General features: G+C 43.1%; 22 protein-coding genes, 1 long non-coding RNA gene, 1 other non-coding gene and 3 pseudogenes across 56 annotated transcripts; 14 read left to right on the top strand and 13 right to left on the bottom strand.

The window, feature by feature from the left end:
• Window positions 6,225-7,810, bottom strand: LOC8062654 (bisdemethoxycurcumin synthase). Its single transcript, XM_002449699.2, has one exon. The coding sequence runs from the start codon at window positions 7,673-7,675 to the stop codon at window positions 6,461-6,463; it is 1,215 nt and encodes a 404-aa protein (XP_002449744.1). The 5' UTR covers window positions 7,676-7,810; the 3' UTR covers window positions 6,225-6,460.
• LOC110435437 lies at window positions 16,126-20,810 on the top strand. 6 transcript variants are annotated; one of them, XR_002453109.1, is made up of 5 exons: window positions 16,128-16,522; window positions 16,682-16,814; window positions 17,780-17,925; window positions 19,679-19,778; window positions 20,563-20,810. XR_002453109.1 is itself a non-coding variant. In XM_021460972.1 (5 exons), exons 1-5 carry the CDS (start codon window positions 16,367-16,369, stop codon window positions 20,600-20,602), a joined length of 639 nt encoding a protein of 212 aa, XP_021316647.1. In that variant the 5' UTR covers window positions 16,129-16,366; the 3' UTR covers window positions 20,603-20,810. The 6 variants fall into 6 exon arrangements, 2 of the variants coding, with proteins under 2 accessions (XP_021316648.1, XP_021316647.1); XM_021460972.1 differs by having other exon boundaries at window positions 16,129-16,522; window positions 16,618-16,814; XR_002453106.1 differs by having other exon boundaries at window positions 16,133-16,522; window positions 16,661-16,814.
• On the bottom strand, window positions 33,438-35,546 carry LOC8062653 (glucan endo-1,3-beta-glucosidase 8). The gene is made up of 2 exons (XM_002449698.2): window positions 34,965-35,546; window positions 33,438-34,867 (listed from the first exon to the last, which is right to left on the bottom strand). The coding sequence occupies exons 1-2, from the start codon at window positions 35,300-35,302 to the stop codon at window positions 33,712-33,714; spliced, it is 1,494 nt and encodes a 497-aa protein (XP_002449743.1). The 5' UTR covers window positions 35,303-35,546; the 3' UTR covers window positions 33,438-33,711.
• On the bottom strand, window positions 38,836-43,802 carry LOC110436023. Of its 5 annotated transcripts, XR_002453722.1 has the most exons (4): window positions 42,489-43,788; window positions 41,561-41,624; window positions 40,499-40,590; window positions 38,836-39,829 (listed from the first exon to the last, which is right to left on the bottom strand). It is a non-coding gene; the product is annotated as an uncharacterized LOC110436023 (long non-coding RNA). The 5 variants fall into 5 exon arrangements; XR_002453719.1 differs by having other exon boundaries at window positions 40,499-42,360; window positions 42,489-43,802; XR_002453721.1 differs by having other exon boundaries at window positions 40,056-41,624; window positions 42,489-43,790.
• Window positions 58,236-60,780, bottom strand: LOC8071963 (laccase-21). Its single transcript, XM_021461008.1, has 3 exons — window positions 60,543-60,780; window positions 58,991-60,449; window positions 58,236-58,859 (listed from the first exon to the last, which is right to left on the bottom strand). Exons 1-3 carry the CDS (start codon window positions 60,675-60,677, stop codon window positions 58,729-58,731), a joined length of 1,725 nt encoding a protein of 574 aa, XP_021316683.1. The 5' UTR covers window positions 60,678-60,780; the 3' UTR covers window positions 58,236-58,728.
• LOC110435990 (atherin-like) lies at window positions 66,306-66,872 on the top strand. The gene has a single exon (XM_021462121.1). The coding sequence runs from the start codon at window positions 66,306-66,308 to the stop codon at window positions 66,870-66,872; it is 567 nt and encodes a 188-aa protein (XP_021317796.1).
• On the top strand, window positions 70,131-74,932 carry LOC8071962 (T-complex protein 1 subunit theta). Of its 2 annotated transcripts, XM_002450961.2 has the most exons (13): window positions 70,133-70,439; window positions 70,892-71,154; window positions 71,247-71,393; window positions 71,484-71,645; window positions 72,250-72,327; window positions 72,615-72,748; window positions 72,945-73,017; window positions 73,114-73,191; window positions 73,282-73,404; window positions 73,515-73,609; window positions 73,763-73,972; window positions 74,205-74,262; window positions 74,355-74,785. In XM_002450961.2, exons 1-13 carry the CDS (start codon window positions 70,286-70,288, stop codon window positions 74,424-74,426), a joined length of 1,647 nt encoding a protein of 548 aa, XP_002451006.1. In that variant the 5' UTR covers window positions 70,133-70,285; the 3' UTR covers window positions 74,427-74,785. The 2 variants fall into 2 exon arrangements, with proteins under 2 accessions (XP_021317030.1, XP_002451006.1); XM_021461355.1 differs by having other exon boundaries at window positions 70,131-70,439; window positions 73,114-73,404; window positions 74,355-74,932.
• On the top strand, window positions 77,162-84,605 carry LOC8071961. Of its 2 annotated transcripts, XM_021461810.1 has the most exons (4): window positions 77,162-77,356; window positions 78,462-78,570; window positions 79,791-79,835; window positions 80,943-84,605. In XM_021461810.1, exon 4 carries the CDS (start codon window positions 80,967-80,969, stop codon window positions 84,276-84,278), a length of 3,312 nt encoding a protein of 1,103 aa, XP_021317485.1. In that variant the 5' UTR covers window positions 77,162-77,356; window positions 78,462-78,570; window positions 79,791-79,835; window positions 80,943-80,966; the 3' UTR covers window positions 84,279-84,605. The 2 variants fall into 2 exon arrangements, with proteins under 2 accessions (XP_021317485.1, XP_002451005.1); XM_002450960.2 differs by lacking the exon at window positions 79,791-79,835.
• On the top strand, window positions 89,685-92,967 carry LOC8071960. Its single transcript, XM_002450959.2, has one exon. The coding sequence runs from the start codon at window positions 89,822-89,824 to the stop codon at window positions 92,747-92,749; it is 2,928 nt and encodes a 975-aa protein (XP_002451004.2). The 5' UTR covers window positions 89,685-89,821; the 3' UTR covers window positions 92,750-92,967.
• LOC110435340 lies at window positions 97,481-102,471 on the top strand. 2 transcript variants are annotated; one of them, XM_021460800.1, is made up of 3 exons: window positions 97,481-97,623; window positions 98,776-100,206; window positions 100,285-102,471. In XM_021460800.1, exons 2-3 carry the CDS (start codon window positions 98,916-98,918, stop codon window positions 102,084-102,086), a joined length of 3,093 nt encoding a protein of 1,030 aa, XP_021316475.1. In that variant the 5' UTR covers window positions 97,481-97,623; window positions 98,776-98,915; the 3' UTR covers window positions 102,087-102,471. The 2 variants fall into 2 exon arrangements, with proteins under 2 accessions (XP_021316475.1, XP_021316474.1); XM_021460799.1 differs by having other exon boundaries at window positions 98,776-102,471.
• LOC8071959 (F-box/FBD/LRR-repeat protein At2g04230) lies at window positions 104,379-113,315 on the top strand. 5 transcript variants are annotated; one of them, XR_002453604.1, is made up of 5 exons: window positions 104,379-105,458; window positions 105,558-105,736; window positions 106,172-106,390; window positions 108,017-108,894; window positions 112,890-113,315. XR_002453604.1 is itself a non-coding variant. In XM_021461765.1 (4 exons), the coding sequence occupies exons 1-4, from the start codon at window positions 104,465-104,467 to the stop codon at window positions 112,920-112,922; spliced, it is 1,425 nt and encodes a 474-aa protein (XP_021317440.1). In that variant the 5' UTR covers window positions 104,379-104,464; the 3' UTR covers window positions 112,923-113,315. The 5 variants fall into 5 exon arrangements, 4 of the variants coding, with proteins under 4 accessions (XP_021317440.1, XP_021317442.1, XP_021317441.1 ...); XM_021461765.1 differs by lacking the exon at window positions 108,017-108,894; XM_021461767.1 differs by lacking the exons at window positions 108,017-108,894; window positions 112,890-113,315 and having other exon boundaries at window positions 104,379-104,929; window positions 105,386-105,458; window positions 106,172-106,744.
• Window positions 114,216-116,669, top strand: LOC8071958 (probable FBD-associated F-box protein At1g32375). Its single transcript, XM_021461768.1, has 3 exons — window positions 114,216-115,437; window positions 115,535-115,717; window positions 116,030-116,669. The coding sequence occupies exon 1, from the start codon at window positions 114,319-114,321 to the stop codon at window positions 115,183-115,185; it is 867 nt and encodes a 288-aa protein (XP_021317443.1). The 5' UTR covers window positions 114,216-114,318; the 3' UTR covers window positions 115,186-115,437; window positions 115,535-115,717; window positions 116,030-116,669.
• On the top strand, window positions 117,276-130,167 carry LOC8071957. 3 transcript variants are annotated; one of them, XR_002453451.1, is made up of 4 exons: window positions 117,276-117,432; window positions 118,731-121,762; window positions 129,070-129,457; window positions 129,803-130,167. XR_002453451.1 is itself a non-coding variant. In XM_021461430.1 (2 exons), exon 2 carries the CDS (start codon window positions 118,787-118,789, stop codon window positions 121,709-121,711), a length of 2,925 nt encoding a protein of 974 aa, XP_021317105.1. In that variant the 5' UTR covers window positions 117,276-117,432; window positions 118,731-118,786; the 3' UTR covers window positions 121,712-121,979. The 3 variants fall into 3 exon arrangements, 1 of the variants encoding a protein (XP_021317105.1); XR_002453450.1 differs by having other exon boundaries at window positions 129,070-130,167; XM_021461430.1 differs by lacking the exons at window positions 129,070-129,457; window positions 129,803-130,167 and having other exon boundaries at window positions 118,731-121,979.
• Window positions 122,572-123,242, bottom strand: LOC110435989 (uncharacterized mitochondrial protein AtMg00810-like). The gene is made up of 2 exons (XM_021462120.1): window positions 122,802-123,242; window positions 122,572-122,670 (listed from the first exon to the last, which is right to left on the bottom strand). The coding sequence occupies exons 1-2, from the start codon at window positions 123,240-123,242 to the stop codon at window positions 122,572-122,574; spliced, it is 540 nt and encodes a 179-aa protein (XP_021317795.1).
• On the top strand, window positions 142,257-145,292 carry LOC8062652 (annotated as a pseudogene).
• LOC110435511 lies at window positions 150,236-153,837 on the bottom strand. 3 transcript variants are annotated; one of them, XM_021461125.1, is made up of 5 exons: window positions 153,513-153,837; window positions 152,266-152,435; window positions 152,041-152,146; window positions 151,925-151,961; window positions 150,236-150,837 (listed from the first exon to the last, which is right to left on the bottom strand). In XM_021461125.1, the coding sequence occupies exons 1-5, from the start codon at window positions 153,712-153,714 to the stop codon at window positions 150,819-150,821; spliced, it is 534 nt and encodes a 177-aa protein (XP_021316800.1). In that variant the 5' UTR covers window positions 153,715-153,837; the 3' UTR covers window positions 150,236-150,818. The 3 variants fall into 3 exon arrangements, with proteins under 3 accessions (XP_021316800.1, XP_021316801.1, XP_021316799.1); XM_021461126.1 differs by having other exon boundaries at window positions 152,041-152,136; window positions 153,513-153,835; XM_021461124.1 differs by having other exon boundaries at window positions 152,041-152,179; window positions 153,513-153,833.
• On the bottom strand, window positions 154,375-156,776 carry LOC110435738 (protein transport protein sec31-like). 2 transcript variants are annotated; one of them, XM_021461719.1, is made up of 4 exons: window positions 156,092-156,776; window positions 155,943-156,007; window positions 155,729-155,853; window positions 154,375-155,642 (listed from the first exon to the last, which is right to left on the bottom strand). In XM_021461719.1, the coding sequence occupies exon 4, from the start codon at window positions 155,229-155,231 to the stop codon at window positions 154,512-154,514; it is 720 nt and encodes a 239-aa protein (XP_021317394.1). In that variant the 5' UTR covers window positions 155,232-155,642; window positions 155,729-155,853; window positions 155,943-156,007; window positions 156,092-156,776; the 3' UTR covers window positions 154,375-154,511. The 2 variants fall into 2 exon arrangements, with proteins under 2 accessions (XP_021317394.1, XP_021317393.1); XM_021461718.1 differs by lacking the exon at window positions 155,943-156,007.
• On the bottom strand, window positions 158,181-159,053 carry LOC110435987 (annotated as a pseudogene).
• LOC8062651 (protein AIR1) lies at window positions 159,519-163,403 on the bottom strand. Its single transcript, XM_002449696.2, has 7 exons — window positions 162,878-163,403; window positions 162,267-162,371; window positions 162,032-162,190; window positions 161,037-161,198; window positions 160,461-160,577; window positions 160,255-160,362; window positions 159,519-160,174 (listed from the first exon to the last, which is right to left on the bottom strand). Exons 1-7 carry the CDS (start codon window positions 163,277-163,279, stop codon window positions 159,740-159,742), a joined length of 1,488 nt encoding a protein of 495 aa, XP_002449741.2. The 5' UTR covers window positions 163,280-163,403; the 3' UTR covers window positions 159,519-159,739.
• On the top strand, window positions 163,431-167,023 carry LOC8071955 (annotated as a pseudogene).
• LOC8071953 (ubiquitin carboxyl-terminal hydrolase 12) lies at window positions 175,425-190,380 on the top strand. The gene is made up of 32 exons (XM_002450952.2): window positions 175,425-175,629; window positions 175,816-175,891; window positions 176,037-176,187; window positions 176,284-176,441; window positions 177,557-177,822; window positions 177,902-178,120; window positions 178,188-178,296; window positions 178,402-178,517; window positions 178,819-178,917; window positions 179,120-179,229; window positions 179,874-179,948; window positions 182,487-182,565; window positions 182,660-182,806; window positions 182,894-182,974; window positions 183,066-183,185; window positions 184,003-184,125; window positions 184,835-184,912; window positions 185,009-185,097; window positions 185,214-185,322; window positions 185,466-185,534; window positions 185,625-185,735; window positions 186,320-186,375; window positions 186,466-186,640; window positions 186,732-186,833; window positions 186,913-186,984; window positions 187,997-188,062; window positions 188,235-188,300; window positions 188,393-188,476; window positions 188,558-188,674; window positions 189,069-189,143; window positions 189,232-189,318; window positions 189,774-190,380. Exons 1-32 carry the CDS (start codon window positions 175,600-175,602, stop codon window positions 189,813-189,815), a joined length of 3,357 nt encoding a protein of 1,118 aa, XP_002450997.1. The 5' UTR covers window positions 175,425-175,599; the 3' UTR covers window positions 189,816-190,380.
• On the top strand, window positions 208,121-209,724 carry LOC8062650 (GATA transcription factor 18). Its single transcript, XM_002450951.2, has 6 exons — window positions 208,121-208,171; window positions 208,729-208,803; window positions 208,942-209,060; window positions 209,149-209,232; window positions 209,325-209,430; window positions 209,671-209,724. Exons 1-6 carry the CDS (start codon window positions 208,121-208,123, stop codon window positions 209,722-209,724), a joined length of 489 nt encoding a protein of 162 aa, XP_002450996.2.
• On the top strand, window positions 210,138-210,210 carry TRNAR-CCU. The gene has a single exon. It is a non-coding gene; the product is annotated as a tRNA-Arg (tRNA).
• On the bottom strand, window positions 216,149-230,335 carry LOC8062649 (obtusifoliol 14-alpha demethylase). Of its 3 annotated transcripts, none has more exons than XM_021461696.1 (3): window positions 224,781-224,832; window positions 218,149-218,652; window positions 216,149-217,251 (listed from the first exon to the last, which is right to left on the bottom strand). In XM_021461696.1, exons 2-3 carry the CDS (start codon window positions 218,641-218,643, stop codon window positions 216,238-216,240), a joined length of 1,509 nt encoding a protein of 502 aa, XP_021317371.1. In that variant the 5' UTR covers window positions 218,644-218,652; window positions 224,781-224,832; the 3' UTR covers window positions 216,149-216,237. The 3 variants fall into 3 exon arrangements, with proteins under 3 accessions (XP_021317371.1, XP_021317370.1, XP_002449739.2); XM_021461695.1 differs by lacking the exon at window positions 224,781-224,832 and adding an exon at window positions 230,207-230,335 and having other exon boundaries at window positions 216,151-217,251; XM_002449694.2 differs by having other exon boundaries at window positions 216,151-217,251; window positions 224,772-224,832.
• On the bottom strand, window positions 234,581-239,435 carry LOC8062648 (obtusifoliol 14-alpha demethylase). Of its 3 annotated transcripts, none has more exons than XM_021461166.1 (3): window positions 236,967-237,631; window positions 235,254-236,037; window positions 234,581-235,116 (listed from the first exon to the last, which is right to left on the bottom strand). In XM_021461166.1, the coding sequence occupies exons 1-3, from the start codon at window positions 237,507-237,509 to the stop codon at window positions 235,112-235,114; spliced, it is 1,332 nt and encodes a 443-aa protein (XP_021316841.1). In that variant the 5' UTR covers window positions 237,510-237,631; the 3' UTR covers window positions 234,581-235,111. The 3 variants fall into 3 exon arrangements, with proteins under 3 accessions (XP_021316841.1, XP_021316840.1, XP_002449738.2); XM_021461165.1 differs by adding an exon at window positions 239,324-239,435 and having other exon boundaries at window positions 234,585-236,037; window positions 236,967-237,501; XM_002449693.2 differs by having other exon boundaries at window positions 234,585-236,037; window positions 236,967-237,630.
• On the bottom strand, window positions 251,109-255,630 carry LOC8062647 (obtusifoliol 14-alpha demethylase). 4 transcript variants are annotated; one of them, XM_021461055.1, is made up of 3 exons: window positions 255,502-255,630; window positions 253,173-253,676; window positions 251,109-252,272 (listed from the first exon to the last, which is right to left on the bottom strand). In XM_021461055.1, exons 2-3 carry the CDS (start codon window positions 253,665-253,667, stop codon window positions 251,259-251,261), a joined length of 1,509 nt encoding a protein of 502 aa, XP_021316730.1. In that variant the 5' UTR covers window positions 253,668-253,676; window positions 255,502-255,630; the 3' UTR covers window positions 251,109-251,258. The 4 variants fall into 4 exon arrangements, with proteins under 4 accessions (XP_021316730.1, XP_002449737.2, XP_021316731.1 ...); XM_002449692.2 differs by lacking the exon at window positions 255,502-255,630 and adding an exon at window positions 253,875-253,998; XM_021461056.1 differs by lacking the exon at window positions 255,502-255,630 and adding an exon at window positions 253,884-253,963.
• On the bottom strand, window positions 258,251-264,530 carry LOC8062646 (obtusifoliol 14-alpha demethylase). 5 transcript variants are annotated; one of them, XM_021461013.1, is made up of 4 exons: window positions 264,305-264,530; window positions 264,110-264,229; window positions 261,569-262,103; window positions 258,251-260,639 (listed from the first exon to the last, which is right to left on the bottom strand). In XM_021461013.1, the coding sequence occupies exons 3-4, from the start codon at window positions 262,040-262,042 to the stop codon at window positions 259,638-259,640; spliced, it is 1,476 nt and encodes a 491-aa protein (XP_021316688.1). In that variant the 5' UTR covers window positions 262,043-262,103; window positions 264,110-264,229; window positions 264,305-264,530; the 3' UTR covers window positions 258,251-259,637. The 5 variants fall into 5 exon arrangements, with proteins under 5 accessions (XP_021316688.1, XP_021316689.1, XP_021316686.1 ...); XM_021461014.1 differs by lacking the exon at window positions 264,110-264,229 and having other exon boundaries at window positions 258,251-259,718; window positions 259,856-260,639; XM_002449691.2 differs by lacking the exon at window positions 264,110-264,229 and having other exon boundaries at window positions 258,254-258,969; window positions 259,856-260,639.

Genomic DNA, 272,948 nt, shown 5'->3' with positions numbered 1-272,948 from the left:
GAGGTTCACGTGCTTGCCGGCACGCTACGTCCCCGTTGTGTCGACCAACACTTGGTGGTTCGGTGGCTAAGAGGTGTAGCACGAACCTCGTCCTCACTAAGACACCACAAGAACCTACCCACAAGTGAGGTAACTCAATGACACGAGCAATCTACTAGAGTTACCTTTCGGCTCTCCGTCGGGGAAGGTACAAGACCCCTCACAATCACCGAGAGATGGCCACGAACAATCACCAACTCGTGCCAATCCTCCTCCGCTGCTCCAAGCCGTCTAGGTGGCGGCAACCACCAAGAGTAACAAGAAAACCGTAGCTAGAACGATCCCCAAGTGCCACTAGATGCAATCACTCAAGCAAATGCACTTGGAATCACTCCTAATCTCACAAAGATGTATAATCTATGAAGGAGATGAGTGGGAGGTGTTTGCTTAGGCTCACAAGGATGTCAAGTATGTTAGAATGCCAAGGGAGTGTGCCCTAAGCCGGCCAAACACGTATTTATAGCCCCTTAAACAAATAGAGCCGTTGGCTCTTTCACTGGGCGAAAAATGGGGTCACCGGACGCTCTTAAAGGGGCACCAGACGCTCAACACCAGCGTCCGGTGCTCCAACGTCAGCCGCGTGTCAGAGTCTAACGGTAACCTGCAGTGCACCGGACACTGAGCAAGTTTCCACCGGACGTGTCCGGTGCACACCGGACCCGTGCGCAGAGAGCTCTGCAAACTTGCAGGGTCACCGGACGCGAGCCACCGGACGCACCCTGAGCGTCCGGTGCTCACCGGACTCAAGCGCAGAGAGGTTTGCAATACCTCCTCACACAGGACACGGACCACCGGACGCACAGGCCTGTGTCCGGTGCCTATCGTCCGAACCCATCCTCTCTCTACCTTTCAAACTCCACCTCCTTCTCAAAGTGTGCCAACACCACAATGTGTAAACCAACATGTGCACGTGTGTTAGCATTTTCACAATCATTTTCTTTGAAGGAGTTAAGTTAGCTCACTAGGATCTAAATGCATGCTCATGAACAATGACACCTAGTGGCACTTATAACCGCTTAGCCAAAGAATTCCCCTCTTTATAGTACGGCTATCTATCCTAAATGTGATCACACCCTCTATGGTGTCTTGATCACCAAAACCAAAACCCTAAGCAATACCTTTGCCTTGATCTCCATAGGGTTTTGTTTTTCTCTTTCTTCTTTTCCAAGTTGAGCACTTGATCATCTTGTGGTCATCACCTTCATCACCATGATCATCACTTGCTCCATCACTTGGCATGTACCAACCTCATTAAGTCCACACACACTTAGTATAGAGGTTAGTACTAGGGTTTCATCAATTATCCAAAACCAAACTAGGGCTTTCAATCACCATAGTTATGGTGGTTAGGAGATCACGGTTGTTAGCGAGATCTCATGTTTGTTACTGATCTGTATATCTCTTGTAATCAACTTGTTGTACAAGCCTAAGGGTACTATATTAACATGTACCAAGTACCAGATGAGGTATCTCGTTCCAATATATTTTACATGGTATTCAGAGCCTAAACTCCTAATGGAGGAAAATCCATGGCGTTCCCTCGTCTAGCCTCGTCGTCCAACGCATCTTTCGCCCCCTTCTTCGCCTTCACCGTGACTGAGAAATTAGCCCGCAACAACTATCCCATATGGAAGCTCCAAGTCATGTCAGCGCTCCGCGGTGCTCAGGTGGCATCCTTCATTGAATCCACCATGGTGCCTCTAGAACCTTTTCTCAAGGTGGAGGTCGATGCCACTAGCATGGAGGAGGCGAAGCTGAACCCTAACTATGACTCCTAGGTTGCTAAGGATCAGTCGGTCCTAATTTTTCTTCTTGGATCTCTATAAGGAGATCTCTAGGCGGATTCCCACCATGGTGACGTCTACATGGGAGGTGTGGATGGTCATTGAGGACATGTTTGCATCGCAGTCTCGCACACGCATTATCAGTACAAGGATGGTGCTAACGGTGGTCTCCAAAGGCACGTCGACGATCAGCTAGTATTTCCATAAGGTGAAGACCCTAGCCGATGAGATGGCATCGGTAGGGAAGAAGTTAGAGGACGAGAAGTTGGTATCCTACATCCTCGGTGGCCTGGGCGTCAAACGAATCTCACTTGGGGAACTGTATACCCAGCTAGTGAGCTTTGAACAGCAGATGGAAATTCATGGCGGTGGTGGTCAATAGTCATTAGCAAACCTTGCTACAAAAGGAGGATATGGCAATCAGTCACGAGGAGGAGGCCGCGGAAATCATGGAGGCTTCACCCGTGGAGGAAGGGGTGGCTGTGGCAGTGGCGGTCGCTCTGGCAACATCAACTTCCTCTCCGGCGTCTTCTGTCAGCTATGCGGTAAAGAAGGTCACATCATCGTCAGGTGCTTCAAGCATTTTGACGCAAACTTCACTAGGCCACCACAAAGATTTTGTCATCTACGACCACAAACTCCTATGGAGTTGACACCAATTGGTACATGGATTTAGGGGCTATAGATCATGTGACTGGTGAATTGGAGAAACTCAACATTCATGACAAGTACGTTAGAGGCGATCAAGTCCACACCACAAGTGGAGCAAGTATGAGAATCAATCACGTTGGTCATACTGCTTTGCATTCCCAAACCAGTAAGATACATCCAAATAATATTCTTCACGTTCCTCATGCCAACAAAAGCTTAGTTTCTGTCAGTCGCCTAATCTATGATAACAATGCCTTTGTTGAGTTTCATCCAAATCATTTTCTTGTCAAGGAACAGGTCACAAGAAGGACGCTTCATAGCGGCCAATGTGAGAATGATCTCTAGCCCTTGAAACTTTCATCCAATAAACAAGTGCTTGGTGTGTTCAAACCAAGCATCTCCCTGTGGCACCATCGTCTAGGACATGCTGCTACACCTGTCGTTCAGGAAGTTCTTAATCATCATAAACTCTCATTTGTTAGGGATCAAGAGAATAAAATGATATGTGATGCATGTTAGCATGGCAAGAGCCACCAGTTACCTTATCCCAAGTCTACTAGTTTGTCATCGAGTCTTTTTGAACTTGTCTTCTCCAATGTATGGGGACCGGCACCAACATCTGTTGGCCGGCACGATTACTATGTAAGCTTTATCGATGACTATAGCAAGTACACTTAGATCTATTTGTTATGTCATAAATCATATTTTTCTGCCATTTTAATGAGTTCCAAAACATGGTTGAATGTCAACTTAACTCAAAAATCCATGTTGTCTAGTCTGACTGGGGTGGAGAGTACAAAGCCTTGAACTCCTTTTTCTCATGCACAGGGATTGCTCACTTGGTTTCATGTCCCCATGCCCACCAACAAAACGTTGCAGCGGAACGGAAACAAAGGCACATAGTTGAGATGGGTCTATCTCTTCTTGCTCACACATCTATGCCTCTAAAATTTTAGGATGAGGCATTCTTGACTGCAACGTTTCTGATCAAGCGACTCGCGTCCAAAGTAATTGACCACCAAACACCCTATGGGTGCCTCTTTCAAAAAATTCCAGATTATGCTTTCTTACGGGTGTTTGGTGTGCTGTGTGGCCAAATCTTAGACCTTATAATTCCAAGAAGCTTCAGTTTAGATCCAAACATTGTGTTTTTCTTGGCTACCTGAACAACAAGCAAGTCTGGTATGCCTCTTTTAGTCTGATCAATATGGCATATTTTGCCTATTGCGTCAATGAGTGCTTCGGCCCCCCATCCCGACACAATCCGATGGGAGAATTGGCATCTGTGCAGAAGTCCGGCACCATCGATGACTACATGTAGTGCTTCCTTGCGCACATGCCACGTGTCGGTGTAAGGACATTAGCTCCATCAATCTTAGGAATGAGGGTGATAAGAGGAATTAATGCTTTGAGGCATATAGAGTTTTCAAAAAAAACACTACAAAGATCATAGAAGACTTGCTTGATGATTGGCCAACAATTCTTCAAAAATTCATTATTGAACTCATCTGGACCACAAGATATGTCATTTGGTAAGGTGTGTGGGTGCTCCCCTACCGTTGGCCCCCTGGCCTTTGCTGATGCTAATCTACCATCACTGATGGGCACCAATGGTTCTACAAAGTAAGCTCTTTGTTTCCCTCCCCTTCTCTCTCTGGTTGATGGAGCTCCCTAGCCTCTCCTTCATCACCAGCTTAAGGTTCCAGGACAAGCTAGAAGACTTGCTTGATGATTGGCCAACATTTCTTTAGAAATTCATTGTTGAACCCATCTGAACCACAAGATATGTCATTTGGTAAGGTGTGTGGGTGCTCCCCTGCCGTTGGCCCCCCCGGCCTTTGCCAATGCTAATCTACCATCAGTGATGGGCACCAATGGTTATACAAAGTAAGCTCTCTGTTTCCCTCCCCTTCTCTCTCTCTCTCTGGTTGATGGAGCTCCCTAGCCTCTCCTTCATCACCGGCTTAAGGTCCCAGGACAAGCTTAGGGCCCCTGGGGCTCCCGATGTCCTTCTCTATTACCTACTCCTACCACCTAGTCATCGCTTTTGGTTGTTGCATGTTTAAGTTTTTCAACGTTTTTGGTTGGCTCAATCCTTCAGGCAACCATTGGGAGCAATGCCTCCTTCAAAGTTTCTCTGCTTAGTGATCATGTTTTCAAGTTCTCGATCACCTCTAAGGAGGTTGGCTTGATCATTCGTCATCTGGTTTCATTCAAGTATGACATGTTGAAGATTTTCTTTCCCTGACCGGTGCCTTGAGTTCAAACTCTTCTTGGAAGAAGAAAGATGCTCTTGCATGATGCCTCCTCCTCATGATCACGCAACCACTCTTTTGTGGATGCTATTTTCAAACTTGTGGCTAACCCACCCCTTTTTGGGGCCAATACAACTCCCTTGGGTCATGTCCTATCCATGGCCACTGCTAGAACCTTTGTTTTCCATTGTATTATGTTTCCAAGAAAATCTATCTCTGAGCATATTGCTCTTGGACCTCGTCCTCTTTAGCCCCACAATGGCGGTGACGCCATGAAATTCTCTCTTCCATGCTTGAGATGCCTCCTACCTAGACATGCAGGGCATGTTTGTCGTTAGCCTATGAGGTGCTATGCTTGTTGCTCCTCGGGCCATGTCTCTACATCATGTCCTGGAGCTGCCATTAAGAGAAGACATTTAACAAACATGAATAAAGCAAAGACGATGGCCACCCCTCATGTAGATTGGTTCGAATCTTGACCGATCTAGGCCCTTTGCGCACTTGTGTTTAGTTCATTTGGGGAACTAGCGAAGGCCCTTTTGCTTCGTTGGGGCGATCTAAAAATTGTGCCTGATTTAAGAGCCTCGTGGGCCAAGACGTTGTCTCAGCTTCTAGTGGGCCAAGAGTAGTCTAATCCCCCCTAAATATTGAGTTAGCTTCTTGGTCCTTAGCCACCTCTTCATCTTGCCCCTCCTAACACCGGGAGCGGCCACTACACTTACAGAGAAAGAAAACCTCAACCTTGAGCTACAATGCAACTTTTCTCTTGCCATCAGTGGATCGCTTGCTGCCATGGCATATGAGCATGTTGATCCTAGGTTGTTCATCCCATGGACTCTGGTCTAGGAAGATGTTGTCAACATGCCGATGACGGTATGCATGGTGGCATCAAGAAATGCATTGCCAAAGAATGAAGACCTTGCCATCATAACCATTGCGCCTTTGCTAGGTAATGTGCTTGATTTCGCTATTGTTGATGAAGTTCTGAGGGAGTTCTTCCATGCTAGAGGATAGTGATCACATATATTCAGCCATGTTGTTTGTTGTCAGGGTGTTTTGACTTTTGAAGAATTGTTCATAGCGGTTAAGCCATCATCACTGCTTGAAATAGGTTTAGCAAAGAGCAATTGGTAGTGATGGGGGTTCGTCTATTACTGATGGTTCTAGGTTCAAGAGATCAAACTGGCAGTAATAGGATAAGGATCACTACTAGTTCGAGGATAGACCCAATAGTAATATGACAGTGGTTACTGCCGGTCCTACCTTATACCTTCTATATACCTGACTATGATATTGCCACCTCTTTGGTGGCTTATGGACTTCGTTCTAGCATGCACGAGATTGTGTTGTGCTCCATGTGAGATGGCATTGTTGAGAGATATTGACCTTATTTTAGCTAGGGCAAGCTCTATAGTGCAGGTTTTGCTCAAGAGGAATCGGATTGAGGGATGAAAAAAAGAGGTGGGAGTGACGAATGGACAGTTAGGGAAGAAAGTGATGATGAACCGATAATTTTTTTTTCTTTTTAATGTCATATTATATAGGCACAAATACAATATAACACACTTGCAATTAAGGAACAAATTTTACGCACCGCCTTATGGTCCATGAATTAGCCACAAGGAGCTCATTTTACTAGGGCAACTTCTATGGCGGGTTTATAGTTTATATCATGCTTTGTATTAATTCCGTATATAGAAGTTATAGTCTTTTTGGTCGATGTTTGAATTGTCAATTTCCCTCCAGTTCCAGGTTGCTTGGGGCGTGGAGCACCATGGTCTCAACTGTGATTCCCGGTCCAAAAGCCATCATCACTCCCCACTCCGGCGCTTGCCCTCCCTGCTTGGCCGCTGCTGCCCGACGGCGGCGCAACTCATCGAGCACGAAGATCACCGTGGTGCCACTCATGTTGCCAAACTCGCTGAGCACATGGCGACTCGCCGCCAGTTTCCCGTCCTCCAGACGGAGCACTTCCTCGATGTTGTCCAGGATGGCACGGCCGCCGGGATGGATCGCCCAGAAAAGGTCGTTCCATGCGACGCTGACGCCGAGCGTGCGGAACGTGTCAACAAGGCAGCGTTCGACGTTGGACCCCAGCACGCGGGGCACCCGGCTGGAGAGGTGGTACTCCATGCCGCATTTGCTGTACTGCATGGAGATGGCGTCCTCGGTCTCCGGTATCGTGGTCTGCGACGCGAACACCATCTCGAACAGCGGGCGCTCGGCAGGGGCGCCGACGGGGTCGGCGCCGACGATGACGGCGCCGGCGCCGTCACCGAACAAGGTCTGGCCGATGATGTTGTCGACGCAGCCTCCCTCGGGCCCGTAGAAGGCGATGAGCGTGAGCTCAGAGCAGGCGACGAGGACGCGCGCGCCGCGGTTGTTCTCGGCGAGCTCCTTGGCGAGCTGGAGCGCCCTCCCCCCGCCGTAGCAGCCGTGGAGGCTGAGGATGGTGCGGGACACCGTGGGGCGGAGGCCCAGGAGGGAGGCCAGGCGGCGGTCGCCGCTCGGGGCACGCGCGCCGGAGTAGGTGCTGAAGATGAGGTGGGTGATGTCGGTGGCCGGGCGGCCCCACTCCGCGATGGCCTTGGCGGCGGCTTTCGCGGCCAGCTCCGGGACGGCGGCGGAGGCCATCTCCACGCGCTCGTCCAGGGACGGCCGCTTGGGGTCGATGAAGCCCGGGTTGGCGGCCAGCAGCTCCTCGTTGAGGTGCAGGTAGCGCTGCCTGATGCCGGACTTGTTGTGGTTGCAGATCCGGCTGAGCTTGGCCTTGAGGTCCGTGAGGTGCTCGCTGTTGGTGACGCGGAAGTAGTAGTCGGGGTAATCGTCCTGGGGCATGATGCTCGGAGGGTTCGCCGTGCCGATGGCGAGCACGGCGGCCGGCCCATCCGCGCGCTGCGCACGCCTCATCTCCTGGACGGTGGCCGCCGGCGGTGCGCTCCCCATGTGGTGGACTGGTGGTGGCTGATCAAGGGACAGATCGAGAGCAGCTAGCTAGCTAGCTAGAGGCCGGGCGCCCTAGCTAGGGATGTATGGATGGCTGGCTGCGTGCGTCTTCGTGGTTTGGACAAGCAGGAGGACCCTGCGTCCTATTTATAGAATAGAAGAAACGTTATTACAGTGTATTGTGTACGACGACGTGCTTGTCTCGTTCAGTTCGCAGCGTGTTCCGCCAGGGACAACGACGTGCGTGCGTGTGTTTATATAAAATTATATAATCGCATGTGATTACTAGCTAGTAAACACAAGTGTATCTTTTAATTTTTTTTCTTTCACTTCTCTGTTGTACGTAGTGTATCTTTTCAGATGATTCTGCTTGATCTGTTTTGCTTGTCTTCGTACACATAAAACAAATGGCAAACGCACCTGCAATTATTGTCTGCCCTTCGATCTGCTCACTACATGTATTTTTAGTTTTTGTAAAGCGTTTATTTAACTTTGATATTGAGATATGTCCGATCCATTCACACAACTGTTAATTACACAGCTCAAGCAAATCTTCTCGTATAATTAAAATACACTGCACGATACGACTGTGTATCCGCATACACACACGGCCGGGGGTTTATATACATACAATGCAAGAATATGGTGTATATTTTTAAAGCACTACCAGGGGAGGGAAGGGAAGGGAAGGGAAGGGTGGCAATCATATATCTGGTTCTATATGTATCAATACACACAGAATAAACTATTGTGAGGATCATATAGCATGCCGTAGCACTGGCATATACGAAAATATGAAGAGGCAATTTTCTGATAATGCGTGGCATTAGGTAATCTGCTTGCTTTGTTTGAACCTAATTTATTGGATAAATGATGCTTTTGGTTGCTGTAATAAACTTGGTTTATCGGTCATATGGTGATCCTTCGTGGCTCAACAGAAACAATGCTATGGAACCTATATATCCTAATTAAAGTTGGTTGCTGTTGTAGTTTCCATATTTTACTTTGATGATGAGTGTTTGTTGCCGAGTTTCACACTCTGGCACGTTCAACCTTTGCGCCCTTACTAGATCCTTTCACTTCTGCAGTACGGCGCCTGCCAGAACATGGTGTGCCAACCACTCACACAATGGGTTATGTGGGCGCCTATCATCATCTCATGAGGGTGGCGTCGATGTTGCTGGTATCATAGTCGCTGACGAGCGTGAGGTCGAACAAGTGCTTGCACTTGTGGCAGCAGGCGAATGGCTCATCTTAATTGAAGCACAACATCGTATGGCGGCTGTCGCGGGGATGGAACTTCAGCAAGCATAGTTGTTCGATGGGTGTTATTTAGTGTGTGTTTCCGGTGGCTCCGGTGGACTCCAAAACACAAAGATCACACAGAGGACGCACATTTTATCCTAGTTTGGGCTATCGGGGCCCTACGACCAGCGGCAGATGATCTTTATACTCAAAAGCACCTAAAATCGGGGGGTTATATTAGATGTAAGAGAGAGATTTTGTAGGGGATTGCTCGGTGCTGATCCTAGAGACCTCGTCACCGGTAGGACCTTCCCCCTCGTTGTAGAGGAAGAAGACATGTATTAATTGCTTGTTCTAGACTTGTATTTATATGTGGGCATATTGTATTAAATTCCTAAGACCAAAGATCATATACTTTTTATAATTATTATATGCACGTGAAATTGATCGTGCATGTACTTAGTAATGTACTTGGTATTACGGGTCGGTATTCTGTATTGAGTTTTTATCAATGTTTTAAATAGCGGGCTAAGACGTTTAGCGGTTCATGTCTAAAACATCTAATAGCGGAGCTAAATCGGGCTATAGCGGATTATAGCGGCTAAATTGTACATGAACACAAATAGCGGCACTCTGCCTTAAAAGGCTATAGCGGGCTATAGCGGCAGCTATAGCGGGATATTTAAAACTATGGTTTTTATATATCGACCGTGTTCAACATAAATCCGCTCGAATTGGTTTGTTTTTAGAATTCTTGATATTTTGTAAGTTCGTGTTCATTTTCGTTTTCGAGTTTACCTTTTTTGTTTTTGTTTTCGCATTTCAAATGTAAAAGTAGAAAATAATTTAGGAGTTTTTCGACCGTTTTCTACTGTTTTCATCCTTAACTACATGATTACTTCTTGGATATTTAATGATTTAGTAAACTATCATAAAAATTGCTTAGAATCCGGTATACAATTATTACTAAATAGCATATATAGTAAGTCAAATTACAATATAGATAGTTCATAAGCATTTTTAGACGGCGACCACTCGGCAAATCAATTATGTTCTGCTGCTCCTTGGGTCCTAACTCCCTTTTGGAGAGCTGCTTGTAAGTAAACTCTTTTTCTTATCTTAATTGAAAGGCAGAGCTCCTGCCATTACTTTCAAAAAACAATCAATGCCAAGATTATTCTTGCAAGTGCAATATTATCCAGATCTTAAATAGCAAACCCTTTCACAGTATCTAGCCTCCACTCGACGCCATGGCTCCACGGCTCCGCCTCCAGCCTCTGGCCTTGTTTAGATGTGAAAAAATTTTAGATTTCGCTACTGTAGCACTTTCGTTTGTTTGTTGTAAATATTGTCCAATTATAGACTAACTAGGGTCAAAAAATTCATCTTGCGATTTACAGTCAAACTGTATGATTAGTTTTTATTTTCGTCTACATTTAATGTTTTATGCATATATCGCAATATTCGATGTGACAGGGAATCTTGAAAACTTTTTGGATTTTGGGCTGAACTAAACAAGGCCTCTGCGTGAGGCGTGATACTGCCATGACCGCTGACCAGCCGACGATAGATGTTTGGCCTTTCAGGCTAGGGCTCAGCATGACAGAGTTTGAACCGCGATCCTCCACTTGTCCGACGGATCCATGCACGATCTGCGCGTAAGGCGTGATGCGGCCGTGACCGCTGACCAGCCGATCTGCGCGTGAGGGTTGTGTGCGTCTTCGTGGTTTGGACAAGCAGGAGGAGGTCCGTTCTATTTATAGAAATTTTACAAGTGTTGTGTACGACGTGCTTGTCTCGTTCAGTTCGCAGCGTTCCGCGCGGACAACGACGTGCGTGCGTGTGTTTGTATAAAATTATATAATCGCATGTGATTACTAGTAAACACAAGTGTATCTTTTTTCTCTTTCACTTCTCTGTTGTGTATCTCTTCACATGATTCTGTTTGATCAGTTTTGCTTAATTGTCTTTTCGTACACATAAAACAAATGGCAAACGCACCTGCAATTAATATAATGTCTGCCTTGCTGCTCGATCACTACATGTATATTTAGTTTTTGTAAAGCGTTTATTTAATTGTGATATTGAGATATTGTCTGATCCGTTCACGCAACTGTTAATTACACAGCTCAAGCAAAACTTCTCGTATAAAATACACTGGACGATACGCCTGTGTGTCCGCATACACACGGCCGGGTTTATATACATACAATACAAGTATATGTATGGTGTATATTTTTAAAGCACTACCAGGGAGGAAAGGGTGGCAATCACATATTTGGTTCTATATGTATCAATATACACAGAATAAACTATTCTGAGAATCATGGCAGGCCGTAGCACTGGCATATATATACGAAAATATATGAAGAGACAATTATCGGATAATCACGCGTGGCATTAGGTAATCTTGCTTTGTTTGAACCTAATATATTGGAAAATGATGCTTTTGGATTGCTGTAATAAACTTGGTTTATTGGTCATGGTGATCCTTTGTGGCTCAACAGAAACATTGCGATGGAACCTATCCTAATTAAAGTTTGGTTGCTATTGTTGCTTCCATGTTTTACTTTGATGATGAGTGTTTGTTGCCGAGTTTCACACCCTGGCACGAGGAAGGCCTATTCAACCCCCCCCCCCCTTTCCCTCATTTGGGCCCTTACAGCCTTATTGATACTTAGGGTTGCCTCTCACTCTAGGGAGAACTCGTCTGGTGCACCTTCAATACATTCAAGTTCGCACGAAGTCCAAGATGGCTCGCTAGCAAGGAAGATTGGTCACAGTGGCAGGAAGAAAGGTTAGGGGCATGCTTAGTTCATTACTAGTGTATCTGGTTACTGTCATTAAGACTCCAAAGAAGTTCCTCAAGGAATTTGACAAACTTCGGCGTCCTTTGGGCTGGGGATGGACAGCTCACAGGTGGAAAGTGCAAAGTGCATGGATAAAAGTTTGCACACCAACTCCAAATGGTGTCAATGACCTTGAATGCTTCAGTAGAGCACTGTAGCTGCGATGGCTTTGGTTTGAATGGGATGACAAAGATCGGCCATGGAGGGGCCTAGAACTCCAAGTGCACAATATAGACCAACGTCTCTTTAACTCTGCGACTAGAGTGGAGTTGGGAAATCGACGTCGGGCGTGCTTCTAGAACTCTAGTTGGCTCAAAGGTGATGCCCTAGTGGAGTTATTCCTAGAGCTTTTTAGGCATAGCAAGCGAAAAAACCGCTCGGTGGCTAATGCGTTGGTAGAACAAACATGGATCAGAGACATCGACCATAACATGAATCAATAGATTATTACCCAGTTCTTGGATCACTGGGGAAGGCCTGAAAATGTAGAGCTCATACCACTGCAAGAAGACCGAATAACATGGCTACAATCATCCACTACAAGGATTCACATCTAATGCCACACCACACGATTGCAACACCACTAATTTGGTTGCTATAGGGGGGTTGTATTACAACCTTTGTGTAAAATGGTTGCAATCTGTGCCTGTAATGCAATGGACTAAATGTGTTGCAATATGTGTGGTTTGTCATTGCAATAGGTGTGTGCTATTGCAACTATTTTGGAGTTATGTTGCAATTAGTTGGCATTATTGCCATGGTGCTTTGGAGTTGTATTAGTATGGATTTTCATTGCAATTATTTGGTGTTATTGCAACTATATTGAGTTTGGTTGTTTTTGCTTGTAACTATTACCATGCTTGTTCTGAGTTGCAATAGTTGTTAGTAGTGTTGCAATTGCTAGTTGGTTATTGCAACAAGAATTTTGAATGGATGCAATAGCATGATCCTATTGCCATGGCTTTTTGGGGTTGTAATAATCTTCTCCGACGTTGCAATAATTAGGTACTTATTGCAACCATAATCCTAAATGGACACAATATATCATGTTACTTTTTGCCATGATTTTTTTGTGTTGCTATAGGCTAGTGTCCTTGTTGTAATACAACGTTGTGGGCAACACTTGTAATGCTAGGTGTTTTTTATTTTATTTGCTATATTGAACTTTAGCATGGCATGAAAAAATGATAACAAAAATAAAAATGGGTTGAACTTTTTTATTTGAAATCATTTACTATTATAAAATTATGTCTAAAGTCTCATATACTTAATCTTAAGTGTGTCATGGAAAAAATAATAAGTACAATAAAAATGAAGCAACTACCAAGATTTGAACTTGCAACCTCAACTCCCAAGGGGAAACCAACACCCTCATGACCACTAAAGCAATTGCTTGTTTATGTAATATCTAGCTTTTTATTTTATTTGTTATGTTAAACTTTGCCATGACGTGAAAAATCAATAAGAAAAATAAAAATAGACCAAAATATGTTATTTTAAATTATTTACTATCGTCAGAATATGTTCAAAGTTCTCACACACTAATCCTTAGCGTGCCTTGGAAAAAATCTTACATACCAATCCTTAGTGTGCCGTGGAAAAAATCTCACATACCAATCCTTAGTGTGCCATGGAAAAAATGATAAGAAAAATAAAAATAAGGCAACTACCAAGATTTCAACTTGCTACCTCAACCACCAAGGGTAAAGCAACACCACAATAACCGCTAGACCACTTGCTTTTTATGTAATATCTAGTTTTTTATTTTATTTGTTATGTCAAACTTTAGCATGACCTAAAAAAATGATGAAAAATAAAAATAGACCAAATTTTTTATTTTAAATCATTTACTATTGTCAAATTATTAAGCATGTGTTGGAAAAATAATAAGAAAAAAATGAGGCAACCACCAAGATTTGAACCCACAACCTCATCACCAAGGTAACAACCACTACCACCAGACCACTTGCATTTTTATGTAATATCTAGTGTTTGGTTTTATTGTTACATTAACTTTAGCATAATGTGAACAAATGCAAAGAAAAATAAAACTTGGACAAACGCCGAGATTTAAACATGCATCTCACGCCCCAAGAGGTCAATAAGACCCCCACTACCACTGGACCACTTGCATGTTTACACACTATCTTGTGTTTCATTTTATGAAAAAAAATACATTCGAAGTTCTCATATTTAAAATTCGGTAACCACTAAGATTTGAACTTGCATCTCACTCCCCAAGTGGATGGCAATATACCTACAACCACTAAACCACTTACATGTTTATGAAAGATTTAGTGTTTTATTTTATTTGTTATAGGAACCATAGCTTGAGTTATCACGACATGATTAAATTGTAAACTGTTCAAACAATATCAGATGGAAAAATGACTCGAAAGAAAGTTATAGATCTCAATGAGTTCTACAACTTTCTTTTGAACTCAAACTGTGGGGCAGTTCTACAACTTTCTTGTTAATGGCTTTTTCATTTAATATCATTTAGTGCCCCCAAAATACATTCGAAGTTCTCATATTTAAAATTCAAATTTCCAATTGTTCAAATAAAATTTAATAGAGAAATGACCAAAACAAAAGTTGTAGATCTCGATGAGTTATACAATTTTATTGTTGATGACTTTTCCATTTAAAAAATCATTTAATGTCCCAAAATTCTATTTGAAGTGTTTATGTAAATTCAAATTTAACATGTCGTGGAAAAAATGGCAAGAAAATATATTTGAAATTATTTATTATCCCAAAAAATTAGTTCAAGTTTTAAAATTTTGAAATTTAATTTTTGCGTTGCATGGAAAAATTGACATGAATAATAAAAATAAGGTGACCACCAAAATTGCGTTGCATGGAAAAATTGACATGAAAAATAAAAATAAGGTGACCACCACCTCTAAGTCCAAGAGGACAACGACACCCTAATAACCACATGACCCTTGCATATTATGAAAAATTTAGTATTTTATTTTATTTGTTATAGCAAACATGCTTTGAGCTATCAGAACATAAAAATTTTGAAATATTCACATAAAGTTGTATGGAGAAAAGACCAAAACAAAAGTTTTAAATATCGACGAGTTCTACAATTTTGATGTTGACGACTTTTCCATTTGAAATAATTTACCATCCTAAAATTTTATTCAAAGTTCTCTTATTTTGAAATTAAATATTAAATTGTTCAAAGAAGTTAGATGGAGAAACAACCAAAAGAGTTTTTTTAGATATGCATAACTTATAAAAACTTATAGTTGACGACTATTCCATTTAAAATCATTTACTCTCCCGAAATTCTAATATAATTTTTATATTTTGGAATTCAAATTTAGACTAGTGTGGAAAATCTCAAGAAAAAGCCATTTGAAATCATTTACTATTATAAAATTCTATCTGAAGCTTCATATTTTAAAAGTAAGATTTAACATGGCGTGAAATAGTTGACAAAAAAATAAAAATGGGGCAACCATTGAGATTTCTACTAGTAATAGTAACCTCACCTCTTCCATAGTAACACCAAAGCCACCACTACCACTACACCACTTGGATATTTTTTAATCTTTCTTGGTCATTTTATTTCTCAAGTGTGGAGAATGAGAGCTTGTCGTATTTTAAAATTCAAATTTTAAATTGTTTAAACAAACTCGAATTAAGCCTAGTCTCAATGCATGTTTCATGAGAGTGTCATGCACATTAAATAGGGTGCCACATAAGTAAAATTGCTAACTTGGCAGGGTCATTAAATGAAGGAGTTTCATCAGATGAGAGAGGAGTTTCATCCCCATGAAACTCATATGACCCGGTTACCTAGTTTATAGTTTTGGTAACTGTGCCATGAAACTATGCATTGAGACTGACCAAAGACAACAATCAAAAGAAATTGTAGATCTGATCATCTGTATGAGTTTTAAAAACTTGTAATTGATGGCTTCCATTTGAAAATCATATACTATCCAAAAAATATTTGAAATTTTTACATTTTAAAATTAAAATTTAGAATGGCGTCAAAAAAAATGACAACGATCTTGAAATACTCCCTCTGTCTCAAAATATTTATCGTTTTCATTTCTAAGAAATAAATTTCACAAAATATATATTAAAAAATATTAATATTTATGATACATAATTAGTATTATTAAAAAATCTTTAAATCTATTTTTAAAATAAATTTATTTAAAAATATAAATGTTAGATATATCTTTTATAAATCGAGTAAAACTTATAGCATAGAAATAAAAAATGACATATAATTTGGCACATAGGGTCTCCCTCCCTACCGCTGAATTAGCCAAAATTTTCATAGGCTTGCGACCCGCGCTCCCCAAAACATTTCAATTTTCATGAAACTCGCTCCGTGACCCTGCGAAATCCTATCAGTTTCCGCAACACCATTTCCAGCCCTACCACAAAGCCGCACCACCGCCGCCGCCGCGTTAAGCCATCCACCCTAACACCGCAGTCCCGCTGCCCCGGCCCTCATCCTCCCATCCTCGCCCAACCCCTACTGATGAGCCTTTTGCTCCCATGTCGACAAGCTTCTCCATAGTTTGCCGCCGATGCCGCACGAGCTCCCTTGACCGTAGCCTCTCCTATGTTGGGGCGGGTTGGGGGTGAATCGGTGGAAAGATACTGTCGCTTAGCATCCTGTGATCGTTCATCGCCAACTCCTGCAGTCCCATCGCGAACTACCGGAGAAAGAAGCGGCGACTCGGCAGGCGATGCTTTTGCTGTTGTCATCCCGCTACAGGTGCGACTCCTACAGATCCCCTCCCCATCTCCTCATTTGCATCATCTCCTTCTTCCCCTACCCCTTCTTGATTTGAATCGATGTCTCAAGTGTAGAGCTTCTCTTGGTCTGATGCGAGCTGTTCGATTGTCGATGTAGTTGTATCTGCATGGTGGGCAGGGATCGACACCGCAAAGTCCACGAACACGATCTGGCTACAAAATGTCGATTGGGGAGACGGACTCGCTGTTGCCGCTGAATCCACCGCTGGACTCCTATGCACAAGAACCACATGGAGCTGTTCCGTAATAAGGTCAGTAAGCCCACATCATTTACACGCCATCCTATCTACAAGTATGGTTGCCGTATTATTTCCATTTTAATAAGGTGAACCAACAAACGATTGTGCGGGTCAACAATGTATAATTTAATGATTTTAATTCAACACTAGGCGTCGTCTCAGAATGTGCAGCTATTCTCTAAATACCAGTAGTGACCATACAAACAAGCAAGCATATGCAGTCCAATTTGACATTCTGTACTAAAAATGAAATATTTTCTTTCTTGTTGGAACTTAAAATTAAAGGTGAGAACTTCTAAGTGGTCTTATGTTGAATATTGCTAATTCTTGCTGTCGTAAATGAAACTTATTGACATCACAAATTCACAAATACAATTTTAGAGTCCGAACATGAGAGAATGAAACGAGCTATGGTCTCTTGTGCATGAAAACTGCGCTAGATAATTCTTGAAAGCATGACATGGAAAAAGATAATTGGATGTCAAATAGATGAATACATGCACTAGAAACCATAGCTTGCCTTGCCGAATTGATTGCATGCTTGCATGCAGCTCCTTTTTTTTTGCTTCCGCACACCCTGTCATTATATTCACCTAGCAAATAGTTGATCTTTTTTAGTGTTTTATCTTTTCATACCTCACTAATTTATGGCTATGCTAAAAGCTTCAGACCTAAGGATCACATGTAAGGGTGTAGAACAGTAGAATAATATATCTGTTATTTAACTTTTGTTGCAAGTTCCTTTCATCTATAAATCATGAAAATTTTCAGTATCCTATTCTTGTTAGTAGAGTGTAGAAGTTGCAGCCTTAGATGAGTATTTCTGTGAGAGGTAAAAACAGAATTGTGTTTTCAATGTAGCATTTTTGTAGGCTGCATGAGCTGTCCATAGTTGTTAAAATTTATACACTATACTTGTTGTTGTGATATGATGTAGTACTTGCTATTGTAATAAAATTTATACACTATATTCCTAGTCACAACATTTTTGGAGGTGAGCAAGGTGCTGAAGAAGGCGTAGGCCACAGGGAAGAAGGTGGAGCTGTGGCCATGCTTAGTCAATTCATTGACTTTGCAACATCCATGTTTCTTTTGTTTTTTTACATGGCCTTTCAATATACAGGTATTTTTCAGTGTTATAAGTAATTCCAATTAGACTGACTAAACTGCAACTAGAGATGTCAAACTAAGGATTATTTCTTGTTGTTTCTCAGGATGCCCTTTTACATTAGATTTATTTAAATGTAGCAGTTGATGCTTGTTGGGGACCATGGGATAAATGACTACAGCATATGGTCAAATCTTGATTAGATTTCTGCATAGGTGTTTACCAAAGTATGAAGGTCAAATTCACTGATGCTTGTTAGCTGTTTTGATTTTTATCAGCTAACTTCAAATCACAAACCATTCAAATTTACATATTGTTGCTAAACTGGAGAATGCAATGATTTGGATCACATAGTTCTGCATTTGCTTGTAGTCTAATTTAAGCTTCATATTCAAATCAGCACACTGAAATTTTGCCTGAAAAAGATAATATTTAACTCGCTACTAGATAGAAGAAGATTTACATTCAGAAAGGCACACAGAAAAACATAATAGTACAATTAAATCATGATCCATTACCAGTGTTACATCATGCTCAATGAATCAGGTTTTGGTAATAGTACAACATAGTTCAAACTTAAATTTTTATGAGATTATTTTGGTCCCATTGCATGACCCTAGTGGCTAAAATTATGCTAATTCTTTTTTTTTGGCATAGTCACTTATTGTAGAATGATGAGAAGTCACTCACAGTTACAGACCGAGTTGCTGAATTTTAGTTTTGCATGGCTAACAGGTGGTGTTGGCTGATCTTTGCCTTATGCTTTTGCTTGTGACTTGTGATATAAATTTGTTACAATCTTGCTGTGATGACCTGACATGTGAGTGTGGCTGAGTGTCAGAAACTAAGAACTCAATTGAGAACTTTACACCTTGACATCAATAGAAACTGACAACTCAACTGAGTCTATCAATCCTGCTCCATCCTCCTCTACAGAAATCAATATGTGCTTTGTTCTCCAAAAGTAAATAATGTGTGCTCTTGTAAATAACAGAGTTAAATGTTTCAGATTGCTTTGTCTGCTAGTGCCAGACTGCTAGATGATGCATTTGTTAAATCACTTTATTCATGTTAGGTGTGTGTCGGTGTGTATTATTGTATTAGGCACTTAGGCTGTTAGCTCTAGCACTTAGATTATTAATTCTGAAAGTCTGAAATATGAATATAGCAAGTACACAGTTATATGCTTCTTGTCACCTATTTTTCATGTCCCCATTTAGAATTGGAGAGATTGATGGATAGTAAAAGTATGTGGTTGCAACTGCATATTTAATTTTATACTGACTTACTGAGTACTAAGAACTGAGGTCTGACATAACTTTAGGCCTTGTTTAGTTCGCAAAAATTTTTAAGATTCCCTGTCACATCGAATCTTTGGTTGCATGCATGGAGCATTAAATATAGACAAAAATAAAAACTAACTGCACAGTTTACCTGTAATTTGTGAGATGAATCTTTTGAGCCTAGTTACTCCGTGATTGGATAATGTTTGTCAAATTAAAACGAAATGCTACAGTAGCCAAAAACAAAAATTTTTGCGAACTAAACAAGGCCTTAGTTTGTTATTTAGCAAAATAAAAATGGATCATCATTATTGGACAATGGATCTAGTCATCTAGTGGCTATGTATAACAGGTGTGGTTTGGTGGCAGCCTAATATGAATCTTTGTGGCCTAATCGGGTTTTGTTCAGACCATGTAGGACGATAATTTCTACTGAAAGCTAATTTTATTTTTTTATTTATTTATTTTGATATTTTTTGTTGTAGGTATTGTTATTGGAGCGGCTTCTGCTTCTAGACCCTCTTCCTGCCTTTGCCAGGTGACCAGCTGCAGGCAAGAGTTCCACCACCGGTGTGTCCTTGAGTGGTGAGGGCTTGATCTGCAATTGCTTCTTGTTGTTCTTTGGGTTTGTTTTTCATCTTGGTGTTGCTAGGATCAGTCAAAGTGGGTATTCTGTTGCTGTGTAGCTTCATTGGTAATCTCAATCAGTGCAGAATGTGCTGCTAATCTGAATCTCTACCCCCCACACACACTGAATATAATTTGGATGAGTCACAAGCTCTGCTCTGAATTAACATTTGGTTGTTAGTAGCCATAGATTCATCTCTGAGTTATACGCCGATCTGTGATCCTTCCAAAACCATAGCATCACCTAAAATGATCCTTTTCATCTAGCAATGTTCTGTCTTTGTACTCCTTGTCATGTTGCACTTAAAAATTAAAAATCACAATATCAGTAAATGTATGGTGTCAATAGATTTTATACGTGCTCGTCTTTTGATATCATTTATCAGTTTATGTACATGTGGTATTTGTATCTATAATTTAAGGTTTAAATTTCACAATTCATTTCAGTACACATGATCTAGTTTTCTTGTGTTGCTTTTGCTTCTTCCCCTCCAATAAAGTCATTCTCAGTCAATGGGTTCATTCTCCCCTTCTCCAAAGATAAGTCATGGATAATTTTACTATGATTGACTTTGCAAATTTGCAAACCTATTAGTCTTTAATTTATGATTTCAAATTGCTTACTTCACTGAGTCCATTTGTTACTGCCAAAATATTATATTGCAATTTTAGTTTTTTTGTGAGGATATTGATAATTTTTTGTTTAACTAATGCATATACCAATGTCAACGATACTTTTTAGGAGGAAGCTGGAGGTTAAGTGGAGCACACGAGTGATATGATGGTCAACATCGAGCCAACCTTCTTTGCACTGCTAGACATGGCTTATTAGATTTTGATATGAAGTGTGTTTGATACCTTATGTGTGAGTTGTGCGTGTGTCTAAGCCAAATATGAGATGATTTGTACATAGCATATTTTGCATTAATGTTTGTCTAAATGCTTTATTGACCATATATTATTGTTCTAAAAGTTTATGTATATTTTTTTCATGGTTGCAATATGGAATATCGGCATAAACATTTGGTATTACAATATATGCTATAGCAACAAACAAACAGTGTACCAATGAAATAGTGGGTGCAGCAATAGTCTCCAAACTCTAGCAACACAATACTAAGCGTGGCAAAAGAGGGTCCAAGTATCGCAAGCAAATATTAATTGTGGCAATAGAGAGAATCTCTAGCAACCAAATATTTATCGTGGCAACAAAGGGTTCCACCTATAGCAACCATAGTGATAATGTGGCAATAGAGAGGTCACCTGTAGCAACCAAATATTTGTCATGGCAATAGGAGGGTTCTACCTATAGCAACCACATAGATAGTGTGGTAATAGATGGTCCAGCTATTGCAATGCTATTGATGCGTAGAAATAAGTACTATTGCAACACCCCCTGTAGTTGCTAGTGCACCTATTGCTACTCTTCAGTTATGTGGCAACAAGTATCTCTAGCAATGGCAGGTATGTTGCAATAGTTATGCTTGCAACACCCAGCGTGGTTGCTTATACTATGGGTTGCAACACTAGATAGTGTTGCAACAACACTCCCTAGTATTGCAATAGGGGAAAACTATTGCAACACCAAAATTAGTCGTGGTGCAAACTTTAGACCACGGTTACTATGGCAACGCCTACCAACGATTTTTTTTGTGTTGCAATTTTATGTATTGCAACCATTCTTGGCATATTACAACACTTTTAGGCCGTTGCATCAGGGGTGAAACCTTGTAGTGATCAAACAGGCAATACTCAGCCAAATCAGCGTATAGCCTGCAATTTAAGGGCATGCGTGTATGCGTGTGTTTATATAATCGCATGTGATTACTAGCTAGTAAACACAGGTGTATCTTTTAATTTTTTTTCTTTCACTTCTCTGTTGTAGTGTATCTTTTCAGATGATTCTGCTTGATCTGTTTTGCTTGTCTTTGTACACATAAAACAAATGGCAAACGCACCTGCAATTATTGTCTAGCTGCCCTTCGATCTGCTCAGTACATGTATATTTAGTTTTTGCAAAGCGTACGTTTATTTAATTGTGATATTCAGATATATGTCTGATCCATTCACACAACTGTTAATTTCACAGCTCAAGCACAGCTTCTCGTATAATTAAAAAAGGCATTAAGGGCTTGTTTAGTTTCACCCAAAAATCTAAAAACTTTCTCCAGCACATCGAATCTATCGATGCATGCATGGAGCATAAATATAGATGAAAATAAAAATTAATTGTACAATTTGGCTGTAATTTGCGAGACAAATCTTTTAATCCTAATTAATCTACGATTGGATAATAATTATCAAATAAAAATAAAAGTATTATAGTGTCCAAAAGTTTTCAGGGAAGGACCTAAACAAGACCCGCCAGACCTGCCAGCTGCAACTGCAGTACTTGAACTTGTAGCGCTTGCGAGGCGCAAGCAAAGCAGGGCGTTAGCTGGAATCTTGAAAAAATTTAGGATTTCAGGGTGAACTAAACAAAATCTCACATGCAGGAGGAGTTGAACTGCGACCACCAGACTCAGGCTGTGGAGGTGTAACCAATTGAGCTACACCTGGTTGTTATAGAGGAAACACCCGCAATGTTATTTAATAAAGGCAAAGCAAGAAAACTAATGTTAACATCTAATTAATTACTCCTTGGTTATCATAATCTTGTCATAAACGTTAGCTAATTTAGGTATGAAGGGAGTATTTGACTAAGAGCATCTCCAGCAGACTACCTAAATCCACTACCTATCCTATATTTGAGTAGTGGAGAGTAAAAAACGCACTCCAGCAGGCTACCTATCTGACTACCTACTTTTGTTGGCCCAACAAATTCCCCCTCCCACTACCTAGATCTATTGGGCCAACAAACATGCCTACCTACTTTTCTCTCCCACGCTCCTCTCTCTCCCCGCACTCGTACGCACACAACCCGGCTGTACTACTCGACGGCGGCGCTCCAAGCCTCCCCTGCTCGCCGGCCCTCTACTCCCCGGCGGGCGGCCGCGCTCCTCCAGCGCGCGGCGCACGCGCGGCGCCAACTCCCTCCTCTGTCCTCTCCCTCCCCAGCCGAACCGCGCACGCGCACGCCATGGACGCTGCGCGAGCTCGGGCTCCTCTTCCCGCGTCGCTGGCGTGGCTCGCCGTGCTACTGCTCCTCGTCCTGGCAGGGTCAGCACGGCATCCGCGAGCGAGGCAGCCGCGGGGTGCGACTGCGGCGGCGCAGCGGAGGACGCGCAAGGTGCGCTGCGGCTGAAGCTCAAGGAAGAAGATGACAAGTGGGTCCCGTATGTCATAGATTTCTAAAATAAATTTAGGAACCATGTTTTAGGTAGTATTGTTGGAGTTGAAAGTAAAATATAGATAGTACAAAAATAGGTGGCTGCTTAAATGCCTATTTAGGTAGTTTGTTTTAGGTAGCACTGCTGGAGATGCTCTAACAACTATGTGCTAGTACTAATTAAGTAACAAATAAATAGTGATGGAATCCTGATTCGAAAACAATGCATGGTTAATCTGTCCAATAATAATAACTCCCCGAATCATCATAAATGTGAAATGTTCTCTCGTTCTAAATAACTACGGAGCACAACGACGTGTCACGTGTGTCAGTGTGTGCGTGCGTTCATATAAAATTATATAATCGCATATACTAGTATATACACACACAAGTAGTACTTCTTTCTTTTTTTTTTCTCTTTCACTTCTCTGTTGTGTATCTTTTCTGATGATTCTTTTTTATCTTTTTTTATTTTTTACATAAAACAAATGGTAGACGTGCCAGCAATTAATAATGTATCGATCCCTTTGCAGCTGGATACATATATATTTCGTTAAGCGTTTATTTTGTGAGATATTGAGATTGATCGATCCGTTCACACAACTGTTTTACACAGCTCAAGCATTCTCGTATAAAATACACCAGGACGATACTCCTGTGTGTCGCATTCGCATACACACGGCCGGGTTTATATACAAGCATATATGTACCATGTATATTGCTTCGTCAGTTGTCCTGTTTATTTGTTTTTGCCTATGTGCGGTGCTCGACGACCTGTGACTCTGTGAGGTATTTACTATTTATGTGTTGGACGACTATCACTATATAGATGGAACATGGTCCTCACAATATAATTTGATCATGCTTGTAAGAGCTGGTTTGTAGCGCCGTAACCGGAACATTCAGTGAATTGACGTTGTTCTTTGGAGTGTTTGGATGTCTATCTCTGTAAATGGTTAACAACCAGAAATGGTCTGTACTCCCGGTTGAAAAGCTCCTTTAGTCTCGGTTTCCTAACCTGGGACTAAAGAAGGGCACCTTTAGTCCCGATTGGGTGTCCGGGACTAAAAGTAGACATTTAGCCCCGGTTCGTAATACAAACCGAGACTAAAGGGCTCTCTAGATCTGTTCACGTGGCAGGACATTTAGTCCCGGATGGTATTAGAAACTGGGAGTAAAGTGTTTGTACTTTTTTTCAATTGATGATTAGTTTTAATATTATAATAGGATTTAAATACGCTACTAATACTAATAGATATTTCGCACCAATAATTAAGTTATCGTTTGACACAACATATATAATTAAATAACACAACATATATAAATAACAAAACAATTATACGTACACATGATCACACGTTATTATATATATATATATATATATATATATATATATATATATATATATATATATATATATATATATATATATATATATATATATATATATATGACGCGTTTATTTTACACGCGCGTGTAGTTTCTCTCATCTATATATCTCTAGATTTAAGGTGTATATGACCGAACGAAATGTATATAGACAAAGTATATGATCATACTAGACCATCTAGAGTGATATGTATGTTAAGTATGCATGCATACATAGAGTATATGGTTATCCTTATTATATATAATATAGTAGTGGCATTTTAGTAATATATTTAAAATATTTTTTTTGAAAAATTTCCGCGTGGTAAGATCTAGAGTATCTTAATATGAGTATATAAATATACTCAAACCGATAAACAAGTATGAATACATACACAATGTAGTTTATTAAAGATGAGAGTAACTACACGTACGTGTAGAAAGGAATTTCCATGTACATATAAATTCGTGTCCTTGGCATAACAATTCACTCATCATTTGGCTTCCATATTTCGTTCGAATTATTGTAGAACTCGCTATTTGGGTTGATGACCTAGTCATTTAGAAATCCGACTATGGTCTCTTGAATTGCTTTAAGTTGGTCACGTTGTATGACTTTTTCCTTCAATCATTTAGTCTTCAATAAAAATAAAAGAATAAATTATTAATATATATGTGTGTTGATAGTGATTACTTATGTAGAAGAGAGAGGAATAAAAAATTATGAATATACGATGCAAACAATCAATATAATTAAAGGAACTCTTATGAAGTTCTGTTCAAATACGCCATGATGAACTCAGCAAATGTAGTATCCGCAGTAGTTGTTCCCTTGCTCGTGTCTTAGAACCCACTTTTACGACAAAAAATCAATTAGTTAGGTGAATTGAAATCATCATATATTATAAATTGAATATAAACGTAGTTACAGTACTTACTTTGTGTGTGGTTATATCCAGTGGCGCTTTGCAATGATTCATTTTTTGTTCCTCAATGAACTTTTTCTAGACACTGCGCCCAATAAAAACATAATTGGTCCTTTATTAATTGTTGAGAGATCTATATATAGTTTTTATAGAGACACTAAATTAATTGCCCTTGAATAATATCTATCATGTCTTGATAGTCCATCTGCAGTTTTCTCAAGGAGTTTAAGATTTTCAATCTACTATTGGCCATATCGATGACCATCAATATCCAGTGATTGCTACATAGACATAACTTATTAGGTAGCTATAAATAAATAATCAATTGAACAAATAATATCCCATGTCATTGATATTTTAATTACTAAACACTTACTTGAAATTATAGGGGAAGAGTATGTCCTTCTTGTTGCGTTGGTTCACTAAAAACATCATAAGATTCTTCTCTTGTTCAGGCTTATAATCACGCGGGAGGTTAGGGTATTTGTATACGACATAGTGCTGGGCAATTCATTATCCTTAGGAAGCATCTTCTTTTGGATTTTTAGTAACTCCTCAAATCCTTTATCAGACACACCATTCTTTGTCTTCCATTGTAGCAATTCTAGAGTGGTACCCAACTTTTTCTGCCCCGCATCACAAGTTGGGTATAGCAATTTCTTGTGATCCTCTAGTATGCGGTCAAATTTTATCTTTTCCTTTTTACTTTTATATTCTCTTGTGCGTTATGAATGGCCTGACCAAGATCATCAGTGGGATCCTCTTCTGCCCCTACTTCTTTTTTAGCTTCCTCCATTGCAGTATCATTGAAGGCACCACATTCAACAATAATTTCATCATCGCCCATTGTTCTTCTTCACCTTCTTTCATTACAACCCCGGTTTCTCCATGCTTCGTCCAACAAATATAGTTTGGCATGAAACCTGACTTGAACAAGTGTGAATGAAGAGTCCTTAGCTAGCATATTCCACAGTATTCTTATATATGGCACATGGGCAGCACATGAAACATCACGTTTGTTTGCCTCAGCCACACGTAACAAAGAATGCACACCATCAATGAACTCTTGGGAGCGACGATCAGTACTGTACATCCAATCTTGACTCATTTGCACTACATTAAATAAATACCATATTAAAACTTAGAACATAATTAGTTAATTTTGCAACATACATGCCATCATAAAAGTTACAAATTTATGAAAGTCTTGCTACAAAAGTTATAAATTAATTAGTTAATTTATGAAAGTTACTTATTTTATAATACACTATAAATTTCTCATTTTACAAGCAAATATAACTAAAAAACTCTAAAAATCACTGTCTCTAAACAATGATGTGTGCTATTCATGCTATAAATTAACAACGAATACTAGTTTTTAATAGATACTTTAAGCTTCCTTTATTCAAATATACAAGCTTTAAATGATTTTGACCTTAAATTGCTTACAAATAAAAAAGCACAATAAAACACCATATATATATTGTACATTGCAAAATGAGATAAGCCAATGAGAAAACATGAGAGCATCAAGATGGTAACTTTTAGAACCGAAGAATCGATGGATGAATCAAAGAATGGATGGAGGAAGCAAGAACACTAGCTTGAAATTTTAATGAAAGCTCAAGGAGGAAGAAGCTAGCCGAGAAGCTAGTCGGGATATATATAGGGTAGAGCTTTAGTGCCGGTGAGCGAATAGAACCAGGACTAAAGATCCATTTCCAGCCACAGGCCCATCCACCAGCCGGGACAATAGCCAGCCGAGACAATAGCTTTAGTCCTGGTTGGAGCCATGGACCGGGACTAAAGGTTAACCTTTAGTCCCGGTTAGTGGTTACACCCGGACTAAAGGTCCCCTGCCACACCACCATGGCGTAAGTAGCCATTGGGCTGGGGCCTTTAGTCCCGGTTAGCGAACCTAACTGGGACTAAAGGTTCTTTTAGTCCCGGACGCATAGAATTCTGGGACTAAAGCCAATTTTGGCAGAGGCATCAAAGGTTGTTTCTCTACTAGTGAACGGCATCTGGATTGCAATGACCTTCTCTGTTAATGTTTTCAATAGATGAGTACACCTTAATATTTTTCATATTCGCAAAAAGTTGTTGCCTCCTCTCTTAATAGTTCTACATTTTTCACATACAATGTAGTACAGCTATATATATATATATATATATACAAGCACCAATATAATGCCAGCTATATGCTGTAATATTTGACTACCAATCAATATATGGTTGCATGTCTCATCTAATATAGCACCAACATTACAAATCAAGCCAGTCATATTGAAGCTGGTAGCTAGGCTCAATATTTTATGTTCATGTACTCTGAAAGGTTTTGGAGCTTGTGCTCTGTGGCCAACACACAACAGTCCATTTATCGTGGTTCGGGCCCTCAAGTTCAGTTTTGAGTAAAAGTGTTTACATCTAGTTGGCATTAGCCTTTGCGTTGGATTGATCGTATGGTGTTGTTCATTACTTGATCTTACAAGGGGTGCCCTTAGTCTCTCTTTATATTAGTAGAGATGGTTGAGGAGCGTTTTGTTATACTAGATGGATTCATAGATAGTGTTCCGTTTCTAATACAGAAGGTACTTTCAATAAGAATTTGACTAGTCTGGTCTTATTCTACTTGGAGTCGGAGACGCGCTTCGATTCACTTCCTCCTAGAATCGTGGGCAAGGCTAAGGCCACCTTCTAGTAACATGCCGGTGAGGAACCCTAGGGTCCCATATCGACACCAGATTAGTCGGCCCCATCCGTAGATTAGACGACCTTTGGGTCCCCCTGTCAGCCTCTGCCTCTGATGTTGGTTCTCTAACCGCCTTTGAGGTCCAATCTTCACCATTGGTGAAGTTGGTTTGATCCGAGTGCCCTGGTTCATCCAACCGACCTATATAAACAGCCCTGCACCCCCCTAATGGAGACATCCGCATCCTGGGTAGAACCCCTAATCCTCCTCTAGCATCAAGAGTCCCTAGATAGGATCAAGAACCAAGCATTCAAGAGAAAAGTAGTCTTGTAGTCCTCCAAAGATTAGGACTAGTTTTATTTAGAAATAGTGAGATAGAGTGTGAGGGAAGAGTTTGGAGGAAGTGCCAGCCTATCGGTGTCTCCTCTCTGGTTTATTTGTACCTGTGGGATCAAGTTCCTCAGGAGCTTGCTTCTGAGATTTCTCTGGTAATCAACTTCATTCAAGTAATTAACATTGTTATTATTGTTCTTCAAGTTTGCAACTCTCTTTTGAGTACATTAATGCTTGTCGCGGTCCATCGTCACCACGTATGTGTACGATTCCCTTTTCTTTCCTTCTTCCTTGCTTCTACTTATTTTTTTATTTATTTTTTGTGGTCTTTATTCATTTTTTAATATTTTTTCCTTTCTTGTTATTATGTTCTTTCTTTGGGTTTTTAATCTTATTTTTATTCATTTATTTTTATGTTTCTTTTTTTCCTAACTTTTATTTATTTCCTTTATGCTTTTGTGTTTCTTCTTTTCGTTCATTCCTTTTGCTTTTTATGTTTCTATTTTCCTTTTTTTCTTCTTTTCATTTCCTTTATTATTTTTATTTTATTCGTTATTAAAATACTTTCTTTACTAAATTTTTATTTCTAAGTTTTTAAATTTTTATTTTTCATTTTCTATTTTCATTTTACTCTAGTTTAAATTTTAATCATTTTTATGTCTTACTTTTAAATTTTTTTGGTTTTTAAATTTTATATTTCATGATATATGTGATTTTCATATGATATACATGTGATGTTCGATACTATACTTTGTGATTTTCCTATAGTATAAATGTGATGTTCTAGATGCATTTGTTATGTCCAGCAATATACATCTGATGTTGGATACTATATTTTGTGATGTTCGTGTAGTATAAATGTTATGTTCTATAATGCATTTGTGATGTTCTTGCAATATACATGGATTATTCTATGTTATATTTTGTGATGTCCAGGTAGTATAAATGTGATGTTCCATTATGCATTGTGATGTTCAATAGCATAGATGTCATGTCCTAGGATACATTTGTCATGTGCTAGGATATATTCGTGATGTGTTCATTAGTATGCATGTGACATTCTATTATATTTAATTTCTATGAGTATTCACATAATACAAGTGAGATGTTCTAGGTATATTCTAGGTTGTTCAAGTAGTATAAACGTAATGTTCTCTTTTATTTTTTTCTACATTACGTTTATATTTTCCTTTTAATTATTTCTCCTTATGTTTTGTTCACCCTCTTATTAATTTATTTTCTATTTAAGTTATTTATTTTTTACTTCCATATACTCATTTGTTCGATAATATGTTTTTGTCCTTTTACTTCTGGTTGGATTATTACTTTTATTCCATCTTTTCTTTTATATTATTATCTGTTTTTCCTGTTAAGTAGATTTTTATTCTACAAGATTTTTTTTCATCGTATATTTTGGTCTAGAACATTATTCTTGTGAGGATGGGATGTTTTTTTTCTTTTGAGTTAAATGATCCAATACAATTTAATAATATACTGTAATTTTTATAACTTAGCCAAAACATTTAAGATGTGATGGTGAAGAATGACTTTATTTAGCCACAAGCTCTTGTGTTCAATCAACCCTACCCGCTAATTATTTGCTCCTATTTTCTTTACCTTTAAAATACTCTATGACCCTGTTTGGTTCCACCAACTAAATTTTAGCTAGCTAAACTTTAGTCATTTTAGTAGCTAAAGTTCCAAATACATTGACTAAAAAGAGCTAAAATAGTTTAGTTCCAATAGTCATCCAAAAATAGCTAAAATAATTTTAGCTAGCTAAAATTTAGTTGGTGGAACCAAACAGGCCCTATTATTTCTCTTCTTATTTTTAATGCAGACACTCCCACAGCCCCACGCGTCCTGAGCTGGCGGGAACTAATGGAGCTTTTTTTTTTCTTTTTCTTTTTTTCTCTCCCGCATGCGCTGGGGCGGGCTGGCATGAGGCAAGAACGTGTGAGCTGGGCTGGGCCATTGGATGAAATCACGAGCTGGCCCAGAATAATTCCCTGGTTGGCGCGCGAGTATCTGCCACCGGGTCCCTAAAATCATCTTAAAATTCGGCATCTAAAATATAGCAAAAGTGCTAAATTATCTAAATATAAATGTCCGTGACTATTTACAAGTAAAACGAAATCATAAATCATTAGGTTCATACGTATCCGTACGAAATCATAAAATCATTAGGTTCGTACATATCCGTATAAGACAATTTTGCTTTTATTAAAAAAATTCTACAACCTCGATGGATGGAACAGGATTAACACTAATGGATTCTTTTTACATTTTTATAAACTGGATGCTTTACGAACTTCATGTTCACTTACCTATTATACCACCCTAAAATGATATGCCGTTTTATTGAGCACTCCTATATTTTAGGTGGCTAAGGCATTGTTTACTTTCCAAAAATTTTACAAAATTTTTCAAAATTTTTTGTCACATTGAATCTTCCGGCACATGCATCCAGCATTAAGTATATATAAAAAGATAACTAATTGTACAGTTGCCTGTAATTTTCAAGACGAATCTTTTGAGTCTAGTTAGTCCATGATTGGATAAGATTTGTCAAATACAAACAAAAATGCTACAGTATCCATTTTGCAAAAAAAAATGCAACTAAACAAGGCCTAACTTTTTTAGTTGTTTAGGCAACATGTACTTTTGTTGTTGTATGACTATAGAAAAAAATTATGAATCGTTTGTCATTTCAGTTGTATATACTAGTTTGTTGTATAAGTTTGTTTGCAGACAACAAATATAAAGCAACTCCCTTTATCAAACTAAAGGAACACCCAAAAAATCTATGAGCAAGATGATAAATGTCACAAAAAAGTTAAGATAGAGAAATGATATAATTGTTTTAGTATTATCTAACGAAGATTGCCATCTTGAAGCAATTTGCTTGTGGTGTAGGTAGTTACTGTGCTGATTTGAGTCATTCATGTAGCAAGATGGAACAGGTTGTCTTTTCTGGTATTGGGAAGTGGACTACATGGCCTTGGTGGAGAGGACAAGCTTTTTTGTTCCTGAAGCATGTGAGAGCAATGCTCCCACAGGAGTGGATAGGGTTGGGTGAAGGGGGAAGTTGTATATCTACTGAAATAGGGAAAGAAGTAGTCACTTTGCTTGAAGGCAATGGCCATAGTTTGTGTTGATGTACTGCTTTTTCTCATCCTTGTTCTATTTGTATTTTTGTCCTACTCTTGAAGTAGTGGGTTTCACTGTTGTAATCAGTGTTCTAATGGAATCAATAGTCTTTTTGTGGAACATGCTTTTATAACCAGTAGTCCTTAATGGTGTACTTAGCTAAGATGTTTTGAGTAATGCAATGTAGTTCTAATGCAATTAGTAGTCCATTTATGTAATTAGTAATGCAATGGAACACAAGGGTACTCTTGATCAAGCATTGTTATCTTCATACCATGAAGCATCAAGCATACATTGACTTGTCTTTCATCATCAAACCGTAAAGACCAAAAGTTGTGGTGCTGCAACTATATATTGTGCACTACCATACTTCCTTATGTTTCTAGAGAAAATAAAATAACCAAGAGAGCCTATGCTTTAACTATCTTCCCCATGTTTCTAGAGAAACCAAAAGAACCTAAGAGTCAACTAATTTGTGTTGCTGCTTTAGAAAATTATCACAGAGCTATAGCAACCAAACTTAGTTTTTGTACAAAAAGCATAACAGGCACAAAGCATAGATCATCAAAGCCTCTTCTTTGAAGTGGTAGCTTTTCTTGGACTTCCCTTGTTGCTTAGCTTGTCCAGTAGTTGCATTGCGCTTCAAATTCCCTCAACCAAGGCAAAGCACATGTGCAACACTACATCCTATAACCACAAATAGCATGCTTATGTGCTTTAATTCAATTACCATAGTCAGAAAGCGATTCACCTACACCTGCTATGTTGGTTCCATCACGTAGATTCATTGATCACCGCGAGAATCCGCACTAGTGATTCTCTACGACAACAGTAGCTCCAGCGTTTCCCAAATGATTATCTCGAAGAGAGTGGATGAAATGAGTTGGGATTTGGGGAAAAGGAGGAGGCTTGTTGCATATTGCGCTAGGGTTCACCGTCCCTAAGTGTGGATCACGTGCATTCAGTGTCCACGCTGCGCTACCACTTAGGGCACTCACAATGCAAGACTCTATCACAGAGTCTAAGACACTTAATTATATATTATTTATGGTATTTTGCTGATGTGGCAGCATATTTAGGGCACTCACAATGCAGACTCTATCGTAGAGTCTAAAGTTATTTATTACCTCGAACAATGTGGACTTAGAATCTAAATAAGACTTGGAGTCTTATTTTTTCTACCTCTTTCTTCAATAATATGCTGCCACATCAGCAAAATACCATAAATAATATGTAATTAATTGTTTTGGACTCTGTGATAGAGTCTTGCATTGTGAGTGCTCTTATTGAAGAAAGAGGTAGAAAAAATAAGACTCCAAGTCTTATTTAGACTCCAAGTCCACACTGTTCGAGGTAATAAATAACTTTAGACTCTATAATAGAGTTTGCATTGTGAGTGCCCTTAGTGAGAAAGGCGCCTTTGAGAGATTATGGATCTACGATGCATGACTTAATAAGTTTGGAAGATTTAATTTGTAGAATTCGTGGACCGTTGGTTTATTTAACTCATATTTATATATTCGTCTTTGCCTCTAAGGCAAATTTCTATTTTTAAGACCTTGGCTCCCGTTCGGCAAATTTCTATTTGAGGCCTTGTTTAGTTCTGAAAACTGAAAAGTTTTCGGAACTGTAGCACTTTCGTTTTTATTTGACAAACATTATCCAATCATAGAGTAACTAGGTTTAAAAGATTCATCTCGTGATTTACAGGTAAACTGTGCAATTAGTTTTTATTTTTGTCTATATTTAATACTCCATGCATGTGGCGTAAGATTCGATGTGACAGGGAATCTTGAAAAGATTTTGCTTTTTGGGGTGAACTAAACAAGGCCTGAATATATATGGCCAGTTGATCAAATGCGAGGTTCTAATCTCATCAACAAAATACCAGTAAACTTGGTTTAAGTTGCGTTTTCCGCGGAAAAACACGTACACACCACATGCCAGCCTGGAGCCTGCTAGTGTCCTTAACTTCTCGTGGTACATGCATAGCCTAGATTTCCTGTGAGTTACGAACTTTTTACTCACCATCCCACGTGATGATCAATCAAAACATGAAAGTACCTAGTACAACACTGTAACAGGCTCCCGTCACCTGACCTACCTACAAACCTAAATCATGAGGATTTAGGCCACCATATAGCTCGCGTCAGCTCAAAGCAACACAAGAAACAGAGGCACCAGTACGAGTACGGCCGCCACGGTGGTGACCTCGGCGGCCACCGGCGCCCCTGACCCGACGACCTGCACGCTGAAGTTGCACGCGCCCTGCGACGCGTCGTCGTGGACGACGACGGCGAGCCCCTGGAAGTCGCACGCCGACTCCACCTGCCCCTGCGCCTGGTAGTAGGCGTTGAACGCGTACGACGCGGTCCCGCGCGCGTCCAGCGCGCCGCAGCTGCAGCCGTAGCCCAGCGCCGTGCAGTCGGCGCGGGAGCACGCGTACCCGACGTTGTCCGCGACCCGGCCGCCGGCCGTGGCGTCATCATCGTCCCCGCCGCCGGCGCTGATGTGGTTCAGCACGCACCACCGCCGGGGCAGGTACTCCACGCCCCTCGCCGGGACGGGCATCGCCGGCCGCCCGTCGCCGCCGCCGCGCAGGTCCAGCGGGAACTTTGGCCTCCCGTCGAAGGTGAAGATGCCCCAGTGGCGCTCGAAGTTGCCCGGCGCCACGCTCTTGGCGTCCTCGTCGATGAGCCCGAACAGGTACACCTCGATGCGCGCGCCGGGCCGGAGCGGCGTGCCTCGCCGCGCCGCGAGGCGCTTGAGGAGCCCCGCGTAGAAGCGCTCCGCGAGCGCCGCCGTCGCGTGCCTGTCGCCGTCCGTCGGCCAGCCCACCTCGCCGATCATCACCGGCAGGTGGCCCAACCCGACCCTCCTCAGCGCCGACACCAGCGTGTCGAAGTTGGCGTCGAACACGTTCGTGTAGACGACTCGCCCGTCGACGACCGGCTTCGCGGAGCCTCCGCCGCCGTCGAAGAAGGCGAAGTCCAGCGGGAAGTCGGCGTCCCCGTACAGGCTGAGGAACGGGTAGATGTTGACGGTGAGCGGCGCGCCGCTGCGGTTGAGGAAGCGGACCATGTTCGTCATCACGCCCGCCACGTCGCCGCGGAACCTCCCCGCCGACGGCACCGGGTTGCTCGCCGGCGAGTCGTACACGTCCGCGTTCACGGGGACCGTCGCCTTGACCGCCGCCCCGTGCCCGGCCTCGTCTAGCGCGCGCTGGATGTTCTTGAGCGCCGGCACCGTCACGTGGTCGAACGAGCCGTTGTACGCCTTGAGGAACGGCTCGTTGCCGACGGCCACGAACCTGGCCATGGCCGGCGACAATGCGATAACCAGGTCAGGTGAGATCGCCGGCCCCAGCGCACGGCAAGAAGAAGAACGTCTTAGAAGAGGAAACGAACTTGATGTTGACGCCGCCGTCGAAGGTGTACTTGGTGACGTTGTCCTTGACCCACTGCCGGGCCCGGTCGTAGTCGGCGACGGCGGCGAGCATGTCGTTGGGGACGGCGATCATGGTCTCGATGCCCGTCCCGGCGAGGCCCTTCATGGTGCGCTCGTCGGCGTCGAAGATCTTCACCTTCCGGAAGCCGTTGTCCGTGAGCAGGCGCGCTATCACCTTGGGCGGGAGCCGGCGCGTGGACATGGTGCCCCAGTTCACCCCTAGCGCGTCCACGCCCGCCGCCGCGACGGCAGCCACCGCGAACCACCAGCCGGCGAGAAGGACACGCGGCGCCGCCATATCATGGAACCTCTCGTGCTCCTCCGTGTCCACGACCAAGAAACGCCCGGAGCCTCGCGGGCTTAAAAGGATCGATGCATCGGTCGCCAGTCTTCACGCCGACGGCAGCGCAGGACGGAGTACTGTTACGAGTTGAAATGGATCCGATCGGACCTCCCTTTTTTGCAGGTGAAACTTAACCACCGCAGCTTTAGCAAAGCAGATCGCCGCTGGAGCATTGATTAGCGGGAGAAATAATGGTAGAGGTTAGGGACCGGGGTTAAGGACGGAGGTTAGGGACGATCGAGGGACGGAGGTGAGGCGGTTAAAGCGAGTAGAGTACGTGGCAACCTTCGCCATGTTAGGCCCGGTCCCACCGGTCCGTGACTCAGACTGCATCGTCCAATCGAAAACCACCACGTGTCATCTCTGTGTTTTTCCCTCTTTTTCATTTTTTAGAAAATGAATAAAACTTAGAAAACTTATAGTAAATCCATCTGACTTTTAGAAAAATATGAAACCAGTGTCTGAATTTTTTAAAAATAAGCTCTACACCGTAGGTCTATATTTGATTGCCTTTGTATCTTTTGGTTTTCTATTGCTTCTTCGTAATCATCTATAGGTGTCGCTTATTGTGACTATATGTCTCCATTTAACAGCCCTGGAGGAGCAAGAGTTTGAGGAGGACGACTACGAGTACATTGAGGACCTCGGAGATGACCGAGCTACTGGTGCCACATCCCATCCAACCTTGTAGAATCCTATTAGACATGCAACATTATAGCTACTAGTGTTTTTCTTTCATGCAATGATGTGTGATAGGTTGTGTGGTAGAATTGCTTGAACCCATTACCTTGACGCAACATTTACCCTGCACACCCGCTGTTAGGCTAGATGCTCTCTTATCTACTTGCTACTTGCTTCTACTATGCATTATATCTATGATATGATGCTTGGTAGAGGATTGTTTATGAGTGGCAAAGGCACTTGGTGCCAATAATATGGTAATAACATAGGGAGATCTTGGCGTGTGTCTTGGGTGTGTGGTGAGGATCGTGTCCACCGAATAGGATTCTACGATGAGTCTTTAGGACAAGTCTTGTCGATATGGTGTGACTGGAGCATCCTCTATGTGAGGTACATATGGCTGGTATAGGTTAGTAGAATAGATTCCGGGTAGGGGACTCTTCGTGGGGCAAATCCGTGAAATAGAGGTGTTATTGAAGCACAGGGTGTCGGTTATCCATTTCAGAAAATGTCTTGTTTGATCTCTCTAAGGAATTATATGTTTTGGGAACCTGGTCATAGGAACCATTGGACATGACCCCTTCCAATGTCATGAAGGACGAATTTGAACTAATCTGGATGATGCTACTACTGCTAGGTTGTAGTTGATAGTGTAGGGAGGTAAGGGCATATGGCCCTAACCCTCCTAAGATGTGTGGTGACCTTGGAGGCCCAGCACTGTGTTTCACAATCTCAGTGTGTCAGTGGACTCCGAGGTGACTCAAGGGCGAGTGGTAGGGTGGTATCACTCCAACTTAGAGAGCAACTTGGAATCAGCCTAAGCGGGGCACTACCGATGATGGTGATCTTATGCGTCAAGGTGTAACCCTATGTAGAGTTTTGGTTGATCAATCGATGCATTGTCATTTCTGTTACGGTGAACCTTTCCTATGGTATCACTTCACTTGACTAGAGAGAGGTGTTCTTCTTCTTCTTCCCCCTAGGTTGGTTTGGTTGCAGCATTGACCGATGAGGAAAGTTACGAGTGGGAGTCATCCTTGTCGTCTAGAAAGTGAGAGTGTGTGAGATGTGTGGATGAGGTGGATGGATGTGTGGATGGAAATGGGTTAAAACTTGGAAAACAATTATAACATATTGATGAACTTCGCATAAGAAGAATACATGCATAAGAAGGTTCTTTTGCTCTACCCTTGTATTGCACTTACCACAAAGCAAACACAAATCACGGGATAGAAGCCAGTGGCCAGTACAAATAGTACCAATAAATATTTGGTAGGTGTTCATTTTGATGACAAGACCAATGAATAGGAGGGCTAGAGATGTTTGTCCTACATTGAAGTTGCTTGTGGAGGAGACACTTCACCCGCTAGATGTTCCGCCTACTCTGATGTTGTTACGGATGTTGTGTGACTGATGATTTCACCAAGTGGTGATGTAATAAATAAGTAAACCATGCTATTTATACATTCTAAGATAGGTATTTGATGTATGACTTGTGGTATCAACTATTATTTGATAATATGGTGGCATAACCACCTAGGACTATCACATTATAATTTGTATATGTGGATTTCCCTTTGAGGCAATTCTGGATCATTACAATTGGTATCAGGAGCCATGCTTGACTCTAGGACGAGACCTCTAGAATATATTGGCCATTAGAATAAGGAGGTGAGACCTTTGATTATATACTAAACTTGCATATTTTTATGCATGGCTTACCTTCTTGCTAACTACTTATCCTATTTTTTGGTCTATAATTGTATATGGCAGATGGCAGATGGCATCCTCTACCGAGCTTATGATCAATGGAGAAAGCTAGAGGTTTCACTCAGCTGTTTCGTGAGGTGTTCCAGGAGCTTGGTGTCCACACCGAGTTGATCGATCGAGTACCCGTCTGCCGCTGCGAGATGGGACCCGAGGGCCACATCATCATCACTATCAAGATTAGAGCAAGTGACACCACGTCGGAGTTGTATGCTATCACTACTCTCAAGGTGAAGACCTCCATCGACTCATACGACGAACACAGTGAGCGCCTCAAGGATGCACCATATAGCTTTCTTCCCCGAGCCTTGGATTTAAGATTGCTGCAGACTAGACTGCCTTCAACAAGGCAGGACCTCTGTCTCCAGGTTATGTTGGGTCAATACATTCTTCACCCTAGGATTGGTACATCATGGAGATGGAGGCAGAGAATCGGTGCTATTGTCACGACATGGTGTTCCAAGCCGACGAGGCATTCTTGGTTCAGGAGCAGGAGATGACTCAGGCCTTGTTTAGTTGCACCCAAAATTCAAAAACTTTTTAAGATTCTCCGTCACATCGAATCTTTCGGCACATGAATAGAGCAATAAATATAGATAAAAAATAACTAATTGCACAGTTTGCCTATGATTTGTGAGACAAATCTTTTGAGTCTAGTTAGTCTATGATTAGACAATAATTATCAAATACAAACAAAATTGCTATAATGTTTAAGTTTTTGGATCTCGGATCGCTATTCCTACAGGTACAGTGAAGTCATCCACGAGGAGCATTAGGAGAAGCTGAAGAAAGAGATCATAGACGTGAGGGATAAGCAGGTTGAAGACTTGGGGCTTCACAATGACTATCTTGATTGCAAGGTATTCGAGCTCGAGGACACTCTAGAGCGTAAGAGATAGGGGCCATTCAAACCAATAACCAACGATCGTATACGAGGAGATACATGCACGACCATAATATATACTAGTGGTAACGCACGCCCCTGCGCGCGAGGTGTAAGAACTTTGATAATATTCATTCAGTTAAGGTACGCATGACAATTTGCACAAGAAAAATGCCTTGATCCATATATATTTACAATCTTGTCGAAACATAGAGTTTAAGGCATACAGCAGTGATGTTGGTGGTTTATGGCGTACAACAGCTGATGGTCATATACATAGGGTAGACATGATAGATGGCTTATATTACAGCATGTAACAGTATATACCTTGGGATATATTGTACAGTTGTTTGTCCTAGATCTTGCACAGCTGGATGCGCTTGATGGTCTCTTCAGAAATTGATGGTTAAAGAGACCGTGTCGCAGGTAGACAGATCTGTTTAAGAATTAAATCATGTAAGGCTTTCGCAAGTAGTACGAAATTTGTTTTTTTAGTTTATGGACGTATGAGATCTGATAGTTGTTTTGTTACCTGTTCATGGTGCATATGGTTGCCAGTCTGATAGAATTATTTATTCAGTACAAATGTGTTAGAGCTATAGAGCCGTGAAGATAAAGCTGGAATTTTTATATACGTATATTTAGATACATAAGTTGGTTTTCGTGTTTGTAATTGAGTTGTTCGATTAATCTCTAGCTGCAAAATCTATTTGTTAAAAAGTTGATGAAAGTATGGTGTAGTCTTAGTTGTAGGTGTGTCGTAGGTATATGATCCTATGCAAGTATGAGCAAGTGAAATGGATTGTGCACACAACGTACATTGCTACCGAGGATCACACTATACTAAAAATATAATTTAGAACAACTCTGATTTGTAAGGTTGCTAGGAGCACATATAAACAGATGCTAAGGCAGTTTTGAATAGGCAAGATAGCACCGGAGGAAATGCATACATATATGAATGACACCAAAACAAGCAAACTAATATAAAGTTTTGAAGTGAACTATAGCTTGACATATCAAAGGTAAAATGGGCAGGTGTAAATTAAAAACAAACCTGTGTAAACAGAACCATGATAAACACCTTTGAGACTTGCAAAAAGTTCTTCCTTTGTAATCTCCAATGTCTTTAGGTTAGTCTTGTCAAGTATCTGAGAATATCAGGAGTAGCGTTTAGTGGAAAACTATATAAACCATAGTATATATACATGGCAGCGTATTCAAAAATAAATAGGTAAAAAAGTTTCAGTAGATTTTGATTGCTTTGAGGACCTTAACAGGATAGTGCAGTACTACCAGCGTTGATTTATTCCATGTGTGCATATAATAGAAATATGATGTTGTTTCAACAGGGATGATAAAAAAACATATACATACCAATAATGCGATGGGAAATATGGTTGAAGCCTAAAAACATAAGAAGCATATGTAAGATACTTCCTCCATTATCTTTTATAGGACGCCATAACATTTCACATAATTATCTTTTTATTAGGCGTGATAGATAAATTCGAGGAGCAAATGTATTAGTGAACGGACATAAGGAATATTGCAGTGTTTTTGTGTGTGGTCCTTAAACTGCAACAAATGCAAACTTTAAAAATAAAAAGCATGGGAAAACACATTAGACAATATTGTGCATAAATAAAATTCTTATGATGCAACCCCCGAGCAGCACGCACGACACAGTATATACGAGCGAGCGGAACATGGGCCGGTGGACTCCAAAATGAAGCAAAAATAAAATCCAGACACACCAGGTTATCATGTGTGCAAAAAGAATTACACAATTGAATTGGTTGGGTTAAACAAGAAATCACCATCAATGGTCACATGTTGTTGTCTTTCCTCCCATTATTTCTCCATCATCGATGTCAAAACCAAGAGAATTTTATGGGTCCAGACCTATTGACTGTACCATGGAGGGAAGAAAATTTAGAATGGAAAGAGCATGATCCGAAAACTCCAGCTTTGAGCAGTTCAAAATCAGAACTCATAAGGATGAAAAGAAAAACAGGTCTCATAAATATATTAGGCACAGTGAAATTTTAAAAACATGTGGACAATGTCAACACAAATATCTTTCATAAAAAACCTTCTGATGGCAACAATCTGGGTAGAGAGGTAGGCCCACTTTCTCCTTTCTCTCATTACCACATATGCTTAGAGTAAGTATACAGAGGACACCTATTAATTGTTTTTGTGCAGTACATACATTTCTTCAATACCCATGGCCTCAAGATATAACCAGAATATATTAGGCTCCTTTCATATGTCATTGTTGAGCATAGGGAAAAAACAGGTGATGTCAAAATTGACGACAATGAATAGGGAAACAGATGCCGTGTTATGCTTTATTTAAAATGCATAAACTATGGTTTATCATCTAAAAATAAGCAAATGATTACAAAAAAGCACAAACCTGACAATATACAAATAAGGTTGGAAATGAGACTTGTGAAAAAGGAAGCCTGCACGTAGCAGATGACATAGCCAAAAAAAAGAGATGCGAGCCGAACCTCCATCAACCACCCCCAAATTTCATTTTGCTAAACATTGAATCACTTTGGGTGCACAAAAATAAATGAGGTATCCATTTTTTGTGTGTAAACCTGGAATCATTTTTATCTAAAAATAGCAAAACACAAATTAGCTCATGGTTGGCGGCCAAATGTGGCTGGTTTGAGAAAATACTTGAAAAAAATCGGTTCATGGCCAAAGGTGAAGCTCCAAGGAGAGAGGGTGAGAGGGGGTAAGGGAGAGAGAGGGAGGGAGCACCAACAATCCAGCTGTTCTGTAATAATGCACATGCCTGTTTAGTGCATTTAAGTGATAATGCACATACCTGTTCTTATACCGCATTTAAGTGATAATGCACATACCTGTTTTTACATATTCTGATAGAAGGATTTTTCCACCTTTGGAGATTCATGAAGCAATAGTAGCCTGCATGAAAATCACATTATGTAGTTAAAATCCTACATTAGTACCTCTAAAGATATTGATGCAATGTAGTTCCTAAAGATAAAATTCAAAATATGTTATTAACAAACAAGATAGCAAAGGCTAACTAATATTATTTAGAGAAGATCTCCTAAATCATCAGTTGTTGTTGCATAAACCCCAAAGCAGACAATGAATTTGGAGGATGAGTTAGTCTAATCAGGAAGATTATATACCAATGACGCATACTGGGTAGCATTTTCTCAGTTAGCTTATCGTAGGTCGAACCTTCAGATAGCCTAGTGCAACCAGAATGAACGTAGCATGCAACATGTATACTGGGAAATCATCCAGCCCTAAATTTGCTTTAGCCCCAAAGGCCCAAACTACTTAAGGTCATAGAGTAATCACTGATTCAAAAATAGCCCTAAATGAATTAATTAAAATATATCCCTTCCATAAAACATTGGCAGTTTTCTCTAGACATAGAACAAATAGTATATATTCCTTTTTTTGGTAAATATCCTGCTGCTAATCAAATTGATAAACCCAGTTTTAATTATATATAACATCTTCAAAACAAATCCCTTCAATTTGTTTACACAAATAAAAAAATACAAATATGCTAGTAGGGACAAAGAAATAATACTAACGTAAGGAGGGCAGGAGGAGCAAGGAGAAATTTGGCAGGTTCGAAACTCTCTTCAGTTTTTCTTTATCTGCTATAACACAAAAAGCACTAACAAGCACAACATCCAAAGATTTAAAGTAAGGAAGTTTATATTACCTAAAGCTTTCTCATTCTAAATGCAAAATATAGACAAATAAATGGGAGCATAGGGCACATAATTAGAGAGAAGCACACACCTTGCGTTTCAGGTCTTCACTTTGCTGCTATGAAATTGTGCTCCATCGCTAGAAAAAAAATTTCCTGTGCACCATCGGAGGATTTTTTTTTTCCGTATTTTAAAGGCTAGAACCTGCATCTCGAAATCTAATCTCATTGCTTCTTAGAGTTAACCAAAGCATCAGGAAGATATGAAGCATTAGACAAGGAAGGGAGATGTGGATGGCGTGGACGCTCGGAAACGCGCTCAAATGGCAGATAGGGTTTTGCAACAGATACCATGCGAGGGGGAGGGAGGGAGGAAGGGAGGGAGGGGGCCGGGAGAGAGGGAGGGAAGGAGTAGGGCGGCAGCCTCCGTGCCGAGCACCGGTCACCGCCGCGCGGAGCACCACCGCCGTCATGGTCGCCCAACCTGCGCGAGGAGAGCGGGAGAAGGAGCGAAACCGGAGATTAGAGAGGGAGAGGGGGAGAGGATCCTGCATAGAGGATGGTGGAGAGGAGGAGGGTCGCCGCCGTGCCGGGGGACAGGCACCGGCCATGGCTGGCGGCGCCGCCGCCCTGCCTATTTCTGGAGAGGTCGGGAGAAAGAGAGAGGGAGGGGAAGGGAAGAGACGGGGAGAAAGAGGAGAGGGGGAGATTTTCTTACGGGGTCGGGGGGACTAAAGATAGCTGAGGAGTGATTTTGGAGCGTTGATCACGGAATCGAACGGTCGAAGAGATTTAGGGCGACGTGGCCTAGCTGGTTGTTCAGCCCCGCGTTCCCAATTAAAGGGTTGAATACTGGTGGAGCGAGCATAATGTAATACTTATTGATAGACAGGGGTGGAGCCAGGATCTAGACATAGTGGGTCATTCAAACAAGGATAACCAACGATCATGTCCGAGGAGATACATACAAGGCCATAATGTATATACTGGTGGAGCTAAAAACTTTTACATGCCTATATGTTTCTTATTATGTAGAAGTATTTATCTAAAAAAATTATTGTGTTTCTTTTTTATACAAAATAAAAAATCCCTTTGCACTTCGCTGATGAGCTCGGGTGGCTGCCCGGGGTCGCTAAGCGGTGATTTAGCCTATACTTGAGTATACATAACAAATGGATTTGTTACGATGCATAAGAAATCTAAAAGAATAAATAAGTGCACTAAATATTTTTAGAGAAAAAAGGAACAAAATAATTAGCCCTAGGTCTTTAACGTTCAGCTGATCAATCTAACTCTTAGACCAAAAAAATCACAATAATAACATGAACAAAAAGAAGATATCAAAGATAATGTATAGACTAATTCTAAATAATATGAATGTTATTAGAGTTCAGTTTAGCAAACAAGAAAATATTAATTACATTTAACAAACTAATTAGAGAGTGTACTCTGATGACAAACTAGATGGATAATAAAATAATAAAAAAGCGAAATTTTATTCATATAAGACCTTATTAATTAGAGAAGAATTTCTGAATACAAATAAAATCATTAACTAGCTATAATTGAAACATTAAGTAGCTAATTAAGGGGGGTGTTATAGGGGCATCAAATATTGGGGGGGTGTATGGCAACGGTAAGATATATGGATTAGCCACCAAGAAACTGGAGTTAATCATCAGCTAGCTGACCCATGATAGATCCCCATGAACAGGAGCTGGGGCCCACTCAAACTAGCCCTAATAGCGCACTGAGTACCACAGCTCGGCCCGTGAGGGAAGCGTGGCATGGCTCAACATCTCTATTTCCTTGAGAGAATCGCTTGAGGGGAAATGATCCCAAGACGAAAATGAACCCTTGGCTGACACATAGCGCGCAAGCGCTCGGGGTCTTGAAATCGCAAAAAGACCGGCAGCCCGATCGCAAACAAAACAACAACGAAGCCTCTAGAGGAGTGTTCCACTCACACCAGAGGCTTGGGGGCTACACCCGGTGGGTGCACTCGCGTGCGTCCACTAGTAAAAGAAAATCCAAAAATGCCAAAATTCCAAAAATAAAAAGCCTATGAAGAAGTATTCTACTCCTCTAAAGGCTCGGGGGCTATTGTTGGATATAAATATTAGGGTACCTAATGCTTGTGCCTTAACAAGGGTCAATCCCAAGTCCAGCCAATGGTTAAGGATGACAAAACAACCTTACCTAAAGGTGCGAGCTCCACCTTGTTCCACCCCTAGGGAGCGAGCCCCTCCGTGTCGACCCCGGGGCTATAGTTTTTGTTTGCCGAACCCCACGGGAGCAGGTTCTGCCACATCCAACCCCGGAGGTGCGGACTCCGTCTCGCCCAACCCTAAGCACACGGTTCCGCTTCGTTCGACCTCGTCCATGGAGATTCCACCTCGCCCGATGGTGGTTTTGTGCAAAGGCCCACAACCGAGGCAGGGAGCCTCTGGCGGAAGGTACAGTACGTCACCATGCCATTATGACCAACTTCCTTGCGTGTGTGCCTCTGACAAGCACACCTCGATGTGACCCCTACCTAGATCTGATGTAGCCAGGGAGCCGCACATAGCCATAGGGCTACACTGTGGTGCCAACTCTTGTACCACGTCTGTACTTTACCAATCAAATACTCTACAATATGATACTTTGCTACCTAAAACAACATGAGATCCACCTGGGAGGCTGGTGGACTGCCCCGCACGCCCAATAAGTGTGAGACGCCTGATAAGCCCCCTAATGGATGTCACACAACAACTATAACCAGAAGGACATTGAGATGGGACTACCCCTATCTCATCTACAGAAGCTAAGGGTTGGCGGAACCCACTCATCAGCAAGGAGGAGAGGTGACCCCTCGGAGACCCATTTTTCCCTTTCTTCTTTTTCTCTTTTAGTTTCTTTGTCTTCTCTTCACACCATGCATGTAAGCCGGACCCTCCCCTTGGACTATAAAAGGGGAGGCAGGGCACCCCTCTAGGGCATGGGACCATGAGTGTGGGGGGATAGACCCCTATACCCTTACGGCTAGACTTGGGCCAGGAGGCTTGGCCCATTACGAGACGAGTTCAAGGCTTAATCCGACAGCCTGGAGTTTCGCGCAAGGAAGCAAGATGTGGAGATCAAGCAGGATTCTAGTCGGTTAGAATAGGAATTGATATCGAACTATCTATGACAATTGTAACCGACTAGGATTAGTTTCCAGATCTGTAACCCTGCCCTTCAGACTATATAAGGAGAGGCAAGGGACCCCCCTAGGACATACGATTCTCTCAACACAAATCAATACAACCAGACGCAGGACGTAGGTATTACGCCAACTCGGCGGCCGAACCTGGATAAAAAGCTTGTCCGAGTCTTGCGTCACCATCGAGTTCGTAGTTTGCGCACCGTCTACCGATAAACTACTACCGTGGGTATACCCCAAGGTAGACTGCCGACCAGCTTTCGTCGACAGTGGCGCGCCAGGTAGGGGGTGTGCGTGCAACTTTTCCGGCGAACAAGATGGTCACGATCCCAGCTTCCGCGACTGTGCCTGAAGGCCTCACGTTCACCGTTGGCCAGATCACGTGGACGACGTGCAGCGGCGGCCTCACGACCACGGTTTCGAAAGAGACCCAGATCCAATCTGAGATCACGCCGTCTCCGACCACACACGTGGCGGCACCGAGCGCCCGACCACCGTTCCCGCTCTACAAGGGAAAGAAGATCGACAGCTCGGACCTTCTCCAAGCGCTTGATCGCGCTGACTCCAAGCTACTCGAAGTTTCCCAACTAGTAGACGGAGTTCTGCGTCGGCCCGACCAAGCTGCTCCAGCGGATTTTTTTCAAATCCCGCCGGCCAACTCGTGTCGCCACACACGAACGGCTGGGAACGTCTCTGACGATAACCTCAACACCCTCAGGACGATCCGTCGAGCTCAAGAAGGAAGATTATCCTTGCGGCCTGAACAACTCGGCCTCTGTTTACTCACAGCACACCCAATCCGTTTTCAGCAAGGCGGGTTGGTCGCCGACAAGGAACGATCGTCATTACGTCAACATGGTGACAATCCGAGAACTACGGGACGGCCAGGTTTCCAGCACCAACTCAAGCACCGGTTCCGTCCCCACCGAGGTTATAAACACCGAAGACGAGGACTACGACCTGGATTTTCCTTCACACCCTCCGAGTTTCCCCCGATTCCCGATATTTCCCCCCCGGCGAGGAGATATTGTGTTCAATGTCAGCGCCGACGAACCGGTCGTTGATGGAGAAACAGATGACCAGAGGCAACTCCGTGAACAGCGCAACGCCGATCGCGCCCGACGACGCGCAGACGAGCAACAACAAATGCCACCAAATAATCTCAACGATGCCTTTGACATGGTCGGGGACCAGCCAGTCTACAAAACGCCAAGCGCCAACGTGGCTGTCGCCATGGCTAACCTAGATCGGCTTCCTGATACCCCCGAGTGCCAGGGAGTCCGGACCAGCATCCGAGCACACCTGATCGCTGCAATGGGACAGACAGCCACTCTGCTCAAGAGAGTCCAGGACGTCTCTTATACGGAAGCCGCCTCCGACCAGACTAATCGTAGCCGGGCCTCACCGTCTCCCAGCAGGCGTCACCGCAGCCGCTCTCCCGACAACCGTCGAAAGGACTCACGGCGCGACGATGGTGGTCGGGACGCCGACGGTCGCCGCAAGCAGAACCGCGTACGCGGCCAAGAAGTAAACCGGCACAGGGATCTCCGCCACAACATCCCTCCCAAAGATGCCCGGGACCGCATCAACAGGCGCGCCACAGAGAGAGCAGTCCACGAAAACCTGCGCCGCATCGAGTACGATGCAACGCACGGTCCTCCGGGCCTAAGACAGTTCTCCTCACACCTCCGCCAGGTCGTGTGGCCCCGCAATTTCAAGCTCGAAAAACTTAAAAAATACGACGGCAAGGAAAATCCAGAGAACTGGATCACCCTCTATGAAATCGCCGTCCGATCAGCGGCAGGGGATGAGCACGTCATGGCTAACTACTTCCCCGTAGTCCTCGACCAGGCTGGTCATCAGTGGCTTCTTGGCTTGCCCGAGGACTCCTTCGACTCTTGGGAAGAGCTACGCCAGGCTTTCATCGACGACTTCATCGCCACATGCGAGCAGCCTGGAAACAAGTATGACCTTGAAAGGATAAGGGACAGGAAGAACGAACCTCTACGCGATTACATCCGACGATTCTCGGATATGCGCCTCAAAATCCCGAAGATTTCCCACGACGAGGCCATCTCAGCCTTCATCAAGGGCCTGCGTTTCCACGAAGCGCTGAGGAACAAGCTGTTGCGTAAACGTCCAACAACGGTAGCAGAGCTCCTCGCCACGGCCAAAAATTACGCCGATGCCGACGACGCAGAAAAACTAATCCGAGACGATGCGAGAGGTCCCGACCAGCCTCCCCGGCGAGATGACGGTCGTGGTCGCTACGACAGCAGAAACCACCGCCGCTCCGACAACCGCGATCACCGAGAGGGTTGGGATCGGCGGCGCGACAACCGCGACGATTTCAGAGGAAAGCGCCCTCGCGACTACGACCACGAAGTAAACACGGTCAAGCGTCCCAACGGACGACGGGACTACCAAGAAGACTACAACAAAACGTTGAAGGGACCATGCCAACTGCACCCAAAGTCTAATCATACCATGGAAGAGTGCCGCGTCCTCAAAAGCATCTATACACGGCGGGCCGCCCAAGACGACTCTGCCAAGAAAAACAACAAGCGAGACGGGCACGACCACGAAGATGAGGACGAGGACCAAGATAGGGACCCCCGACACCAGTACGTCAGCCCCACCGACGTGGTCCACTCCATTTTCGGGGGCAAGGTCTCCATTGAATCTAAGCGAGAAAGAAAGTTGTTAAAGAGAGCCTGCCTCAACATAGACAGCACGGACGGGCTGATCGCAGACCCAAAATTCGCCCCGTGGTCCCACAGGGAGATCTCGTTCAGCAGGAAGGACCAGTGGGCCGCTATCCCAGAGCCGGGTCGTTTCCCCCTGATTCTGGACCCTTGCATCAACAGCATCAGATTCGAGCGCGTACTCGTGGACGGGGGAAGCTCCATTGACATCCTCTTTCGCAACAGCCTGCCCGCCCTCAAGATATCTCCTGCACAACTAAAACCTTACGACGCCCAATTCTGGGGGGTTTTGCCGGGTCAAAGTTCAGTGCCTCTCGGACAGATAACATTGCCTGTCCAATTCGGCACACCCGACCACTTCCGGACGGAGTTCATCAATTTCGTGGTCGCCGATTTCGACAGGACCTATCACGCTATACTGGGCCGACCATCGCTGACAAAGTTCATGGCAGTCCCGCACTACTCATACCTGGTCCTTAAGATGCCTACGGAGAAGGGTGTCCTAACCATCAGAGGCAATGTTTACACTGCGTATACCTACGAAGAGGAGAGCTTCAAGATCACCGAAGCAATCGACCTCTCAATCCGCATGGCAGAAACAGCAACTCAAGCCGCGCAGCTGCTTCCCGACCAGCTCCGATTACCTGAGCAGGAGACAGCCAGAAAGAACTCAAAATCCAAGGAGCACAAAGAAGTGCAACTGGTCGATGGCAGCCCCGAGAAGACGGCCCTCATCGGGGCCAACCTGGATCCAAAATAGGAACACGCGCTCGTCAGGTTTCTAAGGGACAACGTAAGCATTTTCGCGTGGAAACCCGCAGACATGCCCGGCGTCCCACGAAACCTGATCGAGCACTCCTTAAATGTCTCGAAGACCGCAAGACCAATCAAGCAAAAGCTGCGACGGTTCGCTCGTGACAAAAAGGAGGCTATTAGGACAGAAATCACACGGCTTCTAGCAGCCGGATTCATAAAAGAAGTGTATCACCCCGATTGGCTTGCCAATCCGGTTCTTGTACGCAAAAAGAATAATGAATGGAGAATGTGCGTTGATTACACTGATCTCAATAAACACTGTCCTAAAGATCCTTTTGGTCTCCCTCGCATCGACGAGGTGGTCGACTCAACGACCGGATGCGAACTCCTCTCCTTTCTAGACTGCTACTCTGGTTATCACCAGATTTCGCTAAAGGAAGAAGATCAGATCAAAACGTCTTTTATTACACCTTTCGGCGCATACTGCTACACGACCATGTCTTTCGGACTCAAAAACGCCGGAGCCACTTATCAAAGGGCCATCCAGCAATGCCTCCACGACGAGATTCGTGATGACCTCGTCGAGGCCTATGTGGACGACGTGGTCGTAAAAACAAGGGACGCGAGCACCCTAATCGACAACTTAGACCGAACTTTCAAGGCACTCAATAGGTACAAGTGGAAGCTCAACCCCAAGAAATGCATTTTCGGCGTTCCTTCCAGTCTACTGCTCGGCAACGTTGTCAGTCGCGACGGCATACGACCAAACCCTTCAAAAGTAAAGGCGGTACTCGACATGCGACCACCGAAGAACATAAAGGATATCCAAAAGCTAACCGGATGTATGGCCGCCCTCAGTCGCTTCATCTCAAGGCTAGGAGAAAAAGGCCTCCCTTTCTTCAAACTATTAAAAGCGTCGGAAAAATTTTCTTGGACAGAAGAAGCCGACACCGCATTCAACCAGCTTAAGACCTTCCTCACTTCACCACCTGTCCTTACAGCGCCTCAGCCCAATGAAGACCTACTCCTTTACATTGCTGCAACCGACAGGGTTGTTTCCACGGCAATAGTGGTCGAGCGAGGTGAACCAGGTCACGCCTACAAGGTCCAGAGACCAATTTACTTCATAAGTGAAGTCTTAAACGAGTCCAAGGCCAGGTATCCACAAATACAGAAGCTCCTATACGCCATTCTAATAACGTCAAGAAAGCTGAAGCACTACTTCGACGGCCATCGAGTCCTGGTGACAACCAGTTTCCCTCTCGGGGACATCCTGCGCAATAAAGACGCCAATGGCAGAATCGTGAAATGGGCAATGGAATTATGTCCATTTTCCCTGGAGTTCCAGAGTCGCACCACTGTCAAGTCTCAGGCCCTGGTCGATTTCATTGCTGAATGGACGGATCTCAACGAGCCTTCCGTTCCCGATGTCTCAGACCACTGGTCAATGTTCTTTGACGGGTCCTTGAACATCAACGGTGCCGGCGCTGGGATACTGTTCGTATCACCCAACAAGGACAAACTGCGTTATGTCCTTCAGATCCTTTTTCCGGCGTCAAACAACGTCGCCGAATACGAAGCATGCTTGCATGGCATAAGACTAGCCGTTGAGCTAGGAGTCAAGCGCCTCTATGTTTATGGCGACACCGCTTTGGTCATCAACCAGCTCAACAAGGAGTGGGACGCAACCCACGAGAAGATGGATCTCTACTGCAAAGAAATTCGCAAATGGGAAACCAACTTCTACGGCATAGAGTACATCCACGTGGTCCGGGATAAGAACCAAGCAGCAGATGCGTTGTCGAAGTTAGGCTCATCTCGGGCCCAGATCCCGCGGGGTATTTTCGTCCAGGACATCCACGAGCCGAGCGTAGGCTCCTCCCTGGTCGACAAGCAACCCACCGAGGCAATGCTCATAGACGACGCCACTCCGACAACCGGTGGGAGTGACTGGCGTACCCCGTTCATCAAATACATATCGAACGGGACAGGCCTTCAGGACAAAACAGAGAACGAGCGCCTCATTCGACGATCAAAGAACTACATCCTGGTCGACGGCAAACTCATGCGGAAAAACGCAAGCTCCGAAGTACTGCTCAAGTGCATACCCCAAGATGATGGTATCAAGCTCTTAGAAGACATACATGCTGGATCCTGCGGCAATCACGCCGCATCCAGAACGCTAGTCGGAAAGGCTTTCCGAGCAGGTTTTTATAGGCCAACCGCGGTCGGCGACGCAGAAAAACTGGTTCGACATTGCGAAGGATGTCAGTTTTTCGCTAAGAGGACCCACGTACCTGCCCACGAAATTCAAACCATCCCGTCGTCTTGGCCCTTCGCTTGCTGGGGGCTTGACATGATCGGGCCATTTAAACCAGCCCCGGGCAATTTCAAGTTTGTTTTCGTGTTAATCGACAAGTTCTCCAAGTGGATTGAATACATGCCTCTGGTCAAGGCAACCTCCGAGAAGGCTGTGGAGTTCCTCAATCAAATCATACACAGATTCGGCATCCCGAACAGCATAATCACCGACCTGGGCACTCAGTTTACTGGCACCACTTTTTGGGACTTCTGCGATGACAGAGGCATAGTCATAAAATACGTGTCAGTGGCACATCCACGTGCCAACGGTCAAGTTGAACGTGCTAACGGAATGATCGTTGACGCCCTAAAGAAAAGGTTGTACACCGAAAACGACAGAGCACCCGGTCGATGGATGAAAGAATTGCCGGCAGTGGTCTGGGGCCTCCGAACTCAGACGAGTCGAAACACAGGGGTGTCTCCCTACTTCGTGGTGTACGGTTCAGAGGCGGTCCTGCCGTCTGACATACACTTCGGATCTCCTAGAATCGAACACTTCGACCAGGCGACCGCCGACAACGCCAGAGAACTCGAAATCAATTGCATGGAGGAAAAGCGTTTAGATTCTTGTCTCCGAACAGCAAAATATCTCGCGGCAGTCAGGCGATACTACAACAGGAACGTCAAGGACCGTTCCTTCGTGGTCGGCGATCTGGTACTTCGATGGAAAACAAGCCAGGAGGGAATGCACAAGCTATCCACTCCCTGGGAAGGACCCTTCGTGGTGACCGAGGTCACACGACCTACGTCCTACAGATTAGCATACCCAGACGGAACACGAGTGCCTAACTCTTGGCACATAGACAAACTGCGACGTTTCTATCCATAAAGTTTTAATAACTTTCCTTTGTAAGTATCTTATAATTGTTAATAATGAAATTCTCTATTTTTTGCCTATACCTTGTCGCACACAGCACTCGGCAAAACTTCTGCAATGGATGCTCTTAACGACTACCAAGACGAATACGGTGACACGTCACTCAGATAATCTTACAGCGCTCAAAACAACAGTCATGACAAAAAGCAAACTTTATTACAAACTTTACATACAAAGTTTACAATAAATACCCTGACGGGCAGACACTAGTCTATTCCTACAGACTACTCTATTGGCCTAGCTGCTCGGGCTGATCACCCGCCTGGCCCTGCTGCCCAGACGAAGGGGTCGGGGCCACCGGCGCCTGGCTGGTCGAGACCGCAGGCGTCGACCGCCCATCTCCCGCAACGGACGCGCCCGACAACTCCCTGGCCGACCTACCTGAACTCGGCTGGTCTGGGGGAGTGGCCGTTCCGCACAGATTGATGTCGCCGATCACTCTCGACGACAAGTCCAGCAGACTACCCCGAAGCTCGTCCGCTTCCTGTGGGCCGACCTCCTTCGGGTACCCCTTCTCCAGCCTGCTCAAGTCGACCAGGGGGTAGTGGGCGCGCACCATGCTGAGGACGTGCGCGCCGGCAAACTCCCCGGCGTCCTTCACGAACTGCTGGAGCCAGTCCCACGCCCGTTGCGCCTTCTCGACCGGGGTCAACTGTGGCGCGCGGGGCTGGCTCTCCCGGAGCTCGGGACTGATCAGGTCTAGGACCGGGGACACTCCTTTCCAGATCCTGCAACAGTTGACCTTCCAGGAGTCCCGGTCCTTGACCAGATCATCCAGGTGCTTCTTGGCGTTCACCTTGAGCACTGCAAACGAAACAAAGCGTTATTTTCGGCATACCAAACAAACAAAGGGGCGACAAGCAGCAGCTAACAAGTCGGCACCCATTACCAGATAATTCCCGGTCCTTTCGACCCAATTCCTCTCCTGCTCGCCGCCCGGACTCCAGCGCACCGGCGAGCTGTTGGCTGAGCTGCTCCTTCTCTTGTCGGAGGCGCGCCACCTCCTCCTCCAAGTCTGCGTGAATCATAAACTAGTCAGTAAAGCAAACTACACAAGTACGCAAAGCTGCTCGGAGCGTGTGACTAACCTTCTCGCTGCCGGTACTGGTCGGCCAAGCTACGAGTGAGGTCGAGACGACGCTCCTCTTAGGCGCTCATCTCGGCCACCTTCTCCCCGACTTCCGACCGCAGCCGGTCTACCTCCATGGCCAGGGCCTTGTTCTCGGCCACGACGCCTTCTATCTGGTCAAAGCACCGTTTCCGGTACTTTGCCGTTTTCATTGCGCCCTACAAAGCGAACATATAACGACCATGCAAGACAAGGCATAGAATGTACAGCAGTACAAAAAGTCGCTTACCTTGACTTCGTCGACGAGGCGCTTGGCCGCACGCTCCACCCTGGCGGCCTCCTCGGTCTCGGCGAGCTCTTCATGTCCGATAAGGTGATCCCCGCGTTGGCGCCACACATACACGTGTTGGCGGCCATCACGGGGACGACCCTCAATCTCCTCCACCTCATCCTCGGAGGCCGCCTGAGCTTCCTCCTCCCGCGCTGCGTTGCTTCCGGTAGCGGTCCCAGGCATTACTGGTCCCCGGACCAGACCTGGGGAGCCTGCAGTCGAAGCGGCCCCTGCTCGGGGCGGTGTGGAGACTTCACCCTCCCCGGCGGGAGGAGGGGTCGGGGCCCTTCCCTCCCTTTCCGTGGTGCTGGCTGGGGGAGGCGTCCCCATAGCCTCCTCAACCCTGGTCGGGCTGCTCAACGTAGCCGGTGCCGCGGCCGGGGACTCCTCGGCGCTCTCAGGCACGGCTGCAGCCGTAGGCTGCTCTGCGGTCTGCGGGGCCGTGTCTTCAGCAGCGCAAACCGGCTCACTCGTCCCCTGGCCAGCGGCATGGCCACGGTTGACATCCGACGCCGCGCTAAAGGAACAAAACTACAATAAAAAAAACATCGGTGAAATACGTAAGTTGAACACTTACAGGTTTGAGCGGCGGTGGGTCGCGGTAAACCTCCTTCTCGTCCGACCAGTCGGCACCTGTGCTCCCGACTCCCCAGCGCGAGGCGCAGGTGGATCGACGGCCACACGGTCGGCAGTGGTCGCCCCGCCGTCCGGACGGCTAGGAGGCCTCTGGACCAACGACGGAACGGCCTCCTCCTCCTCCTCGTCGTCGTCGATCCGAACGAACCGACGCCGCTTCGGCGCTCGGCTGCTCTCCGCCGGCAGTGTCGGCATCGGCGACGGATCCACAGGCATTGGCCTTTTCCCCGACACCCTTTCCTCGGTGGTTGGGACGGGGCGGGCTTGTTCCTCCTCACTGCTGGTGTAATGAGCACACCGAGCAGCGTCCTCCTCTAGCGGGTCTTCTCCCGCAGGATTCTCCATCCCCGGTGCCAGTGATACATACACTGTGCACCGGTCGACATCGCCGATCTGCAAAAAGCAACAAAGATGAGCCAGCCACATACGATATACGAATACTAAAACAAAATAATCTGCAACATACCTTTGGTGCTGGTCGGCCTAACTTGAAGGCTTGCACCCGATCACTGCCACGGATGAAGCCTCCGTCCGCGAAGTTGAACAGCTCGTTCAACAGCCGTTGTGCCTCCGCCTTCTCCAAGATCTCCGGTCGCATCCTGGTCGGGTCCACGCTTCCGGCATACTCGTACGCCGAGTGCACCCTCTTCTGGCAGGGCATCACCCGACGACAAATAAAGTTGCCGACCACGCCAAGCCCATCCAGGCGCGACCAGTCGATCAGCTTCATCAGATCCGCCACTTGACCATCGAACTCCGGGCGGTCGGTCCAGCTCACCCTCTTCTCGGGAATGTACCCCACGTCGCAGAACGTGGAGCTGCCCGGTTCCTCCCTGACGTAGAACCACTTCCTATACCATTCGGTCAAGGAAGTGTTCCATGGACAGTGCAGGTAGTGATTCTTCATTCCATCACGAAGGTTGAGGTATACTCCACCTGCAACCTTGGAGCCTCCAACTGCTCCCTTCTTCCTCAAGCAGAAAAGGTAACGAAAAAGATCGAAGTGCGGCTCTATGCCAACATAGGCCTCGCACAGATGAATAAACGTGGAGATAAGGAGAATTGAGTTCGGGTGCAGATTGCAAATCCCGATCTCATAATACAAAAGAAGACCTTGGAGAAAAGGATGAACCGAAACCCCAAATCCCCTCTTAACGAAATCTTCGAACACGACGATCTCACCGGCACGAGGGTCGGGGAAGCTTTCTCCTTCCGGCGCTCTCCAGCCGCCAAGCTCCGAGCTGTGCAGGAGTCCCATGTCGACGAGGTCACCGAGGGATTTGGTGGTGCTCCGGGACTTCTTCCACTCCTTGGCCATCAGTTCGGCCCTCTTCTTGGAGTCGCTCTTCGCCATTGGAGGTGAGAAGTGGATTTGGGTTACGAAGATGCAGTGATTGAAAGAGGCGAGAATGGAAGGCTTGAGGGCAATGGCAGGGTAAGGAGTACAGGCGGAACTGTCAGGCTCTTATAACCCGCAACTCCACCTCTCCCATTTCCTGTATTCTCGGGAAGTGGGCGGGCCATGCGGCGGATGCGGCGTTTCGGTTTACAATGATTATAGACAATTAATGCGGCGGAGTTTTCGTACCAATTGATGGTTTCCTTTTTCTCAAACCACGCAAAGGGCGGCTGCACAGTTGCCAGGCGTAACTTTTCATGCGTCCATCTGACAACCCATCAGGAGGTCTCGTCATGTCAACTTTAACTGAAAAGATCGTTTCAATAAAAAGAAGACAAATATGCCAGAGAGTCAACAATCCGGGGACTGCACCGACCACCGAGCACTTGATGCTCGGGGACTGGTCGACCAGTCCATCAGCTCGGAACTTCAAAGACTGCACCGACCACCGAGCAATTGATGCTCGGGGACTGGTCGCCCAGTCCATCAGCTCGGAACTTCAAAGACTACACTGACCACCGAGCACTCGATGCTCGGGGACTGGTCGTACAGTATAGCAACGCAGAATACTAAGCAGCGCACTTGGCGCCTGGGTACTGGTCGTCGTACTATTATTTACGTTCCCAACCGCGCTTGGGGACTTGTCCAACGGAACCTACACCGTGCTCGGGGACTGTGCCGACTACCGAGCACTACATGCTAGGGGACTGTACCGACCACCGAGCGTTATATGCTCGGGGACTGGTCGATTAATCTATTCAATTGCAGTCAGACTGGTAAATTCAACTTTTTAGACCTTGCTACAAGGCTCATACTTCGCCTTCCAGCAAGCTCGGGGACTACATCGGTACGATGCATCTGGCGATGCATCTCAGTTTCAGAATTTCTTTGAGGACTTTTCTTTTGACCCTGGCACCACGTGCCTACGTCACCTACTACCAGGCTCGGGGACTAAGTGGGCACACTTCACCTTGCGGTGAATATGCTTGCTTTTTTTTTAGGTCCATGCTTTTCAGAAAAGTAAAGTGGGCACACTTCACCAAGAAAGAAATCTTTTTTAATTTAGAGCACCATGCATTCTTCAAACAACCTGCTTCTTCGATGTCAATGTTGATCAACTGTTTTTTGAGTTGGTCAAAATACTGTTGCAACTGTTTGGACGACTTTCCTGCTTATTGAAGACGTCAAGCCTCACTGATCGAAGAAGCTCAAGACGGCGGTTACATCACAATACATGGTGCTCGGGGACTAGCTGTGGGGGGATAGACCCCTATACCCTTACGGCTAGACTTGGGCCAGGAGGCTTGGCCCATTACGAGACGAGTTCAAGGCTTGATCCGACAGCCTGGAGTTTCGCGCAAGGAAGCAAGATGTGGAGATCAAGCAGGATTCTAGTCGGTTAGAATAGGAATTGATATCGAACTATCTATGACAATTGTAACCGACTAGGATTAGTTTCCAGATCTGTAACCCTGCCCTTCAGACTATATAAGGAGAGGCAAGGGACCCCCCTAGGACATACGATTCTCTCAACACAAATCAATACAACCAGACGCAGGACGTAGGTATTACGCCAACTCGGCGGCCGAACCTGGATAAAAAGCTTGTCCGAGTCTTGCGTCACCATCGAGTTCGTAGTTTGCGCACCGTCTACCGATAAACTACTACCGTGGTATACCCCAAGGTAGACTGCCGACCAGCTTTCGTCGACAATGAGTCTCCAAACAATCGAACCATCGAGACAACAAGCATTCGATCCTACTACTCACAACCCATAGAGACTTGGGAGCCTCTTCCCTCTCTCGACCGTTTGTAACCCCTTCTGCAAACATTTGCTCAAGCTACACGAGCAGCTCTCGACTGGACGTAGGGACGTTCTGCCCAAATCAGTATACATTCTTGTATTTGTTTGTGCACCATCCAAGGCTAGACGCGTATATACAAATTTACTAGTTAGTCACGGTTCAAAACAGTGACAGCCACTTTCTCGATGAACACTTATTGAAGTATCATAATATAATAAGTATTCTTAAAATTTGGCTCGAGGACACATCCAAAACTGTTTCTATGGATGCAACTATTGACTATTGCAATAAAATAATAATTGAAAAAAAAACCATAAGTGACTATGTAAATATAATACTCTTCTGTCCTTGAATAAATATATTTCTAGCGTTATCTTAAGTCATTTTTAAACATTGATCGATTTTTCTAAAAAAAATCTATAGACTTATGATATCAAATTAGTATAATTAGATATATCATACGATATATTTTTGAAATGTGCTCATTTTAGAGCATAGATGTTGTTACTATTTCTTATAAAATTAGTCAAATTTAAAATAGTTTGACTTGCATGGATTCTGGGAATTTATTTATTTGGGAGGGAGGGATTAATTCGTCAATGATGGGATCAGATGTGTTTTATTTCTATCATGTAAAAGTAAAAAGATGTTTGAACAGAGTTGTTATCAAACATATTTTCTCTATATAATCATGATCTTATTGTGGTAAAAATAAATAAATAAAGCACGTATGTATATTGAATTTTCACAGGATACAGAATGTACTGTAACATACATTTTTAATTAAACACTTGAAGAATGAAGTATGTGTAAATCTACATGATGTGCAAACAACGAATACAACAAATATATTTTTTCTGTCCCAACAAATGAAAAAAGAAAACCAAACATAAACGGTATATATAATAAATAAATAATTGTTTGAAGAAACCACACCACTTACAATCTGTGCCGCAAATAATTAAACCAATTGCTAATCTAGTAAGAGCATCTCCACAAAATTATCTCCAAGAGTTTCCATATGTCTTTCCTATCTTTCCACACCTGGCAAATCACCATCACCTGCGCGTAACTATACGCGCAGTCGGGAGCGTGCATCCGGAGAACTAGAAGGATATGGAAAAGGAAAAGGAGGAAAGACAAGGTTTCAGGTGAGAAAAAGCACAAGAGAAAGATCTAGGCATGACTTATGCCCTTGTCTTTCCTTATTTAGCACTTGGGCATGTTAGGAGGACGTGGCAACATTTGAGCATCCGAGGTTTTACCATTTTCCACAATAAACACAGCGTTCATGCCCCACACCATGTGAATATCGATGTGGCAATGCATAAACCACACACCTAATAAACAAGAAAAACAACACAACACATATAAGAAAAAAACCCATACATATTACAACATATAAATATTACTATATGTAGTTCATTGTTGCAACGTTGCCGAAATTTAATTTAGCAAATGCAGTACTTACCAGGATTTGTGGCACGGAAGCGTATTGCAACCCAGCCATTCGGGGGCACAGAGACAGTGTTCTGGTACGGCGGATCCACCAGGTTGTACTTCGCCGGATCCATGTACTTGTTGAATTTACCGAACCCTTGGCCTACCACGTAGAAACTGTAGCCGTGCAGGTGCATGGGATGGCCCTCACCGGTGAGGTCGTCCTGGAACACCACCTCCACCACGGTGCCATACTCCACCACCTTCACCTGGGTGCCCTGCTTCGTGAGCTGCAACAATGGCGGCCTGTTAGAGAAGTTCGGCTCGTACACGCCGCTGATGGAGTCGTAGTACGCGTCGAGGAGGTCGATGGCCGGTGGCACAAAGCTGATGCTATTCAAGCTCTGCACGATGCGGCCGCCTAATGGGCCATTGCATGTGTTGTTGGCCTCGCAGGGGAGCACAGTGCTAGAGATGGTCACGAGCATGTGCTCGTCGACCACCATTGGCACATCGATCGGGTGGTCCTTGCTAGCCAGGGACCGGAGCTGCGCCGTGTACGACGTCGCCGCGGCGACATCACGGACAGACGGCAGGTAGGGGTAGTCCGGTGGACCCGAGCAGGGCGGCGCGTCCGTGTACTCGAGAATAGCCGTGGTGACCTTATCGTCGTATCGGACTCGTCCTGCGTTGGTGTAATACGGGCTCGCAGCCATGTAGTAGCGGCTATTATTGTCGCCGGAACTGTTGGTGGTGCGGTTGGCCTCGAGGAGGAGGTCCATGGTCTGCCCTCCGGCGATCATGATGTAGTCGACGGTGAACGGTTTGACGTAGTGGCCGTCGGTGCCGACCACCGTGAGGCGGTGCCCGGCGACGGCGAAGAACATGTGGTTGGTGAGCCCTGCGTTGATGACCCGGAGCAGGTACGTCTTGCCATGCTCCACCGACATCCTGAAGGTGTCGTTCTTGGAGCACGGCGCGTAGTCGCCGGGCTGGCCGTTGATGGTGTTGGCGTCGGAGACTTTGACGTCGCCGCCGGTTCGCCGGGCCTCCAGAAAAAGTTGCTCCGCGTCGGCGTTCCACCACTCCCCAAGGATGATGGGCACCTCCCCGTCCGGCATCGGGTAGGGGTAGGCGGAGCCGTCATCCTTGGGGCGAATGACGATGACGCCATGCACGGTGGTGCGGCCGTAGTCGCTGTGCGCGTGCCACCACAGCGTGCCCTCTTCCTCGGTGAAGAGGATGCGGTAGGAGAAGCTGGCGCCCGGCTGGATGGGGCACTGCGTGATGTGCTCCGGCCCGTCGGACCATGGGTTCCGCGGCTGGTCCACGCCGTGCCAGTGCAGGGTGATGTTCTTGCTGCCCTGGTTGTACACGTTGACGACGACGACGTCGCCCTTGCGCGCGTAGATGGTCGGCCCGGGGAACTGCCCGTTCACGGCCAGGATGGTCTTCTCCTGGCACAGCCGGGTGACCTTGGTCTCCTTGATCTGCAGAAGATCGAAATAGATGAAATCAAACTGGTGGTAATATACATAACTTTTTCAGTCGAAATGAGATCAAGTATATATCGATCAACTTACAACGAAGTCGTAGTAACCAGCTGCAGGAGACTGTTCAAGCAGCAACGAATTCCTGGAGGCCTGCGCCGGGCTAGCTGCAACTCCAAAGGCTAACACCACGCCTAGCAGTAACCAGCAAAGGCCTGCAGCCGGCATCTTAGCTACACCGGCTTAATTTGCTATAGCTTCCGCAATGTGCGCTCGATCGGCTCCGTGCGTTGCTGCGATTCGATCATCTGCAGCGGATACCCCAAAGTATATATTTTTATTTATATTTATAGAGCGCGATCTCGAGAGAGATGCCAATCTGACGACGAGGGATGCATACATACATTAATTATTCTCCGTTAGTTCGTGATGCTGGCACCCACCATTCGGGAATGATTTTTTTTAAGAGTCTGGAAGGATCGCAGTCTCTGCTGTAAAGTTAGGTTGTACAACTCAGCTTCACTATTTTTTTAAAAAGAACTTCATAAGCAACTTTTTAGGTAAAGTTGAGCTGTTTTGAAAAACTTATTTAGCAAAACAGCTTCCAACAGCTTCATGCATGGATCAAAGAAATAAATGAGAGAGAGAGGTAGGATAAACTATTTTTTCAGCTTTATCTCAACTCATGTTTTTGTGAGAGAAAAAGAATAGCTTCACTCATAAAGCTGTTTTAGAAAAATAGTGTTTGGCAAAAAAAAAAAGTTCAAAACAACTCATTATGAAGCTGATTTAGAAAATAGTATTTGGCAAAAAAGAAACAGGTCGAAACAGTCCATGAAGTTGTTATGAGCTGTGCCAAATAAATCCTTATTGAAACCAAACAGAAGAAGTTACAAGAATACAAAGGCTCTGTTTGGTACAACTCACAACAGCTTCATGAGTTGTTGTGAGCTGTTTTTTCTTTTGTCAAACACTTATTTCTAAAAGAGCTTCATGGATGAAGCTGTTTTTCTTCTCCGCTCACGAAGACATGAATTGGGACGAAGCTTAAAAAAGTATCTTATTGCAGCTCTGCTCCCCCCCCCCCCTCCATTTCCCTCTTTCATCTATGCATAAAGTAGTTGGTGAAGCTATTTTACCGAACACTTTTTCCAAAATAGTTTAGCTTCGCCTATAAAGTTGTTCATGAAGCTATTTTCTAAAAAAAAAACAACTTCATTAGTGAAGTTGAGCTGTGACAAACAAGCCCAAAGAGGAAGAGGAGCAGTGAAGAATTAGTACAAGCTTAAGAAATGAAAAAAAAACAAAGAAACCAAAAAAATAAGCTCAATGCAGCTTCGATCTCAAGCCAGATTTTGTATATCCATGAAGTAAACTGATGTGCTTGACTTGGCCGCCTAGCTTAATTCCTAGATGAACCTCGCGAGTAGCAGTGGAAATTTTGAAATACTACAAATTAAGAGATATAATTCTGTGATGCTAAATAGGAGAAAAATCATTTGAAGTAAGATGCATAAATTAAGCTACAAATCCTCCGGTACCAACAATGAAATCAACGGGCTCGGGCAAGCAAAAAGTTTAATTTAGTCCGAATTAAAATTTGGAACTTGAAAGGCCTGATGCAAAGCCAGCCGGCAAATAATGTTCAGTTGGAAAGAACAAATTAACAATTGCGAAATCCGCCTACCTACCTGATCGTGCATCGTAGTGCTCGGCACTTAATTAGCTGCCAAGCTGCTCTTGATCAGCGTAGACGACAATAGTTGACCCCATGATTCAGATGCTTCCACTTTCTAGGAGCTTTCTATGCATTTAATTAGTGGAGAAGATCCTAGAGGAGGTGGGCATGCACATGGTGCAAGATTCAAGGTTGTGTCATCGTGAAGTGACTATGCAAGGGATGTGAAACATATTCTGACCACGCGAGCATGAGGAGCTAGAGAAATACTCCCTCCGTACTAGAAATACATGACGTTTAGGATATGATTATGCTTACTATGAAGTCATTAATTAGAAGGTAATCTTTTAGTTTTACCCTTATTAAATACTGCAGCCGATGCATACTAGACATAAAAGCTTAATAGGTGAACTGGTTAGCAAGAGGGCTGAAGGCTAGCCGTCGAAACAATGCACGGTTGTGGTCAAGGGACTCACAATGCGCCCCAAGCAAGTTCAACGAATGGCAGCATGCATACCGAACTGACATTAATATGGAGATCGAAGTTGGACAATTCAAGCTTGATGAGCTCTGTTCTGTCGTTGGCCAATGTTCTGAAGGTAACAGGTAAAGAGTAACCTGCCCGAGGCCCCAGGGGCACAACCGCCTTTCTGGGTACTATCTTGTAGGAGGGGACATCCGTGGGAGTGAGGAGGTCGACGAAGTTGAGGCCCATTTCTTCAGCGTGCAGGCAAAATGACATTTAGCCCTCGCGCTGCCGTCGATAAGGACTTTGGTTAGTTGCGCTCCTACTATTGTGGGATTCAAGACTAAGGGATAGCGGCCAGCATTGGAGATCAAAACTAGTCCGTTGATCAATTAGGTACTCGGACAGTATCTTGGAGTCACAGGTTCGGCAGCCATGATCTCACCGAGAGTAAGCTTGTCCTACCTTTTAGACGTTGAAGTGGCTACTCCTCTGAATACGAGGTAAATAACCTATTAGAAAATTAGATATTTTAATGTTTGATTTAATTGAGAAAATTACGCATAATATTATGGTGTCATATATGCGTACGTGTGCAGTTTTATCAGTACTCAGATTAGAGATAAACATTGCAAGAACTACTGCAACTATAGCAGATATAATGAAAATGAAAAACAATCGTTTAAGATTATACCCCGAGGAGGGACCAGTGCCGAAGGCACCGGCGGCTCCATTCACACTAGTCGACATAGTGTGTTGCTCGAAGTAGTGGACCTAAGTCGGTGCAGGAAGATGTTCGCAGTGCAGTTTCGCGAATGTCCACCAGGAAGACGAAGACGAAGGCGAAGTAGTCGCAGTCCCGAACGTCCACTAGGAAGAAGATTAAGCTGATCTTGATCCCGGTCCGCCGGAGTGGAAGAAGACGATCTCGCCGGCGAGCAGTCGCGGAAGACGCTCCCCAAAAACCTGATTGCCCGCACACCGAGCAGGTGTCTCGAGGCAGGGCGTCGGATTTCCGGAGGCTTGCTTCTCCCGATCTATGTGCGCGCAGAGGTTCGGGACGGGAATGTACAGAAAACAACGCGACTGGAATGGAAAGGATTGCTGATTGTGTCTCATAGGGAAGGAAGGTGACTCGCGTATGGAATATATAGGCCTCAGGAGGAAACGTCTTGTTAATGACAATCAATCACAATTAATTGTCATTAACGAGTTAATCAATTAGCTATTAATTACACAACGGTCAAATCCCGTTTTTCTCTATTTTCTTATTCACCACACGTGTGCCACGTTACGTCACGTCTCGTCTAGTCCTCGTGTGTCACGTCACGTCTCGTCTCGACAAGACAAGACAAGACAACGCGTCCACATCAGCATTTCGTGGACGTGGACACATGGCGGGAGCGCCGGCGCCCGGCACGTGGACACATGGCGCCCCAGACCCCCAGTTCACAGCCAACGCGTCCACAACCGCCACCGCCATCGTGGGCGGCGCCATTTGGTGGACCTCTAGCGCTCCTCCGTGCTCATGATCAAGAAGGAGCAAGCAGCGCATGCAGGACGGAATACTGTTACGAGTTGAATGGATCGAACCACCCCTTTTGCAAGTGAAACAACCGCAGCTTTAGCAAAGCAGATCGCCGCTGGAGCATTGATTAACGGGAGCAATAATAATGGTGGGGGTTTAGGCCGGGGGTTGGCCACTCTCAATGCAGAAGAGTTTCATTCTCTTCAAATTATCTCTCCTCTCATAAAATTCTCGTCATCTTTTTTTTCATCAATATAATACCACATCAGCATATTTAATGTACATAAAACTATAATAAAACCTCCATTGAAACTGTTTGGTTGGTAGCCATATTCTACCATAACTAACTTTAAACAAGTGTATCAAGTCATAAAAAGTATGGCTAACAAATTGGTTGACATATTTTGCCATATCTAAAGAAATCTTGGCACACTTTTTAACTCTATGACATGTGGAGCCCAAAAGAATCATACCTAGGCCTTGTTTAGTTCCAAAAACTTTTTGGTTTTCGGGACTGTAGCACTTTCGTTTTTATTTGACCAATATTGTCCAATCATGGAGTAACTAGGCTTAAAAGATTCATCTCGCGATTTACAGGTAAACTGTGCAATTATTTTTTATTTTCGTCTATATTTAGTGCTCTATGCATGTGCCGTAAGATTTGATGTAACGGGAAATCTTAACAAGTTTTTGGTTTTTGGGGTGAACCAAACAAGGCTCTAACTTAGTTGTGAACCAAACACTTGCCAACTTAGTCAAACTTGCCTAAGACAAAGTGTGACAAACTGTGGCTAGCAACCAAACAACCCCCTCCCACTGTCATATACACCTCAGTATATTGGAAAATGCGGCTCCAGTACTAAAGCAAAATATGAAGCGACTTAAAAACATCTTTAGTAGCTAGATCAAACTACCAATTTATCTGTTTAGGTAGCCTGTTATTTTTATATTACCTATTTTTGCTTCTAACTCTAATAGTACTACCCAAATTGTGGATCTCAAATTAGTTTAATTGTCAATTATATGTGAAGCCCACATGTCATCTTCTTCGTCGTCGACGAACTTGGCCATCAACCTCGTCGCGAGGAAGGAGTGTGCCATCTGCGAGAGTCCAAGGAGGACATCCCATCGAGGAGCTAGCGTCGGAACCATTAAAAGATTCATCTCGTAAATTATAGGTAAACTACGTAATTAGTTATTTTTTTATCTATATTTAATACTTCATTCCTGTATCGTAAGATTCGATGTAACGAGAAATCTTGAAAAATCTAGAAACTAAACAAGGCCACTGGGGAAGCCGTTCGCGTTGGGTTGGCTGGATCCAGCAGCAGCGAGCCACGAGCATGGGGGCTCCTGGGCAGACATAAATCTCCGTTGGATGATTTCCCACCCAAATCCGCCAAGAGCGTGCTCTAATAAATAGAGAGGAGAAAGTGCACGGCCCACCCATTTCACCTAGGTTCTCTCAACTTATACATACACGAATTAAAAAAGTTATAACTTTATCAAAGATCCAAATTAAATTTCGATTACACCATTGAGTTTCTTGTAATAAATCATTCAAAACAGGGTCACATATGAGTATATTTAAATAATTTTTTTACTAGCGAACATTTTCTTATGAAAGATAGAACATTTTTTAATTAAGCAACGACAATATTCTTTTAGGTTGAGAGTAATATTCCGTCAATGTTCTCGATTTAGAAGAACGGTGTTCTAGTTTTTACATTTATGAAACTGGTATTATAACATACATAAAAATCTTAACTATAATTTAAATCTTCTCCAGCCAAATCCCACCTGCAAGATTAACGACTCACAACACATATTCTACAAATTTAATGGCCCAGATTAAAAGTATGATCACGACCTTACACACCATCCGCCTCGTGTCAACCACACATCACACAAATTCACCGAGCGTGCGGCTCCGTCGCCCGTCGTGAGCGCAGTCGCAGCTTACCCGGCCACCGCTGCTCGGCCGCCACTGCCCGCCCAAGTGCTGCGCCATCCGCCGCGCCCACCGGAGCTGCGTCAGTCCGCTCACCCGCCCGTCCTCACAGCGCGCTGCTCGACCATCGCCCGCCATCTGCCGTCTGGCGTGCCTCCCGCCGCGAGCGCGGCCGCAGCTCACCCGCCCATCGCCCGGCGCACCACCGGCCCCGAGCGCGACGCCCGACGCGCATGCGGCTCTGTCGCCCGCCGCGAGCGCGGCCGCAGCTCACCCGGCCGCCGCTACACGGCCGTCGCTGCCTGCCCCGGTGCTGCGCCGCCCGCCGCGCCCGCTGGAGCCGCTCGCCCGCCTGTCCTCGCAGCGCGCTGCCCAACCATCGCTCGCCACCCGCCGCGAGCGCGACCGCAGCTCATCCGGCCGCCGCTGCTCGGCCACCGCCCGCCGCTCGGCGTGTCGCCGGCCACGAGCGCGACGCCCTACGCGTGTGCGGCTCCGTCGCCCGCCGCGAGAGCGGCCGCAGCTCACCCGGGCGCCGCTACTCGGCCGCCACTGCCCGCCCCAGTGCTGCGCCGCCCGCCGCGTCCGCTTGCCCGTCCGTCCTCGCAGTGCGCTACCCGATCATCACCCCCCACCCACCGCCGGCGCGCCTCCCGCTGCAAGTGCGGCCACAGCTCACCCTGCCGCCGCTGCTCGGCCACCACCCGCCGCTCGGTGCGCCGCCGGTCACGAGCGCGACGCCCGACGCCGGTGCCAGAGCCACGAGACCGTCGACGTGCTCCGTCCATCCGTCGCCGTAGATGGAGAGAAGGGCAGCTATGCAAATAGAAACTTTTTACCGTGTTCACTTTGTAAAACTGCTAGAGAGAACAATTTTCTGATTTGGATTTGATTAATTACGAGAAAGTTTTATGTTCACTTTACAAATAGCCCCATAAAAAAAACCACGCTTATGGTGATTTTATCAAGTTAGATTAATTACGAGAAACTTCTTAACAGGAGTATTTTAATTTCTCTTTAACCTTGTGTATAATTTAGTGTTTGCTTGTCTTGTTGGCATTGCGTGATAGACTGAAGATAGGTGCTTGATTTTGTCAGACATTTTTTGTTTTATTATTCATTTATTAATCGATCTCTACAATTTTGTTTTTTTTTCTTGTTTGTCCAGTAAGGTACGTATACGCCTACACTAACTATAATCAAGTATCTCATTTTTTATGAACTTGTTACCAAGGTTACAAGACAAATGATGGGTATTTGTAGATTAGTTGTGTTTCTCAACTTTTCTACATAGCATTTGTTAAAACCAAATATATATTCCTAAATAAAATATCGTAATTTTCATATAGACTTTTTTGTTAGTGAGATAAGTTTATTTTTTAGTTTTATGATTTATTTTAGTTTTGTATTTTTTTTCTAAATGTCATCGTAGCGTTAGTAAATAAAAAAATAGAAGAATGTTGGCGGAGGAAGCGCCGGCCCAGGTGGGGCGGAGGATTGCAAGCAGCGGCCTTGAGCGCTCTGAAGTGTGTCATGAGGAAATAGACGGAAGGAAAAATAGGCAGAGTGATTTGTTGCCCAACATATATACACGCAGTGGGGAGAAGAATTTTGTACTAATAAGCATCTCCAATAGTTTGCTAAAATCTATTTGGTAATAAATCTTATAATTTGACAACCTGCTAAAACATATACCAAGTGAAAAAGTAGACTATCTCCAATAGTTTACTATTTTAACTTGGTAAAATTTAAAAAGTAGGCTCATATTTTACCGGGTCCATCTGCATATGATCTATCCATTGGATTTATATTTTATGAATCAGAGTACGGTACATGATGCATGATGAAATATTGCTCCTGCTCATATCATGATGGGTCATGATGCATGATGAAGCATATATGCATGATGCATGGTGGATACACGACCCATGATGGAAAGCACAGGTGCTGCAACCGACATGATGGGAAGCACCGTCAAGAGTTGCATCAAGAGACCAAGCACATGAAGCACTGCATCAACGCATGTAGGTCATGGCATCATGGCAACGCAGGAGCGGCAGAGCAGCAAAACAGCAGCGGCCAGAGCAGCAGAACAACAGCGGCAGCAGCTGCACAGCGTCTGCGTGGCCGAATGCGCGAGGGATACACACGCGGATAAATGCGCGCGCGGAGGCAGAAAATAGCAACTTGCTAAATTATAGCAAGTAGTTTACCAATCTGTTGGAGAGCTAATTTTTTCTTTTACTAAATTTTCAAGGATAGCAAGTGGATTTAGCAAACTGTTGGAGATGCTTAATAGATAATCTGTTGGAAACTTTTTTTTGTCTTCATTACCTAAATATAGGATAGGTAAGGTAGTGGGTTTAGCTAACCTACTGGAAACATACTTAAAACACTATTAATTTGTCAAGGTAAGTGCAAACTAAAGCTACTTTGCAGGTTGGGTTAGAGATGCGTGTTAATTGGCCATGGAGAGCTTATTTGGCGAATTTTTCTTTCATAATAAATCAGTGAATAGTACTTTTAGCCAAGCAAATAGATGGGCCATGCCCCTCCATGTGACCTTGTCTAACTAAATTATTGGCTAAGTAAACATAACACTCTCTTCATTCTATTTTGTAAGGCGCAATTCAGAATAGGAAAAAAGTCTACTTTTCCTCCTCCAACTTTCACGAAAAATTATTTTTTCTCCTTCAACTCTAAAATCGGGCAAACCACCACCCTCAACTTTTCAAACTATGCATTTTACCTCCCTGGAGTGGAATTATTTCGGCTAAGTCTTTAAAAATCATAATAAATCATAAAAAACATAAAATAGAAAATCCAATTTTGTTAGACTCCGCATAAATAGATCTATACAATGAACATATAATAATGTATGATTTAGTACAAAGTTTTTGCTATAAAGGTTTTGTATTTTTCTTTTTTATTTATTTCGGATAAATATTTGAAAAATCATAGTAAATTACAGAAAAATTATAAATAAAAAATCTAAATTTGTTAGACTCCACATAAGCATATCTATATAGTAAATATATAATATGGTTTTCTTTAGTACACATTTTTTGTTATAGCTTTATATCTATGCTTTTCTATAACTAAATTAAATAATTCGTAATTGCAACTTCTATAACTATTTTGTCGGACTAAAGCATATCCATATCATATGTTTATTGTGTATATATACTCATGTGAAGTCTAAAAAATTAAATTTCTATTTTATAATTTTTTTCTACGATTTACTATGATTTTTCAAAGATTTTAGCCAAATAAAAATAGAAAAGGCAAAACCTTTATAGCAAAAGTTTAGTACTAAAGTGACCATATTATATGTTTACTATATAGATCTACTTATGTGGATTCAAGAAACTATATTTTCTATTTTATGATTTGTTTTGTGATTTACTATGATTTTTTAAAGATTCAGCCAAAATAATTTAAAAAGAAAAGACAAAACACTATTACTGCAGCAATCAATATTCACTATAGTAAAACTGCCTTCAAAACCACTCCTTAGAGGTAAAATATACGGTTTAAAAAGTTGAAAGAGGTGGTTTGTCAGATCTTAGAGTTGAGGGAGAAAAAGCGATATTTCATCAAAGTTGGGTGAGGGAAAAATAGTTTTTTTCCTTGGAATATTTCGTCAAAGTTGGGTAGGCCTTGTTTACTTCCACCCAAAAACCAAAAAATTTTCAAGATTCCCCGTCACATCGAATCTTTTGACGTATGCATGGAGTATTAAATATTAAATATAAACAAAAATAAAAACTAATTACACAGTTTGGTCGAAATTTGACAAGACGAATCTTTTGAGCCTAGTTAGTCCATGGTTGGACAATAATTACCACAAACAAACAAAAATACTACGGTGTCGCGAAATATTTCCCATCGGAAACTAAACACGGCCTAAGAAAAAGTAGTTTTTTTCCTTCTGAATAACGTGGTCTGCTAACACACCTCTAGCCCGGCCCAACAGGCCCAGCAGGCTTACCTACCCGGGCCGACGGGCACCTAGGGCTTCCTTCCCTTCGTCTCCCCACGATTCTAGAACACCTCGGCGGCCTCCATCCTCCCCCCGGCACTCGCTCCGCACTCCCAAAGCAGCCGCGGTCGCTAGGGTTTAAACCGTTTCCCCCGCCGATCCGCCTCGCCGCCGACGCCGTCCGTCCCCCGCCGCCAGACCGCCGCCCCCGCGCCCCAGCCGGAGACGACGATGGTGGGGCTCGGCTCCATGGCGGGCTACGGGATCCAGTCGATGCTCAAGGAGGGCCACCGCCACCTCTCCGGGCTCGAGGAGGCCGTGCTCAAGAACATCGACGCCTGCCGCGAGCTCTCCGCCATTACGCGCACCTCCCTCGGCCCCAACGGTGAGTCGTGCTCCGCGTGCGCCTTCGCTTCGTTGGCGCGGGTTGTAGCCTTGTGGGCTCGGGTGGTGGATACTGGATCGAGAGAGGGATCTGGAGCGAGGGGCGCGTGCTCGGTCCTCGGTGGGGTAGCGTGAGGCCGCCGGATCGAGCTGTTGGAGGGGAGTGAGGGGGATCTGGAGCAAGGAGTGGCCTGGTTGTTGGAGCTTATTGGGATGCGGTGGCAAGCCTGATGAATGTTTGTGTATCGCGAGGCATTTGGCACAACACTGGCTTGCTGTTTGAAATTTCATTTAGGCGCGTACAATGTTTGGACCCGAGAAATTAGTTTGTCTGTAGTCCTACTAGTCTTCTGCACTATGTAAATCACATCTGACTAATTTACTTAGATGCTCAACCTTCCAGTGATCGATTGCTTAATGTTGTAGTTTTATGTACTTGTTTTCTTTATGTAGGAATGAACAAGATGGTTATCAACCACTTGGACAAGCTGTTTGTCACAAACGATGCTGCTACCATCGTGAATGAGCTCGAGGTTCAGCACCCGGCTGCTAAGATCCTGGTACTGGCTGGCAGGGCTCAGCAGGAGGAGATTGGGGATGGGGCCAATCTCACCATATCGTTTGCCGGTGAACTGCTTGAGAAGGCTGAGGAGCTCATCAGGATGGGCTTGCATCCGAGTGAGATCATCATTGGCTATACCAAGGCCATCAACAAGGTGACTGCCCCCCCTGACTCCTCTAGGCTTTTGTGACATTGAAAGATGCAGTCTGATGGCAGGCTCATTGTGGTTTTGTCTTTGGTATGCAGACAATTGAAATCTTGGAGGATCTTGTTGAGAAAGGCTCAGAGAATATGGACGTAAGAAACAAGGAGGAGGTTGTGTTGAGGATGAGATCCGCTGTCGCGAGCAAGCAGTTTGGCCAGGAGGATATAATGTGCCCTCTTGTGGCTGATGTAAGCTAATCCGTACCAGCTTATAGGGAGCTTTCCCTCGCACGTCATACTGATCTCAACTAATAGCGGGTTTGTTGTACTGTTTTTTAGGCCTGCATTCAAGTTTGCCCCAAAAATCCAGCAAACTTTAATGTCGACAATGTTAGAGTGGCCAAGCTTCTTGGAGGTGGTTTGCACAATTCTTCTGTGGTCCGTGGGATGGTTCTGAAAAATGATGCTGTTGGTAGCATCAAAAGGGTGGAGAAGGCGAAGGTGAGCTCAAAAGGCTACTCTTCATTCACATTGCACACTGGTTGTACCTTTGAAAGTTCTACACCCTTCTTTTTTATTTATTTTGAAGTTTTTTTAATGAAATGGTCAAGTAGCTCTAAATATTATTTTCACAAGGTTATGAGTATTTTTTTTGTTGGGAGCTCAAGGATAATCACTTATGGTGATTTAGTATGTGTTCATTGTTTGTATATTTTGTTACTGTCAAGTGAATCATGTATGCTTATGTAGCATTAATCACTCGTAAAGCCCTGGCAAACCATTTCCTACTTAAAGCGCTTACAGCACAGCACATTCATTTGCTTGTGTTATGCTCAGTGCTATTGTAAACTTTTCTGTTTCTTAAAAAACACACTACATAGAACACTATTTTATTAATTTCTGTCTTTCTAGTTCATGCTGCTGCTTAGGGTAATGAATGGATAGGAACTATGATTTTAATTAAATGGCCAGCTATATGTTATAGCATGGTGCTAGAAATTCAATATCCATAGGAATCCTAACAAATTGCAGCATAGTACCCATCTTTTTCTGTATGATGTCTGGCAGTGTTTCTTTCTGAATTCTAAAACAAATCAATATTCAGATTGCAGTATTTGCTGGTGGTGTCGATACCTCAGCAACTGAAACAAAGGGAACTGTGTTGATTCATTCCGCTGAGCAGGTATGTTCTTACTCTGAAAATCTTTTTTGACTTCTGTTAAAGTCGTTCCTACTTTTACTATGCTCATGAAGGTTTGAGTGTTGCAAATTGGCTTTGTGTGTTTTATGTCATGTAGACGTGCATCCAACAGTACATTCCTTTTTCATAATTTGTGGATTGATTTCTTATTGATAGGCTGAACTTAAAAATAGAGCACGTGATATTTCTTTGCTTCTGTAGCACATTGCAACTTCCAAGCTGTAATCTGCAAATATCTGTTGGAATCTATAATGCATATGCTTTTGCAGCTAGAAAATTATGCTAAGACCGAGGAAGCTAAGGTGGAGGAGCTTATCAAAGCTGTCGCTGACTCTGGTGCCAAGGTTATTGTCAGTGGAGCTGCAGTTGGTGACATGGCACTACATTTCTGTGAACGTTACAAGTAAGTTGTTTGCTTTTCATGTGTTCTGAACTGAATAGATTACCTGAATTCTCTGTGCAGTATTGGTCTTTGTTGAAAATTCCTTTTACACTGGAGAATTATCGTATATTTTATATTTTCTCGAAAAGTGAGGGCTGTATGGATGTGTGGCTGTTGACCTTTTTGATAGCAGTTGCTCACTGATGTTCTGTTGCAGACTGATGGTTCTGAAAATCAGCTCAAAGTTTGAACTGAGAAGATTCTGCCGTACTACTGGGGCTATTGCAATTGTAAGTTCTGATTTTTCAGGTGTATTTGTTCCTGTGTCGTAACTCGTAATAGCACACTTATTCTGATTTTGGATTTTTTTTTCTTTTGAAATATAGTTGAAACTCAGCCAGCCCAATGCGGAAGAACTAGGATATGCAGACTCTGTTTCTGTTGAAGAAATTGGTGGTACACGAGTATGTTGTACCCCCTTTGTGCTTTTACATAAGATATATCTTTATTCTTCCCCGCCAACATTCATTTTATTTTATTTTTTTATTTATAAGGTTACTGTCGTCAAGAATGAAGAAGGTGGAAATTCAGTGGCTACAGTTGTCTTGAGAGGCAGTACTGACAGTATACTAGATGATCTCGAAAGAGCTGTTGATGATGGCGTCAATACGTACAAGGTATATGTTTGGTATCTATAGTAGTTGTGACCTAACTCTTCTATTGTATTGTAAAATCCATGTCTGTTTAGCTAATCTATCTGAGTTCTCACTGTTTTTGTTTATGCTAGTCAATGTGCAGGGACAGTAGGATAATTCCTGGTGCTGCTGCAACAGAAATAGAGCTGGCAAAGAGATTGAAGGAGTTCTCATTGAAGGAAACAGGGTAATTTTGTTTTTACCATGATAGTTAATAACTTTTCATGTACAGGATAAGAGTACATCTGCTTTCAATATGAGCAGGGTTAACCCTTTGTAAAAAAACAATCAATTTCTGTTTCCCTCAATCATTTGTTGGTTGCTGTTAATAATTGTACAGGTTGGACCAGTATGCCATTGCGAAATTTGCTGAAAGCTTTGAAATGGTTCCAAGAACCCTGGCAGAAAATGCTGGACTTAGTGCAATGGAGATAATATCCTCTCTTTATGCCGAGCATGCTAGTGGCAATGTGAAAGTTGGCATTGACCTGGAGGAAGGTGCCTGCAAGGACATCTCGACCTTAAAAATATGGGACCTCTATGTCACAAAGTAAGTCAATCAGATGTAGGAATCATGTGTAAGCTGGTTCAATAATGTTTTCAATCTTTTGTGGTAATTCTAAATTCTAAATGTGCTCATTGGATGTGGAAAATGCTTGCACCATTGTTGGTCTACATACGCATGTCAAATTTTGTATGGGTTTGTTCATCTTGTGTGGCAGTTTAAGCTGCTTGTGATGACCCCTTAGCAGATTTCTCACTTTGCTTATTTTGCTGTACAGGTTTTTTGCCCTAAAATACTCTGCCGATGCTGCGTGCACCGTGCTAAGGGTTGACCAGGTATGGCCGCTAAGCTTGTGTTCAAAATTATTTCTGATGCTTGCATTTCATAGGGCCACATGGTAATATTTGAATAAATATGAACTGTCCAGATCATCATGGCCAAGCCGGCAGGAGGTCCAAGAAGAGATGCCCAGCCTGGTGGCGGGATGGACGAGGATTAGTTTTGATTATGATTGTTTTCTTTGTATCACGTATGCGAGGTTTCAGAGCAGAGAACATCATATCTTATCTAGGCTTTGGTTCTGTAGAAGATTTTGGGTGCCTGGTGTTCACGTTTGGAAGGGTTGCACAGTCGTGCTGATATATCCCATGGGTGTTGCATGTTTTTTTCCTGGAATATTGCAGTGCCAATGTATCAAATGATCCATTCCAGGGTTCGTTCCTTTAGTTAATCACACCGGCTGAGCTCATGTAAGAGTGCTACTTTAGTTTTAGCTTAAAGGGCGAAAGTTGTCTTGATGGATATTGTTTTGGGTAATGCTGAATGCAGTCCTTTGCTCCCATGGTGAGCACTCTTGTATGTGTGGCTAGACAGATTGGCAATTGGCAAATGGAATGAGTCTAGGGTGGTTGTTGGGGGAGGACCAACCGTTTCCATCCATCACTACGAACTGAAAGCAGCATACGTCAACATCAACCAATGCTCAATGGGAATTAGTTTGTCGCATTTGTGTCTGTATGACTGCCCCTGTTTGATTTTGTTTGCCCCTGTAATTTTTTTCGACTGTGATTTTTGGCAGTACTTATTCAAACTTAAGGTAGAGTTTGCCCCTGTTCATTAGTTTGTATTGATGTTGTCGATTCCGCTATAGAATGATTATTAGTTTCATAGTTTGTACTGCTTGCGCATTTGCAACTATACTTCTGATTATTTTGCCCCTAGAAACCCCCGAAAGGGCTGCCGTCCGATAGGTGGTATTGCTCATCTTTTATTTATTATCAAACGTTTGCAGAATGTTGATAGATGCCAAAAGAATCTTGACAACAAACTTAACAAATCTTGCGTACATTTCAAATTTGAGCATGATGAGTTTATGACTTAAAAGTTTTGCGCATGCATTAAATCATGACAACCAACATAAAAGTCCAGCAAATGGCTAGATCACTATAAGGTTATGAAATATTCAGATAACGTCCAGCCATACCAAGTCTAATGCTATAATATGAGATGAATATTGGCTCTATGACCTTAGGTATTTAAGTATTTTGGTCATTTCCAATGTAGATAATAGATGAAAAAGAAAAATGATAAATAAAAGGTAAATTTGCATAATAACCAAACCAGTATGAACATATTTAAAATGGGATGCTAATCTAACTTTTTTGATTAAAACATTGCGCTTGACAGGACTCACAGGAGTGGCAAAAATCCAAATCCCTCCAAAAACATCTCAACTATTCATTCAATACCTCCCTCTATTACTGTAAAAATAGTTTTGGGTAACGCAACCAACATGAATATGTAGCATGAATACATTCAACATTAATGTATGTTGCATTCATGCTGGTAGCATATTATATTTTTACCATGCAAAGTTTTAAGACATGTTTATTTATACGTCGATTAGAATGCTTTGAGATTTGTTTAGAATTTTTTTTGGATATTTTTTCCTTTTTCTAGAGCTATAAACCTTGAATGAAGTTTCTAAAAATGTTTTCGTGAGCCCTGTGTATTTTATTTGGGATTTTCTATGCTAATCAAATATTTACCAAATGTTTTTAACTCAAAAAACAAAAAAGCTGCCTTCAAAACCTCTCTAATCCAGGATACAAAGATAATTTGAACAGTTTTCAAAGCTATGAAAGTATCTCCAGTAGACTACCTAAACCCACTACCTATCCTACATCTAGGTAGTGGAGGGAAAAAACTCACTCCAACAGGCTACCTATATGACTACCTAAATTTGTTGGCCCAACAAATTTCTCCTCCCACTATCTACATCTGTTGGGCCAACAAACCTGACTACCTATTTTTTCCCTTCCTCGCTCTCCTCCCACACGCACTCGCACCCACCGCCGCCGCCTGCGCGTCTTGACTCGCACCCAACGCCACACGCCTTCTCCCACCGGCCGGCGGCCGCACGCCTCCTCCCCAATGGCGTGGGCACGGCGGGCCTTCCCGGTGGCTCCGCCCTTGTCCAACCCTATCCTTGCTACTCTACTGCCCATCTCCGATGCTCTCGACAACGCCCATCTCTGGCCTTGGATCTCGGCCAGCAGATGACACCTGCTCCAACGGTCAACTCGAGCGCTTCGTCCCCGCCACCGAGCGATATGCAGGAGAGCACCGCGGCGAAGAGCTTTGAGATCGGGGAGGGGTCGACATCGACGTCGCCAGAAGGAGGCGGAGGGAGAGGAGACCGGCGACACACTCGAGCGCGGCCTCGGCCACCTTCGGGGACGTCGGGTCGAGCGCGAGGAGAATTACGACAAGGGCGAAAGTCGGCGGCGGGCGTTGGGAGGCCAGGGACGGGGGAGGCGGAAAGCTATCCATGGCTGAGTTCTTCGATGGCAGCAAGGAAGAAGATGACATGTGGGTCCTTAATGTCATAGACTGCTAAAATAAATTTAGGAGCCATGTAGGTAGTTCTGTTGGAGTTGGAGGCAAAATATAGGTAGTACAAAAATAGGTGGCTACGTAACAAGACATTTAGGTGCTGGAGATGCTCTTATGATTGGGTTTGGAGTTGCAAATCAGACGTGATGGTTAAAGCGGTTTGGAGGTAGAATGGGCCCTTTTCCATTTTTTTCATGGATCCGGTGCTGGTTGCTTTGGGTAATTGGGCTAACGTGAGCTCCATCGGCCCAAGAGTTTCCACAGAGCCGGGGCGGGCGGAGGTAGTAGGCCCAGCCCAGTGCTCTGGGCATTTGGTGGGAAATCAAAATAGCCCTAGCACACATCACTGCAAAGGCGGAAGCCACCGCCCCACCCTCCCGACTCCGGCGCCCTGCCTCCCGACCCAACGGCGCCTCATCCACCCACCACCGCCGCTGCCCCCGCCGTACTCCAGGTGCCCGGGGTCTGGGTCGGTCTCTTCTCCAGGCCATAGTCGTAGGGCTCTTCGACGGCGACGAGCACCGCCAGCGCCAGGTATCCGCGCCACATTCTCTCGTCATTTCTGCTGCGCGAAACCGCAGTTTCCCGAACCCTAACCTACGCTATTCGGTTGTATTCGGGGTCCGATCTGATCACAGGTGTATGTGTACATGCATTGTGCCTACTAACCTAGACTGCTTTTTACGAACATTGGTGAATGTACATGTGTACACAGTGCACCCGGTTTGCCCTTTACTAGGTTCGCCCCCCTGGCTGTAAGTGTAAGTGTGTGGTGTTTTTGCTTGCCTGGACATGTTCGGATTTGGTTTCTATGGTCATCTGCTTGTTGCATGATGCTCCTGTATTTTTTTGGTCACATAGACAGAGTGTGCTGTCTATTTCTAGCTTATCTCTAGCTCTGTATTCAGGCTGGTTAAGCTTTACAGTCACTATGGGTTGGGTGAATGAATGGATCCTGCTGTGTGCTTTTAGTAGCTTGCAAGTGACATTGAATATTCTTATTCAGTTTTTTAGATATAGGAGAGGGATTTCAGAAATGGTTGGAGAAAGCCGACAAATATGCCTTGCAGAGTTTTTTTAGCTGCAACTGATCCCGAAAACTGAGGCAGTGATGTCAGTGTCATAGTATAGTAATCTTGCTGAAATCATTGGATCATCTCTACAAAGTAATTTTCCTAAAGTCACTGTTGTCACATGACAATGATGCTTGAACTGTGGCTCTGGCGCTCTGCCCCTGTTTGCAACATGACTACCATCCTTATTCAGATGTTATGCCTTTTAGAAATGTTTTTGCAACATAAGTACCATTATGTACACTTCTGACGGTGCATTGGCTTGACAATTAATTATGAATCTTACTTCCTCTGGTCATACCTGCCATATTCTCTCTCTATGAATCTCACATTTTCTTACTGAAAACAACAACAACATGATGCACTGTTATGAAAATTACATAGCTGCAGTATATTTAATGTTGCGCTGCATGCAGAATTTATGGTTCAATTTGTCAAAGGCAGTAGTGGCTAGTGGGCACCAAAAGTAGCACACGTGGTTATTGCATGATTCGATGCTTTCCTATTTCTTGATGTATGCACATGTATGGGTATAATCATGCAATCTTTTGTGTGCAATTGTGCAGGTGACACTGCATAACAATAATTTCTTTTTGGAAAAAAGCTGGAGCGATGAGTCATAAATGGTTCACAAGGATGACCTGCTGTTGCTGTGTGCGTTCATAGGCACACCAGGTAACCCATGTCTAAGTTGATTCCTTTCCTCTTAACATTCTCACTGAAGAAGAAGATCTGTTATACATAACTATTAGTCTTGATGAGTTTAAACGCCTGTGTGGAATTGGGCCATTTTATCTGGGCTTACAACCATTTCCTACTTCTCAGCTAAGCTAGCTTTTAATGGAAGTGCTAAGTTGACCTCATTGGGAAGAGGAAGAGGTGATTCAATAAAAGGGGTTGCAGGGCTCTGTAAATCAATAATATTTTTGTAACATGGTTCCCACAGAGACACTGTAACTGTTTGGAGAAGGAGGGATATACATAAAATATCAGGGAGGATTGGTTAAATCGAATAGGCACCTCATTCTGCTACTTTTCTTCCAACTATTGTGAATCCATGTTACTTTTCATACCTTTATAATTCTGTACAGTTAGTCTTCATATCAATTAAGAGAGCCCTCTTTGTGATCATTCATGTCAATTAGATATTTTCCTCAACCTCCTGTTTACTTCTCTTACTTGGGCCCCATCAATCTCCTTTTTGACCCTTTGAACACACTACAGCTGCAATTGGTAGGTGGTGTTAACATTTATGTGGTGATTTCTCTACTGTGTCTGCTCTCTAGAATCAGCAGGGGTGCCACTTTCTTAACTCTATTTCATCTCATTATTTTTTTTAAAAAAAATTTGACAACTAAATCAGGGTAACAAAGATACTCAAGTATTTGTTGTCACTTTGCTTCTATTTGAGTGCCTTAAATCATCTGCTGCAAGACTTTTGCTCACTAAATCAGGCATAATGCAAACAACGTTAACAATTCTGACCCATTGTCACGTGCTACCTTGCACTATTCTTGAGGACTAAGCAAGTGTTTGGTTGACAACTAAGTTTAGGCATGATTCTTTTGGTCTCCACATGTCATAGAGTTAAAAAGTGTGGCAAGATTCCTTTAAGCATGGCAAAGTGTGACAACCAATTTGCTAGCCACACTTTTTGTGGCTTGCCACACTTGCCTAAAGTTAGTTGTGGTAGATTATGGCTAGCAACCAAACATCCCCTAAATAGCTCTCTTAACATTCTATTCTAGTATTCTTGTTGACACTTTGCTTCTACTTTGACTTGAGTGCCTTGAATCATCTACTGCAAGTCTTCTTTTGTTCACTAAATTATGCATGATGCAAACGATGTTAAGAGGTCTTACCTATTGATACTTGCCACCTCACTTTGATGACAGCCAACTGCTGAAGCCACATATACTGCTCCACTTAAGCGTGTCTCTGTAAGTGATGCCATGCTAATGTAAAGTTTCTTTTTATATTGATTTTGATCCTGTGCATGCTTTACCTATGTGTCTTTATTTTTCTTTGTCCCCTGTAATTCTGTTATACCCTCCATAATGAAGTGCCATTGGATGTGTTGGAAATCGTGTTATTGACAATAATATGGTTTATATCGTCTCATTAGGTTTTTATGTCGACTTCTGTTTGTGGACTCAGTGCTACATCAGATGCTGCAATAAATCATATACATGTGGATTTGCTATTTGTTTGAAAGGAGATTTTTTATTTTCCCCACTTAGAATGATGTTTGGGTCATTCGCCATCCTTTACTCATCTGATGATTGTGAAGCTAAATAACTTATATTTGAAGAAGGGCTAGATTGAAGTAGTACTCAAATGTTCAATCACATTTATCAATTATGTGCAAGATCATATGAGTTCAATATATGAATTTTCTTTGCATATGTAAGAAAAAATAGTGTTTGAATTATGCTGCAATATAGATAGAATTACTGGTATGTACTATCTTTTTATGGTTGATTTCATTTTACTTTTCATTCCTTTTCAATTCAACTATTAACGTAACAGAATTAGCAATATTCAGTCGACTGTGATAGACCAAGTCTATAAGTCTTGTGCTTATCCTAAGTAGTAGTTGGTGCATATGCCAGCACCCTTATAATCTATCTTATATCTAGATTAGCATCTAATTTAGGATATGCTGTATGCTTTAGCATCTACCGTAGAATATGCTAAAGCTTTCTTCCTATAATGTACTCAGAAAAATCCTGCCATGGTTTGTGGCTAAGAAATAGAAAATCTGCCCTAAATACTTGTGTCTTTGGCTAACAGAGTGAATTACATAGGAAAGAAGAGGGCCTTTTTTTGCATGATTTTGCATGTCTTCTTGAATTAGTTTATCACTATTCCATTATTAGTTTCACACTGGTATTTTTCATGGTCTAATGCACTAAAGGTTTTGGCATAATATTGTTTGAGAAAGCGATCCAAAGGTGTTCATCCACTTTCGAATAATTTGTACTTAAATAATAACATTTTTCCATAGTATATCCATCTTCATCTGATGTGAACTTATTTGGTGCCAGGTTGTGCTCTACTTTTCTGAGAATATGGTTGGTTGCAATAGGGAAGAGGCCTTAAGGGCCAGGGAAATTGCTGTGAAGAAGATGGAAAATAAAGAATTTTTTGGTGCCCAGAAGATTGTGCTTAAAGCTCAAAAGCTTTTTCCAGATCTTGAGAATGTGTCTCAGCTGTTAAGCATCTGCAATGTACACTGTGCAGCAGAGTTAAGGGTGAATGGAGAGATGGACTTCTATGGAGTCCTTCAAGTGGAGGAAGGAGCTGATGAAGCTTTGATAAAAAAGCAGTACCGCAAGCTTGCATTTTCACTTCACCCTGATAAAAATTGTTTTGCGGGTGCTGAGGCAGCTTTCAAGTTGGTTGCCGAAGCTCATTCTGTACTATGTGATACTGCAAAGCGAAATGATTATGACCTGAAAAGGAGGAATGGATTTAGAAATGTGCCAAAGCCAGCCAAACAGCAGAAGAGGACTGATTCACATAAACAGAGCATGCCTGGATCTAGAGAAACATTTTGGACTATATGCTCAAACTGTCAGATCCAATACCAGTACTACAGCAATATCTTGAACACCATGGTCCGCTGTCTGAACTGTAAAAGGAATTTTTTTGCATACAAGCTGAATCAACAACCCATGTCCACTTCATCAAGTGTCAACAGCTCCCAAGTTCCTTCAAGCAGGTTTGTGAATACACAGCGTGACACTCCCAGTCAACAAGGTCACCCTGTGAATCCTTCATCTGTACGTAGAGACACCGATGTGAAGCCAAATGGTTCCCAAGACCCTGCACACATGTTTCGAAATCAACAACATGGCATTTACAGTCAAAATGGCCATCATGTGAAGCCTTCTGCAGGCAGAGACACAGATGCAAAGCCGAGGATGAATGTGGCCAAGCGTGATGAATACATGAAAGGGAAAGCTAATGACCCAGAGGTGTTGAGGGGGAAATTTCAATTTTCAACGCTGAATCAAGATAAATCTTCTGTCCCTATGGGAAATGGGGACATGCAAGGAAGGCCGCCAATTTCAGATCCTGCTGATCCAAACATTGTCGACACACAGAAATCTGTTCAGGGAGATGCGTCTGCAGTGCCGGATGCTATGGATCTGCCTGGTTCTGCAAAGCCTTCTTCTGCAGGTGGGAACATAGATGGAGATGCAAGGATAAATGTTGCAGGTAGTAGATCGATGCCAGATCCCGTTGATCTTAATATTACTAGCAGAAGGGATTTGCATAGACAAGATGCATCTACAGCGCCTACTGGCGCCGGATCCTCTGGTACCCAAAGCTCAGTTAAGAGGAAGACATATGCTGATGGCAATGTTTGCCTGCACACGGATACCAACAAGAGGCTGATGAAAAATAATTTTCCATCTGATGTTAACTTGAGTTGTAAACAAGTATGTGATGATGGTGTTACTAATGCTGGCATACAATCAGATCCACCTCATGTGTCCGGCGGCAATGTAGACACCCAACAAAAGCCAAAAGTTGCTGATATAAGTGATCATCAGGTAAATATCAAGGAAAAAGCTACTGAAACTGATAGTGATCAGGACAATATCATGGAAGAAGCTCCTCAAACTGTTAGTGAAAAGGTAAATATCAAGGAAAAAGCTACTGAAACTGATAGTGACCAGGACAATGTCATGGAAGAAGCTCCTCAAACTGTTAGCGAAAAGAAGCCTTCTTACTCCGTGCAGGTCACCCTCCCTGATCCAGATTTCTTCAATTTTGAGAAGATCAAGGATATCAATGTGTTCCAAGTTGGTCAGATATGGGCCCTCTATGATAACCTTGATGGCATGCCAAGGTATTATGCTCGTATAAAGCATTTTGATGCCTCCAACTTCAAAGTACATTTAACTTGGCTGTTGTACGTTGCGATGAATGAAGATGAGGAGAACTGGACTGATGAAGAACTGCCTACTGCTTGTGGAAACTTTTGCCTTGGGAAAGGAACTGACATATCAGAAGACAAGGAAATGTTTTCTCACATTGCTTCTTGGACAAAGGGTAAAAAGAGGAATTCATATGTCATATATCCTAACAAGGGTGAGGTGTGGGCTCTTCACAAGGGGTGGAGCATGGATTGGAGCTCAGATGCAGATAATCATAGATCATATGAGTATGAGGTTGTGCAAGTTGTGTCAAGTATGTCAGCCAATGGTGGCGCCACTGTTATCCCACTGGTCAGGATTGAGGGATTCGTTAGTTTATTTGCAACAGCTAAGGACAAATCCCCATTTGTGATACCATCAAGTGAGCTGCTCCGATTTTCTCACATGATTCCTTTTTATAGGACAAAAGGAAATGAAAAGGTTGGTGCTCCAAGAGGATTTCTGGAACTGGACACTGCATGTCTCCCTGCTGACCTGGATGCAGCATTTTCTTCTGTTACTCTTGACTCTTACATGTCTCTCAGCAAGAAAGAAAGCAGCACACCTGTTAATGTGACCACTGACAATACATGTTGGTGTTGGGATCTGGGAGATGATCAAATTGCTCAAAAGGAGAATCACCCTGAAGAGCATATTGGCCACCCAATGTCTACAGACAATCCTAGCCCAGAACAAAATACACCTTTAAAGAAAACTGCTGGTGATGCCAATGAATTTAGTGATTGCTCTCTTCAAGGAAGCCTCTCCCCCAACATATACACATATCCTGATTCTCATTTCCACCAATTTGAAGAAAGTCGTTCCTGTGAGAAGTTTGAACGTGGACAAGTATGGGCCTTGTACAATGATATTGATAAACTCCCCAAGTTCTATGCCTGGATAAAAAAAGTCAGGGAAGAGCCTTTTAGAGTTGAGGTGATCTGGCTTGAGACCTTCCCTAAACAGGATCAGGAGAAACAGTGGTTGGAGCAGAACATACCCATCAGCTGTGGCACATTCAAAATCCTAAAATGGAGAGCTGAGTATGATACAAGCGATACCTTCTCTCATCAAGTACATTTTAGAGAAACCGGCAAAAAGCGGGAGCTTGAAATCCTCCCACAGGTTGGCGATATCTGGGCCGTCTACATGAATTGGGCACCTGACTGGATTCCATGCAGTGTTGATGCCTGTGAGTTTGCTATCTGCGAGGTCGTCGAGTGCACCGAAGCTAGCACAAAGCTCACCTTCCTGGCCCAAGTCAGCGGCTACCGAACCGTGTTCAAGCCTGACAAGCAAAGGGGAGTGCTGGAGGTACCTGCGGCGGAGAAGCTCAGGTTCTCCCACCAGATACCCTATTTCTGCCTGACGGAAGAGGGAGGCGGCAGTCTCCGCGGCTTCTACGAGCTTGACCCTGCTTCCGTCCCTGACGCCTTCCTGTACAGGGACACCTGATGATGACGACTGGCAGGTGCTGAAGCAGATTTCTTAGACTGTCAGTTTATTCGGTGTACATATATGGTGGTGGTTAGCTTAGTCTCACTGGAACCGTGCAGATGTAGTGACGGAGGCGCCTGGGGTGGGTTGCTATTTTGTACCAGTGCCTGTGGAAAAGGTCTCGGGTGCTGTTGTGCTGGTTACGGCGCATTGCTACCTGTTCAGTTAATTCTGGCTCCAGACATGTCTTATACGCGACAATGTTTAAAGTTAACTTGTTATGTATGCTAGTTGCCTCATCACTGCGCTGTGGTACCGTGGTTTTACTATGCAACCTTGGAGCTGAAACCTGGACAGTTAAAGTTAATACTATATATATATATATATATATATATATATATATATATATATATATATATATATATATATAAGTGTTTTGAAATTCTTTTGCATATTTTTATGGGGATGAAATTCTTTTGCATATTTTTAAAATATAAGTGTTTTGAAAACTGGTGTATGAAAACCTCATTAAGACTGACCTTTGTTTTTTTTTTAGACTGACCTTAGTGAAGAATTTAGTTAGACAAGGTCACAAGGAGGGCCATGGCCATGGCCCATCTTAATCTAAACTAAGCTCTTCCCTTTGCATGGCCAATTTATATAGAGAGAATTACCTATATAGCCTTAAAAATTTACGCCTTTTTATGATCTTTTTTTATTTGAACTCACCTAATATTTCGGCTTCCTTGTATGGCTTTTCGGTCAAATCGAAATGTCTAAAAGTACCCTTTCTTCTTTTCGATCAATTCAGGCGCTCACGTTTCGTCTCATCGGGAAAAAATATCCCATGGCCGCCCATGCCCTTAATAATTGTTCCCTCAGATTAGATGATAATTAAATAGAGGTACACTTTTGATCTTTGTTCATATGTATTAATGATGATTAGTCCCTTTTAGTCTTTTAAACCAAACTACACTAAGGACTTACTATTTACCATGTTTTAGTCTCTAGTCCTCCCAGGACTAGAGAACCAAATAGGCTAGCAGTGACTCTTTACTTCTCAGTAGTAAGTCTTTACTTCTCAGCAGTAAGTTTTTGCTTATCTAAGGTGAGCTGCAATTTCCGATGTATTAAGGTGTGCTTGATTCAACTGCTGAAAAGTCACTGCTTTTTCGAAGTAGCTATTTTCATGTAGACAATTTTCATAGCATCTCAAACCCTTCTTTTGTCTTTCTGCTTTTCCAAGTTGGTGGAAATAGAAAAAAATTCAGAACTATTCGAAAAGAGATAGAGTGGAGTTATGTTTCATAGTTATTTCAACCACTAGCTTATATAACTTTTGTAACCGAATTTTGCCAGCAATTCAGCAGTGTTTTCTCTCACAATAAATTAGCCAACAATACTTTCTACCATGGCTTATCAGCCAAACAAACAAGGCAATCCCACACTTTACAGTTCATAGCAGTTATTTTTTTTCACCTCACAGCTTAATCAATCCGACTCTAACTTTATCCAAAAAGGTGCACATATCATTTTTCGAAAACAAACCAATCTCAAGTTAACTAAATATATAATACCAGATAATTATTATTAGAAAATTACACAATATATTTTACAATAAACCTATTTATAGATAAAGGGTGTTATTTATAAATCTAGTAAAAAATCGATTGACTCCATCAAAAAGTGAGATTTACACTTTCTTGAGGACAAAAGGAGTATTGAAATATTTTCAAAGTTCAACACCTTTTTCTAGGAAAAAGTGTACAGGGATGACCACAAAGTTGGATAGAAAACCAATTTTATTTCTAATTAATAATTATCATGACATACTATCAGTATTTATTAATATATATACTCCCCGTCCTAGAAAAGAAGACGTTTTGGGATATATGCATGTTGAATTTTCTTAACTTGGACTAGGTTTATAAAAAATACCTGTAATATTTTTCTAAATAAATTTATTATAAAAGTATATTCAACGATCTATATAATAACACTAATTATGTATTATAAATATTATTTTTTAATATACAATTGGACAAAGTTTAAAAGTTGACTTCTCGAGAACGAAGATGTCTTCTATTTTGGCATAGAGGGAGTAATTAGTTGTTATTTTAACTAAAATATAATTAGTCAACTATTATCATAGTATTCTACCCATTCTCAACCATCAACCCAAAAAAAAAGCTTCTCTATTTATCCAACCAACACTATCAACTATTTATCTCACGCGTCGTAACTGATGTCAAATTCTCAAAGTACACCCCCCCTTGCACTCAACCAACGTATATTAGGAAGCCATCAAAGCCGCCTTCTCGCTCGCTCACTGACACTCCGCCGCAAAACCCTCCCCTCGCCGGCCGCTCCTGCCGGCTCCGTCTCGCCAGCTCGCCGCTGCCGCAGCTCCGGCCACCGCAGGGTCTACCCCACCCGCAGCTGAGGCAATCGCCAATAGCACGCCGGTGAGTGACCCTCGCTACAGCCGTGGCCATTCCGTATCCCCTGCTTTCCCCCTCTCCGTTACTTCCTGTGCGATGAATGTGGGTCGATCGGCGGGTCGCTCGTCGCCGGTAGGCACCACCGTCACGCCGCTCACACCCCCCCCCCCCCCCCCCCCCCCGACGATGCACCCAGCGGGTTTCTACCGTTCGTCTCGTACCTTGGTTGGCTCAAGCTACGCCATTTTGGTTGGCTCCTAGCCTAGCTCCGCATTGGGGTTGGGGAAACGCTGTAATCGCGGCTGTAGAATGCTCGAAAGGACAAACTCTGTTGCCCTGACCTTGAGACGAAATTGTCTGCCGTTTCTTGGATTGTATCTGTCTAGCTGATACTCAGTGCCTCTGTCTCTGAATCCTTCTGAAAGACGAGGTGCTAGTGCTACTGCAGTACTACAGCTGATTATAGCGCTGCGTTTTTTTTTTTGTGTGTGTGTGGGGGGTAAAGATCCGATGGAATTTGTGCTAACTTAAATTGCATAAATTTGGTACTTTAATTTTTTCTAACTGGAATTGCTAAAGAATTATAGCTTAGATGAAGCTCATCACTAGCATATGCATATATGCTTCTGGGGTGGCTTCCTTTACCCAGGTGTGCATTTGTGCTACTGAACAGGGGAGGAGTGGTGATAGGAAAACAGGGGTGATAATGACTCCCACGAACAAACTGAAAACATTTTCTCCGGAGGGTACTTAGATGAAGCTGATGATAGTTTTCCCTGCCTCACTCGAGATGTTGACATGTTGCTTTTTTATTTCAGTTTGCTTGTCCTCGTTGTATTTTACGCTTATCTGTTGATCAAATTTAGGATCTCTGTTTGTTGGGATTGGTGATTGGTCTAATAATACTCTGATATCTAGTTTTTTTGGACACTCAACTATTCCTATTTAAATCTGAGCCTGATTACTTAATTAGCAAAGTAATGGTGAATGACACAAAAGTTGTTGCGCAGTAGTTTTGATCACAAACAAACTTGGATCACATCATGTTTTTGCCTCGGAACGGATTTCTTGCGTGGCGTTCCTAATTTCTGGCGTTTCTCTGAATGTTTTTTTTTATGAAAAGGGGGATGTAGTCGTGGTTGTAGCCTTGTAGGATGATCAAAGGGGCTAAATTTGTTGCCTCGGAACGAAATTCTTGCGTGGAGTTCCTAATTTCTGGGGTTTCTCCAAACGTTTCTGCAAGGATATAGTACCTGCAGTGTTTCTGACTGATTCCTACTGCAGAGAGGGTGCTACCGCGGTACTCATTATAGTACTATACTCTCGTGGTTTGGTGGAAATATCAGTTATATGTATAGAGGGATGGGATGCATTTTCCACTATCATTTTTGCTAACTGGAATTGCTGCTTTTGGCAACAAGTAGCTTAGATTGAAAATATGTTTATCTGTATAGAGGGATGCATTTTCCACTATCATTTTTGCTAACTGGAATTTCTCTATTTGACATAGATAGCTTAGATCAGAAGATCATCAGTACTCTATTGCATTTAGAGATTGTTTTTCTGATAGAGAAATTGTTTCCACTATCATTTTGCTAACTGGAGATTAGAGAACTTGAGGTAGCTAACTGGAATTTCTCTATTTAACATATGCAAGTACTGAATTGTTTCTTTATTTTAACTATTATCAGATAAACATAGAGTACTGAATTGTTTCCACTATCATCAGATAGTGGGAAAATATAGATTGTTTCTCTTTTATACAAGTATGCTACCTGTATAGAGGCAATTCTAAGCTACCTGTGTTGAATTGTTACCAGTAGCATAAAATGTTTCCACTATCATTTTTGCACTATCTGAAGATCATCAGATATGCTACCTGTATAGAGGAATGCATAGAGTACTGAATCTCTATTCAGTACTCAACACATATAGCTGAGTTGTATAAAAGAGAAATTCTATAGAAACGACAGAGAATAGAGTACTGAATTGTTTCCACTATCATCAGATAAACATAGGTAGCTTAGAACAGAGAAGCGATTGTTTCCACTATCATCAGATAAACATAGGTAGCTTAGAACAAAGAAGAGTTTGTTTCCACTATCATATAGAGTAGCATCTAGCATATGTATATATGAGTTTGTTCCTGTAACAAACTCTTCTCTATTCTATGAAATGGGCACAATCTCTTGCCAATTCGTTCAAAAATAAAAAATAGGAAGCTTCCTTTTTATCCAGGTGTGAATTTGTGTGATTGAACAGAGACTGATTCAAAACAGTGGTGATGACTTCCACATGCAAACAGAAAGCATTTTTTGGCGGAGTACTTAGATAGAGCTGATAATAGTTCTGCTTCCCTCAATTGAGATACTGACATATTGCTTCTTTATTTTCATTTTGTCCTAATTGTCTTTTATGCTTATCTAGGGATCAAATTTAGGATCTTCTTTGTTGAGATTGATCTACATCTACTTTTCTATCTTTTGCAGGCCTATTCTTTACCTTCCGATACAAGTAGAGAATCTGTGTCCAGGGATGCCTGATTACTTGATTAGGAAAGAACTAGTGATGGCTCAAATGCACTGTGTAGGTAGTTTTGGCCACAAACTTGGACCACATCCTCACGAGAGAACAAACCGTGAGGCACTTGTAGATTGTCAGTATGCACTTGTGATACCAAGAGTCCGACACCTGAATTGCTTATCATATGCTATTTCAGTATTTCATAGGTCTGTTGTATCATATTAAACTCTACCATTAGTGAACTTGAATTTACTTGATCATAATAAATTATATTAATCTATCTATCCTGAATTCTTGATGCACAGATATGGTTAGGTTAACTTGCCTCCACACTAGCATCATACTTGTGTGACAAAACACTGCAATTGTTTGGCCTGCTAATATTTTGCCAGAGCACATTTCCCTTTCTGTCACTGACATATCAGATCCTCTGTGTATGTGCAGGACCTGATGGAGACATATAATTTTGTTTCATAAAGTGGTTGAAGACATCTCTACTGCTTTTAAGATACTTGGCTCTTAAAACACATGCTGATTAGAACATACTAATGCCAGGCTGGTGGCAACACATATCAGGGCTAATTTGACATATTTGGTATGATGGAATGTAACAGAGAAGAGGGTTTAAGGGCAGGACGAATTGCTTTAACAAAGCTAAAAAAGAAAGACTTTAGGGGTGCCCAAAGGATTGCACTCAAAGCTCAAAGGCTTTATCCAGAGCTTGAGAACTTGTGCCAGCTGTTAGCTGTCTGTGAGGTGCATTGTGCAGCAGAGATAGAGATCAACGGAGACTTGGACTGGTATGGTATTCTTCAAGTGGAAGCAACAGCGAATGATGAGGTCATAACAAAGCAATACTGCAAACTTTCCTATTTGCTCCATCCTGACAAGAATACTCTTCCTGGTGCTGAAGCTGCTTTCAAGTTGGTTTGTATAGCTCATAAAATATTGTGTGATCATATGATGCATTTTCTGTATGACATCAAAACACAGCATGTTTTCAGAAAAGTGGCAAAGAAGGGTACACATCTACCAGAAAGTACTCATGCAAACAAAGGTGATGCAATAAGACATAGGGTCCCATCTGAGCTTATATTGGTGTTCCGGACCATATGTCCACATTGTCAGAAGCAATTTCTATTCTACCAAAAGAATATTTTTGTGCGCTGTGATGACTGTGGTAAAACTTTTTTTGCATTCAAGCTGCATGAGGAGGCTGTGCCCTTGAGATTCCTACCACCTGCACCTTATAATGCTCAAGTGTCACCAGAGATGTTATCGTGTCACCCAAATCAATGGCTTGACTGCACAAAGCTTCAAAGTGCAGTGGGGGACATGGATTCCAGAGCAACAATGCATGCCACACAATCAGATGAACATGTAAAATGGGATGGCAGGTCATGTGATGATGGAGAAGGAAACTTCTCAGCGATAGAAGTAGAGGCAGTTCAACTATTGGCAATGGACCAAATCATTTCTCCTGAAGCTGCTGTAGAGAAGGATAAAACTGAAAGCATGACACTGGAGCCAAACTTGAGTAGAGAAGATGCACGTGCATTGTCAAATGCAAATGCTGCGGGGTCATGCAGTCTTCAGAGATTTGACAAGAGAAAACAAGATGATGGCATAGGCAGTAGCCACAACATGGACTCCTGTAACAATAAGAGGCAGAGGATATATGATTCAGTCTCCAAGGCTAACTCAAGTGATGATACAATGTGTAATGAGAACGCTGCTAGTGCAGAGGATCAATCTTCTGATCGTTGCCCCAGCAAATTTGATAACCCAGAGGAAGGAAATACAGCACATGAAGACTGTCAGCAAATTTACAGGAAACATACTTCTGATATTTCTACCCAGTGGTCAAATGGAAGTTCTATGATTGCCTGTGCTTGTACTGAGATCTTTAATTTTGAGACCCACAGGGAGGCCAATCGGTTTGCAGTTGGTCAGATCTGGGCCCTTTACGATAACTTTGATCTCATGCCAAGATTTTATGCTCAAATAATGCATTTTGATGCTCACAACGACAAAATACATTTGACTTGGTTGGAGCATGATGCAACAAATAAAGAAGAGGAGAAATGGATGGATAAAAAACTCCCTGTTGCTTGTGGAAGCTTCCGCTTACAACCAACAGTAGATACATCACAAGATAGGTTCATGTTTTCTCACACTGTTGCATGGACAAAGGGTATGAAAGGAAACTCGTATGACATATATCCTAACAAGGGTGAGGTATGGGCTCTTTACAAGGGATGGAGCATGCAATGGAGCTCAGATACAGATAACCATAGATCCTACGAGTATGAGGTTGTGGAAGTCTTGTCTACTATGTCAGCTGAGGATGGTGCCACCGTTATCCCACTGGTCAAGATTAAGGATTTTGTCAGTTTATTCGCGAGAGCTAAGGGCATGTCATCATTTTTTATACCATCAAGTGAGCTACTTAGGTTTTCTCACAGCATTTCCTTTTATAGGACAAATGGAAATGAGAAAATGGGTGTACCAAGAGGCTTTCTGGAACTTGACACAGCATGTCTCCCATCTGACCTGGATGCAGCATTTTCTTCTGTCACTCTTGTGTCTTACATGTTTCTCGGCAACATGACAGGCTGTGTGTTCGCTGATTTGACCACTGAGAGTGCAGATAATAAAATGGATTGTGGAGACGAGTTGATTACTGGAAAGGAGAATTCCTTAGAACAAAATGTTTGCCAGTCAATTTCTGCAGATGACACCGTTGATATTTCTTCTGAAAAAAATACATCAACCCAGAAAAATGCCCATGGTGCCAATGAATCTGGTGATTCCTCTCAGCAAACCTGTGTGTTCCCCAATAGTTATTCATACCCTGATCCTGAGTTCCATGATTTCGAGGAAGACCGCTCGTTCAAGAAGTTCAAACATGGACAAATATGGGCTATGTACAGCGATGCTGATAAATTCCCCAAATTCTATGCCTGGATAAGAAAAGTCGAGCCGGAACCTTTCAGGGTGCATTTGAATTGGCTTGAGGCTCGCCCTAAGTCGGAGCAGGAGAAACGGTGGTTGGAGCAGGACCTATCTATCAGCTGTGGTACATTTGAATTAGTTCGGAACTGGAGAACCGAGTATGATGCATCTAGTTTTTTCTCACATTTAGTAGATGCCAGACCAACAGGAATGAAGAGGCAGTTTGAGGTTTTTCCACAGGTTGGCCAGATCTGGGCCACTTACATGAACTGGGCACCGGGCTGGGTTCCACCCTGCGACGGTTCTTGTGAATACGTGATTGGTGAGATCATCGAGCGCACCGAAGCAGGGACAAAGCTTACTGTCCTCACTCAAGTTGGTGGATACAGGTGTGTGTTTAAACCTGACAATACAAAGGGAGTCCTGGAGATACCTGCTGGAGAGAACTTGAGGTTCTCTCACCGTGTACCGTCGTTCTGCCTGACTGAAGAAATGGGTGGCACCCTCCGGGGCTTCTACGAGCTTGATCCAGCTTCTCTCCCTGATGCCTTCCTTCATGGGGATACCTAAGTACCTAACGTAGGTGTCTACTCTTTGGAAGCTAACGACATAGCTGACTCTTCACTCAGTAGAACTGGACCTGAATCTCACTACAGGATTATTGTGTCTTAGATATGTTCTCCTATCGAAACCTTTCTGTGTACATATATTCCAGTCAGTTTAGTCTTACTAAATGCTAGAACAGAACCATGCCAACATGTTAGCTGGAGGGCTTCCTTGTTCTTCAATTGGCACTGTGTAACTAAGGGCAGGCCCTACATTCACTGGTACTTTGTGTTAACACACTTGTGCTTGCATCCAGTAATTAATTACTCTTCACCATGCTCCTCACTTGTATTATATATGTGCTCAAAGACTAAACTGAAAGTCGTCTCAGTTACTATTGTTGGACTGCAGTACCTTACCAATGTACTGTTGTTTCACCGTGCAATGGAACTGTGATCTGGGCATTTGATTTGGCTTGCAACATGGAAGCATTTTCTGGAGAGAAACTGATGTTCTCCCACCTCATAGGCCCTCTTTCCACCTGGCTGAAGAAAAGGGTGGCAGCACCCTCATCCGGTGAATTATTGTGATAGTCGTAGCAGACTCTCGGAATAGTAGAACTGAACTCTTTAGGATTATTACTGTGTCTTGATATGTCAACTCTTAATGTAGCAGCATCCTGTCAACTGCTATTCTGTGAACTGCTATTTGTGTCTTAATTGCTATTTGTGTCTTAGTAGAACTGCTATTACTGTGTCTTAATTGCTGTGTCTGTTTGTCTATTTGTATCAGGCCTTCTCTTATGTCCTGTGTGCTGAATGACTAACCAGCCAATCGTTGCGATCAAGATTTTCTTTTTTATTATTATTAGTGGTGAATCGTGAATTCGTGATGGAAGGGTTAGTGCTGCCTAATTCGGCATTTGGTTGGACGATCTGATCAGGATGCTGGGGATTAGTGTTGATCGATGTGAGATGCTGGGGTGGATCGATCTCATGCGTCCCATTATTTTAATCGATTGTAAAAAGCAGGAATCTTTTTCTTGTTTAATTTACGTTAGTGATGTATGGTAATCCTAGGTTTATTTGGTTGTTTGGTTATTTGGATCTTGTGTTTGAAATTTTCACTCCCGCTCTGGGCCACAAGTGGACCGATCTTGATGTCCAATACCCACTTCATGCTTTGCTCAAGTGGTCTCTTGAATGTTTCTAAAAAAAGTGGTCTCTTGAATGTATGATATCACCATCTTCATGGAGCTGTGTTTTTTTTTTTGGAAAGATCAATTTAATTAACGCGAGTTGAGATGCAAATGGTTTGCTTCACTAATCTGCATGCAGGCTTAATATAATGTTGTCGGTTGCTTGTGGGGCAACTCACTTGCATCCCTAGTCGTGAGGGGCATAACTTCCATAGTCAATGTTGAGAGGCAAAACAAAAGGCATCACACTACGTAAATAAATGGCAAAATTTGCTGGCAGAGACTGAAAGTGAGGTCGCTTTGCTATCGGTCCAGCTAACACCAAGAAAAAATTAATTTGCTGGTGGACACTCTAGTTTGTGCCAAATTTGCTAATGGACACCGAATATATTAAAAAAATTCTAGCTTAGGAGGTGATAGAAGAACGATGAAATATCCTTTTTGCTCGCTGCCTCTTTTTTCTTCCTCACTTCCTGTTCTCTCCCACCTCACATCGTTCAGGTGTGGGCACTACCGCTACATATATAGGACGAGTAGGCCACGGGCGCAAACATTGTTGTTGACAGTGGCAAAAACGTCATTTCACAACAGTTCGGTGTCCTCTAGTAAATTGGACATAGACTAAAGTGTCCGCCAGTAAATTGATCTTTTTCCGCTGTCTGCTGGCAAAGTGACCTCACTTTTCATGTCTAAATATATATATTTTGGAGGCCACTGTTCCAAAGTATCAAGTGTGCTATTCAATATAACGATCTCAAAAATTAGAAATTTATATGATTAAATGCTAGCCTATTTGATCAAAGGAGCAGGGTTGCCAACCCTAGAACCGGCCGTGAATGGTTTTTATAACTATCATGTCAATAAGACACTGCTTCTACAAACTACACCACACAATGCACCATTTCTCTGTGTGGCCTCTAATAAATTTTAGCCATAATTTCACCTCCTCTCATGTTCTCATCCACATCTTCTCCCAATTTTTTGAATTCTCATCTCATTTTCCCCTATTTTGTTGAAGTCATATGGCTTGACGAGCGATTGCAGAGTGTGGCAGTGATGTGGAGGGCGACGAGCGGCACAACGACGTGAGGTGGCCTACTAGCGTGTGGGCCCTATACAAGGCCAGTACCGGCTCGGCTCAGCGCTGTGAGCGTGACCCTATGTGAATTGCGAAGCCACGGCACATGACCGAGGTGAGGCAGCTCAGTGGGCATGACCAAAGAAGACGTTGATACTTCAAGATACAATTAAAATTATAAACCTTAGACAAGATTAGTAACAAAGGTAGGTCCTAATAAGCACTATACACAGAGCATCTCCAACACATATGGTAAAATAAATAGCTAAATTGCATAGTTTAGCTTTTTTGTAAAGTATAGAAGTCCTCAAGAAAGAAGAGTTTTTCAATAAACTTGCTATTTCTCATCTTGTATATTAAAAAATTGCCACGTTACCAACTACCACGGGCCTATTCTGCTAGGCGCTTGAAACTTTCCACGACCTATTCCTTCGGAGTCGTCTGCAGTAACATCCTGGTGGCGGCTATGCTCCTTCGCGTGAATAGAAGACTCGTCACATTCTGGCCGGGCTCCTTGCGGCGATATCGCCATTGCGTCATGTGAATAGAAGACTGATCTTGGCTCCTAGCACAGTTGACATCGCCATCGCGTCATTGCTGCGACATCACCATCGTCACGTTCTGGGCTCTTGGCAGCGACATCGTCGTCGCGTGCGTCCCTAGCACAAGATTGATCTTGGTGGCAACGGGCTGCTGCTACCGTTTCTATGCTAGAGTTTCGGACATTCAGTTAGCGTTTCCATGCTAGAGTTTCACACATTCAGATAGTGTCTTCTAGAGATTATAAACAATTTTTTATTCTCATGCACTGCCAATTAGATGAGAGATCAAAAATTGCACACATTTTTTAGTTGAACAGACACACTTTAAATCTGTCAATTCCTTACTGATGATTGAATGATTTTTAGAACATTTTGCTGATGAACTCATGATTTCAACAAACTGCAAACTTGACTCACCAGAGCACACATCGAGGAATGGATTCGATGCAGTATGAAGACCCATCATTGCTGGCTTGCTTGTGTCGTGTTCTCCAACCAAGGCAACACCAGTTCCTGCTCATCCCATCCACCTGACGCTGCAACATTAGAAAGTGAATATAGGGCAGCACAGTTGGGATCTCTCCGGCCAACGTACGACGGGAACTCTCCATGAGGATGCTAGGACATCACAACGAAAAGAAAAAGGCCGATAGGGGAAGCAAACAGCAGCTCCGGTGGTTAGTGGGGGTGGCGGCCGCAGGGGAGGTGAGGAGGCGATGGATGACCTGAACCAAATCGAGCAGGCCGGGCCTGTGATCCCCACGATGAAAAAGTGGTTGCAGGGAAGGGGACGATGCAATGAAGCTAGGGACGATTGAGCTTGAGCAGGAGCGTGGGAAGGATTGCGTGCGCTATGGGAAAGTTCAGCAGGAGTGTGGGAAGGATTCCGCGCGCATGGGGCAGGCACCATGGCGAGCGATTTCGGTAGATGGCTAGCGAGCGCGGCGTGGTATTTATGCCCAGCGAAATTCTAGGGATAGCATGTTTGCTATTTTACCGAACCATATAGCATAGCTGTTGGAGATCAATTTTTGCCATAAAACTCCAAATATAAGATACACAATAAGGATAGCACATCTGTTGGAGATGCTCTAAGCAAGCCAAGCAAGAGCAAGACATACAAAAGTAGTAGCAAAGCTAGAAAATAACATGACAACTAGCTAGAACAAAAACCAAATGTACATGTACACTACTTTTGTGAGAAAAATAAGCAACAAGCCACTCCGAGAACAAACAACTATACAAGCAAATGAATAGTACAAATAAAGAAAGACAATGTAGATTGCGCAGACCCTAAGAAGGAGATGATAAAAGATTTTCCCACCAAGGTTTCTAAAGCCCCTATGCATAGATAAAAGATGGCCAAACCTGTCTTCCATGCACTGCAGGCTATGTTGCTTTATTTGCTACTGATCTCACTACTTTCTCTCTCTACGCATAAACCCATTGGCTCGTGATTTTTTTGTTCTCTCATGACACATCTAAAGTTTTTTCCTCTAAAAGTAATGGGTAATGTCTTTTGTCATTTAGAGCATCTACAATGCTCTTAAATGTCATGGAGTCACTACTTAGGATGACATAAATGATTAGTGTGGAGATGGAGGATGACATAGATTAGTGACGAGGTGGAGACCAGTGCGGAGGTGGAGGATGACATAGGTAATTAGTGACGAGGTGGAGACCGGGGACTACAAGCCACAATGACATATTGGAAAGAAGAGACAAGTGAGAGAAAAAAGAGCATCTTTTATCTGGTCAAGACTCAAGAGTTATTATATTTAAATAAAACATGACTAAACTTAGGTAGAGTACCAATTAGTGAAGTAACACTTAGTTTTGGATAATGGACTTTACTCTTTTTTTAAGCATCACTGCTTACCATTGTTGGTTGAGTGCTAACACTCAACAGTGCTGCTTAAATGACGCACACTCAAAGAATGGTAAGCAGGCATGTCAACCGTCAAACCATCCCCCGCACCGGCCGCCGCCCTAGCTCCGGCCACAGCAGGTCACACTCCCGGCCCCGCGCGCACCCAGCTCAGCTCAGGCGTCCAGGCATCCGGCAACAACCAACACGCCGGTGAGCTACCCTTACTCCCGTCGCCGCTGCGTCTGCGTACCCCATTTCCCCTTTCCATCCGTTCGTACTGTGGCCGGCGGCCGGTCTGAGCTGATGGGTGGGGGCGTCGCGCGTCCACCGCAATGCGTCCGGTCGGGTTTCTCCCGTTCGTCTCGTCTTTCGATTTGTTCTAGCCACTCTCAAGCTACGCCATTTTGGTTGGTTGGCTACTAGCCTGTAGCCTCTCCGCACCGCATTGGGTTTGGGAAACTCTGTAATCTGGCTGTAGAATGCTCAATAGGACAAACTCTGTTGCCCTGAGACGAAATTATTCTGTCTAGCTGATAGTCAGTGCCTCTGTCTGAATCCTTCTGAAAGAAAGGGTGCTATTGGTACTGCAGGGTGCAGGCTGCGGTGGGGTAAAGATCACCTGGAATTTGTGCTAACTGGAATTGCATAAATTTGGTACTTTCAATTTTGCTAACTGGAATTGCTACTTTCATCAGTAGTGACAGTGACTCCCACAACCAAACTGAAACATTTTCCCCGGAGGGAGATGAAGCTGCTGCTAGTTTTCCCTGTCTCACTCAATACATTGACATGTGGCTTCTTTATTTCAATTTGCTTGCCCTCATTGTCTTTTATGCTTATCTATCGATCAAATTTAGGATCTCTGTTTGTTGAGATTGGTGATTGGTCTAATAATACTATAATATGTAGTTTTTTTTGGGACAATGCAACTATTCTTGTTTAAATTTGAAACTGATTAAGTAATGGTGCATGACTAAAAATTTGTGCAGTAGTTTCGATCACAAACAAACTTGGATCACATTATCATGAGGGACAGCGAATGGGCACGTGGAAATAAAGTCTGTATGCACTTTCAATACCGAGGCCTGAATTGCTTATCATGTGCTAATATCACATTTTCTTAGATCTGTTGTATCATGTTAAACTATACCATTAGTAAACTGAATGTAATGAATCATAATAACATTATTCATCTATACTGAATTCACGATGCATATACATGGTTATGTTAACTTGCCTCCACACTAGCATCATACTTGTTGTGTAGCTGATAAAAGAGTACAATTGTTTGGACTACAGATTCTCTGTATACATGCAGCACGTTTCTATTGCTAGCATAACAGATTCTGTGTATACATGCAGGACTTGATGCAGCAAAAGTTGTGTTCGTACATTTTTGTTTGATAAAGTGATCTGGAGATCTATATCTCTAGCTTCAAGATACTTGGCTCCTGAAACACATGTTGATTAGGGCATTCTAATAATGTCCGGCTGGTAACAGCATGGACTCCTGTAACAATAAGTGGCAGAGGATATATGATTCAGTCTCCAAGGCTAAGTCAAGTGATGATACAGTGTGTAATGAGAACGCTGCTAGTGCTCAGAATCAATCTTCTGATCATTGCCCTAGAAAATTTGACAACCCAGAGGAAGGAAATACAGCACATGAAGACTGTCAGCAAATTTACAGGAAACATACTTCTGATATTTCTACCCAGAGGTCAGCTGGCAATTCTATGATTGCATGTGCTTGTACTGAGATCTTTAATTTTGAGACCCACAGGGAGGCTGATCGGTTCGCAGTTGGTCAGATCTGGGCCCTTTACGATAACTTTGATCTCATGCCAAGATTTTATGCTCGAATAATGCATTTTGACGCTCACAACGAAAAAATACATTTGACTTGGTTGGAGCATGATGCGACAAATAAAGAAGAGGAGAAATGGACGGATAAAAAACTCCCTGTTGCTTGTGGAAGCTTCCGCTTACAACCAACTGTAGATACATCACAAGACAGGTTCATGTTTTCTCACACTGTTGCATGGACAAAGGGTATGAAAGGAAACTCGTATGACATATATCCTAACAAGGGTGAGGTATGGGCTCTTTACAAGGGATGGAGCATGCAATGGAGCTCAGATACAGATAACCATAGATCCTACGAGTATGAGGTTGTGGAAGTCTTGTCTACTATGTCAACTGACGATGGTGCCACAGTTATCCCACTAGTCAAGATTAAGGGTTTTGTCAGTTTATTCGCAAGATCTAAGGGCATGTCCTCGTTTTTTATACCATCGAGTGAGGTACTTAGGTTTTCTCACAGCATTTCCCTTTATAGGACAAATGGAAATGAAAAAACTGGTGTCCCAAGAGGCTTTCTGGAGCTTGATACTGCATGTCTCCCAGCTGACCTAGATGAAGCATTTTCTTCTGTCACTCTTGTGTCTTACATGTTTCTCGGCAACATGACAGGCTGTGTGTTCGCTGATTTCACCACTGAGAGTGTAGATAATAAAATGGATTGCGGAGACGAGCCGACTGCTCAAAAGGAGAATCCCTTAGAACAAAATGTTTGCCACTCAATTTCTACAGATGACACCGATGATATTTCTTCTGAACAAAATACATCAAAGCAGAAAAAAGCAAGTGATGCCAATGAATTTGGTAGAGAAGATACATCTACATTGCCAAATGCTGCAGGGTCATGCGATCTTCATATGTTAGGCAAGAGGAAGCATGATGATTGTGCTGACAGTGGCCGCAGGAGGGACTCTTGTATCAATAAGAGGCAAAGTAAGGACAATTCACTTTCTGATACTAATTCCACTGCTGATAAAATGTATAATGATGATGTTGCTGTCGCTAAAGCAGCCAAACATGTTCCTGACACCATGGACAGCCAAGGTGAAGGAAATGCAACACATGAAGATTGTCAGCAAAAGTACAAGGAGGGAGCTACAGATATTGGTAATCAGACGCATGGCAATCCTGGGATTGCTTATGAGTGCACTGGTAGCATCCGCAGCAGGGACTCTCGTAACAATGAAAAGCAAAGGAAGGACAATTCACTTGCTGACACTAATTCAACTGATGATAATGTGTGTAGTGATAATGTTGCTGGTGGTAAGAATCAAGCTGCTGAACCTGTTCCCAGCACATTAGACAGCCAAGATTCGGGAAATGTAACTCAAGGAGGCAGTCAGCAAAAGTACAAAAAGGATGGAATGGATATTGCCAATAATATGCATTGTAATCCTGTGATTACCTATAAGTGTTCAGATTTCTTTGATTTCAGAACATTAAGAGAAGTTAACAGGATAGCAGCTAATCAAATCTGGGCAATTTATGATGATCATGATTCCATGCCAAGAAATTATGCGCAGATAAATGATGTCGATGCTTCCAACAATATTGTTCAGTTGACTTGGCTGGAACACAACACAACGAATTCACAGGAGACTAGATGGAATCGTAAAGAACTGCCTGTTGCATGTGGAAACTTCTGCTTAGGAGAGACATGTGTACTACATGACCCACCAATGTACTTTTCTCATAAAGTTTCATGGGTAACAGGCAAAAATAGGAATTCATTTGAAATTCGTCCTAAAAGGGGTGAGATATGGGCTCTTTACAAAGAATCAAGTTTGCTGCAGAGCAGAGACACTGATAATCATCAATCTGTTGACTATGATGTTGTGGAAGTTTGCGATGACTCAATGAGTGTCGGTATTATCGTTTTCCCCTTGGTCAGAATTGAAGGCTTTGTGAGCCTATTTGCGGAGTCCAAGGATAAATCCCATATTTTGATACCATCGAGTGAGCTACTTCGATTTTCTCATAGTATACCTTGTTATAGAACAAATGGAAGTGAAAAGGTAGGGGTAGGAGGGTTACTGGAACTGGATACCGCTGCTCTTCCTTGTGGCTTGGCCACAGTGTTTCCTTCCGTCACTCTGGATTCTTTCATCGATCTCAACAAGAAAAAAGTCACAGAGTTTGTCGGTGTTACATATCCTGACTCTGAATTCTACAATTTTGATGAAGACCGCTCGTGTGAGAAATTTGAGCGTGGGCAAATTTGGGCTCTATACAGCAGTACTGATACATTTCCCAACCTCTATGGTTGGATAAACAAAGTTGAGAAGGAACCATTCAATGTACATTTGACCTGGCTCAAGGCTTGCTCTCACGGTGTAGATAAGCATTGGTTGGAGCAGGACATCCCTGTGAGCTGTGGTAATTTTGTGACCCGGAATTCAACAACCGAGCATTGTGAAACCTGTGCTTTCTCCCATTTAGTGGTAAGCAGGTGCGAAATTGGTCCAAGGCAGCAGGTCAAAATTTTTCCAAAGGTAGGTGAGGTCTGGGCCATCTACAAGAACTGGGCACCCGACTGGGTTCCTTCCAGTAAAGATCGTCCTGCCAACTATGCCATTGGCTGGATCAAGATGTGTACTGAAGCTACCACTCTGTTTGCTTTCCTGACCAAAGTCAATGGCCACCTGTCTGTGTTCAAGCATGATGTGCTGAAGCGACCACTGGAGATACCAAGGAAAGAGAACCTGAGATTTTCTCATCGGATACCATCATTCCGCCTGACAAAAGATAATGGTGGCAAGCTCTGTGGCTTCTATGAGCTTGACCCTGCTGCTGTTCCTGACGTTCTTCTTTAGGAAGGATGTTCCCCAGCGCTTTCGATGCCTGACTTGTTTCAAGACTGTAAGGGCAAACGTCTCAACTTTTAGGATGTTCTGCTTAGCTAACATATTCATGTATCCACTATCCAGAACCATACTGTGTTCTCTGTTCTGTTGCTATGTAGTTGACGTGCTTTGTGGAAAGTAAACTAATTTGCCAAAGTACTGGTATGTACTGCTATATGATCAGGTCCTCAGTGTTTGTGGTAAGGTGGTTGCTTGGGGTTGTTGTCGGTTGTTTCTTTTAACCCTTCTATTGTGTATTTTATTCAACGTCTGTATGTCATAGGTTTTCTCTAGCTTCTCTCCTATCATGTTGATTGCTTTTTGCGAATGCTGAATAGTAAGTGCTGTTGTGAAATTATACTTTTAATATATTGCCGCTGAGGAACATCTGGCATTATTTTTACGGTTGGTGTTGGCGAGCGGCGGTGTGGTGGCCGTGAGGGGTAGAGGAGATCTTGGGTGGGCTCTGCCTCTGGAGGCGCCGTTGACCACCAGTTTTTTATGCATCAGGTGAGATTGAGCTGCTGCTGCTTAGGCCTTGTTAGTCCTAGAAGTTTTCAAGATTTTTCAGGCCACCGGCAATGGCCATGCACCCGTCCTTGTCAGTTGTCACTATGCATCACGTACGGGACGTGACCCGGGTTGGAAACATGGCCTCGCGGGAGCAAGGTAACAGAGCCCCGGTAAGGGCCTTGTTTAGCTAGCGAATTTTTTTGGTTTTATGTATTGTACTTTCGTGTATTTAGTAATTATTGTATAATTTTAGACTCAAAAGATTCGTCTCGCAAATGGTAGTGCAATTAATTATTTTTTATGTTCTATACATGTGTCGTAAGATTCGATGTGACGGATAATCTTGAATTTTTTTTTTTAAACTAAACTAGGCCTAAGACCTGCGGCTCTGCTGCTTTGTCACGTGTCAGGTTTTAGCTAGACACTCGAGGCCTTGTTTAGTTCGTAAAATTTTTCAAGATTTCCCATCACATTGAATCTTTGGTCGCATGCATAAAGCATTAAATATAGACGAAAATAAAAACTAATTGCACAGTTTACCTGTAATTTGTGAGATAATCTTTTGAGCCTAATTACTCCGTGATTGGACAATGTTTGTCAAATAAAAATGAAAGTGCTACAGTAGTCAAAAAGCAAAAATTTTGCGAATTAAACAAGGCCGATAGATTTTGAGAAAGGGGAGAAGTTGAGCCGAGCAACGCGTTGCTACCTTCCAAGGTCGGGAAACATGCGGGCCAAGCCAAACTCCTGTGGCGCGGGTTTGTCATTCCTAGCTTATCTCCTGAGTACCAAGGCCTTGCCCTAAAGTGGGCTGTCTAAGGTCCATTAGGTCCTTGGTAATAGTCGAGTGTATGCATGAGTGCACACGACAGGTTTAGCCCCCCGAGCCTAGCTTTAGTCGACTAAGAAAACCCTATGTTAGATACTTAATAGATGGGCGATAAGTAATGAGATAATTTTTTCTTTAATATTAGGTATAGGGTTGAGATGATTCTATCCAACTTTATGGAACAATTTGGGGTGCTTGATGATCTCACTTCACAATAAGCTGATGAATACCGACTCCAATTACATAATTCATGTTGTTTTACACAAGATTAAGGCAAAATTTTGAAGAGTTTGAGTATGATATTTTTTTAAAATATGTACTCCTCCATCTGCAAAAGAATATAATTCTCACTTATCAAGGAGTCAACATAATTGAACTTTGACGGAAGCTATTTAAAAAAATGCTAATATTTTTTATACAAAATATATATCATTAGATTAGTTAATAGAATATATTTTTATATAAATTTATGTAAAGGCATAAATGCTAATATTATTTACTATAAATTTAATCAAAATTGAGCTAAGTTGACTAACACGGATCCCATGATCGCATTCTTCTTTGGACGCGGAAGGAGTAGTTTGAAGACACAAAGTCAACACGGATAGATCAGTTTTAAAAGCTACTTTAAAATGTATCAGTTTGTGAATTTGTTATATGTGTTGTAACGGAAAATTACCATCAAAGCTATTCTTAAACTATGGAACTGGAAGGAGTAAAAATGTAAAATAGGAGACTGGAAATGTTAAAAAAAAATGTACCGCACCAAATAAAAGTTCCTACTTTTATTTTTTATTTTTATTTTTTGATGAGGAAAAAAAGTCCTACTTTTATGGTTGACGCGTGTTTTATTATGGCACTGCATATCAAAGGCGCCCACAAGGCCACAAGAATGCCGGAAGCCCATCTGCCAAAGAAAAAAAAAAGCCCAACTGGAAGTTACGGTGGCCTCAATCGACCTTCTCCAAGACTCCAACCTCGCCGATCATCAATCGATCCCACTCCAATGGCTGCAGATCAACGCCGCTCCCGCCGCTCCGGCGGCGAGGACCGCATCAGCGGCCTCCCCGACGAGCTGCTGCACGACATCCTGGTCCGCCTCCGCTGCGCCCGCGCCGCGGCGCGCACCAGCGTGCTCTCCCGCCGCTGGCGCCACGTCTGGGCGCACCTGCCCGAGCTTCGCCTCGACCAGCGGCGGCGACCGACGGCATCGGGCTTGTTATTCCTGGACACCATCGACGCTGCCCTCGCCGGCTACTCAGCCCCAACCCTCGAGCGCCTCAGCATCTCCATCCCCTCCAACAGTAACGCGCCCTCATCAGTAGTTGGGCCGGGGGCGCGCATTGCGCCGTGGCTCCACTTCGCAGCGGCGCGCGTGGTGGGCGAGCTCAATCTCTTCCTCCGCGCGCCTCAGACCTTCGTCGTCGCGACACCGGAGGTCGTCGGGGAGGAGGCCGTGCTCGAGCTTCCGGTATGTGAACAAACGAAACGAATCGAGCTCTTTCTACAATATGCAGACACACACTGGCTCCGGCCGCAGGCATCCGGCTCCGGCCTGTTCACGGCGCTGACGTTCCTGAAGGTAGATGGCCATGTCCGCATGACAGGAAGCGATCTCACAGCCCTTGTGAGCACGCAGTGCCCGTGCTTGAGGGAGCTCGATCTTTTCATTACGCTGATTGTCAACTTCCATGTCTTGATTCACTCCAACTCGTTGCACACGCTGGTGCTCCGCGTCTTGGAGACACGGCGTCTAGAGGTTGTGGCCCCAAGGCTTGAAGAGCTCACTGTATTTGCTCGGCCATTGGAGGCTCACATCTCTGCTACCAAGCTTGTCAAGGTAGCTTGGCATGGTGTCTATGACCCTCATCTGCATAGGTTTGTTGATGTTGGCTCTACCCTCCGGCTACTGAAAACTTCCTCTCAGGCATTGTCGCTGACTAAGCGGTTCGATGAAGTTGATGAGTTGGATCATCTGAGCATCGATCTAAAATGGCAAGGTGTGTTGGCATTAACAAATTTCATCACAAGTGTTGTTTTTCATTTTTTGAACAGTCTGACTGATTAGCTAGTTTTTGTCTACTCACGAGTCATGACAGATGTAGCAAGATATGAAAGCTTCTTGAATGAAACAAATAAGCTGCTCAAGTGTAAGAGCCTTTGCATATCCTTGTTGTGGGAACATGCCTTGGTGCCTGTCATGTGGCATCTCTTGAGGAGTTGCAATGGTACAAAGAGGCTTCGAGTACATTTGTGGGGTCCTTGGTCCCAACGAGTGGTAATTTCTAAGACCTTTAGCTTTTTGTTATTTTGATAATTGAGAGTTTTGTAATATGTTTGTTAGGTGAGGTGGTTGAGGTTCTGGCTATGTTTATTTATCATTTTTTTAAAATGTTGATGATATTCTTTATAAACCATTATTGGACCAAATTGAAGATTTGTGCTTTAGCTAGTGAACGCTTAGCTTGTTTGTATCTATCTTGTCTCTTGACCTAGCTGTAAATGAAGCGAGAGACTTCGCAGGTAGCAGAATTGGCAGGTGTGGGGATGGTCACTATGTAGTGCTGCAATGTTTTTTTTTTACATATATGTTTTATTTATTACAGCTAGCTGAACCTCGCACCAAACAAAAGCAAATTAACGTTGTTGATTTATGGATATTATCAATATTCTCCACTACTGCAATGATGTTGCATTCTCTTTTAATTTCCAGATGCATTCTTGCCTGCCGGCTTGCCCTTATCGTTTGGAAGAGAGTCTCAAGATTGATGTCATTGATCTCAGTTCACTTGAAGAGGTAGAAATCTCAGGTTTTTCAGGTTCTCATGAACAAATGGAACTTGTGGAGTTCCTATCCAGCAATGCCAGAATCCTGAAAAGGTTGCGCATCAATTATCACAATTGCCGTAGGCCCAAGGAAGCACGTGAGAAGGTCCGTAGCATGTGTCATCCAAATCTTAAAGTTGAATTCTTTGTGTTCCACGAGGGGAGGCAGGTACTTGTCGAGTAAGTTTCAGGCATGTGGTAAATGTAATATTCTGGTCTTTATTAGTTTTAGCACAATAAGTGCAGGATTGTATGTTCCAGGCGTTTTTAGGATTCATCATCAGTTCAAATTTGAACTTCGATCAGTTAACTCAAGCCCAAAAAGGCTCATTGCTGTTTTTCATCTTAGACTTGGAACATTTATAATCTTGAGATTGCAACATCTAATCCAGTGAGGCTGACCTAGCTATGTGTCGGTGGTTGATACAAGGGAAAAGAATGAAAACCCATTGTATTCTTATTTTCCTCCACCTATCCTCTATCCTGATGCTTATCGAAGTCACGGTAATTTACATACTCGTTAAATGAGTGTCGAAGTTGTGTTCCAAATAATTTATGTATAATTTTTTATTGGTCAAATCAATGTATTCTGACAACCACTCCCTTTAATTTGTCCCAAATAAATCAATTTCTAGAGTTGTCTTAAATCATAATTCTTGTTTTTTTATCAAACTTGTAGAAAAGAGTGTCAAGATGTATGAAACCAAATTAGTTCATGAAATACATAATAAGATATTTTTTGTGAGAGAAAAATATTGTTGGCTTGTCTGAAAGTACTGTTCGCCGGCTTACAAGACGCGAACAACTCATATTTTTCATAACATACTCATTTGGTGTTACAAATATTTGTGTTGTTTTCTGTAAATTAGGCCAAACATAAAAGGTTTTGAACTAAGACAAATCTGTAGAAATTTGATTTGTTGAGGAAAATAGAGTTTGATGGATAGAGGGAGTATATAAGATTAAATTTAACTCCAGGTTATTAGTAGCCCCACACTTGTAAATGATTTGCTGAGGAAAATGAGGCTGTGACAAAATCTTTAAGTAAAAATCAAACCAATATAATGTTGGGTGATACAACATTAATGACAATGGAGGTTTACTTTGTTAGGAAGTATTCAATCTATCCTAAATTATAAGACACTTGACTTTTTTTTACAACAAGTTTTAGCACTGGTTTTATTTAAAATTTATATAAATATCACTTCTTTTGTCGACGCTTGGTTCATTAATAAAAGTTCTCAAAAAATTGCACAAATTTTTCAAGTAAGACAAGGAGTCAAGCTTGGAGTAAAAAAAAAGTCTTTTCCATCTTCTAATTTGGGAAGTGCTTGCTAGCGAGCCGAAAGTTGTTTTTAATGACAAATAAAATTTAAAAGAAGGCGTACATTCTGCGTCGTCTAAAACTTGATTGAAGCCGTCCCGTTTCCTGACTGCTAAGAGCAAGTACAACAGTTGGCAAGCTAATTAATTTTTTGTTGCTGATGTGGAAGAGAGAAAGAAAGATAGAGAAGAGAACTTAACTCTTATCTAAGTAAGCTGAGCACCTAAGCATAGGCATTAGTGGGTCCCAATAGAAATATATGTAAGAAGAAATATAAAAGAGAATGAAAATATATAACAATAAAAAAATTACTCTTGCTAAGGTGGGAGGCTTAGTTGGCAAAGTTATGGAGATTGATGAAAAATCCAGATACAGAATTGATTATGTTAGGATGAAAATTGCTTGTAGAGACTTCTCCAAGATCCCTAAAACTGCTGAAGGAGTTCTAGGCCTGTCAATCTATGATTTTGGCTTTGAGAGGGAGGTTCTTGATGATGGGAAAGGAAAGGTTTTGAAAAGTGGTATTAGGATTGGTGAAGATCAGCCACCTAACAAGAAATTCAGAAATGAGAGTGGTCAAGATTGTTCACTCATGAACAGGAAAGTTGGGGACAATGATGGTCCTGATTCCAGACAAATGCAGAATTTTGGAAAGCAAGTGATGGCCTCGGCCCCATCCAAGCTGCAGTCTACATCAGTAATTGACAGTGGTGCCAAGGTGATGAAAGATGCTCAAAAAGGTTTGTCAGGTCAGAATATATTGGGGGGGAATGACAAAGTTTATATACCTGAAGGCATAGAGGATTCTGATTCTGAGAGTGACTCTTTTGGGGAAAGACTTAGGAAACTAAATGAGGAGGGACAATCTTCTAAACAATCAAAGAATCAAGAACATCTTTGGTTCATGGAAGTGAATGAGAACAAGGCTGCCTTATGTGAGGAATCAGTAGCTGATCCAGTGGAATGCATGACTGTGACAACTCCTAAAAGTGTTGAAGCTCTAAAGAATATCAATGTTGACAAAGTCTCAGTTTCACCTGAGATTTTTATCACTGATGATAATATTGTCAACACACAAGAGAGTTTGGCTTTACTTGAAGAAAATCCTATGGAGATGGAGATGCTTCCAGATGATCAAAAGTCCTTGGAGGGGGACAAGAAGGTGGTGGAAAAAACACAAGCTGTCCATCCCATTGCCAGGAGGAGGAGTGAGAGTCTGGCTAAAGAAATTACTATCTTCACCAAGGAGAAGACTGAGATGATGGCCAAGAAGAGAAATCTGGAAGGTATTTGCTCTAATCAGAATATGTTTTCTGTTCTTCCTATTGATGAAATGGTTGAGTTGTCTTCTAATATGGGGGTTGTAATTGAACCTTCTAACTTTGGTACTTTTGAATTATTGAAAGACTTGGAATGTGCTAGACATGATTTGTTTATTAAACAAAGAGATGGTGGTCAAACATCTCAAACATCTCAAGCTGATTCAGCTGGGATTGTTGATTCTTCTGGCCATCCTTTACCAATTGAATGGTTACATGAAGAGGACTCTGACTCAGAGGATTTCATTTTAGTCTTATCAAAAAAGAAAGAAAGAGAAAAAAGAAAGAGTTTAAAGATCTCGCCCAATTTAACAAAGAAAAAGCAGATACTGGAAAATCCAGATCTGCATATCAGTAAGAGTAGAAGATCTACCTTATAGATGCCCAAAAGACTTAAAAAAAAATGAATATGTCATTACAAGGTCTAATTTGGAACTGTCGAGGTCTTAAGAAAAAGGGGGTTGCTACTTTTCTTAAGTCACTGATTTTTCAGTATAATCTTCATTTTGTTGGTCTTCAGGAGACTATGGTTGTTGAGTGTTCAGAAAATATTCTTAGGAAATTTGATCCTAATCAAGATTTCCTTTGGCTTTGGAATCCAGCTAAAGGGAAATCTGGGGGTATCCTTGTTGGAATAAGAAAAGAATTTTATGATGTGGGAGCTTTTAAACAAGGGGAATATATGCTTCAAACCAATCTATGGGATAAACAGAATAAAGTCAAATGGAATCTCTTAGTAGTATATGGAGCTGCTCAGGAAGAGAACAAAACAAAATTTCTATCTGAGTTAGCTCAATTTTGCTCTCACAGTAAGGAGCCTATTTTGATTGGGGGTGATTTTAATATCATTAGATATGCCAGTGAAAGCAACAGGAACAATGGGGTTCATAGACACACTGGTATGTTTAACTCCTTGATTCAGCTTTATGAGCTAAGAGAACTGATTATGACTGGAGGATGCTTTACTTGGTCCAATAATCAAGAGATTCCTACATTAGTCAAGCTTGACAGGATTCTTATGTCCAAAGATTGGGAAGACATTTTTCCATTAGCTATGATAAAGAAACTTCCTAGAGAAATATCTGATCATAATCCTTTAATCCTGTTATCTGGATCCCAGAAACAGAGCAAAAGTATACAGTTTAAGTTTGAAGTAAGCTGGCTCAAAAATCCTGACTTCTTCAGCCATGTGGAAAGAATTTGGAAAAAACCGTGTAGAGCACCTTCTACACTGGATAAGATTCAACAAAAGCTTAAAATGTTGAAACAATATCTTAAAGGGTGGGATCTTAATATTCAAAGTGAGCTCAGAAAGCTTAGAAAAGAATTATGTGCAGAGTTGAGGGATCTTGAGAATATAGAAGAAACTTCTATTCTATCAGGTGAACAATGGCTCAGGAAAAATTGGATTATGTGTGAAAATTTGAAAATTCTTGAACAAGAAGAAGCATATTGGTACTCTAGGTCTCATGAGAATTGGTTGTTACAAGGAGACTTGAATACCAAATTTTTTCATAGAATTGCTAGTGGCAGGAAGAGAAAAAATACTATTCTAAGTCTCGAAGATAATGGGGTCATCATTGAAGGAGATGAAAAGTTGTTGGCTCATGCCACTGAGTTTTATTCTAATCTGTTTGGACCCACTCCTCATTTTGAGATTCAGATTGATGATCGTATCTGGGAAGATGCTGCTTGTTTATCTGGTACAGATAATGAACAACTATGCAAACCTTTTTCTGAGGCAGAAATTAGGTTTGCATTAGATCAAATGGAAAAGAATAAAGCAGCAGGTCCTGACGGCGTACCTATAGAATTTTATCAAGAATGTTGGCATATCATCAAAAAGGACATAATATCATTATTTGATGACTTTCATCAAGGCAAAGTGGATATCAGCAGATTAAACTATGGGATTATCACTTTGTTGCCTAAAACTGATGATGCTTCGAGAATTCAACAGTTTAGGCCTATATGCCTTTTGAATTGCTTATATAAGCTGATCACTAAAACTCTTACTATAAGAATTGAGCCTCTTGCTGATAAATTGATCCATCAAGCCCAATCGGCCTTTATGAAAGGAAGGAACATTATGTCTGGGGTACTTACCTTGCATGAAATATTGCACGAAACAAAAAGGAAAGGTGAATGTGGGGTCATTTTGAAACTGGACTTTGAGAAAGCCTATGACAAAGTTAATTGGTCCCTCCTGTTTGAATGCTTAAAAGCTAGAGGTTTTTGTGAACAATGGTGTGGTTGGATAAAACAGGTGGTATCAGGTGGGACAGTCAGTGTCAAGATCAATAACCTTTTGGGCCCTTACATCAAGAGTTATAAAGGAGTGAGGCAGGGTGATCCTCTATCCCCTATCCTGTTCAATTTTGTTGCTGATTGTTTAACTCGAATGATTCATCAAGCACAGAAAAGTGGTTTGATTTTGGGTCTGGTTGAGCATATTATACCAAATGGAGTTGCTATCTTACAATATGCTGATGATACAATCATATGTTTGAAAAATGATTTGAATAAAGCTAGGAATCTTAAGTTTCTTCTCTATCTATATGAGATGCTGGCTGGTCTTAAGATCAATTTTAATAAAAGTGAGGTGGTGATGATTAATGATCATTCGAATGTTGCTAGCTCTTATGCTGAAATTTTCAACTGCCAAATTGGCTATTTTCCTATCAAATATCTGGGAGTCCCTGTGAGTCCAAGTAGGTTGCATGTTGCTGATTGGAGGCCTCTTTTGGAAAAAAATGCTAAGAGGCTAGATGTGTGGAAAGGATCTTCTTTATCCATTGCTGGCAGATCTACTCTTATTTCCTCCAGTCTTAATAATACCCCTATCTATCACATGGCAATCTATTTACTCCCTAAGACTGTGATCAAGGAGTTGGATAAGGTGAGAAGAACCTTTTTTTGGCAAGGAGGACATACAAAAAGGAAATACCATTTAGTTAAATGGACTAAAATTTGTAAGAGCAAAAAGAAAGGAGGTCTGGGGATCAAAGATATTAGGAAAACAAATCTGAGCCTTCTTTGTAAATGGTGGTGGAAGCTTGAAAATGAATCTGGTATTTGGCAGGATATTGTGAAGTTCAAATATCTTCAAACAGATTCAGTTGTGTCTGTAAAACATAAACAATCTGATTCCCCTGTGTGGAGTGATTTACTCAAAATAAAAGAGATTTATCTCCAAGGAAGGAAAATGAAAGTTAATGATGGTGCATCAACCTTGGTTTGGAGGGATACATGGTTATATAATGATTCTTTATGCTCTAGATTCCCTGATTTGTTTAAACTTTGCGATCAAAAAGACATTTATGTCTCCCAGATGATCAGGGGCCAGGTTTCTATCTCTTTTTGTAGATGGCTCACTCTTGAGTTGAGCAATAAATGGGAACAGATTTTGAAAGATATATCTGAAATCAATCTAGTTGATGTAAATGATAAAGTGGTATGGAAATTAGAGAGTAAAGGTACCTTTTCTGTTAAATCTACATATAATGCTTTGACTAGTTCTGAGGGTGGTCTCAATCATAAGTGCATTTGGAAAGGAAAGATTCCTCCAAAAATTAAAGTCTTTTTGTGGCTGGTTGCTAACAATGCTATTTTGACCAAAGATAATATGATTAAAAGACAATGGAAGGGAGACCCTTCATGTTTTTTCTGTCAGTCCCCTGAATCAGTAAATCACTTATTGTTCACTTGCTCTGTTGCAAAATCTGTTTGGGCTATCATAGCTACTAGTTTGGGAGCATCTAATATTCCCATTTCTTTTAACCAAAGTTGGCTTTGGTGTGACAAGTGGATTCCTAATGGCAAACAGTTTCATGCAGTGGGGATTGGGGCTGTTTGTTGGGCTATTTGGAAGATGAGAAATAACATATGTTTCGAAGGGAAAACTCTTAAAAGTCCCCTGGAAATTATTAGTCATGCTTGTGCTTTGATGAAAAACTGGGCAGGTTTACAGAGTGATGTGGACAAGGAAGCATTGATCGGTGGAGTGGAGACTATGTTCAAGATTGCTGTGCAGATTCTAGCCAAGAAACGCCGCTGAGACAATCAGACAGGCGCAGTGAAGGACGCGATCAACGAAGATGAAGCTAGCCAGGAGTTAGATAGCTGAAGGCGATCTGAAGAACATCCATGTGTGTCTGGATTCTTTTGTTTTGGCTGCTGCTATGTCCTTGGCGTCCGATATGATGGCATACGTTCTTAGGCTGGTTTCGCTCTTTTATTTCTCTTTTCTGTACTGAACTGTGTGGCTTGGCTGTCTGTTCAAACTCTGGAAACAATTGTATTTCCGTTATCAAGTAATGGAAATGGGTTAACCCCTAGTTCGAAAAAAATAACAATAAAAAAATTTATATAGACAAATAAAAGACAAGTTATTGGGAAAATTTAAATATTTGCCATCCTTGCGGTTGGCACTCCTTCAGTTGCCACTTTTAGAATGACAATTACATATTTACCACCTTTACAGTTCAAAGTGCTTCATTTTTACCATTTTTGTGACGTGGCACACCAGCTCATCGTTCCTGTGGATAAGCCATGGGAAATGACTGTCCTACCCCTGTCTCTCCTCTCTCTCTCCGCTAAGTAGTCCCCACCTATCTCTCTCTCACACTCGCTGACAGGTGGACCCCACTTGTCGGTCCATTTCTAACCTCCGGCCAGACCCTTATCTCCCTTTCTTCCATCTATGGCTATTGCCCCCATATCGTTCGTAGTGATCAGAGTAGCAGCATGTCGCGAGTGCTACCCCGAGTGAGAGGACGCGCACGAGCAGTGGCCGCTCCTACTGCGAGCATAGACCCAACGAGCAGGGGCTGGTGCGTGCGAATGGCACGTGGCTTAGCTCGTCGACGGCGGTTTCCGCGACTAGAGCTCCACGCGCGGAAACGGCGCCCTAGCGTTGGTGGAGGGCATAGAGCTTGTCAGCGCCTGCTGCGACTGGACGACAAGACTCATGGATGGAAGTGAGAGAAAGGGCTGGCTGGCTGGAGGTTGGGGTCCATGTATTAGTTGGTGAGAAAGAGACTACTTAGCGCAGAGAGAAAGGATAGGGACAGAATAGTCATTTTCTATGTCTTCTCTAGGCTAGAAGGATGAACTTATTAGGTGCCACGTGGTCCAAAGTAGCAAAATAGAGTACTTTGAACTATTTAGTGGTAATGTAATTATTATTATTTTAAAAGTAGCAACTGAAGGAGTGCCAACCGTAAGGATGTAAATATTTAAATTTTCCAATTGTATACCTTAGCTGTTGGCTCTTATAACTTGGCTTATTGGCTCTGTTATTGACCATGCTCTAATGGAACTCGAACCTAAGCCACTGTTAACGGTGGGTGTGGGCGTGTGGCTACTGGCGATGGCGAATCCGCAAACCCTATGGATCGCGGCGTCGTCTCGTCTCCCCTCGACCATTCCCCTGCCTCGCAAATCGTAACCCGCAGATTGCCTCCGCCGTCGCTTATGGTGAGCAAAGAAGGCCGCCGCCGCCGCCGCCGCCGCTCCGGCGGCGAGGACCGCATCAGCGGCCTCCCCGACGAGCTGCTGCATGACATCCTGGTCCGCCTCCGCTGCGCCCGCGCCGCGGCGCGCACCAGCGTGCTCTCCCGCCGCTGGCGCCACCTCTGGGCAGACGTGCCCGAGCTCGTCCTCGTTGACGGCCCCGACGCGCCGCCGCCGCCGTCCTCCCGCCCGGCCTCGTTCGTCGACACCGTCGACGCCGCCCTCGACGCCCACGCCGCGCCGACCCTCGATCGCCTGCTCATCGCCCTGTCCGCCTCCGACGTCGGCAGCACCGGCGCCATCCCGGCCGCACGCGCCGCGCCGTGGCTTCGCTTCGCGGCGGTGCGCGTGGCGGGGTCGCTGCTCCTCCTCGTCCCTCCGCGGCTGTCCTACCTGCACCCCGTCACCCTGCAGGAGCTCCCGCTCCCCGCGTGTGCCCGTGCCAAGACCATCACGCTCAAGCTCCAGGACACGTGGCTTCTGCGGCCCGCCGCGCCGGCACCGGCACCGGCCGGCGTGTTCACGTTCACGGCGCTGACCGCGCTGACGATCCTCTACGGCCGCATGGACGGCGGCGAGCTCAGTGCCCTCGTGTCGTCCACGCGGTGCCCGTGCCTCAGGGACCTCAAGCTCCGCCTCACGTTGCTGGATGACACCTCCGACGACGACGTCGTCTCCATCCGCTCCGACACGCTGCGCTCGCTGTGGTTCTGCATCTGGACGCACATTCGCCGCCTCCGGTAGAGGTCGTGGCGCCAAGACTGGAGAAGCTCAGTGTATACTACGCCTTCAAGGCTCGTTTCTCCGTGCCCAAGCTTTCAGAGTTGGTTTGGACAGGGGGATTACGCCGATGACAGTCATCAGTTTGTCGATGTCAGCCGTCGTCTTCATCTGCTAGACATTACACCGGATCGAAGATCCGCGGTGGCGCTAACGTCCCTGCTACAGAAATTTGATGAAGTTGATGAGCTGAGACTGATTGTCCACATTCCTCAGGTGCGTTCCTATCAACTGAATCTCCTCAAAACCAATCGAATTTCTTATGATCTGGTGGTTTACATTGCCTTTTGTTTCTACTCATGATTCATGACAGGGAGCAGCAGGGTATGAGAGCTTCTTGAATGAGACAAGCAGGCTGCCGAAATGTAAGACATTGAAGATAAACTTGGAGCGGAATGGCCATGGCCTGGCACCAAGCATGTTCCATTTCTTGAAGAACTGCACTAGTGCAAAGAAGGTTTCTGTCCGATTGCTTGATCTTGATGAGGACTCACAGGTAATTTCTAATTAAGCTTCTACTATCCTTTCTATAAGAATCTTTTTAACTCTAATTAAGAGTTTCTTAATCTGCATTTTTCTTAGGTGTGGCTGAGATTATGATAATGTTTGTTCTTCTGTGTAACATTAACCTATCTACGCATGATTAAAAGTGAAATGAAATCAGTTCAGAAAAAAAAATCGTATTTAGTTGATTAGCACTACATGAAACCCAAACATCTGGTATAACATGCCACCACCATTTTAGATAGGTCAATGTTGATGGACCCAAACCATGCAACTAATACAGTTTTTTTTTTCTTATTTTCAGCATTATTCTTGCCCGCTATCTTGCCCTTGTCGCTCGACAGAGAGTTGCAGGATTGATGACATCGGCTCATTTGAAGAGGTACAAAATCAGTAACTGTACAAGCTCTCATGAAGAATTGGAATTTGTGGAGCTGTTATCAGAATGCAATGCCACAAATCTGAAACATTTGGTCATTCACTATTACAAGAGGAAGTTCCAAGCTCCTCTACAAAGCAAGGAGATATGTAATTAAGGAGATCTGCAGCATGTATGGACCAAATGTTGAGGTCGAATTCTACGTTGTTGGCAAAGGGAGGTGTGTGCGTTTTGACTGGAGGGAAGATTTGCAGAATGTATCAACCAAATGTTGAAGTTGATTAATTTCTATGTTGTTGGACAGCAAAGGCTGGTGTGTTTTGACTGGGGGGAAGATCTGATGTATCAAGTATATCAACCAAATGTTGAAGTCGAATTCTATGTTGTTGGACAAGGAAGCCGTGTGTGTTTCGACTAAAGGCTTGTGAAAAATGTTAGTAGTGGCATGTTTAATTGTTTCTTTGGAGTAGGTGACTGCTTCAGATGGTCAATTTGAAAAGAAGACTAAGCCTACGCCAATTTCCTTATAGTAGTAAACACTTGATTTTCAAATTGAAATTGGTCATTTTGTTTGCCATTGATAGACTTTGCACTTCATTACTCCATCCACCTCAAATTATGGGTACTCTTGTTTCATAGACTTTGTTTGTTACATAAAAATGAAGGTGGGGGAAACACTGAGAAAGAAAAAGAAATTATGGAATGTTTTCGTAAAATACATACATAAATGAAGGGGTATGCACTTAAAAAGTTTAGGGACCCAAAACTTTTTATATGAACGGATGTTGCGCTAATAAAATTGGAAAGATAAAAGGGCTTGTTTGGCACAGCTCAACTTCACTAGTAAAGCTGTTTTTTTAGAAAATAACTTCATGAGTGACTTTCTATACGAAGCTGAGCTGTGTTTGGAAAAAGTGTTTGGCAAAATAGCTTCACCAACTACTTCATACATAGTTGAGAGAGAGAAATGAGGGAGAAGCTGCAATAAGCTATTTTTTTCCAGCTTCATCCAACTTATGTCTTTGTGAGAGAAGGGGAAAAACAGCTTCACCCATAAAGTTGTTTTGGAAATAAGTGTTTGACAAAAAAAAACAGCTCACAACAGCTCATGAAGCTGACCTGTACCAAACAGGCCCAAAGTGATATCTCGCCCACGGCCCACTCTGTCTCGCTTCCAGGTGGGGGCGGCACGGAGGTCCAGCTCCATCCAACACTGGCGCAGTAGTACCCCGACTCGCCACTTGGCCGCCGACCGCACCCGCCGCCCCCGTCGCCGGCCTTCCTCCGTCCTCCCCAACCACCCAGCTCTGGCGCACCTCTCTGCTCCGGTTAGTCAACCCCGCCCCTCGTCCCTTGCCCCCTTCCCCTTTCTTGGATCGCTCGCGCGAGGTTGGTCCTTCGATCCGCGCCGCCGAAATTCGCCCCGCCGGATCAGTCGGCCTCGCTGGTCCTTCGATCCGCGCCAGGGCTACGGTGGTTTAGAGAAAGGTTTCCATTTTTTTAGTCGCGCTGGAGGGTTGGTGCCGCCCTAATCTGGTAGAGTTCTGGGGATTAGTGTTGACGGTGACGCTAGGTTTATGCAGCTGCGGCCGCATGCTTTGCCATTATTTTAATCTTAATCGATTGTGAAGAGAATGTGACCTCTGTGAGCTAGTTGGAATCTTTTGTGTACGGTGGTCTCGGATGCTGGCCTGCTTGGGCTTTCTGCATCTTGTGTCTGAACTTCTTGACTCCTCCATTAACAAATGGAACACACAGCTCGCTCCACGTTTTTTTAGCCAAACAGTTTTAGCTCCATGCACTTAGTTCGAGAAAAAATAGTGGAGTTGTGAGAGGTGCTCCACGAACTCCAGTTTTCTGTGGAGCTACTCCATAGTAGAGTTTGTGGAGCAGTGCCAAACACCCTCTTAATGTAATATGCGTGCCCTAAACCCTAAACCCTGTGAAGAGGTGGCAGAGTTGCGGCAGGAGTTGCTGGGTTGGCTAGGCGCCCACTTCTAAAAATTTGCTTTACCTGATACAAGACATGATGTTTTGGTTCTCTGTTTTCATGTACCTGTCCGTAGTGTGTTTTATGTCTGTGCCTTGCATGGGGTGTCCAAGCCTAAGACTCTGTTACCAGGTTCGTGTGATATCTAACTTTTGTGTGCATTTGTCACCTGCAACTGTGACCATTAAACAATACCTGCATCGGAGCTGGCTAACTTGATTAGACAAGAAATGTCGAGTAAATCATATGTTTTGTGTTGATAGAAGTGTAAACGAACTTGGATCAAATCATTGCGAGAAACAAGTAATGGGCTAATGGCACAGTCAGTTCAAGATTTAGTTACCATTTTAGGTTACATTTGGCTAGCTCCAGTCCAATGAAATGTCATGGTTACAAGGCTTACGCCTGTACTGTTGTCTGTGCTTTATTGCTTTCGTCTGTTATGTCGTGTCAAATTCTGCTAGTAGTAAACTTAAATGTATTTTCATCTACTCTGAATTATTGATTCATGTGTGTGGTTAATGTTGTTATATATCCATGATATTAGTATCCCTTGTGTAATTGTCGGGTTCATCTATAGCTTTTGTCAGAGGCGCGTATTTCTGTTACCAACAACATTTTTTTTTATACATGCAGGATCTGATTATTGCATAAACGCGAAAGTTGTTTGGGATAAATTGCAAGACAGTGTGATGGAATGCAATAGAGAAGAAGCTGTAAGGGCTAGAAGAATTGCTTTAAAGAAGTTGGAGAAAAGAGATTTTTCAGGTGCCCAAAGGGTTGCACTTCAGGCTCAAAGGCTTTATCCAGAGCTTGAGAACCTATCCCAGTTATTAACTGTCTGCAAAGTGTACTGTGCGGCTGAGGCAAAGATCAACAGACAGTTGGACTGGTATGGTATCCTTCAAGTACAGGTAACAGCGGATGACACTCTGATAAGGAAGCAATATGATGAACTTGCATTTTGGCTTCATCCCAACAAAAATACTCTTCCTGGTGCTGAAGCTGCTTTCAAGTTGGTTTCAGAAGCTCATATGATATTGTCCGATCATGTGAAGCGATCTCGCTATGACATCAAAAGACAGACTGCAGGGCTATCAGACACAACTCTTGGAAAAAGAAGTGGGGCTAGACACGTAGAACCATATGATTGTGCAATTGTTTTCTGGACTGTATGTCCACACTGCCAGAAGCGATTTGTCTACTACCAGCGGAACTTTTTGGCCATCTGTGATGACTGTGGCAAAAATTTCTTTGCCTTTAAGTTGAGTGAGCAGGCCATGCCCTTGAGATTCCTGTCACTTGCACCTGATAATTCTCAAGTTTCACTACAAATGGTTTCACATCAACAACATGGTGTCCCTGATCAACTGATACTGTACACTGAGATCATGGATTCTGAACCAATAGTGGATTCCACATGTACTGAGGAGCATGTAACATGGGTTGGAACCTCAGGTGTTCATGGGAAAGGTAGTTCACAGACAAGAAGTAATGTAGTTCAGTGTTCAGCGGTAAACCAATCTCACACATCATCACCTTCTGCAGACAATGGTGCAACTGGAAGTATGATGTTAGACTCTCCTGCTTCTGACGATGTTGTCAACTGGAACTTTGGTAGAGAGGATACACCTATAGTGTCAAATGCTGCAGGGTCATGCAATCTTCAGATGTTAGGCAAGAGGAAGCATGATGATTGTGCCGACAGAGGCCATAGGAGGGACTCTTGTATCAATAAAAGACCAAGTAAGGACAGTTCAGTTTCTGATGCTAATTCCACTGCTGATAAAATGTATAATGATGATGTTGTTATTGCTAACACTCAAGCTGCCAAACAAATTTCTGACACCATGGACAGCCAAGGTGAAGGAAATGCAACACATGAAGGTAGTCAGCAAAACTACAAGGAGGAAGCTACAGATATTGCTAATCAGACGCATGGCAATCCTGGGAATACTGGTAGCATGTGCAGCAGGGACTCTTGTAACAATGACAGACAAAGGAAGGACAATTCACTTGCTGACGCTAATTCAACTGATGATAAAGCGTGTAGTGATAATGTTGGTAGTGGTGAAAATCAAGCTGCTGAACCTGTTCCCAGCACATTGGACAGCCAAGATGAGGGAAATGCAACACAAGAAGGCAGTCAGCAAAAGTACAAGAAGGATGCGACGGATATTGCTAATGAGACGCATTGTAATCCCGTGATTACCTATGAGCCTTCAGATTTCTTTGACTTCGGAACATTAAGAAAACTTAACAGGATAGCAGTTAATCAAATCTGGGCAATTTATGATGATCATGATTGCATGCCGAGGAATTATGCTCAGATAAATCACGTCCATGCTTCCAACAATACTGTTCAGTTGACTTGGCTGGAACACAACACAACGGATTTACAAGAGACCAGATGGACTGGTAAAGAATTGCCTGTTGCATGTGGGAACTTCTGCTTAGGAGAGACGTGTGTACTAGAAGATCCATCCATGTACTTATCTCATAAAGTTTCATGGGTAGCAGGCAAAAATAGGAATTCATTTGAAATTCATCCTAAGAAAGGTGAGATATGGGCTCTTTACAAAGAATCAAGTCCGCTGCAGAGCCGAGACACTGATAATCATCAATCTGTTGACTTTGATGTTGTGGAAGTTTCTGATGACTCAATGAGTGTTGGTATTATCGTTTTCCCCTTGGTCAAAATTGAAGGCTTTGTGAGCCTATTTGCAGAGCCCAAGGATAAAACCCATATTCTGATACCATCGAGTCAGCTACTTCGATTTTCTCACAGTATACCTTATTATAAAACAAATGGAACTGAAAAGTTAGGTGTAGGAGGGCTACTGGAACTGGATACTGCTGCTCTTCCTAGTGACTTAGCCACAGTGTTTTCTTCCATTACTCTGGATTCTTTCATCGATCTCAACAAGGAAAAGGTCACTGAGTTTGTCAGTATTACATATCCTGATTCTGAATTCTACAATTTCGTTGAAGACCGCTCGTGTGAGAAGTTTGAGCGTGGGCAAATTTGGGCTCTCTACAGCAGTACTGATACATTTCCTAACCTCTATGGTTGGATAAACAAAGTTGAGAAGGAACCATTCAAAGTACATTTGACCTGGCTTGAAACTTTTCCTCAGGAGGTAGATAAGCATTGGTTGGATCAGGACATCCCTGTGAGCTGTGGTAAATTTGTGATCCAGAATTCAACAACTGAGCATTGTGAAACCTGTGCTTTCTCCCATTTAGTGGTAAATAGTTGGGAAATGGGTACAAAGCGGCAGGTCAATATTCTTCCAAAGGTAGGTGAGGTCTGGGCCATCTACAAGAACTGGACGCCTGACTGGGTTCCTTCCAGGAAAGATCGTCCTGCCAAGTATGCCATTGGTGAGATCAAGATGTGTACTGAAACTACCACTCTGTTTGCTTTCCTGACCAAAGTTGATGGCCACCTCTCTGTGTTCAAGCCTGATGTGCAGAAAGGAGCACTGGAGGTACCAAGGAAAGAGAACCTGAGGTTTTCTCATCGGATACCATCATTCCGTCTGACAAAAGAGAATGGTGGCAAGCTCTGTGGCTTCTATGAGCTTGACCCTGCTGCTATTCCCGACCTTCTTTAGGAAGGATCTTCCCTAAATTGCTGCTTTTAATGTCTGACTCGTCTCAAGACTGTAAGGGCAAATCTGCCAACTTCTAGTGTGTTCTGCTTAGCTTAACCTATTCATGTATCCAGAACCATGCTACCTTGTGTTGATATGTATCCTCCTCTGTGGTAGACATACTTTGTGGAAAGTAAACTGAATTGTCACAGTACTAGTACGTACTTGTTATGTTAACAGGTCCTCAGTGTTTGTGTCAAGGTGGTTGTTATTGGTTGTTTCTTTTAAACCTTCTATTGTGTATTTTATTCTACATCTGGATTTCATAGGTTCTCTGTAGCTTCTCTCCTATGATTTTGATTGCTTTTCGCGAATGCCAAACAGTGTTATTTTTGGGTGCTGGATACTTGATGTGTCAATCAAATGTCTGCTTCACAAATCATAATGCTAACATCGGTTTGCTGGTTTGGTTGGGTGACCAAATATATGAATATTCTTGAGAAACTAGGTAGCACAACTTCAAATTTCAACTGTACTGCGACGATCCTAAGTTGAATTTCTGGGTTAATTGTTCTATGCTGCTTGTATTTTCTGTTCTTGCTTCAGCGTTAGAATTAGGGTTTCATTGATTTGGGCCAACCCTAAATAGGGTGGCAATATAGTTGCCGTACATGGGCCTCATGGGCCTGTATTACTCATACTCTAACAACCCCCGCAGTCTGAACTATCGGCACAACGGAGTTTGCAGACTGAACACGAAAAGAAGTACAACACACGAGCCCCCCACCTCACGGACGCAACTAGCCACTGGTGATGTTGAGGCTGGAGCGGAACTCGGCGAAGGTCGAGGACAGGAGACCCTTGGTGAAGATGTTGGCGAACTAGGAGGTGGTCGGGACGTGGAGGACCCGAACATCGCCGATGGCGACCCGATCACGGACGAAGTATAGATCGATCTCCACATGCTTAGTCCTCTGGTGCTGCACAGGGTTGGTGGAGAGGTACACCGCACGACGTTATCGCAATAGACCAACGTGCTCCGAGAGAGAGGGCTATGGAGCTCGGCAAGGAGCTGCCGGAGCCAGGAAGCCTCAGCCATGTCGTTAGCAACAGCGCGGTACTCCGCCTCGGCCCTAGAGCAAGAGACGACCGGCTGGCGCTTGGACGACCATGACACCAGGTTGCCGCCTAGGAAGACGGCGTAGCCGAAGGTGGAGCGACGAGTGTCCGGACACCTGGCCCAGTCGGCGTCAGTGTAGACGACGAGCTCGGTGGAGAACGACCGCCGGTAAAAGAGGAGGCCGAAGTCGATGGTGCCGCGGAGATAGCGAAGGATCCGCTTGAGAGCAGTGAGGTGTGGCTCTTGGGGATCATGTATATGTAGACATATTTGCTGAACTGCATAGGTGATGTCTGGCCGGGTGAAGGTGGGGTACTGAAGTGCACCAGCAAGACTCTGATATGCAGTGGGATCTGTCACTGGGGTGCCCTCGGCCTCTGAGAGCTTGCGCTGTGTGTCAACCGGAGTGGAGCAAGGCTTGCAGTCAGTCATCCTAGCTTTTTCCAGGATATCAAGAGTGTACTGTCGTTGGTGAAGGAGTAACCCGACAGGATGAGGTCAACAGTGACCCCGAGGAAGTGATGGAGCGCAACCAGATCTTTCATAGCAAACTCCTGCTGAAGAGAGGCGATGATCCAGCGAAGGAGGGACTCACTGGAGGCTGTGAGGACAATGTCATCAACATAGAGCAGCAGGTACGCAGTCTCAACGCCATGGTGATAGATGAACAGAGAAGTATCTGGCGTTGCCTCCACAAACCCCAGAGTTAGTAGGAAAGCAGCAAACCGATGGTTCCACGTCCGGGGGAGGGGCTGCTTGAGGCCGTAGAGAGACTTGTTGAGCCGACACGCCATGTCGGGACGAGAAGAGTTAACAAACCTCTCCGGCTGGCTGCAGTAGATTGTCTCAGTGAGAACGCCATGCAGGAAGGCATTCTTGACGTCCAGCTAATGCACGGGCCACCCGCGAGTGAGAGCCAGCGAGAGCACCGTGTGGACGGTAGCCGGTTTCACCACTGGGCTGAAGGTCTTGTCGTAGTCGACTTCGGGGCGCTGAGTGAAGCCCCGGAGAACCCAACGAGCCTTGTACCGCTCAAGGGTGACGTCAGCCCAGCGCTTGTTAGTCTAGATCCACTTGCCGGTGACGATGTTGGAGCTCGATGGACGAGGCACCAGATCCCATGTCTGGTTGGCAAGGAGCGTCGTGTACTCCTCTTCCATCGCGCGGCGCTAGTGAGGGTCCAACAAGGCCTCGCGGACAAAAAAAGGTACCGGGGAGACCTGCGAGTCCCCAGACATCGCTGCAAGAGCCTGGGGCTGCAGGGTACCAGCCGCATGTCGCGTCACCATAGGGTGAACATGACGCGAGTGTCAGTGAAGAAGTGGTGGGTGGTACACCGGTGTCGTGACATGGGTACCTAGGGGCCTTGGTGGCGGTGTCGGTGTCATCGGCGGAGAATACGCCGCCGGTGGCGTAGGTGACCCCGGCGAAGAGGGGGCCACCAGTGCCGACGGAGGCAGCAGCGACAGTCGGGTACGTCGCTGGTAGACGAGCACCGACTGAGCGAAGCGTGCCGGTAGGGCCGGAGTCAGAGTCGCCGGCCCGAGACCCGTGCCGTGCGTAGGGGCCGGCCCGGAAGGTGACCCCTCGAGGCCCCGGCAGGGAACAGGCCTCGGGGTGTCACGGGCGACCGGGAAGCTGGGGCATGGCCCCGGCGAGGGGCACAACATAGCAGTACCTGCAGGAAACAACGACAAATGTGGCTCGACCACCGGGTCAGTGGGAAACACAGATGATAGGTCAAGGTTCGGGGTGGAAGCGGGAGTGGTGGTGGTGGAAAAGGGGAAGATAGACTCATCGAACACCACATGGCGAGAGATGAGGATGCAAGGAGAGGTAAGGTCATAGCATCGGTACCCCTTGTGATCCGGGGAGTATCCGAGGAAGACACAGAGGGTCGAACGGGGAGCCAGCTTGTGGGGAGCGGTGGCGGTCGTGTTCGGGTAACACGCACACCTGAAGACCCGAAGGTGATCGTAGAGAGGAGGGGTACCGAAGAGAGCGTGCGTGGGAGCTAGGCAGGCAGCGGAAGGAAGGCGGTTAAGGAGGTAGGTGGAGGTGTGCAAGCTCTCAGCCTAGAAGCGAGCAGGAAGCGAGGCCCGAAGTAGAAGAGTGCGCACGGTGTCGTTGGTGTTGCGAATCATGCGCTCAGCCTTGCCGTTCTGAGAGGTGTACAGGCAAGACATGCGCAACTAGACACCATGAGAGAGGAAGAAGGCACAGGAGGTGGAGTTATTGAACTCCCGACCATTGTCACACTAGACGGCCTTGATGGTGAGGCCGAACTATGTGGACACCCAACCGAAGAAGTGGAGGATCGCGGGGAAAGCATCAGACTTTGCACGTAAAGGAAAAGTCTAGGAATAATGCGAATAATCATCAACCACCACAAGATAGTACTTATATCCAGAAATACTGATGACATGAGATGTCCATAAGTCGCAACGTACAAGGTAAAAAATACGGCCCGCATGAGAAGAACTATGAAAAGGAAGACGAACATGACGGCCCAGTTGGCACGCATGACACAAATGCTCATTGTGAGCCCGAGTACATTGAATATCGGAACTACGACTGAGCTGCATCAGGGCATCACGTCCAGGATGGCCGAGGCGCCGGTGCCAAGTAGTGGAGGAAGTAATAGTGGCGAAGGCAGCTGACAAAACAGGCGAAGAAGGCGAGGCAGATGCCGGAAAGCGAAGAGTGTAAAGGGGCTTGGGCTTCGTGCTGTCACATCGGAGTAGAGGACGTCGGGAAGCCAAATCCTTCATAGTAAGACTAGAAGAGTCAAACTCCACAGAATAGGAATTGTCAGCTGTAAAACGACGAATTGAAAGAAGGTTGTGAACCATAAAAGGTGCAACAAGAACGTCAGGAAGACGAAAAGAGCCATGAGGGTCGGCGGCACCCACGGATGTGACAGGAAGACACGACCCATTGGCGACCATGATGGACGAAGGAAGAGAGGAAGAAGGAGGGTGAACAGAAGAGAGTATACTGAGGTTGGGAGTGGTATGGTAAGTAGCTCCAGAGTCGGCGACCCACTCTGGCCCAATGGGTGGCGTCAGAGCCATGGTGCTGAAGGAGTTAGCCAAGGCTGCTGTGTCCCAACCGGCAGGCCCGGGCGAGGCGCCGGAAGGAGTAGCCCACGTGGACACGGAGTACACGCCGGGAAGTGCCACCTACGGAGTCGCTGAGGGGAACCCCGGAGGAGCACCTGCGAGCCTGGAACGGCCACATGGAGATGCGCCCTGACCATGGGTTGTGGAAGGATGGCCAGGGTGCACCCCGTGGAGCTGCCGGTGCCGTGTTGCCCCAACGACCAGCACCACGTCCCCCGCCGCGGCGATGGCGGCCACCACAGCCCACCCTCCACCCCCGCTCGGCCCAGGGGGGAGAGGACCAAGAAGCGACGACTGTGGTGGAGTGGCCGGACGGGGCGGAGGAGTAGCGGCGAGAGCGGTCGAGGAGGACGAGGACCCCAGCGTGGAGACCGAGACGACCTGAACTCCCTGCTAGAGCTCCTCCTTGACAAGGTAGTCACGGACCTGCAGGAAGGTGGGGAAGGGTTGCTGACGAGTGATCCACGTCCGGAGGTGAGCATAGCGGTCACTAACCCCACGGAGGACATTGAGGACCAGGATACGGTCCTCCATGGGCTAGCCAAGGTCGCCGAGAGAGTCTGCCATGCCCTTCATCTTGCGGCAGAACTCGCTGATGGAGAGGTTTCCCTGGACGAACGTCCGGAAGCTCGCATCGAGGCACAGAGCCCGGGCCTCGGCGTTGCCCAGAAATTAGCCCTCGAGCGCCAGGCAGGCCCCGCGAGCGTTCGTAGTGTTGCGAACGAGGTCGTGGAGGTCCAGGGAGATCGGACCCAGAATCCAGGAGAGGACGATGCTGTCAAGGCGCAGCCATGAGGCGGTCGGGACCGCGCCCACGGTGTCGAGGAGGACGTGGTCATCGAGGGCGTAGCGGCGGAGGGTGAGGACCAGGTCCCGCCAGTGGGCATAGGAAGGTGACTTCGGCTCGAGGACGACCGGGACTAGGAGCTGGATGTTCTGGACCCCCCAGCCTGGTAGTGAAGCTGGGTCACGAGCGGGTCAGCTGGGTCGTGCCAGAGGACCACGGTGGTGGACGTGTGGTGACCCGCCCCAGCCCCCATTCCCGCCAAGCTGGAGGAGGTGGCCCCGCCGTCGTGGGAGGTAGGAGAGGTGAGGAGCTGCTCCGCGTCGGCAATCTGCTTCGCCATGGCATCAGCCGCATCGCGCTCGCGCTCCCAAGCGAGGGCAGCCTCCCGCATACTCCGCGTGGGCAGCGAGGGCGGTGGTGAGAGCGGAGTCGGGTCGCGCCGCGGTGCGCGGAGGGGGTGGTGGAGCAGGGAAAGGGTTGATGCCGGCCCATGCGCCCACCACCAAGGTGCTACGTGTAGGAGTCCACGGCGGCATGCCGAAGGGGAAGGGAGAAGCCCCGGCGCGCACGACCAGGCCGCCAGTGGCGTCAGAGGTGGGGTCGACGACGGTGTCCTCCACGGCGGCATCCTCGGAGCCCCACGCGCCTGCGCGCGGCTGCAGGGGAGGGTCGGGCTGGTGATCCGCGCCGCCTCTCAGGGCTGCGGCCATGAGGGAGGGCGCCGCGCCAGGTGGTGGCGGGCGGGGCGCGCCCGCGCCGGGAGGAGGGGGGCCGGGCTCCGCCTGCAGCTTGTCCGCCCGCGCCCGCCCTGGGATGGCCCGCGGCGACGCTAGACTGGGCCAGAGCAGCGACGCTCGCCATCTGTGCCCACGTCGGCTGGAGAGTTGGAAGCTGAGCAAAATAAGTTGGGGGAGGTGGAGGGGGAGGAGGCTGGCCAGCCATGGCACCCGCGGCGGCGGCCTAGAGGGGCTCACCAGCCGGAGGCGGCGCTGGAAGAGGCCAGGCGGCTGCCTGGCGGCTGGCGGCTGGGAGGAGGGAGAGAAAGCTAGCCTGATACCATGTTAGAATTAGGGTTTCATTGATTTGGGCCAACCCTAAACAGGGTGGCAATATAGTTGCTATACATGGGCCTCATGGGCCTGTATTACTCATACTCTAACAATTACTAATTATTTCCTTGGATGCTGAGTTGGTGCCTATCCCTGTACAATCATAATTTTGTGAGTCTTTGTTTATTTAAAACTTAAAAGGAACATCTTTCTGTTACCTTTACATGGAAGAAAAATATAAAGGCATAAGTCCTGAATCCTTGTAGCTCTACATGCACTTTTCCCTTTCTCTCTTGACTGAAATTTGTTTTCCTGAACAGGGTTAAATTTTGTTTTGGCCACATTTCCACAATTGTTTAGTTTTCTGTTGAAAGAAAAGGGTTCATGAAGGGTGATGGAAGTTTCATTTCTCTGCAGTGTACTTTTGAAGTTTGTCAATTAATTTATGTTACCTCATAGGGCCATATAGTTGTGTCCAATCTTTAGACTGCGGGTAGCTTTGTTGGCTGCTAGGTGCTGAGAACAAATACATCCAGGGGCACAAAGGTTAACGGATAAATAAGAAATTTGTACCTTTTTTTTCTATCTAGAAGGCCGGTTTCATGTTCAGTTACTGTGATGATGTGGTTATAAAAAATTGGATCCATCAATGTAGATTCAGAGCACCATAGTAATTCAGAGCACCAATAACTCAACATGGTTTGACCACTTGCTCATCATAGTTCTTGCTGTTATACAGTAACCTACAAAAAAAGGCTTCACATTTATGTTTATGGGTTCTGCCACACTTGTGAAATGTGTGATTACAAAATATAGCTGTTTTTATATTAGAGAAAAGAAAGGAAAAATACAATTTACATAGCTTTACCAACAGAAATCCTAACTATTGGAAGTTCTCTAATATATCAACCCTATATCACTTGTTTAAATGAAAGAACTTCCAATATTCCAACAGAAATCTCCTACTACTTATCAGTAATTGCTATTTGTTCTGAACATATAAAAATGATAAATGGTGTATTCTCATGTTCACTTATATCGCTTGTACAGATTTCTGTTTTTATTTAATAAAATCCTACAGTGGGGGGCTTCCCCTGCTGTATTTCCCGTACCCCCCCCCCCCCAAAAAAAAAAACTTATATTGCTTGTGCTTATCAAGTTTCTACAGTTGATCCATCTGTCAAGCCTTTCTTTCCTTAATTAAAATTTTGTGTAGCTTTGCAATGCAACATAGACCTTTGATTACTTACACAATGTTCTGATTTTAGTTTTTCTAATATGGCTTGTCATCTCTTACACAGGAAGAATGACATGTGAAGATGAAAGTGCAAGTGAATTATGCTCACTTTCTTCATGATGAATGTAGTATTGTGGCTATGGCAGCAAAACAATGCAACGGCCGATGATGACTCCAACTGGAGAAAAAAGGGTAAATTTGATGGCTAGATAGACGAGAAGTCCATCTAACCACAACCCTGTTTATACAGACAATGGCTAAATTAGCTGACAAACTTGCCTTCATCATTCCAAATGATAAAAATGAGGTGTCGAGGGTTCATCATTCCAAATATTTAAGCAATCGCCTGTCACTTTTTATGCAATGTTCATGAACAGAGGAACAGATAATTTCAGGAAAATTGGATAGAGACTGCTGAAGAGATGAATAATTTAATCTTAGAAGATGCAGAGGTACATTCATCAATATGCCACTTCATTTAAGTTTCAAACCTTGAATATCTGCTGGTCTGCTGAAACTTACTGAAGCATTCATGTTGATCGCCTATGTGGGGGAGCATGTATGTTTTCTGATCAGCAAGTAGCATTTGGGGCTGCCCGTCCCCTAGGGGATCACCGTGATGGCCTTTTAGTCCAGTAGGAGTTACGTTGATCACACATTGGTTACCAAGGAGGGTAATCACACATTTCATGTGATCTTGGTGTGCAGTATGCTGATGGAAAATCAACTCAGCTCCTGTCCTGTAGCCATTTGCTGAGTAAAAGTTTCCATTGGTTGCTTTGCTGTCTTTCTAACAGGTCAGGTACTACAGAAGCTGGACGAGATTGCTGACAGAAGAGAATTGAGGAAAGCTTCTATGAGCTTGACCCAGCTGCTGTTCCTAACATTCTTCTGTGGGGACTTTCCCCTAACAGCTGCTGTTGATGCGTGACCTGTCCCAGTGACAAATGTCTGAAAAATACTATTGTCTGTTGCTATTCTCTGCAGACCGAAGACAGCCACTGTCATGGTACTGGTATCTGATTGGGTTCTCAGTGTTTGTGGCAAGGTGAAGGTGGTTATTTGGACTTGACCATTTTTGCCACATGTAATTTCTCGTGCATTTTACTGCAAAGAATTCGTTGATCTGAAATCTGAAGTAGGTGTTTAACTGTTTCTGGTATTCTTTCTGTGGGTGTTTTGGGGGGCTGTTGTTATTCGTTTCCTTTTCTTCAGTGATGCAGACTTGGTTGCATCTCACCAATAGTATGTTCAGTCGCAACCGCATCTCGGCAAGCTCCCAGCAAGCGGTGGTTGCAGTTTCCAGAACACAACATCGTGGTGGTGTGTTCAGAGTTCCCAGCAGCACAAGAGAAGGAAGGTCAGGGCAGTATTTGTAGTGATGCACTTGTATACGACTGAAGCTCTCTGACTGAGGGAAATTTGGGTGCCATCGCTGCACATACTTGTTCCCAGAATTTCCTGGCAAACAGACATTGGGAGATGATGTGGTCAGCAACTTCAATCGCTGCATACCCCGTGCTGACTGAAGTTCTGTAGACATGCCCTGATAATATGTTGTGAGAGTCATCTTCGAAACAGCAAAATCTCCGGTTAGGGGCTGTATCAAGCTGCACATGTCCAAGCTCCGTTGCTGTCTCAGCTAGCTCAGCAGTAAGCACTGGCTCCTCTGGATAGGCAGGGATGTAGTGTGTTTTGAAGGCCACACTGCATGACTGACTTGACAGATTATCTGAATCTCGGGCGTGACTGAAGAGGGCTGGAAAGGTTTGGGCTTTCCCTCCAAGGCCTCGTTGGATGCACATGTATTTACGTCAAACTATAAGTGCTGGAGTGGATTAGAGTAAAACTTAGTTTTAATTTACTTTAATCCACTTCAACACATATGGATTGAGAGAAATACATGCGCATCCAAACAAGCCCTAATCAGTTATCTAGCCAAAATGATATGGAAGCACCATCACCAATCTCCACACTAGTTATGCAGACGATGGATCAACTTCAAGTCTTCAACAGCAGGCACGCATTTTGAGTTGCAAGATTTTTTATTCCTAGGCCATCTTTCTTCAGCTTGCAGGCCATCTCTCACGCAACTAGACATTTCGCCCCACTGACCAAACTGACATTTATGTATTTATGATTGGAGAGGGTATTTTTTTTCCTAACAAATATCAGGCAAATTCCATTTCCGTCCAATTCCAATCCATTGTCCAAGTTCTCTACTTTTCCTAGAAAACTAAGATTTTGTTTCTGTACATCCCTACCACATGGGGTTTTTTTTTTGGTCAAAAACATAACCAAATTGGATGAGAGGTATTCAAGTCGGATTGTCAACATAGAAAAAAAATCATAAAAACATAGTTTGGCACGAATCGTAGGATCAAGCTTCGGTTCTATAGTAAAATAACATGTATTAATCTCCTGCATTATGAATCTCGATGCAATTGTCAATAAATTTGTCTGTTCTCCCTTTATTTGGAATTGGAATCAAACCACTTTGTGGACAATAGATAAACACTCACCGATGTGGTTACTAATTGGTTGGATTATTAAAACAAAATTGCTAAACAATACTCAGTTGTTTTAGCCGGGGACACGATTTCTGGTGACCTACGACGGCCGTTTGATTCGTGCGGGGCAAGGAGGCGGTCCGATTAGCGCTCGTGCTGCTGTCTTCTTTCCCACCTCCGACACGGTGGCTAGGGTTCCAGCCTCCCCCTTCTTCTCCAACTCCTGTGGGATTGGAAGAGAGAGGTTTGCAAGGAGATATGCAATCCAGGCAGTGGAGACGGCTACCGGATGGTCGGGGCCCTAGTGGTGGCGGTGGAGGGGGCTGGGCCAGGTTGGGGCAGGGGAGTCACGATCGTTTGCCGGAGTTGGAAAGAAAGCTACGATGAGAGGGGGAGGGGAGGAGGAAGGCCGCCACGAGTGCAGTACGGCCTCGGCGAAGCTCGACGAGGTCCTGCTGTGCCACAGTGGGCAATGGGTGGCGGGCCAGTGACGGGTGGTGGCGGAGCGTGGGAGGATGAAGAAGAGGCTTTTCCCTGTGTGCCATTAAGAAAGATGGTCCCTTCCTCTATGCCATTAAAAAGTTGTAACGGACATCTATGCCATGACACTTTTCTTTTTTTACCCTCCATATGCCATTCCGTCCAACTTCCGTTTGGTTTATGCCGTTTGCATGCACTGACGTATGGGCCTAGCAAAAAAATACAACTTATAAGACAAGCGAACAAAACACTGTTCGCTTGTCTTATAAGCCGTATTATTTCTTTTTTTTTTAATATGGGCAGTTTCTCATTGCACTTGTGTCGACAAATCGTCAGCCACAATTACATTGATACTATCTGGGACATCGTACGAAATATGCTCTATCCCCTTTGTGCTACCCACACCAAGAGCAGCAAGAACATGTGCTGCCTTGTTACATTCTCTAGGAACATGATTACAATCACACCTAATAAAGTTTGCATACGTAAAGGATTTCAGCTCTTCCATCAGAGAGCCTGTCACCGAGAGATCTTCCTGGTTTGACGCCCAGCCTTGTTTAATTTTCAGAGCATCAGTCTCTAGAATCAAATGACCAATTCCCAAATTGTTTGCTGCTTGCACTCCCTGTAAACAGGCAATGATCTCCGCTTGCAAAGGGTTCACCAAATGATTTACTCGCCCCAGCCAGAGAGCACTACATCTCCATCACTGTCTCTGATGATAAAGCCCCATCCTCCACAACCTTCCTCTTGATAGTATGATGCATCAGAGTTTAGTTTCAGCAGTCAGCACCCCTTCAGGTAGCCGCACCCACCTCCCAATTTTTCTCTATGTCACCCCTCCAGGTTTTGATTTTGAGGCTTCCATCTCATCCGCATAGGTCCTGATTAGTTGTGCAATGAGCTCGGCCGGACGACGGCGGCCCTCTTCCCTAATGAAATTCCTCTCCGACCATAGGAACCACAACATAGTAAAGATAAGGCATCGCTTCTCCTCCTTCTCAAGCAAAACCTGGGTGATCATGTCTCGGACGTTCCCCAACTTCTTCAATAGCTCCTACTCCTAAGTGAGCTTCAGGATTCTCCATACATTCTTGGCCAATTTGCATTTCAGAAAAAGGTGCCCCCATCCTCATCAAACCGGTTGCACACAGGGCACACAGAGTCAATCTTCATCCCCCTTCTCACAAGGTTTGCCCTCAGAGGATGACTGTTATGAGTTGCTCTCAGGACAAAATGTTTAATCTTGTTTGGACATCTTAATTTCTAGATCTTCTTCCACATTGGGTCAACAATTCTGTTACTACCTCCCTGCTCACTATTTCTGCTCCTTCGGCGAATGAAGGAGTCTTGACAGACCCTGTAAGCGCTTCTGACACTGAACAGACCACGTTCATCGAAATGCCACGCCTACACATTTTCCCTTCCTTCATTCACCGGTAAGGCTATTAGTGCGGCATCTTCTTCCCAAAATGTATCTCTGACGAGTTCCACATCCCAAGACCCAGTTAACGGATCAATGAGATCATCAACATTTGTCAGGATACTTCCCCTCTTCGGTGTGATGGGCAGTCTTAACGCCTCTCTTGGGATCCAGGTATCATACCAAAATTTCAGATTCCTAGTATCCCCCACTCTTTTTTTTTTGAACGCAATGGCAGGAGCTCTGCCTTTCAATTAAGTAGGAGAGCACAAGAGTTTATGTACAAGCAAATAAAGAAAAAGGAAAGAAAAGTGTGGGTCGAAGCCACAGTTGCAGACAAACAAAAAAACAACACCCTGAGAAAGCTAGGCTTGATTGAAAGCTCTCTTTCTTTGTTCGATGTCGTCCTTGATTCTTGCAGCCACCTGCACCACCGTCTCTGAGGTGTTATTGAATATTCTCCTGTTTCGTTCCTTCCAGATGTTCCAAAAGGTGTAAATCACCATCCCATTGAGTCGTCTTCGTTTTGAAATTGGTACCTTTCTTGCTGTGTCTTCCCACCATGCTTTGATATGTATAGGACTGGCCTGAAACTGTGCCCGCAGTTCAGGGAGGTTCTCCCACGAGATGATCAGATCCCAAACTGCCTTTGCAAAAGGGCAACACAAGCATAGGTGCAGGCCAGTTTCTAAAGGACCATTGCAAAGTACACAATGTTCTTGATGTGGCCATCCTCTTTTCTGCAGGTTATCAGCCGTTAGAATTTTGTCTTGCACTAGAATCCAAGCAAAGATCTTGCATTTGTTCTCCATTTTGGCTCTCCAAATTAGCTCGCTTCGAAATAAACCAAAGGAGCCTTTGAATTGGATTTGATACGCTGAACGGGTGGAATAAATCCCGTCCGGTGTCCATCTCCAGGCGATCGAATCTCTAATGCCCTGTTGGAGGTGCACACCCTGAATCCTAATCCAAAGGGATACAAATTCTTCAATGTGGACAGCCGAGGTGATTCTTCTCCTTAGCGAGCGTATCCAATTGTTGTTCCGTAGCTCATCTTGTACTGTTCTGTTCTTTCTTGGAGCAAGTTGAAACAAGTTTGGGGCCATATACCTAGGAGCCTCTCCGTCAAGCCAATTGTGGTGCCAGAAGCGGGCCTTTGCACCATCACCCAACGTTATTGTGACTGATGAGTTGAAAAGGAGGCGGTCAGCGTCATTGCATGGGAGCTCAGATCCGAGCCACGGTTTTGAATCTTCCACCCATTCTTGCCATAGCCAACGAAGGCGTAGAGCTCTCCCAAATCTCTCTAGGTCCGGCACCCCTAAGCCCCCGAGCTCCTTAGGTCTGGTACATGTTGGCCAATTAACCAGGCAATGACCTCCGTTAGCATTGTCCTCCCCCTTCCACAAGAATGATCTCCTAATTTTGTCAATTTTCCTCCTTGCCCATGCAGCCAAAGGAAAAACGGTAAGGTGGTAGGTTGGCATGGAAGACAGGACAGAAGTGACTAACGTGAGGCGCCCTGCTTTGTTTAACCATTTCCCTTTCCATTTCGGTAGCCGTTTTCCAATGCGCTCAATGAGTGGCATAACATGGACTTTCTGAAGCGATCTAGTGTGAAGCTGCAGTCCCAAATATTTGCAAGGGAAGACACCTCTGCTACCAGTGAAGGGTGATAAGACTTGGTCTAGATCCACATTTTCACATCTGATTGGGTGTACAGAGCTCTTTTGCAAATTTATGTGGAGTCCAGAGAAGTTACCAAAGGCTTCAAGGATTGTTTTCACAGCTACTACGTCCTCTTTGATCGGGTTGATGAATATGGCCGCATCATCGGCATACATGGATGTTCTCCATTTTGCTGCTGCGTGTGGTAAGGGGCTGAGGATCCCTTGCTGAGTTGCTAGATCGAGCAGCCGCTGGAGCGGGTCCATAGCCAAAATGAAGAGCATTGGAGAAAGTGGATCTCCCTGACGAACGCCTCTAGCATGGGTGAAGCTGTGGCCTTCCCAATTTCATAACCTCCAAACCTCTTAAGATACTTCTCCACGTATACGGCATACACCGTTTTGGCTTTGCTTCTAGTACCGATGAATTTGGAAAGTATTTCGCCTTTAGAATTCTTGCACAGAGGGATCAAGTCTACTCCATAATCGCCAACACTGTTTTGCCAGCATGGCTAGATTAAAAGCATGAATATCCCGAAATCCCAGCCCCCCTTGTTTCTTTTCTTTTTGCATCATCTCTCTACTGACCCAGTGAATCTTATGTTTTCCCTCTTGTTGATTCCACCAAAACCGACACACCATTTTACTTATTTAATCACACAAGGATTTAGTTAGGTCAAAACAACCCATTGCAAAGGTGGAGATCGCTTGAGCAACTGCCTTTATTAAAACTTCTTTCCCCGCCCGTGATAAAAACTTCGCCTTCCATCTTTGGATACGTCGCCAGATTCTATCTTTGATATATGCAAAGGTACCTCCCACCGATCTCCCTACATGCACTGGGAGTCCAAGATATTTCTCATTCATAGTCTCTTTAACAACCTGGAGCTTGTCACACACTTCTCTTCTCTGATCAGTTCTAGTATTCCTGCTAAACAAGACACCTACAAGATCATTTGCCCCGAGCACCTTTCATACACATCCAGGACATCCTGAAGGTGTTGAGCATCCCCCCATTTGCACGAATCAAGATTAATGAATCATCGGCGAACAGTAAGTGTGATACACTAGGTGCTGAATGGCAAACTTTCACTCCAGCAATTCTACCATCCCGTTCTGCTCACTGTAAAAGGGCCAAGAAACCTTCTGCACATATAAGAAAGAGATATGGTGATAGCGGGTCACCGTGACGTAAACCTCTTTCAGGCTTGAAGGCATCATTTAATTCTCCATTTACTTTTATTTGGTATGCAGGGCCGGCTCTAAGGGAGGGGCAGTCAGTGCGACCGCCGGGGGCCCATGGAGCTTGGGGGCTCAAAATAATATAGGTAATTAGTATATATAATTTATTAATTTTCTATTTGGCATATTAGCATTGGAAGATCCAAGACAAACCAGTCAAAGTAGTAGATTACTCTTCCTTCCGGTCCTATTCTACATAACGGTAGGGAAAGACAGATACACACGCTATCACAGTAAGCAACACACCAACAACCATGATCGATTAGTATTTTTAATATTTTCTTATTTGTTTTCTTTTCTTATCGATTAGAGCCGGCCCTGGAGAAGAAGGCCTACACGTTAACTCTCCCTGACCCGCCTATCCAGAGTAGGGAGGTTATTGGATCCTCCTATGGCTGGATCATCACCGCAGATGAGGCGTCTGAGCTGCACGTTGTCAACCCCATCACCCGTGATCAGATTGCGCTGCCATCAGTCAGACAGTCACCACCATCGAGCAGGTGAAGCCGATTCTTGATGATGCAGGCACCATTGTTAACTATGAGTACTCGTGGTACAATGCAGGTCGTTATTGGTATTCGGACTCACCGATCGATAATCGTGCCTCCCGCGGAGCTGCGGGTTTACCTATACTATAAGGCCTTCCTTTCTTCAGATCCATCCACCGGGGACTACTTCGTGGTTCTCATCCACAACCCAAACTATCAGCTCTCGTTTGCAAGCAGGGCAGGGGATGATAAGTGGACATGGTTGCCACCAAAAAAACTCGCTACGAAGACTGCCTGTTCCAGGGTGAGCTTCTCTATGCCTGCACTTCGTTTGGAGAAATATCCATGTGTTTGAACTCGGCGCCACCGGTGCTGTTCCAATGAAGATTGTTCTGGACCAGGTGAAACCTTATGCGTCCGAGAGGGTTTACATTGTGCAAGACCAGTGTGGTGAACTGTTGCAAATTTGGAGATCTGAAGATTCATCACTTTTTGGTGACGATTATGAATATCATCCAGTTTTAGAACATGAGCCTTCGCCACTCAGGATGACCAACAAGATCAAAGTACATAAAGTGGACCTTACATCACAAAAAGCTTGTGGATGTAAATACCTTGGATAAGAATGTGCTTTTTATTGGGCTTAACCAATCACTTTGCCTTTGTGCCAAAGAATATCCCCAAATGAAGGCAAATCATGCCTATTTTACTGATGACGATGAACTTGATATTAAGTTTTCCAAGAATAATAGGCGTGATATTGGAGAATTTGACCTAGCAAAGAACAGGAACACGGAAATTGTATCCCCTCAGCTTTGGTCCAACTCTCCAGCCCCTGTGTGGTTGGTTCCAAATCCCCGGAGAATGTGTGTTGTGCCACTGCATAATTAGATATCAAGATGTTTTGTTTTGTGATTTTTTTTCATACCCCTTTCCCTATTCTATAGTCGTCATGTACTTTTTATGAACGATTGAATGAAGTTCATCCCACCCTTCACAATATTTTTTCCATCAAATTCAAGCAAAACACTAGTCATTTATTTGGCGACTAGCCAATCTTGCTCAGTACACCGTATGCTGTCTGATCACGCTGGTCTTCTATACAATGGTATATGGGGTGTCAAGCTATATATGTGCTTGGGACTTGGTTACTTACTCTGAACCTTTATTTTTTTTTTCTCTCTCCCTTTGTTTTACGTAATATTCACGAAGTGCATTCCTATCGAATGTTCTCATCTTTTCAACGAAACAGCTCATCCCCTTAGGAGCAAACACAACACAGTTGCTCCAACACAGCACGTGAGAGCCTCCAAGAAGATAACCCAACAAGCTTATGGAAGAGAACCTAAGCTATTCAAAACATTCAGATGATCAATTTTGAGAACATTCAGATGATGGATAATACGTACTACCGATACAGCACTTGTAACTCTACCTAAAATGAACAGGAAAACGTAAAGATAATTTGTTACTATTATTTCCAATGTATATTTGGTCTAGTGAACTCTAATGAAAATTCTTGCCATAACCCACAAGTGGTAATAGCAAAAAAAAAAAGGCACGCTGAGTAGGCTGCTACTGGTAAAAAAAACTAAATATGCATTTAGAAAGAGGAGCAACCTTGGTACTTTTTTTTTCTGTGTCAAACTTTGAACAAAAAACATTAAGATAGCATGATTTCTTTGGCTAAAAAATTAAGGATTATGATGCATATCAGTACAAAATGAAGCATCATTCTACAATATTTGGTTGCATCACTACAAGTAGACATTTAGCCCCACTGACCAAAGTGACATTTAAGTATGATCGGAGAGGGGTTTATTTTACTATTAAATATCAGGCAAATTCCATTTCCATCCAATTCCAATCCATTGTCCAAGTTCACTTCTTCTCTTCCTAGAAAACTAAGAACTTGATTTCTCGGTTCCGAACATCCCGACCACATGGGATCGTTGATCGTTGTTGTTGTCAACAACATATTCCAAATTGGATGAGGTATTCAAGTTGCATTGCAATCATATATGTATACAAAAATCATAAAAACATACATTTAGCACGAAATCGTAGGTATCAGGCCTCAATTCTAATAATTTGCATATAAGGTAAAAAAAGCACGAGTGTAGTTTACTGAGATTTACCACAAATATGATAAAAATATATCCCACCACTGATGATCAACATACCGTACCAAAGAGCAACCAACACAAAGAGCAAAAATGACATTTACTGTGCACCCCATAGAGCAACCAACACAAAGGGTAAAAATGACATTTACTGTGCACCCTCATAGAGCAACCAACACAAAAGGCAAAAATAACATTTACCCCATAGGCCATAGCCCACTGCTCACGCGACACGCGTGCCTACTGCCTACCTGGCTCCCCTGCTGCCTCCTGCCGTCGTCACTGCGGCGGCAAAACCCCAGTCGATCCATCGGCCACTTGCCTCGCCGCAGCTGCTGCCGGCCTTTCCCCGTTGCGGGTGCCCCCGTCGTCTCGCCGGCGGCCGGCCTCACCTCAACCCTCCCCCGCTCGCTCCATCTCCGCGCGCGCCACCATCCAGCTCCCTCCAGCCTCCAGCTCCCTCCTACGGGCTGCAGTCACTACGGCAAAACCCCACCCACCCCAATCGGTCGATCGGTCACTTGCCTCACCGCAGCTGCTGCCCACCTGCTCCGGCGCCCCCTCGTCGTCACGCCGGCGTCTGGCGCACTCAACCCCGCCGCTCGCTCCATCTCCGCGCCACATCGAGCTCAGTCAGGTATACAAGGTTCCGCTTCCGGCTTCCATTCCATGCCCCGGCCCGGCCGGCCCCTTTTTCATTCCTTCCGCTTCCGCGTCGCGTACGTACGGCGTACCCTTCTCCTTGGTTCTTGGACTGATCGCGGCTACTCTGGGGTCTGTGCGGGGGCTGTGGGTGCGCACAATCTTTGGGTGCTGGGGCTAAGAAAATGCAAGGCGCCGCTTTGTGATGTGATGTACGAGGCACCTTACAGTTACAGCAATGGCTCAACTCTTTTCTGTACGTTAGCGAAAATTGGGGGGAAATTGGGGGAGGGATGTTTGCTGGATTTCCTCGGTAGTATTTTCTCCTTTCGGTTTGTCATGTGGATGTGCTTGAAAGGCTTGCGATAGATGCCCTGAATTTAATTGCCACAAGCAAGAGCCTTGCTAATTTCTGCTGCTACTAGCAGTGCCCTCCAAGAGTGATAACATCTCTGGGGTTCTTTAAACCTGAGTTCCTCTAGGTGCTGCGGATGTGGATTCGTGGACATACATACAGGGATATGTGGATCCTCGCTAATTTCTGCTGGCTGAACTATTTTGTGTTCATACAGGGTAACAGGGATATGTTCTCCATTTTCCCACAATCCATTTTGGCCTCTGTGGTTGCTGTATTTGACCAAATTAAGTTCCTTTTGGGGGGGCATGTGGAATTGGAAGCACAGCCTTTCAGAGAACACCAGAAAAAAAATTCTATTGTGTGAGCTAGCTTATTATGTTCAAGGCTTCCAGCACTCCGATCCCTGGCACTCATGGGTGAATGAAAAGCATCTCATGTAGGAATTTTAAACCATAGTCGGATTTGGATCAACTCCTCGCATAATAGAAGTAATTGTACTGTGGGCGCTATATATATATATATATATATATATATATAGGACGCGTTTCTTTTACACGCACGTGTACAAAGGAATTTCCATATATATATATATATATATATATATATATATATATATATATATATATATATATATATAGGACGCGTTTCTTTTACACGCGCGTGTAGTTACTCTCATCTCTATATCTCTTGATTTAAGGTGTATATGACCGGACGAAATGTATATAGACAAAGTATATGATCATACTTGGCCATCTAGAGTGATATGTATGTTAAGTATGCATACATACATAGAGTATATGGTTATACTTATTGTATATAATATAGTAGTGGCATTTTAGTAATATATTTAAAATATAATTTTTTTTTGAAAAATTTTCGCGTGGTAAGATCTAGAGTATCTTAATATGAGTATATAAACATACTCAAACTGATAAACAAGTATGAATACATACACAATATAGTTTATTGAAGATGAGAGTAACTACACGCACGTGTACAAAGGAATTTCCATATATATATATATATATATATATATGGATTGCTCCAGTCGTGTCCACCTGTCAAATCACTGAGCATGTCGTGTGGCCTATGTCTATTATATCTTGTTAAGTTTGTTAATAGTAAATTTATAATAGAAAATAATTATTTGTTGATCCTGAGTCTTCATCTTGGTGATTAATGTCCACACTAATAGTATCATTCACTCAACTTTGCATTTTTCTGGTGCTACTCAGGTTTTCTCAGCACTAACATACTTGGTACTTTGTATACATGCAGGACTTGATGCAAAGCTCTATTTGTGTTGTATAGATTGATCCAACGGTGTGCATTACTACTACTTCGAGACAGTGTGTTCCTGAAAGAATGGTAGCTAGTGGGTACTAATGTCAAGCTGGTAGCAGTATATATGAAAAAGGCTATTGGGACAATTTGTTAGATGTGTGATGGAGTGCAACAAAGAACAGGCCTTACATGCCAAGGAAATTGCTTTAAGGAAGCTGAAAGTTAAAGACTTCTTGGGTGCCAAAAGGATTGCACTTAAAGCTCAAAGGCTCTATCCAAGGCTTGAGAACTTATCCCAGCTGCTGACTATCTGTGAAGTGAATTGTGCAGCAGAGGTGAAGGTCAATGGATACATGGACTGGTATGGTATCCTCCAAGTGGAAGCAACAGCTGATGAAACAATCATAAGAAAGGGATATGAGAAACTTGCCTTTTTGCTTCACCCTCGTAAAAATAGTCTTCCTAGTGCTCAAGCTGCTTTCAATTTGGTTTCAGAAGCTCATACAATATTGTGTGATCATGTGAAGCGATCACGATATGACATCAAAAGACAGTGTGGTCCCCGAGAAATGTCAAAGGAAACTATATGGCCATCAGATGAGACCTGTGCAAGCAAAAGTGATGTGGTTAAACGCATACCAACATCTGATTGTGTAAAGGTGTTCTGGACCATATGCCCGCACTGCCGGAAGCGATTTGTGTACCATCAGAGGAACCTTGTGATCCGCTGTGAAGGCTGCAGTAAAAACTTTTTTGCATTCAACCTACATGAAGAGGCTGTTCCCTCAAGGTTTCTTGCTGCTCCAAATAATTCTCAAGTTCCATCTGAAATATTTGGAAGTCAGAAACATGGTGTCCACAATCCACAGGTCCGGTACAGTAAGCTTTATCCTACAGGGGAGAGTGAGCCAATGGTGCATGCTAGGCAAAGGGGTGAACATGTGGAGTCGGATTGCAGGTCTAATGGTGATCAGGAAGGTAGCTGCTCAGAGACAAGAAGTGGGGTGGCCGAATGTTTAGCAACAAACCTAATTCACTCTCCTGCACCTTCTGTAATTGAGTGTACAACAAGAAGGATGATGCCAGATCCTCCAGATCCACACTTTGTTGCCACCCAGAACTTGAGAAGAGAAGATGCATCAGCAGTGCTAAATGATGCAGGGTCCAACAATCTTGAGAGATCGGGTATTTTACCCGTCGGGTAAAAGAAAGCAAGTTGATGGTGCCAACAACAGCCACAGCAGGGACTCAGAGGACAAGAGGGTAAAGAAGTATAATTCACTCTCCGATGCTGATTCCGGTGGTGATAAAATGTCTAGTGACAATGTTGCTGGCACTGACAGTCAATCAGCTGAACTTCTCCCCAGCGAAGTGGACAGCCAGGGAGATGAAAATGCAAAACATGAATACAATGCTAATTACAGTGATGATAAAATGTTTAATGATAATATTGCTGGTATTGACAGTCAATCAGCTGAACATTGCCCCAGCACAGAGGACAGCCAAGGGGATGGAAATGCAACAGATGAACGCAACACTGATCACAGTGATGATAAAATGTTTAATGGTAGTGTCGCTAGTGATGACAATCTATCAACTGAATATCTCCACAGCAAAGTGGGCATCCAAGGGGATGGAAATGCTATGCTTGTATGCAATGTTAATTCTGGTGAAGATGAAATATGTAATGGTAATGTAGCTAGTTCCAACAATGGATCAGCTGAATATTTCCCTAGAGAAATGGACAGTCAAGGGGATGGAAACACAACATATAATGGCACTGCTAATTGTGGCCACTTTAAAATGTTTAATGATAGTCTTGCTAGTGCTGGCAATCAATCAATTGAGTGTCTTTCCAGCAAAGTGGATATCCAAGGGGATGGAATTGCAACACATGGAGGGAATGCTAATTGTGGCAGCTGCAAAATGTCTAATGATATTGTTGTTGGTTCTAACAGACAGTCATCTGAACATCACAATAGAGAAGTGGACAGCCAAAGGGATGGAAATGCGACACAGAAATGCAATGCTAATTCTGACACTGTTAGTGATCAGGGCAATGTCAATTCAGAAGCTACTGATACTGTTGGTGAGAAGAGTTGCTATTCCAGGTGTCTCTCCATGCCTGTCCCAAATATGTTTGATTTTGAGAAGTTCAGGGATGACACTTGGTTTGAAGTTGGTCAGATCTGGGCCATTTATGATAAACTTGATGGCATGCCAAGATCCTATGCTCGAATATTGCAGCTTGATGATTCAGACTTCAAAGTACATTTGGCTTGGCTGGAGCATAGTGCAGCGAATAAAAAAGAGGAGAAATGGACAGATGAAGAACTACCTGTTGCTTGTGGAAAATTTTGCTTAAGGAAAACAAGAGATATATCACCAGACAGGTCCATTTTTTCCCATATTGTTCCATTGACGGAAGGTAAAGAAAGAAACTCGTATGTAATATACCGTATTAAGGGCGAGGTATGGGCTCTTTACAAGGGTTGGAGCATAGACGCTGATAACCATAGATCCTATGAATATGAAGTTGTGGAAGTCTTGTCAAATATGTCAGCAGAAGATGGTGCCACTGTTATCCCACTGGTCAGGATTAAGGGCTTTGTCAGTTTGTTCGCGACAGCTAGGGACAAATTCTCATTCACAATACCATCAAGTGAGCTACTCAAGTTTTCTCACATGATCCCCTTCTATAGGACTACTGGAACCGAAAAAGTTGGCGTCCCAGGAGGATTTCTGGAACTTGACACTGCAGCTCTCCCCACTGACCTGGATGCAGCATTTCTTTCTGTTACTCTAGAATCTTACATGTCTCCTGGCAGAATGTCAGCTGATTTGGGAACTGACAGCAAGAGTGGTAGAATGATTCCTGGAACTGAGCATATCGCTCCGGAGAAAAAACACCCTGAAGTACATTTCCCTATGGGAAATCATAACGGCATCTCTTCTGAAGAAGATACATCCTTGCAGAAAGATGCCGATGGTGCCATTGAAATTGGTGATGGTTCCTCCTCCCCCAAAACGTTCACATTTCCTGAATCCGCTTTCTATAATTTTGAAGAACTCCGCTCGTGTGCAAAGTTTGAACGTGGGCAGATATGGGCTTTATACAGTGATGTTGACATGTTCCCCAAGTTCTATGGCTGGGTAAGCGAAGTCGAGATGGATCCGTTCAGAGCCCATTTGACCTGGCTTGAGGCGTGCCCTAAAGAAGAGCAGGAGGAACAGTGCATGGCTGGAGCAGGGGACAACTCCCAGCTGTGGTACATTTCAGGTTCGTAACTTTGACTGGAGGGCCACGTATGACACAACATACGCTTTCTCTCATGTTGTAAATGTCACAAAAACCAGCAAGAAGTGGCAGTTTGAAATCCGTCCACAGGTAGGTGAGGTTTGGGCCATCTACCTGAACTGGTCGCCTGATGGGTCTCCTTCCAGCAGCAAGCACGATGAGTATGCTATTGGCGAGATAAAGAGGTGCACTGAATCCAGCACGATGTTTGAGTTTCTGACCAAAGTCGACGGCTATGTGGCTGTGTTCAAGCATGATGATCAGAAGGGAGCAATGAAGATACCAGTGACGGAGAACCTGAGGTTTTCTCATCAGATACCTGCGTTCCGTCTGACGGAGGAAAATGGCGGTGAGCTCCATGGCTTCTACGAGCTGGACCCAGCTGCTGTTCCTGAAGTCTTTCTAGCTATCTGAATGACTGAATTGTGTTCCTAGAATAGTTTTGCTCTTGTTGACGCGGCAAGCTCCGTGGCTTCTACGAGCTGGACCCGGCTGCAAGCTGTTCCTGACGTCTTTCTGTCTGAATGAATAATGTCCCTAGAGTTTGCTCTTGTTGACGCGTCAGTTGTCTGAAGACTGTAATAAGAGATTAGAGTTGTCGGTCTGCTGTTCTCTGAAACTTGTAGGATCGATTTGTACTATGTCCGAGAGCCATATGCTAAACTTGTGTTATGCAATCGTAATGTGTGGTATGTATGGTAGCCATTGTTGCAGTTGCAGTCTGTTGCTGTTTGGCACTTTGGCTACGTTGTTAATTTGTCTTTGTCACTCTCCTGCAGATTGTGTTCCTAAGTAAATTGATCTGAAGTTGGGTCAGGGTCATGCCCCGTCTTTGCATTGCATTGCCATTGCTGAGCCATGGGAGTAGTTACTAGTCACCAGCGGCATCAGACTCTGAACCTCTGACTCTGACGCTGGCAGTGTTGCCTGCCGCTGCCTCTACACAGAGAACAGCCTCACTCTCCCAGAGCCACCGATCTGTACTAGCCGGTACCTGATCAGCTCCTCGAACGGCTGGCCTGTCACCGCCGACGAGACGTCCGAGCTGCAAATGGTGAGCCCGGTCACCGGCGAGCATATTGTGTGCTCCCGCCGATGACCACGACGCCGGCGAGCATATTGTGCAGCGGAGAAGAGGAGTATCCTGAGTTGCTGATGCTGATGCTGATCCATCGACCCGTATATGGTCTCACTGTGTTCTGCGATGATGCCGTGTCGTCGGCGACGGCAGGAGGCTACATAGGACGTGGTCCTGATCCACAATGCTGTCAATCAGCTCTCATTTGCAAGAGCAGAGGACTCTCAAGTCTCAATGGACATGGTTGCCACCCCTAGCTGCGTATGGTGACTGCAGGTGCAGCTGTATGGACGGTGTCCTGTACCTAGTCACCGGAGTTTCCGGAATGACGGATCAAGGAACGACGAACCAGTAATGAGAACAACGTTTTAGATGCAATTTTTATACTATGGGAGCAATTTCGTTTCCGCATTCCCGTCCCGAACGCTCGTACCCAGAACGTGGAACGCTGCATCGTTCCTGTTCCGCGGTGACTAGGGTCCTGTATGCCGTAACAGCTACCGGCCGGTGAAATCGATGCTTTTTTTTATCTCAATGGCCTTTGCTAACTTGAGTAAGGTGATCATGGAAGACACGAAGAACTATGTATATCAACACATACATTTCTCAGATGCCATTAGGAGATTTGCTGCTAGCTTTTTGGATGGAACTGGAAGTCAAAAGACGAGGAGGGTCCTGTGGGCGATGAGGAGAGCATGATCCTTCGGAGTTTATGCAGGAAACGGGCGAGCGCGATCTAGAGTGTGGCACTTTAGGCACTGTTTGGTCTGGACCTCCTAAATTTCAGGGACCACTAGGGACTAAACTTTAGTCACATTGTGTTTGGTTTTGTTGACTAAAAGATACTTTCTACATACCTATAAAGAAAGTCATTTTGGATAAAGTTTAGATCAAACATTGAGAATACAAATCATGAATACCTTTTAAGTTGTTGATTTTAAAAATGTGAAAACCATATAAATAGATTTATCTAAAAAATACTTTCATAAATATATATATATACAACTTTTTGATAAATACTTTATAAAAATAAGGAGTCAAAGTTAAACTTTAGAGACCATATTGCTCTCTCCTAAACAACTTTCTTTGTACCTACGGAGGGACTACTAAAATTGACACCATCAATATTTAGGATGACCAAAACGATCATATTTAATGCTAGCTGCTGCCCCTAGGACAAACAAATGAGACGCATCCCCTGTCCAAAGTTGTGTTTAGTCCCTATAGTCACAATTTAGTGACCAGATGACTAAAGGTATTTTAGTCATAGTGTTTGGCTCAAAAGTGACTAAAAGAGACTAAATTTAGGTGACTAAAGTTTAAGAGGACCAAATCAAACAGGGCCTTAAAGTACACTATGGAAACTAGGAAAATCACTTTACTATGGAAACTAGGAAAATAACGTTATGTAAACTTGACATGGACAGAAAAGAGACTGCGGAGATCGATAAGTAAGAAAACGGAGATCGATAAGTTAGATGGCTGCCTTGTGTTGTTTCTTGTGTTGTTTTTTGAATTTAGCTATTGTAGTATTTTTATTTTATTTAGTAATTAATATTCAATCATGAATTAATTAGACTCAAAAAATTCATCTCGTAAATTACATGCACTTTTACCATTTTCAATATAATTTTGCATAGTAACTTTCTACAACAACTTCATAAAATCATTACACATCAAATGAGGTGTTACTCGAGTTTTGACACCGGTCACGGTAGAACTGGCACTGGCCCACTACTGTAATAAACTTGAGGTGGGCAGAAACAATTTTCCGAGGTAGGCATCCAAAACACCTCGGATCAAAGGTTACGGTAAATCAGACTCTTTTTCGAGATAGTTTGGATGCCTGCCTCGGTTAATAAAATACAAAAAAAAAAAAAACTAGCGAGCCCATCAACGAGGCCTGCCAAAGCCCATCCAAGTGCCACCGCTTGTCGGATCCGCCGTGGCCGCTAGATCTGCGCCACCGTGGAGGTGAGGCCGTGGATCCCACAGCCACTATGGAGGGAGCCCCGCGCCGCTGTGGATTCCGCAGCCGCTGATGAAGGAGCTATGCACCATCATGGATCCCACGGAGGTGAGGCCGTGGATCCCGCAACTGCCGTGGAGGGAGCCCAGCGCCGCCGTGGAGGGAGCCCCGTGCCCCCGTCGAAGTAGCAGCTGCTGAGGTGAGGTCGTGGATCTCGCGCCACCATGACGGTGAGGCCGTGGAGCCTCACACCATCATGGATCTCGCGGATCTCGCGGCTGCCATGGATCCCGCCGCGTGTTCGCTGCTCGGAGAGGGAGAGGAGAGGGTGAGGGAGAGGGAGAGGGAGTGGTGCCGGAGTGGGAGAGGGTGAGGTGGGGGAAACAATTGGGAAGGAGGGGCGTCGGTGTGGGAAGGGAGAGGGAGTGGGCACTAGCACCGCGTCAGTTAGAGGGAGAGGGAAAGAAGAGAGTGAGGGGGTATGGGAGTAGGCACTAGGTTTTCTCTTATATATATACTACGAATAATTATCAGGCCTCGTATGGGCTTGCTGGACCTCAAGAATTTTAACTGAGGCGGGCTGCCTCATAAAACGAGGGTATTTTAGGAGACGGGACACTTATAAAGCCTGCCTCAGTTAATTGATTTTAGGATGTGGTTATTATTTAACCGTCTCTGTAAATTGATTTTGTGAGACGGTTTTTTAACGGTCTCGGTTAATAAAAAATAACCGCCACGGTTAATTCAAAGCATTAACCGAGGCGGCTAAATTTGTTGCCCGTCTTCGAGGTCCATTCCAAAACGCCTCGCAAAAGATATTTTGTAGTAGTGGCCTTGTGTTGTTTCACTAGCATTAGCCCGTATTGAGGCGGGGATGGCATTATAGGTAAAGGGTTCAATACCCATTTGACATCTTCTCCAACAACAAGATCCAGAGAAGAATATTTTCTGCAAATAAGTTTCCAGGAAGGAGAATTTCATATTTGGATTATGACTTTGACACAACCTAAAATGGGTCTCCCATATAGATACTATGTTGGAAGCTGATTTTGAGTCTCCTGCCACTTATTTTAGATTTGAGTGCTCATATAGGTCGTTTGTTGGAGACAATCATTGGACTTGTTTGGACTGTTCTGCTCTTTTTTTTAAACTTTGCTCCACCAATTCGATCTACCATAGAGCTACTCTACTCCGAAGTCTCTAGAACAAATGAACATATTTGCCAGTAGCCTAACTCCAACTCCATGAATAAGAGGTTTTTGTGTGAATGGTCCATCATATGCCCATGGATAAGGTGTGTACATGTTTTAAAGTTGGTAAGCATGTGCGTGACTGTCTTAACCGATTGAAATATGATTTAAAATATTGTAATTATAATAATATAGTTACAAAGTAAATAAACATATTTTGGTACAAAAACATATCTTTATTGCTCATAGCTAATAATATAGTTATAACCATGTACTTCTACAGACAATTAGAAAATCCATCAACGCCATCAGTATAACGTATACCGACCATTTTGGCTAATACAAGAATGGTATTAACTTTTTGAGTAGAGGACCTTATTCACCGCTAACGTCACCACGTGTACCGCAAAAAAATCGAGACGTGAAAGGTAATAGTTTCTAAACCATGCATGCATCCAAATGTAATTACAAATTAAATGCACTATTGTGTTTCTTACGAGTCCAACTTGACATACTAATTTAGACGATATTTTTTAGAGAATACTTTTCTAATATTTATTGAGTAAAACAATGTCCTTAGACAGTGGCGGAAACGATGTCCTTAGATGGCGGAGCTGGTAGATTTTCACGTCTAGGGCCACACTCTTAAAGCACATATAATGTCTGCACCGGGTTAAAATACTTCTCACACCAAATCAAAATACCGATAGATAACGGAACTACCTTATAAATGCATAGGTTTATATGATAGCTTAGTTCCATACTTAAATCCATAAAATAATTGATAAAAAACATAAAGTTAGTAATGGAAGAAATGGTATAAAATATCTTCATCTTTCCTACTACATCTATTTCAAAAAAAAAAGGACACAAGATTTGAGAATGGGAATGGGGATAAATTACTAATTAGGGGAGGCGTGCGTGCAATTGGCAAGCAATCACTACAGCAAACAGGTGCTTTGTCAAGTGCCGCACTCAGCAAAGAGTCCTCGGCAAAATTTTTGTCGGTAAAAGGTTTTTTGCCGAGTGCCTTTTGTCAGGCACTCGACAGGCAAAGAAAAGTTGCAGTCACGGTAATTTTGTAACTGACGGTCGCTTTGCCGAGTGTCTCCTAGGCCAGCACTTGACAAAGGCAAAAAAGAAAATTTCTGAAAATTCTTTGCCGAGTGCCCTCTAAGCATACACTCGGCGAAGGAGAATTTTTTTTAAAAAAAAATGTTTGCTAAGTGTCCTCCCTAGAGGCACTCGACAAAGAAAAAAATTTCAAAAATTCTTTGCTAAGTGCCCTTCATGGAGGCACTTGGCAAAGCTAGGAACAATGCTGGGACAAATGGTTCCTTTGCCGAGTGTCATCTCCCCGGCACTCGGCAAAGTGACCGTAACCGACCTATTTTTCTTATTTTTATATTTTACCACTACAAACACAATATATCACATATATTTCATATTCTTCAAAGATATCTCAAATATATCTCATATTCATCACATAAATCTCACATCCATCACATAAATATCATATGCATCATATAAGTCTCACATCCATAAGTTCTCAAGTCCATCCAAACAAATCCACAAGTCCATCCAAGTGCAAATAATTGACACAAGCGCATCGTAAGTCCATCACCAATTGAACAACAAATGCAAAGACAACTACTCGGTTCCCCAAGGTCCCCACTGCGACTGTGGTCTACCATGACCTGGATCATTAGAGGGCCCGACAGGTAGATTATTCGAACCGGGCAATGGAGGCTGCACAAAAGAGAAGACGTTGCATGTGTCGGACAAAAAATCCACTAGGATACATGTAGTGTTTTGGTTTGATCCTAAGCATTTGGTGATAAACTTAAACACTCATACTCATACTTATAGGAGTACCATGCGCGAGAGGTGGAGGTGGAGGTATAACGAATAGCGAAGGTGCCGCAGCTAGACCCGTATGTTGCCCAAGAGATTGCATGTACTGAAGAACCTCTGCCATCTGATGTTGTTGCCTCTGCTGCTCCGCCACACGCTGGGCCTCTATAGCCTCTATCCTCTGCCGATCAGCCTCCCGCTGGGCCTCTAAAGCCTGGACCTAGGCCTGCAACATTTCACCACAATGTATTGTGTTGTGTGTCAGTGACTTATTGTTGGTACCCCTTATCCTATAATTATAAACATCATTTTAATAAGTAAAATAAATAGATGGTAGGGCTTTTAACTAACCTTTCCACAAGTTTTGTTGTGAATGTCAATTTCAGGAATGACACATGGAAAGGTGCAAAAGACACGAGAAAGCGTATTCAGAAAAGGCGCAAATCAAGATAAAATGGAAAAGCCCACCAAAACACCGAACCAAATCCATCCATAACCACGGGGGAGGTCCAGGCCTAGAGCAGAGCCCACCACCAGAAGGCGGTTGGCAAACGCCACCGTAGAGGGTGCGGCCGCACCACTAGTGGGCCCTCCTGGCCACAGCCTTCTAGAGGAACGTGCAAGGCGGTTTCCTAAGGACGGTTCCATCTACAATCAATGCAGATGGAAAGTGGAAACCGCCCTTGAAGGTCGGTTTTGGACCTTTCTATGTAGGGATCGCCCTTTTTGCATAGAGCCCCCTCCTCTTGGGCTATAAAAGAGAGGGAGAGCGCCCCCCCATAACACACACCATCATTTGGAGCCTCTCACCTCACATTCCTCTTGTATTCTTGAGATTAGTTTTAGTGGTAGAGCAAGGCAAGAGCTAAGGAAAATCAGCAAAACCAAAATAGCCACATATATTTTTTCGCAACGGTGACCACATACATAACATCTATAGATGCTATACCACATTAAAAAATGTCTCATACAGCAAATGCATGTCACAAAAGTCATTCCAAAATGACAGCAATAGGAGTACCACCTGATCACGTTACAGTATCCAAAAAGAACGTTACACTATCCAAAAAGAACGTTACACTATCCAAAAAGAACGTTATAGTATCTGAAAAGAAAAGGTTTCTGCTCCATCTATTATATCTGACCATGTACGAACTAGAACTATCAGACATGGTCCGCTCACAAAGATCTTATTGCAATATATATAGCAATCTTGCACAGATTATCCAAAAAAGTGATGGTGCATATCAAGTGCACAGCTTTGATGAGATTTTGGTTCCAGTACACAGCCAAGATGAGATTTTGGTTCTTACATTTCTCCATGCAACTTCAAGCATTCGACCCACCAGTCTAAGAAAGAAAAAACAATTAATGGGTTAGTCTGGAAAAAAAAGAAAGACAACAACAATTGTGCAGCAACAGAAATTACCCCGATATTTCTCATGGCAGAAGTAGTGGTGTCTACCGGCCTCTTTCCTTGAAGATGTCGTGATACAACAACCTTTCTTCTTACATAGATATCCACCTTTTTTGCCCTCATTTTTGTCATGAGCAGACCGACAATGTTCCTCCAGTTATTGAAAGTGTAACATATATGCATAAAAAAATCAATACGAAAGACGCATGAAATTTGCAAGATCGAGCTTAAAAATACCTCAGTTTTCTTAAAGGGATTAACTCTGCCATGTTTGAAGTAACATATGTGACATAACTCTTTTTTGTTTAGTAGGGAGGCCGCCCTCTTGGAACAGAAACGGGTATAGATTAAGGTGCCGTCCTCCTCTACAACAAAACAGTCGTCTTCCTCATCGCCTTGGTTAAGCCCTACAACAATTTCATAGAACAAAACAGAATGACATTACACTTCAGATGGTTATTATCACAGTAAATGTTCATAATAAAAGCAAAAGGACAAACAGCTAGTAAATTCAGGATTCAGATGACCGATATCTTTCTTACTGTTCAAAAAGACAGTTTCTACAAGCCAGTATCATATTACGGCGCAGTCGAATTACAGTCGAACTGAACACAAACACAATAAAACGACATCTACTACCGGTGCAATCGAATGACATTATGAATGAGTGAACCAAACAGCATCTTACATCTAATTCAGGATTCAGATTTCAGATATCTTTCTACTGTTCAGAAAGACAGAGTTTCTACAGGCTGGTATCAGATTACGGCACAATCGGATTACAGTTGAACTGAACACAAACACAATCAAACGGCATCTACTACCGGTGTAACCGAATGACATTACCAATGAGTGAACCAAACAGCATCTTACATCTAATTCAGGATTCAGATAACAGATATCTTTCTACTGTTAAAAAAGACAGTGTCTGCAGGTTTCTACAGGCCGGTATGTTGGAACCAGGCGTTGCCCTGGCACCCAGGTCGTGCCGACGGCGAGCTCCAGATGAACTCGGCGGGAAACACACAGAGAATGAACACGCGAGATATATTTTCGCTGCCCAACCGCAGCTTTTGGGATTTCCTCATTGATGCTTTTATACATAGAGTTTGTTAGGATCTCGGCCTAATGCCAAGTCCCCGCGCCAAGCCGCAGATCACGCGCAACGTCGTTTCTCCTGCGACGCCCGCTATGTACTGCAATCTTACGACTTGGCGCCAGCACCTTAACCCACACAGGCTGCCTTGTGGACCGAGCACGCCTCCGGCCACAGGCCTCCACTTATTTCTTAGCTAATGCATGATGATGAACTAACTGATTACAAAATATGATATGATATGCAACAACTTAGCTAACACGGTATCAGATTACAGCGCGATCCAGATTGCAGTCGAACTGAAACAAACACAATCAAACGGCAAAGACTACCGGCGTAATCAAATGATGTTACGACGTACGAGCGAGTGAACCAAACAGCATCGTACCTTTGGTCTTGGCACCCGTCGGCGGGGGCAGAGTAGCTGGCTTCGCCCGTCGGCGCGGAGCAGAGTCACCAGCTTTGGGGGCCTGCCTGGGGGCGGAGCCGCTGGCTTGCGAGCCGGAGCTCTTGGCGCCCGTCGGTGGGGACGAAATCGCTGGCTTCGGCACCTGGCGCAGGGCCGAGTCGCTGGATTTGGAGGCGGGCATGGGCGAAGCCGCGGGCGCGGACGCGGTGCCGCTGGCTTGGGACCCAGAGGCGCGGTTCTCAGCGCCTGTCAGCGGTGGCAGAGTCGACGCGCGGTTCTCTGCGCCCGTCGGTGGTGGCTAAAGATGGCAATGGGTACCTGAGACCCGAAACTCGATGGGTTTTTGCTCTATTAGGGTAAGGATATGGGTCAACTTCTCTACCCGTGGGTTTGTTAACGGGGCAAAAGCTAGACCCAGCGGGTTTATGGGCATGGGTCTGGGTGCGTAGTACCCAAACCCGCAAACCCATGGGTTTTTTAAACCCGGTTCACCATATCATCACACAATATAATTAGTACATAAAGTACAAAATGCAATAAAAATAAACAAAATAGAGAACATGCACGCTCTATACTTTTTTTAGTAGAAGCTCCTTATGTGAAAGCTGCAGCTAGCTAGCGTGTCTTAGTGCATGCACTCAGTTCATCTGGACTTAAAGATATGACAGATGTTGGTACCGAGCATTAGCATGTCATAGCCCAGTGCATGCTAGAGGTGAGTGTTTGTGTCATAACTCGCAAATTTCTAGTGCGGAGGTGCAATAACACATAACATGATCGAATCCCACATTGCCAATTGATTCAACTTTAAGTATTTTGGTGCGCTATAGAGTAGACTTGCTTACTTAACTGGATGACCATCTTATGATATGTTGTGATGAGTACGGGCAACCCGTTAAATACCCGTGACCCGATGGACATGGATTTGGGCACAAAATCAAACCCGTGATGGGTCATGGGTTTTTTAGCGGACACCTTTTATATTAATGGGCGTGGGTTTGGGATGACAAAACCCAGCGGGTTTGTACCCGTTGCCATCTTTAGTGGTGGAGGAGTCGACGCGCGGTTCTCGGCGCCTGTAAGCGGTGGCGGAGTCGACGTGCGGTTCTCGGCGCCTGTAAGCGGTGGTGGAGTCGACGCGCTGTTCTCGGCGCCCGTCGGCGGTGGTGGAGTCGATGCGCGGTTCTTGGCGCCCGTCGGCGGTGGTGGAGTCGATGCGCGGTTCTTGGCACCCGTCGGCGGTGGCGGAGTCGCTGGGCTTGTCGTCAGGCGCGGGGCAGAATCGGCGGTGTCGAAGATGAAGTCGCTGGCTTCCTCCAGCGTCGGCGGTACGCCATGTCCGACCCAGAGTGCGGCGTTGCTGGCCTCCGCGGCGCCGGCGCGGCGCAGCACTGCGACAAGGCGGCGAAGCCACGCCACCATAGCCCGGTACATCCTCCCCATCGCCTCAGGGAGTAGCGTCCATATCCCGAGCGCCTCCTTCTGCACGAACGTGGCCCGGGATTTCTTGTTGCTCTTGATCTTCTTCTTGGAGCGTGCCATCGTCCCGCCGATCAAGAAGAGCGCCTTGCCGTAGACGAGGCGTGGAGCACGGAGATGGAGAAGACGTGAAGGTGGTGACGGGGATGGAGAGGAGGGGAGCCGGAACTTCCCGGCGAGGTGGTGGCGTTTCCCGGCGAGGCGAGGCGAGGGTGGCATGTTCTTGGCGGGGTATTGCGATGCCGTGCGGTCGCCAGTTTGCCGTCGGTGAGGAGGGAGGAGCGGACGAACGGAAGTAGGCCGAGCGTACTCTGTTTTGAGGAGGTCCAACAACGGAAGTAGGCGACAGTGTGTGATTGGCCCAAAAAAAAACCTGCGGACTGCAGCTCTGTTCCGAATGATAATAATGTTGCCAGGCCTTGTTTAGTTCGCAAAAATTTTCAAGATTCCCCGTCACATTGAATCTTTGGTCTCATGCATGGAGCTTTAAATATAGACGAAAATAAAAACTAATTGAACAGTTTACTGTAATTTGCGAGATGAATCTTTTGAGCCTAGTTACACCATGATCTGGACACAAAATTAGCACGTGTGCACCATCAGATTCATCTCATACGCCTCCCAAGCAATCTGAAAAGTTGACAATAGGTCAATGCACACTCAATTAACACAGTTTAATTAGGAACTTGTGTCAGTTTCTGAAACAAACTGCTTACTGTCAAGAGGATGCAGGAGCTAGCAGAGTAGTGTCAACAGAGTTGATGAGCTCTCTGCTGCCTTTCAGTGATGGAACTGCTGGCCCGGTTCAATAGTCCAAAAGACTATTGAAATATACATACTCCTACAAGGGAAATTCAGTAGGAAGATCAATCAACACTGTTCAGCTTCAGCGGCGAGTGGAAGTGAAAACAGAAGACGTGATTCAAGGACTTGTGCACTCTGCAGAGGACATTCCAACTTCCATTCCATGTGTCCTTCTTGCACGCAGTAAACAGCTTCACAAACAGGGCCAGTGTGCAATCAGGATGATGGCACAGCTGCATAGGAAATGGAGTCGATTAGCGGTGCCGGCGCCGTACCTTTGCTACCCATGCTGGCCTTGTACCACAATGGCGCGTTGCTTCTAGAGTAGACGACGGGTAGGTCTCGTTGCGCCTCGCCGCCGCCTTGACCTTTACTTTGCGCCGCCATCCCGTTCCCGTTGACGCGCGGCTTCAGCAATCAGCCGATCGAGCGGGTGCAGTGCAGTCGATGGGCGGGGGCCTTATGCGGCATTCCGTCGAACAAGGCGCGGTCGTCGCCTGCGGCGGTGTCGAACCGTGTCATCGCCTCTCTCTACGCGGCGGCCTGGCTTTGATGGTGGCAGCGAGGGCACGGGGAACCCCGGGATTGAGCACGCCGCGCGACGCCCCTCCCGTCGGCGACCCGTGTCGAGGGCAGCACCGGACAGCCCGGGCACCTTACTCTCAGCCGCATCGATCGCCGGCGCCGCGCCGCACCCGGTACGGCGCCGGTACGCCGTCGCCGTTCGCTCGCGCGACGAATCGTTCTGAGTGGTCGAGGCCTCAAGGGTACGGTTGGTGTCGGCGCAGTTCGACCCTGCGGCCGGCATCGGGCGGCCATGGAGCTCAGCCGCACCGCTGGCCGTGGAGGCGAGGACGCCCTTGCAGTTTCGTGGTGGCGACGGACGGACCTCGGGCCTCGGCAGCAGGCTGGTCAGCTGTTCAGAACAGACAGAGACAGACAGACAAGGGAAGAGAGAGTGAGAACAAATGTCGCTGCGGGAACCGGACAAATTTCGTCGCGAAATAATATATGGTTTTTAGCGGTGGGGTTTCATCTATTAAAATTTCGTTTAACGGATCAATCTCATATACATTATTATTACTTATTCACAAAAAAAATATTATTATTATTATTAAAGATAGCTTGTTTTGCGAAATAAAATAGTCTATTGTCTTTTCATTTTTTTTCTCTTTTTCCCCCACTAAAAATAGAATGGATTGTTCTATCATCATCTTTTTTTTTCTTGTATAATGTATAATAAGGCCTCTTTTAGTTCTAAATTTTTTTGCAAAATGGATACTGTAGCAGTTTCGATTGTATTTGACAAATATATCCAATCATGGACTAACTAGGCTTAAAAAGGTTCGTCTCGTAAATTCCAGGTAAACTGTATAATTAGTTATTTCTTTTGTCTATGTTTAATGTTTCATGCATGTGCCGTAAGATTCGATGTAATGGGGAATCTAAAAATTTTACAATTTTTTTTGAACTAAACAAAGCCTAAATATTTATTATACAATATTCATAATATGAGAAATAGAGTTAATGGAAGTAGATCCACCACAACTTGAAATATCCACGGTCTATTACCTACGTCCCCCTTGTAATGTACTTCTTCCGTGAAAATGTCGTTTTTGACTTTCAGATTTCTTATTTGACTGTTGATCTTATTTAAAATATTTTGTATAAATATTATTTATTTTATTATGACTTATTTTGTTAATAAAAATACTTTAGCAATAATTTATTTATTTTATGTTTATATAAAAAAATGAATAAGACAAACGGTCATACAAGAAATCTAAAGTCAAAAACAATACTTTTAATGGAACGGAGGGAGTAAGTCGTAAAGTTTGCCAAAACTATCATGGCAATTCCTCTAGAAAACTTTAGAAATGTCGGGTTCAATAGCAAGTGGTGCAATTTAGGTCCTGTTTGGTCCCTTGCTAAATTTTAGCTAGCTAAATTTTAGTCACTTTAGTAGCTAAAATTCCAAACACATTGATTAAAAAAACTAAAATAGTTTAGTTCCATTAGTCACCCAAGAGTAGCTAAAATAATTTTAGCTAGATAAAATTTAGCAAAGGGAACCAAACAAGCCCTTAATAAGGAAACTCATCATATAGCTAGCTATAGTTGTTTTAGTCAGTATGCCACTATTTGTACTCATGTTCATATTCAGTTGTTTGGCCCGTTATAGTTTTTTTTCTCACAAACGTGCAATTTTCTTCGTATTTCATTAAAAGGAATAGTGATACAGAGATGCAACAGGAACACGCACGAGTGTCAAGCCAGACAGACTGCCCCCAACCAACTACGCCGCTATAGTTAAGGGGGTGTTTAGTTGGGGTGTTAAAATTTAACAGAGTATTTTTGTTTTATTTAACAATTGTTTTGGATATATATGATCTGCTCAATGTCAAAGCCAAGCTCAGGGTCAACAGTTTTTTTTGAGAAACTAAGCTCAGGGTCAACAGTTGCAAGTTCCATTGACAAGAACTCAACTGACTGCACATAGTTGATAATCTCATCGACCATGACTGCCTTGCCAGTGATCTTAATTATCTTGAAGAAGCTTCATTCTCTCAATTATCTTCTTTCTCCTCAGTCTTTCTGCAAGCAGGCTGTGGCTGTTAGTGACTTGACCTCGCTTTGCCCGGATATGAACATAGTCCTCTTTAGTACCATCAGCACCAGAAGAATCTTCCTTGCTTTGCGTTTTGGGCAAAATCTTCCTCCGCTATGCTCATCACTCATTTGGATGTCCTGACTCATACCAGACGAAGATTATTGATACAACCCCAGTCTATTTTATAAGCCCCTGCCGCAAGATCCAAACCCATACTGTCCACTATAGGCCATCTTTTGATGCATTGTGAAAGAAATTCCAATTAAGGCCTTGTTTAGTTCCAAAAATTTTTGCAAAATTTTTCAGACTCTCCGTCATATCGAATCTTTAGACGTATGCATGGAGTATTAAATATAGACGAAAATAAAAACTTGTTGCACAGTTTGGTCGGAACTAACGAGACTTATCTTTTGAGCATAGTTAGTCCATGATTGGACAATATTTGTTAAATACAAACGAAAGTGCTACAGTGTCGATTTCCCAAAAAAATTTAGAACTAAACAAGGCCTAATTTGCCTCGGAGAATTCTCTATCTTTTTATGCATTGTGAAAGAATCCCAATTTGCCTCTGAGAATCTCTGCCACTATTTGCAAGGACCTTGATCAGATTGCTAGCCTGAGTACATTCCAATTCCTCAATCACCGGAAAATTACCCCATACCCCACCGCAGAATCACATAAACCCTTCAACTTCAAAGAGGCCTGCCACCAATTTCACCTGACGTTCGTGGCCATCGGAGAGCAAGCTCGGTTTGGTTTCTTGGCCCTCCCCAAGTATGGTGCAAATTTGACCGCAACTGTACGGGGTGGTGAAAGATTTTAAGGGCAGAAGGTGAAAGCAAAAGGGCAAGACAAAAACAAGAGCCAGAGACGGAGCCACAACTAGGGTCCTGTGGTCAGGAACCTCTTCCCCATCCCGAGAGATGGCTTCTCCCACTGCCCATTCAAACACTAGAGAGAGGCTCCAAGGACAGTTACAGACTTCCAGTTGCCGTTTTTGCAAAGACATTATCTGGAGGGCAACACAATGCCATGTAAGCTAAGATAACTAAAGCGGCATGCATGGCAACATGGATCTCAGACAAAACAACTATCAAAGGGCATGAACCAGCATTATTTGGAGGGCAACGCCATGCCATGGAAGCTTTGCTCACAGTATAGAAAAAAATAGTTTGAACCGCGGTTACATATATAATCTCAGACAAAACAACTATCAAAGGGCATGAAGCAACAGTTGAGTTCATCCCCAGGAGATAATTGCTATCTATGGGCTATGGCTAAACAAACAACAAAATCAGGCACATGCATCCAGCTAAATTTTTCCAAACCGGACATGGGTGTTGCTGGTGGCGAATCTTGATGACGAGAACCCATGTTTCCTAGCACTGGGTGAATAATTTGAGCTCGGTGACGTGGTGCCATGGTTGTGCCTTCGTGAAGACTGGGGAGTGAAGTAGTCGCCACCAGACAAGAATTGGTGATTTGTGTAAGACTTCTTGGGAGTAGATGGAGAACCCCACCCATTGGATTTGTACTTCTTCAATGGTAGATCATCATCATCACCACCAGTCCACCCACCTCTTGATTTGGATTTATGACGAGGTGTGTCCATTCTTTCCTCAAAATGGGGACTTTTCCTTTTGCTTGTTTTACGGGCATCATGAGGAGCTGATCTAGCACTGGCATCCTTTTTCCATTTTTCCTTCCTCTGACTGTGTGATGATGACTTGCCTTTCGACCGATTGGACTGCAGAAGGAAAAAAACAGAAACTTAAATACAGGTATCTACTGTTATTGGAAAATAATTTGTTGGATGTTTATAACAACCTTGGCATTCTTTGTGCAGCCACGTGCGAAGTGACCTTCCTCACCACATTTGTAGCATAAGGTTGGACTTGTGGCAGCACTAGTTTCCCTGCGTTGCTTGGCACATCCCTATAATACAAGGTCCAATGTTAATCACCTGTCATGAGAAGTAACATGTGGCAACAGTAGAAACTAGATGACTTATAATAAGCATTAAAAAAACTTACCAGACCAGAATGACCAGATTGAGCACAATTATAACAGCTAATTTGTTTTGGACAATTGTCAGAGAAGTCGGAACAACATAGATGGCCCTTCTGATTACACACGTAGCATCTTATTTGCTGCATAATCAAAAATACAATTATTAAGGGGTAAGCTCTTCTACATAATCCATGACTTTGTGACTCTTAACCTTGCAGCTGGGATAGTATTGCACTGCACAATAGTTAAGTATTACATAGAGGACACCTATCTTATCCTGTAATACATGTTGTAGATTCAAAACATTGCACATGCAAGTTTCAGGGATCCTGTTATGGAAGGGAAGGCAAAGCATAAAATTTACCCGGTTTACTTACAGAAACACCAAACATATATCTTACAGTTACAGCCTAGTCACCTAGCCCACAACAATTTGCATCCAAAAAAAAAATCTAGCTCATATTTAATTCCTTTATAGGCATTTTTCTTCAGACCAACACAAGAGAGAAACAGAGACTATGAAAAACAAATGCCAACAAACAAAATCCCATTATGGCAACAAGATAACAATTAGCTTAAACAAGGCAAATAAGTACTACCTCAATATCATCTTGTGGGTAATCATTGGTACATCCAAACATATCATGACCTGTTTCTCCACATCTTAAACATAATGTGGATTGATGATCATTCCTCTTGTGCTTATCAGGGCAGTCTTTCGCCATATGGCCTCCTTTTTTGCAGATGAAACAGTCTTGACCCTGTGAAATATATTAACAGTTTATTTATTCTTGAGAATGCTAAACACCAACAAGAACCATCATAAAAATCATTACAAGAGCAATATATATAGATAATAGTACCTACCAAAACAGATGAATAACACAGAAGATTCAAACAAACAAAAAAACTATCATTCTTTACTTTTGAATACAAAGGTAGGCATGAATATAGAAAGGAATATATCAAAGATCATTTGAAATTATAAATCATAAAGATAAAGATAATGCTACTGCTCAAATGGTGTGAACAAGCATGAGAAAAGGAAAAGTGAACTTAGTGAAGAGAGCTAAAAAGTATAAAGTACAGGAATCAAAAGACAATCTACTAATTTGAAGGAAACATATCTGTACTAAGATATCACACCCAGTGCACTTGATACAGCAAATCAGTAATTATTAATAAACTCCTTTTCCTTCTAAAAATGCATGTGTTCATAGAGATGCAATAGCGAAACAGAAGGAAGATTTTCTAAAAATGTTTGAAGTAACAAAGTTCAAGATATATTTCCTTTTCTACTAGAAGTACGGGTGTTCTTAACAATGCAATGCGGATATTGTAAGACTGTTCCAAGTAACAAGCTTAAGATATATTTCTTGAAGACATCACAGCATGGGCAAAGTACATTTGCAAGATTGCAAAACTGAAACCTAAACAAGGTGAAACATGTTAAAATTAAAAGAGTTAAATTATCATCCTACACAGAAACATTACAGTCAAACAACAAAAACAAAATAGATTGAGCTAGTCAAGGGCATGAATGGACATACCCAAGTCACCGAGTGATAATCCCTCGGAGATAGGGGGGACCAACCTGCGTGCACTGCTTTGCATTGTGCCCGAACAACCCACAAACAAAGCAAGGCTTCTTCCGCTTTTCCATTGGGCAGTTTGCAGCAACATGTCCTTCCTCACTACAATTAAAGCAAGTATCCAACAATGTTTCCCCAGGATCAAAGTATCTTGGTATGCGCTGGTCACAAGTATAAGTAACACAATGGTAAGCTTACATTTGCAGCACAAACACAATAAATTCACATGTCACTTACAAGGAGCTTCCGCAGAACCATATTGTCAGATGCAGGGACATCAGCCCCATCTTCAGTAAGCACCGAGTCGGCTGTCCCAATTGGCCCCTCCTGGGTGCTACAAACCTGAAGCCAAAAAGAATAAATCCACACATTACTGCCTCTAAAGGAGATAAACCTAGCATTGTGTTCCCAAGGAAGGAAAACTGAGCTCAAAAGGTTTTTAACTTAATCCCCACCAACAGAAGGCACTCGGGATATCAGTCTTCAGATAATCTTCAATTTCAAATGAAATCAGCTAATTCTAACCAGCAACAGCAGGACGAGCAAAGATACTACTTTGCACTCCTAATCAGCTTAATTCACAAGCTTCCCCTAAGCTCACAATAGAGGGGGAGTAAGCACCAGGAAGTACAATCACTCGATTCTATATATGGGATTGCTTAACTATAAGCACTGAACCACGAATCACTGTTGAATCGAACACAAACACCCACAATTGAGGAGGAGTAGGGACTAGGCAGGGATTGCTTGGCTATAAGCACTGAACCTTCGCTGTTAAATTGAACACCACGCCCATACCGAAGGAGTAAGAGCTAGGGGGGAGGGGAATGCTCAAGCCTCAAGCTTACCTCCTTCTCTTCCTCCTCTACGGCCACCGCCGCAGCAGCAACCTCGGTCGCCTCCTTCCGATGCTTCTTCCTCTGCTTCCGGCGCTCCTTCTTCTTCTTCTGTTTCCTCCGGGGCTCATCCGCCTCAGCGAGCTCCACCACGGCGTCCTCGTCGACCTCCTCGTCGCCCGAGGACACCGATAGCAGGTCGGCGAACCCGGGCACCCCGGCGCCGGACGCCCCGCGCTGCTTCCGCTGCGCGCGCGCGACGATCTCCAGGCTGAGGTCCTCGTTCCCCAGCTCGTCGTCCTCGTCGTCCTCGTCGCCGGCGCCGGGGCGCGGCTGCCGGGAAGGCGGGGAACCATCTTCGTCCAGGTCTGGGTCCCGCCGCGCCCTCGAGCGCGAGCGCGAGCGCTGGGCCATCGGCGGCGGGCGAGGGGCAGAGGAAGAAACCCTAGCGCGCTCGATCTGGAGGCGGCGCGGAGAAGTGGGGGATGGGAAAGCCGGACTTGCCAGCGCCCAGCGGCGCTTCGTCTGCTCGTGTGGTGCGGGCCCGAGAGCGCGTGCCGCTGCAATGGTGGTGTGGGCCCCGCTCGTCAGGGTGTCATGTGGTTGGTTGTTGGTTTGGATGAGGGTTTGAATCACCCTCTGGGCTCTGGCTGTGGACGGGTAGTATTTGGTTAGGCTTTGTTTAGTTCCGGCCAAAACTTTAAAAAAAAATTCAAGATTTTTCGTCTTATCAAGTCTTGCGACATACGTATAAAGCATTAAATATATAAAAAAATAACTAATTATATAGTTTGTTTGTAATTTGCAAGACGAAACTTTTGAGTCTACTTAGACCTTGTTTAGATTTATTTTTTTTATTTTAACACTATAGCATTTTATTTTATTTTATAAACATTGTTCAATCATGGACTAACTAGGTTTAAAAGATTCATCTTACGATTTACAGGTAAAACTATGCAATTAATATTTTTTATCTATATTTAATACTTCATACATGTGCCGCAAGATTCGTGATGGAGAATCTTGTAAATTTTTAGAGTTTTGAGTGCATCTAAACAAGACCTTAGTCCATGGTTGGATAATAATTGTCAAATACAAATGAAAGTGCTATAATACCTAAAAAATTTTCACCCCAAGAACTAAACAAGACCTTGCAGATACAAAAGTCAAAAGTCTTGACCGAAAGTATTATTCGCTGATTTGTTGTGAGATAAACATACAGTTGGTAGATTTGGTAGATAATCTCTACTATAATTGAAATCTTCTCCAGACAAATTCCACCTGCAAGATCAACGACTCACAGCACATATCCTATAGATTTAACGGCTCAGATTAGAAGTATGATCACGACCTTACACACCTCAGCCTCGCGTCAAGGACCTCTCCCCCTCCCCCTCCTCCGCTGGCGCCGCCCACCAGCGGCACGTCTCCGCACTCGCGCTCCAGCTCCTCGCCTCGCCCGCCGCGGCCGCCTCGCCCGACCTCCCCGTCCACCTCGCGCACGACCTCGTGCCGCACCTCACCCGCGGCAGCCCCCGCACCATCGCCGCCGCCGCGCGCGTCATAGCCGCCTCGCCGTCCGTGGCCGTGCCTGTCCTCTTCAAGCCGCTGGCGGTGTGTCTCGCCTCTCCCAATCCTCGCGCGTCCACGGCGGCTGCGGCAGCCTTCTGTGACCTGTCGGCGCCCCCTGCTGACGCTACCCCTTTCCTGCCGCTCGCGCCCGACCTCTACAACCTGCTCACCACCTCCCGATCCAACTAGGCTCTAATCAAGGTGCTCAAGGTGTTTGCACGACTGGCTCCTCTCGAGCCCCGCCTCGCAGCTAGAATCGTCGACCCAGTCTGCCAGCTCCTCACCCGATCCGGGGCCATGTCGCTGACCTTCGAGTGCATCCGTACGGTGCTCACTGCACTGCCAGCACATGATGCCGCTGTCCGCCTCACCATTGGGAAAGCCAAGGAGTTCATTGCCGCTGATGATGATCCCAACCTGAGGTACCTTGGGCTTCTGGCTCTTGAATTGGTATGCTTGGCCCAACATATGCATCCACGGTGCATGATTGCCGGGATGCTATTGCGAAGTCACTGGGTGATGCCGATACGAACATTCGCCAGGAGGCGTTGCATCTCATTATGGGGATGGTTAATTGAAACAACGTCATGGACATTGCTGGTATGCTGATCGGTCATGTTGCTAAGTCAGACCCAGAGTTCGCAAATGACATTCTTGGTGCTGTTCTAGCAGCATGTGGGCATAATGTGTATGAGATGGTGGTGGATTTTAATTGGTATGTTTCGCTCCTGGCGGATATGGCAAGGACCCTGCATTGTGCCCAAGGGGATGAGATTGGTCAGCAGCTTGTTGATGTAGGACTGAGAGTGCAGGATGCACGGCCAGAGCTTGTCCGTTCAGCTCGAACTCTCCTGATTGATCCTACTTTGCATGGAAATCACTTCCTCTTCCCTGTTCTTTCAGCGGCTGCATGGGTTTCTGGTGAGTATGTGGACTTAACGAAGGATCCTGTTGAGCTTGTTGAAGCACTCTTGCAACCAAGGACCGGCCTTCTTCCAATTTCAGTGAGAGCTGTCTACATCCATGCAGTATTTAAAGTGATTACATGGTGTTTCTGTGTATATGTTGGGAGATTGGGTGATTCAGGCATGGCAATGGATGTCACGTTCGACAGGTTAGCTGCTGATCAAACTATTAGTTTGGACAGCAATGTTGCACTTGGGTCTGTGGGAGAGCAAGATATTGGGGCGAGCACAGTGCGAAAGGATCCTTTTTCACATGAATCTATACTTTACATGATTAACCTGATTCAAACAACAGTTGGTCCACTGATTAACTGCAATGAAGTAGAAGTACAAGATAGAGCACACAACCTGATTGGTTTTGTCCATTTAGTAAGAGAGATTCAAGAGCTGAACAAAACGAAGGTTGCTGATGGTGACAAGCCAAGCAAGGTTAGAAGAGCTTGTTAAGACTATGCGGACAGTGTTCTGTCAAGAACTAGGTCCTGTTTCTGTGAATGCACAAATGAAAGTCGCCCCTCCAGATGGCCTTGTCCTGAATGAAAATCTTGTTGAACTTGCTGGCATGATGAGTGAAGATGATTCTGCTCCCTCAACTTCAATCTTTTTCTATACTTGCAGTCGTCATTCTGTAGATACCAGAGATGAGCCTGCAGTGTCAATTTGTCCGTCTTCTCTTTCTGAGCATCGCAAGAGGCATGGGCTCTTTTATCTGCAAACAGGGAAAACCGAGGACGAGCCAAATGATTACTCTCAAGCTAATGATTCTCTACCATCTTCTAGCAATAATTCTGTTAATGATGACAAGTTGAAGACTGCTGAACTTGTATTTGGTAGGAAAAAATCGACGGCCACGAAGTCCAGACCAAAAGTAGTTAAGTTGGATACTGAGGATTTCCTCAGTTCTATGACCACGCGTGCGGCTCCGTCGCAACCAGGGATCGAAGGCTGCGATCACGGAATAAAAAAAATTGTGACAACGCAGAGAACCCCACCACCTACAATCTTGTTTTTCTTGCTTGTTTGTCCAGTAAGCCAGGTATACGCCTACACTAACTACAATCAAGTATCTTATTTTTTATGGACTTGTTACCAAAGTTACAAGACAAATGATGGGCATTTGTAGATCAGTTGTGTTTCTCAACTTTTCTACATAGCATTTGTTAAAACCAAATATATGTTCCCAAATTAAGTACCTTAATTTTCATATAGATTTTTTTGTTAGTGGGGTAGGTTTGTTTTTTAGTTTTATGATTTATTTAAGTTTTGTAATTTTTTTCTAAGAGTCACCGTAGCGTTAGCACGGGCAATATACTAGTTTCAATATAAGCCGAGTTTATATTTTATATATAGGTTATATCTAAGGTGATATAGGTAGACACAATTTTATGTTGAAAAGGTCTCTAACAAATGAATACGTCTAAACCCTTAAGTTGGAGAGCGAGACAACTAAACACTCCTCCCCTAAATAATACAACATCCCTAAATGTTGCATCGTCGAAATATGGCAACCAAGCTAGTAGAGAACAAGTGAGCACATACCTAACCCTATATTTTTTATCATTGTAAAAAAATCTAAATAACCTCTTCCTTTTTAGATATCCCCAGTGAAGGCAAGAAGTAGAGATAAGAAAGGATATAATAAGGCTCTATTGGTGGTGGTAGGATACATGGTAAACAAAAAAAGAGAGGATACATTGTAAATGAAAAGAGATGGGTAGATCATTGTTACGCGTATTAATAGTGTGAAAGCTCTATTTTGGTTTTGGATAATTGATAAAACCTTAGTACTAACCTCTATATTAAGTGTGTGTAGACTTAATGAGGTTGATACGTGCCAAGTGATGGAGCAAGAGATGATCGTGGTGATGATGGTGATGACCACAAGATGATCAAGTGCTCAACTTGAAAAGAAAAAAGAGAAAAACAAAACCCCCATGGAGATTAAGACAAAGGTATTGCTTAGGGTTTTGGTTTTGGTTTTGGTGATCAAGACACCATAGAGGGTGTGGTCACATTTAGGATAGATAGCCGTACTATAAAGAGAGAATTTCTTTGGCTAAGCGGTTATCAAGTGCCACTAGGTGTCATTGTTCATGTGCATGCATTTAGAACCTTGTGAGCTAACTTAACTCCTTCGAAAAAAATAATTGTAAAAATGCTAACACACTTATACATCGTGGTGTACACTTGGTGGTGTTGGCACACTTTGAGAAGGAGGTAGAGGTTGAAGAGTAGAGAGGGGTTTGGATTCGGCGCTTTTGAGAAAATAAAATGCATATTTTCTATTACACCGGTGGAAAGTTTGGAGAAGTCGCGGGAGACCGGACGCTGAGCCTGCGCATCCGGTGTGCTGTCGTGCTTGGCTCGGTTAGGGTTTTGCACCCGACGCTGAGCACCGGACGCAGGGTAACTCCTGTTCATGCGTCCGGTGCTGCCTGTCTTCTGTGGGTGTCTCTAACTGAGATCATCTAACGCTCAGGGCGCGTCCGATGGTTTGCGTCCAGCTGAGCTTTTGCAGTGCTCTATAGGTAAGGGACCGGACGCTCAGGAGCGCGTCTGGTGGTGTGGGTCCGGTGATCCCGTGCGTTTGCAGATCTCTCTGTGCACGTGATCGGTGTGCACTGGACGCGTTCGGTGCTAACTTGAGCGCGTCCGGTGGCTTGCAGGTGACCGTTAGAGTTTGACGCGTGAGATTCAAAAAGCTGACACGTGGCTGTTTCTGAAGCACTGGACGCACTGTTCCAGCGTTCAGTGCCTCACCTGCAGCGAGTCCGGTGACCCCGTGTTTTGCCCAATGAAGGAGCCAACGACTCTATTTGTTTGAGGGGCTTATAAATACGTGTTGGCCAGCTTGGGGCTCACCCTCTTGGCATTCTAGCATACTTGACATCCTTGTGAGCCTAAGCAAACACCTCCCACTCATCTCCTTTAAAGATTAAACATCTTTGTGAGATTGGGAGTGATTCCAAGTGTATTTGCTTGAATGATTGCATCTAGTGGCACTTGAGGATCGATTTGGCTGCGGTTTTCTTGTTACTCTTGGTGGTTGCCGTCACCTAGATGACTTGGAGCAGTAGATGAGTATTGGCACGAGTTGACGATTGTTCGTGGCCATCTCCCGGTGATTGTGACGGGTCTTGTACTTCCCGGCGGGAGCCGAAAGATAACTCTAGTGAAGTGCTCGTGTCATTGAGTTACCTCACTTGTGGGTCGGTTCTTGCGGTGTCCTAGTGAGGACGAGGTTCGTGCTACACCTCTTAGCCGCCGAACCACCAAGTGTTGGTCGACACAACGGGAACGTAGCATGCCGGCAAGCACGTGAACCTCGGAAGAAAATTTGGTGTCTCAATTGTGTTTGATTGGCATTCTCCCGGTGCTTGATTGTTCACATATTGGTGATTGGTTCATCCCCTACGCGGTGGTATAAATATCTCATCATATCCTTTACTTACCGCAAAGTAGTGTAATTAGTTCCGTTGCTTACTTTGCCTTGTGTAGCTTAGTTCACTAGTGTAGCTTGTAGTGACTTAGCTCTTTGTGTGCCAGTGTTCATACCAACTAGAGTTTTTGGATAGGTGGCTTGCAAACACCCCTTTAGAGCTAGAGCAAAAAGCTTTGCCTTGTTATTTACTAACCTCTTGCTCTAGTGAGTTTGTAAAATTTTTAAATAGGCTATTCACCCTCCTCTAGCCATATTAGGACCTTTTATAGTATTATATTATTATCGAACAAGGAGTGAAAAAATATATATATCTTCTTCTCGTCCTCCGTCCTTCTCAAGAGAGACTCCACTTATGATGTTCATGTCAAGTGATCTTGAGTTAGCACGCATAAACATACCTTAACCCCTAGACATTCTCCCAGTCGGCGAGCTCACCAAAGTCTTATGACAAGAGAGGGGGAGAGGAGAAGGAATGAATACGTCCACCATGAGGCTCGATTGGAGGTCAATTCGATAGGAGGGGACTTGATCAGGAGGGCATAAAGGATCTACAGTAGATCTAGCTCAATGATGGTAAATCAAAACAGGAAATGGAAAGTCGGAAAGAAAGAAGGAGCAGCTGGTGTTGGGCTCCTTTTTTACTTTTACAGGCCCTAACTTATCTTCTCAGATTGTGTACAAAATTTAAGAACTAATGTCAATCTCTGGCCTTGTTTAGTTCCAAAAAATTTTGCAAAACAGGTACTGTAGCACTTTCATTTGTTTGTGACAAATATTGTCCAATCATGGACTAACTAGGCTCAAAAGATTCATCTCATCAATTCCGACCAAACTATGCAATTATTTTTTATTTCCGTCTATATTTAATACTCCATGCATGCGTCTAAAGATTCGATGTGACAGGGAATCTGAAAAATTTTGCAAAATTTTTTAGAAGTAAACAAGGCCTCTATATATATGGCCCGCCCTTGTTACCTGCTTAGATAGTATAAATTATTTATGCCCTTATAACTGTCTGTTTTACCTCAGTCTAAAAATTATTAGGTATCGCATCCTTTGGCGAAGCAACTCAATGTAGTGTCTACCGTCTACATGATTTGTATTATGATTTTTCTTCTACTTAGGACATTTCCCACACTGATAAGCCATGATGCCAGCTAGGGTGACGTGCTTAGTCATGCATGAACCTTGCTGACTTCATGTACTTCCACTCACCACGGCCACCTTCTTGTCTTCGGGCTATAAAAGCCATGCCACGAGTTCCTCCTTCATCCATGCCAGATCCCTTGAACTCAACCCACCTCCACAAGACTGAACACATTGATGACTTTGCATGCACATCAAGAGGACACCTTAACCTCTCCTTCATTGTGGCCATGTGAAAGTCCTACTTGGGTTTGGTAATTAATGACAATATTGGTGGACTAGGTTTACACTTAGTTTAAGTGAAAATTGCATACCTTCAAGCTATTGATGCTTGTGCGCACTAAGAACAGTGCACACGGGCCTTGTAGTTTTGCAAGATCACATAAAATGTGTTTGCAGTGTGGTTGTTGGTATTGTGCTAGGGATGAGATTCCCTTGACAGTTTAGCCGAAGCTCTTCATTGCGAAGATGGTAGAGAGTGGTTCAAGAGATGACACACAGAGAACCGTTTGAGCTTGGGGAAGGCCCATGGGCTATCCACGGAGTTATCCAGTTGGATGCTTGACCTTTGTGAGGGGCTCCAACAAGGACTAATGGAAAGCGTGAACTTTTCTATACCTTAGTAAAAACATTGTCATGTAGGAGTTTGCATTTTTAAACCCTTTACATTCCACAAATTACATTCTTGTATTTCTTAGTTGTGTGTGTTTACCTTCCTACCCTAGGTTGCTAGGTTAGTTGATAATTTAGAATCTAGGGTGTAAAACTCTTTGGTGTTAGAGACAGTAACACTTAGGAAATAAACTAGTGAATATCTTGTGTAGTTTTTTATAAGTGGTTTTGGACCTTACTTTTAAGTGGCCTAATTCAATATCCCTCTTATGCATCATGGTCCCCTCATACAATCATATTTGCTTCCGTTTTCAAACATTTATGTATTTATTTAAAATTTTTTATATAATGCCATCAATGTGGCAATGGAAAAAGAAAACAAAAATGCACTTGGGTGAGTTGAGAGAATCACATAGAGGAGCTATTGGTAAATTTTTCAATAGTAATATAAGTGCTTTGATGAACCTAGATGAGTTGATTGCAAAAAAAACACAAGTTGAGGACTTTATGCATGAGAAGTTATTGGATGAGATTGATGACTATAGTATAACCAATGACTTCACATCTTGAAATGTTAGAAGATATTATTAACATGTTGTCAAGTTTTTTGTTCAAAAACATGATGTTAAGTACCAACTACCAATTAAGTGTTTATGATTTAATTTGTCCTTTATATGAACTTCACATGATCTACATAAGTTAGTGCATCGTACATTATCTTCTTAATCAATCCATATTATAAGACTATCTCTATACACACGTATTATATATGACGTGGATGGGTGCCTCCATATAGTTTTCTTCCTAGGCCCTAAAAATATAAGGACCAATGTATTACCCAATATGCATGTGTAATGATTCTTATTATACCGATATAGAATCTCTAAACATTCCGCTAAAAAATATGAAATGTTTTTGACTTCCCATGACAAGGTCATAAGGTTTCTTTACTTGCCACCACTAAAAAATATTTAGTCATGATATAAAAAAAGATTTCCTGGTGCACCATTGGTTCTATTTTTTCTTGCTCAATCTGTTCGGCTACATTATATTAAGCAGCTGCTATTGCTTATTGTGTCGTGTAAATAGTAATTTGTGAGACGAGGAGGAGCAGTAGCCAGCTATAGCTTAAAATAAGCATAACCAAACAAATTATTAACTGTTGGTTATTTATAACTCGGTTATGAAAAGTACACTAACTTGCCTTTAGTTTAGTCTTCCCCTTCTTCATCATCCTAATCCTATCATCAATGTTTGCTTTTAAAAAAATTATGATATGAAAGTATGCACTATAGTAGCACCGAGCAACACGTATACATACAAAACACCGACAGTAACAAGAAGCAACCCCTTCAAAAAGGAAAAGGGATCTATTGCGCTATGTGTAACCCTCTTAGCTTCATCGTTTATGCCTATCTTTTGATATACAACTTAGGTTTGGGTGTTCATGTCTCAAACAAAACACTATTTGCTTTGATTTGCCACATATGAGCTTGATTTGGCGATGTTTTGGTTCAATTTTACCCAATGGTAGATGCATGCGAGATGGGTAGGGGTGCTCATCTAATCCTCCATTTCTTTTATTCTTTTTTTTTCTCTTTGCATGCCCTACCTTGACACTATATCTACCCTTAATGCACCACTAATGTGGTCCATTTGTTGGTTAGGTGATATTAAAGAAAGAGAAGCACAGAGAGTGGCCAAACCTTTGCTTACAATCAAACATGTTCTACCTTCAATTGGTTGAAGAAGTGAAGAGAGTGGCAAGGAGTTCGAGAAGATGTCATTGAGAAGGAGAATGCCAATTTCAAAGATTTGAAGAGTTTGATATGTCGGTGCTCGATAATCTAATTCTATTTGAAGCTGCTGAGTAAATACGACATTAGCCTATTACTACAAGATTTTTTTTCCTTTTAGTTGTTTCCCATAAGTGAACTCAAGGGAAATATGATCATTATTAGCTTATCAATATAAACTAATATGGTTCAATATGATATTATGGACTTTGAGCATTAGAGTTGATATAAATGATAGGAAAGCGGGTCAGATCGAGTAAAACTAGTGCAAATAAACAAATCCACTTCCAAATTTAATAAGGAAATAAAGCCTATTTTTGTGGTGCAGAAAACAATCACCTCATTATAAAAGCCTTTTGGACGATTAGTACCTTTTAATCATTTTTAGTTGCATTGACATAGCTTCTAGTGTATTGTATAAAGTTGATTTATTCATGTGGAAAGAAAAGAGTAAGTTGATAGATTATTTGTTAAAAAATATAACTAAGGATGAGTATAAAGCTAAAGTATTTACTACCTCTCTCCCAAAAAAATGGACCTGATCAATGTTAAACTATCTTAAGTTTAACTTAGTTTTTAGGAAATAGTATCAACATGTATGACTCAAATAGGTATATATGAAAAGAGATTTCATGAGGAATCTAATGATAGTAATTTAGTATAATAAATACTAGTTATTTTTTATATAAAGTTGGTCAAACTTCATATTATTTGGCCTAGCACTATTCTATAATTGCATCCTCTACAGGAGAAGGGAGTACTACATAACTTCTAACAATACCCTTACTAAATTCCAGTATTATCCTGATTGGTAAATGATAAATAATTACTATCATTTGTTTACCATTTAGACGATACTAAATGGAGATAAACATCCTGAATGATTTTGTATACTACCATTGATTTATACATAATACATAACTCTATACTCCCTCTACTCTAAATTGTAAGTTGTTCTAGTTTTTTAGATACATAACTTTTATGATGCATCTAGACATAGCGTATATCTAGATACATAACAAAAGTCATGTGTCTAAAAAGTTAGAACGACCTACGGATTGAAATGAGGGAATACGTAAAAATTAAATATGCTAGCAAGTAAGCATATTGATGCATGTACAATGTATGTATTTTAACAGGCATTTTTTTAGAAAAAAGTAGATCCCAATCTTTACATTTTTTATGATTTTAATTATCAGGTTCTAATGTGGTGCCAACAATCCTCCAATTGAGTGAATAGTGAATTAAGCAATAGTGCAACCAACCCAATTATAATTATATTTACTTCTACTATGTTTATACTGTTTAAAACCTTTTTTTGGTTCGACTATTTAAACAATCAAGCGCTTAATAGTCTGTTAGGACCTAAATGATATTTACTTCTACTATGTTTATTTACTATTTAAACTTTGGGAGAAGAATTTGTTCAATATAAATAGCTATTCTCATTCACCATTCAATATAAATAGTTTTATGTCCTACACTTATATAATTTGCATAGTTGTTGGCCAAAACTTATCAATTTAAGTATATCATGTGAAAACAAATTGATTCTTACACAATTTCTATGACATTCGTATTCGTGTCCTAAAACTCTTAGATGTCTTCAATATTAGTCGTTTTTATTACAGATGAAACTTTATTTAGTGTAACCCAGTGTTTGACACCGCTCCTAGGGCTCTGGCTCCCTACGGTTCATCCCTGTAGCAAGGAGCCAAAAAGGGAGAAACCTCTAGCAAAAATAATGTGCAACAACATAGCAAAGAGCCAAAAGGGAGGAGCCTGGAGCAAAAACAATGTACAAACAACAAGAGCCACAGAAGTCAGGGAATTGGGGCTCACACAACTCCTCCATAGTATTGCGAAGTACTCGGAGCTAGAGCCGCATGAGCCCCTCCAACCAGGTCAAGTGATAGCGATGCTAACTATTAGACTAGTCTTAGTAGGAGTTTCGCCAGGATGTCATACACATTTATTAGAGCGTCATGTCAGCAAAACTATACTTTTTGCATGAAACAAAGAGGAGAAAGAAGGAAGTAGTCTCACCTTTGAAATCCCGCGGGTGTTGTTTCCCACACAGTGAAACGAGATGAAATCCCCACTCATGGCTAAATCGTTTCACCATCTTGCATGTGATCCAATCATTTTGCAGTAATTAAATGCTTTGCTTAGCCTTGAAAACAATAAAGTGAAATGCTTCATTGATGGGGTTGTTTTATAGATGGTTTTATTTCAATCTTGATGACATATTGGTATGTGAAACCGTGCAGTGACACTGTCTATTGAGACTGGCCTTAGACTCTTTAGATGCACTAGAGAGACAACCATCCGTTGAATTCTTAGGCCCCGTTTAGTTCTCAAAAATTTTCAAGATTTCCCACCACATCAAATTTTTAAACACATGCATAAAACATTAAATATAAATAAAAAATATAACTAATTGCACAGTTTACCTATAATTTGCGAGACGAATCTTTTGAGCTTAGTTAGTCCATGGTTGGACAATAATTATCAAATACAAAAGAAAGTGCTACAATGTCAAAATTTAAAATTTTTTGCCAACTAAACAACAAATTAATCAGATTTATTTATTAGGTGATATATGAGGATGCAGAATTACTTGGTGTCTTTTTTTTAAAGAATACCCGGTGTCCTAAGGTCTTGTTTAGTTCCAAAATTATTTTGGTTTTCGGGACTGTAGCATTTTTGTTTTTATTTGACAAATATTGTCCAATTATGAAATAACTAGGCTTAAACGACTCATCTCGCGATTTACAGGTAAATGTGCAGTTAGTTTTATTTTCGTTTATTTTTAGTGCTCCATGCAGGTGCTGCAAGATTCAATGTGATGAGAAATTTTAAAAAGTTTTTAGTTTTTGGGTGAACTAAACAAGAAATTCCTAGACAATTATTAGAATAGTTAAGGGGTCATATATTTCTTTTTACTAAAAAAATTTAGAATTTTGCTCAAATTCGAAAATAACCTGAAATCCCGAAATTACCCTTTCCATCTGTCTTCCAAACTGCGTGAGCTTTTCTCGCACCCGTACTTCCCCCTCCACTCCGGCTAGGAGGCTGCTCCCTCCGCCGCGCCGCCTCCACCGCGCTTTCCGTCGTCTCCGGCTCCGTCCCCGGATATCTCTTCACCACCGCTGCCTGCGCCGCGGCGCCGACACCACCGAAGGAGACCCAGTCGCCTTCATGACTATGGTGACTCCTCCCACTGTCGAGGTACGTAGGCACTCACGCGTCGTCCACTCCGTCCCGTCCTCGCCGCTTCCCCATCCCCCTTCCCCGCTGCCGTACTCCTCCGTTGCCTCCCGCCCGGCGAGCTACCGATCGGAGTGGCGCTCCTCGTCTTCGTCCCTAGGGTTTATCGGATCTGACCCCTCCTCCCGTTGCTCTCCTCGCTCGCAGCATGAGGACGAGGAGATGCTCGTGCCCGCCCAGGAGGTGGCCGCCGCCGACACCGACGCAGCACAGCCCATGGAAGGTACTGTACGCTCTTATCTTATTTTGCTGCTTTGCTTCAGTTGGATTTGTAGCTTGGTTTGGCAATGTGCCACATTAGGAACTTGGTTCTTTGTTCTGGCATTATCCTGATTCTCCATACGGGCGTGTTTCATGGTTATTGTCAGTGGTGGCACAGACTGAGGTGGTGAGCACGGCGGAGAGCCAGCCTGTGGAAGATCCGCAGACATCGCGGTTCACATGGACAATTGAGAACTTCACCAGGTTCAATGGGAAGAAGCACTATTCAGAGGTTTTTGTCGTTGGCGGATTCAAATGGTGAACTCCTGATCCCTTCCATTGTCCTGCCTGCAGAAACCATGGTTTTTTTTACCCCCTGTTCTTTACCGATAACATCTGCTGACCTTCACGCAGGCGTGTGCTGATTTTCCCCAAGGGGAACAATGTGGACCATTTCTCAATGTACTTGGATGTTGCTGACTCAGCCAACCTCCCGTATGGTTGGAGCCGCTATGCTCAGTTTAGTCTTGCTGTTGTAAACCAGATCCAGCCGAAGTATACGATACGCAAAGGTGTAGTCTCGCTTTATGCTGTGTTATCCACATCTTCTTGCCATATATGTGCAGTTGAATGTAGAGGGAAGAATGTTAAACTAGAAAACATTACATGCTAAAGCAGCACATAAACATGGGAGTTGAAGTGTTTGAACACACCACTATTCTCATCCAAAACATTTTTATCATTTCATCTGATTTTAAAGATTTTCTTGCATCAGGCGGGAACCAGTTAATCTTATATGTATAATGGTTCTGTCGCCATTTTAACTTTTCTGATCTCATGTTGGATGGGCAGTGTGGACAGTCTTGTTGATAACTTACCATGGTTGCATCCCTGACCTATGTAGCTGAGTATTAGGTCTCTGAATTTGAAACAAACCTTTGTTCCTTAGATCTGCAATGAAGCCCCAATTAAGTCCCAGATTTGCAACTTGCGTCATCTATACAACTTTATAACTAGACTAGAGTAAAATTGTTAGTTTCCAGGTCCTTTCTTTTTTCAGAACACGCTTGTGTATCTTTGTATTAAAGAAAAAGATTAGCTTCCAGCTTGCACCATTGTTGTGAACATCCACCAACTTTAGTCGGTGAAATGGTTAGACTTTCACCATGTAGGTGATACTATGGCATTAAGTGACTAATCAGTGGCAAATCCTATTATCAACTGTTTTCCTGGCTAATCATTACAGTATATAATGAAGAATAAACTGCAAATGCTATTTATGACAAATTATGTTAGAAGTGATATTTTTTCATAACCCTAACAAACAAGTTCCTGTAGGCACTAGCTGGGTGGTAGACCAACACCTATCACCAAATTTTTGTTTAGATTGGCGTAGGTGGTTAGCCAGGATGGTTTCCATATAACATGCTGTCCCATGATTGTGATGGATTGATTTTTCTGTTCTATCTATACTTACTTGGATATTGTTGCTACGAACTTTTGCTCCATTTCCAATGATTGCAAATGCGGCACAATGCAATTTTTTAAGTTTTGTTGGTGATTAATAGGATGCATAGTGTTCTTGATCTAATGATGCTGATAAGGCCCGCGTTATCACCTTTGTTTGCCATTGGTTCTTGCTATGGATGTATCTAGCACCAACCTGTTGTTTCTTCCCTGTCTGCAGATACCCAACATCAATTTAATGCTCGTGAGAGTGATTGGGGTTTCACATCTTTTATGCCTTTGAGTGACCTCTATGATGCAAGTAGAGGTTACCTTGTGAATGATACTGTTGTTGTGGAGGCCGAGGTTGCTGTCCGCAGAATGGTTGACTATTGGACATATGACTCAAAAAAGGAAACTGGTTATGTGGGTCTGAAAAACCAAGGAGCTACCTGTTATATGAACTCCCTTCTACAAACACTATACCATATACCGTACTTCAGGAAGGTGTGTTACCGTGCATTCTTACATATAGGCATTATTCCTTTTCTTCTGCACTTCACTGATTTATTTATTCTGCTTTAAGGCTGTGTATCATATGCCAACCACTGAAAATGACATGCCATCAGGAAGTATTCCTTTGGCACTGCAGAGCCTTTTCTACAAGCTCCAGTACAGTGACAGTAGTGTAGCTACAAAAGAGCTGACCAAATCTTTTGGATGGGACACATATGATTCTTTCATGCAGCATGATGTACAAGAGCTCAACAGAGTTCTCTCTGAGAAACTTGAGGACAAAATGAAGGTAACATATATATTGGAACTCGGATGTATAGTGCATTTTATCTTTTATTAACCTCACATCTTCTTAGGGAACTGTCGTAGAAGGAACGATTGAGCAATTATTTGAAGGTCACCACATCAATTACATTGAGTGTATAAATGTTGAGTATAAATCTAACCGCAAGGAGTCCTTTTATGGTATGGGCTGTCTTTTACGTTCTTTGCTGACTAAGTGATGCCTTGCTAGCCCAAGTAGTAGCAACCTTGGCTGCTGTACTTAAGTAATGCTATATGGCCTTGCAGATCTTCAACTTGACGTCAAAGGTTGTCGTGACATTTACTCGTCATTTGATAAATATGTTGAAGTTGAACGCCTAGAGGGTGATAACAAGTATCACGCAGAGAATCATGGTTTACAGGTAACCAAATATCTTGCTGTTGATTAAGATGAAAACCAAGCTAGAGTTGGTCTATTCATTAAGATATTTATGTGTTTTGTGAGCTTCAACATATTCATTCATTTACTGAGGTAGGAAATAATCAAATTATAACACAATATAGCCATATAGTGAACGTGCAGACTGCACGTAATATTCCTCATACTTCCTGTTCCTTTTTCTGTTTGCAGAAGGAAGTTTGTAAGTTGTATGATAACCTTTTCTTTTTCTTCAGTCCATTTTTGAATATATCTCGTGACTGGATTTAATCTTAATATCGCAGGATGCGAAGAAGGGCGTTCTTTTCCTTGATTTTCCCCCTGTTTTGCAACTCCAGCTGAAGCGCTTTGAGTATGATTATATGAGAGACACCATGGTTAAGGTTTGTTCTGGATAACTTGCACTTTGTTCAATAGTTATATTGTTCATGTACTTGTAAGATCTGCTACACCAAATGAGCCATCTCATTTATGGTACGCTTGATTGTTGATGTGTGCATCAATTGCAATCAATCTATATCAAAATTTATTTTAAGACCTATTCTTTGTTGAGTTTGTCATGTCTATTAATACTTCCTTGCCCAGATTAATGATCGCTATGAGTTCCCTCTGCAACTTGATCTGGATAGAGATGATGGCAAATACCTTGCTCCAGATGCAGATCGAAGTACAAGAAACCTTTACACTCTTCACAGGCAATGGCTTTTACCACTTAATGTACATCTTTGTATGGCTTTAAAATGAATTAATTTATTTACCGTCCGTGGCATGTCTCCCCCCCCCCTTTTCGTCAAACACGTGTGACATGCCCTTTTCGTTACGGTCTTTGAGAGTTCTGAGGCACCAGGGAATTTTCTAGTTATTTGTTCCACGTACAAACAATCGCTATTTGTTTTACGAACATGCTATGTGGGGCATAGGTTGCTATGTAATGCTATGCTTAAGTAGACATATGTTTAAGGAAATTGGTTGATCATGTGCAAAATACAGCCACATGAACATGCAGATTTGCAGACATTGCCACAACAACTATTTTTGATAACTATCGCACACCATTCATAGTTTTCTTCTTATTTATTGTGTAGAGGATCAGTGGCAGTTTGTTAGAAAGGTATTTTCAGTGCAATTGTGTATTGTAGTAATGTACTTTGCAAGGGTACTTGTGTAGTATCTAGGATGTTTAGGTATTTCACTCTGTTCTGGGGTTGTTGTGGGGATTCATCTCATGTACACTATATCTACAGTTCAGTCCTTTTTTCTTCTTGACCACCTAAGCGAACACTTGCTTCTTGCATTTTTTTTGTGTGTGTACTAATACTGTTTATCTTCTTTTATTCAGTGTTCTTGTTCATAGCGGTGGGGTACATGGTGGTCACTACTATGCATTCATACGGCCAACTCTATCCGAGCAATGGTAGGCTTTTGTATTGGTTTATTGTTGTAGTACACTTGCTTAACTAGTTGCTAGATAATTTCATTGCATTTTCCTTGCACTTAGAGATTTAATGGTTGACTAGAACTATACCGACTTCCATTCTTAAGTTGGAGAACTAAATTAGCCGACTAAAATCCATGTTTCTGACCTGCCGGTGATTACAAGTGAATGGTAGCGGTCATGTTTATAACTGTACAATTGTGGTACTGTAGAGTGTAGCATAAGCCTTTGCAGACCAATTTGAAGTTTCGGATTCTATTTTCCCCTAACCAGTTGGCTATGGGAATGCACCCATTTATTTGGTTCTGATTTTTTAGGACTGTTGGCAACTACAACTAGTTGTCTATCAGAGGGGTTAGTTACACTTGTGTTCAGAATACACATTTGTCAAATTGTCACTGTTCCAATACACATTTGCACCCTCGGCTGCTTATAGTCCATATTCATCAACAGCTGAACAACATCAATCATCTTGAAAAATCCTACTAGAAATAATAATATGCTCAATTAGTCCTTGATACAAGTTCAAGGACTAAACACACTACATTAATGAGTAATGACCACTTGCATATGAACCACTTGAACACTGTACATACAACAAGTCAACAATGAACCTTTTGTCCAAGCAGTTTGGGATATGCTAGAAACAAAACCAAATAAGGAGCAGAACAAAGATGATAGGAGTAGTATTATAATAGGAACAATAATAAAAGAGATTGGTATCCTAGGTCATGGTTTATGCACTTGATTTCTATTCTCCATGTGCTCCTATCCAAGGATAAAACATGTTCAATACCTTGTTTGGGACCTCACTGTAAACTTGGGGTTGAACGATTCATTGGGGAGGAGTAAAGTTTTAGTTGCATCTGCCATGGGTAACCTTGCCAAGTTTGGGTTATTGGGTTTGAGAAAAAGGTTGGGCTATTGGGCTTCGTGAGCAAATGGCCCAAAGTACAAGTGTTTGGGTCACATCCGAAGGTAGTAGAGGAGCAGAACACAAGACTGGTTACTTCTAAGCGACAAGGCCCTCTCTACTGGTCCCCTCTTCCCCATAACCCTAGATCTGCCCTCTTCTGTGGCACCCTGGATCACTGTTCTTCCGTGGTGCCCTGGGACCACAGATCAGGTGCAGTAGTCACCGCTACTGCAACTTAGGGCCTGTTTGGTTCCCCTTGCTAAATTTTAGACAGCTAAACTTTAGTAGCTAAACTTCCAAATACACTGACTAAAAAGGAGCTAAAATAGTTTAGTCCCACTAGTCACCCAAGAGTAGCCAAAATAGTTTTAGCTGGCTAAAATTTAGCAAGGCCGCAAGGGGAACCAAACATGCCCTTAAGCAGTTGAAGCATCTGATGCATCCATAAGAGAAGCAACGACTAGGATCAAAAGTGCTTGTTTCCATGCCTTTTCGCACTACCTTGTAGTTCGCCGGCCTTGTGCTGCGAACTGCCATGTTTGGAGGGAACAGGCAGCGACTGAAGTAGTCTGGTGCCATTCTCATGAAGTGGCAGCAATTGTGAGGGAGGCCGGTGGACTGCCAGGCCATGGCACCTCCGGTGACTCCTCCTGTGCGTGCCACAATGGCGGCATCCGTGCTGGAGTCGGGCAAGGCATGTGCACACCCAGAGTGTGGTGGCGCAGGTGGGGAAGGGGAGGACTTGGGAGCGCGCCGGCAAAGCAGTTGGCGGTGACGTCAACTGGACAGGAACCTGCAGTGCCAGAGCGTCAAAGACTGTGCCGTGTAATGGGTTGGAGGAGAGGTTTGTGGCAGAACAGCGTGGTGCCTGCAGCAAGGGTCGCGACAACGGGCCCGCAAGAATATTCCGGCTGAGGTCGAGGTCTTAGAGGCGGGCAAGCCCAACGTTCGTCGGTACCGGGAGCAGGCACATGAGGCTGCGGCCCGTGAGCAGCAGCGCCGCCATGCCGCCCATGCGGCCAGCGGCGTCGCAGGCCATGCCATCCCAGTCGCAGCACGCCGTGGCAGGGGAAGGAGAGGGGCCGGACCTCGCAGCAGCCACATGGCGGTGGCTCTGTGGTGTGCTGCAGGCCTGAGAGCGGCGGCTCGATTGGCTGATGACAGACATTGAATTTAAAAAGGGAACAGTAAAGGAGGAGAAAGGAGGGCTATCATCCCAACCGTTGCTTCTCTCATGGTTGGATCAGATGCTTCAACTGCTTAAGTTGCAGTAGCAGTTACTACTGCACCTGATCTGTGTCTGGTGCCCTGGTTCCCTGGTTCACTGTTCTTCTGCGATACCCCAGCTAACTCTTCCTTTGTGAGGCCCTGATCTACCTATTTCCCTCCGAATCCAATCCCAATCCTGCCAAATCATTCCACTGATTGTTGAGGTATGCAATACTAGGGTTTCATGTGACGAAATAGGGGGGCAGAGTTTAATCTCTGTTCAGTATTTTTGTTGCTACTGCAATGCTTGTCTTTGTATGTGGAAGCAATCTATGCTGCATGATCTGCATATCCTTGTAAACTGTCTCGAAATTTTCACCTCATGTTCTCAGGTATAAATTTGATGATGAGCGTGTAACAAAAGAAGATGCTAAGAAGGCTCTTGAAGAGCAATATGGGGGTGAGGAAGAGGTAAATTCTATTTGATTTTTTATTCAAGGATAAATGTCTGTGAAGTCTCATCTACTTATCACCATCGTTTATGTTTCTCTTTTGGATTAAACAGTTGCCCCAAATAAACCCTGGTTTCAACAATGCTCCATTTAAATTCACGAAGTATTCAAACGCGTATATGCTTGTTTATATTCGTGAAAGTGACAAGGAGAAAATTATGTGTACTGTTGATGAAAAAGACATTGCTGAGCATTTAAGGGTATGCACAATCAGCATTATCCCTCTGTTTTTTTACTGTGGATTCCATTTTTGGTATAATTTGGTTGAGAATTGTGGATTTGTGTAGGTAAGGTTGAAAAAAGAACAAGAAGAGAAAGAACACAAAAAGAAAGAAAAAGCTGAAGCTCATCTTTATACCATAATTAAGGTCTGGATCTATGTTTCTTTCCTCTTGATCAGATCTCATAATCTGAAATTGAGTTTATCTTTTAACATTAAATTCTGGCAAATAAATCTAGGTAGCTCGAGATGAGGATTTGAAGGAACAAATTGGAAAGGATATGTATTTTGATTTGGTGGACCATGAAAAAGTCCGTAATTTCCGTATACAGAAACAAATGCCTTTTAGTTCTTTCAAGGTAACATGCTTCCAGAACTCTACTCAAGTTATTTTTATGGTTGCAAATCTTTCTTATTATAGCTTTATAAGAGCAACTCCAACGGTTTTGCATTTTTTGTTTGGCAAAACATGGAGTTTGCCAACTCACAAATGAAAATGGCAAAACTAAAAAGAGTCCATCTCCAACCATTTTCCATAATTCTTTTGCGAAAAATAGAATTATGGACCCACTTGTTGCCCGCGTTTTTTTCCTCGCGCGCCACCGTCAGTTCGTGCAGTTTTTGTTTTCCTTCACCAGTTCGCCTGGTCGCCGGCAATTGCATCCAGCCGGCCAGCAAGTCCTCCTAGGGAGGCACGTCTAGGCTAGCTAGCAGGCATGGCACCGATGAATTCCAGGTCGCTGGAGACTCCACCAAGCCGGCAACTGGAACTCCGATGGAAGATGGCGACACCACGGAGCAATGAAGCTGGCGGCACCACGGAGCAATCGCGTGGAAACTCCGACGGCGGCGCACGGGAGGAGTAGGTGTGCGGGAGAAGGATACGCGCGCGGGAGGAGTCTCTTCATCGCACAAAACACCAATGCCAAGCCTCACGGACTTTTGCATATATGCACAGTTTGACCCTCCATTTGCCAAGTTGCCAAATTTGCGAAAGCCAATTGCCAAACCGTTGGAGAGTAATTTTTGGGCTTTTTTCCCAAAAAACAAGAATACCTAACTCAATTGCAAAACCGTTGGAGTTGCTCTAATACAATTTCCGTTCTTGTTATTGATATGCGGAACTGGATTCGACTTTTTTTCGTTTATTTAACTTCTTGGATAACTGTTTAATAGGAGGAAGTTGCCAAGGAATATGGCATCCCTGTGCAGTTTCAGCGCTTCTGGTTGTGGGCCAAGAGGCAAAACCATACATACCGCCCTAATCGTCCATTGACCCTTCATGAGGAAACACAATCTGTAAGTTATTTGTTCATTTGTTGCTTCAAAGTGCTGGAGCTTATAGTTTATTCTGCAGATACTTTGGGAACTGGCGTGTAACTTTTATTTGTTTCATTTTCATGCTAATATTAGCAATTAATGAAATCGGGAATAGAATGAGCTGTATAAGTTGGAATACTTATTATAAAAGATCAGAACCAATTCTGGTCATGAACTAATATTCAGATTTGGCTTGTGCAATTCTCAAAACCTATCTTTATATGTTCTCTTTTGTATCTATATCTGATTGACATTACTATGATAAAGCACTAGGATTCATCTCAGGCACTCTTATCAATTTTCTATGTTGTTATCTGATGTATAATATGTAAGACGAATGTCATAAAATAAAATAAATCTTTCATCATTCTTAAGGATTGTTCCCATTTTCAAATACTATAAGGTTGGGATAACTTTAGGAATTGGTTGAGTTGATATATATACTTAAGAAAAGGAACCTTTCAGGAATTGGTTTAGCTGATATGGAATATTTAGCTTCCAGAAAAAACTAGTAGCCCAATCTGTTGTGTTTAGTTATCAAGATGCTATAGCAAAATTGCGAAAAACTTTGTGGGCACTTATTTATGTGGAACCTTTGCAGTGTTATTTTTTTTGTTCTTGGTCTTCCTTTATTTTTTATATTTCAATTTTATGTGAATATATCTCGTTCTTTTCTTTCCCTGCTTAGGTGGGGCAACTGAGGGAGGTATCAAATAAGGCACACAATGCTGAGTTAAAGCTGTTTTTGGAAGTAGAAGTTGGGCTGGTAATTATATGCTTGATTTGTCCTGCCTTCCAGTTCTGCATGTCACTTATAGTGTCAGCTGTGGATTCCTTACCTATCTTTGTTTACCCATTTTAGGATTTGCGGCCTCTCCCTCCTCCTGAGAAGGGCAAGGAAGATATTCTTCTTTTCTTCAAACTCTACAACCCGGAAAAGGAAGAACTTCGGTACATCTTCTGTTTTAAGTGATAACATTGTCATCTTGTCCTAAGTAGTGCTTCTTTAACGTTCATTAAAATAAGTTTATCATCATGTGACTCATGGGGTTGTTTCATCCATGTAGTTTTATGGGTAGGCTTTTCGTGAAGGCCTTGGGCAAACCTTCAGAAATACTGGCAAAACTAAACGAAATGGCTGGATTTTCCCCTGACCAAGAAATTGAGCTTTATGAGGCAAGATTGAATTTTTGTTTTGATATATTTATTGTCCTGATGATTTGTCCACTAGTGCATTGTTGTCCAAATGCATTAATTCTCTCCGTGATGACCTTATGATGGGTACTGTCTTAAATGGTTCCATTGGTACATATATACAGGAAATTAAGTTTGAGCCAAACGTGATGTGCGAAATTATTGACAAGAAGCTCACTTTTCGTTCTAGTCAGGTTTGTCAATACACTTCTATTCAAAGGGATGTATAACTCAAATTAAAGGGTTATTTATGGAATTATTTCCAAAATTTCTCAATATTTTAGCTTGAAGATGGGGACATTGTCTGTTTCCAAAAATCACCAGGAGCAGAATATGATGCACAAGTGCGATATCCAGATGTTCCTTCATTTTTGGAGTATGTCCATAATAGGCAGGTGTGGTATCCGTATCTCCAACTTGATTATGATTTTGTACTGTAGTATAAGACTCATATTTGTTCTTCCAATTTTTATACGATTTTACTTCCATTTGTAAGCTATTATTGCACATTGTCAGTCTGCCACATCTATTATGGTCATGATCCAGTTCCACATCATTTCTGGTATGTTTTAGGTCACTAGAAAATATACAGTGAGTTTTTTTATTTGTAGTTTTTCCCCTATTCTAATGGAACTGATCTATATAGTGTACCATGTTTACTTTTTTTAATGTGTATCCACCTTACTAGCCACAACCAAGCCTCTGCTGCATCTCATGCAGCAGCTTGATGTTGCTTTTTCATTTTATTGCTCCAAATTTTATGCTGCAGAAGAGACAAGCAGGTTCATAATGTCCATGCATTCCTTTCCTCTTCTTCGCTTCAGTATTTATTGGTGGCATAGTTTCTCTACAGTTCATTTGTCCTATATAGTTTATTCTTGAGAACAATACGGCTCCTTTTACTATAGAGCTTTTGCCGGCAGTTATTAAAACCTGCTTTCTCATCATGTTCCTGAAGTAGCTGTTGTGGTTTCTGCAGGTTGTGCATTTCCGGTCTTTGGAGAAACCAAAGGATGATGATTTTTCTTTGGAATTGTGAGAGTTTGCTTATTGTGCATCATTGTTCGGTGAACTTGTTTAATTGAATGTCTATCTCACCCAATATGTTTTTTTCCATGCCTCAAGGTCAAAGCTTCATACCTATGATGATGTTGTTGAGAGAGTTGCTCGCCAACTTGAATTGGATGATCCAGCGAAAATTCGGCTTACATCCCACAATTGCTACTCTCAGCAACCTAAACCACAACCTGTCAAATATCGAGTGGAGCATCTGTTGGACATGCTCATCCATTATAATCAGGTTAACATTTTTCGTTTCTTTTGGTCAATATGAGCATGGTTTCTTGTAACAAAGTGTGTTGGACTTCCTACTAAAGCACTATCTGGTACAGACGTCTGACATCTTGTATTATGAAGTGTTGGATATACCACTGCCAGAATTGCAGTTCCTAAAAACCCTGAAAGTCGCATTTCACCATCCTACGAAGGATGAGGTTTGTTTTGCTATCAGGCGCATATGGTGTACTTCCTAAAGTATTGTGTCTATATCTTCATATGATATCCTGTCTCCAGGTTGTTATTCATAGCATCAGGCTTCCAAAAAATAGCACCATTGCTGATGTAATAAATGACTTGAAAACTAAGGTAAGCAATACTTTCCCCTCAATCTATTTGTAGTTGTAGTTTTGTTCTTCGGAGTTACACTTCAGCTGAACTAAGCCGACACTATTGTGCCGACCCTGAATATATCCATATATCCTTGTTACTTATATTAGTTTTTTTCCCTTGATGTTTGAAACTGTGTGCACTAGATCATGTTTTGGGGGTGTGCCCCTATACCTAAGTGTTTTCCTTTTCCTTGCTACCTAAAACTTGTTAGGCCCCCTCAGTCAAACATTGTTGCCAATAAACAAATAGACTAATTCTTATTGAATGTAGCAAACACTAAAGTAGGTAGGTGGGGCATTCCAGATGTAGGCTTGTCTCTTCAAAGTCTTATACAACAATAAAGAAAAAGGAACATTTTGTAGCTCTTTAGAGTTAAGACAGGAAAAAAAAGTAGCAGCAGATGGAGTGCCTAGCTGTCTGCTAATTTGGTTAAAGGGTCTGGTCCTACTTATATTATCACTTATAGTTTGCTGTCAAACTGTACTAAAGCGCCCCACAAAGACTTGAATTTTAGTAGTGGAAATTTGTTCCAAAAATTGTTGATTTTTAGAGCTACTAGGAGTACTAATTGTCCTTGTGAGCCACCTTCACCCATTAAATGTGGTGCCTAATTCCTTCATTACCTGCCTTGCTCAAGCAATATATGTCCATTAAATCCTGGGGCTGCTGGAGACGTCACACCAATCCAATCTTTTCACCATGAAACACATAGATATAATGGAGGGCATCTACGCCTTTTTCTCCATGATAATAACCTGTCTGGTTTGCTAAAAATCATGTCTTTGTGGAATGGATGGAGTAAAAGCTTATTGTTTGGTGTGAATGGGTGTTGTTCGGGTGCTAAACCCTTCTCTTTCGTTAATATATAATAACGATACGAAGCTCACCTGTGTGTTCAAGTGAAAAAGTAAAAGCAACTGTGAAGTGGCTTTGTTAGGTTTCTCTTGCTGGTTTGGTTCATTAAGCTTTTAATTGTACTAATCAACAGGTTGAACTGTCCAGTCCTAATGCTGAACTACGTGTGCTAGAAGTCTTTTACCACAAGATCTATAAGGTACTTTGGGCATTCATATGATACATCATGAGCATTACACGATATGCAGTGTTTCTTATGTTTTATTTTCTGGAGAACAAAGATAACTAGCGTAATGAATTCTTCTATATAAAGAAACTATCATTTTTTCTGTATTCATTATGGCCACTTGCTAATTCAAGTTTTTTCTTAGATCTTTCCACTACAAGAGAAGATAGAGAATATAAATGATCAATATTGGACACTACGTGCCGAGGAGGTGTGTAATAATTTTGTCCACTGTACTTGGTGGCTGTAGTTCCAATGAAAAGTTCTGAGTAACCTCATAAGTGCGTCTATCAATTGGTGCAGATTCCAGAAGAGGAGAAAAATATAGGTCCAAATGATCGGCTAATTCATGTTTATCACTTCATGAAAGATATTAATCAGACTCAGGTAGTGCACTTATGAAGTTGTACTTGGAGATAGCTATTCAATACTTTTTATGTCAAGAATTGACATTATTTTGACCTACAGCAAATTCAGAACTTCGGAGACCCTTTCTTTCTGCTTATTCATGAAGGTGAGACTTTAGCAGAAGTCAAGAAGCGCATACAGAGTAAACTGCAAGTCTCTGCTGATGAATTTTCCAAGGTGATCCATCTATTGAAGTTTCTTTAAATGGTGGAGTGACAACATATTATATTCATAAATAGTACCACTATTTCTGATCTGGTCTTCTGTAATGTGCAGAATTCAGATGCCATACTTAACTATCAAATTTTATCAATCATCTAAAAAATTTCCAGTCACTTGTCAGGAAAAAAATCCCGTCCATCAAAAGTGAATTAGATGCACATATTTTATGTCTTATAGAATGGTTTGCCAATTATTTTGCGAACTGTGACAGCAAAGTAATATAACAAAGTGATATTCAGTAACAGATTATTGCTGTTCTTTTTCTTGTCATTGTCTTTCCTCTCCTTTTACCTTGAGTTGCATTGCATATTATGCAGCTACAGAACTGATATAATATTCATGTGAGCAGTGGAAATTTGCGTTTATATCGATGAATCGGCCAGACTACCTCCAGGATTCAGATGTTATATCTACTCGCTTTCAGGTAAATTGTTTGATGTTGCCTACATGCTTGTCTAGCTGTTTCCATGCACTTGTCCTGTTTGCTGACCTTTGTCATCTGATTACTACAGAGGAGAGAGGTCTATGGAGCTTGGGAGCAATATCTTGGGATGGAGCACACTGATACTGCACCAAAAAGGGCTTATACAGTGAATCAGGTATGCTACTTTCTTGTGAAAAAATGCTGTCAAATTTTCTAGTGTTGATTTTGTGCCCGGTATTTGTGTCATCATTGCTTAGACAAGCATGTAATGCTTTATGATCTCACTAGCTACATCTTTATGAGATCTGTAATCATCGCTATTTTCAGTGAATGGGTTAAAAGGATCTTTGAGTCTGCATGATAACGTAGAGAGTTCACTATTAATCCGTTTTATCTGTGTATGTTTGACTCTGTTGCCTAGAATGGTTTTATAATTGCCACCAACCAGGAAAGACATTTTAATTTTTCTTCAGATATTTGCTGAGACTATGTTTTGAGCTCTGGCATGCACGGTTACATGTCCTTTGAATTTTTATGCACTTCACTGTACCATTCATATCATGTTTCGTTTCGTATTCAGGTTTTGTTATGTAACCCTAACTTTCTTCTGGTGATTTCAACTACCTGCAGAACCGTCACTCATACGAGAAGCCAGTCAAAATTTACAATTGAAATTTCTAACTGGTCTGGCCTCATGGTGAGGTACCCCATATGAGAGGAGCAACCAAAAAGGCAGGATAAGGAATTTGTACTGTCAGGGGGAAACCTCATAGTTGTCAACCATTCGGGCCATGACCATCTATTCCAGTGCTACAGGCCAGCCGCTGTCATCTCATCTGTAGCAGCCAGATCCCACAGCAATGATTTTTTTTTCAAGATTTTCCTTCTTTGCCCCCGGGCGATGGTGCTAGAGCATTGATGTCCGTTTCGGTTGGGTACAAGGGCCAGATATTGCTTCATTCTTAGAGCAAAGTTGGGTACATAAGATTTTGGTAGGAGGCGTGTATACAGGCAGGCGGTATATGTTGTCATGTACTGCTGTTAATGTAGTGACAGTGGTTGACTTGTAAATTGGTTCCAGTTTCCAGCGCATGTCTGAAAAAGGAGAGTAATTTTGGGTCCTTTCAGAAACATGCAATATTTGACTTCTTGTTGCAAGAAACTACAACTTGCTCAAGGCCCTACTGCTTCGATTATCACTAAAGCAAGAGAAAAATTGTACCTTTTATTTTTGCAACGTGACCGTGATGTGCCAAAATAGTTTGTATGCTTCTTAAATTGACCCAAAAGTTGTAAGTAGTTTCCTGCTGCTGAAGTCAACGTAGTTGTAGGTTTTTTCAAATCTTGAAAAAGTTCTCAGAATTTATAATGCGGCGGAGGCCATAACTCATTGCTAGCATCGTTTTTGTTTGGAAATAAGCATCTTTTGATGGTCGCATGCGAATTCGATGGTTTGACCATGACGACTCACCATGTTATGGTGGCCGATTGGTTAAGTGCATCCAGAGACAGTTTTTTTTTTTTGGCGGCGGTAATTAGAAACTCGTTTTTAGTTCTGTGTCATTAATTAAGTTTGTCGTGTTTTGGCATAGCAAAGTGCAGTCACAAGTGAAAATGTCATTTTGAGTTTGTCCAAAGCGATCTGATGACTGTAAGTCACTCTTCGTGCGTGTTGATTTTAAACATGTGAAAATGTCACGAGTATATTAACGAATTTTAATAAAAGTATACATTAACAAAAATTTATAGATATATTTATAACAAAATGTGGCGGTCAAAGTATATGAGATAATTGACTTTACACGACTTGAAAACGTCATACGTGACTGCATGGATTCTCAAGGCACCTATGTACCGGATGTGTAGCATGCAGTGTAGGTGAACAGACAATACCATATAGCCATTCTCTGAATGTAAGAGCAACTCGAGCAGTAGCCTCAAAATTAGGCCCCTACTTTTAATTTGGGTGTTCTTTTTACTTCTTGTGGCTCAACTTTTTTGCTTCAACTCCAACACTAGCACCCAAATTTGGGCCCCCAAACCTATTCAAGAGAGAATGGCAAGAGACCCACTCGTAATTGTCTTTTTTTTCCTCTTTCTTCTTCCTTTGGACAGGGACACAATTAGAGCATCAAGCCGGTGGTCATGCACATGCAAGGGAAGAGAGAGAGAGGGAACGTGCGCTAGGGCTAGGATACGCGATGGAGGATGGGGGCTGTCCTGTTGGGCCAACAGGAATGAGATCTAGGAGAGAAATATGGGTGCCCAACCAAACATGGGGTCTGGAGTAGGGGCCGTGTTGGAGTAATGTTTTTAGCCTGAGCACCCATATTATAGCTATTGGGGCTTGTGTAGGGACCTTGCTGGAGTTGCTCTAAGGCTTTGTTTAGTTTCTCTCCAAAATCCAAAATTTTTCAGAATTCCTTGTCACATCGAATCTTTGAACACATGCATGGAACATTAAATATAGACAAAAATAAAAACTAATTATATAGTTTGTTTGTAATTTGGGAGACGAATCTTTTAAGCCTAGTTAGTCTATAATTAGACAATATTTATCATATACAAACGAAAGTCCAACAAAATTTGGAAGCCTAAACCAAAATCTTGCATGCAGAAAACATCTCGATGAATGAATAAACTATTTCGCACACGCCCTCAATTTTTTTCTTAAAAAAAGACAAATGGCAGTCTGGGCCGTTGATTGTTGACCCAACGGCCCATAAATTACGGGCCATAAGCCCATAACCTGGGGGGCGTGCAGTGCGCATGCGATTCTCCCAAACGGCGCCAAGAACTTGTGCAACGCCTGTGGCTGTGGCCCGATGTGGGCGAACACCGTCAGTACTCTCACCTTTTGATGCGTTCTCCCTCGCCTCGGATTCTTTTCATGCATCTCCCTTTGATATCTTGTTCTGCAATTACCTAGTACTAGCTGTTACACATCTTTTCATGCATCTTCCTTTTGATGACTTACTTGCACTACTGTAACATTATATTGGCGCAGCACTTGCATTGTAGCTCGTTTTCATCACGTAAACCGGCTAACGTTGTGTGTGTGTTTCTTCTCCGGCAGGGGAAGATGTCACAAATGCGGAATCCCAGCACAGAGGAGCCCACCAGTGATTGAGGTTGCATTATCAACCCCAACATGACTAAGCAAACAACAGCTTCATGCATGGCAACCAACTGGCAATGCACAATGGAGTTCTTTTACAAAGTGTAACATAACTTGGAAGACTGAACTACTGATGAGATGACATGTGCAGATACATGTAACTGAGTGCAGTGGAGTTTGTTCATTCATGATAGTGAAGTGGAACTGGAAGTAGCTAGCATTGTTCAGTGTGCATGCTGGTTGCTGGCACTGCCGCTTTTAGTCCACCCTGTTAACTAAGATCTCTACAACAAGTTTGAGTATATGAGCTCAACTTTTACGAATTGTGTAATCTGGTTAATTAATACTAGTGGCGTTGCTGACTGTTGACACTAGTACTAATGAAAGTTGCTATACATTTGTTTCACAAAGCTAATAAGTTACAAGTACATCACATCTGCGCCTGTAGCTCAGTGTACAGAGTCTCTGATCCGAAGCCTAAGGATCAGGATGTTGGTTTGACCCCTGCCTGGCTCGATCGTGTTCCCTTTTTTCCGACACGTTTTTTCTTACCATTTTTATTCCCCCCTTCTTTTACATCTTTTTTCCCCATTGAAATTTGACACGTATATATTTTTCCACCACCCAAGAAAGGCATCTGAATTGTTTTCAGATATTTTGGTGAGACCAATTTTCAAACTGTAGCATGCACGGTAACATGTCCATTGAATTTTTTGCACTTCACTGTAGCATTGATACCCTGTTTTGTATTCAGGTTCTGTTATGTAATCCTAACTTTATTCCGGTGATTTCAACTATTTGCAGAACCGCGTCGAGAGGCTGGTCAAAATTTACGATTAAAATTTCTAACCGGTCTGACCTCATGGTGAAGGCCTCCATATGAGAGGAGCGGCCAAAAAAAGGACGATGTCAGCGGGAAACCTCATAGTTGTCAATAAATGTGCCATGTGCATCAATTCTATGCTACAGATCCAAAACAAAAAACCTAACTGAACTGAAACCGAACCGAAGTATCTTTTTTTTTGGCTCCACCAGCCTATCCAAGAGTCTCACCACACCACCTTGGGCCTTGGCCTACTAGCTAACCCACTAGTTGGGCTCCCTCCCTAGTCCCACGGGACCCTCTCCTAGTCTGCACTCATTCTGTATCTCCAAACCCTAACCCTCGTGGCTAGTGGTGGCGGCGGAGTAGAGGAGTGAGGGGCTAAGGGTGCACCGCCACGTCTCGATCCATGTGAGGCTATAGCTATAGCCAATGAGGGGAGTGGCTTTCAGAGGTGTCATGCGTGCGAGCATCTTCTGAAGGTGTGACTGCACGTCTAAGCTAGTGCGTGCCACTTATTGGGGCCCTAGGCAGAAGATTGTCATTGGAAGGCGCGGACAAGCAGCAAGGAGGAGAATGGTGCCGATGTGCCAAGAAGCATTCCCAGACCTCAGTCCTCATGTCGGCTAGAGGCGGCAATGCAACGCGAGTAGAGTATATTCTGGTTTTTCAGTTTAAACCGAAAAACCAAACTAAAAAAAAAGTAAAACTAACCCCATCTGTTTTCAGTTCTAAAATAAATCGATCAGCTATCGTTTTCTAAAAGCCAAATTTATCAAGAACCAAAAAAAGGAACTGAACTATTGGTTAAAATTGAATGTCCACTCCTATGATGCTATTTGTAGCAGCTCCCATAGTGATGTTTTCAAGTTTTTCCTTCTTTGCCCTCAGGCGATGGTGAGAGTGTATTGTTTTCCATTTCGGTTGGGTATAAGGGTGCTCCTAGGGTAGATATTGCTTCCTTCTTATAGCAAAGTTGGGTACATAAGATTTTGGTGCAGGAGGTGTGTACACAGGAAGGTGGTATAGTTGTGACTTACTCTCGGCGTGATCCCGCATATCTTGCATTGTGTATACTATTGTTAATGGGGCAACAATTGTTGAGAGTAAATGGCAATTTTCAGCTTCCAACTCATAAATGTATGGAAAAAGAGTAATTTTGGGCCCTTTTAGAAACATGCAATATTTGACATCTTGTTGAAAGAAACTACAACTTGCTCAAGGACCTACTGCTTCGATCATCACTAAAGCAAGATAAAAAATGTAGTTTTTTATATTTATTTTTTTTAACATGATCATGATGTGTCAAAATAGTTGTATGCTTCTAAAATGGTCACTAAATGTTGTAGTTTTTGCTGCCTTAGTCAACATAGTGGTAGGTTTTTGAAATCCTGTTGAGAATTTATTATGCAGTGTAGGCCAGAACTCCTTAGTAGCATTGGTTTTGTTTGGAAATAAGGATCTTTTGATGGTCGCACGCATGAGAGTTTGATGGCTTCACAATGACAACAATCCTTATATATTATGGTTGCCCGTTGGTTAGTGCACCCAGTGATGAGTTGTGGTAGCGGTAGCCGGTAGCCGTAGAGGCCTTCGACCTCTAACATCATCCCCATCTAGTGTCTTGTCACCCCTATGGGTCGTGGCATGTTTTTTTAAAAGACCTAGAAGCTTTGGTTGTAGCATATATTAATAAGAAGAGGAGATTTGATCTAGTTTACAAGGGAAATCGAGCCTGAAAACCATACAAGCATTATCTACAAACCATACAACAACACCATACAACAATATCTAGAGGTTGTCAAGTGTCATCGTTGCAAAGCTAGCCAACCTAAAGGCTCAAACTTCACGAGAATGAACCACAGTCAAATCTCAAGCCATGAGAAAAGTGTTGAACTGTCCTCAAGTCCAACAGGCCAAGGAACAAAAACCCTACCACAAAAGTCCCTTATGCCAACCATCACCAACAACCAAGCACGACCTAGATTGCAAATGGTGGCATCATGGATCTAGAGATGCTAAGAATGGTGTTAGGTTTCCATGATGACGCCTTCAAGAAGAGCACAATGCCAAAGGCGTCGCCATCATCGGCCCACGAACGAGCAGGGTTTTCACCCGAGAAAGAAACTGATGAGGTAGGAAGAGGTGGTTGCCTTCTAGAAGGAAGTGCCACCCGCATGAAAGGTCCTTGTTTGGTTTTGGTAATTGAGTGACAACTTAGGTGGACTAATAGTGTTTATGTGAGATACACAGGAGATTAGTCCACAGGTGATGATGTGATGATGGAGGAGCTCATTGCATATGGGACATGACATGGAGTCATGTGACCAAGGTGGAGAAGATCAAGATGAGGCTTGGCTTGATGGACCGGTTGCAAGAGTGAAGGGCAAGTCGGAGGCTTTGAAGCAAGGGACCGCGTGTGACGGTGAAGCTTGAGCAAGACTTGGCGCCGATGGACCGAGGCAACGGTGAAGAGCAAGTGAGGTCAAGATCGATGAACCAATACGGTCATGTGATAATATGAAGTGGATCATATCATCTGGTGACTGGTTGGTGCCTGTGTTGCATCAACATTGGAGGAGATGGAATGGAAAGCGCAAGACAAAGGTATAACCTAGGGCATTTCCATTTCACCGGTCATAGGTGTGTAGAGAAGTTTATGACCGGATTTAGGATAGATGGCCGTACTATCAAGAGGGGCAAACTTGTTTGCATATCGGTCATCTAGTGCCACTTGAGCGATCTAACTTTGCATACGTGTTAGTATCGAGTGGCGTGGCAAGTTTGAGAGGCTAACTCCTTTGGAAAAATGTTTGTGAAAAGCTAACACACTTGCACATGGTGGTGTACACTTGGTGGTGTTGGCACATTTGCAAAGGAGGTGGAGTTCCTAGGGTTGAGAGAGGTGTGGGTTTCTCTCTCCCTCTCGCCGAGCTTGCGAGGCGGGATTCGGCGCTTTTGAGAAAATTAAGTGCATATTTTCTATTGCGCCAGTAGGAAATTTGGAGAAGTCGCGGGAGTGTTTCTCAGTTGGAAACACTCACCGGACGCTCTGCGCGGAGGCACCGGACGCTGGCCTTTAGCGTCCGGTGTGCTGTCGAGTGCAGCAGAGTGCACCGGACGCACCGGAGAGAGTCCGGTGCTCAGCGTCCGGTGTGCGGGCGGTTTGGTGACTCTCTCTGCGCATGAGTCCGGTGAGCACCGGACGCTCAGGGTGCGTCCGGTGGCTTACGTCCGGTGACCGTGCGACTTTGTGGAGCTCTCTGCGCACGAGTCCGGTGAGCACCGGACGCGTCCGGTGTGACGCAGTAGAGCGTCCGGTGGTGCTGTGCAGGCGCGCGTGCACAGTAGCCGTTGGCGGCAACGGTCCTTTTCAAATGGCTAGTGACACGTGGCTGACGCCTGAGCACCGGACGCTAGGGGTTGAGCGTCCGGTGGCTCCCTGTCAGCGTCCGGTGCCCACGTGTTTTGCCCAGTGAAGGGGCAACGGCTAGTTTAGCCCTTGGGGCTATAAATAGAAGTGGTGGCCGGCCTTGGCTGGTGCTGAGCACCCTTGGGACTTAGTGTCCATGCTTGGGGAGTGCTAGTAAAGCCTCTAACTCACATATACTTGATAGTGATCATCCGATTGTGTGAGTGAGCGATTCTAGTGCGTTGCATTGAGAGATTGCATCGAGTGGCACTAGGTGTTCGTGTTGCAAGCCAGTGGTGCTTGTTACTCTTGGAGGTTGCCACCTCCTAGACGGCTTGGTGGCTTGTGACTCCGTCGAAGCACGCAAGGAGATTGTGCGGTGCTCCGGAGAAGAGATTGTGAGGGGTATGGTGCTCACCCCGCGGGGATCGCGAAGAGCAACTCTAGTTGAGCGAGACGTGAAGAGCGACAAGTGGTCCGGCCGGGTCAAGTGCTAGAGCTTGTGGTAAGCACTCCACGTGGGAGAGTGTGACTTGCGGGTCACCACTAGCAAGAGGACCGGCGGCAACCTTGGAGCTTGTCTCAACGGGGACGTAGCTTGGTGGCAACCAAGTGAACCTCGGGAGAAAATCATCGTGTCAACTTTGTTCTTCCCGTTGGTTTGCAAGTCCCTAACACAAGCTTGTATTTACATTCATATATTTGTGCTTGTGTAGTTGCTCTTGTAATTAGTTAGCTTGTGTAGCTTGCTAGTTACCTTCTTGCTTGTGTAGCTAGAAGTAGTTCCCTTGCGTGACTAATTTGGTTTGTGTAACCTTGTTAGTCACATTGCTTAGTTTGTGTAGCTAAGTAAGTTGCGCTCTCTAATTTGGCATTAGTTGCCTTGTTATTGAGCTTGCTAGTGAGCTTAGGCTTTGTGCGCTTTGCCTCACTAGTTTGAGTAGGAGCTCCCCCGGTTTGCAAAGTACTAGTTGCATAGGTTTGTGTGACCTTGCTCCTAGAATTGTTTAGGTGAGCTCTTGATAAGGTAGCACCTTGCTTGTTTGTTTAGGATCTTTTCAAGGTGCTTGAGAACTTAGATAGAGGGGTGTAGTCTTGGCTAGACCGATAGTTTTAATTCCGCATTTGTTTCGGTTAGCCGACGCAATAAGTTTTAGAAAGGACTATTCACCCCCCCTCTAATCCGCTATCTCGACCCTTCAAGTGGTATCAGAGCTAGGTCTCTCATTTGTGGTCTTCACTGACCCGAGAGGATGGCGGCTTATGGGCTAGATGTTGAGTGTCCACACTTTTTTGATGGCACACACTTTGCACAGTGGAGAAATTGGATGACATGCAATTTTAAGTTTATTTCTCCTCAAATGTGGTGGATGGTAGATGTAGGCCTTTCTCATGTGTTGGATGAAGAGAATCTAACTCAAGCTCAAGAGAAATGTCTACATCTCGACTACCAAGCTATTAACATCTTGTATTCATCCATGAAAGATAACATATTTGGTGAGATCATGGATATGAAGTCCGCTCATGAGATAACATATTTGGATGCACATGAGGATGTTGAGCATGACCACAACATGGTGGTTGAGGAGGATTGCTCCACCTCATGGTCAAGTGAGGATGAAGATGGTGGCTATGAGAGTGATGCTTCTACAAGCTCATCCACTTCATCACATTCCTCCATGTCTCATGGTGACGGCAAGGTATCTGTTGGAGGTGTGATTGTTGATTGTGATGATCCAAATTTTGAGCTTGTATGTAGACTCACCAAAGCTTTAAGAAATGAGATGGCTAAAACAAGTAAATTGAAAAATGAAAACTCATTTCTAAAGACCACATGTGAACAACAAAAGCATCTACTTTATGTTACTACTTGTTCACATGAGGAGCTAAAATTGATTCACGAGGAACTTTGTGTTGCTCATGACAACTTGGTAAAAGATCATGCTTTTCTCACTAAGAAGATTTCTAATGAAGAAATTAAAACTAGTGAGAGCTCATCACTTGGGTCAAATGATCAATCACATATTGTTACTAACCCTTGTGATGTAGGCAAGAAGCATGTATCCACCTCTTGTGATGATTTATTATCTATGCCATGTTCTTCACATATAGATGCTTGTTCTACTTCTTTGTCTTGTGAGACTAACCTTTTGAAGGAGAACAATGAGCTCAATGAACAAGTGAAGAAATTGAGCAACAAGCTAGAGAGGTGCTATAATTCAAAAGTCACCTTTGAGCATATATTGAAGACTCAAAGAATCTATGGTGACAAATGTGGCCTTGGCTTCAAGGAGAAGATGACAAAGGGCAAAAGAAAGCAAGAAAAGTGAAAGCTTTCTCATTTTATGTGCTATCGGTGCCATGAAGTGGGACATCTTGCTAATGCTTGCCCAAGCAAAGAGAAGCTCAAAAAGATGAAAGAAGAAGAGAGGCTCAAGCATGTCAAGTGCTTCAAGTGCCGCACTTGGGGTCATCTCACCTCAATGTGCCCAACCAAGAAATTGGTGGAGCAACAAGAAGAGCCTCAACCTAAGCCACAAGTTGAGCAAGCAAAGAAGCCCCAAGCTCAAGTCAAGTTCAACCATCACAGTGATTTGATGGTGAAGAAGAAGAAAACAAGAAGGGGTGGAAGAGCAAGGCATCCAATGCAAATCCAAGATGCCAAGATGATGAGCAAGAATGAAGACAAGAAGAAAGCTTATGCTCACATCAAATGCTTTGAGTGCAAGAATGATGGACACTTTGCCTCGAGGTGTCCTACCAAGCTTGAGAAGAAGGCTCAAGCAACTCTCAAGAGACAAGGCAATGAGAAGCAACACATGAGCAAGGAAGAAAAGGCTCAATCAAAGAGAAGTTGCTACTTATGCCGGGAAAGGTGACACATGGCTCATTCATGTCCCCTAGGTAATAATTTTAAGCCTATTTCAATTGATGATAATACTATGCTTAGAAAGGATGGTAATGGTACCTCTATGGTTGCTATTGCAAAACATCCCGCTACTCATACTAAGGCTATGCCTAAGTATGTTGCATCTAACTTGAGAGGACCCAAACTAGTTTGGGTACCATCAAAAAGTGGATGAATGTGTGTAGGTACCATCGGCATTGGAGACTTGATTTAATTAAGTGAGTCAAGTATTGAAGCTTAGTGCTTATCTCATCCCAATGCCAAGTCAAATAAGTGAAGTCCAAGTGCTACAACATACAAGTGCAAATATTCAAGTTGTGGTGATTTATTGGATTATTTGATGGCTTGCAATTACATGAGTTGAAGCTTGAAAATTAGATGATCATGAGCTAATCAAGGTATATCTTTTTGATCACATTCGTTTGGGTGCATATGAGTTGATTGAATTGGATATATATGCAATGTTGCTTGCTATAAGATGTTTGAATGGATTAAATGCTTAGTAATCAAGTTTGGATTGATTTGGGTTGGATAAGTTCATAAGATAACATTTATTAAGTGGATTGAATGGATATATGTCTTGTGAAAGTATTCAAACAAGTTGATTTCAAGTTTGATTCAATTTGAACAAGCATAGCTCAATTACTTGAAATCTGCCAAAAATTGACAACCAGAGCTAGCTAAGATCAAGTCTGAGTTTGAGTGATCAAATCTATTTGGAATGGCTTGAAATTTGGTATGCATGCTGTACATTTATCATAGAAGATGCTGTAAAAATCTCATGAGAATTGGATAAGGGATACTTCGGTTTTGGAGTGGATCTTATCAGCTATAGTGCAGCAAATATCAGCATGTAGCAGTGGTGGAAGAATTGAAATCTGGTAGCAATCTAGAAGTCAAAAGAAGATCAAATTTTTACGGCTGCTAGATGACTCAGTAAAGCACATCTCCACCAAATTTTGTAGTATTTGGATCTGTACATTTTGAGATATAAGTTATTCTTTGAAAGGTACAGAATCTGCCAGAAAAGTGACAAATATTGGATTGATCTAGATTCACTTAAATTGAAAGGTCCTCAAGTTGGAATTATGATTATAAGTGTTTGAGGCACCTAAGTTTGGTTTTGAATTGATCTAGAAGCGTGACAATTAATGAGTACAAGGTCATTGGATTGTGGAATGTACTTGGTGTACACTTTTAGTACTCAAATTGAAGATCAAGATCAAACTCAAGATGAAGATGAAGTTTAAGTTCTAGTAACTATTGGAAATCATTTGGTAGAAAGAAAAGAACTTAAACAAGTAGAAAGAAAAGGACTTAAAGAAGGATTCATGGTTACTCATCATATTAAGTCCATCACTTGAATCAATCAATAAATGCAATTCAAGTAAGTGTCAAGAATGGTTCTTTGAAGAGAGGTCACTTCTCCCTATGAGAGGGGCGTGCCGCCCAAGGAGTGGGTAAACCAAGTGTGGTGCTTGGAAGGCTAACATGGAAGTGGTGATCTAAAGAACATTTGAGATGCTTAGTTGAAGAAATCAAAAGGATTGATCAAGAAAGCAAGCAACAACCCAAAAGAGAGCTAGTCATGCTATTTCAAGTGATATTTTTAGTTCTCTCATGCAAGCAATGATCAAGAAAAGATGAAGCAAGCCAACCACAACAAGATAGTGCACTTAATCATAAGTGGTTCTAAATTCATATGGGTGAAGATTTGATCTATCAATTGGTATCTATGATTGGTCTTCACCAAGCTTATCAATTGGACTTCACATTGCTATTGGAGAAATGAATTGGAATCTATGTGACTATCCTCTTCTCCAACATAGCAAAGGTATCATTGTAATGTGCATGATCATTTCATGCCTTACTAGTATGCGGTTAGTGCATATAGTACATGCTAAATAGGATCATGCATAACAAATGAAAAGTTTTAAATTCATAACCTACCACTATTGCTTGAATGATTAGTTGATCTAGTGGTATGTATATGAGTTTGTTCATGAGCTAGTGAACCCAAGTACTTGATCTATTTTGGATTGTTAACAAGTAATAAGTACAACATTGGCAAGATAACCCTTAATGTGAGGTGTGAAAAAGCTTGTCATTGGTTCAAACCGGACTTAGAAGCTTAGTCAAATCAACATAGTTCAAGTCTACAATTAGAAGCTCATGATGATTAGAGTACAAGAACAAGACAACAATGCAAATGGATATCTAAACTCAAATGTTTCTTCAATTGGTATCCTACCATTGGTACTCATGATAGCAACTGTTCAAGATAGCAAACAAGTGGTTCCATACTAGAAGACCTTAATTGGTAGAAGAATCCCATATGGTATCAGACAAGATATTTCAAATAATATCACATTTATACATATGTTATCTATCATACAAGAAGGTGGTTCCACAAGTGATCCTCAACTTTAAGAGATCATCAAGCAAAGAGAAGTTCCCTCACCAACAAGATTGACAAGTGAATGACCCATGCTATGACATAGGGGGAGTGCCCCACCAAATGGTATCAAGGTCAAAGATCCTATGTGGTATCTCAAGAGCAATTCAAGTAATGTCATTCCAACACATATGGTGATGTCCATCAAAAATACAAGATTCAAGCCTCAACCATCTATCCCAATGCAATCCTTTGTCACAATGAGATTCACACTTTTTCAATTGGTATCAATTGATTTAATTGGTATCACACCTTTTTATGGAAATTGATGACAAAGGGGGAGAAGTTGGAACAAAGATATGATCATGGGATAAGTTGGACAACAAAAGATATGTTTCAAGGGGCAGAGATCAAAGATGGACATGGACAAGGGAGCAACATTAAAAGAAAAGATGATGGATCAAAATTCTTGGAGACAAAAGAGAAGCACACAAGTAGGGGGAGCAAGCTCATGAACCTTGTTTGTTTGCATTTGATTTGTGCATATTCATGTGCTTGCTTGCATCATAAGTTTTTAAATTCAATATGCATGCTTGTGTGGTGTATGCTAGTTATAGAACTTGATTGATGATATGATAACTAGTATGCATAGGTTGGTAGCTAGACTTGTGCTTTCCAAGTAAAAACTAGACCCTTGCTTTTAATGTTGATCTCACGGGGTTTCTAGTGTTTTTGTTGTCTAGCTACACATGGTGCTAAGGATGGTGTACATTGAATGCTTCAAATGATATCGAATTTGGTATCGAACTACAAAGGTTTATTCTATACACCTTAGCACTTAGTAGGGTTTTATGGTGCTTATCCAAATCTTGACATAGAGCTTAAATGTTGGATAAGTAGCATAAAATCCAAAACAAGTTAGCAATTTACACTTGTGTGAAGTGCTAGCTTCTAAAAGCTTAATTTCCATATCTTTGTAGAGTTGTCATCAATTACCAAAAAGGGGGAGATTGAAAGGTCCTTGTTTGGTTTTGGTAATTGAGTGACAACTTAGGTGGACTAATAGTGTTTATGTGAGATACACAGGAGATTAGTCCACAGGTGATGATGTGATGATGGAGGAGCTCATGGCATATGGGACATGACATGGAGTCATGTGACCAAGGTGGAGAAGATCAAGATGAGGCTTGGCTTGATGGACCGGTTGCAAGAGTGAAGGGCAAGTCGGAGGCTTTGAAGCGAGGGACCGCGTGTGACGGTGAAGCTTGAGCAAGACTTGGCGCCGATGGACCGAGGCAATGGTGAAGAGCAAGTGAGGTCAAGATCGATGAACCAATACGGTCATGTGATAATATGAAGTGGATCATATCATCTGGTGACTGGTTGGTGCCTGTGTTGCATCAACATTGGAGGAGATGGAATGGAAAGCGCAAGGCAAAGGTATAACCTAGGGCATTTCCATTTCACCGGTCATAGGTGTGTAGAGAAGTTTATGACCGGATTTAGGATAGATGGCCGTACTATCAAGAGGGGCAAACTTGTTTGCATATCGGTCATCTAGTGCCACTTGAGCGATCTAACTTTGCATACGTGTTAGTATCGAGTGGCGTGGCAAGTTTGAGAGGCTAACTCCTTTGGAAAAATGTTTGTGAAAAGCTAACACACTTGCACATGGTGGTGTACACTTGGTGGTGTTGGCACATTTGCAAAGGAGGTGGAGTTCCTAGGGTTGAGAGAGGTGTGGGTTTCTCTCTCCCTCTCGCCGAGCTTGCGAGGCGGGATTCGGCGCTTTTGAGAAAATTAAGTGCATATTTTCTATTGCGCCAGTAGGAAATTTGGAGAAGTCGCGGGAGTGTTTCTCAGTTGGAAACACTCACCGGACGCTCTGCGCGGAGGCACCGGACGCTGGCCTTTAGCGTCCGGTGTGCTGTCGAGTGCAGCAGAGTGCACCGGACGCACCGGAGAGAGTCCGGTGCTCAGCGTCCGGTGTGCGGGCGGTTTGGTGACTCTCTCTGCGCATGAGTCCGGTGAGCACCGGACGCTCAGGGTGCGTCCGGTGGCTTACGTCCGGTGACCGTGCGACTTTGTGGAGCTCTCTGCGCACAAGTCCGGTGAGCACCGGACGCGTCCGGTGTGACGCAGTAGAACGTCCGGTGGTGCTGTGCAGGCGCGCGTGCGCAGTAGCCGTTGGCGGCAACGGTCGTTTTGAAACGGCTAGTGACACGTGGCTGACGCCTGAGCACCGAACGCTAGGGGTTGAGCGTCCGGTGGCTCCCTGTCAGCGTCCGGTGCCCACATGTTTTGCCCAGTGAAGGGGCAACGGCTAGTTTAGCCCTTGGGGCTATAAATAGAAGTGGTGGCCGGCCTTGGCTGGTGCTGAGCACCCTTGGGACTTAGTGTCCATGCTTGGGGAGTGCTACTAAAGCCTCTAACTCACATATACTTGATAGTGATCATCCGATTGTGTGAGTGAGCGATTCTAGTGAGTTGCATTGAGAGATTGCATCGAGTGACACTAGGTGTTCGTGTTGCAAGCCAGTGGTGCTTGTTACTCTTGGAGGTTGCCACCTCCTAGACGGCTTGGTGGCTTGTGACTCTGTCGAAGCACGCAAGGAGATTGTGCGGTGCTCCGGAGAAGATATTGTGAGGGGTACGGTGCTCACCCCGCGGGGATCGCGAAGAGCAACTCTAGTTGAGCGAGACGTGAAGAGCGACAAGTGGTCCGGCCGGGTCAAGTGCTAGAGCTTGTGGTAAGCACTCCACGTGGGAGAGTGTGACTTGTGGGTCACCACTAGCAAGAGGACCGGCGGCAACCTTGGAGCTTGTCTCAACGGGGACGTAGCTTGGTGGCAACCAAGTGAACCTCGGGAGAAAATCATCGTGTCAACTTTGTTCTTCCCGTTGGTTTGCAAGTCCCTAACACAAGCTTGTATTTACATTCATATATTTGTGCTTGTGTAGTTGCTCTTGTAATTAGTTAGCTTGTGTAGCTTGCTAGTTACCTTCTTGCTTGTGTAGCTAGAAGTAGTTCCCTTGTGTGACTAATTTGGTTTGTGTAACCTTGTTAGTCACATTGCTTAGTTTGTGTAGCTAAGTAAGTTGCGCTCTCTAATTTGGCATTAGTTGCCTTGTTATTGAGCTTGCTAGTGAGCTTAGGCTTTGTGCGCTTTGCCTCACTAGTTTGAGTAGGAGCTCCCCCGGTTTGCAAAGTACGAGTTGCATAGGTTTGTGTGACCTTGCTCCTAGAATTGTTTAGGTGAGCTCTTGCTAAGGTAGCACCTTGCTTGTTTGTTTAGGATCTTTTCAAGGTGCTTGAGAACTTAGATAGAGGGGTGTAGTATTGGCTAGACCGATAGTTTTAATTCCGCATTTGTTTCGGTTAGCCGACGCAATAAGTTTTAGAAAGGACTATTCACCCCCCCTCTAGTCCGCCATCTCGACCCTTCACCGCAGACATTGTTGTCCAGGCTTATGCGTTGACCTCAGCCGACCTACCACTGTACAGGGCCATGCATCAATGACCAGGGTATAGCACCCTAGCGGCAAAGAGAACACAACACCTGGGCTTGGTTGACATAGAGGCAAGTTGACACACATCTGGCACAGTTGAATATGCCAACTAGTGGTAAGGTCCAAGCCGGCATACCCTGGAAACTACCGCCTCTAGGGCTATAACAACACTCGGGACCTCAAGACGATTTCCCCATCCCTGCTGCCACCATTCATGCTGCACGGCCACAAAGCCTCTGTGCTTCATGGGACATGGCCACCACACACCAGCACGCACAACAATGTCCATGCCATTGTACCTAGCATAGATCCAGCATGGAGGAGAGGCTCCATCCTCTATGGCACCAGATGCACCACCTGTGCAGCAGTGCATGCCACCATACCTTGCCCCGCACTGCTCTATTGTAGCCCTCATGAGCGCCACACACGCCACTCACACACATGTAGGCACCACCACTCCTTGCTACGCCGCTCCAGCGCATGCTTGAGCCGCAGTGCCACTGGGCTGCAACAAGAGTCCATGTGTTCGCTAGGCCACACTCCCACCATGATGTCGCACCACGCTGTGTCGGCCACCGCCATCACCCCTTGCCGATTGCCTAGGGGCACCAACGAGAGAGGGAGGGATAAGAAAGCTTTGCCATTGGACCAGCATATGGAGCCACCATCGAGACCGCCCCAAGGCCATAGATCCGCTCAAGGGGATGACATATCTGGCCATGGGTGTGGCAAATCTGGTTGCCAGAGTACTAGAGCAGCAGCCTCTAGCTCGCCGTGGAGATGCATTGTGTCGCCCGCACAACATATTGTGTCACCTAGACAAGGAACGCCCTGTCGCCACCTTCATCATGGGCTTGCGCCTGGCGACGACAACGAGAAGAGAAGGGATGGAGGATGCCCGACTGCGGGTTGACGAGTGAGGAGCCCTCATGCCGCTTGTGAGAGCGATGCGGAAAAAAAAGTTGGGCCATGCCATGTGCAAATGTTATTAGGGAAAAAGTCTATTTTATCTCTGAACTATAGCCATAGTCTAGTTTTTCTTTTTAAACTCTAAATCAGACATTTTACTTCTAACTTTTTAAATCATTTGAATTATCTCTCCGCCCTGGTTTAGAGTGGTTTTCATGTGGTTTTTATCTTTTATTAGTTTATTTTTTAAATACTTGATAAGCTTTTCAAACCACAGAAAATAGCTCTAATCTTTTTTTATTTTTTAAGATAGGTTGTGATATGCCAAATCCAAATAAAGCGTTTAGGTCTCACAAAAATATCTCTAGATGCTTAAAAAAAAGCTCCAGGACATTCTGATCAATGTATAAACATTTTTAAAACTTGTCGCAATAAACGACCTATCTAATACGCAACCAGCACAAATGCATTATGCATAGCATCAATGCATTTAGTATAAATATATGTTGCATTCATGCTAGTGAGATGTCATATTTTATCCATGCAAGGTTTTTGAAACACGTTTACACACCAATGTTATGTGAATTTTCTATTTTTTCTGATTTTTTTATTTTCTTAGAGCTAAATATACTTTTAAGCATCTAAGATATTTTCATGAGCTCTAAAGACTGTATTTTGATTAATTTGGCGCATCCCAGTTTATCTCTATAGTTTTTAAAATAACTTTTTAAAAGCGTAGATACATTATTTAAGAAAAGTCAAAACCACTCCAAATCAGGTTAGGGATGTAATTTGACGGTTTCAAGAGTTCACGTAAAATATCTAGTTTAAAAGAACCTTTTTTTTTTTAAAAAAAACAAATCGCCTGCAGGACGCGACGGCAATCTTGGCCGTTGATTGTGTTCACCCAACGTCCCACAATCTCGATGCGTTGGTTTATTAGAGTCGTCAGAGTGCGAAATCAACACGCGTTTGGCGTTCTCCTTCTCCCTCGTCTCGGTTTCTCCTCCGTCGTCGGTGCTCCTCCCACTCCCCACTCCCACTCAACTCAACCATGCAGCAGCAGCTGTCGTCGTCGCCCTCGTGCACAGTGGCCGGAGGAGCAGGAGGAGGCGGCGGCGGCGGCGAGGACCCATTTGACGGCATCGTGTATTCGTGTTCTCCTCGGAGTTCCTACGGTGGCTGCTCAACGACGACGACGACGACGGGTGCTTGTACCGCGCGACGACGATAGGCCCGGAGGCGGAGGCGGATGCGGAGGCGGAGGGGGAGGGGGAGGCTTCTTCTCGCTTCCGCGCTGAGCCGTCGTCGTCCTCGTGCACAGCGGCCGGAGGAGCAGCTGGAGTCGGCGAGGACCCATATGAAGGCATCGTCGTGATCCCCCCGGAGTACCTACGGTGGCTGCTCGACGACGACGACGACGGGTTCTTGTACCGCGCGACGACGGCCACCGAGGCGGAGGCTTCTCCTCGCTTGCGCGCTGCTGCTGCTGCTGTCAGTTCCCACTCACCCATGCAGCGGCAAGCATCGTCGCCGCCCTCGCGCAGCACAGCGGCCGGAGGAAGAGCAGGAGGCGACGAGGATGCCGACATCGTGATCCCCACGGACTTGCTCCAGGGGCTCGACGACGACGACGACGATGGGTGCTTGCACGGCGCGGCAGCAGCAATGGGCGCGGAGGCGGAGGAGGAGCGGCGGCTGGCCGAGGCGCAGGTCGGTGATGACCCCTTTGACGACGTCGTGATCCCCCCGGACTGCCTCCACGGGCTGCTCGACGACGACCACAACGACGACGACGGGTCCTTGGACGGTGCGGAGGACAAGCGGCGGCTGGGCGAGGCGCACGCGCACGCCGGTGGGGACGGCGGCCATGTGGCGGAGGAGTAGGACGACGGGCTGTCGATGACGTACCGGGGGAACACGCACGTCTTCGACTCCGTGCCGCCGCACAAGGTGATCGATCATGGCGCCGCACGTCTCTTCTCCAGATGCATGGCCGATGAATTTTTTTTTTTCTTTTTTTTTTCTGATAACAAAGGTAGTTCTTTGACAATGTGCATGGTTAATTTGTTTCATGGCATTGTTAATATCCTTGATTGAAAGATGGCATTGTGTTTCGATCCGAAACTTCTGTGTTGCAAAAATGTTTGGTGAATGTTTGACTTTAACTACTACTTCCTCTATCCCAAATTGTAAGTCATTCTAAGAATCTTGGAGAGTCAAAACATTTTCACGTTTGACCAAAATTATAGAGAAAAATACTCAGATTTGTAACGTAACATGAGTATACTATAAAAATATAATTAAGGATACTTAGTTAGTATCATAATAATAATTATTTTATCATATAAATTTGGTCAAACTTACAAAAGTTTGACTCTCCAAGATTCTTGAAATGACTTACAATTTGAGATGGAAGGAGTATATACTATTAGATCCAACACATTTTTTTTTTGCATTGAATCTGCATTGCAAAATGAAATATACAAAACCATATGCCTATAACGCAGGTTGAGACCATCCTCATGCTTCTAAACGACTATGAACTTGCTCCTCAAAGTGCGAAACAGAAACTCACTAACCTGGTAATTAAACAAAAACCTTATAACCTCCGATTCATTTGAGAAAACTTACATCAACCAGATTCCATTATATAACCTCAACGATATTGGAGGTTCCTCATAATGGACAAAAAAGACTTTAATCTAAACATTTGGCACCAGGTCCCTCCTATTGTCGTGCCTCAAAACTTCGACAGAGCGACGGCCATGTCGCGGTACCTGAAGAAAAGGAAGAGCACAATGAAGGCCGATTACTCTGTCCGAAGGGAAATCGCTTTAAGGTATATATATATGTATTATCAAACCCTGTTCAGAGATATAAGGCTGGATGTTTATTTCTTACGCTTTGTATTTGCATTGCTGGCTCAGGATCACGCGAAGGGGAGGGAAATTTGCGCCGTCTGAGAAGAACTCTGAAAACTCAGTTGGGACGGAGGCGGCTGAGCTTCAATTGTAAGTCTATTGACCCTTCCATGAAATTCACATTGCAATGAAATCAGTACACTGTGACTGTGAGTTCATCTTCATCATCTGTACATATGCAGCTGCGCCAACTGCAGGGAGAGCAGCGAGGTGACGCCCCAGATGCGGCGTGGCCCAACCGGCGCCAAGAACTTCTGCAACGCCTGTGGGCTGGCGTGGGCGACCTATGTCAGTGCTCCCATCTCCCATTCTTTCATATACCACTCCCTTTGATAACTTGTTCTGAAAGTAGCCGATCCTTCCATTAACAAGTAGTCATGACAGTCAGCACATCAAATAAAATGCTTCAGTAAATTGATGATAAATCAGTAAGGAAATAAAAAGCTTTGAAACGCCTTAATTACTTGCATCGCTCGTTTTTACCACGTAATAAACTGGCTAACATTGTGTTTGTTTCTTCTTCGACAGAGGAAGATCAGAAATGTCACAAATGCTGAATCCCAGCATGGAGGAAGCCAGTGACACTGACAGTGAGGTTTGCATCATCCACAACAAGACTATAAGCTAGCAAACAGCAGCTTCATGTTTTTTTTTCTTTCCCCGTTCAGAAGAGTGGCAATGCACAATGGAGTTCTTTGCAAGTGAATCGTAACTTGGAAGACTGAACTGATGACATATGGCATGTACGTACATATCACAGATAGGTGTGTACCTGATGTGGAGTTTGTTCATTCATGACAGTAAGTAGAAGTAGAGCATGCATGTTCGGCTTCGGCCAAAATGCTGGTCGCTGGCACTGCTGCTTTTAGTCGCTGCTAAGTGTTAACTATCTAAGATCTACGGTACAAGCTTCACTATGAGCTCAAAGTTTAAGATGTGTAATTCGAATAATTAATACTGGTGTCGTTGCTGACTGTTGACAGTACTGCACACTAGCGCCTGTAGCTCAGTGGATAGAGCGTCTGTTTCCTAAGCAGAAGGCCGTAGGTTCGACCCCTACCTGGCGCGTTTTTTCAACCAAATTCCCCTAATGAAATTTGATACCATTTTTTCAAATTTGTTTCTATATTTTTTTACCCACTGAAATTTGATACGATTTTTTCAAATTTGTAGCTTTCACCGTCAATAGGTTTCTATATTTTTTTTACCCACTGAAATTTGATACGATTTTTATTTACTTTGAACGTAGAAACATTTGTAGCTTTCACCATCAATAGTTTTTTATGTTTTTCTTTTTCCTCACTGAATTTGTACATGTGTAGATTTTTCTACCCTAAGTACAGACAAATGTTCCTTTCTAAAAAAAGAGTACAAACAAATGTAACTTGCACCATCAATGTTACCTAAAAATTTGGACACGTATGGATTTGTCCGAGTCTAGGATTTATGGACGCTAAGCTTTTATTGGTAGGTAACGTCCTCGTCTACAATGAGACGCTTGTAATGACTTTGTGAATCTCGTGATCTACCGGTTTAATCCTTCAGAGGTACTTATAGGGGTAGGGTTTGCCTACATGTGTTTATAGAGTAAGTATGCATGCGTTATGAGTGTCATTGTACTATGTAATTCTCAAAAAAACATGTGTAGCTAGCTATCTTTCACCATCAATACCCAAAATTTTATATAGGTGGTAACACAAAATAAACATTGCTCGATTGACTATGAAAACTATATTTATAATGTATGGTTTTATTGATTTCAAAGATAGATATTTTAATTTAAAGGTAAATAAGTTTGGCTTAGAAGAAATACAGATGGATTTATATTTGTTTCTTATGCCTAGTACTATTTTTAGTTGTAGAAACATGTTGTATTGATATCAAGAACTATTACACTATTTATTCCGAAAGCACACCAATTACATTATTTTAATAATAACAATAATAATAATAATAATAATAATAATAATAATAATAATAATAATAATAATAATAATAATAATAATAATAATAATAATTATTATTATTATTATTATTATTATTATTATTATTATTATTATTATTATTATTATTATTATTAACTGTAACCAAAGAGGTGTTTGGATGCAAGGGTTAGATTGACAATAAATGTGCTTTTTCATTTATTTGGCTCCTTCCTAGCTAGATTTGATGTGGCCGGCTGTTGTGTGGCCTCCTCCCGCTCACAAATGACATTGCTCCACATAGTACCTTGCATGTCGTTTTGCCATTGCTAGCGGCGGGCCATTTTGCCATTGCTCCATATAGTACCTTGCGGGCTGTTTTGCCATTGTTGCGAGGCGGCGACACGGTTGCGAGGCGACGACGCAGCTTGGAGGTGGCGGCGCGGTTGAGAGGCGACAATGCTGGTAACCGGGGCGGGGTCATGGCTAGGAGGCATCGCGAGTAGGGATCCCGTGTGACACAGCCGATCCCTTTTTCTATGGGCCCCACCTCAAATAGCCCCAAATAGCCCAAATAAGTACCTCTTTGAGGGGATAGTTTTTTAGGGTGGGTTAGATGCAAATAACATCAATCTAACCCTCATGTTTGGATACTTTAGGGCTATTTGAGTCCCAAATAGCTAAATCTAACTCTAACCCATGGATCCAAATAGGGCCATTGTATATCTTGCTAGGAAATGCATATGTAACTTTGACCGGAGGGAGAAGTAGACACTAGGTGCAAACTCAACTTGCTTGCTTATGATAGAATCTGCCTACTTGTGTTCGTCTTCGATTTAACTAACATTGGTGCTTGTGTTTTTGAATTGTTGTTCAAAAGCATATGATGGCATATACTAACCTCCTATGGACACCAACCTCCTCCAAAAGAAACAAGGTCAAAACCTTCCCCTTGAAAAATGAAATTCCCTTGAAGACATAGACCTGTTCAATCACGCTTGAAGACTTGTCCAAGTGAGTGAGCTTGTGGAGGAAGAAGACTGAGCGAGGTCCTTTAATTTTATAGCCACTCATTAATATAGGTGGACATTAATAAGGCGGCCGTATCTGTTAGACGAGCACTTCTGTTCATCATGATAGAGGTGGTTTTATTAGAAAGCCTACCTTTATTAATGTATTAATAGAGGCGAGGCTTTTAGGGTGACACCTCTATTAATACTAATTAACAGAGGTGGACGTCTTAAGTTGACAACTTCTCTTAATGTATTAACAAAGAGGGGTGTTCTAAGTTAATCGTTGTTGTTAATGGAATAATACCAGAGATGCGCCTTTCCCTTGGGTGTCCCACTCCAACGGCGCTAATTTGTGCCCACCTCTCTTAGTCACCAATCCTATCTCCCAAAATCCTATTTTGGTAGCGACGACCAACTTATTATGAGATGGGGTATTTGGAAACCAAGAAATGGTCTCATTCTTAATTATTATAACAAGTAGCCAGGTCTCAAAAAATTTTAGTAAGAGTTTAGTGAAATCTTCATATGACACAAAAATACGAACACCGTTTCCATTTTCATTGTATAGTTGTATGAGACTTTGGCGATTCTTTTCTCATTATATGACAAGTGTGGGCATACAACATGCACTGCCACACGTTCGGGCATTAGCACCGGTCGGAAAGGGCCTGTTGCCCCGGTTCCCGAGCCGGTGCTGCCCTTCCGGGACTAAAGGCCCACCCTTTAGTCCCGGTTCGGGCAACCGGGGCTAAAGCCCCCTCCTTTAACACCGGTTGGTAATACCAACCGGAATACCAACCGGTGTTAAAGGGTCCTGCCAGGGCTGCCACGTTGGAGGACTCTTTAACACCGGTTGGTATTACCAACCGGTGTTAAAGGGTTTATTTTTTTTTGGTTCACTTCTTCGGTTCTGTTTATTATTTTTATATAATATAATAATTGGTTTTTGTTGATACAATAATATATTTATATTACACACATATTAAGCATATATAAATGAAAATTATAGGCTTAGCTTAATAATTAAGCTTTGCCTATAATAAAATGAATAGACCACATCAAAAATTAAATAGATATGTAAAAAGCTTTATATATATATAGTTTTATATGTACAAAATTCGTAACACATATATACATAGAGTTTTTTCTCTCAATGTCTACAAACGATACAAATGATCATCGTTGTTTGGAATAAGAGTTTCGTTGCCGTTTAAGTGAAACTCGCCGTTTGGATTGATCACTTGGTCGCGGAGAAATCCTGCTATCGTCTCTTGGATAGCTTTGATTCGGTCTTGTTGTAGGACCTTTTCCCTCAGCCATTCCGTCTTTAATTTGAAATAAATAAAAAAGGTATTAGTTATCTAAGTTATTCAATATAATTCAGGAGATAATGAAAAGAGACATGTAACGTACTCTGAGCGTCTCTGTGGGTGTTTGATTGACTTGTGCCATCATGAATTTGCACACGTAATATGCACATAGATTGTTCCCCCTTCTTGTCTTAAACACCACTGTACGATATATATATATAAAAATATTCACGACCACGACAATAAGAAGGCTAAAAGTTAGCGAAAGTTTGTTAGCTAGTAGAACTTACTTGTGGATGTATTATGTTAAGCGGCGCTTTACATCCACTGAGATGTTCACGGTCAATGAATCTTTCCCAAACCCTATACACAACCATTGTATATCGTGAACTAATAATTACAGAGTCATATTATGATATTTTTGTAGCTGAGATCGACATTACGTACCTTTGAATAATGTTTACCATTTGTTGATAATTTTCTTGTGGTTTTCTCATTGAGTCAAAGATTATCAACCGGTTTTTGGGAATTTCAATGACCATGAGTATCCAGTGAAAGCTGTTTACACATATATATATAGTCAGTCCTATAATGTAAAATAAAATATACATGCACTTAATAACTATATAACTCACTCGAAGTTGAAGGGGAAGAGTATTTTTTGTTTTTCTTTTTGGTTCACAAAGAACCTCATAAGATTGGTGCAGACTTCTGTCTCATGATCTGCTGTCCACACTGCCTGCGGAGCCTTGAAAACAATATAAGGGTCAACGAATCCAATACTATTGTCATTTCTCATTCTGAGCTCTCTCATTTGGTGCCTGCATATATACATACAAATCCTAAGTGTGTAAGGATTATATACATGTAATTAAAGAAGTTAGAAGTATAATAAAAAGAAAAAAATACTTACAGACAAAAGCAGCTGACAAGAGATTTGTCAAGAGCGTCGAGGTGGCATAATTGGTGCAATTCTTCGAACTGCACGTATATGAGGTCATCTCCACGAAAGTAGTGATGTTGTCTAATACGAACAGAAATCCAATTATCTCCCCTTTTAGACGCCTCAATGCACCATTTGTTTATTGCAAACATTTGTGTGCCGAGCTCGTGTAAACGCTTAGGGTCGAATAGACTCCTGCCCGGTTCATATCTTGCCCTCCATTGATCAACTACCTCGGCTTTTTCAAATGTTTGGCATCCAAGAATGGCGGCAATTTCTTCCATATTTAAACCGCTCTGTCCAAAGTAACGCTCAAGCGAGTCTAGCTCAGACAACGCTAAGGATTTTTTTGGCATCAAGTCTTCATTTGAGCCGTATTGATTTGGCACAATCAAAGGGGGCACCGGTTTTGATACTTCTCCGAGATGTGGGACCCCCTTTCCTACTCTCTTCTTAGTAGGCTGTGAAGACTTGACCAGAGACCGCTCATAGTCCGAAAGTGCTGGCTTTTTCTGAGCTTCGCGTTGCTTCTTTTGATGGTCCGCCACCTTCTGCCTCAGTTCCGATGGCTTCACATAAAAGTACGGCTTTTCTGGGTTAAGCCGTTTTTTCCTATCCTCCTTTATTTTTTCTAACTATAATAGATAGATCATTCGCTTGATCAACATCATTGAACTCCTTTCGTCGGCTCACTGCCTCACCACCTTCAGCCTCAACCACCTGTGCAAAAGATTTCTTAATGTGTTCAATGTATTCTTCCTCCCAGTACCAACCTGTACATCCGCCGGTACCATCCCACTGAAATTAAAAGAGAGAATCAAAAGTTTCATTAATATCATTTAAAAAAATATGCACATATATAAGCAAATGTCTGGAAATAACTCACATTACGATCTGGACACTTGTAGAATTTACGACCCTTGTTTACTCCCTCTTTCGACACTTTGTACTCCATCAAAATCTTCTGCCCACACTTGCCACAAGTAATGAGAGGGAGTTCCGGACGGTATCGCTTTTGAACCCGTTGAGAGACCGAAGACCCGGTCACGGTTGCCATCTACTATCCATACTCAATTTTTAAACAATTATAAATTCCACATTTACTAGTAAACATGTATGATACAATGGACATTATATGTAGTAATAAAAATAAATCAAGTGATATTAACAAACCAATTAATTTGAACTATCCTACTTTCTAAGATCATAAAAATATACTATAATTCATTCTTGCAAACTACATTAAAACTAGGTCAACCATGATATATATATATATATATATATATATATATATATGGATACTAATTCATGTGAATGATTCAAAATAACAAAGTGAATTTGAGCTAAAAAATGATGGGAACATCACAAGCCAAAAACAACATGAAAAAGACAAGAAAGGCTGAAGTTAGTCACCTCCAAGCACGAAGAGACGATGACGGAGTCGAAGAAGATCAACGATGGGCGTTGGAGATGAAGAACAAATGAAGAACAAGCAAGAAGAAGCTCCAAGAACAACAATGGTGCTCTCGGTTTCAAATGGGCAGAGGGGAGGAGGGAGCCGGCCTATAAACCGGACCTTTAGCACCGGTTCAGGGCAAAAACCGGTGCTAAAGGGTTTGCCTCGGCCCGTGGCTCTGGCCGGTGCTAAAGGGTCCCCTTTAGCACCGGTTTGTAACAGAACCGGTGCTAAAGGGTCCCTGCCCCGACAGCACCTGTCAGTAACCGTTGGGCAGGACCCTTTAGCACCGGTTCGTGTTACGAACCGGTGTTAAAGGGGTCTTTAACCCCGGGCCGCAAAAAGGCCGAGGTTTTTGGCCATTTTGAGCATCGACCAATGCCTCATTCTGTAGTAGTGATGTTTATTACACAAAGAAGCACATATAATAGAGTTCAAACACAAGTAATCATTAGTTTTTCAACATGCTCCTAGGTAGCATCCTTCTTTTGTAACTCACCTCCACTTTCCCTCTAGGTTCTGGGGCAACCTTTAGCCAATCGGTCTCGGGGAATGATGATACCAACTTGAGCTCAAAGTTCCTTAGCAAATGGCTCCATATCACCTTCACTTGCATATAAGCATAAGCTTCACCAGGGCAAGCATGTCTTCCACCACTAAACGCGTTGTAAGTGAACTTGCCACCAACTCTATCTTCCTCCCTTCCATGACTAAACCGGTGTGGGTTATACACATCAGGGTCCTTGTAAATGTGAGGAATGTTATGGTTTATCACAAGAGGGCTTGCTATGGTATGTCCTCTCGGAACTTCGTACTCGTAGCCTTCTCTGGTCTGCACGGTGAAGTTCTTGTGCACCTTGCGAAGAAATATTGATGCTGGAGGGTGCATCCGCATCACCTCCTTGATGCAGCAGTGTAGGAAACTCATCTCCAGAAGGGTATCGTAGTCTATGTTGTCCCCATGTTTCTTGATGATTTGCTGCTGCTCCTCAAGGGCAGCCTCCAAGCACTCTGTGTGGCTTAGAAGGCGAGCTCCAGTCCATGTGCTGGTGGTCGTGCTTGTGTGCTTCCCAGCAAAGAGGATGGCCATTATGAGCCCAGTAACCTCAGCTTCAGTCGTGGAGCGGCCATCCCTGTATTTGGAGTCCATCAGGTTCTGCAGAACATCCTCCTCGACTCGGTTGGAGCTCTTACGCGATCGAACAATCTCAGCAAAGATGCTTGAGAGCCTAGCACGCGCCCTGTCACGGCGTCGAGTCATCGGTGTTGGGGCATATGGAAACAGCAAGCTGGTCAGCTGCAAGCTGTTTTCTGTGAGTTCATGGAATGCAGAGCAAACCTCGTCGAACATCTTCTCCCGAACCTCTTTCCCGAGTAGACAACGGGCTGAAATCAACATGAATAACTGCTCCAGCTCTTGCTTTAGATCAACCAGACCTTGCTGTCCCCATTTCGCAAAGTATTTCTGTGTACCAAATGCATGATCATCGCAAACAGCACTACAAACATGTACTCTTCCTAACAACAAAAACTTGTTTTCTTATATAGTGATATAATGGTATGGTCTTCATATTTAGCTGTGCCCACTAAATAATCTGTAAGAATATGCTCATGCGGCATATAATGGAAAGTCTACATTACGATAAATAGTTAGGGATTACTCTCTACATCCTGCATTACAGGGTGTACTAGGAATTCTATAACATATTATGGGGCATAGAAAATGACACATGTAATTGTCCTTTAATATGTTGTGATTACCATATTTGGGCAGACATTAATCATAGATAAACATATGGTTATATCGTGATTACCATATTTGAGTTCGGTGTTACTTTTAACTTGAATCGATTATAATTAAGGATAAAATTTAAATGCTTGGATACCTTATATAAGGTGGTTGGAGTATTAATAAAGGTTGACATAATTATTATAACCTTTTTCATAAATCAACTTGTTTTCAGAAAAAAAGGAAAAAGGTTTCAGCAAGAGTACACTCCAAATTAATTCATTTCATACTTTTTCAGTTAACAATAATGGAACTATGCAAGTCTGACTTTCATTCTTTCCAATAACACTAGATATTTTTTCCTTACAGATGATGGAAAGAAACACAACGTGATATACTTACATGAGAAAAAGCTCCAAAATCAGTTCAAATCACGGCGAACCTATTTTGATGGTTGTTTTGACAACAAAACTCTCGGTTATTTCATTATATGTTCTTTTTTAGTTGCTCTTACTAAAAATTGGATACTTTTCAGATATTGTATATATAACTATATCTTTGTTAAATGAACTAATTTTCTCACAAGACATCAAATGTGCGTGTGTGAGAGGAACTGAATGTTATGTCACTTACTTCCACTTCCTGAAGCATGGGAGCAACATGGCACCTCAACTTAGCCGGTTTCAAAGCATCAACATAGAAGCGATTCTGCTCAGTTCGGATGACGATATCCACACCATAGGCGACATCTTTGCCAAACATGGGCACAGTAAACTCAAGGATGTTGCCATGACTGATCTCAGACTCCGGTCCCTGGTAAAAATGAGCCGAGACCTCCGGCCCAACCAGGAACGTAGTTTTCATCCCGAAGAAACTTATCGTGAACACACTTCCGAACTTTGTGTATTGCTCCTGAAGCATGGCTCTGAGACCCTTTGTGAGAAGTGTGTGTAAAAGTGGAATGATTGAACTGCCGCTAATCGCAGGGGGATGAGGCGTGGTATTGCGTGATGCTGGACGAGCTGTTATTCTTCCCCATGCAACCTTGGTGATTACTGCAGCAATGAAAACAAGTGCAATGGAGGATAACACTGCACTAGTATTTATCATGTCCATGCTGTTATACATACTGAGAACCTGCAGAGAACCAAGCGGCCTGGTAAGAGGAAGCAGAGTACTTGTCACACCCATATTTTAAGAACAAAATAGGATGCATAAAAGACTCATATGTGCCCCAGAAACAGTCGCACACATAAGTAGACAAATCTCAAATGTACCATCGCAGTGTTTATTACATAGCGGAATATATTGAATCACATAGTCTCATACAAAAATGATAGCATAAAGTAAACAACGCTCTCGACGGAAGCTCCACACAGGGACACTGTTGACTGGTTGACTCCAAACCTAGTACTCATAACGGTAATCCTCATTCCAGTCATCTTCATTGTCATATCCTAAGGTGTTGGGAAATTGCAAGAGTGAGCACATCTCGTACTCAACAAGTATAACTAGGGGTTCATGAGGCTCAAATAGCTGACACTGGTTTGACTGCATTTAGCTTTTAATAGTTGATAGCATGTTTAATCATTGGATAGCAAATATCAAGGTAGCATAAATAATCCCATAACCACATGATCAATGTATACAAGAATTAAGAATAACACATATAAACAACATAATAAACCATCATTTATTATCATTATTCACATTCATCAGTGTCCATCTATTCCGTCAGTTTTCCGGGCCGCCCGTATCCGTGGGCATGGCTAGTATACCAGATTTAACACTCTGCAGAGGTTGTACATCTTTACCCATGAGTCATGATTTACCCTTTCGCCCGAGGCCCGTCGACCTCTTAGCTCACTTCCAAGGAAAGCCGGCAGGGTTCACTATGAAGTCTTTCAAAGGTTCGTCTAGCAAGTTAGGGCCGCAAGGTTTCCTTTGCGCGCAGATATAGATACCCCCCTTCCGAATGGCACAATGACGCGCAGCCTATACACATAGGGACAGGGGCTCGCACTATACCCAAAACGGTTCAGCCCCTCCGCCCTTTCGGGTAACCTCTAACAAGCTAGAAAAGCTTACTCATACTTGACTAAAGCCAGAGCCATATAGCCCTCATGGTTGTACGAGTTGTCCCAGCTTTTGCCAAGGGATAAGTCCTTATGGAGGGTCAAGATCAATCTAGCAAAAACTAGAGTTCTTTCCACCCTTTATGTTCAAGTTGCTAGAAAGCTTATTTTATTGTTTATTGTATATCCAAATATTCATGTTACAAGATCATGGATTATTAATCAAGCACTAGCAAAACTACCCAAATGCATATCAAAATAGGTAACAAGGAATTCAGGATAACAATCATCTATGATTTTGCTAAGGTCATCAAGGTGGACACATGCATATGATATATGTATTAAAAGTGTGTAGGTAACAAGGATAATCCCCAGTTATACTTGCCTTGATCAAAGCTCTCCTAAGCCTGCTGGTCTTCAAAAGCTTATCCTTGATCACCAACGTATCGCTCACCGTCTATACTCGATCATCAATCAACAACACGCAATCCAGTATAGACAATCATACACGAAGCAAACAAACTATAATTAGAACAATACACCAAACAGTGGTAAAACAAATATAAAAGTTTATCAAAATATTCTACGCAGTGCTATGGTCACACAAACGTAAAGTTCACGAAAATCGGAATTAAAATGGAGAAGTTATGCATTTTCCAAGATTTCCTATAGAGAAATAATTAATTAAATAGTACCAGGAAATTTAAAAGTTTCAAAACAGTGAAATATTACTTCTAACATGTAGAGCTCATAAATACGAATCTAACGAAATTTGAATGGACAAAAACGAAGTTAAAATAAAGATTATATGACTAAAACAATATAATGTATTTCCTTTGTATTTCTAGATTTGTTTTTTAAAGAAAAACGGTCATAAATTTGTGTGATGTCATCACGACATCACCCTAGCATCATCAAGCTAGCAAAACACGCAGAGCACACGATGGTGGCCATCATCAGATATGATCTTGCCGGTGCTCCTGGACGAGGGCCAACTGGCCACGGTGAGCCGAGGGCATAAAAAAAATATTTATTTGCTATATTAAATGCCCACAAAAATACTTAAATAAACCAAATTAAACCCTATTAATTGAAAACCAGATTTTTGGCTGTTACAAATTCTACCCCCCTTAAAAGAATCTCGTCCTCGAGATTGAAAGGTGCTTACTCAAACAAATAGGAGTATGACTTCCTCAGATCATCCTCTCTTTCCCAAGTTGCCTCTGCTTCTGAATACCGATTCCACTGCACCTTGCACATCCTAATGACCCGACTTCTGGTGACTCTCTCAGCTGTCTCCAATATTCTGACCGGATACTCTTCATAAGTGAGATCACCTTTAACCGAAAGCTCTTCCAATGGTATTTGCTCCTCGGGTACACGCAAACACTTCCTAAGTTGTGACACATGGAACACATCATGCACACCAGACAAACTTTCAGGCAACTCCAACTGATATGCTACTTCTCCACACCTTTGCAAAACTTTAAACGGACCAACATACCTTGGAGCTAGCTTTCCCTTCATATTAAACCTCTTCACACTCCGCATAGGTGACACTTTTAGATAGACATAATCACCTTCCTCGAAAGCTAGTTCTCTCCTACGTGTATCCGCATAACTTTTCTGACGAGACTGAGCAACTCTCAGAATCATATCACGAATAGCCTTCACTTCAGGAACACATATCCTTTTTCCAAACCACAGTACACCATTGTCATCTATTCTGAATCCTGGTGCTTTGCCTAGTACCACATTCTGTGCTATCTCCTTTAGTTTCTCATCTTCCAACTATCCTTTCAATATCTCTTCCTCTAGAGTAGGAGTGATCTCAATTTCCATCGCATTTACTACAATTCCCAAGTTCAAATATGCAAATTCAGCACACAACTCTTCAGATTCAGGTGTCGCCCGAAGCTCATTAGCATGTTTCTTTCTGCTAAGTGCATCGGCTACGACGTTCGCCTTCCCAGGATGATAATGCACTTCCAAATCATAATCCTTTATCAGTTCCAACCATCTTCGTTGCCTCGAGTTCAAGTCGGTCTGGGTGAAGATATACTTCAAACTCTTATGATCAGTGTATATGTCACTCTTATGCCCAATCAAATAGTATCTCCAAATCTTCAATGCATGAACCACAGCTGCTAACTCTAGATCATGAGTAGGATAATTCAGTAATATCTCGCGTTCCAGAATTCAAAAGGATACATGCTGTACACCGTTGGAAAGATAAAGAAATTGTCTACAACTTTCATTTAGATCATATTACCAGATTCCAACGTGAGGTTAACCAAAAACTGGGTACAACCGAAACTGTTCTAGAATTCCAGACTGCGCAGAAACCTCAACTTGAAACAGTCATAACTCTCAGCTCATAATCGATGATATGGTCATTCTTGCGGCATTGGAAAGATATGGAAGTCTACTTGTTCCCAGAAAAATTTGATGAACATTGCACGAACAGATTTTGAGATGTACCAGATTTATTGCAGACTGCTCCAGAAAACAGCAAAGGACGGAAACAGAATCTTACCCAAACCCAACTATTTAATTCATTAATCCTTATATCTTAGGCCTATAAACTAAATGAAATTGTAGAGAAAGTCCACAAGATCATTACAATCATTACAAAGATCCAAATCAAGCATAAGCATAATAACAAACCAAACCAAGCATCAAAGGTTCACACTTCAAGCATTGACTCAACATGCGGTACTAACGTTCTCTTCCTATTAAGGGTAAAGATCCTATAGCTCCTATTTCAATGACGTTAGAAGGTGGTAAGAAAAGTTCTAAAAGCATATTGAAAGCAAGGAGTGGTGATGAGAACAAGCCTTTTAAAATAAGCAACAAGGTGAAGATGAGTAGGATATAGTGTGGAAGAAAATATCAAGGTTTATAGAGCAAGGATTTTATAGCAATTTCAAAACCTTAAGACGGCAAATTTCTAACTAGGCTTGCGTCCGACAGTCAACAAAGCTCTGATACCAATTTGTCACACCCATATTTTAAGAACAAAATAGGATGCATAAAAGACTCATATGTGCCCCAGAAACAGTCGCACACATAAGTAGACAAATCTCAAATGTACCATCGCAGTGTTTATTACATAGCGGAATATATTGAATCACATAGTCTCATACAAAAATGATAGCATAAAGTAAACAACGCTCTCGACGGAAGCTCCACACAGGGACACTGTTGACTGGTTGACTCCAAACCTAGTACTCATAACGGTAATCCTCATTCCAGTCATCTTCATTGTCATATCCTAAGGTGTTGGGAAATTGCAAGAGTGAGCACATCTCGTACTCAACAAGTATAACTAGGGGTTCATGAGGCTCAAATAGCTGACACTGGTTTGACTGCATTTAGCTTTTAATAGTTGATAGCATGTTTAATCATTGGATAGCAAATATCAAGGTAGCATAAATAATCCCATAACCACATGATCAATGTATACAAGAATTAAGAATAACACATATAAACAACATAATAAACCATCATTTATTATCATTATTCACATTCATCAGTGTCCATCTATTCCGTCAGTTTTCCGGGCCGCCCGTATCCGTGGGCACGGCTAGTATACCAGATTTAACACTCTGCAGAGGTTGTACATCTTTACCCATGAGTCATGATTTACCCTTTCGCCCGAGGCCCGTCGACCTCTTAGCTCACTTCCAAGGAAAGCCGGCAGGGTTCACTATGAAGTCTTTCAAAGGTTCGTCTAGCAAGTTAGGGCCGCAAGGTTTCCTTTGCGCGCAGATATAGATACCCCCCTTCCGAATGGCACAATGACGCGCAGCCTATACACATAGGGACAGGGGCTCGCACTATACCCAAAACGGTTCAGCCCCTCCGCCCTTTCGGGTAACCTCTAACAAGCTAGAAAAGCTTACTCATACTTGACTAAAGCCAGAGCCATATAGCCCTCATGGTTGTACGAGTTGTCCCAGCTTTTGCCAAGGGATAAGTCCTTATGGAGGGTCAAGATCAATCTAGCAAAAACTAGAGTTCTTTCCACCCTTTATGTTCAAGTTGCTAGAAAGCTTATTTTATTGTTTATTGTATATCCAAATATTCATGTTACAAGATCATGGATTATTAATCAAGCACTAGCAAAACTACCCAAATGCATATCAAAATAGGTAACAAGGAATTCAGGATAACAATCATCTATGATTTTGCTAAGGTCATCAAGGTGGACACATGCATATGATATATGTATTAAAAGTGTGTAGGTAACAAGGATAATCCCCAGTTATACTTGCCTTGATCAAAGCTCTCCTAAGCCTGCTGGTCTTCAAAAGCTTATCCTTGATCACCAACGTATCGCTCACCGTCTATACTCGATCATCAATCAACAACACGCAATCCAGTATAGACAATCATACACGAAGCAAACAAACTATAATTAGAACAATACACCAAACAGTGGTAAAACAAATATAAAAGTTTATCAAAATATTCTACGCAGTGCTATGGTCACACAAACGTAAAGTTCACGAAAATCGGAATTAAAATGGAGAAGTTATGCATTTTCCAAGATTTCCTATAGAGAAATAATTAATTAAATAGTACCAGGAAATTTAAAAGTTTCAAAACAGTGAAATATTACTTCTAACATGTAGAGCTCATAAATACGAATCTAACGAAATTTGAATGGACAAAAACGAAGTTAAAATAAAGATTATATGACTAAAACAATATAATGTATTTCCTTTGTATTTCTAGATTTGTTTTTTAAAGAAAAACGGTCATAAATTTGTGTGATGTCATCACGACATCACCCTAGCATCATCAAGCTAGCAAAACACGCAGAGCACACGATGGTGGCCATCATCAGATATGATCTTGCCGGTGCTCCTGGACGAGGGCCAACCGGCCACGGTGAGCCGAGGGCATAAAAAAAATATTTATTTGCTATATTAAATGCCCACAAAAATACTTAAATAAACCAAATTAAACCCTATTAATGAAAACCAGATTTTTGGCTGTTACAGTACTGATTCCTCAAAAAAAAGGAGAGAGAGAGACAGGAAGAGTACTGCTACAAGAGTATTCAAGAGAGAGAGAGAGAGTATTAAAAAAAACGGAATGGATTTTTGTTTACAAATGTTTTATTAAAAGATGTCAACGGCCAATTTGGAATTCAAGAGTGGTAGCCTAGCTCACCAGACGTACGTGAAGCAAAACGGGAAGGAGCCGGATCAGAGATCAGGACGGCGTAGCGTCCAGCGACTGTGAGCTACTGGCCTACTGGTACGCGTCTTTATAAAGAACACGCTGGTCAGAAGATGGCACGCCGATATTATGGATCACAAGTAAAGATGTGGTTTTTGACAAAGGTCATCCAAAAACTTTTTTGCAGGTTCTTTTCAGGGGGACACACTGATTACGATTTTGGGCTCTGTTGCAGCGCTCGGATGACGACAAGGAACGGATTCGTGACGCTTGCAAGCTACTAGAATCGAGAGTCATGGAGTTCTTCGCATCGCATGGATGGTCCTTCATTTATCGTCTTAAACATTAATTCTGAACCTGTAATAAGTTTTAATTATGGGTGTGCTACTAATAAATTTGGACTGATGCTTCTTCTTCTTAGAAGAAGGCTGAAGCTGGATTTTTCTATTATCTAAAAAAATTAGTATTTGTGAAAAAAAATGTTAGTTAGTAAGTGTTAATTGCCAACGCTGAACTACAACGGTGTGACTGCGATGGACAAACAATACTGCTGTATATATGGTTACGCGGAAATTGAGAGTGAACCACTCAGATCAAGAAAGCAGACAGCAGGGATGTGAGGTTCTTAAATGATCTTCCTTAGAGCATCCCCAATGCTTCCCAAATAGTTAGTCTAGAAAAAATTCTATTAACTATTAAGAAGATAAATTAAATAGTAGCGACCTTTTTTTTGATGAAACAGGAGGGGTTTAACCCCCTACTGGAATTTTATTGAAAGGAACAAAACAGTGTGCAAATTACAGAGACTTGAAGTCAAGAAACAAAGAAAGAAAGGAAAAAAATTAAGTAAATTAAACATAATTCTGTAGCCATAAATCTATATCTGGGTGAAGACTTGCTTTCGCTCGTAGAATAACCAGAGCGAACTCCTTCTTGAACTCCGCTTTACATCTGGATAGGGAAAGAAAATCAAATCGTTTCTCATCATCCAAATAGACCAACACATTGTGACAATTATTTCCATGAAGAAGGGTGTCTGCAGCTGATGCTTGAGGCTATCAGATATTAGAGTGAGGTCAGAAGAATTAGGTATAGTCAAATTGAGGGTATCCCAACACTGCGAGGAGAAACTGCAATGAAAGAGAAGATGACCAATCTCCTCATCTATGCCACAAGCACAAAGAGCACAACTGTAATCTGGCAACTGCATGTTTTTCCGTCTGAGGTGAGCCCTTGTATTCAATCTCTGCTGAAGAATAAGCCAGAAGAAAATTTTCCTTTTATTCTGGCAACAGGATTTCCAGAGCCACTGGAAAGCTGGATGGACTGACCTATGTCCAATAAGATGCCTGTAAGCATGTTTAGTAGAAAAGTTGTCGGTACCCCAAATATATGACCAAGTATCATGAGCAGTCTGAAGTTGCAAATGTTGCAAAAAAAGCTGGAGATCCAGGAACTGAGAAAAGGCTTCTGGAGATAAAGGCAGATGAAAATGCTCATGAAAGGAAGCTGAAGAAGTGACCAGATAAACCGTTGAGTGCTGATTCTTTACAAAGGAGAACAGTTCAGGAACAGCTTGACTTAAAACTCTCCCATTCCAAAGATCCAACCAAAAGAAACAAGATTTACCGTCTTTAACTGTTACCATGGCCATACCTTTAAATTTCTCTATTAGCTTTAATAAATCTCTCCACCAGTAAGAACCTCTGAAGTTTGTTGCCACTATTGGAGCTCTGTTTCTTGCGTAATATTTATCCCAAACCAACTGAACCCATGGAATCATGACTCTGTTAAAAAATTTATGCAGATGTTTGAGTAGAAGACCCTCATTCTGAACATATAAGTTAAGCACACCTAGGCCTCCTTCTGTTTTTGGGAGACAGACCAAAGGCCAAGCAGCTTTAGGCGGCTTCTTGCTGGACATGTCTGAACCTCTCCATAAGCAGTGCTTTCGATATTTATCAATTTGCTTGATTACAGTCTTAGGGAGCAGGAAAGTACACATTGCAAACGTTGGGAGGGCTGTTAAAACTGCATTGGTGAGTTCTAATCTTCCAGCTTCTGAAAGAAAGGAAGAAAAGGCCACAAGCCTTCTTTCACATTTGGAAACCAAGGGCTAGAAATCTGCAACTGTGGGCTTAGTGAGACTTAGAGGCAAGCCCAAATATGTGAAGGGCAAGGATCCCTTTGAACAGCCAAAGGTAGAGGCCAACATTTCAAATCTATCATCATCGATATTAATCGGAATCATCATGGACTTATCAAAATTGACTTTTAAACCAGAAGAATCAGCAAAACTTTGCAACAACCCCTTAAGATGCAGCAATTCAGAAATATCACCTTTCATGAAAATAAGTGTATCATCTGCATACTGCAGTATTGGGAAGTCCTGATCACTTTGCAAAAGCAGAGGCAACGATAAGAGATTATTTCTTGTAGCATCATTGAGAATTGTCTGAAGGAAATCAGCAGCTAGAACAAAAAGGAGAGGAGAAAGAGGATCTCCTTGTCTAACTCCTCTCCTACAATGAAACACCTTGCCTGGAATACCATTCAAAATAACTGAGGAAGTGCCTGATTGAAAAATCAGCCTCATCCAGTGCAACCACTTTGGAGGAAAGCCTTTATGTTCCATGATTTTCAGCATATACTCATGCTCAACCTTATCAAAGGCTTTTTCAAAATCCAATTTTAGAATTATAATTTCTTTCTTTGATTGATGACAAAAATGTAGATATTCTAAGGCCCAAGAGATACAATCCTGAATGGTTCTTTGTTTTATGAAACCATACTGGTTCTTGTGAAGGAGAGCTGGAAGGTGAGCTTGAAGCCTATTGGCAAGGACCTTAGTGATGATCTTAGCAGAGGTATTCAAAAGAGAAATGGGTCTATAATCAGAAATTTTCATTGTCCCATCCTTTTTAGGAATTAAAGTGATATAGGAACCATTAATACTTTGTAAACAAATATGCCCCGAATAAAAAGCTTCAAAAAGCTTATAGAAATCCTCAGAGATAATTGACCAGCAGCATTTTATGAAATCCGTGTTGAAGCCATCCTGTCCAGGTGACTTGTCAGAGGGTAAGCCTTTAACTACAGCATCAACTTCAGCTCTAGTGAAAGGTTCAATTAGAGTCTCCAAATCTGGAAGTGGGATAAAGTGCAGGCTTAAATCAAAACCCAGATGAGATTTGCTTTATTTCCATGTTCTGTAACAACTGAACCATTCTCATCTTGCAACTGCGTGATTAAATTTCTTCTATACTTGATTGTTGCCTGTGCATGAAAGAATTTTGTGGAAGCATCCCCTAAAGTGACCCACTTAATTGCCCCCCTCTGTTTCCAATACGCTTTTTGTTGTTTCAGCAGAGAGATGAGCTTATCTTCTAAAAGATTCCTGAAGTTCCATTCTACTAAGCTAAGATCTCGAAATTCCTCCAAAAAATTCACAAACGTGAGGAGAAGCTTCAAGTTACTTATGATATTCTGCAGACTAGGCAAGGATTGTCTCCACTGCTTAAGAGCACCTCTGAGATTCTTAAATTTTGCAGTAAGAGTTTTAGCTGCATCAGTATAATGGAAGGGGGAAGTCCAACCTTGCTGAACCTGATTGTAAAAATCTTCATGATGAAGCCAGAAATTTTCGAACCTAAAGATCTGACCTTTTGGTATCTGCGTGGAGAAACTGATCAGACATGGTACATGATCCGAAGTCTCCATAGTCATAGTGAAAACATTAGTATTCGGATAAGTACTAGTCCAGCATGGAGAGGTAAAAAACCAGTCTAATCTTTCCAAAAGAGGAGGATGTTGTTTATTAGACCAGGTAAAGCGTTGACCCTTTAGAGGGATTTCAATCAGGCCAAGAGCACTAATGGCAGCATTAAACATGAGCATGTCTGAATAATCAGCACCTGGTCTATTACGGTCTGAAGGATTTCTGTAAAGATTGAAGTCACCTACTATTAACCAATCGATAGAGTCGGGCATTTGCACATTTTGAAACCAATCTATAAAGTCCTTCTTTCCAGCTGGTGTGCAAGGAGCATAAATATTAGTAAGAACCCAAGCAGAATTATTGTGCAGTGAAGAAAGAAGGACAGAGGTAGCAAAACTGTTTTGGAAAAGAAGGGAGCCTGAGAAAGTGGAACTTTTCCAAATGATAATGGAGCCACCAGAAGCCCCAACTGAAGGCAGAAACACAAAACTGTCGAAGACAGATGGGCAGAACTGACGAATATACATAACATCAAAATGAACACGTTTAGTCTCCTGGAGACACAAAATATCACAACTGGATTCTGTGACTCGATCCCTAATAGCATTCCACTTCTTTTCAGAATTTATACCTCGAACATTCCAACTTAAGACTTTCCAATTCTTAACAGCCATTCAACAAAATCAAAATGAAGGACTTTAAGAAATAGACTAGCTACTTCTTGGACTTAGAAGGGCCAGCTCCCTTCTGGCTATCCTCTGAGCTTGTGGTGTTCTTGCTACCCTCTGAACTCTTGTTCCTTTTAGCCTTGGGCCTTCCCACCACGCCTGATTTAGACTTGTTAGCCTGAAGCTGTTCATCAGAGAGGCTAGCAGGATCCAGCTGACAAAAGGTACTTCCCAGATCATGAACTACAGATGTTGAGAGAAGAGGAGGGTTAGATGAACATCCAACACAATTCTTATCTGAGCAATTGGAGCTTTTAAACCCTTTCGTTCTTTTATGAACACGCTCACTGCGTCTAACATTGGCATCAGAGATATGAATAGCCTTACCCCTTTTTGCTTTTGGTGCAGAGACCGGGGGAGCAGAAGGTGGTGGCATGTCAACCTCAGGGCCGCTGGGGGGAGCAAGGATCTCTGAGAGCTGAACCTTAGATGTCTGATTTGCTGAAGGGTCAACAGAATCTCCCTCTGCATCTTCTTCAAGAAGTTCAAGACAGACCGGATCAGGGGGTTCAGTGCAAGAGAAATCAGAAATAGTAACTGAGGGGGATGAACTGGGGAGGGAGAAGGTAAAAGAATTACCAGTGAAAAGTTAATTGAGAGCGACCTTCAAATAGCGGAGATAAATCAAATAGCTAGCGACTTTCAAATAGCTAATCGGAGGTGATACCAGTAATAATCCCAGGTGGGTGACGCAGAGCATTCCGTGGTGCCGGGTGGTCAGCGCTGTTATTCTTCCCCATGCAACCTTGGTGATTACTGCCACTACACTACTGTTTAATATGTCCATGCTCCAGGTATATATCTTTATATATCGATAGAAAACCTTGCAAACCAACAAGCGGTCTGGTAATAGGAATAGGAACAGTACTGCTATGCTGCAAGATTGTTCAAGAGAGAGAGATGCATGCTTTAACTATAGCCAAATATATATACAAGTGAACGGATTTTAGTTTAGTATTTACAATGCAAGAGGTACCTACCTAGTCTCACTTGACGTACGTACGTAATGAGAAGAGACGAAGAGTACTGCTGCTGCGCATGGACAGGAAGGATCAGCGACGGCGGGCTTCCATGGACGGGATCGGAGCTATATATGTACAGCATGCTACACGTTCCTTATAAAGGAAACGACACGCTGGTCGAGTCCGATCAGTTGTGAAGCTAGAGTAACTTAGAAAGAGATGTACTTAGACTGTGGGTGCATAGTGAAGAATAAAGAACGGCGATCAAAGGGGTGGGTGAATGGAAATCTCAAATTTTCTCTCGAAATATTTGGCCACGGTCACAAAATCACTCCTAAGCACAAGCAAAATGTCAAATCTAAAATACTCCAACCAACTGGTGACAAGAGTAGCTAGATCGATTACTCACAACGATAGAAAACCAATGCAACAGACAAAACATGATTTGAAGCTCAAACGATCAAATTACGCATGAAATAGAAAATCATGGTTGAGAAAAAAGACAGAAAAAGGCCAGAAAAATCAGCCGAAAAATCCAGACAGCAACATAGCACCAGGCACTGGGTTGGATTGATTCTTTTCACTGCCACATATGAACAAGCTGTACTGTCCTGTGTTGCGTGGACGAATTGCTCCTAGCAGGCGCTACTGGACAAGACTGAGAAGATGATCAACTGAAAGCACTATAATCACTCGTACAGGAATTGACTAGCTAAGGCCTTGTTTAGTTTACAACCCAAAATTTTTTACCCACCATATCAAATGTTTGAACCCATGCATAAAGTATTAAATATAGATAAAAAAATAAATTAAACAAAGTTTAGTTGTAAAGCACGAGAGAAATCTTTTAAGCCTAATTAGTCCATGATTAGCCCTTAAGTGCTACTGTAACCTACATGTGCTAATGATAGATTAATTAGGTTTAATAAATTCATCTCATAGTTTCCAGTCGAGCTATGTAATTATTTTTTTATTAGTATCCGTTCACCCCTTCTAACATTCTACAAAACATTTTCCCGCTCCAACTAAACAAGGCCTAAAAGAGCAAGCAATAAATTAGGCTCCTGTAGCTTGAAAGTGACAAATCAGATTTGGAAAAAACAAACCACGAAGGACACACGCCTTGTTTAGATCCAAAAAGTTTTTGGATTGTGTACTGTAGCACTTTCGTCTTTATTTGATAAAGATTGTCTAATTATAGAGTAACTAGGTTTAAAAGATCCGTCTCGCGATTTACATTTTATCTATATTTAATGCTACATGCATATGCCGTAAGCTTCGATGTGACAGAGAATCTTAAAGAGTTATTGATTTTTAGGCCGTGTTTCCTCTTCGGAAAAATTTCGTGACACTATAGTAATTTTGTTTGTTTGTGGTAATTATTGTCCAACCATAGACTAATTAGGCTCAACAGATTCGTCTCGTATATCTCGACCAAACTGTGTAATTAGTTTTTATTTTCTTCTATATTTAATACTCCAGACCAAACTGTGTAATTAGTTTTTACTTTCGTCTATATTTAGGTCTTGTTTAGTTCTAAATTTTTTTGGGAAATCGACACTGTAGCACTTTCGTTTGTATTTGACAAACATTGTTCAATCATAGACTAACTAGGTTTAAAAGATTCGTCTCGTCAATTCCGACCAAACTATGCAATTAGTTTTTATTTTTTGTCTATATTTAATACTCCATGCATGCGTCTAAAGATTCGATGTGACGGGGAATCTGAAAAATTTTGCAAATTTTTTTGAAAACTAAACAAGGCCTCAATACTACATACATGCGTCTAAAGATTCGATGTGACGGCGAATTTTGAAATTTTTGGTTTTTAGGATGGAAGTAAACAAGACCTTATGGTGAACTAAACAAGACCACAGTTGCTGGAAAAGTTGGAGATGACTGCTAGCACTCGTTCAATCAACCAAAAAGAAAATCACGCACGGTGGCCAGCTCGAATAACAACCAGAGAGAGAGAGACAGAAGCTCAGCAATGGAAAGGGATGGGCCAGGACTGCTCGGTGCTGGACGTCCCTCGGTGCTAGATAGGGATGAAAATGGTATAGATATTTTTGATCTATTTGAGACCGAATTTGTTTAGAGTGGTTCAGATCTGTTCGTATCCGAGTCTAAATGTTTAATATCCGACACTGTATCCGTATTTGAATACTTAAATTGTATATTTATGATGTCGTCATCCAATCATATCTTATCCTTGACATTATCTATATTCGAATCTGAATCTGATCAAAAATATGAAAACAAATATTATGATATCAATAATATTCGTCCATATCCAATCTGTTTTCATCCCTACTGCGCCTGCCTGCACTGCGACGAGGACGCAGGACTGCATACGTCCAGCGAGTCAGCGAAGAACGAGAAACTCCACTCACAGACTGGAGCCAAGAGCACGGACGGCGGGTCTGCTCGCCGCCGTGCTGAGAAGAACGGACATATTCGACCTGAGGCAGATCCAGTGAGAAGAGCTGCTCTAGAGAGCACGCACGGCGCTAGAGCATCGGCATCTGTAGCGCTGTAGGATTCCACTTCTCACGAACAACACAGCCTGCCAGCGAGAGAACAGAAGAACGAGAGGCTACAGAAATCGAAAGAAAATCGACCAAAATAAAACAACTCAGTTCCAAATCTTGCATAGGTAATCTCCAAGATGTTGGTGAGCTATCCCTAAAAAATCATGGCTTAACCCAACTCAATCTTCGTGAATTTCAGATCACGGCTAAGAAAAAAAGGACACAAACTCAAGAACACAGTAGAGACAATCACAGATATATGCCACAAATTCCAGAGGGCACGAGGATGATTCGGGCCTCCTTTCCTATTTCACAAATCTCAGCAAATACACCACAAAAATTCAGATTTTTGACCTCTCTCAAAAACCTAGAGGTTGGAGTGAAACTGCAAAAAAGAAGAAAAAAATGGGGAGAGAGGTGAAGGAGATGAAGGACTCCCCTTCTTTATTTATTAGACATATTACACATTCTCCAAATTTCTATATATATTTTTGAGCGAACTAGCTAGCCACAGGGGTATTCTAGTCCAACTCGACTTAACATAGATCCGACGGCCACCACGCCCTTTATGAGGTAGCTTAGCCTCGACGCTAACTCCTCGATGCTGTCACGTGCTGTCCGTTCCTTGAAACCTCCGCCCGGGTTTTGAGGCCCAAACCTGCGAAACCTGCCACGAGTAGCGTACTCTATACAAGGTTTTGGGATTCATTTCTGAAAAAAATTCGGAGCCCACCGAATTGGGCGAAATTCGGAAAATTCGGATCGGTTCCCACTCAAAATTTGAATGAAATTTGATTAAATTTGAATAGAATTTCTCCAAACAGTCAGAATTGGTGGTGGGCATGAAGAGGATGGATACAGGACCAGCGTTGAACATGTAAGCGGCTCGGAAGATGGCCGAAGGAGCGGTTCAAGCGGAGGGAATTGATGCAGATCCAATCAGCCAGCGTTGAACTGTAGGCAACAAAGAAGATGCAGATGGCAGCGCAACAACATGTGAGGGGCAGTACGAACTGACCATGCGACGTTGCGGCGCCAAGGAGCATCCATGAGACCATGACCGAGCTCGGATGTTTGCGGGGAGGCGACCATGGCAGCAGGAGCCTAGTCTTGACGGGAGCAGAGACGACGCGACGCCGCTGGCGGCGACGTAAGTACCGTGAGGAAGCGGAAGGGCAATGGTTTCAGCGTTGAATTAGCTCAGAAATGTATGTGGGCTTGTGTTGGGCCATAGAACAAGTTGAAAATTCAAATAGGGCCGAAATATTTTGGCCGAATTCATTTTATTTCGGGCCGGACCGAAATGGACGAATTTCGGTGAAATTCGGCCCATTCGGACCGAATTCCAGAACCTTGACTCTATACGCTTTCCCGCCACTCGACACGTGTCACCGTCGTCCTCGACCGGCCGGCCCGCCAAGTCCTCCTGAGCCTCGCTCGACTCACGTTCGCCGTCTTGACTTAGTCAACACGGTCACTCCCATGTACACTTGCACTTGTCCATGTCCCAGATGTCAGCCACTGCGGCTGGTCACCCGGCCTCCTGGTTCGTCAGTCCAAGCCTCACGTCCGTCCTTCACCACTCCAGGTCCATCGGTACGGCACGTCTCTACTTGACTTTTTTCTTGCCGTCGATCACCACCTCCGAGCTCCACACTTGCACACAAGCCAAGAGACATGGTCGTACACATAGCTTTCATCATGGTAATATTAGTCACCAACTCAACCTATTCGTGGATTACTTTAACAATCACTCATCATAAAACAAATCACAAGGGTACTTCTCGATATTGTGTTCGCACATAAACATCTTTCGTAGAGATACATACATGGTGAAATTTTCGACCAAACCATTGTTTTTACAGTTTTTAGAGGCTACATTTACACCCCCTAACATGTAGCTTCGCCTCTGAGTCCGGTCCAGAAAAGGCACGCTCAACTACTGCTAACTGCCAGCGGATCCACGATAAATATAGAGGATGGGCCGACGGCCGACGAGGCGATGGCAACTAGTGCCAACAGTACGTGAACGGCGACGGCCAAACAGAACCGGGAAGGATGTGTATGGCGAGGCGTGAGGCCGCGTGACTGACGGAGAAACAGAACTGCATATCCTCGACGACAGCGACGACGAGACTGACGATACAATTTCTGTTTTAAGCTCGATCCCATATGTGACTAATGGCACCATTACTCCATACAACACTAGTGCCTATTATAAACATGATATATACATGCATGTGCATATTATACACACAAGCATACATGATTATGTCCTTATGGGTTTGCATAAATGGCTAGACAACAGTTTGCCATCTAGATGGTAGGTAGTACCCGCTTCTTGTAACTCACCATTACTCTTCCTTTAGGCTCCGGCACTAGCTTGGTCCAATCAGGCTTAGGAAAAGGAGATTCCAGTTTTAGCTCGAAGTTTCTTAGCAAATAGCTCCATATCACCTTAATTTGCAAATAAGCGTAAGACTCGCCTAGGCAAGCATGCCTTCCAGCACTAAACGATGTGTAGGAAAACTTACCACCAACTCTGTCTTCTTCTCTTCCTGGACCAAACCTGTCTGGGTCGTACACATCCGGGTCCTTATAAATGTGAGGTAAGTTGCCATTGAATTGCACCGGACTTATTAGTGTATGGCCTCTATGAATCTCATACTCATTGCCATCTTTTGTCTGCACAGTGAAGTTCTTGTGTACTTTACGACGAAACATTGGTACTGGAGGATGTATTCGTAGCGTCTCCTTGATGCAACGGTGCAAGGTGTCCATCTCTAGGAAGGCATTATAGTCTAGATCATCCCCATATTTTCTAACTATTTTCTTTTGTTCTTCGAGGACAGATGCCAAGCTCCTTGTACTAGCAAGAAGGTGAGCACCTGTCCATACACTAGTGATGGTGCTTGTGTGCTTTCCTAAAAAGAGCAAGGTGATGATCAGTCCAATGACCTCAGCTTCCGTTGTAGATCGGCCATCTGCATATTTGGAGTCTATCAAGTTCTGCAGCACATCACTCTCAACATTATCGTATTTCTTGCGCGATCTCACAATTTCAGTCAACATCTCTGAGAGCTTGGCCCGTGCTTTGTCACGTCGTCGGTTTGATGGAGTTGGAGCATATGGAAATAATACACTGGTTAGGCACATGCCGTTGTCACTGAGTTCATGGAACAGAGTAAAGAACTCATCAAACATCTTTTCCCTGACCTCCTTCCCCAGTAAGCATCGGCCCGAGATTAGCATGAGTAACTTGTCAAGCTCTTGTTTCAGATCAACCATGCCTTGCTGTCCCCACTTTGCAAAGTATTCCTGCAAAAATAATGATAATGCTATAATTTAACCTCTCAATTAAGTGTGCTGTCCTGTGTGAATTGGGTGGCAAACATGTAAAATTGTGTGAACAATACTGAGATCCCAATAGGGGACCTAGCATTTTTAGGTAAACATGGTATGCTATGTGCATGCTCATAATAACTAATGATAAATTTTGAAAGTGTTACAATATGTTTATTTGAAAATTGCAATGCCACAAAAGAGAAACATCTTATCCAGTCAGCTGTAGTTCTGAAAATCTGTCATCTTATACAGTATATACTTAGATAAAACAATACCTAAGATTTTTATGGTTTTTATGACAAGGAATATAATTTGTGCTAATGTGCATAATATGGCACTGATGTGGATTTAAGTGGTTGATATGACTTCTTTTGTTTGTGGTTGACATGATTTGACCAAACTAGCTAAAGGCAACAATAAGAGGTAATTTGTGCTGGCCAATAAGAAGGATCACCATGTTGACTAAAAGAATAGTCAGTCAAATTTTATTCCAGACAAATTATTGTCATTGCATTTTTCGTAAATGACTAAAAAGTTAAATGAAATCAGGTTTCATGATTATGTGAAAGATTACATTCTAGTAGAAGAAATACTTACTTAGGTGCTTCCTCAGTCAATAATATAATATTCCCTCTGTCCCAAATTAAGTCAACTTCTAGAGTTGTCCTCAATTAAATTATTTTTCGTTTGACCAAATTTATAGAAAAATACTATCAATATTCATGAAATATGTTTTCATGATGTAGTTATTTGGTGTTATAGATGTCACCCCTTCTTATAAAGTTGGTCAAACTTAAGATAATCTGACTTAGAATGATTCTAGAAATAGATTTATTTTAGGATGGTGGGAGTATCTTATTTGATAAGACATGAAAGTTTAGACATGGTCAATTCTTACTTACCCCCACTTCTTGAATCATGGGACCAGCATGGCTTCTCAACTTTGATGGTTTTAGTGCATCATAGGAGAAACGAGACTGCTCATTCCGGGTGGCAGTGTCCACGCCATAGCCAACCTCTTTGCCAAGCATGGGCACAGTGAATTCAATCATATTACCATGGCTAATCTCTGAATCCAAGCCTTGGTAAAAATGAGCAGAGACCTCGGGTCCAATCAAGAATGTTACCTTGAATTGAAAGAAACTTATTGTGAACACAGTCCCCAACTTTGTATATTGATCGTGGATCATTGCTTGCAGACCCTTTGAAAGAAGTGTATGTAAAACTCGAAGAAAAGAAACACCCTTCACTGTTGGTGGATGTGGACGATTACATTTTGGATCAAACATAATTCCTCGTTTTGTTGCCTTGCTGATAACCACAGTGATGAAAACAACAGCTATGGTGAACCACACAACACCATTTGCCATATCCATGATGACACAGTTATTAGTAGAGTGATGAAGTGCAGCAGCTTTGAGTAGACGAAAACACTGTCTAAACATGAAGTTGAGTTGGAAGTTACATTAGACCTTTTGCATATAAATGGTCTTATATCATGAAACAAAGGCAATATTGACACATATTTTAGACTGCTTGTGAACAATATTTTGGTTTTGTTTACATTGTAAGAAATTCAGGTCTTCATTTAGGAACTCAAGTGTCTTACAAGCACATGAGGTTATGGATACAATAAAACCACTAGGAGTTTAAAAAAGATAACAAAATAATGAAATAAAATTATTGCACACTTACTCCCTTGGTAACACACAATTCAAGACTCACTTGTAATCTTTGACAAACAATTTGTGTATACAAACCTTGTACTCAGTGGTTGCATTGGGTTTGTATATATTTATAAATATTTTGTAATGATCTAACTTTTGATGTCAAGAATAACATCACCAAAAAATAGTGTGGTATTCAAGGTCATACCGAATCAAATAGTATTATATTTCGAACTAGAGGGTATAACTTCGAATCACCAAAAAATAAAGGGCCTTGTTCAGTTAGCAAAATTTTTAGATTTGGGGTACTGTAGCACTTTCGTTTGTATTTAGTAATTATTGTTTAATCATGGATTAACTAGGCTCAAAAGTTTTGTCTCGCAAATTACAGGTAAACTATGTAATTAATTTTTATTTTTGTCTATATTTAATACTCCATGTATGTGTTGTAAGATTCGATGTGATGGAAAATCTTAATTTTTTTTTTCAACTAAACAAGGCCTCATCCTATCGTCACAAAATTCCACGTGGCCCATTATTCAAGGCTCTGCCACAATTATTGATCTCGTAGAAAGTGAATCAAACAAATCATATGACAGGACTATGGTTATGTTAGGTTCTCGCCCACAATTTATCACAACTAAACTTAGTCACGTCTCAAGTGTGGTAAGACACAAAAACTGTGGCTAGAAAGTTTGTAGCCACACTTTGCTACGACTAAGGAAATCATCTCACACTTTTTTACTCTATAGTATGTGGAGTCTAAAAGAATCTTGCTTAAGTTTGTTTCTAACCGAATACTTACTAATTTGGTTAAATTTGCTTAAGACGAAGTGTGGCTAGCAATGAAACATCCCATAGTTGTGATGAATAGGATGAGATATGCGAGGCAATGTATTGAATACATCTAAAGGGCAGTTTTGATTCATAGACTTGCATCAGGTTAATAGAGTTGTCTGACCACCAATTCAACCGCTTGTTAAAACGGAATTGGTTCATAATTCCGATTCTAGTGTTCAGATATATAGATGGTGATGAGCAAGCATAGTTAGAAGTTCAGAATCAATTCGCTTGTTTGGTTCAAGGCTCCTCTCCTTTCTCCCTAGGGATGCAAGACGGGTAGCCCACAAAAATTTAGCCTATTTATGAATTCACAGAAAAACCGCCCCGCCTTGCATCCCTACTTCTCTGTGTTCTGCACAAGCAGATCGAAATTCTTTCATTTGTTATTAGAACTCCAAGTTTCAGTCCTCCTGATGTCTCTTTGGTTTCTGCAGATCTGAGATGATCGAGCAAGTGCAACCTAATAAATGGAGAAAGAAGGCAGCTAGCACCAGAACATGGAGAAGAAAAGAAGCATAACCACCAGCTATTCCAATTGAGGGAATCAGAGCTACCTGCTGGGGTCTGGTAGTGGGCTGGTTTCAAGATTAACGATGACCAAATCTCATATAATGGGTCAATTCTCAGTCCTAGCTACCAAACAACAGAGAATTGAATTTTTACCATCCCTATTTCTGGATTCAAGGACAGATGTAATTAATATAAAAAATATCCTTTTTATCTAACAAAGGAAGAACAGGCATGCGTACCTTCAGATTCAGCACAAACGAAAGCAGCTACCCTGCAAAGTCAAAAGCTCCTCTGAACTGAGCTTGTGCAGACAACTATATATAGCATGTGTCACGTATATGTAGTGGGATTTTGGATCCGAGTAATATAATCAGTAACGTCAGATCCTAAATGCCGTCACTTAAATACACACAATACCGGATCACTTCTCAAGACGCCAAGGGTGGGAATGGACAACCAGGGGATCTTGCCAGAGCTCATGTTAGTAGATTCCAAACTAATAAGTGTTCGTCTGATTTATTTATGTGTTATCTGAACTACAATTCTAAAAGCTAATGTCAAGTATAGCATGCTGTTGGAAAAGAATGCAAATACTGTATAGTGTAGTAATATATTTCACCAAGAATAATCTAAAAGCTTATTGTGCATACAGCCTGCACAGCTAGAATTAATCAAATCTTTGTATCTGTGATGACTTCGCTAATCTCAAGATTTGTCAGTCTAGCTCCTGAGCATGTTGGGAAAACTTTTACAAAAACAAGTGGCTCCTACTCTCAAATGATAGATTTAATGTTGGGTTATGACAAGATGAGATAGTGTAAACTTGCCAAAATATCATAAATGTGAAGTTCCATTCAAACATTTGTACTCGTATCGGAAAATGGTGGAGGAAAGAAACCATTCCCGCCTAATAAAGAATTAAGAATTGGTTTGTTTTAGCTCTATAATTGGAGGGCAAGTATTGACCTATCCAGCAAACAATACATGCCACTACAAGAAATGTGTTAATCTGTAACGGTTTCTTGGTAATGGATTTTGAGAACGTCACCAATTGTACACTATCAATTACAACACAGGAGATAGCGTTTTGGATATCCAACCCAAAGCCCGCTAACAGCTCACGTATATAGTAAGAGACTCAAAACCTAATCCTACCCACCGCAGCTGCCCCCCTCCCTCCACCAGCCGCCACCCGCACCCACACTCTCCCAGTTCCCTCCCTTCCAGCAGGTGCCACGCACATCCCACGCCACACTAGCGGACGCGGCCTGGAGCAGGCGGCTCCCGTAGATGCGGCATGGTGGCGCGGCGGTAGATGTGGCCTGGTGGCGCGTGACTCCGAGATCTGGGCAGAGGCGGCCTGATAGTGCTGCTCCGGGTAGATGCAACGGCTTGGAGGCGTGCAGCTCTGGGCGGACGCTGCCCTGCCTAGCAGCATGCTGCTCCGGCAGATGCAGAGGCATGGTGGCGTGTAGCTTTGGCGTGACAAGCTCTGCCAGGATGCTGGCGATGACGGCCTTCTCTGTGGTTAGATTTGGTAGAGGTCTTCTCAGGCCTTTGTTTTTGGGAGACCAGAGGTTAGTAATTTCCAATAGATGCTAACATAAATTCATCCTATTCAGAGTATAAATTGCATAACCCATTCACTGATGTCCTGCAATGATGCGTTAGGGTTCTGAATTTCTGCAGTTCTGAATTTTTCAGGTTTTGGATTTCTTCTGAATTAGCAGCAGTTCAATGGTGTTGGCTTTGCATCTGTTAACCGGCAACAGCAACATGATTCTGTATTTTTGAATATGAATTCAGTTCAGCATCAATAAAAACATAAATTTGACAAGCTCGGAGAACACTCTAAAAATCATACTTATACATGTTATTCTTGTATATATTTTTCAATGAAGTGTTCAATAAATGATTAGCTATACTATTGTGGTGATATTTTGTCCCAGGTTATCTAACACCCAAGAAACTGTGCATTCTCATAGTGTTATGAATAATAATTTTAGGCTCTTTCAACCTGTTTTAATTGTAGTTCAGCTCTAGGGTTAGAAAAATTTTCTAAATATCTCCACCTTTCTTCGGCTTACAACTAATATGTGCTGTTCGAATTGAAATCAATTTTGCTTCATCAAAGTGATAACATTCTCATAGCCCAAGTTAAAAATAATATATTTCAGTTCAGCTGGTTTTGTTTTAGTTCACTTTTGATGAATTTTGAAGACTACATGTTTTTATTAACTAGTACAACAACAGCTCATGCTTTTGCCTGGTTGTTTTTCTCACTGTAATTCAGCAACCACAGCTTCAAGGAGCAGATGGACAGCTACTAGTTTTCTTCAGTGGCAACAATAGGTTTAGTATTCTGGAAATAGAACAGTCAATCTTCTACTGCTCATTTTAGTGTAATGTCCCACATCGTTCCCTAATTGCCTTTACCTTACATTAACACATCAACAGGCATTCTCTTTGTTTTTTGTGCTATTTACAGTGATATGTTCTGCATGTAATGCAGTAGTGTAGATTTTAATATACTTAATTCTGTAGTTCACCATTAAACTATAAATTTGCTGGTGGTCTCTTGTATTCTGGATGCATATAGCCATCGGCCAAAGTCTAGATTAAAGATGTAGTTCAGTGTACTGCTCCTAGTTAAATTAATCTTTGGAAGTTCAGTATACTACAACTGCTTATTAATTCGACCATAGGTAGTCAGGGAGCTGCTTCTAGTTAGCATGGTTAGTTAGCTCCTACTGTTGTGATGTCACTTGTACTTGTAATAAATTGATGGCAAGTGTACTACTATTTCCTGCTTGTAGCCCTCTATTTTTCCATCGACACCTTCTGTAGGGATTTAAGCATCATATATGTATGACAAATAAATCTGACGATGACTGCTATCTATTGTGCAACTACAGGCCATTTGGAATAGGTTTGAGTGAGTATTATAGGTTCTAACCTCCTGTTTGCTAAACAAGAAGTTTAATAATTTTAAAGCATGCTGGACATTTTCGATAGTATAGTATGTAGTAACAGTAGCATTTATTTTTCAGCAGGCACACAAAAAACAAGGGTGGTAATTGAGATTTCAGAAAACTCTAAGTTTGCTGGTTGACCTGTTATTTCTCTTTTTGCCACCGTAATTCAAAGCTATGCTCCCTTGGCAAATCATGTATTTCTCTAGGTGCACTGACTATGGCAATATATCTTCCGTGTATGTGTTACTTGCATTTATTCCTGTTTTGATGAAACAGCAGCCAGACTATTGAGTAGATGCATAAGTTTTTCTTACAGGAATTAATAGTTTTTGTGTTCTAATCTATAATTCAACAATTAGTAGTGTTACATTATCTTGTCGTTGCAGTGCTATCTATTAAGTTCTTTGAATCACCATTTGATCGAACGTTTCTTTTTCTGGTTTTTAGGAAGAGAATTGGTGGATAAAACAATATTGGAGAAGTGCTTGACCAAGGAACATCATTTCACCAAGGCGGTTGCATTGCTTATTTGCTTATCGCGGCATGGTGGATAGACAATGTTAGCTGTTTGAATTAGTGTAGTTTTTAAATTGATTCATCATCAATTTGTAAATCTTTTTATATAAATATATTTGACCAAATGGTTGTAAATGTATAATTCAGAATGCTATAATGAAATTTCACCATATTTGTCATTCAATGAATGTTGGGATTTCTTCTTAAAATAAAAATAGATGGGCCAGTTGGTGATGTAAGCATCCATGTTATCATCCACGTAAGCAGTCTGATGATGATGTGGCAATTTATTTGTGACGGTTTAGAACCGTCATAGGTATTGGGCTTGGGCTGGGCTAACTAGGCTTTGGGCTCAACTGTGACGGTTTGAGATCGTCACGGATTTTGTCAATTTGTGACGGTTTGGTCAAAATCGTCACAGAGGTTAATCAATGACGCTCAATCCGTGACGATATCTGAAACCATCACAGATAATTGTATTGTGACGGTTTTTTAGTGATCCATGACGGAAATTTTTTGTCATGGATTAACAGGATTCTTGTAGTGTGCGCTGAAGATGTTCTGGTCTAGCTTGTTGTGCTAATCAATACGTGATTAATTAATAAATTAACTAGGTTTAGAATTAATTAGGTGGAGGGTCCGATTCAAGATCTGGCCCACCAATAGACTATATATAGTAGCACGTATGTGATGTGTCACGCTATATAAACAAGTGGGATTAGTTGGTTGCTGACCAAAGCATTAACCGTGTGTTTGGTTGGGCGTTGGAGTGAGCTGGGTTGGGTTGGACCCGTCCCTACGGCTAATTGGATGCAATTGGAGGTGGGTTGGGTTGGCTCCAGAGAGAATATTCGCGTGAGATGCGGGTTGGACTCGTCCGCCAAAATTTGGCGGACGGAGCCGCTCCCGCGGGGTTGAGTGGGACCCACGCAGGGACCACGAACGGTGTCAGTCGCGCCCATGCCCGAAGCTCGTCCATGGCGGGGGCTCGTGCCCGCGGCAGAGCTCGCCCGTGGCCGGAGCTCGCGCCCGCGGCCGCGGCGGCTCGCCCGTGGCTGGAGCTCGCGCCCGTGGCTAGAGCTCGCGCTCGCGGCGGGGGCTCGCCCGCGGCCGGAGCTTGCGCCCGCGGCGGAGCTCGCGCTCGTGGCCGGAGCTCGCGCTCGCGGCGGGGGCTCGCCCGTGGCTGCAGCTCGCGCCCGCGGCCGGAGCTTGTGTTGGCGCTGATGACCGATCGCGATCAGGAACTTCGACGAACGGCGATTGATCTCGGCTTGGCTAACCTAGCTTCGTTCTAGCTCGCTCAAAGGCAGAAACACGAAGAACACAGATTGATTTTAGCCGCTATGGCGCGACCAGACCTGAACACAATGCTCTTTATTTATAGGCCTAATGGCCAGGGCCCCCCGCGACGATACGCTCGCGCTGCGCCGCGCCCGTCTTGAGCACGGGAACGAATTTCATACGCGTCGTGGCGAGTACCGACTCTGAACCTCATCGTGAACGCAGCACGAGTCCGGCTCTTACACAATTGCATCAATTAACTAACTGCCTAGGATTACATAGAGCTAAATTACAACTCAACTATGCACAAGATTCGGTTTAACATTTCACCCCCTAATCCTGCTGCACTTTGACGACTCCTAACTTTCCTCGCAGTTCTTCAAACTTGACGCGTCCCAGAGCTTTAGTCAGGATATCTGCTAATTGTTCAGCAGTACCAACATGGTCGATCTCCACTTCTCCTCTCTCAACACACTCACGGATGAAATGGTAGCGTGTGTCGATATGCTTGCTCCTGTCATGGTGAACTGGATTTTTACTCAGCGCAATTGCTGACTTATTATCCACTAGGAGCTTCACCTTCGGTGTTTGTATGCTGAGCAATCCACCCAGAAGCCTGCTAAGCCATATACCCTGACAAGCTGCATTGGCACTAGCAATATATTCTCCCTCACATGATGATAAGGCAACAACTCTTTGCTTCTGAGAACACCAAGTCACCAGGCTTGACCCTAACATGAACACTGAACCACCTGTGCTTTTCCTATCATCAATATCACCAGCTAGATCACTGTCACTGTAGCCAGTCAATTTATTTTCAGACTTGTTCAGCTTCATATACACACAGCCATAATTTACAGTTCCTGCCAAATACCTTAGTATCTGCTTCACTGCTGCCCAATGACTCGCTCTTGGATCCTCCATGTATCTGCTCACAATCCCCACCGAATAAGCAATATCAGATCTTGTATTTACCAAGTATCTCAAGCTTCCAATGACACTTCTGTATTTTGTTTTATCCACTGGAGGAGACTTGTCATTCTTTGTCAGTTTCAATCTGTTCTCCATAGGCACATAACAAGGATTACAGCCCTTCATGCCTGTCGACTCCAGAATTTTCTGAGTATAAGAACTCTGACAAAGTGTTATCACACCTCCCTTCTGTGTCACTTGGATCCCAAGATAATAACTCAGCAGTCCTAAATCACTCATGCTGAAACTTCTCATCATCTCTTTATTGAAAGCTTCAATGTCTGCAAGACTTGGACCAGTGATGATTAGATCATCTACATACACGCCAACTAGAAGATAACCATCTTTGTGTGATCTCCTGTATACTGCATGTTCCAATGGATTTTTCTCAAAACCGAGTTTGAGCAATTCCTTGTCCAGTCTCGAGTTCCACGCTCTCGGAGCCTGACGAAGCCCATACAGGGCCTTCTTCAACCTGAGTACTTTACTGCTGCCACCCTTGGCAATAAAACCTGGAGGTTGCTGTACATACACCTCTTCTTCGAGATCACCATTTAGAAACGCCGATTTAACATCCATATGATGTATCTGCCAACCCTTTTGAGCAGCCAATGCTATCATGAGTCTCACTGTTTCAATTCTAGCAACAGGAGCATAGACTTCCTCGAAATCCACCCCCTCTCTCTGAGCATACCCCTTTGCCACCAGCCGAGCCTTGTGCTTAATGATCTTGCCTTGTGGATCTTTCTTCACCTTAAAGACCCATTTAAGCCCAATTACTTTATGGCCTGTAGGTAACTCTGACAGAACCCATGTTCTGTTTGCTTCAATGGACTCCATCTCTGACAACATTGCTTCCCTCCAACACTGTTCACCTAGTGCTTCATCTACACTACTTGGTTCTTCTGCTGCAAAGTAGCACACACCACTATACTCGAAATCACCCACCTCTTCAGTTGTGTCGAATATGTTCTCAAGGGTTCTGAATCTCAATGGGACCCCTTCTGAATCATGTGATTCCCCAGACTGTGGTGTTGCAAATTCAATTTGAGCAGGAGCCGATTGCTGTGGTGTAGATGGATTTGAACCATGCTGTGAATCAGTGTTGATGTTCCAGCTAGCTTCACCTGCGCCGGATTGATCTCCCACAGCTGCTTCAGGTACCTGATTCTGCACTGCTGCATTGGGTACTGTTTCATGTCCGACAACAGAATAGTACTCCACACTGAAGCCTGAGTCTACCGAATCAACTCCAGTTTGCTTCTTCCAATCCCATGCCCGTCCTTCCTCGAAGATTACGTCACGAGATATGTGGAGTTTTCTGCTTACAGGGTCAAAGACCCTATAACCTTTCGTACCAGCTTCATAGCCAACAAACACCATCGGTGTTGATCTGTCAGACAGCTTGCTGATGCCGGGTCCGGCCTTTCTGACATGTACTAGACAACCAAAAGTTCTCAAGTGATGCACCTTCGGCCTCCTTTTGTGCCACACCTCATATGGTGTTTTGCCTTGTAAACTTTTGGTAGGAGCACGGTTAAGCAGATAAACTGCTGTAGTCACCGCCTCACCCTAGAATTCAGCAGGAAGCCCCTTGCTCTTCAACAGACATCTTGCCATTTCCACCACCGTGCGATTTCTACGTTCCACAACTCCATTTTGCTGTGGTGTATACGGGGTTGTTGTGAAGTGCTTGATGCCTTGATCTTCGCAGTACTCCTTGAATTCAAGTGAATTAAATTCACCGCCACGGTCACTTCTGAATGCCCTCAACTTGACACCCGATTCTGTCTCAGCTGATGCCTTTATCTTCCTGAAACACTTGTAAGCTTCATCTTTGGATTCCAGAAGTTCTATCCACATGTAGCGGCTGTAATCATCCACAACTAACAAGAAGTAATGCTTTCCTCCTACTGTCTTGGGTCTGATCTGCCCACATAGATCAATGTGGAGCAAATCAAGGTGCTTCTTTGCACGATATCCTGCAACCTGTGGAAACGACTGTCTCTGATGCTTTCCTAATGCACACCCATCACAGACTTCCTCCACACGATTCAGTATCGGGAGTCCTTCAACCATCCCCTTCACTCCGAGCTCACGGAGCGCTCGAAAATTGAGATGACCATATCGGCCATGCCACAACTAGGCTTGATCGTCAGTCTTGGTCATCAGACAAATTGGAGCAGTGACATGTACTTCTAACAGGTAGAGTCTGTTCTTAACTCTTGGTGCTCGAGCCAGCAACGATCGACTGGAATCAAACACTTTGCACCACCCGTCTTCTAGTACCACCTTGCATCCTCCTTCTTCCAGTTGACCTAGACTCACAATATTACTTTTCAATCTAGGGATGTAATAGACTTCTGTCAGCACCTTATGGCCCTCATTCTTGGTCTGAAGCACAACTGAACCTATTCCTTCGATGTTCACCAGTGAGCCATCACCGAACCGCACCGTTCCACGTACAGATGCGTCCAATGACGAGAGTACTTCACGTCTGCTATCAAGAACCCAGACATTCCTGACTTCATCACAATCTTCAGGATACACCTTCTTCTCATGCAGGTGCACTTCCTGCTGCTTCACATCTACTAGAAATCGGTCAATTTGCGCTGCATCAACCGTGGCCAGGAGCAACGAGGGGTTCTCCTGATCTTCCTGTGCAACATTAGCCTCTTCCTTGCGTTCTTTGCGTTGGGATCTCTTGCAGTCTTCCTTCCAGTGGCCATATATACCACAGTTCCTGCAACGCCCTTTACGCCTTGGGGTTCCCTCCGAAGTGTACTTCACGGTGCCATCTTTCTTAGTGACATGATCTCCACGCCCACCAGTGCCGCCGCCTTCCTTCGGTTTCCACCCCTTCTTTCCACCATTGAAGGATGATGATGGATTCGACATAAGTCGATAGCGATTCTTAGCCTCCCAATCTTCCTCTGTCAGCAGTAACTTCTGCATCTTGTCTGCTGTCTCCAATCCGAGATGATCTTCAGCCATCTTCAGCCTTCCTACTAACTCCTCGATGGTCAATGTCTTCAGATCGAGTAGAGTCTCGATTGAGATTGCTATCTGAGCATAGCGTTGGGGCAATACGCGAAGCATCTTCTTGACCACCCGGGCATCATCAATTGATTCGCCGGATGTACGTAGGTCGACCGCCAGCGCTCCAATTCGCATAGCGAATTCATCTACTGACTCCGAATCCTTGAATTTGATATTCTCAAATTCTTTCAACAACCGTTGGGCATTGGCCTCTTTCACACGATCTGCACCGATCCGCATGCTCTTCACGGCCTCCCAAGCTTCCTTCACGTTCTTCTTGGCTCCCAACATCTGCCACATCTCGGAAGGCACCGACCGCATGATACCTGCCATGGCCTGCCTGTCCCGAGCTCTCTTCACGTTAGCACCACCTGGTTCGATGGTGTCCCAGATCTCGAGTGTCTCAAAATTGCACTACAGCATCATCGCCCACTCGGCATAATTTGACCAAGTCATCATTGGCCACAAGAGCGAACTCTCGCGGACGCGGTCACCACATTCTTCGCTTGCTGAGGGTTGTGGTGGCGATGTCGACATCTTCTCCGGCGCTGAGCTCCTCCAGGGAACGACTCGCTTCTTCCTCGCTGGTTCACGCGGTGGTGTTACCGAACCGTCGTATTGCATGAACGGCTCCGATACCACGTGTTGGCGCTGATCCGATCGCGATCAGGAACTTCGACGAACGGCGATTGATCTCGGCTTGGCTAACCTAGCTTCGTTCTAGCTCGCTCAAAGGCAGGAACACGAAGAACACAGATTGATTTTAGGCGCTATGGCACGACCAGACCTGAACACAATGCTATTTATTTATAGGCCTAATGGCCAGGGTCCCCCGCCACGATACGCTCGCGCTGCGCCGCGCCCGTCTTGAGCACGGGAACGAATTTCATACGCGTCGTGGCGAGTACCGACTCTGAACCTCATCGTGAACGCAGCACGAGTCCAGCTCTTACACAATTGCATCAATTAACTAACTGCCTAGGATTACATAGAGCTAAATTACAACTCAACTATGCACAAGATTCGGTTTAACAGCTCGCGCCCGCGGCGGAGCTCGCGCCCGTGGCCGGAGCTCGCGCTCGCGGCGGGGGCTCGCGCCTGCGTGGCGGAGCTCGTCCGCGCGGCGGAGCTCGCCCGCGTGGCCGCCTCTGCTCTGCCCCGAACGAAGGTAGAAGATAAGGACCACCATCGCAATTTAGTTTCACTTTCTAGACCTTTATGCAAAAGTGTCATGACTCATAGGTTTTACAGATCCGGCCTCGTCTAATTTCTAAAAAACTCAGTGTCTTTAATGAAAAGTGCCCTCACTAGCGCTGTTATCTTGCCATCCAACCCGTTTTCCCCAATTTCTTCAACCAAATAAGAGATGGGTTTGATCCGTCCCCAAAATCATAGTTGTAACCAAACAATGAATGGGTTGGCTCCATCCCAAAATGAGAGTTGGATCCAACCCAACCTACCCATCCCTCAACCAATCACACGGTAATTGATTGGATCAATATAATCCAAAACAGTAATGTCAGGACCCAAACGCCATTATCACTACCAAGGCACTTCTTGAAATGCATATATATATATACGTGCCAAATGTGAATGGAGGGTATTATGCTAGAGTAAGTATATTCTTAAATCTTAACTAAATGTTCATATAATTTGGATATGTTATTTGAAGTACGGCTCTAAAAGCTAATATGCCCAGTGTACCACATCACTGCTACAGAAAGGAGCTTTAGCCCCGGATTTCGAGCCGAGACTACGCTTTCGGGACTAAAGCCCCCCCCCTTTGGTCCCGGCTCCGTGCACCGGGGCTAAAGCCCCACGCTTTAGTCCCGGGCGGTATTACCAGCCGGGATTAAAGGGTGCTGCCAGCGGTGCCACGCAACAGCACCCTTTAGTCCCGGCTGGTAATACCGCCCGAGACTAAAGGGGGCGCTGGTTTTTTTCTTTTTTCTTTTCTTTTCAGTTCTTTTAGTTTTTTTATTTATACAATAGGTTTTCCAATATGTATTCTTTGCTGCTAATATATAATATATATACTAGCAACATATGTAATTTTATGCACATAAAGCATATATAATTGAATTATAGAACCTATATATATATATATATATAATTTTATGCACATAAAGCTATATACATATATAGAAGTTGTTCTCCAAATCTACCACAAGTGGTACTCCAAAGTTAGTACTCTAAAGCTATTACATTTTGAACTCCTTCATCCAAAGATCTACAGGGCATACAAATGATCATCATTGTTAGGAATCAACGGCTCGGCCAGATTGTAGTGGAATTCGCCGCTTGGACTTATGACTTGTTCCCGAAGAAATCCTGCTAGTGCCTCTAGTATTGTTTGGAATTGTTCATGTTGCATGAGGTTTTGCTTCAACCATTCAGTCTTCAATTTGAATAAAAAATAAGATATTAGTTATATATAGATTATCAATAATATAGTAAAGAGAAAATGAAAAGAGACATGTGTTGTTACGTACTCTGAGGTATTCTTCAGGAATTCTATTTGATTGAACCATTATATACTCACAAACGTAGTATCCATATAAGTTGTTGCCCAGTTCTTATCTCAAAATCCACTGTAGGATAAAGAGATTCATCTCGTTAAAAAGACAGCCAGAATATATGGCATATGATCGATATAATAAATATATAGGTATATTGATGAAGGTTAATAAACTTACTAGTAGATGTATTATTTTTAGTGGTGCCATACATTTAGTCAGATGCAATGAAGACCTCCCAGACCCTAAACCAATGATAAGAAACAAGAGTTGGATATCGTTAAGTATACAAGCTTCTTAGTCTACTATGCAGTGGATCGAATATACCTATGGATGATGTCTATCATATCTTGGAAATCTTCTTGCGGTTTCCACATTGAGTCATAGATTACAACCTTACTTTCATCAAGATCGATGGCCATGCGTATCCAGTGAAAGCTGTTCATAGACATGAGTCGTAGATTAGTGAAAGTTGTTCGTTGTTGTTAATGGAACAATACCAGAGATGTGCCTTTCTCTTGGGTGTCCCACTCCAACGGCGCTAATTTGTGCCCCACCTCTCTTAGTCACCAATCCTATCTCCCAAAATCCTTTTTTGTGGTAGCGACGACGAACTTATTATGAGATGGGGTATTTGGAAACCAAGAAATGGTCTCATTCTTAATTATTATAACAAGCAGCCAGGTCTCAAAAAATTCTAGTAAGAGTTTAGTGAAATCTTCATATGACACAAAAACACGAACACCGTTTCCATTTTCATTGTATAGTTGTATGAGACTTTGGCGATTCTTTCCTCATTATATGACACGTGTGGGCATACAACATGTTTATTACACAAAGAAGCACATATAATAGAGTTCAAACACAAGTAATCATCAGTTTTTCAACATGCTCCTAGGTAGCATCCGTCTTTTGTAACTCACCTCCACTTTCCCTCTAGGTTCTGGGGCAACCTTTAGCCAATCAGTCTTGGGTAATGATGACACCAACTTGAGCTCAAAGTTCCTTAGCAAATGGCTCCATATCACCTTCACTTGCATATAAGCATAAGCTTCACCAGGGCAAGCATGTCTTCCACCACCAAACGCGTTGTAAGTGAACTTGCCACCAACTCTATCTTCCTCCCTTCCATGACTAAACCGGTGTGGGTTATACACATCAGGGTCCTTGTAAATGTGAGGAATGTTATGGTTTATCACGAGAGGGCTTGCTATGGTATGCCCTCTCGGAACTTCATACTCGTAGCCTTCTCTGGTCTGCACGGTGAAGTTCTTGTGCACCTTGCGAAGAAATATTGGTGCTGGAGGATGCATCCGCATCGCCTCCTTGATGCAGCAGTGTAGGAAGCTCATCTCCAGAAGGGTATCATAGTCTATGTTGTCCCCATGTTTCTTGATGATTTGCTGCTGCTCCTCAAGGGCAGCCTCCAAGCACTCTGTGTGACTTAGAAGGCGAGCTCCAGTCCACGTGCTGGTGGTCGTGCTTGTGTGCTTCCCAGCAAAGAGGATGGCCATTATGAGCCCAGTAACCTCAGCTTCAGTCGTGGGGCGACCATCCCTGTATTTGGAGTCCATCAGGTTCTGCAGAACATCCTCCTCGACTCGGTTGGAGCTCTTACGCGATCGGACAATCTCAGCAAAAATGCTTGAGAGCCTAGCACGCGCCCTGTCACGGCGTCGAGTCATCGGTGTTGGGGCATATGGAAACAGCAAGCTGGTCAGCTGCAAGCTATTTTCTGTGAGTTCATGGAATGCAGAGAGAATCTCGTCGAACATCTTCTCCCGAACCTCTTTCCCGAGTAGACAACGGGCTGAAATCAACATGAATAACTGCTCCAGCTCTTGCTTTAGATCAACCAGACCTTGCTGTCCCCATTTCGCAAAGTATTTCTGTGTACCAAATGCATGGTCATCACAAACAGCACAACAAACATGTACTCTTCCTAACAACAAAAACTTGTTTTCTTATATAATGATATAATGGTATGGTCTTCATATTTAGCTGTGCCCACTAAATAATCTGTAAGAATATGCTCATGCAGCATATAATGGAAAGTCTACATTACGATAAGTAGTTAGAGATTACTCTCTATATCCTGCATTACAGGGTGTACTAGGAATTCTATAACATATTATGGGGCATAGAAAATGACACATGTAATTGTCCTTTAATATGTTGTCATTACCATATTTGGGCAGACATTAATCATAGATAAACATATGGGTATATCGTTATTACCATATTTGAGTTCGGTGTTACTTTTAACTTGAATCAATTATAATTAAGGAAAAAATTTAAATGCTTGGATATCTTATATAAGGTGGTTGGAGTATTAATAAAGGTTGACATAATTATTATAACCTTTTTCATAAATCAACTTGTGTTTCAGAAAAAAAGGAAAAAGGTTTCAGCAAGAGTACACTCCAAATTAATTCTTGTCATACTTTTTCACTTAACAATAATGGAACTATATATGCAAGTCTGACTTTCCTGCTTCCCAATAACACTAGATGTTTTTTCCTTACAGATGATGGAAAGAAACGCAACCGGATATACTTACATGAGAAAAAGCTCCAAAATCAGTTGAAATCACGGTGAACCTATTTTGATGGTTGTTTTGACAACAAAACTCTCGGTTATTTCATTATCTGTTCTTTTTTAGTTGCTCTTACTAAAAATTGGATACTTTTCAGATAATGTATATATAACTATATCTTTGTTAAATGAATTAATTTTCTCACAAGACATCAAATGTGCGTGTGAGAGGAATTGTATGTTATGTCACTTACTTCCACTTCCTGAAGCATGGGAGCAACATGGCACCTCAACTTAGCCGGTTTCAGAGCATCAACATAGAAGCGATTCTGCTCAGTTCGGATGACGATATCCACACCATAGGCGACATCTTTGCCAAACATGGGCACAGTAAACTCAAGGATGTTGCCATGACTGATCTCAGACTCCGGTCCCTGGTAAAAATGAGCCGAGACCTCCGGCCCAACCAGGAACGTTGTTTTCATCCCGAAGAAACTTATCGTGAACACACTTCCAAACTTTGTGTATTGCTCCTGAAGCATGGCTCTGAGACCCTTTGTGAGAAGTGTGTGTAAAAGCGGAATGATTGAACTGCCGCTAATCGCAGGGGGATGAGGCGTGGTATTGCGTGATGCTGGACGAGCTGTTATTCTTCCCCATGCAACCTTGGTGATTACTGCAGCAATGAAAACAAGTGCAATGGAGGATAACACTGCACTAGTATTTATCATGTCCATGCTGTTATACATACTGAGAACCTGCAGAGAACCAAGCGGCCTGGTAAGAGGAAGCAGAGTACTGATTCCTCAAAAAGAAGAAGAGAGAGAGAGACAGAAGAGTACTGCTGCGAGAGTATTCAAGAGAGAGAGTATTAAAACATGGATTTTAGTTTACAAATATTTTATTAAAAGATGTCAGCAGCCAATTTGGAATCCAAGAGTAGTAGCCTAGCTCACCAGACGTACGTGAAGCAAAACGGGAAGGAGCCGGATCAGAGATCAGGACGTAGTAGCGTCCAGCGACGGTGAGCTACTGGCCTACTGGTACGCGTCTTTATAAAGAACACGCTGGTCAGAAGATGGCACGCCGATATTATGGATCACAAGTAACGATGTGGTTTTTGACAAAGGTCATCCAAAAAATTTTTTGCAGGTTCTTTTTAGGGGGACACACTGATTACGATTTTGGGCTCTGTTGCAGCGCTCGGATGACGACAAGGAACGGATTCGTGACGCTTGCAAGCTACTAGAATCGAGAGCCATGGAGTTCTTCGCATCGCATGGATGGTCCTTCATTTATCGTCTTAAACATTAATTCTGAACCTGTAATAAGTTTTAATTATGGGTGCGCTACTATAATAAATTTGGACTGATGCTTCTTCTTCTTAGAAGAAGGCTGAAGCTGGAATTTTCCATTATCTAAAAAAAATTAGTATTTGTGAAAAAAAATATTAGTTAGTAAGTGTTAATTGCCAACGCTGAACTACAACGGTGTGACTGCGATGGACAAACAATACTGCTGTATATATGGTTACGCGGAAATTCAGAGTGACCCACTCAGATCAAGAAAGCAGACAGCAGGGATGTGAGGTTCTTAGTTTCCAAAAATTTTACAAAATTTTTCAGATTTCTTGTCACATCGAATCTTTAGATATATGCATGAAGTATTAAATATATATAAAAATAAAAAGTAATTGCACAGTTTGGTCAGAATTAACGAGACGAATCTTTTGAGCCTGGTTAATCCATAATTGGACAATATTTATCAAATACAAACGAAAGTGCTACTATTCATATTTTGCAAAATTTTTTTGAAGTAAACAAGGCCTTAAATGATCTTCCTTAGAGCATCCCCAATGCTTCCCAAATAGTTAGTCTAGAAAAAATTCTATTAACTATTAAGAAGATAAATTAAATAGCTAGCGACTTTCAAATAGCGGAGATAAATCAAATAGCTAGCGACTTTCAAATAGCTAATCAGAGGTGATGCCAGTATTAATCCCAGGTGGGTGAGGCAGGGCATTCCGTGGTGCCGGGTGGTCAGCTGTTATTCTTCCCCATGCAACCTTGGTGATTACTGCCCCAATGAAAACAAGAAGGGCAAAATAAACTTTATCCACTACACTACTGTTTAATATGTCCATGCTCCAGGTATATATCTTTATATATCGATAGAAAACCTTGCAAACCAACAAGCGGTCTGGTAATAGGAATAGGAACAGTACTGCTATGCTGCAAGATTGTTCAAGAGAGAGAGAGAGATGCTTTAACTATAGCCAAATATATATACAAGTGAACGGATTTTAGTTTAGGCCTTGTTTACTTTACTCCGAAATCCAAAAAGTTTTCAAGATTCTCCGTCACATCGAATCTTGCGACACATGCATGAAGCATTAAATATAGACGAAAACAAAAACTAATTACACAGTTTGTCTGTAAATCACGAGACGAATCTTTTGATACTAGTTAGTTCATGATTGGATAATATTTGTCAAATAAAAACGAAAGTGCTACAGTAGCGAAATCTGAAATTTTTTCGGAACTAAACAAGGCCTTAGTATTTACAATGCAAGAGGTACCTTACCTAGTCTCACTTGACGTACGTACGTAATGAGAAGAGACGAAGAGTACTGCTGCTGCGCATGGACAGGAAGGATCAGCGACGGCGGGCTTCCATGGACGGGATCGGAGCTATATATGTACAGCATGCTACACGTTCCTTATAAAGGAAACGACACGCTGGTCGAGTCCGATCAGTGGTGAAGCTAGAGTAACTTAGAAAGAGATGTACTTAGACTGTGGGTGCATAGTGAAGAATAAAGAACGGCGATCAAAGGGGTGGGTGAATGGAAATCTCAAATTTTCTCTCGAAATATTTGGCCACGGTCACAAAATCACTCCTAAGCACAAGCAAAATGTCAAATCTAAAATACTCCAACCAACTGGTGACAAGAGTAGCTAGATCGATTACTCGCAACGATAGAAAACCAATGCAACAGATGAAACATGATTTGAAGCTCAAACGATCAAACTACGCATGAAATAGAAAATCATGGTTGAGAAAAAAGACAGAAAAAGGCCAGAAAAATCAGCCGAAAAATCCGGACAGCAACATAGCACCAGGCACTGGGTTGGATTGATTCTTTTCACTGCCACATATGAACAAGCTGTACTGTCCTGTGTTGCGTGGACGAATTGCTCCTAGCAGGCGCTACTGGACAAGACTGAGAAGATGATCAACTGAAAGCACTATAATCACTCGTACAGGAATTGACTAGCTAAGGCCTTGTTTAGTTTACAACCCAAAATTTTTTTACACACCATATCAAATGTTTGAACCCATGCATAAAGTATTAAATATAGATAAAAAATAAATTAATTACAAAGTTTAGTTGTAAAACACGAGAGGAATCTTTTAAGCCTAATTAGTCCATAATTAGCCCTTAAGTGCTACTCATGTGCTAATAATAGATTAATTATGTTTAATAAATTCATCTCATAGTTTCCAGTCGAACTATGTAATTATTTTTTTATTAATATCCGTTCACCCCTTCTAACATCCTACATAACATTTTCCCCCTCCAACTAAGGCCTTGTTTAGTTCCTAGAAAATTTTGCAAAATTTTTTCAGATTCCCCGTCACATCGAATCTTTAGATGCATGTATGGAGTATTAAATATAGACAAAAATAAAAACCAATTACACAGTTTGGTCGAAATTGACAAGACGAATCTTTTGAGTCTAATTAGTCCATGATTGGACAATATTTGTCAAATACAAACGAAAGTGCTACAGTGTCGATTTTGCAAAATTTTTTGAAACTAAACAAGGCCTAAACAAGGCCTAAAAGAGCAAGCAATAAATTAGGCTCCTGTAGCTTGAAAGTGACAAATCAGATTTGGAAAAAACAAACCACGAAGGACACACGCCTCGTTTAGATAAAAAAAAGTTTTTGATTATGAAACTGTAGCACTTTCGTCTTTATTTGATAATAAAGAATGTCTAATCATGGAGTAACTAGGTTTAAAAGATTCGTCTCGCGATTTACATTTTATCTATATTTAATGCTACATGCATGTGCCGTAAGCTTCGATGTGACAGAGAATCTTAAAAAATTATTGATTTTTAGGCCGTGTTTCCTCTTCGGAAAAATTTCATGACACTATAGTAATTTCGTTTGTTTGTGGTACTTATTGTCCAACCATAGACTAACTAGGCTCAACAGATTCGTCTCGTATATTTCGACCAAACTGTGTAATTAGTTTTTATTTTCGTCTATATTTAATACTCCAGACCAAACTGTGTAATTAGTTTTTACTTTCGACTATATTTAGGCCTTGTTTAGTTCTAATTTTTTTTGGGAAATCGACACTGTAGCACTTTCGTTTGTATTTGATAAACATTGTCCAATCATAGACTAACTAGGCTTAAAAGATTTGTCTCGTCAATTCCGACCAAACTGTGCAATTAGTTTTTATTTTTGTCTATATTTAATACTCTATGCATGCGTCTAAAGATTTGATGTGACGGGGAATCTGAAAAATTTTGTAAATTTTTTTTGGAAACTAAACAAGGCCTTAATACTCCATGCATGCGTCTAAAGATTCGATGTGACAGTGAATTTTGAAAAATTTTGGTTTTTGGGATGGAAGTAAACAAAACCTTAGGGTGAACTAAACGGCCCTGTTTAGATTTGAAATTTTTTGACCAAAGTGATAAAAATTTTTGTGGTCAGACGCATGCGAAAAATTTTAGGTGTTTAGTTTAGTAAATTTTTTTATGACACAACTTGGGTTGCATGCAGTTGCAGTTGTCATTGGTGGGCTTCTATGGGAGTGCGTACATAGTTGCTGCCCAAAATTTTTTAGCCCCGTTTAGTTTCCAGACCCCAATTCCACAAAAATTTTTCTCTTTAGACAAAAAAATTCAAATCTAAACAGGCCCTCACAGTTGCTGGAAAAGTTGGAGATGACTGCTAGCACTCGTTCAATCAATCAAAAAGAAAATCACGCACGGTGGCCAGCTCGAATCACAACCGGAGAGAGAGACAGAAAGCTCAGCAATCGAAAGGGATGGGCCAGGACTGCTCGGTGCTGGACGTCCCTCGGTGCTAGGTAGGGATGAAAATAGTAGGTATATTTTTGATCGTATTTGAGACCGAATTTGTTTAGAGTGGTTCAAATCTGTTCGTATCCGAGTCTAAATGTTTAATATTCGATACTGTATCTGTATCTGAATATTAAAATTGTATATTTATGATGTCGACGGTCAAAAACAAAAAGGACACAAACTAAGAACACAGTGGAGACAAAATCACAGATATATGACACGTATTCCAGAGGGCAAGAGGATGATTCAGGCCTCTTTTCCCATCTCACAAATCTCAGCAAATACACCACAAAAATTCAGATTTTTGACCTCTCTCAAGAACTTAGTGGTGGGAGTGAAACTACAGAAAAGAAGAAGAAAAAAAATGGGGAGAGAGGTGAAGGAGATGGAGAACTCTTCCTCCTTATTTATCACACATGTTACACATTTCCTAAATATCTTTAGATATTTTTGAACGAATTAGCTAGCTACAGGGACATTCTAGTCCAACTCGACTTAATATAGATCCGACGGCCACCGCGCCCTTTATGAGGTAGCTTAGCCTCGACGCTAACTCCTCGATGCTGCCACGTACTGTCCGTTCCTCGGAACCTCCGCCCGGATTTTGAGGCCCAAACCTGCGAAACCCGCCGCGAGTAGCGTACTCCATATGCTTTCCCGCCACTCGACACGTGTCACCGCCGTCCTCTTCCGGTCGGCCTGCCAAGTTCTCCTAAGCCTCACTCGACTCGCGTCCGCCATCTTGACTTAGTCAACATGGTCACTCCCATGTACACTTGTACTTGTCGATGTCCCAGATGTCAGCCACTGCGGCCGGTCACCCGGCCTCCTGGTCCGTCAGTCCAAGCCTCACGTCCGTCCTTCACCACTCCACATCCATCGGCACGACACATCTCTACTTGATCTTCTTCTCGCCATCGACCACCGCCTCCGAGCTCCACACCTGCACACCACAAGCCAAGAGACATGTCGTACACATAGCTTTCGTCATAGTAATGTTAGTCACCAACTCAACCTATTCGGATCACGTTGACAATCATTCATCATAAAACAAAATACAAGGGTACTTCTTGACCTTGTGTTCGCACATAGACATCTTCCTAGAGGTACATATATGGTAAAATTTTCGACCTAAATATTGTTTTTACAATTTTTAGAGGCTATATTAACACCCTCTAATTAACTAACATGTATCTTCACCCGTGAGTCCGATCCAGAAAAGGCACGCTCAACTACTGCTATAACTGCCAGCGGATCCACGATAAATATAGAGGATGGGCCGACGGCCGACGAGGCGATGGCAACTAGTGCCAACAGTACGTGAACGGCGACGGCCAAACAGAACCGGGAAGGATGTGTATGGCGAGGCGTGAGGCCGCGTGACTGACGGAGAAACAGAACTGCATATCCTCGACGACAGCGACGACGAGACTGACGATACAATTTCTGTTTTAAGCTCGATCCCATATGTGACTAATGGCACCATTACTCCATACAACACTAGTGCCTATTATAAACATGATATATACATGCATGTGCATATTATACACACAAGCATACATGATTATGTCCTTATGGGTTTGCATAAATGGCTAGACAACAGTTTGCCATCTAGATGGTAGGTAGTACCCGCTTCTTGTAACTCACCATTACTCTTCCTTTAGGCTCCGGCACTAGCTTGGTCCAATCAGGCTTAGGAAAAGGAGATTCCAGTTTTAGCTCGAAGTTTCTTAGCAAATAGCTCCATATCACCTTAATTTGCAAATAAGCGTAAGACTCGCCTAGGCAAGCATGCCTTCCAGCACTAAACGATGTGTAGGAAAACTTACCACCAACTCTGTCTTCTTCTCTTCCTGGACCAAACCTGTCTGGGTCGTACACATCCGGGTCCTTATAAATGTGAGGTAAGTTGCCATTGAATTGCACCGGACTTATTAGTGTATGGCCTCTATGAATCTCATACTCATTGCCATCTTTTGTCTGCACAGTGAAGTTCTTGTGTACTTTACGACGAAACATTGGTACTGGAGGATGTATTCGTAGCGTCTCCTTGATGCAACGGTGCAAGGTGTCCATCTCTAGGAAGGCATTATAGTCTAGATCATCCCCATATTTTCTAACTATTTTCTTTTGTTCTTCGAGGACAGATGCCAAGCTCCTTGTACTAGCAAGAAGGTGAGCACCTGTCCATACACTAGTGATGGTGCTTGTGTGCTTTCCTAAAAAGAGCAAGGTGATGATCAGTCCAATGACCTCAGCTTCCGTTGTAGATCGGCCATCTGCATATTTGGAGTCTATCAAGTTCTGCAGCACATCACTCTCAACATTATCGTATTTCTTGCGCGATCTCACAATTTCAGTCAACATCTCTGAGAGCTTGGCCCGTGCTTTGTCACGTCGTCGGTTTGATGGAGTTGGAGCATATGGAAATAATACACTGGTTAGGCACATGCCGTTGTCACTGAGTTCATGGAACAGAGTAAAGAACTCATCAAACATCTTTTCCCTGACCTCCTTCCCCAGTAAGCATCGGCCCGAGATTAGCATGAGTAACTTGTCAAGCTCTTGTTTCAGATCAACCATGCCTTGCTGTCCCCACTTTGCAAAGTATTCCTGCAAAAATAATGATAATGCTATAATTTAACCTCTCAATTAAGTGTGCTGTCCTGTGTGAATTGGGTGGCAAACATGTAAAATTGTGTGAACAATACTGAGATCCCAATAGGGGACCTAGCATTTTTAGGTAAACATGGTATGCTATGTGCATGCTCATAATAACTAATGATAAATTTTGAAAGTGTTACAATATGTTTATTTGAAAATTGCAATGCCACAAAAGAGAAACATCTTATCCAGTCAGCTGTAGTTCTGAAAATCTGTCATCTTATACAGTATATACTTAGATAAAACAATACCTAAGATTTTTATGGTTTTTATGCCAAGGAATATAATTTGTGCTAATGTGCATAATATGGCACTGATGTGGATTTAAGTGGTTGATATGACTTCTTTTGTTTGTGGTTGACATGATTTGACCAAACTAGCTAAAGGCAACAATAAGAGGTAATTTGTGCTGGCCAATAAGAAGGATCACCATGTTGACTAAAAGAATAGTCAGTCAAATTTTATTCCAGACAAATTATTGTCATTGCATTTTTCGTAAATGACTAAAAAGTTAAATGAAACCAGGTTTCATGATTATGTGAAAGATTACATTCTAGTAGAAGAAATACTTACTTAGGTGCTTCCTCAGTTAATAATATAATATTCCCTCTGTCCCAATTTAAGTCAACTTCTAGAGTTGTCCTCAATTAAATTATTTTTCGTTTGACCAAATTTATAGAAAAATACTATCAATATTCATGAAATATGTTTTCATGATGTACTTATTTGGTGTTATAGATGTCACCCCTTCTTATAAAGTTGGTCAAACTTAAGATAATCTGACTTAGAATGATTCTAGACATAGATTTATTTTAGGATGGTGGGAGTATCTTATTTGATAAGACATGAAAGTTTAGACATGGTGAATTCTTACTTACCCCCACTTCTTGAATCATGGGACCAGCATGGCTTCTCAACTTTGATGGTTTTAGTGCATCATAGGAGAAACGAGACTGCTCATTCCGGGTGGCAGTGTCCACGCCATAGCCAACCTCTTTGCCAAGCATGGGCACGGTGAATTCAATCATATTACCATGGCTAATCTCTGAATCCAAGCCTTGGTAAAAATGAGCAGAGACCTCGGGTCCAATCAAGAATGTTACCTTGAATTGAAAGAAACTTATTGTGAACACAGTCCCCAACTTTGTATATTGATCGTGGATCATTGCTTGCAGACCCTTTGAAAGAAGTGTATGTAAAACTCGAAGAAAAGAAACACCCTTCACTGTTGGTGGATGTGGACGATTACATTTTGGATCAAACATAATTCCTCGTTTTGTTGCCTTGCTGATAACCACAGTGATGAAAACAACAGCTATGGTGAACCACACAACACCATTTGCCATATCCATGATGACACAGTTATTAGTAGAGTGATGAAGTGCAGCAGCTTTGAGTTGACGAAAACACTGTCTAAACATGAAGTTGAGTTGGAAGTTACATTAGACCTTTTGCATATAAATGGTCTTATATCATGAAACAAAGGCAATATTGACACATATTTTAGACTGCTTGTGAACAATATTTTGGTTTTGTTTACATTGTAAGAAATTCAGGTCTTCATTAGGAACTCAAGTGTCTTACAAGCACATGAGGTTATCGATACAATAAAACCACTAGGAGTTTAAAAAAGATAACAAAATAATGAAATAAAATTATTGCACACTTACTCCCTTGGTAACACACATTTCAAGACTCACTTGTAATCTTTGACAAACAATTAGTGTATAAAAACCTTATACTAAGTGGTTGCATTGGGTTTGTATATATCTATAAATATTTTGTAATGATCTAACTTTTGATGTCATGAATAACATCACCAAAAAATAGTGTGGTATTCAAGGTCATACTGAATCAAATAGTATTATATTTCGAACTAGAAGGTATAACTTCTAATCACCAAAAAATAAAGGGCCTTGTTCAGTTAGCAAAGTTTTTGGATTTTGGGTACTGTAGCACTTTCGTTTGTATTTAGTAATTATTGTCTAATCATGGACTAACTAGGCTTAAAAGATTCGTCTCACAAATTACAGGTAAACTATGTAATTAATTTTTATTTTTGTCTATATTTAATACTCCATGTATGTGTCGCAAGATTCGATGTGATAGAAAATCTTAAATATTTTTTTAGCAACTAAACAAGGCCTCATCCTATCGTCACAAAAATCCACGTGGCCCATTATTCAAGGCTCTGGCACAATTATTGATCTCGTAGAAAGTGAGTCAAACAAATCATATGACAGGACTATGGTTATGTTAGGTTCTCGCCCACAATTTATCACAACTAAACTTAGTCACGTCTCAAGTGTGGTAAGACAAAAAAACTGTGGCTAGAAAGTTTGTAGCCACACTTTGCTATGACTAAGGAAATCATCTCACACTTTTTTACTCTATAGTATGTGGAGTCTAAAAGAATCTTGCTTAAGTTTGTTGCTAACCGAATACTTTACAATTTGGTTAAATTTGCCTAAGACAGAAGTGTGGCTAGCAACGAAACATCCCATAGATGTGATGAATAGGATGAGATATGCGAGGCAAGGTATTGAATACATCTAAGGTCATCCGCAATGGTTATCAAATAGCTAGCTAGAAAGAATTCTATTGGCTCTCAATAGCACTTTACAAATAGCTAGCGAGATGACGTATAAAAATAATAAAAAAGTAGCACTCTCATTAGCTATCGAGGAGAAAGATTAAATAGCTAGCGACTTCCTAATAGCTAGCGACTCATAAATAGCTAATCTAACACGATCTTCTAGAAATAACTCTCTCACAATACTCTCCACAATAGCTAGCGATTTCCTAATAGCTAGCGACTTTCTAAGCTAGCTATTTGCAAATTGCCATTGAGAGCCAATAACATTCTTCCTAGAGATCAAATAGCTAGCGATTTGAACATCATTGAGGACGCCTAAGGGGCAGTTTTGATTCATAGACTTGCATCAGGTTAACAGAGTTGTCTGACCACCAATTCAACCGCTTGTTAAAACGGAATTGGTTCATAATTCCGATTTTAGTTGTCAGATAGACGGTGATGAGCAAGCATAGTTAGAAGTTTAGAATCAATTCGCTTGTTTGGTTCAAGGCTCCTCTCCTTTCTCCCTAGGGATGCAAGACGGGTAGCCCACAAAAATTTAGCCTATTTATGAATTCACAGAAAAACCGGCCCCACCTTGCATCCCTACTTCTCTGTGTTCTGCACAAGCAGATCGAGATCATTTCTCTCTGGATCGAAATTCTTTCATTTGTTATTAGAACTCCAAGTTTCAGTCCTCCTGATGTCTCTTTGGTTTCTGCAGATCTGAGATGATCGAGCAAGTGCAACCTAATAAATGGAGAAAGAAGGCAGCTAGCACCAGAACATGGAGAAGAAAAGAAGCATAACCACCAGCTATTCTAATTGAGGGAATCAGAGCTACCTGCTGGGGTCTGGTAGTGGGCTGGTTTCAAGATTAATGATGACCAAATCTCATATAATGGGTCAATTCTCAGTCCTAGCTACCAAACAACAGAGAATTGAATTTTTACCATCCCTATTTCTGGATTCAAGGACAGATGGAATTAATTAAAAAAATATCCTTTATATCTAACAAAGGAAGAACAGGCATGCGTACCTTCAGATTCAGCACAAACGAAAGCAGCTACCCTGCAAAGTCAAAAGCTCCTCTGAACTGAGCTTGTGCAGATAACTATATATAGCATGTGTCACGTATATAAAGTAGTGGGATTTTGGATCCGAGTAATCAGTAACGTCAGGTCCTAAATGCCGTCACTTAAATACACACAATACCGGATCACTTCTCAAGACGCCAAGGGTGGGAATGGACAACCAGGGGATCATGCCAGAGCTTATGTTAGTAGATTCCAAACTAATAAGTGTTCGTCTGATTTATTTATATGTGTCAAGTATAGCATGCTGTTGGAAAAGAATGCAAATAGTGTATAGTGTAGTAATATATTTCACCAAGAATAATCTAAAAGCTTATTGTGCATACAGCCTGCACAGCTAGAATTAATCAAATCTTTGTATCTGTGATGAATTCGCTAATCTCAAGATTTGTCAGTCTAGCTCCTGAGCATGTTGGGAAAACTTTTACAAAAACAAGTGGCTCCTACTCTCAAATGATAGATTTAATGTTGGATTATGACAAGATGAGATAGTGTAAACTTGCCAAAATATCATAAATGTGAAGTTCCATTCAAACATTTGTACTCGTATCGGAAAATGGTGGAGGAAAGAAACCATTCCCGCCTAAAGAATTAAGAATTGGTTTGTTTTAGCTCTATTATTGGAGGGCAAGTATTGACCTATCCAGCAAACAATACATGCGCTGATGATGTTCTGGTCTAGCTTGTTGTGCTAATCAATACGTGATTAATTAATAAATTAACTAGGTTTAGAATTAATTAGGTGGAGGGTCCGATTCAAGATCTGGCCCACCAATAGACTATAGTAGCACGTATGTGATGTGTCACGCTGTATAAACAAGTGGGATTAGTTGGTTGCTGACCAAAGCATTAATTGATAGGATCAATATAATGTTTTGGAGCTTACACCTATTTTCAAATTACTAGACGTTCTACACTAGAGAGTAAAAATGGGACAAGTTTGCCCCTGGCTTGGAGCATTTAATGCGCGTGTTCTCCAGGGAATTCCTCGTTTCTTCCACCGTATTAATGCTACCCTGCGCAAAAAACCAAGACTACCGCAAAAATGATGACTGGACGCTGGGAATCGAACCCAGCCCAAAAACGCTTCAACTGGAGGCACCAACCGTCTGAGCTAGCAAGCTTTTTCATATGAGATGCAACTGTAGTCCTATTTAATAGGGGTAGATAGGGGAAAATATCTCTAATTAATCACTCCTTGATAATCACAATCATGTCTTAAACGTGGCTAATTCTATATGGAGGGAGTATATATATACGTGCCAAATGTGAATGGAGGGTATTATGCTAGAGTAAGTATATTCTTAAATCTTAACTAAATGTTCATATAATTTGGATGTGTTATTTGAAGTACCGCTCTATCACTGCTACAGAAAGGGGCTTTAGCGCTAGATTTTGAGCCGGGACTACACTTCCGGAACTAAAGGCCCTCCCTTTAGTCCTGGCTCCGTGCACCGGGGCTAAAGCCCCGCCCTTTAGTCTCGTGCGGTATTACCAGCCGGGATTAAATGGTGCTGCCAGTGGTGCCACGCAGCAGCACCCTTTATCCCGGCTGGTAATACCGCCCAGGACTAAAGGGGGCCCTAGTTTTTTTCTTTTTTATTTTCTTTTCAATTCTGTTTTTCAGTTTTGTTTATTTATACAATAGGTTTTTCAATATGTATTCTTTGCTGCTAATATATATAATTTATCTACTAGCAACATATGACAACAAGCTTATTGCATGCATATATAATTGAATTATAGAACCTATATATATAATTTTATGCACATAAAGCTATATATATATATATATATATATATATATATATATAGAAGTTGTTCTCCAAATCTACCACAAGTTGTACTGCAAAGTTAGTACTCTAAACCTATTATATTTTGAACTCCATCATCCAAACATCTACAGGGCATACAAATGATCATCATTGTTAGGAATCAACGGCTCGGCCGGATTGTAGTGGAACTCGCCGCTTGGACTTATGACTTGTTTCCGAAGAAATCCTGCTAGTGCCTCTTGTATTGCTTGGAATTGTTCATGTTGCATGAGTTTTTGCTTCAACCATTCAGTCTTCAATTTGAATAAAAAATAAGATATTAGTTATATATAGATTATCAATAATATAGTAATTCAAGAGAAAATGAAAAGAGACATGTGTTGTTACGTACTCTAGGTATTCTTCAGGAATTCTATTTGATTGAACCATTATATACTCACAAACGTAGTATCCACATAAGTTATTGCCCGGTTCTTATCTCAAAATCCACTGTAGGATGAAGAGATTCATCTCGTTAAAAAGACGACCAGAATATATGGCATATGATCGATATAATAAATATATAGGTATATTAATGAAGGTTAATAAACTTACTGATAGATGTATTATTTTTAGTGGTGCCATACATTTAGTCATATGCAACAAAGACCTCCCAGACCCTAAACCAATGATAAGAAACAAGAGTCGGATATCGTTAAGTATACAAGCTTCTTAGTCTACTATGCAATGGATCGAATATAGATGATGTCTATCATATCTTGGTAATCTTCTTGCGGTTTCCGCATTGAGTCATAGATTACAACCTTACTTTCATCAAGATCGATGGCCATGAGTGAAAGGATCAAGATGCCAAAGAGGGGGGGTGAATTGGGATTCTCTAAAAATTTAAGCAACCTATAATCTCCAATTCCACCCCTCGTGCCTGGTGTGACTAGAGAGCTACCGGATAAAAGTTTTGCAACCTAGTTCCAATCCTATTCTAGCATGGCAATTCCAGGAATGTAAAAGCTCAAAGTAATTGCACAAAGTAAATGCTGGAAAGTAAAGGAGGAGGGCAAGAAAATGCTCGGTGATGTTTTGCCGAGGTATCGGAGAGTCGCCACTCTCCACTAGTCCTCGTTGGAGCACCCGCGCAAGGGTCTTGCTCCCTCTTGGTCTGCGCAAGGACCACGTGCTCTCTACGGGCTGATTCTTCGACACTCCGTCGCGGTGAATCACCCAAAACCGCTCACAAGCTTGACACGAGCCACCCACAAGAACTCCGGGCGGTCTTCGTGCCTCCAATCACCACCGAATCATCTAGGTGATGGCGATCACCAAGAGTAACAAGCAAAGAACTCTCACTTGACCCAAACAAGGCAATAGAGAGTGGTGGATGCACACTTGACTCTTGGAATTCAACTAGAGAAGGATTCTCACAAGAAATCTCTCAAATCTCAATCCTATCTAGGCTCTTGCTTCTCTCTTGCACCACAAGTTGATTCTCAACTGATCAAATGGGCAAGAGACCTCCCATGGACGAGGTGGAGGAGTATAAATACTCCCCATCAAGTCCAAGGGTCGGCCAACCGTTATACATTGAAAACAGGGCCACCGAACGCTGTTGATGTTTCACCGGACGCTCTGCACCGAGCGTCCGATGACACTCAACAGCTAATTATACTTGCTTCCGACAGTGCACCGGATGATACCTACAAGCGTCTGGTGACACCGTCCGGTGTGAGGGTCAATCTTACACCCTCCCTGAGTTTAGGACCGGACGCTACCCGGTGAGTCCGGTGCTAGCGTCTAGTGACCTTGGTCACCTTTTGACCTCCCTGGGTATAGGACCGGACGCTACCCGGTGAGTCCGGTGCTAGCGTCCGGTGCCTAACCCTAGGCACTCAGGCACTCTTACTCAAAATGACCTCACCGAACGCACTCACAGAGCGTCCAGTGCCTACTTAGGCACCCAAACTTCATCGAAAAGCGATCTTTCCAAAATGAAGTTTGTTCCTCTCGATCTAAGGACTATCTTTGAGCTGCCTAGTGCTAGGTTTACCAAGTGTGCACCACACCTAAACCTAAAGTCTTGTCTAATTCAAGCTACTAGATCAAAGCCCCTCTTAATAGTATAGTTAAAGGAAAATAAAGTCCTAAACTACTCTAAGTGTCCTTCTTCATCATATGGCACTTAGACCTAGTCTAGTCTTGACGATGTCCAACCATCTTTTGAAAACCGAAACGATTTCCACTATTAAGTAGGCATGTACGTCCCTGTCCATTGAGTACCTATTACCATGACCTAACACTAATGACTTTGCCTTTGCAAAACACACGTTAGTCACAGTAATCAACATTGTCATTAATCACCGAAACTCATTAGGGGCCTAGATGCTTCTTCAATCTCCCCCTTTTTGGTGATTGATGACAATGACCTCGAGTATGAAAGAAGTGAGGTTTTCATATGACTTGGTTTCTATAAGCATGAGACAATAAGAACACAAAGAGATTAGGCATGCTTATATCAACCAAGTCTACCATCCTGCATCCAAATATGTGAGATGTGTACAATAGGATAAAACAACAAATGGCTCATAGTAAATCGGAGTAAAACGTGGAAGCAAAGTAATATGAGCCAACCACATGACATAAAGATATCACAACGAAGCATATGTCATATCTCACAACCATAGGAGTAACTCACAAACTAAAGTGTCTCACACAAATATGCATAAAAGTAAACATGATGCATGGAGTAGCACACAAAATAATCAAAGCCCTCTCTCTAGCTCCCCCTATCTCTATCATACTCTAAGCTCTCTCCCCCTTTGGCATCAAGCACCAAAAACCTAAGACGAAGGAGGTGGAGGTGGAGCAGAGGAGTCTCGCGGCACGACCTGAAACTGAGCCACATCATCTGAACCATCTGCCGTCGACTCGGAAGAGGTGGAGTGACCCTCGGAAACTACATGAGCTGGAGAAGCTGTCCAGGTCTGCTCTGTGGGCTCTATGGCTGTCGCAGGCTGTGCTGGTGGCTCAAGTCCGGCTGAAGAAGTTGGCACTGACTCGGTAGCTGTAGCAGACGTCTCAGGAACTGTAGAGGACGGTGCTAGCTGCTTGGACGAGGCCACTGATGATGACAGGCGCTGTGTAGTGGTGACTGGTAACGTAAAGGCTACAGGAGCCTGTAGTGGAGAAGGCGTAGGCTCACCAGTCAGAGCACTGTACGAGAAAGAGATGTGATGCCCTGTCGATGAGTCCAACACAAGCTATAAAGCTGTAGCTGACTGCGGTGTAAACTCTGAGCGTAGAACTAGGGCACCTGCTCAAATCCAGAAGAGATCACACCCTAGGAAACTTGGTGCTATGGAGTCGAGAACAGCTAACTCTGAGCAGGTAGCTGAAGCGGAGGCTGGGACTGACTCTGAAGCCCACTAGGCTATAACACTGGAGTCGAATGCCTGACCGAAGAGGTGCCTGGAAGCTGCATCTGTGGTAGCTGAATCCCTGATGCAGCCATAAGAGCGGCCATCATAGTAGTCTGCTGGGCCTGGAAGGCTAGCTACTGCTCCTAGAAGGTCAAAAGCTGTCTCTAAAGCTCGTCCTGCCTGGCCTGCATGGCTGCATTGATGGCATCCTGGTCTCTGTCCCTCCTAGCCTGCTCCTCAGCTACCCTCCGCTGATCTGCCCTCATCCCCTCAAGTATAGCAAGTAGAGCTAGGTCTGTGGCACTGGAAGAACCTCTTGCCTCGTGGTCGTGCTGCCTCGGAGGAAGATCTGGAATAGGCAGACGATAATCATCATTTGAGCTATCTGAAGCAAACTCAATCTCCTCCTCGGCCTCAGCATCTGCAAAAGCCCCAATGGCTATGTCCTGCTCCTCCTCTGTCTCTGGGACTACCCTAAACTACGGGTATCCCTAGGTGAAAGTGGTGGCACCTGGCCACGTGGTGCTGGAAGAGGTGGTGGAGCTCGGAGATCATGGTGCGCTCTCAACATCTGGCGAGGGTCGTAGTGCGGGGACACTGTGTCAGCATCTGTCAACTCCCTCTAAATGTGAGCTGGAAGAGGCTCTAGCCAAGCATGAAGAATGAGCAAAGTGATCCAGTGTGCGTAGGGTAGCTAACGGCGACCCCTGAAGCCCTCAGCTATGGTGTCCTCAATCTCTGACACTATCAAGTCCCATAAGTCAAAACATCTCTGAGCAATTAGGTGGGCTATCAACCACTGCTGGATCCTGGTGAAACCATCTCTGTAGCCTATCTTGGGAAAAGTGTCTTCGTCATCACAAAGTCGAGGATCCGAGCTGGGGGTGTAAGATCACCCACTGTCCTGCTGGAGCCCTCACTAAATGGCTGACGGAAGCACGGAGCAACAAAGTCAACCGGAGGAAGAGCACCACCGTGTGGTCGTCGAGGGGGCTCGCCATAACAAAGCTCATGGATCCTGGTGGCATAAGCTGTCAGTCCCAAAACCTCTCTAGCCCTCTGAGCTGTCACCCTATAGTCTATTCCTGCCAGTGCATAGTGGATATAGCTGGGATCTGTCGCAACCCACACTGAGGCGAAGAATTCACGTACCCACTCCTCAATATAGGTACCTAGCAGAGCAAGCAAGCCTAGTAGACCTGGTAGGTAGGTAAAGTACTGCCTGATGTCTGCACCTACCACGTTCCCGAGAATCTCAAGGTCGAGCACTCGATGCTCATTGAACTGAGCCTGAGAGTGGACATATGTCTAGTACATGTCCTCCTGAACCACTGTGTAAAACCTGTCACGTGCCCTCTGATCCCGAGCTACTGGAAACTAGGTGGGAAAAGCTGAGAACCTCAACTCCTGAATCTCACAAGTGGGAGCCTGGGTGTAGTCCTTGTGGATCCTGACTGGAGCTGGGCGTGCAGCTGGAGTGCTCCTGGCTAGAGTGGAGCGAGCAGTCGAGGAAGACTGATGCTGCATACCAGTCCTAGAAGTAGCCTGGGTACGAGCACAAGTCGACCTCTGAAGGGGCTCCTCCTCCTGCTGAACCTCTATCTGGCCCTCTACTTGGGTCTCTGTCTCTGGCTCCTCCTATCCTGGCTCAGTGACGTCAATCCGAACACGTTGTCTCGTGTCGCTACTCGACCTGAAGCACTGCACGCCTCTGAGCTAGGGTGAGGTCTAACCCGATCCTCAGAGCACCTAAGCGACCACCCCTCTTAGCTGCCTCTGCTGCTGCTGCCACTGCCTCTGCTACCTCGACCTCTCTGTCACTGGCCTTCCTCTTCTTGGTCATCACCTTCTTTCCTTTGCCCTTCTCTACAGCTGTCAGGCGACGGGGAAGATCACCTCCCCCATCACCTCCTGGAGAGCCACCACTGCCAGCTGTCGGACCACTGACGTTCTTGCAACGTGCCATTGCAAGAAACTAAACCTGAGAAACTGCCGAAAGCTGAAAAGCTGACACTCGTGAGGCTTGGCCTCAATCCGTACTCGTGGGCTTGGCCCCGAGTTCAACTGCCACTAAGAATTGCCGAAAAGAGACCAACGTGCTGCAAGAGATAGAATAGATAAGGTATATATAAGCACACATAATAACTAGAGGTGAGAAAGCCCTATAGAACACAAGATATAGATAAGAACGGACGCGAACTGCTTACGATCGGGCGACGAAATGCATTCCGGATGAAAGATCGAGATCGAAGATCGCCGGAGACTGCAAACTCGCTCCACAAGGTGCTATAATGGTAGAACAAATGAAATCGTCGTCAAAAACAACAATTTAATCCATTCACACATAGAATCAAACACCTTGCAGGCAGGGTGTAGCCACTTACCCCCAAACCCTAGAACCTGCACGAGAAGATGTCCTGTGCGCAGAGGAGGGAGGAGCGAGAGCTCTGGAGTGGATCTAGCGCGAAGGAGAGGTAGATCGCCGGAGAAACCATGGGGATCTCGACGGTGGCGATTCCTACTCGGCGGCTAGGGCACAAGCGGTGCTGATCTATTCGCGGGGAGAAAGGAAAAATTGCCGATCCGAACGGGCCTCCCTCAGGTTATATGCGCCCGCTGTGGGGCCACTGGATGCTTTTAAAGAGCCACCGGACGCATCCGGTGCCCACCGGACTATAACCCAGAGAGCCTTGCAAAACGTCCGAGCACCGGACGATGGCCACCGGATGCTGGACTAGCGTCCGGTGCCTCAGGGCAAGCCAGGGTGAACCACCGGACGCACCTCACCGGACGCACTCAGGACACTGTGCGCGGGTCCGGTGAGTGCAGACCAGCAGACTCACCACACCGGACGCACTGGGGGGGCGTCTGGTGCATCGTTAGGTGCAACTTTACCCCTGATTTTCAACAGAGAACTCGCCTGACTTTTACCCAACCAAGTTCCAACTTCAAGAAGACTTAAATAAACACAAATTGGAACTAGTATGAGTGACCTCTCTCTAACCCTCAAAATTTTCACAAATATTTAGCCTTAGGCATAGTAGTTTTTATGAAAATAGTCAAACGAAAGCACCAAGGAGCATGGTGTGTCCATAAAGCTAGGGGCTTAAATCATGATGAGCTTTGAATGCTCCCCCTATCAATGGACGAATACAACGGATGGTCAAAGCATAACCAAAAAGATACGGTAAACCAACAAGCATGCATATGATATGAAGTGCAATGCAATACTCGAAAGTAAACTTATGCTTGTCAAGTTTGATCCAAGGTTAAGCTTTTTCACACACACATGGGGGTTATCTTAACCATGTTAGACAAGCCCTACTCACAATCTTTTTGTATTTTTATTTTGGGTATGCATGATATGCAAAGCAAAAGCTATTTACAAGGTCAACACACAATTT

Source organism: Sorghum bicolor, chromosome 5 (genome assembly GCF_000003195.3).
Source record: "Sorghum bicolor cultivar BTx623 chromosome 5, Sorghum_bicolor_NCBIv3, whole genome shotgun sequence".
NCBI classification, from domain to species: domain Eukaryota; kingdom Viridiplantae; phylum Streptophyta; class Magnoliopsida; order Poales; family Poaceae; genus Sorghum; species Sorghum bicolor.
The sequence above is the reverse complement of the archived record's forward strand: the minus strand, read 5'-3'. Positions and strand labels throughout refer to the sequence as shown.

Coding starts and splice junctions, on each gene's coding strand:
- LOC8062654 (XM_002449699.2), bottom strand. CDS start 7,675: ATGGGGAGCGCACCGCCGGCGGCCACCGTCCAGGAGATGAGGCGTGCG.
- LOC110435437 (XM_021460972.1), top strand. CDS start 16,367: ATGTTGGGGCGGGTTGGGGGTGAATCGGTGGAAAGATACTGTCGCTTA. Junction 16,523..16,617: donor CTGTTGTCATCCCGCTACAG/GTGCGACTCCTA, acceptor TCTCAAGTGTAG/AGCTTCTCTTGGTCTGATGC. Junction 17,926..19,678: donor CATGGCCTTTCAATATACAG/GTATTTTTCAGT, acceptor TTTTTGTTGTAG/GTATTGTTATTGGAGCGGCT.
- LOC8062653 (XM_002449698.2), bottom strand. CDS start 35,302: ATGGCGGCGCCGCGTGTCCTTCTCGCCGGCTGGTGGTTCGCGGTGGCT. Junction 34,868..34,964: donor GACGGCGGCGTCAACATCAA/GTTCGTTTCCTC, acceptor GGCCATGGCCAG/GTTCGTGGCCGTCGGCAACG.
- LOC8071963 (XM_021461008.1), bottom strand. CDS start 60,677: ATGCCGGCTGCAGGCCTTTGCTGGTTACTGCTAGGCGTGGTGTTAGCC. Junction 60,450..60,542: donor CTGGTTACTACGACTTCGTT/GTAAGTTGATCG, acceptor GATCTTCTGCAG/ATCAAGGAGACCAAGGTCAC. Junction 58,860..58,990: donor CTTCCGTGCCACAAATCCTG/GTAAGTACTGCA, acceptor CTTGTTTATTAG/GTGTGTGGTTTATGCATTGC.
- LOC110435990 (XM_021462121.1), top strand. CDS start 66,306: ATGCGGCTCTGTCGCCCGCCGCGAGCGCGGCCGCAGCTCACCCGGCCG.
- LOC8071962 (XM_021461355.1), top strand. CDS start 70,286: ATGGTGGGGCTCGGCTCCATGGCGGGCTACGGGATCCAGTCGATGCTC. Junction 71,646..72,249: donor AAAGGGTGGAGAAGGCGAAG/GTGAGCTCAAAA, acceptor ATCAATATTCAG/ATTGCAGTATTTGCTGGTGG. Junction 72,328..72,614: donor TGATTCATTCCGCTGAGCAG/GTATGTTCTTAC, acceptor ATGCTTTTGCAG/CTAGAAAATTATGCTAAGAC.
- LOC8071961 (XM_002450960.2), top strand. CDS start 80,967: ATGGTTGGTTGCAATAGGGAAGAGGCCTTAAGGGCCAGGGAAATTGCT.
- LOC8071960 (XM_002450959.2), top strand. CDS start 89,822: ATGATGGAATGTAACAGAGAAGAGGGTTTAAGGGCAGGACGAATTGCT.
- LOC110435340 (XM_021460799.1), top strand. CDS start 98,916: ATGGACTCCTGTAACAATAAGTGGCAGAGGATATATGATTCAGTCTCC.
- LOC8071959 (XM_021461764.1), top strand. CDS start 104,465: ATGGCTGCAGATCAACGCCGCTCCCGCCGCTCCGGCGGCGAGGACCGC. Junction 105,459..105,557: donor CATCGATCTAAAATGGCAAG/GTGTGTTGGCAT, acceptor GAGTCATGACAG/ATGTAGCAAGATATGAAAGC. Junction 105,737..106,171: donor GTCCTTGGTCCCAACGAGTG/GTAATTTCTAAG, acceptor TTTAATTTCCAG/ATGCATTCTTGCCTGCCGGC.
- LOC8071958 (XM_021461768.1), top strand. CDS start 114,319: ATGGATCGCGGCGTCGTCTCGTCTCCCCTCGACCATTCCCCTGCCTCG.
- LOC8071957 (XM_021461430.1), top strand. CDS start 118,787: ATGGAATGCAATAGAGAAGAAGCTGTAAGGGCTAGAAGAATTGCTTTA.
- LOC110435989 (XM_021462120.1), bottom strand. CDS start 123,242: ATGACTGACTGCAAGCCTTGCTCCACTCCGGTTGACACACAGCGCAAG. Junction 122,671..122,801: donor CCGAGGCGGAGTACCGCGCT/GTTGCTAACGAC, acceptor AACCCTGTGCAG/CACCAGAGGACTAAGCATGT.
- LOC110435511 (XM_021461124.1), bottom strand. CDS start 153,714: ATGCCCGCCTCCAAATCCAGCGACTCGGCCCTGCGCCAGGTGCCGAAG. Junction 152,436..153,512: donor GACGGGTGCCAAGACCAAAG/GTACGATGCTGT, acceptor AAATTGTTGTAG/GGCTTAACCAAGGCGATGAG. Junction 152,180..152,265: donor ATCCCTTTAAGAAAACTGAG/GTATTTTTAAGC, acceptor CAATAACTGGAG/GAACATTGTCGGTCTGCTCA.
- LOC110435738 (XM_021461719.1), bottom strand. CDS start 155,231: ATGCCACCCTCGCCTCGCCTCGCCGGGAAACGCCACCACCTCGCCGGG.
- LOC8062651 (XM_002449696.2), bottom strand. CDS start 163,279: ATGGCCCAGCGCTCGCGCTCGCGCTCGAGGGCGCGGCGGGACCCAGAC. Junction 161,199..162,031: donor ATGCAAAGCAGTGCACGCAG/GTTGGTCCCCCC, acceptor TATATTTCACAG/GGTCAAGACTGTTTCATCTG. Junction 160,175..160,254: donor GCTGCACAAAGAATGCCAAG/GTTGTTATAAAC, acceptor TTCCTTCTGCAG/TCCAATCGGTCGAAAGGCAA.
- LOC8071953 (XM_002450952.2), top strand. CDS start 175,600: ATGACTATGGTGACTCCTCCCACTGTCGAG. Junction 184,126..184,834: donor TTCATGAGGAAACACAATCT/GTAAGTTATTTG, acceptor TTCCCTGCTTAG/GTGGGGCAACTGAGGGAGGT. Junction 189,144..189,231: donor TTATATCTACTCGCTTTCAG/GTAAATTGTTTG, acceptor TGATTACTACAG/AGGAGAGAGGTCTATGGAGC.
- LOC8062650 (XM_002450951.2), top strand. CDS start 208,121: ATGACGTACCGGGGGAACACGCACGTCTTCGACTCCGTGCCGCCGCAC. Junction 208,804..208,941: donor AACAGAAACTCACTAACCTG/GTAATTAAACAA, acceptor ATTTGGCACCAG/GTCCCTCCTATTGTCGTGCC. Junction 209,431..209,670: donor GGCTGGCGTGGGCGACCTAT/GTCAGTGCTCCC, acceptor CTTCTTCGACAG/AGGAAGATCAGAAATGTCAC.
- LOC8062649 (XM_021461695.1), bottom strand. CDS start 218,643: ATGTATAACAGCATGGACATGATAAATACTAGTGCAGTGTTATCCTCC. Junction 217,252..218,148: donor CCATGCTTCAGGAAGTGGAA/GTAAGTGACATA, acceptor TTTGGTACACAG/AAATACTTTGCGAAATGGGG.
- LOC8062648 (XM_002449693.2), bottom strand. CDS start 237,509: ATGTTTAGACAGTGTTTTCGTCTACTCAAAGCTGCTGCACTTCATCAC. Junction 236,038..236,966: donor CCATGATTCAAGAAGTGGGG/GTAAGTAAGAAT, acceptor TTATTTTTGCAG/GAATACTTTGCAAAGTGGGG.
- LOC8062647 (XM_021461055.1), bottom strand. CDS start 253,667: ATGTATAACAGCATGGACATGATAAATACTAGTGCAGTGTTATCCTCC. Junction 252,273..253,172: donor CCATGCTTCAGGAAGTGGAA/GTAAGTGACATA, acceptor TTTGGTACACAG/AAATACTTTGCGAAATGGGG.
- LOC8062646 (XM_021461013.1), bottom strand. CDS start 262,042: ATGGATATGGCAAATGGTGTTGTGTGGTTCACCATAGCTGTTGTTTTC. Junction 260,640..261,568: donor CCATGATTCAAGAAGTGGGG/GTAAGTAAGAAT, acceptor TTATTTTTGCAG/GAATACTTTGCAAAGTGGGG.